The 283061-nt window shown below is 49.4% G+C and overlaps 5 protein-coding genes and 1 long non-coding RNA gene across 10 annotated transcripts; 3 read left to right on the top strand and 3 right to left on the bottom strand.

Annotated features, from left to right (window-relative positions):
- Positions 1-2256: 2256 nt before the first annotated feature.
- Positions 2257-6498, bottom strand: Pebp1 (phosphatidylethanolamine binding protein 1). The gene is made up of 4 exons (XM_090320202.1): positions 6277-6498; positions 5145-5254; positions 4279-4379; positions 2257-3079 (listed from the first exon to the last, which is right to left on the bottom strand). The coding sequence occupies exons 1-4, from the start codon at positions 6409-6411 to the stop codon at positions 2862-2864; spliced, it is 564 nt and encodes a 187-aa protein (XP_090176328.1). The 5' UTR covers positions 6412-6498; the 3' UTR covers positions 2257-2861.
- A 13001-nt stretch (positions 6499-19499) lies between these two features.
- On the top strand, positions 19500-38789 carry Vsig10 (V-set and immunoglobulin domain containing 10). Its single transcript, XM_090320201.1, has 9 exons — positions 19500-19578; positions 22918-23199; positions 26785-27087; positions 28728-28988; positions 29630-29923; positions 33210-33320; positions 34327-34339; positions 35353-35564; positions 36535-38789. Exons 1-9 carry the CDS (start codon positions 19500-19502, stop codon positions 36585-36587), a joined length of 1608 nt encoding a protein of 535 aa, XP_090176327.1. The 3' UTR covers positions 36588-38789.
- Positions 38790-40551: 1762 nt separating this feature from the next.
- Wsb2 (WD repeat and SOCS box containing 2) lies at positions 40552-56558 on the top strand. 2 transcript variants are annotated; one of them, XM_090320200.1, is made up of 9 exons: positions 40552-40699; positions 46786-46954; positions 50681-50925; positions 51077-51208; positions 52774-52874; positions 54213-54385; positions 54891-55001; positions 55087-55194; positions 56378-56558. In XM_090320200.1, exons 1-9 carry the CDS (start codon positions 40687-40689, stop codon positions 56538-56540), a joined length of 1215 nt encoding a protein of 404 aa, XP_090176326.1. In that variant the 5' UTR covers positions 40552-40686; the 3' UTR covers positions 56541-56558. The 2 variants fall into 2 exon arrangements, with proteins under 2 accessions (XP_090176326.1, XP_090176325.1); XM_090320199.1 differs by lacking the exon at positions 40552-40699 and having other exon boundaries at positions 46767-46954.
- Positions 56559-58089: 1531 nt separating this feature from the next.
- Positions 58090-68432, bottom strand: Rfc5 (replication factor C subunit 5). 2 transcript variants are annotated; one of them, XM_090320196.1, is made up of 11 exons: positions 68259-68432; positions 66965-67029; positions 66397-66533; positions 65358-65437; positions 64611-64684; positions 63407-63566; positions 62866-62947; positions 61858-61987; positions 61248-61325; positions 59886-59940; positions 58090-59040 (listed from the first exon to the last, which is right to left on the bottom strand). In XM_090320196.1, the coding sequence occupies exons 1-11, from the start codon at positions 68312-68314 to the stop codon at positions 58944-58946; spliced, it is 1014 nt and encodes a 337-aa protein (XP_090176322.1). In that variant the 5' UTR covers positions 68315-68432; the 3' UTR covers positions 58090-58943. The 2 variants fall into 2 exon arrangements, with proteins under 2 accessions (XP_090176322.1, XP_090176324.1); XM_090320198.1 differs by lacking the exon at positions 66965-67029 and having other exon boundaries at positions 68259-68338.
- Positions 68433-82007: 13575 nt separating this feature from the next.
- Positions 82008-269802, top strand: Ksr2 (kinase suppressor of ras 2). 3 transcript variants are annotated; one of them, XM_090320194.1, is made up of 20 exons: positions 82008-82227; positions 114484-114624; positions 116967-117117; positions 137096-137585; positions 169006-169193; positions 199909-199978; positions 202993-203076; positions 211643-211710; positions 214680-214798; positions 220756-220924; positions 223311-223355; positions 223927-223999; positions 225715-225763; positions 227562-227929; positions 254199-254295; positions 255099-255232; positions 259935-260066; positions 263092-263221; positions 264871-265004; positions 266169-269802. In XM_090320194.1, exons 1-20 carry the CDS (start codon positions 82048-82050, stop codon positions 266173-266175), a joined length of 2829 nt encoding a protein of 942 aa, XP_090176320.1. In that variant the 5' UTR covers positions 82008-82047; the 3' UTR covers positions 266176-269802. The 3 variants fall into 3 exon arrangements, with proteins under 3 accessions (XP_090176320.1, XP_090176318.1, XP_090176317.1); XM_090320192.1 differs by having other exon boundaries at positions 214674-214798; positions 223314-223355; XM_090320191.1 differs by having other exon boundaries at positions 214674-214798.
- Positions 213726-218921, bottom strand: LOC150045068 (uncharacterized). Its single transcript, XR_016532953.1, has 3 exons — positions 218706-218921; positions 214901-215033; positions 213726-213782 (listed from the first exon to the last, which is right to left on the bottom strand). It is a non-coding gene; the product is annotated as an uncharacterized LOC150045068 (long non-coding RNA).
- Positions 269803-283061: the final 13259 nt, after the last annotated feature.

Raw genomic sequence — 283061 nt, 5'->3', positions numbered from 1 at the left:
TCAGAGCTTTTAATTATATTTGTAAATAAAAGTGTTCATCACATCGCCTGGCTGTGTTCTTATAGCAGGAAGATTCCTTTACAGGTACCCCAGGGGATGACTCAGAGGCCTAGGAACCATACCCAAGCCTCCCTGCCCCGCCAAGATCCAAGGAGAGCTGTCTTCCATGTCCTGAGGACAATGCTATGCTGGCAGCAAGCCGTACCTGATTTCACTTGGCCACAGAAAGAGGCATACACTCGGGCCAGGAGTTTGGCTTAGTGGTAGAATGCTTGCCTAGCATGCATGAAGACCCAGGTTCAATTCCTCGGTACCACATATACATAGAAAAGACCAGAAATGGTGCTGAGGCTCAAGTAGTACACCTCTAGCATTGAGAAAGCCCAAGGACAGTGCTCAGGCCCTGAATTCAAGGCCCAGGACTGGCAAAAAAGAAAACGAAAGCATACACACACAGTTGTACATGCACAAGCACCTGTATGAGAGAGGAAGCCAGCTACAGAGCAGGCATAATCACTTATTTGACTGGTCAGTAATTCTACAGGTATAACAATGATTTAGTTTAAAAAAAAAAACTTACAACTTCTAGGATCTAATTTTAGGGTCAAGACAATCTCATTAAGAATTGACATGCTTAGATCTGTAAGTTTTAGACATTGAAAACTGCATTTAGTAAACTTAGTTCAGTCTTACTAGCACCTTGTGGCTCAAGTGGTAGAGTGTTAGCCTTGAGAAAGCCCAAAGACAGCACCCAGCCCCAGGACTGAGGGGGGGAAAAAAAGTGCACCTTTATTTGTGCTGAGAGCAGAAAACCAGACTTCTGTACATACTTTGCACATACTAATACTAAAAGTTACACCCTGGTCCTGAAAGAACCAACCTGTAGGTTGGTCATTCTTTTTTTTTTTTATTGTAATTAATAAAAGGGTTACATGATATTTGCCACATAGAAGGTGCATTAATTCACATATATTGATACCCTTTCACATGTCTTGGTCCCCATTACCCTCCCCCCCACCCCCCAGGTTGGTCATTCTTGTATGCTAAAGGTGGTTCTATTATCAAACACAAGTGACTAGTCATTCCACCATGATAAACTAAAGCATAGCTATATACTCCCTAAAGTTATACTCATCAGTATGGCAACCCCAACCGTAATGCCTTTTATTACTATAGCCCAGATTCCTAAGCACCTTAGGTCAACAGAACTTTCAATTAAGTACATCTGAAAGTGACACTGGAGAAGACTGCAAAGATAAGTAATTGCTAGAGTTGAGATCTACAGATCCCTCAGAGGCTCGTGTTGAATGAAGGCTCAGTCCCAAGCCTACAAATCAAAACAATACTCGAGGGGCTAGGAGCGTAGTCTAATGGTAGAGTGCTCACCTAGCATGCGTGAAGCCCTGGGTTTGATTCCTCAGTACCACATACTCAGAAAAAAAAAAAAAAATTAAAAAAAAAAAAGCTGGAAGTGGTACTGTGGCTCAAGTGGCAGGGCGCTAGCCTTGAGCAAAAAGTGTCCAAGGACAGTCTATCATGTGTCCCAGAGGTCACAAGAAGCAATATTCTCAAGTTTTTCAAAGCCATGCTTGGTGATACATGCCTGTAATTCAAGCTACTCCACAGGCTGAGACAGGGTATCCTGATTTGAAGACAAACACAAAGACCAATGTCTAAAAATGAATAAGATAAAAAGTCCAGCACTGAAAAGGTGGTGTGTCCTATAAACCAGCTCTACTCCCTCCCTTTTATGCTGGTGTGTGCATGCTAGGAATGCCACGCCCCTTCTTAGGTTTCTGCCAACACTTTCCTTTCCCCTGACCCTTCCAGTGGCAGGAGCTGGTCACCTGCCCTCCCCCCCCCAGCTGGTTCTGGCTCCCTGTGGATCACACAGAAGGTGGCACAGCCATTTCTGGGGTACTCCAGGTCAGCACAGCTCTCACGGGGCTTCTGTGTATCACTTCAGGGTTTGAGCTGAGGCCAAACGCCTGCCCAGCACAAAATGGACAGATAGCTCAGGCTGGGAAGCCAAGGCACTTCCTGGGCAGGGCAGCCTGAGGCCTTGCCTACTTTCTTCTGCTGGAGCCCAGCAGCATGTGCAGAGAAAACGCCACCGTGGAATGACTCAAATGATTCAACCGGGAGAACTCCCCAGTGGCCCTGGGAGGGGGGAAGGGGGAAGGTCGCTCAACCTCAGAAGTGCTCTCCCAATTTTTCCCTAGTTCTGAGCCCAATAAGGGACAGTACTCGAAAGTCTGCAATTTCCAACATTTCTACTTTATTCAACGATAAGCTAACGGCAGAACTAACACAATAGAATTAACAGAATTAAGCAATTCCAGAACAATGACCAGCGAACAGTGCAACCCACAAGGATTACAGACTTGGAACCACCTGTCCTCCAGCCCTGCCGAGGTGGGCCAGGTCTCAGCAATGTTTAAGGGTAGACACCTAGCAAGCTGCTGAGACACTGTCAGAACCAGTCAGGTGCAGCCATGAGGCCAGGCCCCTGGGGATCAGTCAGGATCTCAAAGACAGTGGTGGAGACTCCCCTCTTCTTTTGCACCCCCCCACACACACTTTCTAGGCCATTTATAACTTTCTTTACACTCTGGATTGCTAGTCATCCGTTAACAATGTACCCCCATTACAATTCAAACTGCTACCCCCCCCCAACAGAATTCAAATGTGATCAACACATGGATAGGAGCATAAAGGACAGCCAGCAGGGAGAGCCACCCTATGCCACTGTGGATGGCCCAGGCATGGCCCCAGCAAGGGAGCGGGAAAGGAGACATCCACGGGCATCGGTGCCCGAGGACCCCACTGCAGGGCCTGGGGGACTCTCAAACTGAGCCTCCCTACTTCCCAGACAGCTGCTCATACAGCTTCGGCACATAGTCGTCCCACTCGGCCTGGTAGCACGTGCCAGCCACTGGGGGCCCCAGGTGGTATTTCTTGCGGAAGGCCGCCACCTTGAACTTGCCACGGTGGTCCCCAGAGCGGTTGCTGAGAATGGGCTCGTCACACTTCAGGGGCTTGTCCTGCTCATACACCAGCCACACATAGCGATGGAGGCCTGCAGGGAAAGGAACTACTCAGAACAGCTCTCTGGATGTGGGCAAGGTGAGCTGCAGGGCAGTGCCAAGAAAGGCTTTGGGGGATGGAAGGGACCTGCCTGAAAGCTCATGAGCCATGCATTTCTTTTTTTTTTTTTTGGCCAGTCCCGGGCCTTGAACTCAGGGCCTGGACACTGTCCTTGGACTTTCTCAAGGCTAGAGATCTACCACTTGAGCCTCAAGCACCATTTCCGGCTTTTTTCTATGTATATGGTACCCAGGAATTTAACCCAGAGCTTCATACATACTAGGCAAGCACTCTACCACTAGGCCAAACTCCTGGCCCCATGCGTTTCTTATGTGCAAGTTACACCTTGTGAAATGCAGAGAAAAGAACCTCTGCTAGAACAGGGCTCCCACTTGGGAGAACTGCTTCTTCCTCAGGTGACTCCACCCCATAATTAAATTGCCTAATTTTCTCCCTCCCTAGAGAACTGAACAGGTCCCTCGGAAACCTGCCACTGCATTCTCCCTTGTCAGGAATGCACAGGAAGACTTTGAACCTTCTGGAAGCTTCTGGGTGTCTAAAGGAAACACGAGCCAGAATCATTGGCCCTTGCCAGGCTCTCCTTGTACCTTCTGGTTATACCTGAGGGCAGGACAAGGTGCCCACAAGCTTCTGCTTAGCCCTGCTCTGCCTGCTCCAGCAGATAGAAGAAACGCTGCGTACCGCTAGAGGCCACGCCAGCACCCTCAGGCACTGGTCCAGGGGCTCCCTCATCTACTGAGGCCTAATAGACATAACAAGACACAACACAGGTGACTGTGTTTTCAAGACGCCAATTAAGCCAGTGGCTCACGTCTGTAACCCTAGCCACTCAATAGGCTAAGATCTGAGGATTGAGGTTCAAAGCCAGCCTGGGCATACAAATCCAATTTGGTGGCTAAGCTCTTAATGAACCACCAAAAAGTGGAAGCATGGCTCATGTGACAAAGTGCCTAGAGAGAAAGAGCTAAGAGACAGTGAGTCGGCCTTGAGTTCAAGATCTAATATTAGTGTACACATATGGACCTTGAGGAAAAAGAGGGAGCTAACAGGAAATAAAAGAGGCAATATTTCCAACTTCCTCACTCAGCAAAGGCCCAGAACCCAAGAGGTAGTTGGGTCCACCCAATCAGAGGCCTTTAGAAGCCAGGCCTGCAGACTGCAGCCGATCACCTGTGCCACTGGGAGGCCCGGAGCCCACGTAGTCGGAGAGGACAGTACCACTGCTGATGTCGTTGCCCTTCATGTTGACCACCAGAAAATGGTGCCATTCCCTGTGAGGAGGAACCAGACAGATGTGAATACCCAAGGGTCAGTGCAGCCTCTGACCTGCACAGTGGGCGGGCACTGCAGACCAGGACACGCAGCCACAACGAAGATGGCCCTGCTTTCTTATTTTTTACTATTAGTCTGAAGGTCATATACAGAGGGGTTATGGTTACATAAATCAGGTAAAGAATACATTTCTTTGGAGACAGTATCAACGCTTCCCTTGCTCTCCCTGCTTTCTTGGCCAGTTCGCCACCATCATGTCTGCAGAGGGGCCTCTCTGTTTATGAAATTATGAACTTGAATTTCATATACTTCCACATGTCTAATCAGGTAGCAGTGTAAAAACCATCCTTAGATCACAGGGATGTCCATATGGGGTTCCTGGTGAACGTGGCCATTGGTTAAACATTAGAAATTCTTGCTGGAGAACAAAGGGGCAAGAAATGTAAATGCTGGGCCCAAAGTTTGGCCTAGTGGTAGAGTGCTTGCCTAGCATGCACAAAGATCCAGGTTCGATTCCTTGATACCACATACATACCAGAAGTGGTGCTGTGGCTCAAGTGGTAGAGCTCTGGCTTTGAGAAAGCCAAGGACAGTGCTCAGGCCCTGAGTTCAAGGCCCAGGACTGGCAAAAAAAAAAAAAATGTAAATGCTGGCTTAAGACTGGGCATGAAAACCCCACACCAGGTCTACTTTAACATGTCCAGCGAGGGACCTTACATGGCACAGGTCATGCACAAGACTGTCCCTACCCTCTCCAAACTTGCCTGTACTTGGGGTCCTTCCTGCTGGGAGCATCCGGGTCTGTCAGGACCAAGGTGTACAGTTTTCCAGAATCACAGCCATCCCAGTTGATACTGCTGGGTCTGTTCTTAACCTGGAAGAGTCAGTTTGGTGTTAAAAAAAAAAAAAAAGCTAGACTTCAGCCTGGCACCAGTGGCTTGCATCTGTCATCCTAGCTAGTCAGGAGGCTGAGTTCTGAGGATCACAGTTCAGAGTCAGCACAGGCAGATAACCACCAAAAAGCTGGGTGTGGTGCTAAGGATTAAGTGGGGGGGGGGGGGGAGTTCAGGGACAATACCCAAAGTTCAAGCTCCAAGACTGGCACCAAGACAAAAAATAAAAGGTAAAAAGTCAGACTGACTTGACTCCCCATAGGTATAGCCGATTTGTATGTGCACATGCAGGAGTTCCAACCTTGGGCCTCCCCTCTCCAAGCTGGCTACCACTTGAGCCATACCCCTACTTTTTTCTCTCTCCCTGCCTTAGTTTCAGATAGAATCCCACGTTTGTCCCAGCTGCCCCCCCCCATAGGTCCTACCACCACTTCCAAAATACACGACAGATTACTAGAAGTTTCTGGGCAATGCCTCTCCCAAGATTTAACAGCGGGTGTGCTGCATACAGAAGTGATTTCAGCTTCCGAACACTTGCGGGTCTCGTTTCCTAGCAGGATTGGAACTCGGTCACCAGGTCCTCTCAAGCCCAACCTTACCCTCTGTCTGCAGTGACAAGGGCTCTGAATCTGGTTACCAGGAGCTTCCTTCACAAAGGTGCCGAGAAGGGTTGGAGAAAGCCCCGTGTGACCAGGCCCTCCACTAAGTCCCTCGGCAGCAGTGTGGGGAGCCAGGCGCGCTCGGGAAGCCCCAGCCGTGGGCAGCGCGGGCCGCCGACCCCACAACCAAGGCGGATTGGCGCGGCGAAGCCCGGCCGCGGTTACATAAGACGCCCCGGGCGGGGAGGGGGGTGGAGGAGGGGCTCACCCCCAAACCAACGCAGAGGCCCCCCCCCCGATCCGCTCCTCCCAAGGAAGGGGGCTGAGGCCCCCCGAGGCCCAGGGCCCTCTGCGCCCCACCCGGCCCCGCAGGCCGCGGTGTGGCCGCCCCGTCCCCGGGGTACCTGGGTGGGCGTCAGCACTTTGCCCAGCTCGTCCACCTCCACCCCCGTGTAGGACACCCGCAGCGGGTGCTGGGGCCGCTCGTCCACTTCCTGCAGGCTCAAAGGCCCGGACCACTTGCTGATGTCGCCAGGCATGGCGGGGCTGCGGGAGGACTGGGCCGAGGGCGCAGCACGAGGACACGCGCGCAGCAACCGCACCGACCGAAGGCGGGCAGCAACGCCACAGGCAGTGCGCGTGCGCACCAGCGGCCCCGTCGCTCCTCCCCCCCCACGCCTTCTCCTCCAATCACCCGCGAGGACACGCCCATCTGCTCCCTGATTGGTTGGCTCGGAACACTGGGCAAGTCGTGCTTCCAGGTCAAGGCCACTTACTGTGAGCGTCCCTGAGTTCTCCATGGGTAATTAAAAAGAAAAAAATACTGGTCTCCAGAAATGCGGCTGGGCTCGTTATTGCTTCATCCCTTTCTCTCTCTCTTTTTTTTTTTTTTGTCGGTCGTGGGGCTTGAACTCTCGGCCTGGGCGCTGCCCCTCAGCTCTTCAGCTCAAGGTAAGTGCTCCACCTCTGAGCCACAGCGCCAGTTCCCGTTTTCTGATGACTACTTGGAGATGAACTACCTGGGTCTTTCATGCCCAGGCTGGTCTCGAACCGTGATCTTCAGAGCTCCCATCTCCTGAGTAGCTAGGATTACAGGCTTGAGCCACTGGCACCTGGCTAAGAAATGAATTTTTAAAACTGTAACTTCCTAGGGAAGTGGATGAATCTAGAGCGAATCATGTTGAGTGAGACAAGTCAAGACCAAAGGAACAAAAGGCGCATGGTATCCTTAATATGTGGCTATTAGATCCAAACAGTACAAGAGCGAGGACTCAATATTTGCATACCCAATGCTATGGACCTGGTATTGGAAATATAAACACAACTACATAGACATCAAAATTTATGATTCTGTAGGCGTAATGTTTTATTACATAGATTAATATGTATCTATGACATACAAACCCTCAGCCTAATTTTAATTATGTTCTAAAATCTACGTGCCAGTGATTGTACATAGAGATTCCCTTCTTGAATACTTGTTAAACAGGTCATCGGTAATATGATGTAAAAATCAATGTTAATAAATTCTTTAATAAAAATAGTCAAAGGAGAAAAAAACTATAACTATTCCTGCTTTGCAGCCTATGGTCTGAACCAAGTTTGTGTACAGGAAATTAACCTCTAACTGGTCTCTGGGCTTCCACTTCTCAGGATTGTTTGTAGTGAGAGCTTGTTTTCTCCTTGAGAATTTCAAAGCCTTCTTACGTGGTCTCAATAAAATACGTCTGGAAAAACATTAGACAGGAAATTAATTTTTTATTAACAATGAACTTCTACAAAAGATAAAAACAGAATTGCTATATGACCTCCCCACACATACACACCAACAGTGCCACATCTGGGTGAATGTCCCACAGAACTAAAAGTATGGCTCAGCCAGGAGCTGGTGGCTCACACCTGTAATCTTAGCAGAGTACTCAGGAGGTTGAGATCTGAGGATTGTGGCTCAAACGAGCTTGGGCAGTAAGTCTATGAGACTCCTAACTCAGATTAACCACTCAAAAACTGGAAGTAGCATTGTGGCTCAAAGTGGTAGAGCACTAGCCTTGAGCAGAAGATCTCAGGGTGGCTCAGAGATAGAGCACCTGCCTACTAAGTGCAAGACCCTGAGTTCAAAGCCCAGTACCACCAAAGAAAGAGACATAAACGTTAAGTACTCTGATTTAAGGCCAGGTGTCGGTCATTCAACCCTATAATCATAGCTACTCAGAAGGTTGAGATCTGAGGATCACTGTTCAAGGCCAGCGAGATAAGGAAAGTCTGTGACACTCTTTTATCCAGTTAACCACTGAAAAAGCTAAGTGGAGTTGTGGTTCAAATGGTAGGGCACCAGCCCTGAGTGAAAAAGCCAAACAAGAGTGCAAGGTCTTGGGTTCAAGATCTGTTTCTAACATGCACACACGCACACGCACACACACACACACACACACACACACACACACAACAGATCATTTAAGTTCACACCTCTGTACTTTGAACAGAGTGCAACAGCTAATACAAATTACACACAATATTGGTCATTTAATTCAAAGACTTTATCTCTACTTATCAAAAGGTTATGAGCTTAGTAAAATGTTATGAGTGCTCTGGAAATGAAAAGACTGTTTATTAAATCACCAATCAATATATAGCCACTCCCCCAACTGATATGGATTGGTTAGGCTTTGCTGTAATGAGTATTTGTCTGAAAGTTCAAGGTAAACAGATAAAAAGAATCCATCGAGCCAGTGGGGGTGGGGGTGGGCAGTCCTAGAAGAACAAATGTCATACCACTGAGACTTGCTTTTCTTCCATGTCACACACAGGGTCTGTACAGTATCTAGGCACAAGGACAGTGGTGATGATGGGGAAATGGGAGAGCAGTCTATTTCCATCTCTTCTGGCAGGAGGAGGAGTTGGGGGCAGAAGGGTGAGGAAGATTTGGTGGAATGCAGTCTCTTAATTGCCTTTCCAGTGAAGAATGATTCAAGGTCACAGACTAAGACATTACAGGCCATACACACCTGTAACCCTAGCCAATCAGGAGGCTGAGCGCTGAGGCTCACAGTGCAAAGCCAGCCCGAGCAGGTAAGTCCATGAGACTTCTCTCCAATTAGCCACCCAAAAGCTAGAAATGGAACTGTGGCTTGAGTGGTAGAGCTCTGGCCTTCAGTGAAAACATTGAAGGGATAGCACCCAGGCCCTAAGTCCAAGCCCTAATACTGGCACAAGAAAAAAAAAAAAAGATTTTTTTTTTCTTTTTTTGCCAGTCCTTGGGCTTGAACTCAGGCCTGGGTAATTTCTCTGGGAGGGAGGGACTGGGAGAGAAGGAGGGACCAGATAATACTGCATGAAAGGAAATGGACATGGAACTGTAATCCTTCTGCATATCGTTTCTAAAATAGTAAAGCAAATGTTTTTACCAAATGACATAAAAAGATTATTGTCGCGAATCCAGTGAGAGTGGAGAAAGCAAAAGCGGGTGATGGAGGAATAAATATGATCAAAGTACTTTATATGTATGAAAATTGAATAAGCCTATTAACATGGGGGAAAAATAGAAAGGAGACAAGAAAAAGCAAATATATTTATTTAACCCAATATGTGCAAAACATTATTTCCACCATATAATGAAGTTCACTCTGAGGCCATGGGCTTGAAAATGTCTAGTCTTTTTTGTATATTTTTTATTAAAGGATTTAGTAACATTGATTTTTATATCATATTTCAAATGTAGTCTTTCCCCCCCCCCTTGTGCCAGTACTGGGTCCTTGAACTCAGGCCCCTTGCACTTGCTTGGCTTTTACACTAAAGGATGGCACTTTATCACAGCTCCACTCTTATGACTTTTGACTGGTCAAGTGGGGATAAAAGTCGCAATCCTCAAATATCTGCCTCCTGAGTAGATAGGATTACAGGCATGAGCCACCAGCACCTGGCTGAAAATGTCTAGTCTTAGAAACCTGAAATATCCAAGTCTGGTGGGAAGTGACAAAGACACAGCCAGTTGTGCCCACCCGTGAAGAGGCAGATGGTGCCTTTTTGGCAGTTTGGCAGAATCTAGCAAATTTTCCACTGTGCTTACTTTTTTACCCAGTGATCCTTCTTTGTAGAATTTGGCCTTGTGAGATTGTGAAATGCAAATCATTGGCTTTTGTTCCATTTCCCGAAGTCCTTGAACATTCCAGAGAAGTAAGCTGTCCTTCAGTATTGAGTCAAGAGATGGCCGCCTACCCCTAGTTAGTTGCCTTTGGCCTGGGGGCAGGTCACCGGCACCGTCTCACATTGGTGGGGATTTTGCCATTGTTAATCCCAAGTGGAGGATAACCTACTTAACCCTGCCTGTCACCAAGCTTTCTGTGGCTCACGTCTGTACAGTCCTAGCTAGCTACCCAGAAGGCTGCGCTCTGAGCATCCTGGTTCATCTCCAGACCAGGGAAACAAATCCCTGAGACATGTATTTCCAGTTAGTTAGCTAAAATCCAGAAGTAAGGGGCTGGCACAAGTCATTGAGTGCTCGCCTTGAGTGGAAAAGCTAAGCCGAAGTGAGAGGCTCTGAGTTCCAGCACCAACACTAGCACAAAAATAAGTTTAAAAAATATAAAAGTGAAAGCTGAGGGAAAAGCCAAACTAAGAAATAATTGGTATGGAAGTATCTATTCACTAATTCCATGAAAAACAGAATGAGAATATACATGTCCTGTTGCCCCTGTAAGTGGCACAGAGGCTGGCTCACAGCACCAGTGAGAAGGGCAGGATGTGGTAGAGGGTGAGAGTGATAGAAGTTAGCAAAAGAGCAGCCAGTCTGGAGCTGTGGCCTGGGCTGTTTGCACACGGAATGAAAAGTTGAGACATGAAAACCTGCCTGACATGGAAACAGGGTCAAGGGACTAGAGAAGAATGAGAAACAAGAAGGCCAAACAAATCAGGAAAGGAGGGCAGGACAGTAAATCTTTGGGGGCAGGGTCACAACCCCACAGAACACAGAAAGGAGGCCAACCAACCAGAGAGCCCTTTTCAAGAACTCTAGTTCTGACTGTTCCACCAGAGGGGGAAGACAGCCAGAATGGCAGAGGGGGGCAAAAAGGATGTCTTTACCCATGCCTAAGCTGTGCCACCTGCTCTTTCTCTGCCATTGGAAAACAAAAATGGAATAAGTTTCCTATCACCTTGTGTCCTGTGGCTTGCTTGAATTCTTCTCTTGTCAGATGCAAAGGTCCGGGTGTTATGGCTGCTCTATACTTTCTGGTGCACTGGCTGGGACGTTGGGGATGTAGTGTATCCTCTTCTGACTTGGACTCCACAGAGATCCAGAGGCAGCGTGGGAGGGTGAACAAGAAGCTGGAGGAACCTTAGCAGTGAACCAGTCTTCTGGAAATGAATTTTCATAGTAGTTGGAGTTTCGCCAAGTTGTGGATCGTAGATTGAATGCCCCAATGAGTCACAGTGCTGGAAGCTCGGTCCTCCCTGAGGTGCTATTGAGTAGTGCAGAGGGATCTTTAAGGGGAGGGGCCAGTGGACAGTGATGATGTAATGGGGCGTGGTCTCTGGGGACAGCCACAAGGCTCCATGCAGCCAATCTGGTCCCCCTGAATCTCTCTGCTTCTTGTCCCAGCATGTAGTGTTTTTCCACCACTGTGATGTCACCTACTGTGAGGGTCTGTCCCTCACCAGAGGCCCGAGATACCTGAATGCCTGGTGGTGGATGTTCAGCTTCCAAAATGGGGTTAAAAAACCCTCTTTATACAGTATCTACCCCCCCCCCAGCGTTGTGTTATAGTTTTAGGGAAGAGTCAACGCAACAAGTTATATGTGATATGTGTGTATATAATGTCACTGCTATTTCATACAAAAGAAGAAGGATCTTTAGGGCAATTGTGCTGAAGAATGACTTATTTCCAACAAGAATTTTCTTTTTTTCTTTCTCTTTTTCCTTTTGTTTTCCAGTCCTGGAGCTTGAACTCTGGGCCTGGGCGCTGTCCTTAGACACTTTTTGCTCAAGGCTAGCACTCTGCTCCTTGAGCCACAGCACCCCTTCCCGCTTTTTCTATCTATGTGGTACCGGGGAATTGAACCCAGGGCTTCATGCATGCTAGGCAAGCACCCTAACACTAGGCCACGCTCCCAGCCCCAGCAAGTATTTTCTATCCAATGAATGTACCCAGCTGGCACTCTTGCCAGAACCCCAGCTGAGAACTGGAACTACTAAGCCCCAAAACAGAGATCCAATTCCATGCAGAAACACATGCTTTCCCCATTCATGTGCCTATAAAGAGTTGTACTAAGTTTAGCCATCTCAGTTCTAAAGTTAAGTATGCATGAAGCAACACACAGGAACAAGAAGTCTAATTGTTGGAATGATTGCTAATTCCTCTCTCTCTCTCTCTCTCTCTCTCTCTCTCTCTCTCTCTCTCTCTGTCTCTCACTCTCTCTCTCTCTCTGCTGGTATTAGGACTTGAACTCAGGGCCTGTTTCCCCGCCCCCCTTTTCCTCTCAAAGCTGATGCCTTATCACTGAGCCACACCTTTATTTCTTGTTTTTTTGGAAGATAGAGTTCTGGGCTAGCCTGGGCAGTAGTGGCTCATACCTGTAATCCTTAGCTACTCAGGAGGCTGAGATAAGAATCAATGTTTAGAGGCTGTGGTAGAGTGCTTGCCTAGTATGTACAAAGACTAGGTTCGATTCCTCAGTACCACATACATAGAAAAAAGCTGAAAGTGGTGCTCAGGCAAAAGTGGTAGAGCTCTACCCTTGAGAAAAGTTCAAAGACAGCGCTCAGGCCCTGCGCTCAAGCCCAGGACTGGCAAAAAGAAAAAAAGAAAAAAAATGGAGGTTCAAAGCCAGTCTGTCCCTATGAGACTCTTATTTCCAATTAACCAGTCAAAAACAAGAAGTGGCACTGTGGCTCAAGTGGTAGAGTTAGCCTTGAGCACAAAGAGACTCAGGGACAGGCTGAGTTCAAGCCCCACAGCCAACCCCCCTACAAAAAAAAAAAAAGAGTCCTAGGTTGACTTTGACTTTGAACCTTGATCCTCAGATCTCAGTCTCTGCAGTAACTAGGATTCAGGTGTGAGTCATCAGTGCCTGGGTGATTGCTAACTCTTGATTCTCTCCTGTCTAGTGGTGGGAACTGTTAATGTGGCCCAGAAACTGAGGCTCAGAGAATAAAGAGTCATTCTCCTAAGGACAAACAGATACGTAAGTAACCCTGGCACACATCGATGCCATGTGTGGTTCCAATCTGAGATGTCCCCCAAGGCCTCATGGGCTGGGAAGCTGACTTGGATGTCAACAGATGGGTCCTGAAACCTCTGAGCTCACCAGCATGGGTCACTTGACACATTCATGGTGCTGGCATTAGTGAGAAGTAGGACCCTGGTTGAGAAAGTGCTTCCGTGGTCCCTGTGAACATCACACAGAAAACCCTGCCTAGTGTCCTCTGTCCACTCTTGAATGAGTCAGTGCTGTGTGATACATTTTAGAGATATCTGAACTTGGGCAAGTATGGGTGAGTCTTGGCTTTGCCCAGGAGCTGTGGCCTTGAGCTGCTGAACAGCTCTGGGCCTGGATACCTCCTCTGGGAAGCAACAGCTGGTGGTGAGATTGGATTGTTCAGGGATGAGAGCGCCACCTGGTGGCCTAGATTTGGACATGAGTCTTGTGGGGCTTTTATTCCCCCCTTAGGCTCCTATCAACCTGTTTATAATTATTTAGACCTGCAAGGCTAGCTGATGTTTTTATCTGGTTAGAGTGTCTCTTTCCTTCCTTCCTTCCTTCCTTCCTTCCTTCCTTCCTTCCTTCCTTCCTTCCTTTCCTTCCTTCTTTCTTTTTTTTGTGTGTGTGTGTGTGTGCAGGTCCTGAGGCTTGAACTCAGGGCGTTGGAGCTATCACTGAACTTTTTTTCTCTCTACCATTTATGTGCTCTACTATTGAAGCCGCAGCTCTCTTTCTGGCTTTTTGGTGGTTAATTGGAAATAAGAGCCTTATGGATTTTCTTGTCTAGGATGGCTTTGAATTGCGATCCTCAGATCTCAGTCTCATGAGTAGCCAGGATTGCAGGCACGAGCCACTTGAGTTTTCCAAGAGAAGGATACATAGCTTTTTACCACAATTATTCATCTTCCTACTGTCAAGTTTAAAAACTGCTATTTTAATCATTCTTATTCTGTTGGGAGGGGAGAGAGGTGGTCCTGAGGTTTGAACTCAGGGCCTCCATCTTGCCAGGCAGGTGCTTTACTACTGAACCATGCCTCCAGCCCCTAAAAGCTGTAACTGTAAGCCAAGCATGGTGATGATGCATGCGGAGGATATGTAACCAGAGTCACTTAGGAGGCAGGATTCTGAGGATAATGGGTGGAAGCAAGCCTCAACCCTTGGGGATTCCTACCTGCATATCTAAAGGTCTTGAGCTAGGCACCTGGATTGTGCCTGTAATCCTAGCTACTCAGGAGGCCAAGATCTGAGGATTGCTGTTGAAAGCCAGCCTGGAAGGAAAATCTGAAGACGCTTATCTCTAATGAACCACCAAAAAGACAGCCCAAAGTGAAACTGTGCTTAACGAATGCTAGCCTCGAGCAAAACAAACAACAACAACAGCTAAAGAACAGTGTGTACACCTTGAGTTAGTTTAAGGCCATGGTCAGCACACAAAAAGAGGGGTTAAACAAATCAACGGCATAAAATATGACTTTGGAACTCCAGCCAGATGGAATTCAGGTATCGTCATAGAGATGCAGGCTTTTTTTTTTCTTCAGGTACTGGGCCTTCAACTCAGGTCCTTGTGCTTGATCAACCAGCATTCTGTCCCATGAGCCCTGCCTCCCAGCTAGCTTTTTGGTAGTTAATTGGAAATAGAGTCTCGTAGACTTTTGTGATGAGGGTTGACTTCAAATACCAGTCTTCCAGATCTCAGCTTCTTGAGTAGCTGGGATTATAGGCACAAGCCTCTGGAACCCTGCTCCATGCCAACCTAATTAAGTTGGTAGTGCTGTACCATTTCCTGCAGAATAATCCTTTAAAAAATTAGTAAGTTCCATTCTTCCTTCTGTTTGTCTCTCTCGTCTTCCTTCCCTCCTTCCTTTCCTTGCTTGCTTTTTCTTTTCTTCTTTTTTTTAATGCTTCACAAATTCAACACACGTCAGCCTAAAGTCCTAATCTGCAATGAGGAAATATCCGTTGTCTTGACCTGCAAATGCATTCCGTCAGCCAGCGGTGAGCCTCAGTTTACTGAACACAGGAGCCAGTGATCAGAGACTTTTCTTCAGGAGTCTGACTGCTATTTCTGTCTCCTGAGTCTAGTCCAGGCACCGGGAATCCAGCTTGTACCTTTCCTTGTCAAATTTTCCTCCTTGAAGGAAAGGGGGGCACAGAAAGGCCATTGCAGCGGTCTCTGCCTCGGACAGTGATTGTGTAGTAGATTTTTTTTTGCCAGTCCTAGGGCTTGAACTCAGGGAACTGTCCTTGGACACTTGTTTTGCTCAAGGCTAGTGCTGTGTTACTTGAGCCAAAGCACTGTTTCCAGCTTTTTCTGAGTAGGTGGTATGGAGGAATCAAACCCAGGGCTTCGTGCATGCTAGACAAGCACTCTACCACTAGGCGGCGCTCCTGGCCCCAACTGGGTATTAGACATTGGTAACATCCTGGTGGCAACTTGCAATCCGGTGAGCTTGGAAGTATTTGTACCAAAAGAATTGGCACACGTGCGTGCACGCACACAGACACACAATCACATACACCACCATCACCGTTTGTCCTTCTGGGCTGTCCTTACCTGGAGGGTGCCACCTCTGGCTCCTTTCCAGTCTCTGGCTCCCCCATTTCTTCCCAAGCTAATCACCTTGTGATCCCTCGGGGAATGGGGTGCAGGAGGGGGCAGATCACATCATCTCCAAACTGTGTGCTTGACAGAGACACTACCAGCCTCTGTTTTCCATTGCATCCTGTCAGCTTTTTCTTTTGGGGGGGGGATTTTGCCTGAGTCAGGAACTCCCTTGCTGTAGCATCTGCACCCCCAATTCTCCCTTCTGGATAGAAGGCATGGTGGTCCTGGAAGGTTTGGCAACTTTTTTGTTCCAAGAATGAAGATGCTGCACAGGGCTGCAGGGACGCCTCTCCTAAGCCCCCAGGAGAATGTGCAGGTCGTTGCTAGGAAACATTGTGGAGATCTCTAGAGAGGGGACAGATGCTGACCGGGGTAGAATGGGACAGAAATAGTACACAGCCTGATCAAGTCTTCAGAGACCCAAACTCTGTATGAAACTCTGATGAAAAGCACAGGGTGGGGGTGGGGAGGCTCAAAGCTTGATGCCTGCTGCTGAGCACTGTGGTTCACACCTGTCACGGCAGCTACTCAGGAGGCTGGAATCTGAGGATCATCGTTCAAAGTCAGCCCAGGCAGCAAAAACACATCTGTGAGAATTCTTCTTTCCAATGAATCGCCAAAAAGCCAGAAGTGGGGCTGTGGCTCAAGTGGGAAAGCACTAGCCTTGGACACCAAAGCTCAGATACAACACCCGGGGCCTGAGTTCAAACCACAGGATTGGCACCCACACACATAGACACACGCACACACATAGACACACGCACTCACGCACGCACGCACGCACGCACGCACGCATCAAACCATGCAACAGACTTAGAGTTCAAATTGTGACTCTTCCGTTTATCTTGTAAAGTAGCTGTAGGAACCATCTGTAAAATGGACATGATCGGTAACACCCTATTTTCCAGGGGGCTCAGAGGACTGAACAAGCTTCTCTATGCAAAGCACTTAGCCTGGAGATAGAGAACTAAAACCAACCCAGCCTCAGGTGGCAGCCTGCCGAGAGGGCAGTGTGTCTGGGGGATTCCCAGTTCAGGGGCAATTCCAGTGACAGACACTCTAAAGGGTTCCAGAAAGTTGTGGAGATCATATGACCCCCAGGACAGTCCCCTGGGAAAGGAGAGGTTGGGAAGGCGCCCTCTCAGTTTCCAGATACAGAAATTAGGTCTGGGATGGATTGTGGCCTACTTTGTCAGAGATCCAAAGTGAGCCAGAGATGCGAACACAGCACAGCGTCACAGGTCCAGGACTATATCCAAAGGGGATGGCTGGCTAGAGTGATGCAGGCCCTGGGTGACAGGGTGGGGGACAGGCCGCCTGGGTCGCCTGTTGAAATGTGAACTACTTTAAAACAGCTGGGCCAGAGGCTGGGGTGCAAAGGTTGGCAGGTGTACCCCGGCCATGCTGAGACAGCAAGTCCCCAGGGGAGGCCTGCTTTATGCAATTGCCCTTGCTAAGCACCAGGGGAGGCATCAAAAGTTCCAGACTCTGAGCTGAAAACCAGCCACTGAATGCTGACACTTGTACAGCTTGTTTTTGAGGTGGAGATGAGTGTTGCCAGATCAAAACCACCTTATTTGACATGAATGTAGTCATTAAATCAACAAATAGATGCCAGCACACACACACACACACACACACAAAAGAAAGGGGTGGGACCCAACCTGTCTACATACTATAAGATAAAAGACCCAGGGTCAAGATTCCAAAGTGGGAGCGGAGAACGGGAGAGGGAAAAACGGGAGTTAAAAAACCAACTGTGAAGCCGGGTACAGTGGCTCACACCTGTAATCCTAGCAACTCAGGAGGCTGAGATCTGAGAATCACGCTTCAAAGCCAGCCTGGGCACTAAAGTCTTATCTCCAATTAACCACCAGAAAACCAGAAGTGGGGCTGTGGCTCAAGGGGTAGGGCAGTACCCTTGAGCTGAAGAGCTCAGGGACCAGAATTCAAGTCCCACAATCCTCAACAAATAAACAAACAAATTAAAACAACAACAAAACCCAACTTTGGCCTCCTCCTTCAGTTTACTGTCAAGAAAAACACACTTTCCATGTTTTGCCAGTTCCAAAAGAAGGTTTCCATGGAAAGCAAGTTCAATAAAGCTCCATTGGGCAACTGAATGTTGTAATACCACCTCGGGGTTGCCATTATTTATTTATTTGCTAGTTTATTTATTAATTGGTCATGGAGTTGCAACCCAGGGCAGGGAACATCTTCAATTTATTACAGAAAGGTGGGAAGAAATGTGATCTCTCTCTTTCTTTCCCCTTACCTGCCCCTTACCTCCCTTTTATTGCATGTATATAATTCAAGCCTGGGCACTGTGTCTCTTCATTTTCACTCAAGGCTAGTAGTGGTCTACCACAGCTCTACTTGCAGCTTTTTTTTTGTTTTGCCAGTCCTGGGGCTTGGGTCAGGGCCTGGGCTTTCCTTAAGACTAGTGCTCTACCACTTGAGCACCACCTCCAGCTTTTTCTGTGTGCATGCATGCTAGGCAAGCACTCTACCACTAGGCCAAACTCCCAACCCAACTTCCATCTTTTTGCTGCTTAATTGGAGATAAGAGTCAATGACTTGGACTTTCCTTCTCCACTAGCTTTGAACCTTTATCTCAGCCTCCTGAGTAGCTAGGACTATCCTTATTTATTTATTTACTTAATCATTTATTTATGCGTCATGAGTCTTGAACTCAGCACCTGGGCCCTGTCCTTGAGCCTCTTTGCCCTCTACCACTTGAGCCACAACCCTACTTCTGTCCTTTTCTGAGTAGTTAATTGGAGATCAGAGTCTCATGAACTTTTCTGCCAGGGCTGGCTCGGGTCTCTGATCCTCAGATCTTGATCTTGATCTTGGCCTCCCGATTACCTAGGATGGCATATGTGAGCCACTGGACCATGGCTTTCTTTCCTTTTTTTTTTGTTTGGGGGGGCGGGGGTCATGGGTCTTGAACATAGGGCCTGGGCATTGACCCTGAACTCTTCAGATCAAGGCTACCACCCTACTCTTGAGCGAAGCCCCACTTCTCCTTTAATTGGAGATAAGAGTCTCAGGGTCTTTAGTGTCCAGGCTGGCTTTGAACTCTCAGCCTCCTGAGTAGCTAGGATGACAGGCGTGAGCCACCACTCCTGGCTTATCCTTGGGTTTTCTCAAGGCTAGAGCTGTACCACAGCACCACTTCTGGCTTTTTTCTATGTATGTGGTACTGAGGACTCGAACCCGGGTCTTCGTGCATGCTAGGCCAGCACTCTACCACTAGGCCACACTCCTGGCCCCCCACTTGGTGTTAAACAGAACGTTTCTATCATGACTTCTTCCTGGGAAGATGGAAGCTGCCCCCCCCCCCCCGGGGATGGACCTGGGCTGGGGGTTTGTTTTGGGGAGTGAGGGGGTTGGGGAGCCCATGAAGGAATAAAGGGAATCGAACCTGCCGGCGTGGGGGAACTGAAAAGTCCAAAACCAGAGGTAAGACCCTGGGCGAGCCTGGCGGGTCCGCGCGTCCCCGGCTCGCTCGCGGGCTGGGCGTGGGTTTGCCCGGCCGCGCGGCCCCTGGCTGGGAGGTCGGGCTCCGGGGCTCCGGGGCGGAGCGGGGCGGGGCGCGGCAGGCCGAGCGCCGTCCGGGGCCGCGGTCTCCCGGGTCTGCGCGCGCCGGTCGGCCCCGGCCGGGACTGGAGGCGGAGGGGGGCCGCGCCCGTCGCGTTCCGGGCGCAGGGGCGGGGTGCGCTCCGCTGGGGACCCGACCCGACGCCCCGCACTCCGGGCCGGGCGGGGCGTCCTCGGCACCCGGGGATCGGTGCCCTGGGGCCACTCCGGAGCTGCGGCGAGATGGCCGCGGGCGTCCGGGCGCCGCAGCTCCGCGTCCTGCTCTGCCTCGGGGCGCTGCTGGCCCGCGCGGTGCCCGCAGGTAAGGGCCGCGGCGGGGGCGCCGGGGGCGCGGGGGGGCGCCGGTGTCCTCCTTCCTTTCCACGTCCCTGCGGGCTCGCCGGTGCGTTTCCCCCGCCGGGAAGGCGCCCGGGCGGGACCGGCGGCTTCCCCCGCCCCGGGCCCCGCGGCGCCGGCCGGCCGCACACCTGCCGCCCGCCGGCCTGCCCGCCCCACCCCGGCCCGGCCCCCACCCCCCACTTCAGCAAACTTTTATTCGAAAATACCTTTCGATTGCTTGGGATTGGCCAGAAAAAAAAAGAGTCTTTGTTATAGAAGAGAGAGTTGCCCGCAAAGATACGGAGAGCTTTTCCTTCTCATGTTTTGAGTTTACTGCGCCAGTGGATGCGTCGCCACTGTGTGGGAGGCCTCTGGTGGGAGCAGGTGGGGTGGGAAGCCAGGGGGGCCTGGAGGTGGGGAGGGGGCCAGGATGCACGTGGAAAGCGGTTTATATGCGCTCAGATGGCTGGAGCTGGGCCACGAACGGTGCCTGAGCTTCCTGGCTGCCACTGAGAGAAGCGCTTCATTATTCGGCTTTTCGTGTGTGTGTGTGTGTGTGTGTGTGTGTGTGTGTGTGTGTGTGTGTGTGTGTGTGTGTGTGTGTGTGTGATCGTTTTCCCCCCAGTAGTCATAAAAATGCATACCCCGATTTTCAAGTCATCTGGGAAAATGGGAAGGTTGACCTGTTTTCCTACAAGGAACTAGGCGCGGTCTCCCTGTTGTGGTCTAGGCTTGTGCCATCTCTCTGGGGTGAGGTTTTCTGGACAATCGGGAGTGGCCCCTGGGGGAGGGTGGTCTGTAATGCAGGTTCCTGTCATTTCCAGGTCCCAAGGCTGTTTCCGCTTGTTACCTGTATGGAACACTCTGGGGTATTCTTGGGGAAAGTTGCTAGGTACATGGTGTCTGGGGTAAAGCCAACAGTGTAAATATTAATATAGCAACAGTGACCAGACAGCTTACAGTTGATAGGCAAGTGCATGTGTAAGGCCCAAGTCACAGCCCTCGTAAGGGAAAGAAAAAAATATATATATATATATTGCTCCCCCCCTTATTACATATTTTAACTTCAGGACCGGGGGACCACAGAGAATGATTTCCAGTAGCACAAAATGTTTCCGCATCCTATTATCCCACTCTGGTGTGAGAGGCTAGATTATTGGGACCTGGAATATTTGAGATGTATGTGACAGCCTCACATCTCCTGGTGACATCCGTGGGACCTTAAATTAGTTTAAACTTCCTGAACCTCAAATGTTGTCAATAGCAAATCTAGGGGATTTAGGGTCATCAAGAATGGAACTTGTGTTGAATATTGTGGCTACCCTTCCTCTGCCAGTGCCAGACATCACTAATCAATGACTGTTCTCCTCTGAGCCAGAGTAGCTTCAGTTACATCTCTTGATTAAATAATCTCTAAAGTGGCCGGGAGTTTGGCCTAGTGGTTAAAGCACTTGCCTAGCATGCACGAAGACCCAGGTTCAATTCCTCAGTACCACATACATAGAAAAAAGCCAGAAGTGGTGCTTAGTCTCAAGTGGTAGAGCTCTAGCCTTGAGAAAGTCCAAGGACAGGGCTCAGGCCCTGAGCTCAAGCTCAGGACTGGGGAAAAAAAAAATCTCTAGACAAATGAATCAGGTAAAGCCAGGAAAAGCGCCTCTGTCTTCAAATGGTTGTTCTTTTCCTTGTAGAAGAACATGTCTGCCCAAGTTCCAAAGTTAAAATTGTACCAGGGCCCTTCCACGCTGTGGTTCCTTTATTCCTTGGTACAGGAAAGGGATGAGTCTGCAGGACTCAAGAACTTTCATTGCACCTGGAATTCCACAGTCCTTTTGTCCCTTCCTTGGAGAACCTGGGTTCCCAGCCTTTGAAAATGATCCTCACCTGCGTTTTAAACTACTGAGAAGCTTTTTTTTTTTTTGGGGGGGGGGTGGAATCTCTAACATTAGGTCTCATACTTCACATTTCAGCTAGTGGCTTATATATATATATATTTTCAATCCTACCCTAGCTTTAAAGTCTTGGGAACAGTATAACAAAAGATGGAAAGAAAATCAGAACTAAAGAAGCCCCGTCTAATCAGAACAGATCAAATAAACGTCAAGTGACATGGTGTACTCCTGTAATACTAGCTTTAGAAGAGGAGAGGTGGAGGATCAGAAGTTTGTCACCCTGTCTCAGAAACAAAAGGTCAAGGGGTATGGCTTTAATCCCCAGGTTAAAAATAATAACTCAGGAGGCTGAGATCTGATGATTGCCATTTAAAGCCAGCCCAGGCACTGAAGTCCATGAGACTTATCTCCAATTAACCACTAGAAAACCGGAAGTGGCGCTGTGGCTCAAGGGGTAGGGCAGTAGCCTTGAACTGAAGAGCTCAGGGACAGTGCCCAGGCCCACCCAGAGTCTAAGCCCCACCACCGACCAAAAAAAATATATATATGTATAGATATAGATATATATACATATATAATAGATATATAGCTTCCCTGGTCCCCCCCCCATCTGTCTCTCTGGTTGTTTCTGGGACTTAAACTGAGTCTGGGCACTGTTCCTGAACTTTTTTTGGGCGGTGGGGGGTGGGTCATGGGTCTTTAACTTGGCCTGAGCACTGTCCCTGAGCTCTTTAGCTTAGGCTACCACTCTACCCTTGAGCCATTTTCTAGAGGTTAATGGGAGATAAGAATCTAAGGTTCTTTTGTGCCCTGGCTGGCTTTGAACCTTGATCCTCAGATCTCACCCTCCTGAGTAGCTAGGATTACAGTTCTTTTGATCAAGGCTAATGCTCTATTACTTTGAGCCATAGTGGTTAATTGGACTTCCTACCTGGACTGGCTTTGAACCGTGATCCTCGTATCTCACCTAGGATAATAGGCTTGAGCCATCAGCGCCTTGTTCTTTTTCTCTTTCAGTTGGGCTGGACTCCCCAGAGGGAGGTGGCAACTGGTTTCACTGAAGTTTATTGAGACAAAATTTGCATACCACCCTGTTGGAGCGCTTAGTTCTGTGGCTTAGAGTTCATTCACAAGGCTATGCAACCATCACCACTAATTGATTGCAGACTCCCCTCACCCCCCACTTCTCAAGTTGGGAGGTTGTTTTTTGTTGTTGTTGTTGGGTTTTTGTTGTTGTTGTTGTTGTTGTTGTTTGCTAGTCCTAGGGCACAAACAGGCTGAAGGACAATACCCAGATCCTGAGTTCAAGCACCAGGACTGCCCAAAACAAACAAAGCACAGGAGACCTCTTCAGATATTCGAGTGCAGGAGGTTCTCTCCCAACAGCAAGTTTTACCAAGACAGGTAGTAACAAGGCAATGTCTCCTGTACAGGAGTGGGGGCTGTGATCATTGGCGAGGCCCACGGCAACGTCACCCTCCTCTGCGGCAATGCTTCAGCATCCAGGGGCCTGGTGACCTGGTATCGGAATGACTCGGAGCCCATCTTCCTTCTGACCTCCAATTCCAGCCTCCCACCTGCTGCACCTCGCTTCTCTCTGGTAAACGCCAGTGCCCTGCACATCGGGAATCTGAGTCTGCAGGATGAGGGCACCTACACCTGCCAGGAGGTCCTGAATGGCACACGCTACTTCCCCGTGTGGCTGCAGGTGGCAGGTGAGTGCTGAGTCCTCCGCAAGAGCCGTGCACAAGACAGGAGGGGAGGCTGTGATTAGGAGCTTGGGATTTGGCAACACATGGCCTGGGTTTTATTCTAGGTTCTGACACTTGCAGACTGCAATGGGCTGTAGAGAATCCCTGCCCCACAGCTGGGCACTGGTGGCTCATGACTCTTAATTCTAGCTTCTTAGGCAGCTGAGATCTGAGGATCACAGTTTGAAATCAGCCAGGGAAGACAAATCTGCAAGACTCTCATCTCCAGTTTACGAGCAAAATGCCTGGAGACTGGCGGCATGACTCAAGTGGTGGAGCACTTGAGCAAAAAAGCCCAGCTGAGAGGGCAAGGCCCTGAGTTCAAACCATAGCACCAGTGCACATATACACAAGAAAAGATTCCTGCCCCATAGAATTGCTGTGAAGGACAGATACACGTCTGTAGGGTGCTTTAAAGACTCCTGGCTTATGACTTAGCTATTATTTTTAGGTTATTGTTCCTATCATCCTTACTGTCCATATTAGTTTATCATACGTGATCGAGTCAGACTGCCAGTGTTCCATTCTGAAGCTACCACTCGGCCTCTATCACCTCAAGTAGGCAGCCGGATATCTCCACATCTGCATTCCTCCTCTGTGATTGGGGTTAATATATTGCAGTCTCTTCCAGGTAGAGTGAGTGCATTTGCTACAGTTTCTAAGTACTCAGTGGGGCTTGCCTGGCTCTTCCCCCACTTTCCTGCAACAGTCTTCCTGTGTGCTAATATACACAGATGAAATCTGAGTGGGTTTGTGCAGACTATAGCCTGTGGGCCGTATCTAACCAGCCACTTGTAGTACACTGACCTTTTCATATGGCTGCAAGATATAACTATTCAATGCACTTTTATACAATTGGGGGAAAAATGTGTACACTTCAAATTTCAGTGCCTGAAAAGAAATGGATTATTATTACTATATTATTATTATTGTGCCAGTACTAGGAGTTGAACTCAAGGCCTTGGTGCTGTCCTTGAGCTTTTTTTTGCCCAAAACTAGTTCTACCACTTGAGCCATAGCTCCTCCTCTGGTTTTTTGCTGGCTAACTGGAGACAAGAATCTCTCATGGATGTTCCTGCTCAGGCTGGTTTAAAGTATGATCCTCAGATCTCACCCTCCTGAGTGACTAGGATTATAGGTATGAGCCACTGATGCCTGGCTGTCGAAGCCTTTCTAATAGGGTTTTGAATCAGTTAGATTTCTGTCTGTACCTTTCCAATCTTCTTACCAACACAGTTAGGAATTTGGCCACATATCCTTCTTCTCTTAATGAGAAAAGTTTGGAAATATGTTCATGTGGCCTTGGAAGCTAGAGGACGAACATTCCAAGATGTCACAAGTTGTTATCTATCAGTGGCCTTGAGTGTGAGAGTGAACAGATGCTAAAGAGACACAAAGCTGCATGTGTAAGGGCTGGGAGCTTTATCTTTCCTGCCACCTGGACCTGGACTTCTGCTTGCCAGTCAGTGGGGTGTTTGGTAACTGGTAACTCTGTTCGAAAGAGTCAGGTTTTCTTTTGCTTCCTTTCTCTCAATTTTTCTTTCTTTTCTTTTTTCCCCTCCCCCGGCTGGTACTGGGGTATGAACGTAGGGCCTTGTGTTCTTCCTCAGCTTTCTTGTTCATGGCTAGCACTTTACCATTTGAGCCATGTCCATGTTTTTTGCTTCTTACCTGAAGTTAAGAAGAATATCTTGCATTTTCCTATTTCCCTGCCTGGGATACCTTTGAACCTCCATCTTCAAATATTATCCTCTTGCTCTGAAGACATCCTGTTTTCTAAGGTGTTGTTTTTTGTCATTTATTTATTTATTGCCATTCCTAGGCCTTGAACTCAGGGCTTGGGCTCTATTCCTGAGCCCAAAGCTAGCACATTGCCACCTGAGCTACAGTCCCACTTCTGGCTTTTTCTGTGTATGTGGTACTGAGGAATCAAACCAGGGCTTCATGCATGCTAGGAAAGCACTCTACCACTAAGCTACAGCCCAAGCCTTTGTGTTTCTTGATGCTGATGTCCTGTGTGGGCATTTGAGGAGCTGAGTGATAAGGCTGAAGATCAGCCTGTGTAAGACACTTGCTGCACTTCCCGGGACATGCTGTAAGCTCTTCTGGGCTCCATTTTTTTCTGAAGCCTAGGAAGTAGAGAATGATGGCACATGGGTAATGAGCAGGCTTTGAACTGCAATCCTCAGATCCCAGCCTCCTGAGTAGCTAGGAGGATTACAGGATTGAGCCACTAGCACTGGGCCCATTTCTTATTTTCTTTCTGGATACAGAGTCTCACTAAACATGCACTCTATCCTTGAACTCACAGTCCACCTATCTTTACCTCTTAAGTGCTGGGGTTACAGGTGTGTACCACTACACTCAGGAACCAACCCCAATTCTTGCTGAAAATTGTACTGGAAAGAAGCCCCTCTCATCTGGCTTCCAGAGTTCCACACTGTGTCCAGGGCCGCAAGCCACTGAGTCCCAGCAGACCAAATATGTCCGGTGTGAATCACATTACCTTTGTGGCTGGGCGTTGTCCACTAGAAGCTCAGAGATACTCTGTACCAAGTGTAGGCACGCCCAGGACCTGCCTATCCGCATACCTAACCAACCACCCTACCAGCCATCAACAGTGACTCAGGGCCTGAACACCTCTCAAGCCATAGCTTTATTTTCCCCAGACCCTGTGTGGGAGGCGAAGAATCTGCTGACCCCTGCACTGAGAGGTGACTACCCCAATATTGTAATCTGCTGACCCCTGCATTGAGGGGAGATTACCCCAATATTGTAATCTGCTGACCCCTGCATTGAGAGGAGACTACCCCAATATTGTAATCTGCTGACCCCTGCATTGAGGGGAGATTACCCCAATATTGTCAAGTCTCCACCTTTGAAACTCCCCTTTCTACAGCTATGCAGTGGTTAGGGCAAAGTCAATATTTGCATTCAGGGGCACTGTGTGGTCCTTCACAAATAATGCTTTTTAAATTTTTTTTTAAAAATTTTTTGGAATGGCCTCTTGATTCCTTGTTTCTTTTGTTGGTGTGTGTGTGTGTGCACGCTCGCACGGACATACATGTGCGTGTGCTGATATGGACGCTTGAACTCAGAATCTCTCGGGATCTTTTTTTTTTTCTTTTTGCTCAAGGCTAGCACTGTACCACTTGAGCCACAGCTCCATTTCCAGTTTTTTTTTTGGTGGCTAAGTGGAGATTAGCATCTCATAGACTTTCTTGCCTGAGCTGGCTTTGAACCTCAAGCCTCAGATTTCAGCCTCCTGAGTAGCTAGGATCAGCCCTTGGCTCTGGGCTAATACTTGTGATCAGAATTCTGTAGCTATTCCACAGTGCAGTGGACACAGAGAGGCTCTTGCCAGGCCTTCGTTATATGCTCAGTCATGTTTAAATCCTTGTGTGATCGCCTCAGTGTTTCTCTGACCCCCCCTCCCCCAGTAAGGTCCGGGTGGCTCTGAAGGCCCAGTGCGTCCTGATGGGTTTGTGGGTCTGTCTCAGAGCCGCACAGGCGCTCAAATGACCGCTTCCCATCTCTCTGCATCCCCAGATGGCCCCTACCAGGTGGAGGTCAACATCTCCGCCACCGGCTCCCTACCCAATGGCACCCGGTTCGTGACCCAGGGCTCGCAGGTGGCCTTCAGCTGCGGCAGCGGCGGCCGGCCCCCGCCCCGGGTGGAGTGGTGGTTCCGGGCCGCCTCGGGCGCGGCCGAGCTCTTCGGGAGCAATGGCTCCCACTCCAGCTTCGCGCTGCTGCAGGTGTCGACGAGTCTCCAAGGGAACTTCACCTGCGTGGCCACGAACACGCGCAGCGGGAGGCAGCGACAGGTGACCACCGAGCTCCTGGTCTACTGTGCGTAAGAAGCCACGCCCTCCCCGCGGCCCTCGCCGCCTTCTCCCGAGGGAGTCACCCCAGGGTGCCCGCTGCGCTTTTCTGCGGTGCCCTTCACACGCATGCGCCCACTCCGCTCAGACAGGAAGTCATGCTCCCTCCTTCCGGAGTGCGCATGCGCCCATGCAGGCCAGCCTGGAAGTCATTTCGCCCTCCTTTTGGAGTGCGCATGCGCCCATGCAGGCCAGACTAAAAGTCATTCTTCCCTCATTCCGGAGTGCGCATGCGCCCAGGCAGGCCTGACCGGAAGTCATTTCCTTCCCCCCCTCCCCCTGGAATGACAGGAAGTCATCCCAACCTCTTCCAGGAAGCTGGCTGCCATCCCAGTTGGGCTTTGAGAACTCCTCGGGATAACCCACCAGTGGAGAGAAAAGGTTTATTCTGGGTCACAGTTGAGCAGGTGTTTTGGTCAGGATTGGCCCTGTCCCTTTGAGCCTCTGATGACACAGCCCATGGTGAGCACAGGAGACACCAAGGAATCCTTTCACTCACTGCCTGGTGTGCTGGGGACCAAAAGAGGAAGGGGCACATCCGCCATGACCTAAGACCTTCCTCTAGGCCATACCTCTTCTAAGTTTCCGCCATCGGCCTGTAGTATCAAGCATGGGACCAAACCTTTATTTAATTTGTATTCTGTTGCAGAGCTAGTCCAGATCCAAACTGCGTTCAGTCCCAAAACATTTTTATCACCTCCATTAAAAACTTCAAAACCCCGTTAAGCACTTACTGCTCTCCCCTCTGGGATCCCCAGCCCCTGACAAATTCTAATTTAGGCTCGCTGCCTTTGTGAATTTTCTAGTTTTCAGGTATTTGTTATGAGTGCAGCATGCATAGGGCATTATCAGATAGGAAATTCACTTTGTGTAAGGGGGTCATCCACATTGCAACAAGAACCCAGGCCATGCTTGGTTTGTTTTCATAACTTAATAGTCCGTTTGCTGTTGGCCACTGTTGTTTTTAGGCCCCAACTCTGTGCCTCAGAACTTGTTGGACAGGGTTGATGGAGATGTTCCATGTGGTCTTTAATACAGCAGGTGTTTGTCACATGTGGTTACTGAGTGCTTGAAATATAGCTATGTGATGGAGGGACTAGATTTGTAATTTCATGAAATTAACTTAAATTTCAGGACCACTCTTGGCTAGAGAGAAATACAAAGACCAACAAGACTCATGGCCTCTGAGACTTAATACATAGCAGAAGAAATTTGGTAGCAAGTGCTGATTTATTCTAGGGGCTGTTTCAAGAGTAGACTGTGGCTCAGTGTTTTGTTGGTGTTGTTTTTGTTTTGTGCCAATCCTGTTGCTTGAACTCAAGACCTTGAGCTATCACTTGGTTTTTTGTGCTTAAGACATCATCACCTGAACCACAACTCCACGTTCATGGCTTTTTGGTGATTAATTGGAGTCTCCTGCATTTGCCCTGTCTCATTTCAAATTAGATCCTCGAATCTCAGCCTCCTAAGTGGCTAGGATTAGAGGCATGAGCCCCATCACTTGACTAACAGTTGATGTTTCTCTGAGACCCTAATTCCAGAATCCTTAGTGCCAGCCGGTGACACTCGGAGTGTAACTAAGGCTGCATTTCCTCTGGTGTCTTGCAGCGCCTCCTACCTCAGCACCTCTGTGCTCTGCAGAGGCTTCATGGGCCTCTTCCAAGCTGCGGCTCACCTGTCGCTGGGATGGCGGATACCCTGAGCCCCACTTCCTGTGGACAGAGGAGCCAGGAGGGATGATTGTGGGGAGCTCAAAGCTGGGGGTGGAGATGCTGAACAACTCCCAGGTGGAGGATGGCAAGACATTCAAATGCCTTGGCACCCACATAGTAGGCCCCGAGTCCGGAGCCAGCTGTGTGGTGCAGATTCGTGAGTATGGCTGGCTTTGTCTTGGGTTGGTGGTGGTTGGGGGGGAAGGGTCAACCTGCCTTCCTTCTCTTTTCAATTCTTGGCCAAAAATTGAAAGTAGTTCTGGGAAAGAAAAGTACAGTGTGTTGGAGTGGTCCTGATTCCTTCTCAGGAAAGTTATTTTTTGGCCAGTCCTGTGGCTTGAACTCAGGGCCTGAGCACTGTCGTTGGGTTTTCTCAAGGCTAGAGCTCTGCCATTTGAGCCACAACACTACTTCCTCTTATTTTTCAATGTATGTGGTACAGAGGAATTGAACCTGGCTCTTTGTGCATGCTAGGCAAGCAATTCTAACACTAGGCCAAACTCCCAGTCCAGGAAAGTTATTCTTAAAGATGTCTAGGCAGCATTCTTGTCTCTTGAACCATTTGTCTTTTTTTTTTTTTTTGCCAGTCCTGGGCTTTATCTCAGGGCCTGAGCACTGTCCTTGGGCTTTCCTCAAGGCTAGCGCTCTACAGCTTGAGCCATAGCACCATTTCCAGCTTTTCTATGTATGGGGTATTGAGGAATTGAACCCAGGTCTTTGTGCATGCTAGGCAAGCACTCTACCACTAGGCCAAACTCCCGGCCCCTCATTTGTCTTTCTTGACCGTCTCATTTCCAGGAAGCCCCTCACTGCTCTCAGAGCCCATGAAGACTTGCTTTGTGGGGGGCAACGTGACGCTCACCTGCCAAGTGTCCGGAGCTTCTCCTCTTGCCAGGATCCAGTGGTTGAGGAACCTCAGCCAGCCTGAGGCAGTCCTCCAGCCCAGCAGCCACTACCTCATCACCCAGGCTGGCCAAAGCTCCAACCTCACTGTCCACAACTGCTCCCAGGACCTGGATGAGGGCTACTATGTGTGCCGAGCGGAGAACCCCGTGGGGGTGAGGGAGGTAGACATCTGGCTGAGTGTGAAAGGTGAGCCTAAAGGAGAGATGCGGGTAAAGAGCTTCTGCATAGAGCCCACCGGGGCCGCTTCTCCACTGCCTTGTGTCAACGGAGAGATAAGAGATGTGCATGGGAAACAGTTATTGTTGACTCCTAAAGGAAGTAATACTTGCATAGGGAGCAAAAATATATATATAGACATATTCTATATAATTATATATATTACTATTATTATTAGCCTGTTCTGGGCCTTGAATTCTGGACCTGGGCACTGTCCCTGAGCTTTTGTGCTAAAGGATATCACTCTACCATTTTTTTCATATATTTTTATTGTAATTAATAGAAGGGTTACATTATATTCACCAGATAGAAGGTACATTACTTCACACATGTTGATACCCTTTCTCATGTCATGGTTCCCATTTCCCTCCTCCCATCCCCCCGCACAACTTGATTTCCCCCCTTCCCTCTCCTATTTCAAATAACCAATTAAGCATATATAAAATATATTGGATAACAAGGTGAAATATTGTAACAATAGGAGATAACCAAGGGACAGCAAAAGAGATGAGATATAACATAATACATTAAGGACAACAATCACCCATTATATGGTTTTTGTTTCTATATTCTGGAGGTCCTTTCACTTAGCATCATACTATATGGCCTTATATATCTAGATTTTGATCTATTGTGAATCTCTGCTAGGAGAGCCCAAGGTTTCTACTGATTATGACAAATGAGGGAAACCATTGAGCCTATGTTCCTTTGAGTCTGGCTTACTTCACTTAATATGATTTTTTTCTAAGTCTAATATCGTTCTTTCTGACAGCAGCATAGAATTCCATTGTGTATAAATACCACATCTTGTTGATCCACTCATCAACTCTACCATTTTGAGCCACAGTGCCATTTCCGGTTTTCTAATGGTTCATTGGAGATGACTCTCATAGACTTTCCTGCCCAGGCTGGCTTTGAACTGAGATCCTCAGAGTTCATCCTTCTAAGTAACTGGGATTACAAGTATGAGCCACCAGCACTTGGCTTAGTTTATTATTTTTCAGTTTAAAAATAAAGTCACTGTGGCTGTATACTGTAGAAAACAGTGGAGATACTCAGTAGGTCAGAAGTTTCTGGAATTGTGGAACAGGCAGAGCCCTAGACTTGTAAAGCAGTGGAAATCCTCTCTGACGTAATTGTAGAAACATGTCTTTGTGGCATCATCTAAATTCATAGGCTGTACCCCATCAACAGTGAGGCCTGATGCCAGCTATGGCCTTAGATGATGTCTAGGGTAGATTCCAAGTTGTGACAATATTTGAGAGCAGGGGGCTGGCTATGTGCATGTGGGGAATTGTATATGTTGTATCATTTTGCTAGAAACTGAACACTGCTCTAAAAATTTTTTTTCCTACAAAAAAAAGCAAAGTTGAAATAACCATAAGCAAGTCTTTTGTGACTTGCTGGTTTCACTCTATATTTTCTTTCTAGGATTTAGTTATGTGGATACACATCATTATACTTCTGCCTCTTCATTGCTGTCTAATTCTCCGTTGTGTCATCTTTCCACAAGACCGTTATTCATTTTCCTGCTGATGGATGTTTGTGTGGTTACTGACATTTGTTGTGATGATAGCAAAGTTGCTATGGATATCTTTTTATTTCCGTCTTTGTATACTTGTACACCACCTCAGGCAGGCATTCCTCTAGATATGTACAAAGGTTATGCGCATATTAATTTGAAAGGCATATTATTTATATGCATATTATCTAATAGGTATACCACTTTCTAGTCTCATAAGCAGTAGACAAAAATTAGCTTGTTTTGCATTTTTACTGGATTTGTAATGTAATCCTAGCTACTCCGGAACCTGAGATTTGAGGGTAATGGTTCAAAGACAACCTGTGCAAGAAAGTCTGTGAGACTGTTATCTCACAGACTAAAAAGGGGACATGGAGCTGTGGTTCAAAGTGGTAGTAGAGGGCTGACCTTGAGCAAAAACACTCAGGGATCGCACCCAGGCCCTGAGTTCAAGCCCTAGGACCAACCAAAAACAGAATCTCTCTGATGTTCTAATTTTCATTTCTCTGATTGCTAAAGTTTTGTGTCTGTGCCATACCTTATGCCTTGACATTTTCTCCTTTCTTACATATATGTAAGTGCGTTTTGTTTTTGTCTTTATTTTTTTTGCTTTGGAAGTTCTTCATGCTAAGTCTTCATTGACTTCATGTATGTTATACAGATATTTTAGTTTGGTCTTCTCCTTTTTTTTTTTGCTCAAGACAAGCACTCTACCACTTGAACCATGGCACAACTTCTAGCTCTTTTTGGTTATGTGGTACTGAGGAATCGAACCCAGAGCTTCATGCATTATAGATAAGCACTCTACAACTCTAGCACCCTACCACTAAGCCACATTCCCAGCCCCATTCTTACTTTCTTCATGTCTGGTCAACACAGATTTTTTTTTTACCAGTCCTGGGGCTTAAACTCAGGGCCTAATCACTGTCCTTGGGCTTTCTCAAGGCTAGAGCTCTACCATTTGAGCCATAGCACCACTTCCAGCTTTTTCTATGTATGTGGTACTGAGGAATCAAACCCAGGTGTTTGTGCATGCTAGGCAAGCACTCTACCACTAGGCCAAACTCCTGGCCTCAGGTCTTGGTTTTTTTTTTAATAGCCTAAACCTTATATCGAACAAGATAAACACATTATAAAAGAGATAAGTTTGTTCACATGAAATTGGGAAAGAGGTCAAACTCAAGCTGGGAATGTAGCTTAGCTCAGAGGTCAAGCACTTGCTTAGCATACACAAGGCCCAGGGTTCAATCCTCAGCCCTGATTGGGGGGGAAAAAAAAGACAAAATTAACCGTTCATCTATGACCTTAGAAGACAGCCAATAATGATTGTGACAGCAGGAAATGGCATTATGATAATGAGCTCAGGGACAGCGTCCAAGCCTAGAGTTCAAGCCCCACAACCCCCACCCCGGAAAAAAAAAAAAAAAAGATTGTGATAGCAAAGAGCCAAGAGGGAGGAAAGTTTCCTGGGGTCGGCAGTGTTTTGCTACTCGAACTTAGTTGCTTGAATATCCAACACCGATTTCTAACTTTCCGAGATGTCCCATCATGCACTTTGACTCTCATGAACTCTGCCTGAGGTTGGTGGATGGCTATTTGTCTTGCATTGTAGAGTGATCATCTGTTCTAAGGTCAGGAAGCCAAGATAAGAGCCGGGTTTAGGCAGAGGACAGATGGTGTTTCAGCTGTACCCATGTCACATGGATGAGCCTTCACTGTGACTTGTCTTTACAGAGCCTGTCAACGTCGGGAGCATCGTGGGAACGGTCATCAGCCTCGTGCTGTTGGGAGTGGCCACTGTTTTGGGGCTTCTGTTGTATTACAGCCCTGTGTTCTGCTGGAAAGGTGAAGTCTTCTCAGTCCCTCTACTTCTCCTACAGGCTTCTTAAAAGGCTGTGAGGGGCCTGGCAACCCTGAATCATGCCTGTCATCCTAGCTCTCCAGGAGGATGTCAGTATGAAGCCAGCCCAAGCAAGAAAGTCCATGAGTCTCTTATCTCTAATTAACCACAAAAGGCCAAAAGCTATGGTTCAAGTGGTAAAGCACCAGCCACGAGCAGAAAAAGCTTAGGGACAGTGTCTTAAGTACTAGGATGGCACCAAAAGGAAATGTGTGGGAGGTGGGAAGGAAGCCATTGTTCAGGTGACATCCCATCTGTGGAACTCTTCCTGGGGTCAACATGTGCTATAGTGGTTAAGTATTGCCTGCCATCCCTGAACTTTCTAGAACCTCTTATCTTGGGTCAGTTCATCAGTTTCAGCGTTTTTTCCTTTTTCTTTGGCAGTTGTAGGGCTTGAACTCATGGCCTAGGCTTGTCCCTGAACACTTTTACTCTGACCTAGTGCTCTACCACTTAGAGCCACCCAGCTCCACTTCTGGCTTTTGAGTGTTTCATTAGAGATAACAGTCTCATGGGGACTTTTCTGCCTGGGCTGGCTTTGAACCAGTACCCTCAAAGAGAGTGCTGAGAGAGTAGCTAGGCTTACAGGAGTGACCCATGAGTTCCTGGCCTTTTTTTTTTTTTTAAACTGATCCTGAGGTTTGAACGCTGGGTTGGGGCACTGTCCCTGAGCTCCTTTTGCTCACGCCTTCCACTCTACCACTTGAGCCACAGTATCACTTCTTTTTCTGTGATTAATTAACGATCATTCTCACAAACTTTCCTGCCTGAGCTGGCTTCAAATTGGGATCCTCAGATCTCAGCCTCAAAAGTAGCTAGGATTACAGGCGTGAGCTACTGGCCCCTGGCTTAGCCCATCTTTTGTTCCAGTCAGTTTGTTCTAAATTGATGTGTGGGAGTCTTAGTGGTGACACTGGTTACTGACTTGTTTTCTTCTCTTGTCTTCTGTAGGAGGCACTTTGAGGTAAGTGTTCTCAAGATTCAAATCAAAGACCCCATTTCCAAACTTTCATCTTCCTTGTTCTCACAATAGCAAGTTCCACTGGGGACCCATCTTTGCACAACATACCTAAGAGCTTCCTAAGGCCTTATCATAAGTCCTTGGTCACCTCAGAGTGATGGTACCATTTCTGTTTCCCTTGGGGAGTGGAGACCCAGTGAAATGATTGCTGGAAGCTAATTCAGGAAGTGATGGCAGGCCCCACTTGCTGACTTAGTTCTCATGGATGCCAAAGTCTGGGTTTTTGTTGTTGTTGTTGTTGTTTGTTTGTTTAGAATGATGTCAGACCTCAGGGCTAGGTACTTTGTTGGCCTAGGGTTGAAACATGAAGACATTGTATACATGGTAGCTTAGTCATTCCTGCTTTTGTTTATTACATTTCCTAACATGAGACAAAAGGATGAATAAGCCAAAATCTTACCGGATGAATGTGCTTAGAATCCTCTACCCTTCAAAGGAAACTCCAGTTGAGGCAAAGTAAACATTTATTTTTTTTTTTTTTTGTGATGGGCGGAGGGAGCACTGGAGCTGGAACTCAGGGCCTTGATGCTGTCGTTAACATGTTTTGCTCAAGGCTGGGGCTCTACCCCTGAGCCACAATTTCACTTCCAGCTTCTTGGTTGATTAAACTGGAAATGAATCTCACAGGCTTTGCCGCCCTGGCTGAGTTTCAAATGGCAATCCTCAGATCTCAGCCTCCTGAGTAACTGGAAATTACTGACATGAGCCATAGCTGCCTGGATGTGTATTTTATTTTTGTAAGAACCTCAGTGGAATGAAAAAATTAACTTCTTTTCTATGATCTATGGAAAAGTAATTCATTCCTGATGATGGGACACTATTGTTCTGGTTTCATCTTTTACTACCCCATGTTAGACAGCCACTGTTCCTGGTGGGTCTGGATCTAGTGTTGACTGTTCAGTGAGGGGGGAAAACAAGATGTCTTTTTTGATTATTTTCCTTCCTTTGGAAAATAGGGCTCAGAACATGGGTGATATGATGGTTTTGGTGGATTCAGAAGAGGAAGAGGAGGCAGAGGGGGCAGAGGAAGAGGAGGACGCAGATGTGGAAGAAGAGACGAGAGAGGAGTTGTCAAAAGAAGTCCACAAGCATGGCCACATTCACAGAGTGACTGCACTGGTGAATGGAAACTTAGAGCAGCTGAGGAGTGGATTGCAGGATCTCCAAGGTAAACCTCGTTTCCTTGTAAACACTCAGCTCTGGGCAGTGAGCATCTACTCAATCTGCAGGGCCTGAGCTTGGCTTTTTTTTTTTAAAGTGGTTTCATGTTTACACACGAGACCCATCCCTCCCAAGGTACTCTCATTCTACATGTACAGATATTCTGAAACCTGAAACACTTCTGGTACCAGGCATTTGGGGTACCTGACAAGTCTAATTGCTGGTATGGGAACTGACACATCATCAAGACACTCACTGGGTAAAGGCACACCATGGGCACTGTGGAATAGAAAAGAGGCACTGATGAAGATTCCCCTGCAGATACCTTCAGGAGGGCAGTCATGAATAGATAAAACACAGGAGAACCCCAGGATTTCCTCAACACTTAGACACAGCAGTAGAGGGCTTTGATTCAATTACCCAATGATGGCTGATGGATTAAAAAAGCCATCCAGGCACCAGTGCTCACACTTGTAATCCTAGCTACTTAAGGAAGCTGAGATCTGAGGATCTTAGAAGTCAGAAAGTTTGGGAGACTCTTACCTGCGGGTAAGTAGAACAATGGCTCAAGTGGTACAGCACTAGTCTTAAGCAAAAAAAAAAAAAGGTCAGGTACAATGTTCAGGCCCTGAGTTCAAACCCCAGGACTGGTATGTGCGTGCGTGTGTGCGCGCGCACGCGCGAGTATGCTAGGAGACCAGTCTGTATGGACAGTTGAGTTCAATTAAATAGGAACAAGAAAGCTTCCGGTGAGGGCATGAGCCAGGGGCATGATGGTTGGCAAGCATCAAGCACATCTAGAGGATTCTGAATTGAGACGGGCAGTTACACACCCTGCCCCAGCTCCACCATAAAACCGGACTCTATGGCTTTACCAGTAAGAGAGTTGGCAGTCCCTAATACAACAGTAGTCTAGCGGAGGAAACAATACCATGCCACTGCATTGAGATCACTGAGTCTCCCTGCCCCCTCAACAGATGACAACAGTGCACAGCAAAGTGACATTGTTCAAGAAGACAGGCCAGTTTGAAGAAGGTGATCTGCCCATCAACCTCCTGTCTTGAAAGCTGGGAAAGCTCCATTTGGAAAACAAGGCTCATGGCTTGGCTTTGACCCCTGACCCCCACCGCTGTCTAGGAGCTTCCATTCACACCAGCAGCCAAGAAGAAGAAATACACCTCCATCTTTCCTTCCATCTTTCATCATTGCTTTGACTTGCTGGAAGTTTTCTGAAGGTTTAAGACATTCTAGAAAGGAGCAATGTATTGGGGAAAGCAGCAATTGGCAGTGGAGGTGCCATTTTGACTATATCACCTGGCTCTGTCCAGGTTGACTGCAACAGACATTGGTTTGCAAGAGGAAGCACTGCTGTTGGGGTCCTTTGCCACCATTATGATTGGGGCCTGGCAGTGGTGGCTCACACCTGCAATCCTCGCTATTAGGAAGCGGAGATCTGAGGATAGCCATTCAAATCCAGCAGAGGCAGGAAAATCTGTGAGAGTTTATCACCAATTAACCACATGCTGGAAGTGAAGGTGTGGCTTCCATGTTGTGTGCCAGCCTTGAGCAAAGAAGGTCAGTGACAGCAGAAGGCCCTGAGTTCAAGCCCCGGTATTGAGAGGGGGTAAAATAATGCTTTGTAAACAGTAAAAAAAAAAAAAAAAGGGAAATCTAGTCAGATTATGAAACTTCCTTTATCACTGTTCAGGTGAGGAGCAGGAGGTGGGCTCTCCCTAGGAAAGGTGAGGTGTCAGGTGCCAGGGCAAGTCGGAAGAAGTTGGTTTGGCTCCTCGGACTTTACCGTCAGGAGACTCTTAAATCTGGACCTGCCCCTTCTTGGCTCAGTGGGATTGGGCCTGAAGCCTCTGGGCCTCTTATTTCCTCATCTGTAAAATGGGCAACACCACTGTCTTCTAGCCCTGTTCACTCCTGGGTGAGGATTAAATTAAAGTCAGTTGGAAGGACATAACATTCCTGGGAAGTGCTCCATAGCCGTTAGTTACCTTCTTTGCCTTTTCTTCAGGAAGATGAAAAACAGGCCTATCGTAAAATTCAAAGCTGCTTTCAGCACTTTCATTCATCTCTTCTGTTGCTTGGAGAGAAAGCAGAATTCCTTGCCCAAATAGTCTATCAGGCCTGTTTGTCTGTTTTAGAAATGGAAAACTTGTTTCTTTTTTCTTTTCTTTTTCTTTTTTTTCTTGCCAGTCCTGGGGCTTAAACTCAAGGTCTGAGTTAGACAGTTTATGCTCAAGGCTAGCACTCTGCCACTTGAGCCACAGCAACACTTCTAGCTTTTTCTGTGTATGTGGTACCAAGGAATCAAATCCAGGCCTCATGCATGCTAGGCAACTAGCATTCTACCACTAGGCCAAACTCCCGGCTCTTCTCTTCTATTTCTTATGAGCAGACACTGATCAGTGACCCTTGAAAACAACACGGGGTAAGTTTGAGATACTTAAGATCTCCCCAACCCTCCCCCCTCAAGCCTCTTAAAGGCAGGACCTTACAGAGGTGGAAAACATGAAAAAATTAGACCTGAATTTGCACTTTCACATTGCCTAGCGGCTCCGACAGGCAAATCTAGGGATCCAAGGAAAGCCTGCTTTGTCCAGTGGCAGGGATTAGGTACTGGGGATACGAGCTGGTTATCTGATGTAAGCTTCTGTGAAAGAATTAAACAAATTACTGTCTCCAGTTCCAGATGCTGGTAAGTCTGGAGCCAACGGCACTGGCTCACCACACAGGAACAGCTAGCTGTAAGTGGCAAGTCCCTTGATTAAGACTCCTTGAATGGGTACCTCATGCACTGGGACACTTCCAACAGGCTGGCTGTAGGCACTGTTCTAGAATGAACTCTAGACTATTCTAGAGCATCCTAGAACAAGCTTCTCAGGTGGCAGCACTGGCCTTGAGAGTCTGAGGATGAATTCCTGAATTTGAGAACCTACTATTCAGAGGCAACAAGTTAGGAAAAGTAGGGGTGGGGGTAGGCAGTGGAGGATGGCTGGCTGGGAATGGAAAGAACACATAACATGTTTGCCAGGTTGCTGGGACACTATCCATAGCTTCCCTTTCTCTGCACACGCCTCATGAAATATTCGAGGGATTTTCCACTAGCAAACGGGAGACTCCAGGGCTTGGTGCCAAAAGCCACAAGTCCCTGACCCTGTCACTTCTGTTAGCCCCCGGGTGGCACACTGATAGGCAGGGGGCACTTAAGAGTTGGCTCTTAGCTCTTCTCTCTCTCTCTCTCTCTCTCTCTCTCTCTCTCTCTCTCTCTCTCTCTCTCTCTCTCTCTCCTCCCTCCCCCTCTCTCCCTCCCTCTCTCCCTCTCTCTCTTTCTTTCATCTTCCCTTTTCCTTACTGTGGTCTGAACCAAATCCAGTCATGGTGAATGAGGCATTCAGTCTTGGTGGGATTAAGTCTAATTGCAACATTGTATTTAAAAAAAGTCTTATCTGTGTATGTTGTTAACTCTGGGACTTTGAGGTCTACTTATCAGAAACAGGAAGGTAAACACATCAGGGCAATTACAATTGTGTTGCTTTTCTTTAGAATCTGGTGTACCCTGGGTAGGGACTCTGAAATCCTGTAGCTTAGATACTAGCTCTATTACAAGTCCAAACAGAACCTACAATTTCAGCAGGAAAAGACATGTTGGAATATTTCCATACTCTCAGCACTGAAACCTGGGGGGGGGGGGCCTTCTTGCTGGGTAACAATTTCTTCTGATGTAGTTAAGTGCCAACTGATACTGTTACCTGGGGCCCGGCTACAAACTGCTGGGAAGAAAAAAGAAGCAGATGGCTCCGTGTTATTTACATTTTAATATTTCCTGGGGAAAGGTTGATAGAAATTAGTTTCAAGGTTATGGATTTTTTAAATTACAGAATAAAATTATTTTTAAATATGTTTCAGTGATGTTGATTTGGACCTAATTAATAAATGGCTCAGAAAAACAATGATGCCAAGATCTAACTCCAGCACTACAAAACAAACCATTTAAAGGGCCTGAGAGGCTGGGAGTTTGGCCTAGTGGTAGAGTGCTTGCCTAGTATGCAGGAAGACTCAGGTTCCATTCCTCCGTACCACATACATAGGAAAAAAAGCTGGAAGTAGTGCTGAGGCCCAGGTGGTAGAGCTCTAGCCTTGAGAAAGTCCAAAGACAGGGCTCAGGCCCTGAGCTCAAGCCCAGGTCTGGCAAAAAATTAAAAAAATAAATTTAAATTAAAAAAAAAAAAAAGGGCCTGAAGTCATGAGGGATGAGGAGAATTTGGGACAGGAGAAAATTGGAGAAAAAAAATGGTGTGTGGGGGGAATGCTGGGTTAAAAAATCAAAAAGATTTGGTAGAGGTAATAAAGCTGGGAATAAAATTGGAATCTAAGGAGAGCAGATAATCGGAAGTGAAGTGGGAACCTAGGTAGAGACTAATACAGAGGTTGAAGATAAAAGAGGGGTTCTCAATGAAGGAATACATGCCCAATAGAAAACGGAGATTATTAGGAGAGGGGAGCGGGACAGAGGGAAGAGCAGAGAACAAGGAGGATGGAAAGAGAGAAGGTCCCCAAAATGGACAACTGGATAAAAGTCTAGGAGAGAGGGCCCTCTCCAAGCCCCCACTCCTACCCCCCATTCTACTTCAGCGTCACCCCCTCCGTTTTCATCTAGGTCCTCTCTGGGCCAGTAACCCGGTTGCCCCCGTGGACCACCACTCACCCAGGCCGCCCGCTGCTCCCACTTTTATAGCGGCCTCGCCCGGCGCCGTGCCCAGGCTCCGCCCACTCGGCCTGTGGGCACGCCCACACACCAACGACCACGCCCATAGCAGCCGTGACTGTGAGCCTCCCTGGTCCCGCCCCCATCGTGTCTAGGACGGCTCCAAGGCCCCGCCCCGCTCCTACACTGGTGCCGGCCCCGCCCCCTCCGCGCCCAAGGCCCCGCCCCCCGCGCCCGAGGTCCCGCCCCGCGCCCCCGCCCGCGCCGGCCGCCATGTGACAGGAAGCAGCTGATGGCCTCTCCCGCTGGCGGCGGCGGGGCCGGGGCGGGGGTGCGGGGCGCGGGGGCGGCATGAGGGCCGGCGGCCCGGGGGGCTGAGGCGCCCGCCGCTGGCGGGCCGCGGGTGTCCTCCATGGAGGCCGGAGGTGAGTGCGGTTCTGCGGGTGGGCGGGCGGGGTGCTCGCGGGCGCCCCGCTTTGTTTCACTTTCGCTGGCCCCGGCGCCGCCCCGCCGCCCGCCGAGGGCTCGCCGGGGAGCCGGGCGGGCACGGACGCCGCGGGGACTGGCCGCCCAGGCCGGGCTTCGGAAACCGGGAGGGGACGGGCCTCCGAGGCCGGGGACGGTTCGCGGGGCGCCCGGGCGGGGAGCGGGGCCCAGCCGGGCGGGGGGCGGCGCCGGGGCCCAACCGCTCGCCGCCCCACCCGCGTCCCCAGTGACCGCCTGGGTGGGTGGCCGGCGGCCGGCCTGTCCCTGAGAACGGGGTCTCCGTGGGAGCCGCCCCCGGGGGCGGACACTAGTCCTGGGGGGAGCGGCCCCTGGGGGCCGGGCGACAGGTGGGGTCCCCCGGAGTCCCCTCCCCGGCCCTTAGGGCTGTCACCGTGGGAAACCCGCGAGGGAAGACCTTGGCGAGCACTTCCTGTCCGCCCAGCCCGCGTCCCCGGCCGGGTCTGCGCCGCGCGCCGAGCCCCCTCCGCGCCGCGAGGCCCGCTCCTCCCCCGCCCCGGGACCCGCGGTGGGGCCGGGGTCTCCTGGGGAGAGGCGAGAGCCTCCCGCCGCGGGGCTCCCAGGTGGCTTCCCTAGGACTGTCTCGCCCAAGTCAAGCCCGGGGCTCTGCCCTCGCCCCCCCTCCCTACAGAGGGTTCCGGTCCCCGAGGGTTTATTGTTGCGGGGGGGGGGCGGTGTGGAAATCGGATATTCCCTGGGGTGGGGCTGGGATGGTTTTTTTTTTTTTTTAACTTTAGGAAATGACCGTTTCTTTGTTTGTGGGAGTCCAGCGTTCACTAAAAAGGTGTGTAGAGGTGGCTGTGTTCCGTTCCCAGCTACATAAAGACTTTATTTTTCAATGTTAACCCATGGCGGGGGGGGGGGGGGGGGGGGGAGGAATTTAAGAGTCCCTACTGTATTCCGGGAACTTAAGTTAGGGGAAGCTTTTTAAAGCTTCCTGCCTTCTCATTGAATGCCTTCTGCCACAGTCTGTAGCTGGCCTCTGCTTTCTACAAGAGTCTTAGTACAGTGCTGCCTTTTCCCTAGTGATTGACAACTGTGTTCTAGGGGTGTGGGCACAGATGCTGAGAGCTGCCAATCTAGTTTAAAAAAAAAAAACTCCAGAGTAGGCTGGAGTTGGACGATCTTTCCAAATGGAATAAATAAAGCCTATTGTGAAGGAGTACAATGGACAATAGTAGAAATCGTTATTGCAGAATTCATTCAGCAAATGTTGAAGGTTTACTATGTGCTGGGTACCCTCTAGGCCAATATTGGCCAGTAGAAATATAATTGAACCACAACTGTAATTTGAAATGTTGGAATAAGCCTCATGGGAAAAAGAAACAGGTACCATCGATCTGAAAGTTGTATTTCTTCTATTCTGATACATCAATACCATTATCTCTTCTCAGCTTCATTTATGTAACCAAATAAAGATTATTGGGATATTGTAGTCTTGGCCTACATCTTCACAATCTGATGTGTACTTAAAAGCTTCTGTATTAAGTCTTCACACAATCTTGTGTGCATTTTGTATTTCACACTGTTTCTACTCAGATCTGTCATGAAGGGCTGGTAATTATTGTACCATGGGGCAGTGAAGATCGGAAAGTTCAATTGGCTTGCTTAAAAACAAATCAAGCAAAGGTTTGGATGATAATTATAAAGAAATTGACTGTGAGGCAGGGAAGAGCCTGGTGTTGTAGCCTAAGATCCTGTTTGACATGAAGAGCAAAACTTTCCAGGTGGTAGAGCAGTCATACAAAGGTCCTGAAGCAGGAAAGAGCGATTGAGCTGCCTGCCTGCTAGAGGCTACGCTTCTGTCTTAGTTAAGGCTAGTCATGTTGCCTGGAAACTGCTCAGTAAAATGTCTTTCCATTTAGCCTGGTTGTCCACACACATCCTATTGCTTCACTTTCCAGTAAGGAAGAGAGAGATGCTTGTTCAAGCTTACAAAACTCCAGCTAGGAGCAGTTCAAGATAGCTGTTGTACATGATGGTGACTGTTGTTAATAAATAATGTATTTTGTACTTGGAAACTGCCAAGAGTGTATTTTCATGTGTCCTCATCACAAAAGAATGTAAAGTATGTGAAGTACTGTGTCTGTCAATTAGTTTGAGCCGTTTCATAATGGCACACTATAAACATGAAGTCTTAGTTAAGAAGAAGCACCACTAACTCATGTTATCAAATCAAAAAGGATTATTTGGTGGGCAGTCTCCCTTGGGGCAGCAGATACCTGACTCTCCCTGAAAAATAAAGCAAAAAAAAAGGACTGGGGGCTTGGCTCAAGGATGTGAGTTCCAGGCAGATAGAATACCCACCAAGCAAGCACAACTCCTGGTGTTGAATCCCCAGTAATGCCCAAATAGTCATCTGGAATTTAGGAACTAAGAAGAGCCAGTGCAGGTACTGTCTAGGAGTGGAGCTGGGTCCACCCAGCTCTGTTAGACAGGTACAGCTGGGAGTGGAGCTGGGTTTGTGCTTTGTTTTGAACTTGCATAATTATGGCTTTCTATTTCAGTAGTCATATTTAGTTTGGGCCCAGACTCCCAAGAGTCAAAAGTTTCTTCTTTGTTTGTTGTTGTTGTTTTGTGGGTCATGGGGCTTGAACTCTGGGCCTGGGCACTGTCCCTGAGCTCTTCAGCTCAAGGCTACTGCCCTACCCCTTGAGCTGCAATAATTGGAGATAAGAGTCTCACGTTCTTTAGTGCCCAGGCTGGCCTTGCACTGCGATCCTCATATCTCAGCTTCCTGAGTAGCTTGTCTTTTTTCTTCTCTTAGCTCTTAGATTCCTAAACTTGAAATAGCCAAGAGTTTTAAGTCATAGAAATAAGAGTATGGATTTTGGGTAGGACTGATTTGATCAGGATTTCATGGGAAATATTGGCATTACAGAAGCACTGTCACAGGTCAAAGGCTTCATTTTCTTGGTGTTGGAAGAGGTAAACCAAGGCAGGGATTCGCTAAACCTTTGCTGGCCCCCAACCATCCCTGACTAAATGGACTCTGCTGTGGAGTGACATCATCTTTGGGGGACACATGGCACTCAGTAGGAGTTATGTGAAGGAGCTAGACTGGGGGTTAGAAAGGCTCTGGGAAACATTGTCATTCAAGGCAAGGGGAGGCTTTTTCTAGAGCTTGGTCAAGAGGTGTATGGTGCAGAATTCTTAAGAGTAGCAGAGGAGCCCCACAAGCCCAGCTGGTAAAGAGGCTGGGGACAGGTAAAGGGAGTGTTGGGTTTCATTCTGAGAGTGAGCACTCAGGAGAATGGAATGTGGAAGGCCAGGCCGGAAGCTAGGGAGGAAGGTGCTTGGAAGGCTGCCCAGTAGGCCGGGTGAGGCCTCTGATCCTGTGTACACAGGGAGGCTGAGGTCTCTGGACAGTGGTTTGAAGCCAGCCTGGAAAGGCAAATCTGAGGCTCTTACTTCCTAGGGAACCAGCTGGAAGTGGAAGAGTGTTGGCCTTGAGTAAAAAAAAAAAAAAAAAACCAACACAGGGCCCGGGAATGGGGCTTAGTGGTGGAGTGCTTGCCTAATGTGCCTGAAGCTCAGGAACAGTGCCCAGACACTGAGACCAAGCCCTAGGACTGGCCAAAAAAACAAAAACCAATGCACACAAGAAAATAGTAATTTGGGAGGTAGAGAGACCAGAGGGTGGCCATTTTGTATGGTACAGAACCCCACAGTGTCTAAAAGATGCATCCTGTATGCATGAAGGAAGTGAAGCAGTTCTCACCCCAGGATACAATAAAGAAATGTTTCCCCAGCTCATCTGAAGGCGTCCTGCAGATCTGTGGATGTCATTCATATTTTATGTCATCAGCTTTCACACTTTTGTGTAGTGCTGTTGACATTTTGGGCCAGACAAATCTGGTGACAGCTTTCCTCACCTCCTCTGCCACCCCCCAAGCCCTGCACCTTTATCCAGGACCCACCTCTCCACTTTTTGCCAGTCCCAGGGCACAAAATCCACCCCCTCTCCCAGGCTAAAGCCAGGCATGGTGGCTCATGCCTATAATCCTAGCTACTCAGGAGGCTGAGATCTGAAGATCGTGGTTCAAAGCCAGTCTGGGCACTATAGACAGTGAGACTCAAGCCCCATGACCCACAAAAGGGAAAAAAAACCCCAAAAGGCTTGATAGGGACCAGGAGCGTAGCCTAGTAGTAGAGCGCTAGCCTTGACCAAAACATATCCAAGGACAGTGCGCAGATCCTGAGTTCAAGCCCAAGGACTGGCAAAAAACAGAAAGGCTTGATATGGTGTATTAAAAGTCTAGACGCCTCTATTGTATAGAACCAAAAATGCATCCATGTACTTTACTGTAGAAAATCTTTTTTTTCTTTTTTTTGGTTAGTCGTGGGACTTGAACTCTAGGCCTGGGTTCTGTCCCTAACCTCTTCAGCTCAAGGCTACCACCCTACCCCTTGAGCCATAGCCCTACTTCTGGTTTTCTAGTGATTAATTGGAGATAAGAATCTCATGTTCTCTAGTGCCTGGGCTGGCTGGCTTTGAATTGCAATCCTCAGATCTCAGCCTCCTGAGTAGCTAGGATTACAGGTGTGAGCCACCAGCCGGCTGTAGAAAATCTTTATATTTCATACATCTGATCCTCATACTATGCGTCTAACTCTCCAGTTCCTTGACTCCCAGGATTGTGTTACTCATGGGTTGTGTTACTGTTTTGTCACCCAGAAAAGCTACTGCTTATTTTGGGAAGTCATGGGTTCAAGATTCCCTTGATTTCAGTGATATCAGGATGAGACAGAGAGATGCATTTTGCTTAAATTGACATCTCTCTAGTGGGCATAATAAAACTATCAATACTTGGAACTACTCTTGTGTACTTTAGAGGAGGGAGTGACATCATTCAGGATGGAAGCCAGCCTTGGTGCTAGTGTCAGCCATAGTGGGCAGAACTGCATTCTGAAGAGCGTTTACCTACAGGCTGTCAGCCAGCACTCTTCTGTAGCATAGAGAACTGAAGCAGGAGTTGTGGTAGGCTTGGTGGGGCAGCCATGGTTGCTGCTTCCGCAGGCGCTTACTGGGCCCTGATTGGAGAATGCTCCAAGGCGGGTTCTCGCCACACACTGCCATCAGTGGGGTGCCTTTCAGCTTAGGTGGTGTGAGGTTGTAAATGGAAGAAGCTGCTCAGTTGCAAATGGAGGTCAGATTCCCCTCCCTAGAAAGTGAGTTAGAGTCTATAGGAAGTGAGCCAGGGTAAATTGAGGAAGGCCTGTCTCAGGTGCAAGGGCAGATTGCAGCTTTGGGTGTGTTTGGAAGGAATGATATGCCATGGTGGGTTTTTGGCTTTGGGTATGTATCATGTATGCTTTTTTTCTTTTGGATCAATTGTGGGGCTTGAACTCATCCTGGGTGCTGCTGTCCTTGAGCTCCTCAGCTCAAGGCTAGAGCTCTACCACTTGAGCCACAGCGCCACTTCCAGTTTTCTGGTGGTTCATTGGAGATAGTCTCACACTTTTGTGCCCAGACTGACTTTAAACTGCGATCCTCAGATTTCAACTCCCTGAGTGAGCTTCTGCTTGGGCCAGGGATAGGGATAGGAATCAGGCTTGAGAAGATAGGGGCAAGATGAATGGAGGAGTTGGGCAGTCTGGTCACATGATTTGACTAGAGTTGCTCGTAAATGGTTACCTGTAGTGCCCAGAGTCTATCTTAAATATCTAACATAGAATCTACCCTTGGCCTGGAGTCCTCTCCTGTAAGCCTGGCTTGTGGCACTTCCACTTTTTCTTCCAGTGAACTCTTTAATCTGACAAGGAGGCCCACCTGCCCAAAGGTCGCTGTGACTCCCGAGTCACTGACCCAGGAGGCTGTGACTGAGTAACCTGGAAGGAATGTGGCCTGTGACTGCAGTTAATACCCTGTTCATTTACATGACCACTCCCTGTGGGAAAGGGGAATCCCGTGTTAGTCGCTTAGCCTAGGTGCCCCAGCAACTTCACCCGGCGGGTGGTCTGAGAGGGAGGGTGTGTTTGTGAAGCATGCTGTCTCCTGCCTCAGAGGAACCACTGCTGCTGGCTGAACTCAAGCCTGGGCGCCCCCACCAATTTGATTGGAAGTCAAGCTGTGAGACCTGGAGTGTGGCCTTTTCCCCAGATGGCTCCTGGTTTGCCTGGTCTCAAGGACACTGCATTGTCAAACTCATCCCCTGGCCGCTGGAGGAGCAGTTGTGAGTACTCTGCCCGAATGACCCCTGATCTTATTTGGGAGGTGGGTGAGAGCAAAAGGATGAGCATGAGTTGACAGAGTTCTCAGGTACATGGAAATGTACCTGATAGAAATGCTTTTAAAAGAGGTATGCAAGCCCACAACAACATTGTTACCTCCTTAGCCAGTGGCTCCCCCCAACCCTGATGCTTTCTGGGACATTTTGTACAGATGGAATCGTCTGGTACAGCAGCATCTTGCGCTCATCCATGTGGTAGCTCCAGTTACTGCACACGGTTCTGCATGGCATGGACATAGGTACTTTTCACTGGTGGCCGTTTGGGTCTTGTCCAGCTGGGGCTTGCCCAGAGGTGGCATCACTGACCTTTCTGCTACACAGCCGTGCCCTCAGCTCCTGGTCCCCCGATGTGGGCAGCATGTGCTGGGGCCCTCTGCCAGCCCACAGAGCTGACCTGGCGCAGGTGATGTGCAATCTCTGGGTCTGGTTGACATTTTTCTAATGGGAAAGTGTCTGATTTCAAGCACCTTTTTGTGTGTTTACTGGCTCTGCTGATTCTTTCCTCCCCAAACCCGTATCTTTCTGCTCTGCTCTTTTGCCTTTTAAAGTTGGGTCTTTGTTCTGTTGTTGACCTAGTTTGCTTTCTGGTGCTCAAGCTCTTCATTTGAGTGTCCGCTGTCAGCTCCCCAGTGGCCCGGCGTCTATACCTTTGCCTTGCTGCTCCCTGTGTAATTCCCTAGCATGGATTGCAGATACTTGTGCATGGACACTGAACTAGAAGCAGACACAGGCCCTGTCCTGGAGGGTCTCATTTGGTTTGCCTCAGGTATTTCTCTTTTTTTTTTCTTTTCTTTCTTTCTTTTTTTTTTTGGCCAGTCCTGTGACTTGAACTCAGGGCCTAGGCACTGTCCTTTTATTTTTTGCTCAAGGGTAGAGCTCTGCCACATGAGCCACAGGACCACTTCTGGCTTTTTCTATATTGTGGTACCAAGGAATCAAACTTAGGGCTTTGTGCATGCTAGGTTAGCACTCTACCACTAGGCTATGCTCCTGGCCCTGCCTTAGGCATTTCTTATAAAGCACAGTTGGATAGGATTTTGTAGATTCAGGCTGAAGTTGTAGCCATGGCGATGCTGACAGCACTTGTGTGATGATAGCACACTGTGCTGGATGGAGGGTAAGTATACTGTGCTCTCTACTCTCCATTTCCTGGCCCCCACTACTGAGAATCTTTGGGATCTGCTGGGGTCTTTGTGTAGCTGCAGAAGTGAGTGACTTGATGTGGCTGTTGGGGTAGCTGCCAGGTGGGGCTGGTCAATCCCAGACCTGGATGAGGGGTGTGACCTGCCATTTTTTTCCTTGTCTTTAGCTATGATGCCTGTCATTGTCACTGCTCTAAATTTGAGGGGTGGGTGCTCTTGGTGCTTGTGGCAGTTAGAATCTGAGAATTGTTTTGTTTTGTTTTTTTTCTACTTTTTCTCTTTTTTTCTGCCAGTCCTGGGGCTTGAACTCAGGACCTGAGCAGTGTGTTTGGGTTTTCTCAAGGCTAGAACTCTACAACTTGAGCCACAGCACCATTTCTGGCTTTTTCTCTATATGTGGTACTGAGGAATCGAGTCCAGGTCTTTGTGCATGCTAGGCAAGCCCTTACCACTTGGCCAAACTCCCAGCCCCTGAGAATTTTTTTTTTGTGGATCATGTGACTTGAACTAGGCCTGGGTGCTGTCCCTGAGCACTTCAGCTCTAGGCTACTGCCCTACCCTTGAGCCACAGCCCCACTTTGCATTTTCTTGGGGTTAATTGGAGATAAGAGTCTCAGGTCCTTTTGTGCCTGGGCTGACTTTGAACCTTGATCTTCAGATATCAGCCTGAGTAGCTAGGATGACAGGCGTGAACCACTGTGCCCAGCTCCCTGAGAATTTTTTTTTTTTAAAGAACAAAACATAAAAGCTGTTGTTTGCCCAGTCACTCTTCTCAAATACATATATCAGTTGAGGTAATTATATCTGTTCAATATTAACTTAAAAAAATGGGGAAAGATGTCTGGATATTAGCCATGGCTGCCATTACTGTGAGAAATGTGTTATTGAGAAGCTTGGTTAAGGGAGTCTCTTCTGGAAGGACGTACAGTAGGACGGGTGAAAAGCAGGCTATAAATTAACTGTGTGCTGTACTGTCCCTATCTTGTTGTTGTTGTTTTTAATTAATTTTTTTTTTTTGCCAGTCCTGGGCTTGAGCTCAGGGCCTGAGCACTGTCCTTGGACTTTCTCAAGGCTAGAGCTCTACCACTTGAGCCTCAGCACCACTTCCGGCTTTTTTCTATGTATGTGGTACTGAGAAATCGAACCCGGGACTTCATGCATGCTAGGCAAGCACTTTAACCACTAGGCCAGACTCCCGGCCCCACCCTATCTTGTTTTGCAGGACATGGAATGTACACGTAGGTTAGTGGTGGAATGTTTACGGTTACAGTGGTGTTGGGTCCTGAGTAATGATTTTCCTTTTCCTGGGAGATGTACTTTGTCCTCTGCTAGGCAGTGCTTCATTACTGGAGCCACACCTGGCCCTCATTCCTCTCAGGGACAGCAAACCAGGAGTTCAGTGTGCCAAGGGAAGTAAGGGACAGAAGGACAAGTGCCTCACCATCTTCTTTGAGAACAGTAGCCAGCAGCAACTGGTAGCTCTAGGGCTGTGGATGGGGGAGCAGGGCAGGGGGTGTGGGTTTAAGACTGAGGATGGGTTGAGCTCCTTGTGTTGCTTCCCGTAGGTGAGATGTTATGTGGCGTTCCACTGTGAACATGGCCTCCCAGGGAGGGTGGCAGGAGATGATAATTAGCACGCTTGCCCACTTCACTTAGATACCTGTGTGAGCACTTTGTGTGTTCTGGCTTTGTCAGGCATAGCACCTTGAGTGTGGACTGCTGGGCCCTGTCGTGTGTCTCTCTGCCATCACAGAGCATGATTTTCAGGACTCGTGAATCCAGAGGTCCGAATGCACATGCGGTATGAAGGGTTCTTGGGAACCAAATTGGAGCTTGTGCTCACACCTGGCCTTCTGTCTTCATGGGCTTCTGCTGATGTGCCAGCATGTCTGGAAAGTCTGGAAAGGTGGAGTTTACTCTGATGCTGAGTGTGCAGGCTAGAAACTTTGCATCTTCAGGCTGAGCCCTGCTGTACCTTTGTCTTCTAGGCTGGTGGCCCTGGGCCTCTGCCTCCTTCATCTGAGCCTCCAGGGTCCAGGCACCAGGACAGGGCTACCACTTGTGTGGTTCTTGGTGTCTGTTGGCCACCCTGCCATGGCTTTGTGTCCCACCCGCACTGTCGGGAAGTGATGAAGGCTCTTCATCTTGGGGGCAGTGACAGGATGGGCTCATTATTTCTCAGTCCCTGTTAGATTCTCACTGACGATGCTGCTCAGGTTGGGGCACAGGTCAGACTAATTCTGTCTGCCCTGGATCCAAACCTGTAGTGTGCGCTTGCCCTCTCCACACACCGGCCCCCTAGAGAACCTTCTGAGCAAGCATGTGGTCTGTTTATCCATCAGGCGGGTCACCCCATTGTAGGGCGGGGTCAAGGCTGGGGATGCCTCCGTTTCATGAATTTTAAAGTGAAGCAAAAAAGAGTCAGCAGGAGCCCTAAGCCTGCAGACTTGTTTCTAGGGCTTTAGAATGACAAGGGGTGGTCAAATGAGCAGTTTCAGACTTACAAAGACATTTCTACTTTGCCCAGCATCCCCAAAGGGTTTGAAGCCAAAAGCCGAAGCAGCAAAAATGATGCAAAAGGACGAGGCAGCCCGAAAGAGAAGACACTGGACTGTGGGCAGATTGTGTGGGGGCTGGCCTTCAGCCCCCGGCCTTCGGCACCCAGCAGGAAGCTCTGGGCACGCCTCCACACCCAGGCACCACATGTCTCCTGCCTGATCCTTGCCACGGGACTCAACGACGGACAGATCAAGATCTGGGAAGTGCAGACAGGTATGTCCTCTCCTGGCACAAGAGCAGCTGGGCATACCCAGACCCCTCTGTGCCCTTTCTGATAGGGCCCCACAGGGGCCAGCGACTCCTGGTTGGCCAACAGCCTCAGCCCACTTCTCTCCCTAACCGGGGGCCTCTGCTCCCTGTCCAGGGCTCCTGCTTTTGAATCTTTCTGGCCACCAAGACGTCGTGAGGGATCTGAGCTTCACACCTAGTGGCAGTTTGATTTTGGTCTCTGCATCGCGGGATAAGACTCTTCGAATCTGGGATCTAAATAAACACGGTATGGAGGCGAGAACTGTGTGGCCATCCCCAAAGGCCTGTAGCTGCCTGTACACTGATGCTTTCCTATCCACAGTTGGCTTCCCACCTCAGGAAGGCCCAGGGGGGGACTGAATGACAGTGAAAGAGGAGGTAGAATGCTTTTCTTTGTGTGTTACTGGGGTTTGAACTTTTCTAGGCAGGTGCTAGGCTATTTGAGTCATGCCTTCAGTTCCTTTTTTTTCATTTTGTGGTCATGAGACTTGAACTCTGAGCCTGGAAGCTGTCCCTGAGCTCGTCAGCTCAAGGCTACAGCCCTACCTCTTGAGCCACAATGCCACTTCCGGTTTTCCGGTGGTTAATTGGAGATAAGGAGTCTCATGGACTTCAGTGCCTGGGCTGGCTTTGAACTGAGATCTTCAGATCTTAGCCTCTTGAGTAGCTAGGATTACAGGAGTGAACCACCACGCCCCTACGTCTCCAGTTCCTTTTGACACTGACAGTTCCCCTCCTCTTTGGTTGGTCTTGGGACTTGAACTCTGGGCCTAGACATTATCCCAAGCTCTTCAGCTCAAGGCTACTGCCCTACCCCTGGATCCCTAGCACCAATTCCAGTTTTCTGGTGATTAATTGGAGATAAGGATAAGAGTCTCTCTGGCTATGTAGTGCCTGGGCTGGCTTTGAACTGTGATCCTCAGATCTCAGCCTCCTGAGTAGCTAGGATTATAGGTGTGAGGGGTTTTTTTTCCCCCTTTTTTTTGGCCAGTCCTGGGCCTTGAACTCAGGGCCTGAGCACTGTCCTTGGGCTGTGGCACTTAAGCCACAGCACCACTTCCAGCCTTTTGCTGTGTATATGGTACCGATGAATCGAACCCAGGTGTTCGTGTACTACTAGGCCTAATTCCCGGCCGATGCTGCTTATCTTTGAGATAGGTTCTCACTTGTGGCGTGGGCATGCACGTAGACCACAGTCCACCTGTTTTAGGGTTCTCATTGTAGCTGGGTTGACAGATGTGCCACCATAGCCAGCTTCTTCCATTGAGGTGAAGTCCTGTGGTCTTGATCCAGTGGCGGGAAGGTCACTCTCCCGTGGAGACCCTAGCACACACACAAGCTCACGTTCATGGGTTTTTTGGATTGTTGATTTCACAGTGGAATTGTATTCTTCACATTTTTTCTGCATGTTACTTTTAGAAACAAACAATACCCCGTATTTCTAATTCCATCTGCATTAATGGGATGGATTTACCTCCCGTAATTTGCCTGTCCCTCCACAGATGGACAGAAGCTAGGCATGGACAGATGACATGTGTCACCTGACTCATCCACTGCGTAGGCAGTGGACCAGCAAGTCATGTGACCAGAGCTTGTGTGTCTCTCTAACTTCACATGGATGGTCCTGCTTGAGCAGGGTCCACGGTGAAGCAGGGAGAAGTTCCCGCCGAACAGGAAAGTTGTTAGAGTACAGGATTTGCTTTTGTTAGCAGGTATTTCAATGGTGAGTCTTGTCGCCGTTCTTAGCCTTGGCCTGGCTGCGAGAGTGCTGGTGCTGGCCGGGGTGGCTCACCATCTCCTTGTCTCTGGCAGGGAAGCAGATTCAGGTGCTGTCGGGCCACTTGCAGTGGGTTTACTGCTGCTCCATCTCCCCGGACTGCAGCATGCTCTGCTCTGCGGCTGGAGAGAAGTCGGTAAGCAGCACACCAGGCGCTGCCCCCTTCGTTGTGTTGGCTTGCAGAGGTCTGAGGCGTCTGAGATGTATGCGTGTGCACCGGAGTGTGCAGGGGATCTGACTGTGTGAATGCTCTCTGCCCTCCGTATAAGGCTGTCATAGTTGGCACTTGGCATGAACTGAGAGAGTAGATGGCCACCATTGCTGGGGGCTGTTTTTCCCTTTATGGAAGGAGGGAAATGTGTTCGGGGCTTTTTTGTGTGTGGTGGTCCTGGAGCTTGAATCAGGACCTAGACACCACCACTTGAGGCACAGCTCCAATTCAGGTTTTGCTGGTCAATTGGAGATTGAGTCTCATGAACTTTCCTGCCTGGGAACCTTAAATCACAGTCCTCAGATCTTAGCCTCCTGAGTAGCTAGGATTATAGGTGTGAGCCACCAATGCCTAGTCAAAGGCTGCTTTATTTTCTCTTCCCTTTGGTAGTTTTGAGATTTTATTTTAGTTTAGTTTTTGCCAGTCCTGGGGCTTGAACTGAGGGCCTAGATACTGTCCCTGAGCTTCTTTTGCTCAAGGCTAGCAGTATACCACTTGAAGCCACCGAGCCACTTCCAGCTTTTTCTGTTTATGTGGTACTGAAGAATCTAGCCCAGGGCTTCATGCACACTAGGCAAGCGCTCCACCACTGAGCCACACTCCCAGCCTAAATCTTGAGATTTTAAAAGTTGGCAGCCTCCACCTAGATCCACATTTCCTTCAGACCATCTAATTTGAATCTCTCTGATTATGATTCCCAATTCAAATCATGGCATGGGCAGTTAATTGCTGAACTTTGTCCTGGAATCCTGTTTTTAAAAATAATGCATTGGAAGCTCAGGAACAGATAGTTGAGAAGAGTTGCTTTGCCTTTGCTTGATCCACTGGCAGAGTGTAGAAGGTCTTTGAGAGAAGTGTGTGAGCTGAGAGTTTTCTCAGGAGAGGAAACAAAGCCTTCTAACTCTAATGACTCCAGGAAGCTTGCCATTGCCAGTGGTGAGTTTGGTCAGCTGCTGTGGTGGGTCTATAAGCCAGGTGGAGTGGGGTGTCAGATGTCTCGCAGAGTGCTGCTGCTTTGTGGGGTGGCCCAGAGCTTGCTTCTGCCTTGATAGCCCATGGCTTAGGTGCTACCCCAAACCAAATGGCTGAGAAGCCCCAGACCTCCTGAGAGCAGCCTGGCTCACCCAAAATGCATTGTGTTAGGGATTCTGGGAGGGCTGTCTAGAGCTGAGAGCTGGCCTTGCCTGGCTGTAGGGCCTGTAGAGGCAGTGTGGGGCCCCTCCCTGCCATCCAGGTCCTCACCGGTCCCCGTTATCTCCACAGGTCTTTCTGTGGAGCATGAGGTCTTACACATTAATCCGGAAGCTAGAGGGCCACCAGAGCAGCGTGGTCTCCTGTGACTTCTCCCCCGACTCAGCCTTGCTGGTCACGGCCTCTTATGATACCAACGTCATTATGTGGGACCCCTACACTGGCGAGAGGCTGAGGTCGCTGCAGTAAGGACAGAAGCCTGCCCCGACTGAGACCTCTGGGGGTCGGGTGGTGACAGTGGGCCTGCCTGGGCTACGGATCAGACGGTGGGCTGGAGCAGGCTGGAGCACACGATCCGTCATTCCATGCTTTGTTCCCAGCGAGCAGTCTGTACGTCTCTGAACTTGGCCCCATGAAACCTCAGGGCGACAGTTTCCGTTGCAGATAGCTGTAGTAGCACGCTCAGAATGCTCCTGATGTAAGCTTATTTCTAGTATGAACTTCCATGTTCTCACAGTCTGCCTCTCTCCTGTCCCTGTTGCCTTCTGAAGCAAATAATAGGTAGCTCTATAATTAGGTGTCTCAGCCTAAAAAAGACCGCGTTTCTACTGTGGCACTGAAGTGAGGGCTGACCTACTTTGCATAGGAAGGGAGCACGGGGAGGTGCCAGGACTCCTCCAGTTGGCATGGGTCACTGCAACATAGGGGCACACATTGTTTCAGGCCCACTGTCTTGTTCCTCTTCTGCAGCCACACCCAGCTGGACCCTGCCATGGACGACAGTGACGTCCACATGAGCTCCCTAAGATCCGTGTGCTTCTCTCCTGAAGGCTTGTACCTTGCCACAGTGGCGGATGACAGGTGAGAGCAGGTGCTCGTCAGCAGCACCCCTTCCCCCCACCCCCCCAAACTCTTGTCAGCTGACTGACACCCCCCTCTTTTCCAGGCTCCTCAGGATCTGGGCTCTGGAGCTGAAAGCTCCCATTGCATTTGCCCCCATGACCAACGGGCTTTGCTGCACATTTTTTCCACATGGTGGAGTTATTGCCACAGGGTATGTATCTGTCAGCTTCCATTGCTGGTACCATGCCATTATTTTTGTCTGTCATGGGACTTGAACTCTGGGCCTGGGCATTGTCCCTGAGTTCTTCAGCTCAAGGCTACCACAGCACCATTTCCAGTTTTCTGATGGTTAATTGGAGGTAAGAGTCTTACCAACTTTAGTGCCTGGGCTGGCTTTGAACTAGGATCCTCAGATCTCAGTCTCCTGAATAGCTAGGGTTACAGGTGTGAGTCACTGTGCCTGGCTACCATGCAGTTTTTAAGGGAAGTAAACATCCAGAATTTTCTTTTTCTTCGCCAGTCCTGGGCTTGAGCTCAGAGTCTGAGCACTGTCCTTGGATTTTCTCAAAACTAGAACCCTTCCACTTGAGCCACAGTACCACTTCTGGCTTTTTTCTGTCTATGGTACCAAGGAATTGAACCCACGTCTTCATGCATGCTAGGCAAGCACTCTTAACTCCAGGCTCCTAGAATTTTCTTTTTTTTCTTTTTTTTTGCATTTTTTTATTGTAATTAGTAAAAGGGTTACATGATATTTGCCAGATAGAAGGTGCATTAATTCACGTACATTGATACCCTTTCACATGTCTTGGTACCCATTTCCCTCCCCCCCCATTCTAGAATTTTCTTATAAAGAACCCTGGAAAGGGAACATCAAGGTTGCATTTAATTCAAAGAGTATTTGGTCAGTGTCATGTGCTCTTAAATGAAATGGCCCTTAGCCTTTTTTTTTTTTACACGGAACCTTGTTGTGTGCCCAGGCTGGTCTTGAACTCCTAAACTCCAGTGATCCTCTTGCCTCAATGTTTTGTTTTGTTGTTTTGTTTGGACAGTCTTAGGCCTTGAACACAGGGCCCGAGCATTGTCCTTGGGTTTTCTCAAGACTAGAGCTCTACCACTTCTAGCTTTTTTCTACGTATGTGTGGTACCAAGGAAGGACTCAAACCCCGGTCTTCCTGCATGCCAAGCAAGCACTCTACCACTAGGCCAACTTTCTGAGGAAGTGGGACCCCAGGCAGGGACATCTTGACTTTGCATAACCTTATCAGGTCCCCTTGCCCACGTCCCAGGTGGAGACGCAGCCTCCTCTGTGGGTTCCTGTCCCCTCAGTCAGATCACAAATGCATATCTCCTGTGGTGAAACACCACCGTGACACAGGTCCTTGTCGTTCCAGGACACGAGATGGCCACGTCCAGTTCTGGACTGCTCCGAGAGTCTTGTCCTCACTGAAGCACTTATGCCGGAAAGCCCTGCGGAGCTTCCTGACCACTTACCAAGTCCTGGCACTGCCAATCCCCAAGAAGATGAAGGAGTTCCTCACATACAGGACTTTCTGAGCCACAAAGCCACCTTCTTGGCAACAAGCCAAACATTTGGGTCTGATTGGAATGGAACTTCTTTGGGATTGTGAACGGAATGTAGCAAGCCAGATGCCAGTGGACTAGCGAGCGCTTCTCCAGGGCATGCACAGGTCTGGAGGAGGCTGCACTCCTGCCATGGCAGTCCACTCGTGAACGGCAAATGTCAGTCCTTCTAGTCAGTTTTGTTTAAGGTGCAGTTCTTGGTGTTTTGGTAATAAAAGCAAGCAGATCCCCAGAGCCTCTCCTTGGCGGCCGTGCTCCCTCGGCTGGAGGTGGGAGCTGCCGGTCATGGCAGAGCACCTGTCACGTGGTTAGCATGGTTTTCTGCTCCTGCTGTGGTGAAGTGCCAGCCAGCAGGACCAGCTTCCCATGGAGCCATTTGGTCTAAGCTGTTAACTGAGAGACCAGAGGCCTGTCCTGACCCATGTTGACACTATTAGAGGTTTTTTTTTTGTTTTTTTTTTTTTTAAAGCAGTGGTGTGCACGTGCAGATGACGAATTCATGTCATCATTCACATTATAGGAGGTGGTGTTTCTAAACTGCATGACTGTTGAAACAGCTACTGAGTTGTCAGCTGCTGGCTGCTTGTGAGCATTGTATTTATTTGTATTTCTCAACAGATGTTAAGGTACAACTGCGTTTTTCCCACTGGCATCCCAAAACCCAGATACTTAAGGGACCACTTGTGAGGACATGTCTTAGCTGTCATGAGTGCTGTGATCAGTCACCTCTCCAGCCCATCCTCATGTGTACAACGTCTTTGCTGCTTCACCTCATCTGACTCGTTGGCAGAGTTCAACCACCTTGAGACAGCTCTCCAAATCCTGTTCTTCAGTGGCCTGTAGTTCCCTGATCAAACACCTCAAACAAAAATTCTGCCTTAGGAGATGTAATATATTTTAAATTATTTTAAAAGAAACAAACCATCTTATTCTTTGGCTTTCTTAATTGATGCTTTACATGGAGGCAGTTTCAACATTGTACAGCTTGTGGGGAGCACAGGAATCCACCATCTTTGTTGCCTGAAGAGAAACATTTCAGAATGAAGCTTTTACTGAGAGAAAAGTTTATGGCTTGGTTCATTTTCTTTTCTAAGTCAAGTGAGAGCTAGGAGTGGACTGGGCAGCACTAGATTGCGGATGGTATGCATGACGGTTGTGTGGCAGCCAACTCCAGACAGCTCTACCCTATCTCAAGTTGAGTGGAAAACTACAAGGCAGCTGCTGAATGCAGGTTGCCTTTGAGCAAGTGAGATTTACAGACACTGTAGACACTGAGCCATAATGGCAGAATTTAAAAGCTAACCCAACTATGTAAGTTTCTCCTGGTACCCACACCATAACTTGCCCTCCTTAAGGGAAAATAGTACGGCAGTTTTTATTTTGGAGGCCTCTGGGAGTGGGCGCGATCTTGCTATATCACTAGGCTAGTTTGGAACTTGCTGAACAACCCACGTTGATCCTGAACTAGAGATCTATCTTCCACATCTTGCGTGCTAGAATTTATGGACAGATAACACCATGCTAAGCAAAGAAAACAACTCATTTCATTTTATAAGAATACAATAGCTGGGGCTGGGAGTTTGGCCTAGTGGTAGAGAGCTTGCCTAACATACACAAAGACCCATGTTTGATTCCTCAGTACCACATATTAGGGGGAAGAAAAGCTGGAAATGGTGCTGTGGCTAAGTGGTAGAGCTTCTAGCCCAAGGACAGTGCTCAGGTCCCTGAGTTTAAGCCCCAGGACTGGCGAAAAATTAAAAAAATAGCTTTGATTGGCAATCCATTAGCAATCACTGGAAGCAGTTAGTTACAGTGTGAAACAGATTCCTGACTAGGAACTGGTAGCTCACTCCTGTGATCCTAGCTTATTTAGAAGGCTGAGAGCTAAGGATTATAGTTCAAAGCCAGCCTGGGCAAGAAAGTCCATGAAACTCATCTCCAGTTAACTACAAAAAGCCAGAAATGGAGCTGTGACTCAAGTGGAAGAGCACTAGCCTTGAGCAAAAAAGGTGAGGAATAGTGCCCTGTCCATAAGTTCAAGCCCCAGGACTAACACCAAAAACAGAAGGGAAAAAAAAAAAAAAAGATTCTTAAGCTTAACCCTGGAGATGTTTACTCCGAGTTGGGAGAAAGATCATAGTAGACTTGAAAACATCTTGTTCCCCAGAATGGTGCAAAGGGTAGAGGCCTTAAGGCCACAAGAGATTTTCTCCCAGTAAAGGGATGACAGTTGACATACTGCTTCACGCAGCCCTTCAGTCCTGTCCAAGTATCTGCCACTGCGTGGGCAGTCCTCCAAGACATGGGGTGTCTTCACGGCTTCATCTTCCTCCCTAGGCGGCTTCTCATCCTGTAATCACGGCAGCCCTGGAGTGCCTAGGCTTCTGCGACAATCAGATCTCTGGTGACTTGAAAGGCAGCAATGAGGGAACTCAGCTGAATCTTCTCATTGGTGCCAACAGATAGTCTGTACCTAAATGAAAGCAAAGCCAAGGTCAGGACAAGGACACCCTGGCCCTGCCTCAGGGGAGGAACATAAGGAGGGCTGATGACCTGAGGAGGAATTCCTCAAAGCCCATTCTGGAAAGCAGTGTGTCCCTGTGTGTCCCCATGTTTTCTTGTGCTACATGTGGACCTTGACATTTCAAGCTGCTGATATCTCTTAGGAGCTTACCAACAGCAGAGTTCTGAGTTTTAAATAGGTACAGAGACGTGACGATAGGAGAGATAAGAGCTAAAATAGGCGAAGACATCCCACTGAGGTAGGCTGAGCCTCTGGGGGTCGGTAGAGGGGTCAGTGAGACGACACTGGCAGTTCATCTGGTCACCATTTCAGTGCCCAGCCATGAGAAGCAACATCGTCCTCACCACAGGGTAAGCAGAATGGCCTAGTTTATCTATATCAAAGGCAGATGGGAGCTGGCCCTCGCTGATGTCTGCTTTGAACCCAGTGCTCTGCTTCAGAGACAGCTGCCAGCCTCACTGGGGGCTAATGCAGTGTTGACTGAGCCAGGCAAAGTGGAAAATTGAGTTGGTGTTTGCTTTTCCCTTAGTATAATGCCCCTGGATACCAAGATGCCTTAATAACAGCTGGGTAGCTGGCCGTCCCAAGACGACCTCCAGTCTGAACGGAGCAGGCTGGGCTAGGAGTCAGCAAAAACCCGGAACTGCCCTTGTTCCTGCATGGCAAGCAACCCAGCCGTTGCCTTCTCCATCCATACTTCATGGGTGTGTTCCATACAGCCAAAACCAACCAAGCACACGCATCACTGGGGGCGGGGAGGGGGGGGGAAGCAGTTTCAGTGGGGAAATACTCACTCAATGTCTGCCATTTTGGTCAGCAAATGTACTCGAACTGAAGATGGAAAGTCAACTGGAGGAAAAATAAAACCACAACATCTTACTAGTGAATGTTTGTCACCTCTACAGACAACAACAAACAGGAGAAGAGTTTACACATCCATTAGTTACACTGAACCCCTTGTGCCAAGAGTGAGTGGACATCAGCAGATGCTGAATACAAGTCCTCACTGCTGATCACAAACTACCAGAGTTCTAAGGAAGTACAAGTGGGGGAGGACCCGCCATGAAGTCCACACTCACACCACCCCACAACGATCCTCAGACCCAGCAGGGTCCTGAGGGATAACCACCCGAAAGGCTGGATTCTCACTGTGTGTGTGTGTAATCTCTCTCTCTCTCTCACACACACACACACAATTTTTTTCTTGGCCAGTCCTGGTGACTGAACTCAAGGCCTGTGCACTGTCCTTGGGCTTTCCTCAAGGTTAGCGTTCTACCTCTTGAGCCACAGCACCACTTCCAGCTTTTTCTATGTATGTGGTACTGAGGAATCGAACCTGGGTCTTCATGTATGCTAGGCGAGCACTACCACGAGGCCACACTCCTGGCCTAGCACTCTACCACTTGGAGCCACTGCACTTCTCCCACTTTTTGAGTGGTATTTGGAGATAAAGAGTCTCACAGGGACTTTTTTGCCTGGGCTGGCTTTGAACCTCAATCTTCAGAACTCCGCCTTCCTAAATAGCTAGGACGATAGGTGTAAGACACCAGTGCCCAGCCCCTTTTGAAAACCAACCCAAGGAATGAGTTCACCCACTGGCTATTGAGGAGACAAAGATGCCAAGCTCGGGGCAGACAGGATCTGGGGGACAGGCGCTGCCCAGGATGCACTACAGAAGCAAGGGCAGGACTTAAGAGGAGGGACTTCCTGTGATTGCTCCTCCTCAGACAAGTAAGGAGCCAGGGTGGGTGTAGGCTCTATGGCAGTGTGCGTGTAGAATGCACTATACCCTTGGCTTGAAGTCCAGCACTAAAAAGGCATATTATATATAAAGTAGACACCCCTGGAGGAGATAGTTTTCAGGGATTTCTACTCACCCTCAGTTTCAGATATTAAAAGGCTTGGGGAACAGTTTTAAGCAGCAAGACAGAAGTGCTAAAAATAAAGAGATGAGATACTTCATTCCTATTTCTGTGCTTTAAGAAAAAAGCCTGGGTTGAGGCCATGGCAAAAGTGGTAGAGTGCTTGCTTGCCTAGCATACTGGAGGGCTACAGCTCCATCCCTAGCACCAAGATGAAGGAATGAATGAATGAATGATCACACTCTCTTTTTAACCACGTCCTCCACAGCTTTTGGCTGGGGAGTGGCAGGCTACCTCTGTGCACAAACAGGTGAATCTCCGTCAGGATGTCATGTAACGCCAAGCCCTTCAGGGTTTTCAACTCCATGATATCTGGGGAGGAGCTAAGGCAATGGAGGAAAGTTCTGGAACCCACATGCCTCAGACCTCCATCCCAGAAGTCTTCCAATCTCAGTCTGCATGTCTGGTCCTGCTTTACTTTCAATACGGATCTCGCACTTGCTAGGCAGATGCTCTAGACTCCTCTGCCCTATGCCACACCCAAGGCACAGAGCTTTCTAGAAACCACAGGCAAATCTCCATATATTGCAAAACAGAACAAAAGAGATTCTCAAAAGCCTTCCTATCATAACTAGCTTTGAATTTCACAGCAAAAACAAGAGTTAACACTAACCACTTCATAATTAGTACATCTTCCGTCCTGAGACTTAACTACTTTCTGTCATTCAAGTGCAAAGTTGCCTTAAGTGTCACTTGGGCTGGAGCTATTCAGGAAGGGCTTATTTGTACCCTAGACACCAGTTCCAGCTACAAGCCAGCACGGCAGAGGTTCAGGCTGCAGCCCCAGCTCTGGCACAGCCCTCCAGCCTCCACTCCACAAGACAGCGCTGGTGAGAAAGGATACTTCTGTAGGCAGTGGTGAAGTCCAGGTTCAACATCCAGTCCAGAATGCTGGCAATGTCCGACTTGAGCGGGTGTCCTGTGCAGGTGTACACAGTCTCCTCCGTCACCTTCCCAAAGGCCATGTTGGTGCTCTGTGGACACAAGGGGAGACACAGTTTGTCAGCTGCCTGACTGAATTGTAGCTAGCTGTCACACCAGTGGCATGGAAGGCCCACAACACTGTGACCTGAGTCTTCCACATGGGAAGAGCGGGTGGCTGCTAAACTGCACGGTCCTTCCCCATTCTCCACCAAGGGCCTGCTGCTTCATCAAAACAGAACATGTTGACATGTGGCTTACACGTCTCACTTTCTGAGTTTAGGTTGTCCTGTATCTATCCATCACCTGATAATCTTTTTTTTTTTTCCCTTTGTAATACTAGGGTAGCACGTGGGCTCTCATGTTGGCTAGGCAGGGGCTTTACCACTTGAGCTGTGCCCTCATCCCATCATTTGTGAGTGTGAGTGTGTGTGTGTGTGCATGCTGGTACAGGGAATTAAACTCTGGGCCTAGATGCTTGAGCCCCAGTTCCACTTCGGGCATTTATTTTTGGTCAGTCCTGAGGCTTGAACTCAGGGCTTGGGCACAGTCCCAGAGCTCTTTTGTTCAAGGCTAATAATACTCTACCGCTTTGAGCCACAGCTCTACTTCAAGTTTTCTGGTAGTTCATTGGAGATAATAGGAGTCTCATGGACTTTGCTGCTTGGGTTGACTTCAAACCACAATCCTTAGCTCTCAGCCTCCTGAACAGCTAAGCATTCCAGGTGTGAGCCAGCCGTGCCTCAGCTACATCTGGTGTTTTCCTGATTAAATGGAGATCAAATTTTCACGGGCATGTGTATCCTAACTGGCTTCAAACCTCTCTCCTCCAATCTCCGCCTCCTCAGTCGCTAAGATTACAGGCGGGAGCCGCCACAGCCTGCTCCAGCTCATCCTCCTTGGGAAGCACTTGGACCAGGACAGCGCTCACCTGCAGGATGTTCAGAGCCCTGCGCATATCTCCACTGGACAAAGTCACGAGTGCTTTCATTCCATCTTCACTTATGTCAACTCTGCAAGGGAACAGGCACGAGGGATTCAAAGTACCCCGCTCCCTGCCACAGCACGGGCATACCCACAGGGGACAGGGTGGCCCTCGTGATCATGGCTCTAAAAGACTCAAAGAGAATCCAGATTCACCAGACATTCCTACAAAGCAGCTGGCTGGGAGTGGCGCTGTCTGGGGAGCCCGGAACCTGCTGTGATGCTTAGGAGGAGCTGCCTGCCTGGTATCTCACAGCCCGGAGGCTGGCAGCATCTGCTGAGGAGACTCGGCAGCATGCGCTTGGCAAGGATGGAGCAGGAAGGAATGAGAACAACACCAAGGGAAGAAGGGTGAACTCAGATAAAATCAAATGGCCTCGTGGAGAGGCCCAGTGAGATGGGAGAGGAAGTGACAGTGGCCAGGGACCTGCCCAGGAGCCCCACCAGCCCCCACTCGCCAAGACCCTCGATCCTCACCACACACTCACTTCTCCTCTTGTACCACGTGTTCCAGGCGGGGAACCATGAGTTCTGGCGTCAGAGGCCCAAACCGGAAGCGGGTGCAGCGTGACTGCAGGGCCGGTATGATCTTGGACAGATAGTTGCAGATGAGACAAAACCTGGTATTTTCCGTGAACTTCTCAATCACTGGAAGAAAATTAAAACCATATTCCATTAAAGACCAGCCCCTCCTCATGGCTGTCACGGTGTGTCCAGGACCTGCGACTGGCCACTCTTTCTCTTTTTGTTGAGACTAGGGACTGACCACAGATCCTTCTGCTTGCTAGACTCCCAGCCTTTTTGCTTGTATTTTTCACATAGGGTGTCCTATTTTTGCCCAGGTTGGCCTCAAAGATCCTCCTACCTCTGCCTCCAGTAGCTGAGATTACAAGTGTGCATCACCACACCCAGCTTGTTTATGAGTCTTATTAATTTCTGCCAGAACTGGCCCGGAACCTCCATTTTCCTCCCTGTGCCTCCACAGTAGCTAGGTTTATAGGCACACACTACCACACCTGACCCAGCTACGCTTTCAAAGCTCATGAATGTGTCACTGCTGCTATGCAGATTTTATGATTTATGGTAATTCTGGCAGAACGGACATCTCATCCCTGCAGGAGTCCCTGTACACTAGCCCTTGTCCTTCTGTCCAACAGGCAGGAGACAATGCTCCACCCTCTTGGGTGGGGCTGGGGTGCTTTGAGCAGATTCCATTCCTCTGCCTAGAGCCCATGGGGCACCCAGGGAAGCACCAAACAGAGCTGAGGTGCTTGGAACAGTGTCCTCACAGGGCAATCTCTCCAGACTGGGGGCTGCTCTAGAGCACGATGGGAAAGAGGCAGCCAGCACCTCCAGGACCAGGTGACCGTCTGATGTCCTCCTGCAAGTCCTCTGCAACCTCGGCAGCGATCCACTCCACCTCCCCAAGTTCCTGAAGGCGGTTCAGAGTCTCATGGGAGCAGACAGGAAATGCCCTTGCCCTCATGGCACTGGCAGATCACAGGATTCTCACCCCTCCCCACTAGCCACGTGGTGGGGTCATGACAGCGTGGTGCGGCATTCTCCAAACCCCCCACAGAATGCCAATGTCTGCTCAAAGGAGGTGGGCAGCCCAGGCTACCGGATCCTCTGGTCCCAGGATGACTACAGATGATGGAATCTCACACATTGAGCTCAGCCATTCTTCTTTACCTCTGCGTAAGGCATTCTGGGCGTCCTGAGTCATGGCGTCAGCTTCGTCCAGGATCACGAGTTTAAATCCTTTCCTGGGAGAAAAAATGGCCTCTCTTAGGATCTCATGTATCTCACGTCAATGGCAGGCCCGAGACGCACCTTCACCTTTGTGTCATCAGTGCCCACCCGTGTCCTGAAAGCCACCTGTTCTGCAAGTGCCCGCCTCACCTGTAGGGCAGTGAAGAACACGCCCATCACCCTTCCTCAAGGGACCCCACCACTGCCTACTCTGTCAGTGGTGTTAGACAGCAAACCAGGGGCTCATGAATGGTAACCTCAAGCCCTACCTGGTCATGCCATGCCCATGCTTAGGTCTTTCGTTTTTTTTTTCTTTTAGCACTGGAACTGGGGCTTGAACTCAGGGCATGGGCACTGTCCCTTACACTTTTTGCTCATATGGTATGAGCTTCTGTATACAGCCACTGTGCTTCTCTTGTAGTGGACAGCTGCTGAGTGAGAGGACTCTCACCTTTATTCCCAGGCTCCAGTGGAATCCCCTGATCTCTGCCTTCCAACTAGCCAAAATTACAGGCTGAAGTCACCTAGCCTGGCCGATTATAACACTTCTTACCACCCTCCTTGAGTTTTATCTTTCCATGGCTTGCTTTATGCAAAGCCATGTTTTACCAATGGGGAAGGATTCAAAAGCTGTAACACCTCACTGATTAGGCCTCTGAGTAGAGAAAGGACACAAATCATTCTTACTTAAATATTGTCCTCGTGCTGGCAAAACTCAGGATTGGTCCACGCACAATGTCTATGCCTCGGTCATCTGAAGCGTTCAGCTACACAAAGGACAAAGATGCCATAGTGAAAACCACATGCTTTGCTATCTGTGGATTCTTATGTCAGTGTATCTTCACATCAATGAAACTCTGCCAACTGTTTCTCCAGGGCTAACAAAAGCTAAGACATAGTCATTAGAAAAAAAACAACAAAGTACTCGAAACTCCCTACACATCCCATTACGTCTGCAAAAATTTCCCTTCTCCTCCAGGACAATGCCTCCACACAAACTTAGGAATTCAGCGATGGAATAGACTTGAATAGACTTCTGTTCTGAGCAAGACAATGCTATGGTGTGTTATGTTATTTTGTTTTTGTGCTAGCCCGGGAGCTTGAACTCAGGGCCCATGTGCTGTCCCTGAGCTCTACCACTTGAACCACCACTCCACTTCTGGATACTTCAGTAGTTTATTGGAGATGAGTGTCTCATGGACTTTCCTGCCCAGGCAGACTTCAAACCATGATACTCAGATCTCAGCCTCCTGAGTAGCCAGGATTATAGGCATGAGTCACCAGTGGCTAGCTAAGACGATGCTATGTTTAATTAGCTATTAAAATCCAGAATTTTCAGAGGTTTATCACATTCTCAATTTACCCAGATGGTAGCGGCAAGGTTCCAACACCCACACCTAAAGAGTAACTCAAATATTTTTCTTCTAATAGGCAATATTTAGATTATGGGAATATAACAGAAATATATTTAGATTGTGGGAATTGTTTTGTAGGAATGGGGTTGGAACTCAGAGCCTGACCTTGCTAGGAAAGTACAGGCTTTACTGGATAAGTTCTCACTATTTCCCTGGGCTGTCCTAGTCCTACTTGCATTTCCCAAGGATCTGGGATGTCAGGAACATGCCACCATGTCCAGCTATTTATTCATTTATTTATTTTTTGCCACAAGTGGCCCTGAACCACAGTTTTCCTTAGTTACTTGCTGAGTGAGAATAATCCTACTCACCTCCAAGACCATGGAGTTGAATTCTTTATCTTTGTACAGCTGTTTAGCACATGCGAGGATGGTGGATGTCTTTCCTGTCCCCGGAGGGCCATAAAGAAGCAGGTGTGGTAGGCGGTCCTCACTGATAAACTTCTGAACTGAGGACAGGAAAGAAAGACAACAGTACCAGTCTTCAGAAGCTACACGCTTAGCGACCCCGTGAACTGGGCTGAATGCACTTCAGCCCTACATAAGTTCCAACCACACACATCTGCCAGAATAGAAACGTTCTTTGTTTTGCAATACTGGGAATTGATCTTAAGCCCTCTTGCTTAGTAGGCAGGTGCTATACCAATTGAGACATACTTCAAGTTTTGGGGGTTTTCCCCCCTTTTTTCTTAAGATTATGCTTTGCCCTAGCTCTGATACTCCTATCTCTGCCTCCTGAGGCAGCTGGATGACAGGCAGCGCCATCATGCCGTTAGGAAGGAAAACTCTTAAAGCCATCTTCTACAAGGCTTGATCAGATTCTTTGAAGTTGTTACTCAGCAGAGACAGATCGTACAGAAGTGATAACCAGGACACTTACTGGTACTCAAAATGTCCTGATGAGAAATGAGATCATTCAGTGTCTGTGGCCGGTATTTCTCAACCCTGAAACACAGTTCAGGATGTGGTACATAAATAAATGAAAGAATATATTTGTTAGCCATAAGAAAGCCCTTTCACATCCTATTTAAAAGAGGAAGAGAAACGAAGCCTTTAAGTTCCCAACCTGGAATATTTGGCACAATCTGGAGACACTGGTTAAACTGGGTGGCTAGGAAGGTGCTACGGGCATCTCATGGGTAGGTGCATCCTACAGTACACAGGCCAGTTCCCTTGTGCCTATCTGGCTCTCAATGTGAACAGCAAGGAAGCCAGTGCTAACCTCACTTGTCTAGGTGTCTATCATCCTTGATCTGGGTGAGCACTTACTCCTTCAAAGTGAATTGAAAAGTGAACTCACAAATACCCATCAAAAAGGAATGGATAAGTAAAATACCATCTCTGAATACAATGCTGTGTGATTTGACCATAAAAGGGATGAAGAAAACAGGCACAGTAACACGCACACAGAAGATGGGAGGCTGAGGCCTCAGGAGTTCAAGGTTAGCCTGAGTTACACAGTGATCCGTCTCCAAAAAAACGAAGGCTGGCTCCAAGCCACGATGCCAGGGTGCTAAATGAAAGTAGCCTCACATACACACAGCTAAAAGCCCATTCCTCATGACTCCACTTATATGGTATGTCCCAAGCGGGCATAGTAGTTAAGCACTGCTGGGATGATGAAGAATTTTGGAAGTAGACTGACTGTACAGCATTCTGAGGGTCCTTAATGCCACGGAATGGCCTCGATTTAAAAAAAAAGAAAATTAACAGCATCAGGCAGGCATGTGGAATTCTCCTAAACCGAGCCAAATGCCACCCGAGTTCCGGCGCTATGACACATCTGCAGGACAGACACACACTCTGAAGCCATCTGGGTTCTAGCTCGGTCACTGAACCTCTCAAAGATGCGCCTTCTTCGTGTGTAAAATCCAAATGCTAAGAGGAAGCGGCTCTCGGGGTCTTTTTGTAATAAGGACCCATCGTGGAAGCAGAAAGGCCTGCTGGCTAGAGAGCTCATCAGCAGGGCCTGAAAGGAGGGGAGGGAAGAGGAAGGGAGGGAGGAGGGGGCTCGGCGACGCCAATGCAAGGTGTCCGGCCCCTCAGCCACGGATGGAGGCTCCTGGCCAGGCGGGAACGAGGGACCCGGGGTCCCGGGGCGTCGAGGCGCGTCTCGGTGGCTCGCGGGTGGCAGCTCGGGGTGCTCGTGCCGCGGCCTCCATGTTTCCTCCTACCAGGGAAGGTTCCTGATCTTGGCCGCCGCGGGCTGCTGCTGCTGCTGCTCCTCCATCACGGGAAGACCTGCACAGGACCGCTGTACCAGAACCAGCCGCGAGCCAAGCCCGGCGGCCCTCCTAATCAGAGTACGCGCGCAAACCCAGCTGTCGCGAGGCTTCGTCTCCCTCGTACTCAGCCTACGAGCGCCTAGATCCGACTCTCGCGAGACTTGGCCTCCTGCTTCCGGCTTCCTCCATGAGTCCCGCCCCCTGGCCGTTGCCAAGACGCCGGTTGCTAAGTTACCGGAAGCGGCGCCCCGCCTTCCCTTCGCTCTCTCCGTCTGGCTCCGCCCCTACGGCGGGCTTCGTCTCCCTCCCTCTCTCTCCCGCATGCCAAGCAGCTTCCGTGGTCCAGGCCGCGTCTGCAGGCCGGACCGACGCCAGGCAGCCCGACAAGTTGAGGCGAAGGCCAGCCAGCTCCACGTTTCAGACACTCGCGTGCGAAGGAACAGAAGCTGCCAGGAGCAGCTGGGGGATGCGAGCGGGGGAGCCGCGGCCTGGCGCGTGGAAGGCCCCGGGCCAGAGTCCCAGCCCGGCCCGGAGTCCCGGCCCCGAGTCCTGGCCCGACCTGGAGTCCCAGCCCGGCCCGGAGTCCCAGCCCGGCCCTGAAACCATCCGGACTGTGGCCTGAGGGTTTGCGCCTAAGAAGTCCACGATCCGGAGGATCCAACCCGCCCTGAACGTTCACTCCCTATCCCAGCAGAGAAGGCTGGGCCCCGGGGCACTCGGGCTCCGCCTGCCCTGCACCAGTTAGAGAGAAGGATCCTGGCAGGCCGGGGCAGAAAAAAAAAAGTGAGAACCTGCATGAAATATAACCAAAGTGGAAAGGGTGGAAGGCCTCGCTGGAGGCAAGTTTAAAAAGCCGTGAGTTCAAGTTCAATACTGCTAGGAAAAAAAATTATGTGAAGACAGAGTTCTTGCTTTTGTTCTTGTGTTTTGCCGGACGTGGGACTCGAACTCTGGGCCCGGGCACTGTCTCTGAGCTCTTCAGCTCAAGGCACCCGCCCTACCCTTGAGCCACAGCCCCACTTCAGATTTCCTGGTGGTTCACTGGAGATAAGACTTTCACGAACTTTCGTGTCTGGGCTGGCTTTGAACCGCGATCCTCAGATCTCAGCCTCCTGAGTAGCCTGGATTACAGGAATGAGCCACTGTGCCCAGCTAAGACAGAGTTCTTAGAGATGCCCAAGAAAAAGAAGCTCCCACTGCCTTTTTGCTCCAAAGAAGGTGAAAATCCCAAACACAGAGCCAATTTCCTGAATCCGTGTCCCTCAACAAAGTGTAGACCAACCTCCAGAAAACCATTCGAGAAAAAAAATAAAGTTCCAATGGAATTAATATAGGTACATTGGAAAGGAGGAATTCATAGATGTGGCAATTTCCAGGATCTGAGATAATGAGAATGGGGATTCAAATTTTAATGCGTTTTCCTGAGCCTAGGGGAGTTTTCTACTACTTTTTTGTTGTCGGGGAAGTCTAGTTTGTTTTTTCCAGCAGTTATATAGAAAAGTCTGGTTAATTTTTTTTTTGTCAGTTGTGGAGCTTGAACTCAGGGCCTTGCCACTGCCCCTGGGCTTTTTTGCTTAAAGCTAGTGCTCTTACTTCTTTGAGCCACAGTTCTACTTTCAGTGTTCTGGTGATTCATTGGAGATAAGCGTCTTCACAGATTTTCCTGCCTCGGGTTGGCTTTGAACCATGAGCCTTAGATCTCAACCTCCTAACTAGTTAGGATGAGAGGTGTGAGCCACCAGCGCCTGGACATGTGGTCTCCAGCTTATAGTGGTTCAACTAAAATGATTTAAAAAAAAATTGGCCTTCGATGTTTTTTTATTTGTGTGATATTTGGATAGATTTGCTGGAGTGACTGCCTGCTGCAAGAAGCGTCAGCTCCTGTCATTAGCCTGACGCAGTAGCTGGGTCAGGTCATTTGCTGAAGTTCTCACATCTGGAGTTTCTCAAGACCATCTGAGGCTCCAGCCTAGACTCCCTGAGCCTCTTGCCTTCAGTGAACCAGAGTGGCAGCAGTGCCATCTCCTGGGGACTTGTGAGGAACATTCTTCTCCCCTCCATTCACCCCTAGCCCATCAGGTGTGGAGCTGAAGATGGGTGGCCCCTGGGGATCCTGAAACACTCCCCTGTGAGACTCAGTCACCACCCTGCACTGGCCCTCACACTTTGAGTCCCACAAAGCTTATTCTTGAAGACAAAGAATGGCTTCTGTCCAAAAAATGAAAGTCCAACAAACTGGGGTTTCACAATCCAGTCGGCTATTTATGTATTTATCTATTTTGGTGCCAGTCCTGGGGCTTGAACTGAGAGCTTTCCATCCTCACTTGCCTTTTTCCACTCAAGGCTGGTGCTCTACCACTTGAGGTCACTCTTCCACTTTCTAGTGGTTTTTTTTGGGGGGGGGGGGAGGGATAGGATTTGAACTCTAGGGCCTTATGCTTGTTAGGCTAGTGCTCTACCACTTGAGCTAACCCCACCCCTGACCCCTTTAGGTTTTATTTTTCAGATAGGAGTTAAAAAGAATATGTTACTAGTCATAGACCAGGATCCTCCCGCCTCTACCTCCCCGTCGTTACCTCCCTGTCTCTCTTGTTGGCTGAGATAGAGATCTTTATAACTTTCATGTTGTCTTTGTCTAGGCTGGCCTCAAATCGTGATCCTCTGTATTTCTACGTCCCACATGGCTGGGATTACAGGTATAAGCCATCGTTTCTTGGCTTCTATACTGGCTTCTATTAAGCACTTCATGTGTAAAGAAGGAAGGGCCTTTTCAGTAGCTGAGCAGCCGGACCAGCTTCCTATGTTTAAAAGGCAGAAGGCAGAAAGGAAGGCAGATGAAGCTCCCTTCTTAGAGAGGGCCCTGGTTCAAGGTGGTATGAGTCAGGTCCACCAGGGCTCAGAAGTTGGGAGTTTGGTCCTCAGTGGTGGAGTTTGGAAGGTGATGGAACTGTGCTAGGGGCTTAGTTCAAGGTCATCAGGGTTATTGTGCTGTTGCTTCAAAATGGTAAAGCATGAGCTTTAGTACATGCTCCATTCTTTCTGGCTTCCTGTCTACCAGTGAGGTCCTTGACCTTAGACTTACAGTGGAATTCCCCAGGCCTCCCCCGGGTGAGTTCACAGGGTTAGATGGGTTGTACCTGGCTGCTTTGTTTTGGAAAGCCGGTATATTTTAAAATCTGTTTTGGTTCCTTCACCTACCATGAGTGACTTTGTTCTGGTTTGGTCTAGTCTACCGGGGTAAGTCCAAAGCAAAGCACCTCCCCAGTCACATACATTGTATTTAGCACGTACTTTCGCATGTACCGGGTAAGCAGCACTGTCCTTGCTTATTTCAATCTGACCAGCATTCAACCACAAGAAACATGGCTACTGGGAAATCTCTTCCTATCACTTGTCCAATAGAAATTAGAATTTGGGATTTTCTCACACGATTGCCGTAAGTTAAGTGTGAGCTACGGTTCACATTTAAAAGTAAACAAAATCACTGTCCCAGCCAAGCAAACCACTACGAGGCTTCTTGGGGTGATTCCTTCTGGGCAGGAGGAGATGGAGTAATTCCTGCCTTCCCAGCCTCAGGCCTAGAGTTAACCCTGGAGGAGGGGTCAAGCCAGGATGGCATCACCGCGTGAATGGAGACATCAGAGAACACAAGCCCAGACGCTGCTTATATAACCACAACCAGATTTGAAATGCTTTAATAAAACGTCAGGTCCTGGAGATGCCAGGGTCCAAAAATTACAAACCAAATTACCAACAAATGGTATTTGCTTTCCAAATTGGTGGCTGGTAAGGGAGTTCTGTGTTTTATCACAGTTGCTTGAGACTTTGGCCACAGCATTGACCATTGTTGTTTATTTTTTAATTATTTTTATTTTTTACTTTTGTTGGTCATGGGGCTTGGACTCTGGGCCTGGGAATTGTCCCTGAGCTCTTCAGCTCAAGGCTACCGCCCTACCCCTTGAGCTACAGTGCAACTTCTGGTTTTCTAGTGGTTAATTGGAGGTAAGAGTCTCTCAGTCTGGCTGGGATGGGTTTTGAACCTCGATCCTCACATCTCAGCTTCCTGAATAACTAAGATTACGGGTGTGAACCACCACACCTGGCTTCTTGTTTCTTTTTAAGACTTGATCTGAGTTGAGGATGGATGGGGTCCTCACCTTTGGTAAATGCCAGAGGAAGTAAAACAAGCAGGGTCTTCCTCCAAACACCCAAAGGACAATTGGAAGAGATATGTAAGGACAAAGGTCATTGTGTTTGTGGCAATGGCATCAGGAGATGGCAGGGAATTAATCTACTGTTCCCTAAATGTTTGTTGATTGACTCGTGTGTGTGTGTGTGTGTGTGTGTGTGTGTGTGTGTATCTGTGTGCATATGTACAGGTACTGGGGCTTGAACGCAGGGCCTGCACACTGTCCCTGAGCTGCTTTTGCTCCAGGCTAACACTCACCACTTGAGCCACAGCACCATATCTGTTATTGTTGTTTTTTCTATTTGATCCTGACAAATCCAGGGCTTCATGTATGTTAGACAAGTGCTTTACCACTAAGCCAACATTCCCAGCCCCACTTCTGGCTATTTGCTGATTCATTGGAGATAAAGAGTCTCACAAACTTTTCTGCCCAGATTGGCTTCAAACCATGATTCTCAGATCTCAGGCTCCTGAATGGCTAGGATTACAGGCCTTAGCCCCTGGTGCCTGGCTTGTTGATGGAATAATTTATGAAGGTATATGTATTGATTTTTTTTCAGTCCTAGTGCTTGAACTCAGGGCCTGAGCACTGTCCTTGGACTTTCTCAAGGCTAGAATCTACCACTTGAGCCATAGCACCACTTCCGGCTTTTTCTATGTATGTGGTATTGAGGAATGGAACCCAGGTCTTTGTTCATGCTAGGCCAACCTCCTGGCCTGTATTGATCTTTGACTCCGGTTCTAAGTCTGAGATCATATTAAATTTCTCCCTGACACTTGTGGGGAAGGGGTGGGGGTGGAGGGGAGGGAAATCAATGACCTTTATTGTAAGATGTCTGTAGTCCAGAAATGCCGGAGAAGGATATTTGCCTTTAGTGCTGTCTGTATGTGTCATTGGAAAGATGCTTTTGTAAGTTGCTGTCATTCAGGCTTGGAATGTTTCCCTAAAGATTTATGTGGGACAGGCTCTGTCCTCAGCTTGGTGATTAGAGAGGTGGCAGAACCTTGGGGGGGGGCGGGCTCGCAGGAGGAAGTTAGGTCACTGGAGTTGTGGCCTTTAAGGAGCTTATTGGGTTTGCAATGGGTGATTGGAGTCCATTGCCGGGGTCATTAACCCTCCTTTTTCTGTGACCCAAGATAAGATTGCTCTCCTCCACTCCACCTCCTTTTAATGCCCCAATAAAATGGGATTGTAATTGTCATGCCATTTTTCTCTTCAGCTGGGCTGAAGAAGGCTTTGTTGCTCTTCCTAGGTTTTCTTCCCAAATAAAACCAGCTGGTTGGTTGAAGTTGGCCTTTTTCTATTCGTTTTCTTTGCTTAAAGCCTCAACACAGGTCCTGAAGCAATAGGATCAACTCCCCGTGGACTGAACAACCCCTCCTCTTCCTTTTCGTAAGTTGATTGTGAAGGCCCTTGAGGTTGGCTGGCCCCCGCCTGCCGCATGTTGGTGTTGTCTCTCTGTGTACAGCATAGCTACCACCCGGCACTTCTGTCCTTGCCTGGGGTGCCATAGAATTGGGGAATGAGGCTTCTCCCTTTCTGAAGTCTTTCTGCAGGCTCTCTCTCCTCAGTAAAGGGAAAGAGCAATGTGTAGATTGAGTGTGGTCTGTCTGCTGTCTGCTGAAAAAGGGGTCTGGGGCTTGGAGCCTGTCAGGGGTCCATCTTCAGTGCTGCATTTATCTCCAGTCAGACGGCGTGGGGCTTCAATCCTGTCACCAGCAATGTGTCTCTGTTTCACTGTCCTGCCCTTTATTTATTTATTTATTTATTTATTTATTTATTTATTTATTTATTTATTTTCTCACTGGTCCCGGGGCTTGAACTCTGGGTCCAAGCACTGTCCCTGAGCTTCTTTGGGCTCAAGGCTGGTGCCCTACCACTTGAGCCACAGCACTACTTCTGAACTTTTCTGAGTAGTTTCCTGGAGATAGTCTCCTGGACTTTTCTGCCTAGGATGGCTTCAGATCTCAGCCTCCCTCCCGAGTAGCTGGGATCACCGGTGTGAGCCACCGGCACTGGCCTCTTTGGCATTTTAGAACACTGCTTTTGCATTGGTGGTGGATATGGAAACTGTGCTGGTGAGAACGTGAGTATCTTTGCAAGGTCTATATGCCAGACCACACTGTACCAGCAACACACCAGAGCCCCCGGGGGTGTGAGGGAGGAAGAAGAAGCCCTTAATATGAGCAAAAAAACCCTTTAGATGCATGCTAATAAGAAAATGCAAATTACTATCATTATTTATGGTTCATGGCAGAGTTACACAACACTTTATTATACAGTAGATGAATCCCCAAGAAACACTATTTTTAGCTATTTTGTCCCATCCTCAACTCCTCATAAACTCCCTCTCTCAAAGCATTTATCCCAAGTTCAACAGCTGTGTGTGTGTTTTTTGTTTTTTTTTTCTGGTTCCTGTTGTGATTTATTTTTTTATTTTTTAATATATTTTTTATTGTAATTAATAGAAGGGTTACATGATATTTGCCAGATAAATGATGTCTTAATTCCCACACATTGATACCCTTTCACATGTCGTCCCCATTTCCCTTCCCCCCTTCCCCACCCCTCATCTGTGTGTGTTTTTTTAATGTATGTTTTAAATCCATGCAACATTGAAAATCCGAGGAAGAATGTTAAGTACTGAAAACTGAAGAGAGTTCCAAGTCAATACAAAAGCTTTTAAACTGAAGATACTATGTTTCAAGTAGAGACAATCAAAATAGATTTACAATTGACTTCAACTAAAAAGCTTTTTTATTTTATTTTATTTTTAAAAGTGAAGCACTGGGACCAGGAGTTTGACCTAGTGGTAGTGCCTAGCATGAACAAAGACCCAGGTTCGATTCCTTGGTACCACATACATATACAAAAAGCCAGAAGTGGTGCTGAGGCTCAAGTGGTAGAGCTCTAGCCTTGAGAAAGTCCAAGGACAGTGCTCAGGCCCTGAGGCCAAGTACCACGACTGGCAAAAAAAAAAAAAAAAAAAAAAAGTGAAGTACCTTTTTTTTTTGGTTAGTCTTGGGCTTGAGCTCAGGGCTTGAGCACTGTCCTTGGACTTTCTCAAGGCTAGAGCTCTACCACTGGAGCCTCAGCACCACTTCCAGCTTTTTTCTATGTATGTGGTACCGAGGAATTGAACCCGGGTCTTCGTGCATGCTAGGCAAGCACTTTAACCACTAGGCCAAACTCCCGTCCCCATGAAGTACCTTTTTTGAATTATGTTTTGCTCCCAACTGAAGAGATCTGGCAGCTTTACAAAAAATTAGAATACCTGGTATGTTCATGAATATGAAAGCTAGACAACAGTAACTTAAAAAAAGTCCTGAAATTCAAAAGTCACTTGAAGTATACATTTTAGGATCAGAAGCAGTGGCTCACACTACAAACTCAGCTGCTCAAGAGACAAACGTCAGGAGGATGGTGGTTCAAGGCCAGCCTGGGTAAAAAGTGAGACCTCGTCTTACCAAATAAGGGGTGGGGGTGGGGGGAATAAATACATACTGGACTGAATGGTGACCTACTAGATCCTAGAGATTAGGAGAATCTAGTTTAAGCTTATTTTACTTATTTGTGTGCACTGGAGCTTGAGCTCAGGGCCCTGTGCTCTTCTTGCTTGGCTTTTTAGAGCAGGCTGGTGCTCTACTACTTGAGATATACCTCCACTTTTGGCCTTTTGTTGGTTAATTGGAAATGAAAGTATATTTGATTTGTCTACCTGAGCTGACTTAAAATCCAGCTCCTCAGACCTCACCCTGAAAAGTAGCTTTACAGGTATAAGCCACCAGTGCCCTGCTAAGGTGTTTTTTGTTGGTTTGTTTTTGTTTTTAAACTCTATAACTTGAAGGTAAAGATGGGAAGGTAATAACTGGGGAGAACGAAGGAATTGGGGAAACACTGACGCATTAAACATTATTAAATATTCCATTAATACAATAAACCCATTAAATAAATATTAATGCCATGAAATATTCCATTGACTTAACATTTTTGAATTTTGTTTTACTTTTGTTTTTGTTGGTCATGGATCTTGAACTTGGGGCCTCAGGCTATCCCTGAGCCTGTGTTTGCTCAAGACTGGTGCTCTACCACTTGAGCCACAGCACCATTTCCAGTTTTTGAATGGTTAATTGGAGGTAAGAGTTTCACGGAGACTTTTCTGCTTGGGCTGGCTTTCAACCATGATCCTGAGATCTCAGCCTCCTGAGTAGCTAGGATGCAAGCGTGACCCACCAGTGCCTGGCCACATTTTATTTGTGTGTGTGTGTGTGTTACCAAGGAATTGAATCCAGGGCCTCATGTATGCTAGGCAATCACTCCACCACTAAGCCACATTACTGGTCCCTGAACAATGTTTTTTTTTTTTTTTAATTAAAAACAAACAAAAAACCCCACTGTGATTCCAGTTACAGGTGAATCTGTCATCGAGTGCCTTATTTATAAGTTGATTAACTGTGATGACAGCAATGACAAAAAGCTGTCACTTTAGCATGTCCCTAATTTTCTCTAGGTAGTGGGTAAAGGAGAACTTCCGTCAGCTCTAAGAAGGGATGAGCGGTGCTGAAAGCTGGGCCTTCTGCAGTGGCACCCCTAACGCAAGTTTACCAGAATCAAGGACACAGATTGTGCTTGTATTCATTAGCTTTTGTTCCTGTGATAAAATTGCTGCGACAACTTAAAAGAAGAAGGATTCATTTGGATTTCAATTCAGTCAGTGTTCCTGTGATTTCACTGATTCTGGTCCTGTAGTGAGCAGAATATTGTGGTAGAATGGCATGGGGGAGTAAAGCCATTCACCACATGGCAGCCAGGAAGCAGACATGCAGAGAAGGGAAGAGGCAGGCCTTCAAAGGCACAAAGGCACACGCCCCTGCCCCCCCGCCCCCCCCCCACCACTTCTTCCAATCAGGCTTAGACACAACTCCACTGACCACTTCCCCCAGTCAGGCCTAAGGACACACCTTCATTGACCCGTTTCCTTCCATCAAGCCTACGGCACCTCTCTGCTGACCCATTTCCTCCAATCAGACCCCACAGTTTCCACCACTGTCCCAATAGTCCATTCAGTTATGAATCCACCAGTGGATGGAGGGATCCAGTGATGTGAGAGCCTTTGTAATCCAGTCACCTCTGGACCTGCTCTAAGCATTGCCTTGGGGACCCGGTCTTCCTCCTCCTCCTCTTTCCCCTCTCCTCCTCTTTCTCCTCTCCTCCTCTTTTTCCCTTCTCTTCTATCCTCCTCCTCTTCCCTCCCCTCCTCCTCTCCACTTTTCCTTCCTCCTTCCCCTCCTCCTCTCTTCTTCCTCCTGAGGTCCCATCTTTTCTTCTACTACCTTCTCATCCTCTTCCTCCCTTCCCCTTCCTCCTCCTTTCCCTCTACTTCCTCCCCTCCTCCTCCTTCCTCCCCATCTCCTTTCCTTTCCTCTCCCCTAGGGAGGGTCTCTTAGGCTGCCATTCCCCAGTTTGTAACCTTACACACAGTGCAGCTTTGAAAATCTTGGGGTCAGGTCATGACAAATACAACAGCTGTGGAATGAGACTGTTCTGGCTCCTCTAGAATTTGGGCTAAGTTCCAAGATGAGGGCACTGGGTGAAACACAGTTTCTGGTGACCAGATTGGTCCTTTGAGCATCCATAAGCATCAGCCTCTAGCCCATATATGATAAGGTCTTATCCTGTCCAGAGCAGGTTTCATGGACAGGCCTGGCCTGTTCCCCTGGGGCCAGGTGACCCCTGGGGAGCACGCCTAGCCCTGTGCCACACTGCAAAGAGTCAACCCAAGTGGGCAGCAGCCTTCCAGCAAGGGGACCCCAGAAGATGTGTGGGAGTCATCTCTGGGGGTGTGGAGGTGGGAATTCAAGATGTCATTACAGGATGGTCATGGATGGGACTCTCTGAGGACTCCCCAGTGTGTGCCATACGTCCGCAGGTGAAGGCTTGGCAGGAGAAAGGGGTGCATTTGACACCCTGTACCTACCTCCCTGTTCTCAGCCAAGGATCCATTACCACACAGCCCTCTGAGGCTCCTGTGTCAGCCAGGCAAGCTGGGAAGTGGGAGGGAAAGGATACATCCACTCTAGAGTCTGCTGCGGCTCCCAGGGCCGTTTGTGCCTGAGTTTGAAAAGGATGAGGATGCAGAAGTTCTGATAGGATGGGGTTGGATTTATAATGCCTAGCAATGATGCCGTTCTTAGAGATGAAACAAACTGAGAGGAATAGCGCAAGGGTGGAAAGATTGTCCAGAGGCCAACACTCGACCAGTGTTCTCCAGAGCCCCATGCCTCCGGTCTAATAGAGATCTTGAAGGTAGTTTGTTGGCCTATATGAGCTATAAAATCTTATAGCTTATAGTCTGAACAAATAACAAATTTGCTGTCCAACTTGAGCTTCAGTGGCCAGTCCTGGGCTTGGACTCAGGGCCTGGATGCTGTCTCTCAGCTGCTTTTGCTTGAGGCTAATGCTCTATCATTTGAGCCATAGCACCACTTCCAGCCTTTTCTGAGTAGTTTATTGGTGATTAGAGTCTCATGGACTTTCCTGCTAGGCTGGCTTTGAACCACAATCCTCAGATCACAGCCTCCTGAGTAGGTAGGCTGGCCAAAAGAAAAAAAAAAAAAGAAGAAGAGACCAGCCAGAAGAGGATTTGGGTGAAGTATGGTCCCAGAAGATTTCATCAGGAGTTGGCACACTGAAAAGTGGACTGAGCCAGATAGTAAATATTTCAGATGTCCTATGCCATGCAAGTCTCTGTTGCAGGTACTCAGCTTTCCTGTTAGAAGGCAAAATTAACTGTAGATAACAAGCTAATGGGCAGTGGTATGCCAATAAAACTTTATTATTATACTCTCCTTTTTTTTTCTTCTCCAAAACTATTTTATTTTTATTTTTTTTCCAGTCCTGGTCTTGAGCTCAGGGCCTGAGCACTGTCCTTGGACTTTCTCAAGGTTAGAGCTCTACCACTTGAGCCTCAGCACCACTTCCAGCTTTTTTCTATGTATATGGTACTGGGGAATTGAACCCCGGTCTTCATGCATGCTAGGCAAGCACTCTACCACTAGGCCAGACTCCCGGCCCCTCCAAAACTATTTTAAACCACCAAAACCATTCTTGCCAGGCGCTGGTGGCTCACACCTGTAATTCTAGCTACTGAAGAGACTGAGATCTGAAGAATGCAGTTCAAAGCCAAGTGGAGCAGGAGAGTCTGTGACACTGTTATCTCCAATCAATCACCAGAAATCTGGAAGTGGAGCTGGGACTCAAGCGGTAGAGCACCAGTCTCGAGTGGAAACAGCTAAAAGATGTGGCCCAGGGCTCGGATTCAAGCTCCAGTACCAGTGCCAGTGTGCCATGCACGCGCGCGCGCGCACACACACCCCCCTTAGTTCTGGCACCATGATTTCCTGACATAAATTAAGACTGCAGGCAGACCGAGCAGAGTCAGACTGGACACACTAATGAACAGAAAAAGCGAAATCTTTTCCTTTTCCTGGAACTGGACAGCCCACCGGGGACCAAGAGAAGGAGCCAGCTTCCCCAGGCCAGGACATCAAGCAGTCATTGGATATTTATCTGTTTATTGACCCTCATCTCAGGCCCGCACGCCCGGGAGAGCGCACACCTGCTCCCAGCCAGCACGCACCTGCCCGGCCCTCCCAGGTCTCGCGAGAGCCGAGAGGGGGCTGGAGTTCCCCCCCCCGTCCCCCCACCCGCCCCGGAGCATCCGATCTGTTCCCCGAACCCCCCCCCCCCCCCCCGCCCCTGTGAGCTGCGGCCCGGGCCGCGGTGCTCCCCGCTCCGGCTCCTCCTTCCCCTAGCCTGCACGCCCAGCAGTAATTGCGCGAGCTCCACGCCCTCGCCCTCCCCAGGTGTGCGCGCCGCCCCCTCCCCATCCCCAGGTGTGCGCGCCGCCCCCTCCCCCTCCCCAGGTGTGCGCGCCGCCCCCTCCCCCTCCCCAGGTGTGCGAGCCGCCCCCCTCCCCTTCCCCAGGTGTGCGCGCCGACCCCCTCCCCCTCCCCAGGTGTGCGAGCCGCCCCCCTCCCCATCCCCAGGTGTGCGAGCCGCCCCCCTCCCCCTCCCCAGGTGTGCGAGCCGCCCCCCTCCCCTTCCCCAGGTGTGCGCGCCGACCCCCTCCCCCTCCCCAGGTGTGCGAGCCGCCCCCCCTCCCCATCCCCAGGTGTGCGCGCCGCCCCCTCCCCCTCCCCAGGTGTGCGAGCCGCCCCCCTCCCCCTCCCCAGGTGTGCGAGCCGCCCCCCTCCCCATCCCCAGGTGTGCTAGCCGCCCCCCTCCCCTTCCCCAGGTGTGCGCGCCGACCCCCTCCCCATCCCCAGGTGTGCGCGCCGCCTCCCCCTCCCTTTCCCCCTCCCCTCCCCAGGTGTGAGCGCCTCCCCCCTCCCCCTCCCCAGGTGTGCGCGCCCTCCCCCTCCCTCTCCCCTCCCCAGGTGCGCGCGCCTCCTCCCTCTCCCTCCTCCTCCCCAGGTGCGCGCGCCTGCTCCTCTCCCTTCCCATCCCCAGATGCGCGCGCCTCCTGCCCCTCCGCTCCCCCAAGAGGTGCGCGCGCCTCCTAACCCTCCCCTTCCTCCTCAGGTGCGCGCGCCTCCCCCTCCCCTCCCTCGGGTGCGCGCGCCTCCTGGTTCCCCCCCTCCAGGTGCGCGCGCCTCCCCTCCCCTCCCTCGGGTGCGCGCGCCTCCCCCTCCCCTCCCTCGGCCCCCGCGCGCCCGGGCCCGGAGCGGCGGCGCGCACGGCGCCTCTCCGCCAACCCGCGCCCCGCGGGTCCCCCGCTCCCGCCCCCTCCCCGCCCGTGATTGACAGGCAAGATGTCGGTGCGGAGCGCGGCCGGGGCGATCGCAGCCGCCGTCCCCCCCGGAGCGCGGCGGCGGCCGCAGCAGCGCGCAGAGGACGCGGCCGCCCGCCGCAGTGGGGGCCGCAGCCGCCGCCGCCGCCGCCCGGGCCGCCCGCAGCCGCTCGCCGCCGGCCATGCGGGGGCCCCGCGGCCGCCGCCGCCGCCCGACCTAAAAGCCGGCCGGCCCGACCTGTCTGTCTGTCTGTCTGTCCGTCTGTCCATCGCGGCGTCCTCCCCGCAGCCGGGTGCAGAGTGAGCGCCGCTGCCCTCCTCCCCCTCCCCCTCCTCCTCCCCCTCCTCCTCCCCCCTTCCTCCTCAAGTGCTCAGAACAGCATCACAGCACCTGGCTCGCCCCTAAGAATCCACATCGCTCCTCTTCGGGGGCCGGAGAGGGGGAGCGAGGGAGAGAGGGGCAGAGAGGGAGACATTCTCATGGAGACTGCCTGCTCCCCCAAATAAAACAATACGTTTTGGCGCCCGTCCTCCTCCCACCCCACCCCCTCAGCCCCAGTGAGATGTGGGGCTTCTGCTTCTGGAGACGTTGGTGACAAGTCGCAGGGGCTGGCGAGGCGGAGGGGGCTCGCTCCCTCCACCCCTGCTCCCTGCCTCCCCCCCTGTGCTGTCTGGGAGGAGGAGGAGGAGGAGGAGGAGGAGGAGGAGGAGGAGGAGGAGGAGGAGGGAGGAGGAAGGGGGGGTTACAGAGCAAGCGATGGATGAGGAAAACATGACAAAAGGCGAGGAGCTGCAGCCTCTGAGTTTGCAAAAAGCATTACAACAGTGCGAGCTGGTCCAAAACATGATCGACTTGAGCATTTCCAACCTGGAAGGGCTGAGGACCAAGTGTGCCACCTCCAACGACCTCACGCAGAAAGAGATCCGGACCCTGGAGGTGGGTGCCTTGATCGGCGTGTGTGCGGTGATGGGGATGCTGGCGGGGTCAGCCTGCCCGCCCTCCCCTCCTCCCCGCCGCCCTCCTCCCCTCCGGTTCCGTCTGTTGGGGGTTGAGGGGGAGGGGGACGGGGGGGCTGCATGGGTGCGCGCTTGGGGTATCCGATGTCTCTCTGGGAGGTAGTGACAGTAGTCATTGCTATTCTGTATTTTATTAAGGCTTCTTCTTCTTCTTCTTCTTCTTCTTCTTCTTCTTCTTCTTCTTCTTCTTCTTCTTCTTCTTCTCCTTCTCCTTCTCCTTCTCCTTCTCCTTCTCCTTCTCCTTCTCCTTCTCCTTCTCCTTCTGCTTGTAGATTTGTTTATATGCCATGGAGGGGGGGTGGGGTGGGCTGTGTGTTGGATGGAGAGATTCTGGAGCTGCAGAGGGCCCACGTGACCTTCTGCATTCTGCAGGTGGTCAAAGGGTGTTTTTTGGTTTGTTTGTTTGTTGTTTCTCTTGGCAGGATCATGGGGCTGCCTGATACAGGTAGACTTCTTCACCTCCCCTGTTTCCCGGCCTCCCTTTCGCTCTGTGGATTTTTATTTATTTATTTTATTTTCTCAGTGATAATGCATGTTGGGAAGGAAGGGAGATGCACGAAAATAAACCATCTCACTGGAGTCAGCTATCCATTTCCAATAAGATCACATTTGGTTCAGTGAGCTGCAGCAGGCCTAAAGATGTGTAAAAAAAAAAAAATACTGGGATCAGGGCTGCACAAGTGGCGTGGGAAAATTCTCTGGGATCTTGGTGAGATTTGGGAGAAGAGGGTCCAGAGAAGGAGGCGTTACCTTTGGCTTGTTGTGATTTCTCTTTCCAAATGAACTTGACATGGAGTTTGTAGCAGTTGCTTTTTTTTTTTTTTTTTGAGGGATGAATGCAGAGGTACTCACCAAGAAAATAAATGGCAGAGAGGATTTCTTGCCAAGTCCCTTTGGTCTGTGGAAAGCTTTAGTTAGCATCCTTCAAAAATGCCTGGTGTCCGAGTACCCGTTGGGGTCCCGGGTGGTCTCAGATGTACGAGGGAGTCAGGTCATCATCCATCCCCAAAATGGCACCTCTTGCCCACATGGCTCGATTAAGTCAGGAACTCCTGGCAGCTGGCACTACCTGAGGGTGTTGGCAGCGGGACCTGTGGTGAAGCAGATGGCCCTGTGGGTAAAATAGGCACGCACGCTGCTGAGAGGTTCGTGGGACTTAGGAGTCGAGGCCCGTGTGTTCCTAAGGCCTGGGCTCACCAGCTCTTGCTGCCTCTCGTGGCTCTCTGCCTGGGTTGAGAGTTTCTCTCTGATTCATTTTCCCAGGCTTTCGTTTAAAAAAATTTTTTTTCTTTTCCTTCTCTGCTTTGAAATGTGGCTGGTGTCAACCCATGGGATGTCATCCTTTGGAAAGAGGAGTTTGTGTGTGTGCGTGAGTTTTAATATCATGTTTTCTCCCTCCTTCCCATGTATGTCTGCATGCACCTGTCATCTGGGAACTTGATCTTCCCGATGAAATTAGACAAACGTCAGGGGATATTGGTTGGAGTGGGGAGGGTGGGTTGGCAGGCACAGCTTCTGATTCTCTGAGGGCTGGAGTGAGGCCTGGCTAATACCTGGTTGCTGGAAGACAGACCTAGGGGCATGCACGGGCCCAGACTCATGTCTGCACAGTGCCTTAAAGCGGGTACTGTTACTCACAATTGCATGGAGGAAGGCCTCAAGAAATAGGACAAACTCCCTCCCCACCACCATACACACACAGTGGAGACCACCCGAGGTCTCTTTATCAGTGATCAAGATCCCTCCTCCCCCCCCCTCACTGCTAGTTTGTAGGTGGCCATGGAAGTTTCCTGAAGTTTTCTATTCCTTCCTCTTAAACATGACTCCGTCCTCGGGTAACTCCCTGGACAGTAGTGATTGTGGCAATGGACACGGGTCTGTCGCTTCCTGTGGTTTTCCTTGGAAAAAAGGGCATGATGGGAAACTGCCATCTCTTGGTCACTGGCATGCCAGCCACTTTATCCAAGTGGCCCAGGGGTCAATCTAGAGCAGTTACAGCCACTTAGAGGCTGGTGACTGCAGGTCAAATCCTGCCCAACGTGATCCAGGGCTGGTGGCTCGTGCTTGTAATTCTAACTACACAGGAGGCTAAGGTCTCAGCCTGGAAAGTCCTCGAGACTCTTATCTTCAATTGAGCACCAAAAAGCCAGAAGTGGAGAAGTGGCTCAAGTGGTAGAGCATTAGCCTTCAGCAGAAATGCTAAAGGACAGTGTCCTGGCCCATACTGGTTATACACACCCACAACATCCTACCAGGCTTTCTGTTAGGATCCATAGGTGGTTTTTGTTTGTTTGTTTGTTTTCTCTAGCAGTTGTCAAATTTTATTTATCAAAGAGTGCTCCTTCAAATGTCAACTCTCTCTCAGGCAGGGAGTTTGGCCTAATGATAGAGTGCCTGCCTAGCATGCACGAAGACCCGGGTTCGATTTCTTGGTACCACATACATAGAAAAAGGCTGGAAGTGGTGCTGAGGCTCAAGTGGTAGAGCTCTAGCCTTGAGAAAGTCCAAGAACAGTGCTCAGGCCCTGAGCCCAAGCCCAGGACTGGCAAAAAAAAAAAAATGTCAACTCTCAGCCTGAACTCCAGAGATTCGAATTCAGGTAGTGCTGGAGGATGGATTGGGGGAAGCTGCATTTGTGTCTTGTGTTTCCAATGCAAGTTTCCCAGGGTGCATTCAGCAAGACGGATCCACTAGAAGTCACGGGCCATGTCTCAGCCATTTAGTGGAGAAAAACTCCCTGCCCACCAAAATGAGTAACTCGTGGACTACCCCAATCCCTTGATGGCAGGCGACGTCCAGTGACTTGTGCATCTGTCCAATTGAAGCCACCCTTCAAGAGGCAGCCATAGTGGTTGGAGAGGAAAGGTGAATCTTATTTCTGCGAAATAATGATGATGTTGATCCAGCCAGCGATAGAGAGATACCATTAATGTGAATCCATTAAGAATTGCCTTCAGCTCCATGGAATTAAAAACCCCTTGAAGCCAATATATATATATATATATATATATTTTTTTTTTTTCTTCTCTCTCGTGTAACAGAGGTCTGGAGCTGCTGGAGTTAGTTCAGTAGATCAGTCCAGCTCTGGTTTTTGTTTTTTTTCCTTTCCCCAGTAAAATCAGGGTTGATGTCTTTGGGAGTGTTCATAGCCTTTGCAAGATGGTGTTTGCAGCTTTTCACATCTCTGTTCCAGGCAGGGAAGAGATGGCCTTGGAGAGGGTCTTACTTTTCATTGCCAGGACATCTGCTCTTTACTATCCCAAGAGTGACATTTCATCGTAAGCTTCTTGGCCAGAGTCAAACAATATCCTAGCTGCAAGGGAGGCTGGAAGTAGGGATGTTGGGACACCATCACAATCATTTGCTTCTGAGGACTGGTTGTCTTTCCTTTTAGCATTCATATTCCGCTAGTGCCAGGAAGGGTGTCAATGGGTATTGGATGGACAGCCGGCATTGCCAGCTACAGTATGTTCTTAGGAGATGACTTGATGTAAAGGAAAAGATCATCCCTGGGTGTGAATGACCCATGCTGTGATCCTAGCTACTTAGGAGGCTAAGATCAGAAGGACTGTGGTTCAAAGTCAGCTTAGACAGGAAAATCTGTGAGATTCTTATCTCCAGTTAACCACTGGAAAACCAGAAGTAGAACTGTAGTTCAAAGCAGTAGTGGGCTAGCCTTGAGCAAAAGAGCTCAGGGACAGAGCCTAGGCCTGAATTCAAGTCCCACAACTGACAAATAAAATAAAATAAAAAATTATGAGTTTTAGAATTAGATTGTTGTGGGCCAGGAGTTTGGCCTAGTGGTAGAGTGCTTGCTTGCCTAGCATGCCCAAAGCCCTGGGTTTGATCCTTAGTACCACATAGAAAAAGCTGGAAGTGGTGCTGTGGCTCAAGTGGTAGAGCTCTAGCCTTGAGAAAGCCCAAGGACAGTGCTCAGACCCTGAGTTCAAACCCCAGGACTGGCAAAAAAAAAAATTAGATTTTTGCCATTTTGAATTCTAGCTTTTCTAATCAGGCTACTGACTTTAACTATTTTGATTCATAGTTTGTGTGTGTTTCAGGGTGTGGGGGGCAAAAGGGTAATCATAGAAAAATATTATCTAGCTCAGTTGATGGTTACAGGGATGATAAGGGATGACAGGGTGAGGCTCTGGCACTCACTTGCATGTAAGTTATTTAGCAAGTGCTAAATAAATGGCAGTTACAAAGCTGATCCGGTTAGCTGCATATGGTAAAACTTGGATGGCCTGGGGACATCGAAGGAGAGACGTTTCAGTGGCATTGCCAAAGTAGATTCTGCACAATTCTGTGGGATGTTAACATTTTATTTTCTTTTTCTTTTTCTTTTTCTGTTGGTTGTGGGGCTTGAACTCTGGGCCTGGACACTGCCCCTGAGCTCTTCAGCTCAAGGCTACCACCCTACCCCTAGGACTGGGTGCTGTCCCTGGCTCTTCAACTCAAGGCTCCCACCCTACCCCTTGAGCCACAGCTCCATTTCTGGTTTTCTTGTTGATAATTGGAGATGAGTCTCATGGACTTTAGTGCCCAGGCTGGCTTTGAAGCTTGATCCTAGGATCTCAGCCTCCTGAGTAGCTAGGATTACAGGTGTGAGCCACCACTCCTGGCTTTAACAAAAGTTTGTTTTAACAGATGCTACATTCCAGGCCCCATCCTGGATGTTGATGGTGAACAACTATTCCGTGGGTGATACAAACTCAGTGGTTGGTGAATGCTTAATGAACTTGAGTGAAGCAGGGTTGAAATTGGTCTCTCCTCCCACAGGCCTTCTCAGAGCCTTCACCCTCCAAGTACCATGGCCCCTTCCTCCCTGGATGGGGCCTGCAGTGTTTTCCTTTCCCAAGGATTTCCCTAAGGAAGGGTTTGTTCCATAAAATACACTGGGGGAAACATTCAGCCAACCACTGCGGGAAGCCTGGGCTGGGGAGATGGGGATTTGAAGTAGAATGAAGGATAAGAGGGTGGAGACCACAGGAGGAGGGGACAGGTCTCCAGAGGCAGACCACAGAGCATGTTGTTATTACACCTTCCTGGGTCATCCTGGTGTTTCTGAGCTGCCCTATTTTGGTGCAGTTGCATGGTGAGAGAACTGTCAGGGATGGGATGGCCATGGTGGGGTATGTTTGGAATTTTTTTGAATGGCGCCGACATTGTAGACAAGCATTTTCTATCCCACCCTTCCTCTCTCTTTTTCTTCTGTACTGGTCCTAGGGCTTGAACTCAGGGCCTGGGTGCTGTCTCTGAACTTCTTTTGTGAATTCAAGGTTAGCATTCTACTACTTGAACCACGGCTCTGCTTCTGGCTTTTTTTTTTTTTTTTTTGATAGGTCAGTGGAGATAAGAGTCTCACAGACTTTCCTGTCCAGGTTGGCTTTGAACCTCTCTACCCTCTCTTCTAACTGCCCCTTCCTTTCTGGCTCTCAGTTCTGTGGTATACACAATGAATTCTTGTCTTCAGTCTTCACCATCTCTGCTTCATTCATATACTTCTCTCCCCTTAGCCCAGCACCCCTTTTGTAGGTTTCCTAGTCCTTATCTTCTTGGGCTGTAACTTAGACTCTAAAGAATTGTGTTATTGGTAATGGGAAGGCTTTAGTGAGCTAGGTTGGACCTGCTTGAGGAAGGCTGGGGATATGAAGTTCCCTTTATTTTAATTATTTTATTAATTTAATTTAATTTTTGTCCTGATCCTAGGGCTTGAACTCAGGGCCTGGGCACTGTCCCTGAGTTTTTGTGCTTAAGGGTGCTTTTTCACTTTGAGCCACAGTGCCCTTTCTAGCTTTTTAGTAGTTAATTGGAGGTAAGAGTCTGTGAAGTCTGTGAAGACTTCCTGCCCAGGCTGGCTTTAAGTCACATTCCTCAAATCTTAGATTCCTGAGGAGTTAGGATTGCAGATGTGAGCCACTGGTACCTAGCCAAAGTGTGTGTGTGTGTGTGTGTATGTGTGTATTTAATGTTTCACGTGTTGTATTATATTACTACAGATTATTATTATTATTATTATTATTATTATTATTACTATTGGTGCTGGTCCTGGGGTTTGAACTCAGGGACACTATCACTTAGCTTTTTTTTTTTTACTTATGGCTGGTTCTCTACCACTTGAGCCTACTTCTGGCTTTTTGTTGGTTAATTGGAGATAAGAGTCTCACACACTTTCCTGTCTAGGCTGGTTTTGAACTGTGATCCTTAGATCTCAGCCTCCTTTGTAGCTAGGATTTCAGATGTGATCCACCAGCACTTAGTACTGTTATTATTATTTCCAGTCCTGGGGATGGACTTGATGTCTCATTCTTGCTAGGTCGGAGCTCTACTGCTGAACCATACCTCTGGCCCTGTTTTGCACCCGTTCTTTTTAGGCTAGGGTTGTCACTTCCCACCCAGATGTGCCTCTGGGGCTTGATTTGTGTGGCTGCCTCCAGCTTCATTCTGTGGAGCTGAGGCCTTGCGAGCTTTCCTTGGGTTGGCCTGGAACTGTGATCTGCCTGTTCCCAGCCTTCCAAGTGCCTAGGATTTCAGGCGGGAACCACCAGCTAAAGGACTGTGTTCAATGGCTGCATACCATGACTTGAGTGCCCGCTCTGTGATTTATCTGACTGAGATTTTGCTTTTGAGCATTCGTTCCTCGTCTTGTGCGGTGAGTAGATTTTGCAGTGGCCATCTTGTATGTCACCCCTCCTTTCCTTTCCTAGAAGGGGAATTCCTGGGTCAGCACTGCTATCAGCCTTTCAGCACTTTCTGCCAAACCACTATATGGGAGAGAGTCCATTTGCCCACATAATCTACTTATTTATTTATTTATTTGGTGCTCGAGGCCTGGGGCGTTGTCCCTGAGCTTCTTTTGCCCAAGGATAGCACTCTTCCACTGCAAACACAGCACCGCTTCCAGCCTTTGGCAGTTTATTGGCAATAAGAGTCTCATGGATTTTCCTGCGTAGGCTGGCTTTGAACTATGATCCTCAGAACTCAGCCTCCTGAGTGGCTAGGATTACAGGCGTGAGCCACTGGGTGCCTGGCTATGCGAGGTTTTTAACTACAGATTGAATTTCTTGAATAGTTTTAGGATTGTTTGGTGTGAATTTTGGTAGCTAGACTTTTAAGGAATTGGCACACTTTATTTAAATTGTTGATTTTCTGTAGAGTTGCAGGTAGTATTCTTTTCCTTTTTGAGCCTTTAGGGACTGTGCCTGAGGCTTCCCCTGTCCCCTTCCATTCTTGATTTTGATAAGTATGTTTTTTCCTTTTACCAGTCTGGATAGAAATTGATTATTTATTTATTTAAAAAAATTTGATTTCAATTTTTTTTTCTTTTTGTTAGTTGTGGGGCTTGAACACGGGGCATTGTCCGTAAGCCTTTTTTGGTCAAGGCTAATGCTCTATTACCTTGAGCCACAGTGCCACTGGTATTCTTGGCATTAATTCTAGATAGGAGCCTCACAGACTTTTCTGTATGGGCTGGCTTTGAACTGCAATTCTCAGGTCTGCATAGCTAGGATTGCAGCTATGAGCAACTGGCACCTGGTATGACCTATCTCCAGCTAGCCACTAGAAGACCAAAAGTAGAATTGTGGCTCAAAGCAGTAATGGGCTAGCCTTGAGCAAAAGAGCTCAGGGACAGAGCCCAGATCTTTTTCTTTTCATAGGACCAAGTTTTGGCTTCCTGCCCTTTCTCTGTTGTTTCTCTGTTTGCATTTTTTTGTATGCCATTATTTTTTTCCTGTTGCTGTTTGTTCTGGGTTTATTTTGTTCTTGTTCCCTATTTCTTGAGGTATAAACTTAGATATTTAGTTGTTTATTTTATTTATTTTTCAGTCCTGGGGCTTGAACTCAGGGCCTGGGCACTGTCCTTTTTGCTCAAGGCTAGCACTCTGCCACTTGAGCCATAGCACCACTTCTGGCTTTTTCTGAGTATGTGGTACCAAGGAATCAAACCCAAAGCTTTGTGCATGCTAGGCCAGCACTTTACCACTAGGCTACGCTACTGGCCTTTTTTTTTTTTTTTTTTTTTTGGCCAGTCATGGAGCTTGAACTCGGCCTGGGCATTGTCCCTGAGCTCTTCAGCTCTAGGCTACTGCCCTATCCCTGGAGCCAGCTGCCACTTCTGGTTTTCTAGTGGTTAATTGGAGATAAGAGTCTCACAGACTTAGTGGTACAATGCTTGCCTAGCATGCATGAAGGCAGGTTCGATTCTTCAGTACCACATACATTAAGGAAAAAAAAAAGCTAGAAGTGGTGTGGAGGCTCAAGTGGCAGAGCTCTGGCCTTGAGAAAATCCAAGGACAGTGCCTGAGTTCAAGCCTATGACTGGCCAAAAAAAAAAAAAAAAAAAAGAGTCTCACAGACTTTAGTGACTTTAGAGCCTGGGCTGGCTTTGAACCTCGGAATCTTGATCCTCAGATTTTAGCCTCTTGAGTAGATAGGATTACAGGCATGAGCCACCACGCCCGGCTCGGTCTTAAACTGTTTTAAGGTTTGTTGCCCAACCTCGGTATGGTCTTCCTGATATGTTCTGTCTGGCTGAGTGATCCCGTGTAGTTTGCGAGAATGCTGCTGAGCGTTTCTAGACCCTCTTGGCTGATGGTGCATTCAGGTAATTAATTGATTACAGACAGATGAATATTGATATTGTAGGACTATTGGTATATTGTAGATTTGGTCTTAGTTCAGGCACTGTAGTCTTCCTTCAGTCCTTCCATGCTTCCTTCCTTTTTCCCTTCCTCCCTCCCTCCTCCTTCCTTTCCTCTCTTCCTCCCTCTCTCCTCCCTCCCTTCCTCTCTTCTCCTCCTCCTCCCTCACTTCCTCCCTCCCCCCTTCTCCTTCCCTTCCTCTCTTCCTCTCTCCCTCCTTCCCATCCTTCTTCGCTTCTTTTGTGTGGTCATACTGGGGGTTAGAGCTCAGGCTTTTTTATTCTTGCTAAAATGATGCTGTACCACTTGAACCATGCTCCTGGACCATTTTTATTATGTAGTTATTTTTCAGGTAGGGTGTCATGTGTTTTGTCTTGTCCTGGGTTGGTATTGGACAGCGTGTGAGCCTTGGCTTGCTCTTGGCTGGGATCCTAGGTGTTTACCACTGAGCCTGACTTGTTGGTTGCTATGGTGTTTTGCTACCTTTGTGTATTTTTGGCCTAGGCTGGTCTTGAACTATGATTCCCCCCATCTCTGCCTCCCAAGCAGCTGGGGTGGCAGGTTAAGTATTCCCCTTTACTTCATGTATTTTGAGCTATTTTGTGACGTGTATTCACATTTGCAATGGTTATATGTTCTTGGTGAACTAAAAAACAAAACAAAAAAACACCAAACGTTATTTAAGTTTTCTTTATATCCCTAGCAATTTCCTTTGCTTCGAAATAGCCACTTCCGATTTTCTGGTTTTGTTCTTAGCTTTTAAAGTTTGAGGTAAAAATTCATGGCACGTTACAAACTCATCTACATCGTAACCCTTTTTAGATGTCCAGTGGGATATCTGGTGTTCTCTGCTTGGTGTTTTGCCACCATCATCACCAAAGGTTCTCATCTCCACACATACAAAGATGCCCTTTATGTGTCAGGGTCAACCCCAGGTTACCCCACACGCCATACCTTATGCCCCTACAAATCTGTCTCCTCTCATGGTTGTTTTGCATGTGTCACATAAGCGCGCTCATGGGGACTCTCGTGTTCAGCCCCCTCCTTTCTTCGAAGGTGATCTAGGCAGATACCAATACTTTCCCTGCCCAGGCTGGCTTTGAATTGTGATCCTCAGTCTCCCCAGTGAATTGCCATTAAAGCAGAGTCGCTTGGTCGGAAAGCAGATTGAGCTTTTTCAAATGCACTCTCCCCTGTCCCTCCGCCCCACCCTGCCCCTGCACCAGACGCACCTGTTCTGGAGGCCAGTGGGACTTTCTGGGGGTCTCAGGGAAGAACACATGGGATGTTTTATCTTGCCCATAGACTGAGGACCCTTCAGAAAACATGGAACCCCAGAGAACCCCTCAGAATGATTGGGTTTTGGTTTGGTTTTAGTACTAAGACTAGAACTTAGAGCTTCATTCTCGTGGCTGGTGCTCTACCTCTTGAGCCATTCCTCCGGTTTGATATTTTACTGGTTAATAAGACTTTTCTGTCTGCTCAGGCTGGCTTTGAACCGTCATCCTCAGATCTCAGCCTCCTGAGTAGCTAGGATGACAGGCGTGAGCCACCAGTGCCTGGTTGGTGCCTTCCCGTCTTTAGGAATGACAGTAGTGACGGGTTAATGTGGCAAATACACCTGTGATTACTGACATTCGATGTCTATAATCTATGACCCCACTCACTAGTGTATGAGATCATTTACGACATCTTCCATCGGCAAATGGTAGTGAGGCCGGGGAGGCAGGCTCAGTTGTGAAAACTGCATGCTTTCTTGCCACCTCTTTTCCCCCCCTTATCCCAAATGCATCAGGAGGTATGAGTTTCACAGAAGAGTGTGTTAGATTTTGCAAGACCATACCTCCTGAGCAGCAGGGATCCCAAGCAGGAGCTACTGAGCCTGGCCCTACATTTCCCTTCCTTTACATGAGGTTCCTTGGCACCCTCTCCCTGCCTTTTCTCCTCCTTATTAGAGAAAAACAAGGCAGCCTCATTTGCAAATTGAATAAAAGTCTCTAATGGATGGTCTCCACTCCTCAAACATGATTTGAAAGCCTAGCATGGCTGTCTTCGTCCCCGTTCAAATAACTGGGCAGATTCTTTCCACATCACAACAACCCAGCACCCTGAAAAGAGAGTATTTCCACGGAGAGACCTTCCCAAGGCCCTCCCGGGAGAGAGGAGAAGCAGAGCCAGAAGCAAGGAGTGGCCAGATGGAAACACGCTCCACATCTCTTGCTCTAGAGTGGTTTATTATTAACAGCAGTGCAGGCAAAAAAAAAAATGTCTCTACAAAGTGATGAAAAGTTCATTAGCAGCATGTTACAGGTTGGAGAGTCTAGCCATGGCTTGATCAGGTTAGTGGTGAGGAAAGTGGTTCTACATGAAGTTGGATTGACAGAGAACCCCTTGCACACGCGTGTATGCACACATGTGTACGGTAGAATGTATGGGGGTCTTTGTGAGGGTTGGCAAAGGGGACGACAACCAGAGCAGAGTGAGGGCTGGGTTCCAGTTCTATACGCTCATGCTTCTGTGTAACTTGGGTAAGTCGCAGATGTGCGGAGAACCATGGAGGAGGGAAAGAGGAGAGGAGGGGAGGGGAGGCTGTGGCCCAGGCAGGGCCCCTCAGCCACTGCTGCTAGCACGAGTTCTTTATGATGCCCGCTGCTCACAGGGTTGCTAGGCAACCACAGGATGCTCTGTTGAGCTTGAGTTCCAGGGAAACAGCAGTGACTAGATAGCAGCGTGATTAGATGGATGGCGTGGGAAACACACTACAAAAGTTTCTGGTTTACATGAAATTTCTGGTTTATTCTGGATATGTTATTATTATTATTATATTTTTTTGTGTCACTGGGGATAAGGCCTCAAGTAGGCAAGTGCTCAATCACTAACCTATACACTTGGTTTCATGGAATATCTGTGTGTGTGTGTGTGTGTGTGTGTGTGTGTGTGTGTGTGTATGAGGTGTGGGGAGGGACAGTCCTGGAGCTTGAACTCAGGGCCTGGATGCTGTCCCTTAATGGTTGGCATAATACCACTTGAGCCTACAGCTCCACTTCTGGCTGGTGCTTAATTGGAGATAAGAGTCTGACAGACTTTTCTGCCAGGGCTGGCTTTGAACCAAGATCCTTAGATCTCAGCCTCCCGAGTAGCTACAATTAGAGGTGTGAGCCACCTGGCTGGTTCTCATCTTTTTTTCTTTTTGCTGGTCCTGGGGCTTGAACTCAGGGCCTGAGGGGGGCTGCCCCTGAGCCTCTCTGTGCTCAAGGCTGGCGCCTCTACCTTTTGAACCCCAGAGCCTCTCCTGACTTTTTCTGAGTAGTTCGTTGGAGATAAAGAGTCTCATGGCATTTCCTGCCTGGGCTGGCTTTGAACCTCCCTCTTCAAGTCTTAGGTTTCTGAGCGGCTGGGGTTACAGGTGTGAGTCAGGTTAGCTGGGCAGCTGTGCATGTTGACGCCTGATTCCCCTGCCATCCTCGCAGGCATACTTCCTTACACCAGCGTGGCCCCAGCCTCCTCTTGTGTGTGTCTTCCATTCCACCCCATTCCCGGCAGGCCTGCTCTCTCTTCTTCCTCCCTACTTCTTGCCCAGGAGGCTCGGAAGATGTGGGGGACTCCTCAGCCCTCAGAGTGTTCCAGGGCTGCAGATCGGGGTGTGGGTGGGGCCGCATCCAGCGCCTCCGTCTCTCGTGCGTGCTGCTTTGTGTTTGTGTTTCCTCCGCACGGAGGCGTTTTTCTTTGAGCTCGGTGCTTTTGTGGTGGTGACGCTGGAAAGGAGGTGTTTTTAGACATTGGCCTCAGGGAGTCTCCATCGCTCCGCACGACTCCTCTGGTGCAGAACAGAGTGTGCGGGGTCCCTGCCTGGCAGGGCAGAGCAAAGGACACGCTGTGCTTTTTGGAATGACGGCTTACCACCTCACCAAGCATCTGCGAACCAGAATTGCCCTTTACCGGATGCTTACTATAAGTACAGGCGTGGTGCTTAGCTGAGTTGTGTTACTTATCTCCTCTTCCCCCACCCCAACATGTGGGCTCTAGGGATGGGCAGCACTAGCACCACCTAGAGGCAAGACAGGGACCTGGCACTGTGTCACAGTTACAGTTCCATACAGTCCTGTGAGACTTACGAGACTCGCCTTACAATAAACATGTCTTCTTCACTCCATTCCTCTGTGTGTGTGTGTGTGTGTGTGTGTGTGTTGGTCCTGGGGCTTGAACTCAGGGCCTGGGCACTGTCCCTGAGCTTTTTTACTCAAGGTTGGCACTCTACCACCTGAACCACAGCTCTACTCCCAGCTTTTTGGTGCTTAAGTAGAGATCAGAGTCTCAGAGACTTTTCCTGCCTGGGCTGGATTTGAACTTCAGTCCTCAGATTTCAGCTTCCTGAGTATCTAGGATTTATAGGCTTGAGCCACAGTGCCTGGCTGTACCCCAGGATTTTAAGGGTGCCTTATACTTTAGAGGGGTGTGCGTGTGTGCATGTGTGCATGTGTGCATGTTGGGGGGGATGGTGAAGGCCACAGGAACAGGGCCATCTGTGACTGGTTATGTGGATGGGTACAAACATATGGCAATGAGAATGATAAGCAGAGGAACTTCCCAGGGTGGGGCCTCTTTGGAATGGGCTTCTCAGAAGAGCGAGCAGCTGAAGTCCTCGACTGCAGCAGCTTAGATGTGTGGAAGGCAGACTAGTCGTCTAACTGGAGGCCTACCTTAGGTTCTGTTAGGAATCAGGGTGCAGGTTGTCAGTCCTGGTACAGGCAGGCAGGGCAGAGCCAACTCAGATCAGATCTACCAGGACAGAAAACCCAAGGCGGCCTGCCAAGCACTGGGCTCCCCCCCCTTCTTTTTTGGTCTTCCTTTTCTTATGTCTTTGATTCTGGTTCTCCATAAGAAACATCTTTATACTGGGCATTGGTGGCTCACACCTGTTGTTCGAGCTACTCAAGAGGCTGAGATCACGGTTCAAAGCCAGACTGGGCAGGAAAGTCCATGAGACTCTGGTCTTCAGGAAGCCATCAAAAAGCAAGAAGTGGCACTGTGGCTCAAGTGGTAGAGTGCTAGCCTTGAGCAAAAGAAGCTCAGGGACAATGTCCAGGTCCCAGCATTGGCAAAAACAAACAAACCCCCACCAAATGCATATTTATATATATATGCATATATGTACATATATCTATGTGATAACTATATATAATTATACAAATCAATATTATTCTTACACAAAGGCAGGCTATTATATACATTGCCTGTTTCAGCTTAGTTATTTGCTTTGTTATGTTTATGGACTTTTTAAAATCTTTTGAGACAGAGTCTGGCTGTATATAGTATGGGGTGGACTTGAACTCGCATTCCTCCTGCTTCAGCTTTCCAAGTGCTGGGATTATAGGAATGTGGCACACCTCCCACTTATGTACATGGATTTCATGTGTAGTCAATCACTATTCACTATAGTTCTACCTAGTACGACTGTGGAGGATCCCTCCCTCCCTCCCTCCCTCCCTCCCTCCCTCCCTCCCTCCCTTCTTCCCCCTTCCCTTCTCTCTCCATCACCACTCTAAATCACATCTACACAAGGCTTATCTCACAACTCCTGTTTGTACGTGGCAGTGAGGATAGCACTGCAGCAGCCTTCCCTTGGTGGCCATTTACACCTATGGCCCCCTCTCCCCCCCAGGACAGGAGAAGGCCGAGTGTCCCTTTCTTGCACATTGTCCCTGCACATGTGTCTACAGATGGCTGCAAAAGTGTCCTGAGCATTGGTCTGGGGGTTTAGCCAGTCAGTGCATCTGCAAATGTAGTCATCTGCAGGTGCTGTCCTTGTCTCTCTGTACCCCTCCTCCTCCTCCTCCTCCTCCTCCTCCTCCTCCTCCTCCTCCTCCTCTCCTTCCTCCTCCCCTCCTCCTCTCCCTTCTCTCCTCTCCTCCTCTTTGAGGCTAGCGGCTGGGGCTGAGGCATGGATGAGGCCGTAGATGGAACGGATGTTTTCTACTCTACGTCTTCAGCTCTGAATGTGTGTGTTCGGCGTGGTCTGAATGTGTTTCTTTGCTTCTAAATTGTGTTTTGTCTCAGGGCTTTTGCATGACTCTAAGTCTTACAGGGAGTTAAAGATGGTGTGAAACTTTCCACGTGTTCACTGGTGATTGTGGATCCTGCAGACTCCTGCCCCCACCTGTGTGTGTGTGTGTGTGTGTGTGTGTGTGTGTGTGTGTGTGCGTGTGTGTGTGTGTCTGAGTGTGTGTGTCTGACTGTCTGTCTATGTCTATGTACTGAGGTGTTAACTCAGGGCCTGGGCTCTATCCCTGAGTTCAAGGTTAGCACTCTACCACTTGAGCCACAGCTCCACTTCCAGCTTTTTGGTGGCTCATTGGAGATAAGAGTCTCACAGGCTTTCCTGTCCAGGCTGGCTTCCAACCTCGATCCTCAGATCCTCAGATCTCAGCCTCCTGAGTAGCTGGGATGACAGGTGCGGGCCACAAGCGCCCGGCTTCTGGATTTTCATAAAAGAAGGGACTCCACCAAGCAGCCGAGATTTCCCTTACCCAAAGTTGAACTGACATTTTGTGTGTTTTCAGCCATGTAGGAGTGTATTCCCTTGTCCCAGTGGCTCAACCCCAGCGCTGCAGGGAGACTTCCCTGACAGGCCGCCCCTGTGTGTGAAGTCTGAGACTGTAAGCCTGTGCAGGAAGCCAGGCCCGCGCCTGCGATTGGCTGCTAAGGTTTTTGTAGGATGTTTCTAATTTGAGCTTCGCTGGGTTTGCCCTGCCTTTGGATAGGTAGTGTGATTAACGGCCTAAATATACCACACCCGCACGCGCCGGGCCGGGAGCGGGGAGCCAGGCTGGGGGCTTGGGAGTGTTCCCTCACTCTGTCTGGGGTTGGCTTCTCCCTCTATTTACATCGAATGCATCCATTTCTAGGCAAGTAAAACGCACCCTGCGGTACCTGGCTGTCACACAAACACACATTTGCTCAACTTGGCAGGGATGTGTGTTTCTAGACCTGAGAGGAACAATTGACTCCCCCTGACTTTCTTTTTTTTTTTCTTGTGGGTCGTGGGGTTTGAACTCTGGGCCTGGGCGCTGTCCCTGAACTATTCAGCTCAAGGCTACCACCCTACCCCTGAGCCACAGCACCACATCTGGTTTTCTGGTGGTTAATTGGAGATAAGAATCTCATGTTCATTAGTGCCTGGACTGGCTTTGAACCACGATCCTCAGATCTCAGCCTCCTGAGTAGCTAGGATGACAGGCGTGAGCCACCACACCCCCTGACTTTCTTGTGGATGTGGAGAGATCCAGAGTTCCTTTGTTGTTTGGCCATCATTGTGCTATGCGAATGAGGGGCCGTAGGGGGTGTGTGAGGAGGAGTGGGGGGTGGGGTCAGCATCAGGCCTTGGCTGATGTACCCATGGCTCTCAGCCAGCCAGCAGGTGCCACGGGCTGGGGGCAGTGCTCAGCTTTCTCCTGATGGCATTTGGGCAGCACCAACCTCCTCTTTTTTTGTCCATGAGGATGAAAGGGATTTGGCTCAGGGATGAGTATCTTCATCCTTTGAGGTCTCTCTTCCTCACAGATGCAGACAGGGAAAGCCCAGGGAAGTTACCTAAGAGAAGAAAGACACACTGCTTGGATTCCTTGAGGAAGTCTTGCTTCTTTATCTTACATGTGCTTGGTCTTCCACCCTGTTCTATGTGGGGGTGCGGGATGGGGATGTGGGGAGGGAATTGGATGGGGGTGAGGGCAGCCATTCTGTCCTCAGTGCTGTGCTGACTTACACAAGCTTAGAGTGGCTTAGAAATTTCACATCCCCAGCCACAACTTCTTTATCTAACCTAGATGGGTGCCAGGGTGTGTGTGTGTGTGTGTGTGTGTGTGTGTGTGTGTGTGTGTGTGTGTGTCGGGGGGGTGGGTGCATGGCACACCTGTAATCCTGGCTATTTGGGAGGAAGGGGTAGGAGGCTCAGGATGTGAAGCCAGCCTGGCCTGGCAATCTGGAGTAACAGCGATTGCCTCTGTCCTGGTTCTGAAGGTGTGTACGTGTCCGTGGAGCCGTGCCCCCTCTGCAGGCTCTGAAGGAGGATCCTCCCTCGTCCCTCCCGGCTGCTGCCTCGGCCTTTGGATCCTGGGCATTCTATTTCCAAGGAAAGGTCATCTCCTGACCTGCAGAGGGTCCAGAGTTTTGGGGGATACTCAACCCAGTGCAGTAGGCTGGATGGGGGTGGCAGCTGGATGCTTGGAAGGGGAGGGGCTGGATAGGGTCTCCCCCCCAATAGTGACTGGTGTGTATGTGTGTGTGTCTGTCTGTCTGTCTATCTCATCTGTCTTCCCTTCGTGCACTGACACATGAGCCACTTTTAGCCAAAAGAAACCAGGTCCCTGAGTCCTGGTCTAGAAACTCATTGTTCAGATCCCAGGACAGTTCTGTCTGTTATGGGGCCACCTGGGGACGGAGCACTGTGCTTTGGGAATGAACCATTGAGAGGGGACCCAGATCTCACAGTCTTCCTGTTCCCTCCCCCCTCCAGCTGATGGGGTGGGAAGGAGGGTTCCTTCCCTACAGAGGGTGTGCTGAACAAAAACTGTCTTCGGAAACAATCCCCCCTCCTCCCCGCCTGCCGCTGGGTCCTGGTTAACTAGATGAGGCTTTGAGGCTGCCATTTCTCTTGCTCCCAGGCCTCTATTCTCTGCTTCTTAAAATAGTGTGCCCTGGGCAGCCCAGGATCAGAGACCAGGCTGTCCTTGCCTTTCTTGTTGTTGTTTGTGGGGCTTGAAGCTGGGACCTGGGTGCGATCTGGAGCTCTGTTCTTGTTCAAGGCTAGCGCTCTAGCTCTTTGAGCCACAGTGCCACTTCTGTTCTTTTGGTGGTTCCCTGGAGATAAGAGTCTCATGAGCTTTCTTGCCCAGGCTGGCATCAAAGCTTGATCCTCAGCTAAGTGTGCTGGCTTAATCCTGTAATCCTAGCTACTCGGGAGGATGAGGTCTGAGGATCAAGGTTCAAAGCCAGCCCAGGCACTAAAGACTGTGAGACAAAAATCTCCAATTAATCACTAGAAAAAAGGAAGTGGCACTGTGGCTTAAGGGGTAGGGTGGTAGCCTTGAGCTGAAGAGCTCAGGGGCAATGCACCCAGGCCGAGTTCAAGCCCCATGACACCCCTCTTCCCCCCCCCCACCCCCCACCACACACAAAGCTGAATCCTCAGCTCTCCGCCTCCTGGGCTGCTGGATGGCAGATATGAACGGCTCTGCTCTGCCACCTTCTTCTAGAGAGTTCGCCCTTGGTTCTCTTTCTTCATGTTTTTCAAGCTGACTTGGAGGGAACATTGAGATACAAATGTAACATGGTGAAGGATTACTTGGAAGGCACTTATGGAAACGTTTCGGGCACATACACATATTTCTTCTGTATTGAGATCAAAGGATGTATACAGAATGCTTGGGCAGAACCTGTGTGTATTACCTGTAGGAATAGCATCAGATCTCTCAGACAACTTTAAAACTCAAGTGGATGGATAAAACTTCATCCCCCCACCCCTCGCCTTGGCTGTCAAAGTTTGCTGGAAATTTACAAAATTCCCAAAGATTATCAGGCCACAGGTGTTGGTTTTTTGTGTCCTCTGTAAGAAAAGATGTCGCCCTTTGTATATGTAGTCATTTTTGTCTGTGGGACAGCATCTTGCTCTGTGGCTCAGGCTGGCCTCAAACCCACCATCCTGCCCCAGCCTGTGGGGTGGCTGAATTACAGGCAGGAGCTTGAATTACTGCCAGTCCTGGTTTTAGTTCATTTCTGCTTGTATGTATTGACTCTTAATTGGCCATGTGAATGGATATCGCCAGTGCTTTGATGCCTGGATATCCAGGGTAAATCTGTCTCTTCAGACACTTTTCATTTGAGACAAAGGCCATTCATGTCCTTTCTTCTGGCTTTATTGAAACATGCCGTGAATTATGTGTCTCTGAGTGATCCCTGCGCTGCAGCAGCACCCCGAACTTATTTCTGCTCATAACCTACTTTTGGTTTTAGCAAGAAAGCCATGATAACATCAGTAAGCAGGGTCAGAGCTCCATATAGTTAAAGAGCAGTGAGATAACTTCTCAATGACCTTTGCTGAGCTCAACTGACGTTGCCCTTGACAGAACTTGACTTCTGTATTCTGAGACTTAATGACCTTGGGTTAGTTAACACAGCACCTCTTAGAATTTTAGGTCACATCAAGATCTTCTTTTTGTGTCTGGGGTGTGGAGGAAAGAGAAAAAAAACAATAAGGAAATTGGTAAACAGAATTATCCAAGTCAGTGATGTTTTCAGTTGCGAAGTCAGGGGTACCTGACACACAGAGCCTGTTACCAATGGGGAGTCAGCACACCTGACATAAACAGCCCCATTCTTGTCCTTTAGAGGCAAACAGATGTGTGAACTGACTTGTAGATTCCAGGCTCTAGACGGCGGAAACCCAAGCCCTCGTTTTGGGCTGTGGAAGTCGGGTCACTTGTTCAGCACTTATTCTCTGTAAATCGTGTCATTTATTCACCAAGTATATGGAGTGCCTGCCCTGCAAGAGACAACAAGGGGAGATGTGGTTTTTGCCCTCAGAGAACTAATGATCTACTGAGGACTTGTGAAGAAAACATGTACCAAGTGAGACAAGAAATCGGCAGATAAATATCAACGTGCTATCCTAGCCTGAGAGAGTGTTACTCCTTCCTTCCTTCCTTCCTTCCTTCCTTCCTTCCTTCCTTCCTTCCTTCCTTCCTTCTTTTCTTCCTTCCTTCTTTTTTTTTGCCAGTCCTGGGGCCTGAACTCAGGACCTGAGCACTGTCCTTGGGATTTATCAAGGCTAGAGCTCTACCACGTGAGCCACAGCACCACTTCTGGCTTTTTTCTATGTATGTAGTACCAAGGACTTGAACCCGGGTCTTCGTACATTCTAGGTAAGCACTCTACCACTAGGCCAAACAGGGACCTCTTCTCCTCTCCTCTCCTCCCCTCCCCTTCCCCCTCCCCCCTCTTTTAATGCTGTTTCTAAGGCTGGAACTTGGGGCCTGGGCACAGTCCCTGAACTTCCTTCACTCAAGGCCAGCATTGTACCACTTGAGCCACGGCTCTTTTGGTGGTTAAATGGAGATAAGAGTCTCAAGGGCTCTCCTGCCTGGGCTGGCTTTGAACCATGGTCCTCAGGAGCTCAGCTTCCTGAGTAGCTAGGTCTACAGGTGTGAATCACTGGCTCCCAGCTGTGTGTTTGTCTCTTGAGAGAATGTATCTGGTAGCATTTGCTGCAGGAACAAATCCTTCTCAGCACTGCCACCTGGAGGGAGGGAGCAGGTCAGAGTGGCTTCAGGCCATGGTGAGGCTTGACCTTTGCCAAGCCTGTCCCCACGTGATGGGCTTGTGGGTAAGATCCCCAGTACTCCAAGTCGTGGGTTTAAAGTGACTGGACTAAAGGAGCTGAGGGCGGACTGGAGGAGTGGCGTAAGTAGTAGAGCCAAGTGCATTACAAGTTCATTTAAATATGCTCTCCTGGGTGGAATGCTGGGTAAAAATCATTTCCATCTCAACATAACACACACGTCAAAGTTATTTGTGCTCGGGGTCTTACTCTTGATTGGCCTCATAGCCCGACTTGTTAACTGGTGCATTAGAGATAAGAGTCTTGCCAACTTCTTAGCCCAGACTGGCTTCAAACTGTGATCTTCTAGATCTCAGCCGTGTGAGGTAACGCAGATCGCAGGCACCACCCCTGGCACTTGGCACACGATGGGATATTTGCTTATTTGAGTGGTTAAGATGTTGTATTCTGTGTCACCCTGCTTGTTTGTTTGTTATTGGTGTTTGAACTTGGGGCTTCAGGATAGCACTTCAGCCTTTTTACTATTAGTTTTTGTTTGTTTTCAGTCTTGGGGTTTGAATTCCTACTTGTACCAACTTTAGCTACTTCTTCCACTCTTTATTGCTTTAACTTTTCAAATAGAACCTTGCTTTTTTTTTTGCGGGGGGTGGGATGGGGTGGGGAGACCTGGTTTGGCCTCCACCCACGATCCTCTCAATTTCAGCCTCCCGAATGGCTAGGATTACAGCCATGAACTGGCATGCCTGGTTTACTTTGAAGTTTATTTTTTGGATGGATCTCATAGCTTCTGCTTTGAGTCAGGATGGTTTCTTTTCTGTCTCCCTCAACAACCCCATTTTTGCAAAGGCCACAGCATCCTGATGTACCTTTGACAACAGAATTCTGTGGGCTCCCAAAAGGTCTGCTGCATACCTGTGTCACAGGGACCAGAGTGGGTGTCGGCAGTGGGCTTGCCCCTCTGTGGGAAGGGTCTTTTCACACAGTCTGTCCTCAGTTTCCAGTTCTATTCCCACACAGGTTGCTAAGGAGTGTTTTGCCTGGCTAAAGTTGTGCAAGTGATGGATTGTGTGTGTGTGTGTGTGCATGTGTGCATGTGTGCATTTGCTCATTTGCTTCAATTCCAGCAGCCTTGATTTCTTAGGAAGCAATTCTTTTTGCAAGTATCTTGTGACAGATTAAAAAAAAAAGTAAGCCAGAAGAAAGCCAAACGTACTCAGTAACTAGTTTGGGGGAAAAAAAAAAGAGCATAAACAAAGTCAAAGTTAATGAGTTTTCATGTTATTTTTTTCCCCTGACATTTACTTGCAGATGATTCTTAGTGGCTATATAACAAGTTCATTTAAATGCATTCTCCAGTGCGCTGTCCTGGATATAAGTCATTTCTATTTCAACATAAAATAGACATTGGAATTATTTGTGCCTTACCATATATTAACTGCCATCAGCGCCCCTCTCTTGCAAACACCCAAATGTTTCCTTTCCATATTTCCATTTTTCCCTTCTTGGAAACTAATTATCACTTTAATTTCACCCGACTAGACTCTGCCAGCTCTTCCTGGGCATTGCCAGTGGGATTTTTTTCTTTTCTTTTTTTTTCTAGAAGACCGGCAGTGTGGTTGTTTTGAATATTCTTTCTGTAAATCGGAGCTTTCCAAAGAGAGCCAGTGGAAAACACGATGATGACGATGCTGTTATATACTCTCCTAGCCAGAATAAAGGAAAAATAATAATTAAAAACAAAAAGAGAACATGGTTTTACAATTCTCAAATCCAGATACTTCTGGAAAAGCCATCCCATTCATTTTTCAATTTGCATTTTGTCACTAAACAGTGTGAGGTTACCTCCCTTTTGCCTGCACCCTTCCAGGTAGTTGGTATCGTTCCAGAATTTTCCTTTCCTGTTCTCTGATTCTCTCTGTCTCTGTGTCTCTGTTTCTTCCTACCCCCCCACCCCCCCCCCAGCTCTGGGCTGGTAATCTCAGCGCACGTCAGGGCAGTGGGGTTAGTTTCCACTGACGTCAATCCCGCTCTGTGGATGGGTCCCCCCCGCTTGGGGTGCTGGCACAGGGGCACAGCTGTTTCCTCCTCACCTGGAAACCAGATCTCACCTGAGCCACGTGCCTCCTGTCACCCCGGGCCCCTGGACCCAGCACCTGCGCCCTGGCACACTGCGTGAGAGGCAGCTGCGATGGTGGCTTGCTCTTTGCACTAATTGCCGCCTGTCACCTAATCTCAGTTTCTCCATTTGCTTAATTCTCCCCGAGGGAGTTGTTCGAAGGCCCCCAGGGGAGGTTGACCCAGCCTGCCCTGAGCCTTGCTGGAAGTGAAGAATTGGCTTCTCACCCAGGACCTCCTGGCTGAGCAGACTTGAGACATGGGGGTCCCTGAATCTGAGCCCTACTTGGGGAGGGGCTTTCCTGGGTCCCCCCATTCTCAGTACAATAGCCACGGGGAGGAGGAAGACAAACAATGTGTTCTTCCATAGTGGCCATCTGATGTGGTGGCCAGCACAGACAGCTGCCAGCTGAGGGGGAGAATGCCCCAGGGCTGTGGGCAAAGCACCCATCTGCTGCTGCTCCCTTCTACTTGGTAAACTGCAGAATCAGGCCAGGAAAAAAGAGAGAGAGAACCTGGTGGATTTGGTCCGTATCTTTTCAGAAAGTCAAGGATATGCGTTCCCCCCTCCCTCCTTCCCCCTTCCCTCTCTTCCTTCCCTTTTCCTCCAGCCCAGCATTTTGCTCTGAATTGGCAACAAGAGTCTCTGAGACTTCTCTGCCCCACAAGCTTGGAGGCACCATCCTCCCTCCAGATCTCGTGAATTACAGGGATTAAAGGTGTGCGCTGCAAGCCTGGCCTGGCTGATGCGTTCTACTTCCTATTTCTTAAACCTGACGAGGCGGTGGCGTCACATGGTCTGTCCTGATGCCCTCGAGCAAACGCCTGTGTCCTTTCCCTTAGCCAGGTCAGTCACAGCGCTGCATGCCGGACCATGCACACGCAGATCTCAGTTGGCCTCGCCCAGCCCGCAGGAAACCTTGGTTCTTATGTGTTCCTTCATTGTGATTTGTAATCTTTCTTACTGAAATTCTTCCCAAACCAGAGACAAAACATAACGGAGAGGAAACTGAGACAGGAATGTGCTGATAGGTGTGTGGGAATCTTGTCTGGCCTGCTCAGGCCAGGCGTGTTGGCCCAGTGGTAGAATGCTTACCTAGCATGCATGAAGCCCTGGGTTCAACTCCTCAGTACCGCATACACTGTAAAAACCAGAAATGGTGTTGTGGCTCAAATGGTAGAATGCTAGCCTTGAGAAAACTCAAGGACAGTGCCCAGGCCCTGAGTTCAAGCCCCAAGACTTGCAAAAAACAAAACAAAACAAAATTCACCTGTTCATCATTTTCTTACAAGGACCCCATGCAAAACTCACTGCAGTCACAGTGTGTTTCCTGAGGCTCAGGGAGCTTTAGGAGCATGTGCGAAGTCACACAGCTTTTGCTGCTTGTCTCTTATGGTTACATTTGGCCAGTGAGGAAGGAGTGTGATACACAATGTGCACATGTGCACATACACATGTGCGTATACACATGTGCACATGCACATACACATGCACATGCACATGCACATGCACATACACATGCACATGCCTGACACAGCCCTTTCTTGAAAATTTTCCAGTGGGATTGAAATTTCTTTCATGGGGACACTTCAACATTAAACCCCACTCCCGACAGATTTGGGACCCGGGCCCGTTGTATTTCTGGGGTGTCTATTTGGAGATTTCTGGGGTGCTCATACCGTGGCATCCTCCATGTTCTCAGACTGTAAAGAGTGGAACCTGCAGGTCACCCCTTCACACACCAGGACGGAGCCCTCCCCCGCCCCTGCTTTGCTTGTATGGAAGGTGCTTCCCCAGGGGAGAGACGGGGCCGGCATGGTGAGGGGCAGCTTGGAGCAGCCAGAAGCCAGGACGCTGTGCCAGGCAGGTCAGGGCAGAGGACACAGCTGAGAGCCAATGGTAATTTTGGCTGGAGAGAGCTGCTGGGGCCACCTGAGCCACCTTTCAGGCTTTCCTGATCACAGAGGTGGAGTTGTCAGGCAGCTAGCTGACATGGTCAGGCTCAGGGTGGCTTCTGGTGTGCCCGCATTCCCCTGGCACCTACACCCCAGCCCGCACTGTGAACAACTCTGCCAGAGAGATGGGCCCTGCCCCAGGCCGGGAGGGACTGTTATCTAGACTTGTGGCATGATGTGTGAAGACTTCTGGAGTTGTTTTGTAAACTGGGATCAGGGATCAGTATATATATATATATATATATATATATATATATATATATATATATATATATACTCATCTAAAAGAGCCAGGTAGCAGCTGCCACCCAGGAGCTACTCAGAGGCGGGATCTGAGGATTGAGGTTCAAGGCCAGATCAGAGACTCATATGTTGAGTGAACCAGCAAAAAGCTGTAAGGGAGGGCAGGGCTCAAGTGATAAGAGTGCCAGCCTTGAGAGAGGGAAAATTCCAAGTTAGAGAAAAGGGCCTTGAGTTCAAGAATCAGAACACTCACTCTCTCTGTCTCTGCGTCTATCTCAGTCTATCTCAGTCTGTCTGTCTGTCTGTCTGTCTGTCTGTCTGTCTGTCTGTCTGTCTCTCTCTCTCTCTCATGCATGTGCAAGTAAGATACATAGTTTAAGCCTTCTAGGTCAGTCTTTGTGTCAATACCTCTAGTTCTGCAGTTGTGGCATAAAAGCTATCACAGAATATGTGAACAAGCATTCCAATCAAACTTCACTGACAAGCGCAGGTGGAGGGCCAGATTTGGCTTTTGGGCAGCAGCTTTGCTGGTGTTTAGCAGGTGGATGTGTTCCTTTTCCCAGACACCAGAGTAGGGGAAGAAGGAGAAGAAAGAGAAGAAGGAGGAGGAGGAGGAGGAGGAGGAGGGGAAGAGGAGGAGGGGAGGAGGAGGAGGAGGAGAAGGAGGAGGAGGGGGGGGGGAGGCCTGGAAAAGTGGGAGACCAAAGGGCAATGGGGAAGAAGGGAGGGAGCCTCTTGAAAGGCTAAGGATGAAAGCCAGAGAAGCTCCGAATGGAGAAAAAAAAAAGAAGAAAAGAGAAGATGGACGAATGTAAATGCAGAGTTGTGAGCGTTCTCTTTTGGGAAATGAGAATTAGTTTCTTTCTTTCTTTCTTCCTTCCTTCCCCTCTCTCTCTCTCTCTTTCCTTTCTTCTTTCTTTCTCTTTCTTCCCTTTTTTTTTTTGCCAGTTATGGGGCTTGAACTCAGGGCCTGGGCACTGTTCTTGGACACTTTTTGCCCAAGGCTAGCACTCTACCACTTGAACCAGAGCTCCACTTCTGGCTTTTTCTGAATATGTGCTACCGAGGAATCGAACCCAGGGCTTTGTGCATGCTAGAAGAGTACTCTACCACTAGGCTATGCTCCTGGCCCATTCCAGTTATTTTCTTCCCACTGAGTGGGACACGGGCATTCTGTGCTGGTGTAAGCAAGGGCATGGGGGACTTGTGTTCTCCCCGCCCCTCCCCCAACCGGGTTGTTCAGCCCTACAATTCCCCTGTTACCAGGAACGATTTCGTCTTCCTGAGGTGTAGGGGTGACAGTGAGTCCCTACAGGTAACACTGGGTCCCCACAGGTGACATTGGCTTCAGCAAGAAAGCCAACAGCCCTTCCCAGGAGACCCTGCCATCTCCCACTCTCCAGGAACCCAGGTCCCCAACCTTCGCACCCAGGCTTCTTTCCATGACTCCATTCAGAGGTGATGCAAGATTTCACAGGCTGTCAGCCAGCAGGAGCGGGAGGCTTCCTGCCCAAGTCAGCAGGCCATGGAACTCTGCTTTCCAGGCTTCTTCTAGAAGTTTCTAGAACCTTCCAAAGGTACACGAGACACACACACACACACACACACACACACACACACACACACACACAAGACTTGGAGATGTGGAAGCAGTATTTGCAGAAGAGCTGGACTGTGGAATCTCAGGGCTCTGCTGAGAGAACACAGCTGTGCTCCCGGGAAGTGGACTGAAGAGCACTGTCATGGGGGCTGGTGTCCAGGGAGGGGACAGGGATTGTGTGGCTCCTGTGAGGAGCTGGGCCCCCTGCTCGAGCACAGGGAACATCTGAATTGAAACGGGGACAGGGGACAGGCAGGATGCAAGGCCTCTGTGCCCACAAGCCCAGGTCCCAAGTCTCATTATTTAAAAATAGTCTCCACTTTCTAACAAAATTTTCCTTTGGGCTGAAGTTAAATGTGGAAAATCTCAGCCCTAGGGGAAGCCAGGGTAATTCTCCCGAGGCGCTAAACATGCTACAAGTGAGGGCCTGAGTGGAAAGTTTTTAGGGTGCAGAGCCTGCAGGACCCAGCGCCCGAGCGTGACGTCAGCCGAGGCAGGGGAGGACCTCGGTTTAAATCCTGCCTCTGCCACTCACCTGCCTGGGCAGTGCTGAGGCCTGGAGAAGGCGGCTGTGCGTAGTGCAGGTGCTGGGATACACTTCTGTTTACTTGTATTTTATTTGTATTTTGGGGTGCTGGGATGGAGCCAGGGGCAAATCCCTTGTGCCAGCCACACCTCCAGCAGACACATTTTCACCCAGTGGTAAAATACACACCACAGAACTTTTCTTTCTGTTGTTGTTGTTATTTGGACATTTCCTGGGGCTTGAGCTTGGCACCGCCAGCTCTTCCTTAGCTTTTCCAGCTCTACCTCTTGACCTGCCGTTCAGTTCTGGCTTTTTTAGTGGTTAACTGGAGATGAGTCTCACGGACTTTCTTGCGTGAGGCTACCTTTGAATTTCGATGTTCAGATCTCAGCCTCCTGAGGGGCTGGGATTACAGGAGTGAGCCACAGGCACTGAGATTTTTAATCATTTTAAAACACCACCCATCTTTCTCACATACCATGAAATCTCCTGGGTCAAAATGTAGGTGTAAGAGGGGAGGCGCAGGCACCCCATCAATGTGTTTGGCATTTGATTCAGGTGCGAGTTAAGTTCCATAGATCCGTCAGCATATTAAACTAATTTGCTCCCTTAAAGCCAGCCGAAGATGTAAACATGCACCATTATTAATTTTCCTTTTTTTTAATTGTTGGGGTAATGTATAGAGGGGTCACAGTTACATTCATCAGGTAGTAGATGCATTACTTTTCACCCATTATTTGCTTTCTTTCCACCAAGACTCTGCCTCCTAGCTCTAAAAAAGTAGTTGAGGGGCCAGGAGTTTGGCCTAGTGGTAGAGTGCTTGCCTAGCATGCATGAAGGTCTGAGTTCAATTCCTTGGTACCACATACGTAGAAAAAAAGCCAGAAATGGTGCTGGAGCTCAAGTGGTAGAAGGCTGGCCTTGAGAAAGCCAAGGACAGTGCTCAGGCCCTGAGCACTGGCAAAAAAAAAAAAAAAGTAGTTGGGAGAGTCTACAACTTGGACAGAATTTCAGTGAGTTCTGGTGGGGGGGGGGTGGCCTGCAACCCCACTTCTACTGTTCTGACTTGTGAGGGTTCTGGGGGGGGGTTCAGCCAACAGCCACCCTCCATTCTCTCTCCCCAATTCCAGATTCATTCTCCTGACCTGGTCACTGCAGGGTGACTAGTCAGTGGCCAGTGGCTGCTGCAGGGCAGGATGGTGGGAACTGGCCCCCGTCTGTGCAGGGACCTGGTTTAGCAGAGAGCAGAGAAGTCCCCACCCCGGGAGCCTCTGCCACTTGCTCAGGGCTGCACAAGGGCCCTGTCTGCATGATTTTAACAACTGCCCAGGCACAGGTGAGCAGCCACCTACCAAGAGATGGCCCTGACATGTGTGTGTGTGTGTGTGTGTGTGTGTGTGTGTGTGTGTGTGTGTGGCGGGGGTGTGTGGGGGTGAAGGACGTCTCAGGTCTGGGCCAAGTGGCATCCGAGGGTCCCCAGATGACAACAAGCATGACACAGGACCTGCTACCAAGCCTCCCACATGGAGAGGCACAATCGAATCATCTATGTGCATGCACTGGCCAACCAAATCATCTGTGTGTGTGTGTGTGTGTGTGTGTGTGTGTGTGTGTGTGCACGTGTGTGCATGCATGCATGTGTGCATCAGTCCTGGGACTTGAACTCTCCTTTGGCATTTTCGCTCAGTGTTGGCGCTCTGCCACAGTTTGAGCCATAGTTTGACATCTGGCCTTTCTTTGGTGAATTGGAGATCTTTGGCTCAACTAATCTTGCTCCGATGTGTGGGGCACATAGCAGGCACTCCCTAAAACTCAGCTGTGGCTGCAGCTACGTGGACAGCGTCATTTCACAGTTTATTTAGAATAGCTGGATTTAACGACAGACTCCGTCCTGCATGTGATATGCGTTAGTATATGGTAGGGGAAAGAAGCCAGGCACAAACCCGAGCCTTTGATCCAAAGCCGGGAGTGGGGGCTGTGCTGGGGTGGAGTGGGGTGGGGTGCTGCTGGGGTTCGGGCTGGGCAGGGGAGCAGGAGCTGTCTCCCAGGCCTGCAGCCCTCCCTGAGCAGTGGATTTGCCTGTGGATCTAAATACACCGGTTACTTGAGATCTTCCCCGCAGAGCCCAGCCCCTGGGATGTTTTGACAGTGGTCGCCCTGGCAACCGTGGACCGCGGGCGCTAGGGCCTCAGCCTGCAGCAGCGATTTCATTACCCTCCCGGGGTCTGATAACAACAGATGGGAGTGGGGGAACTGGGGGAGGGGGCTTGCCCGGCCACACCCACTCTCTAGAGGACTCAGGGGCTCTTCCTGGAACCCCATGCCCAGTTTCTGTGATGTTGGCTCATGCCAAGACCAGGAAGAATGTCTTGAGCTCTGACTGTGTGCCCAGCTAGGCTGTGAAGGCTGGGGAAAAAGACAGGCAGGATTCTGATCGGGCAGTGTAAAGTGTGACGGGTGTGTGTGCTGAGGAGGGTAAAGGCCTTCCTGGGAGAGGGAGAGGAGACCGCAAGCGAGTTCTGACCAGAATGCCCAAGGCTCTTTATCCACATGATTGTATTCTTGTTGACTGGGGCTTGAACTTGGGACCTTGTGCTCTTGCTTGGCTTTTTCCGGCTCTAGGCGGATGCTCTGCCACTTGAGCCACAGCTCCACTTTTTTTTCTTTTTTTCTGTTTTCATTGCCAATCTGAGAGTCTCACCTGTACTCAGTTTCCCGAGCAGCCGGCATTACAGGTGGGTATCACCAGGCCCGGCTCCCTCTGCTTTTTCACTAAGGGCCCTCCAATCTCTGGGTTTGTCTGAGTGCAAAATTTCTCGTTTCTCATTAGGGATTTCAGACACGGTTATTTTTAGCTCTGTCACATGTCTTGACTTTTTGATTTTTTTTTGTTGTTTATGCTGCTAAATTTATCAACCTGCTAACACAGTACAGTAATAAGGCTGAATCCAGAGGCCCAGACTTGGGCCTGCGGAAATTTCCCATCTGCTTATGGAGGTGCCACGTTGCCCCCTAGTGAGCAGAGGGAGAATTGCACCTCAGGTTTCAGCTCTTCCCCACCCCAGGGGCGGGGCTGTCAAGGCCTGGTTTTGGAGGATGTGAAAACAGGGAGACCCCCCCCCCCCCACTCTGGTCCCTATCAGTGCAGTCAGACAATGCTGGGCTGGGCTGGGACAGGAAACCTCCAGGAGTTGTGTGTCTGTCTGAAGGTGGAGGTTTGTGCAGAGCTGTTCTGCATGGACTTGGGTGGGGGAGGCCTGGGAACCAGCATCCCAAGCCTTCTGCCACAGTGCTCCATGGCCCTGGTTGGCTCGTGGCAGCCCAGTGTGGGGGAAAGCGCCTTCAGTGAGAGGCCCCAGGTAGAGGTAGAGTGCTAGCCTTGAACAAAAGAGCAGAGGGGCAGCACTAAGGTCCTAGGATTGGCACGTGTGTAACACCCTCCCCCCACACACACTCTTTCCTTTCCCCTCAGTAACTTGCTGACTTGGAGCCAGATGCCAGGCTCCCCTGGGCCAGCGTTCCCTCTCCTCTGTGGAGTCGGGACGATCATCAGATGTGTGGTACAGTCTCAGTAGTGAAGGATGAATAATAAAAGGTACCATCAGAGGGTTTGGCTCCAAAATAACTTCCATGAATAAACCGTCACAGTCACTCTGTGTCCTCAGCCTTTCGGAGGCTTGGGAGGAACAGCTGCTGTGCCAGGCGTGGTGGTTCACGCCTGGAATCCCAGCTACAAGGGAGCTAAAGACCGGAGGAAATTTGAGGCCGGTCTAGACAACGAGTGATGAGATTCCCATCTCAATCAATACACGCCAGGCATGGCGGCACCCACCGACAGCCCAGCTGTGTGCCAAGTGTTCAAAGGAGGATCAGGGTCAAGAAAAATGACAAAAGCAGAGAAGGTTGGGTGTGTGGCACAGTGGCTCTGCGTGCAAAGAGACGTAGTACCAACCTTATATGGGAAAAGAATTTACTCAACCTAGATGAGGAAAACACCAACAAACTCTACCCCACATTCGCTCCCACTGGTAGCCACGAAAGCCTTTTCCCGAATCACCTCAGAGAAGGAAACCAAAAGAAAAACCAGGCCAGCGGTGACCAGGCCATGGGAGAAAAGCAGGCAGCGCCTCTGCACACGGGCTCTGAGGGGCCGGGCCGGTTCTGCAGTGTGTCTGCCCTTGGGTCCACCGTCACATGCTTCCTGCTAGCCATCAGGGTGGGGGGAGGGGGGTCAGATGGCTTCCAGGCTTTCTTGGTTATTCACATGGCATTTGTGAATTGTTCCAAAAGCCAAGGGCGCCGCTGCCCGCCAGCTGTGCAGAGCCAGTGTGGATGTGAGCTCAGATGCCACAGTGCCACGTGAAGACAGACGCAGAGCCGTGTGCACACATTGTGTGCTGGTCCTGGGACTTGAACCCAGGGCCCAGGCGCTGTCGCTGAGCACTCACACTTGAGGCCCGTGCTCTTACCACTTGAGCCAACAGCGACACTTCCAGTTTGGCCTTGGTTTCATTGGAGGTAAAAGAGTCTTGTGGACTCTCCTGCCGGGGCTGGCTTTGAACTGGGGTCCTCAGATCCCAGCCTCCTGAGCAGCTGGGGTGACAGGCACGAGCCACCCGTGTGCCAGGCGTGTCTGGTCTGCTCACCCCTTCCCCACGACTCCTGCCTTGTGAAGGCCCCGTTTTATTTCTGATCAGCCTGGAGGCCATTCCCCACCCTTTGCCCTGGCTACCCAGTGCCATTAGAATGCAGCACTGGTGCATCACAAAAGCAAAAAAAAAAAAGAAAGGATGGGTGGGATGGATGAAGAGGTAGAGTGCCTAGCAAGCGTGAGGTCCTGAGTTCAAACCCCAGTACTGCCCTGAGCGGGCTGTTGGCCACTCTGGGGCTGGGGGTTCATTTGGAGGATGGGGCTCTCTCACCAGCGACATGGCCTGGAGCCTCTCCCAAGTCAGCCCGGCGTGGCTGTGGGGACAGCTGAGACACAGCACTGCTGCGGCCCGGTCCTCATGGGTCCTTGTCACGGCTCTTCTTTCTCTTGTAGTCCTGGGGGTTCTGGCTGGCCAGGTGCTGCTCATGGAGCCAGCAAGGCTGTGGCCCTGTGGCTGGTGTTGGAGGCTCTGAGATGCCTCTGGTTGTGGCGTCTGTTTGCTTGGTCAGCTTTCATGAAGGAAGATGGAGAGAGTTGAAAACATCCTTCCATGACTACCTCTTCCCAATCCCTTTTCTCATTTTAGGTGGAGGTAGGCATGGAAGCAATCGTTGCTTTCTTTCTTTCTGTTCTTTTGAAAATCTTACTGCCATGTGTCCCTCTTCTCCCTTCCTCGTTATTTTGCTGGTACCCAGGTTTGCTCTGCCACAGGAGCCATGCCTCTCGCCCCCATTTTGCTGGTTCGTTGGGGTTGAAGTCTAGCAGGCTTTTCTTGCGGGCAGCCAGGATTACAGGCGTGAGCCGCCGGCATCAGGCCTCTTGCTTATCTTCCATTGCATCTGAGTCCCACGACGCGAAGGAGGCACTCTGTCCCGTGTGCTAAACGTGAATCCTTGCCCACGGCAGTGACCCACGACCTCATCCATCTGCACTGGAGAGGAAGCTTCCAGAATGCGAGGCTTCGGGAGGTGCATGCAGACCAGTCCCGGCCTGGGCCGAGGGGTGTTCTCACGGAAGCAGGGGTGGGCTGGGGTTGGGGTGGGTGGTGGGGATAGTCCCCCCCCACTCCTCAGTGTCCCTGAGCCTGGGCCCGTCACTGTCTCTGCAGAGCAAGCTGGTGAAGTACTTCAGCCGGCAGCTGTCCTGCAAGAAGAAGGTGGCTTTGCAGGAGCGCAATGCTGAGCTCGACGGCTTCCCCCAGCTCCGGCACTGGTTCCGGATCGTGGATGTCCGCAAGGAAGTCGTGGAGGTGACCAAAGGCCACCCTGCTCCCTCCCCTGTCCTCCCCTTCCCTCCTCCTGCCTTCCCTTCCCTCTCCTCCCCCCCCTCCCCTGGAATCCAACACTCTCCTGCTTCACTCCCCCTTGGTCTATCACCATCCCCCATGCACAGTAGGCCGTCAGTTAATGCACTCAGGAGCACGCATGGCATCTGAGTCAGGTAGAAATTCTTCCAGCCCTCATACTTAATGGAGTCACTCTAGCTGAATCATGTCCCTCAGTCCAATGCTGTCCATGGAGCTATTGTTCCTAGTGGAAATATTTTCTAACTGTGGCTCCATCCACCACACGGGACAGTTGAATTGTGGCCAGGGTGCGGGATTTTGGATTGCATTTCATGGGAAGTCATGGCCGCCATCTTGGATCCCAGGGTCAGAGCCATGGCCATCCCCTGTGTGTTAGCCACAGGGAGTGAATGCGATCCTCCCTTTTCCTCTCTGGCTGGCCTTCTAATACTAAAAGGGAGGAGGATCTGCAGACTCAGACCTCAGTGTGGGGTGGAAAATCTTGGGAAAGCAGATGATTTCCCAATGGTAAAACCAAGGCAAACATGTGCCCAGGATTCCCCCCTCCAGTCTGAGTGTCCCCGCCTCTCCAGGCTGGGCCGCACCCTCCATGTCCCAGGAATAGTGAATTTTCTTTCCCTGTGGATCCAAGCTTTGGTCTGTAAAACCAGAGCTATAGTTGAACAACCCCACCCCCTCCCCATTGTTGAACTGACAGCTTTATAGAGAGAATTTCAGGTAGAATCATTCACACCTCCAACCACCCTTTGAGAAGGTGTGATGATCATCTTTCTTCCTCCTTCCCTCTTTCCTTCCCCCCCCTCCCTCCCTAATTTAATGTGGATCTTTTATTCAATACAGCTCTCGGATTTCCCTGTAATGTATAGATGTGGCCACAAGAGGGCAGAAGGATCCTGGAATCCTGCCTTAGCCTAGAGTACCATCCTTTCAAATTGATATGGGGATCTGTATTTTACTGTACTGCTCAAGCACGACCACAAGAGGGCAGGAGAACTCCACATTATCACCCTAGCTTAGCCGCCATCCCTCCAATGCAAAGTCTGGGTTTTTCTGTAATGCTAAGGAACAGCCACAAGAGGGCAGGAGAACTCCACATTATCACCCTAGCTTAGACTACAGCCCTCCAGTTTTGTGTGTGTGTGTGTGTGTGTGTGTGTGTGTGTGTGTGTGTGTGTGTGCGTGCGTGCCAGTCCTGGGGCTTGAACTCAGGGCCTGGGCACTGTCCTTGAGCTTCTTTTGCTCAAGGCCAGCACTCTGCCACTTGAGCCACAGCGTCACTTCCAGCTTTCTTTGTGATTAATGTAGTTAACAGTCTCATGGACGTTTCTGCCCAGGCTGGCTTTGAACCTCCATCCTCAGATCTTAGTGTCCTGAGCATAGGATTACGGGTGTGAGCCACCAGTGTCCGGCCCCACTGATTGCTCTTGCATGCATACATAGATAAATCTGTACTTGACCAATCTGCTCTGTGCTCACCGCAGTGCCTGAGGAGACAGGGTTTGGGCAGGAACGGTGAGGCCAGTTTCTCCACATTACTCAGTGGACCCCTGCTTACCCACTGCCACCTTGGCTGTGCAGAGCCATCCCTTTCCCTGCTGTGCACTATTCCCCAGCCCTGCCACAATGGCCCTGGATGTGGAGTTGTGTCTCCAGGGGCTGGAGGCCTCTCCACTCTCACTTGCAGCCCAGGCTACCCGGATGTCTGGCTCCTTTCTCTCACCAGCTCCAGAAACCTCAAGACAAACCCCGGAGGCTGTGGGTGGGGCCTGGAGGGGGCTGATGTGGGGCTCAGCCAGGCGGGGTCTGGGCTGTGTGACTGTGCTGACTCTCAGGGCCTCTCCCGTGAGGGCCGAGGGACAGGTGCTGAGTGCAGGAGCTGGGACAAGCTCGTGTGACACCGCCAGCACCCCTGTTTGGTAGATGAGAAGAGGGGTGCAGGGAGACAGGCTACGTATCTGGGGTTAACTAGTTAAAATCCAGCAAACTCCAGCTCGAACCCAGGCCTCGGGCCCTAGGTTCACAGGCCCAACTTGTACTGTCTTCCCTGGTCTCCACTAAGTGCAGTGTGTGAGCCCGGCAGCCACGCCTGGAGACCACATCCCCAGAGGCCACGTGCCTGGAGACCACTTCCCCGGAGACCACATTCCTGGAAACCATGTCTCTGAAGGCCACATCCCCGGAGACCACATCCCCAGAGGCCACGTCCCTGGAGACCATGTCTCTGGAGGCCACGTCCCTGGTGAGGCCCACGCCTGGGTGACACTCCTTCTCCATGCCTTCCCTAGGAGATCTGCCCTGGGCAGCTGAGCCTAGAGGATCTGTTGGAAATGACGGATGAGCAGGTGTGTGAGACAGTGGAGAAGTTCGGGGCCAACCCCGAGGAGTGCGCCCGGCTCAACGCCTCCCTCTCCTGCCTCAGGGCTGTGCACTTATCAGGTGAGCATGGGGACGGGGCAGGAGATGTGAGGGAGGGTTGAGCCTGGGGTACGTGGGGGGTCATTGCCTCTTGGTCATTGTGGGGGTTAGGACCCTGAGATCTGAGATGCAGCCCACGCCTTTGTGCTCTGGAATGCCATCTAGACTTTTATTTTCCTGCGTAAATGTCCCATGTAGAATGTTCCATGGATCAGAAAGAATTGTCGTTCATTTGCCAGGCAGGTGCTTTACCACTTGGGCCACGCCCTCAGCTCTTTTGGCTTGAAGATAGAATTTCAGTGTTTATGCCCAGGGTCAACCTGGACTGTGATCCTCCTATTTCTGCTTCCCATGTAGCTGGGATGACAGATATGAGCCACTGTGCCTGGCTAGGTATGATAGTTTTTATTTATTTTTAACATTGGTTTTGGGGTTGGAGGCGTGGCTCAGTGGGTAGATGATGCTGAAGGCAAAAAGAAAAGAAAAATAGTCATGTTCTCCCCTCTGCTAGATCCTTTGTGTGCAAGTGGGCGCCCATTCACGCCTGCTCCTTCTCCATTTCAGTCCCAGCCTGGGGCCAAATGGCTGGCACCTAGCAGGGTTTGAAAAGGAGGCGTTTTGAACCAGCACCGCTCTTGCACTGTGGCTGGGAGTGGAGGAGCTTCTCGTGGCTCACGAGGCCCTGGTTGACCCGTACATGGTGTCCTGGCCTTCTCTCTGTGGGTGGCATTCAGTCTGATGACTTAGAGTGAGACACAGCTTTGTGGCTCAGCTCCTGCAGACTGAGCCGACCCCTGACCCTTGACCCCTGAGTGTCACACACCACAGGCCACAAGACTGGGAGAGGTCAGCAGAGCAGCCTAGGCCCATGCAGGCCGCCACAGCCAGGTCTGCAACCTGTCCCCGACCAGCCGGCCCCCTTCTGCTCTGAGCCCCTGGGCGCCCTCACTACCCTGCCCTCCCCCCAGGTGGGAGCCACACAGAACAGCTCCCAGCCCCCAGACCCCCGCCGGGCAGGGCCAGGGTGATGGGAGGAACCTGGGCGCTGGGGACCCCGCTCTGGCCTGGGGGGTGAGGACTTCTGCCCTCCCTGGGGACAAGCTGTGTGACCCTGTGTGTGACCCCGTGTGTGACTACAGGTGTGACTCCATGTGTGATTCATATGTGTGGCTCCATGTGTGACCCCATGCGTGACCCCATGTGTGACTCCATGTGTGATCTATATGTGTGACTCCGTGTGTGACTCCAGGTGTGACTGTGTGTGTGATCCCGTGTGTGACTCCAGGTGTGACTTTGTGTGTGATCCCATGTGTGACCCCAGGTGTGACTCTGTGTGTGACTCTGTGTGTGATCCCATGTGTGACTCCAGGTGTGACTCCAGGTGTGACTCTGTGTGTGACTGTGTGTGATCCCGTGTGTGACTCCATGTGTGATTCATATGTGTGACTCCGTGTGTGACCCCATGTGTGACCCCGTGTGTTACTCCAGGTGTGACTACGTGTGTGACTCTGTGTGTGATCCCGTGTGTGACTCCAGGTGTGACTCTGTGTGTGATCCCGTGTGTGACTCCATGTGTGACCCCACGTGTGAACCAGTGTGTGACTCCAGGTGTGACTCTGTGTGTGGCTCTGTGTGTGACTCCATGTAATCCCCCCTCCTCCTCTCTCTCATTCCCTCCTCTCACCTCTGATTTTCCCACATGGTGATGGGTGGTGCTTTGAGTCCTCAGTTTCCCAGGATAGAGGTCCGGTGCGGGGTGTGGGAGGAGGACACACCCCCCCTTGGCCCTCCTAGCCCCTCTGGCTCGGCCCCTCCCTGGGCCGTGTGGTCTCCCTTTGAGGGGAACCAAGCGCGAGAACACTGTCGATTGCTCATTGTTCTGCGCACTGGCAGGCGGAGGAGGCAGAGCCTCTCCCGCAACCATGGCCTCGAACATCCTGGTGCCACAGCCTCCATCCTCCTGAGCGAACTCCAGGACTCCCGGCTCCTCACGGATCCATGACATGCAGGTGACAACCATCAAAAGTGACAGAAACCAGGGTCAGCTTGGCGGTGTACATCTGTGATCCCAGCTTCTTGGGAAGGAGATAGGAGGATCACAGCTTGATGGCAGCTGGCGAAACGTCATCCAGATCCAGTGCCAACCAGTGAGCCAGCCATGGTGGCCAGCCTCCACCGTCCCAGTTACTGAGGAGACAGAGATGGAGGGACTGCAGTGTGAGACAGCTGAGGCAAAAGGAAGTTAATGAGACCCCACCTCAACCAATGGGCTGGCCATGGGAGCACACGCGGGTCACCCCAGCTACACAGGAGGCCCTGGAGGACGAGAGTCCCAGTTCAGCTCTGCACAAAACAGGGACAGCATATCTAGAAAAAGCAGAACAAAACAAACGTCATCAACAACTTAATCCTAGAAGCAAAAGCATCTAGTGGAGGCCCTAAATAGACAGTGCCCTGGGCCCTTCACGTCTCTGGCCTGCAGCCCCAATGTGCAGTGCTTCCGGGGTCAGGAGGGAGTTGTGACCCTCCCTCCCCTCCCCTGCCAGCCATAGCAGAGCCCCACCCTGCCTGGGGACTGCCGTGATGGCCGTTAATAATACTGTCCCGGGGCTTGAACTCAGAGCCTCACACTCTTGCTCAACTTTTCCCCACAAGGCTAGTGCTCTACCATTTGCTGGTTTGTTGGAGACAGGAGTCACATGGACTTTCCTGCCTGGGTTGGCTTCCTACCATGATCCTCAGATCTCAGCCCCCTGAGTAGCTAGGCTGGCAGGTGCATTTCTTTCTTCCCTCCCTTCCTCCCTCCCTTCCTTCTTTCTTTTACCAATCTTGGCGCTTGAACTCAGGCCCTGGACATTGTCCTTGGACACTTCTGCCACTTGAGCCACAGTGTCACTTCCAGCTTTTTCTGTGTATGTGGTTCTGAGGAATGGAACCCAGGGCTTTGTGCATGCTAGGCAAGCACGCTACCACTAGGCCACGCCCCCAACCCATGGCAGGTGCATTTATGTTGATAAGAGCTAGCTTGTCACATCAGCTCAGTCCCGGCCATTAGCAGAGGCCGGCGGGTGGGTAGAGGAGCTCTGTCTGTCCATCTCCCTGCCCAGCACGAGTCGATGGGTTCAAATTCCATCCAGACAAATCTCCAGCCCCTCCTCTGGTGTCACCTTTGGGACAGCCAGGTTCACTGTCTGCAGAAGTGTCCGATGACCCAGACACAGCCACACTTGTGTGAGTGTGTGATTCACCCATACCCTGGGCGTGAACTGTGTGTAGGAACCACATGTGGCGGCTTCAGAACCGTGTGGGATGCTCTCTCTGTGATCTTGGACAGGTGAGCCCTTACTAGTCTGCCTGAAAATTTGGAGATTATACATTTTTTGAGGATTAAATGAGATCAAATAGACAACGCCAGACTGGGCACCAAGTCACCACAGCCACCTGAGAATCTGTACCTTGCCAGGCTTTTTGACCAGGTAGCAGTTATCTGCTACTATACAGATTAAAGCTTTCACTACTGGGTCTCATTTTCCTCTGACCAGCCAATCAGCCTTCTGGAAGGATTTTCCCTCCCCCCCCCCCGTCCCTCCACCTGGCTTTGTTTTTCTGGATGACATCCTTTTTGCTACTATCCCCCCAATTTATAGCTAAAGTTTAACTGCCCAAGTGACATAGCACCTCCAGACTCACCCCCAGATGCTGGCCAGAGGTGGGAGAGGCTGGGTGGATGTGCCTGGAGACTCTCGTGGCTGCCCTGTGGCTATCTCAATGCTGCTTCCCCCGGGGGAAGTGTTTAGATTTCTTGTGCTCAGTCCCTTTTCCAGGAAGACAGGACTTAGATGTTTGGGGCAGGCCACATCTCTTTTCTGTCAGAGTCAAGAAATCTGTTTATTAATTAAATTTCCTTTGACTTTGGTTCCGACCCCCCTTCCCTTCCACTGCCTCTCCTGGGAGCTGATTTTTCTCTTCTGTTTTCTTTCTTTCCCAAGACAGCCATTAGGGCAGCGTTGATCAGAAGAAATGACAGTATTCGTAATAATGATAATGATAATAATAAAAATGGTAAGAGACCCACACAGTGCCCTGTCTTCTGGAATCAGAAGTTTGTGGCTGAAATTCCAGCTGTCTCTTTAGAGGAATCTATTGCTAACTAATAGCTTAGTTTTTTTCTTTCTCTCCCCCTCTTGCCTCAAAGGCTCCAAAGCTGAGAGAATTCTGACAAAATCTTTTTAATCATCTAGAGAAGACAGCCTTTCCTAGGATGCGGAGCATTCTCAGTTGTTTTTTCCCTCTCTCCCTCTCTTTCTCCACCTCCTTCTCTTTCCCTTTCTTTCTCTTTGGTTTCTCCTCCATTCTTGCTGAAGTTCCCAGGACGCTGGCTGAATGACTGCAATAAGAAGTGTGCAGGAAAGAAATGGCTTCATTTCTGAGTAGGCTTCTTCAACAGCCTTGGGGAAATGCCGCCTGGATAGTGATTTAATTGTCTGATCTTGTCATGGGTACTCACCGCGGACATGGCTTGCTGTGTTAGCCTTCACTCTCCCCTTACCCCTGCCCCCTGCGAAGGGGCAGCTGCTGCCATTCCTGCTGCTCAGGTTAGCAGCACAGAGCTCTAGCCAAGGAATGGCACCCATCTGTCACCATGGCCAGGCTCTATCATCTGCTCTCCAGCCTGCCAAGCGCAGGAGCTGAGGTCAGTAAAAGTTCCTCAACCTCTCTGGTCCTGCAAATCCTCTTCTACAAAAGAATGATATTCCTACTAGCTTATAATATTTTATTGTATTTATTTTTTTTGCCAGTCCTGGGGCTTGAGCACCATCCCTGAGTTTCTTTTGCTCAAGGCTAGCACTCTACCACTTGAGCCACAGCACCACTTCTGGCTTTTTCTGTGTGCATGGTACTAAGGAATTGAATTCATGGCTTCATCCATGCCAGGCAAGCACTCTATCACTAGGTCACATTATGATTTTTTTAAAAAATGACAATATAATACCTCCAAGGTGTTAAAGAAACATACAACAACAGCACCTAGCGCTGATGAACCACTTCTTGTGTACCAGGCACTTGGCTGGGTGGCCAGGTTTTTTCCTCACAGTGCCTGTTTTCTTCGGTTCTCCATAGAGGAAAGAATCTAAGTGTTGTGCTGAGCCATTGTCCCAGGCCTGTACCTCATCACTGGCCCGGTGGGTGGGCTCCAGTGTCTGCACCTGTCACTGGCCCGGTGGGTGGGCTCTAGTGTCTGCGCCCTAAGCTCTGGCCCATCGCAGTTTGGATCAAGTTAAGTTGGAGATAGACATGGCCACCAGGCAGAGCCTTTGCCCCTCTCAGCCATCATAGGAGAGGCCGCCTGGTGCCAGGGGTGCTGGTGGTGGTTGTGCCCCACACTTCCCTGAATGGACACACCTTCTCCAAAAGTCTGTCTGCCTTCTCTCCCCCCTCCTCATTGGTCATGGCTTTGGAATTGGGGAGCATCCAGGGCCCCTGAGAACCAACCTGTAAAAAGAGAGGGAGTGAGCCAGTGGCTCACCCCTTCATCCTAGCTACTCAGGAGGCTGAGAGCTGAAAATAACCATTGGAAGTCAACCAATCAACTACTACAGAGATGGAAATGGCACGGTGGCTCAAAGTGGTAGAGCATGAGCATACAAGCTCAGGGACAGTGCTCAGGTTCTGAGTTCAAGTCCTAAGACTAGGAGGGAGGAAGGGAGGGGGGAGAAATGAGGGGGAGAGAGGGAGGGAGGGAAGCAGCTCTTCATAAATATATAAGGAAATAGAGAATGGAGCTGTGTGTGTGTGTGTGTGTGTGTGTGTGTGTGTGCGCGCACACGTGCGCACAGGTGCCCAGCGCTAACACCTGCCTCTGCTAACACCAGCCAGCGCCCCCTGGAGGTCACCCTTCAGACTTCATGTGTCATTTGCTCATGTCTGACTTGACCCTTCTCTAAGAAGTCGCATATATTAAGTCTTTTTTCTTTTGTTTGTCTGTTGGAGTTTATTTTTCCCTTGCCTTTCAAAAATCTCTTTTCCCTCCTCTCCGGTGTCAGTAGCCCGTCACTGCCCAAGGTAGGCCCTGCCCAATGTAGCTGAGGCAGCAGGCAGAAAGGGCTAACACCAGCCCCCAGGACGGGATGTGGTCCAGCCCTGGCCAAGGCCGCAAGCCAGGACGATGGACGCCTTCACAGAGGCGCAGTGGGCATGTCAGCAGGTGGCTGGGCAGAGGTGGAATGACACTCTGCTGGGTTGTTGCTGTCCAGAGCGCAGGCCAGAAGGAAGTGACAGGTTTACTCTTTCGACTTCCCTATGTCTTCCTTTCTAGTGATGGACTAAGAAGTGATCCTTAAATGTAGTCTTCTACCTCTCACCCTTTCTTTCTCCCTTTTGCTTCATTTATCCATCCATCACTGTCTTTTCATCCTTCCTTCTGTCCACTCATCCATCCATGCATCCACTCACCTATGCCTGCACACATCCACTTATTCATTCATGCATCTACCTACTCATGCATGCACACATCCATACATCTACCCACCTACCCATCCATGTATCCATCTTCCACGCATTCATGCATCCATCCAAGCATCCACCCATGCATGTATCCATTCATCCACCCACCCACCCATCCATCCATCCATCCATCCATCCATCCATCCATCCATCCATCCACTCAGCTGTTTCCCCCTCCCACATGCATCTCCTCGCTAGGCCCTCAGTCCCTCTTGTGCAGTAGATATTGTACCAGATGCTACAGACTTAGCAGTGCTGGACCAGGACCTGCCTGTGCAAAGAAAACCATCTAGTGAGGAAGGCAGATACTCAGCCATTCAACAAAGAAATGCAATGATGTGAGAATATGATAAATACTGTGAGGCGCCATCCTAGCTAGGGAAGCTGGAAAAGAAGGTCTCTCTGAGGAAACAGCACGGATCTGTGGACTGCAGTGGGGAGGGATAGGGTGGAAAGAGTGCTCTGGACTGGGAGGATATGTAAAAAGAAGTATCCTTCCCTTAGGAAACTGGCTGAATTATCTATGGCCAGAACAATGACTAGATCCATGTACCCACCTGTCAATCATCCATGCACACCTCGAACCATGGCCCTGGCTGCCCACCCATGGACCATGTCCTTCCATTGACATGTCAATCATCTATCCATCCATGCACCCACACACAGCCCACACATGAGTCTCTCCTTCCACGGACCTCTGTGATAACCTCCTACAGGGCAGGCTCTTGTTGGCAAGGTGAATCAGAGACACACCCCCCCTTCCCTTTCTTGATCTCTTAGCAATGCCTGTCAATCATGGACCACTCCCTTTTTGGGGGGGCATTCTCCTCTCTCATTTCTCAGGAAGCACACTGTCTCAGCGGGTCTCCAGCCTCGCTGTTGTAGCTCCTTGGGCCTGTCCTTCACATCTTAAACTTCACATGTCTAAGATTGGATTGCCCTTCTTCCTCCAAAATTGTCTTTGCCAGAGTAAGTGCTTCTGCGTTCTCTCTGGTTGGAAGTCATTCATATTTCAGCCCAGCCCCCACAATGCCTTATGGATCCAGGTGATGTTAGTTCTTGTTAGTTCTGCCTTCAAGTGTTCCCCCCCCCTTCTCCAGTCCTGAGGCTTGAACTCAGCAGCTGGGTATTGACCTTGGACACTTTTTGCTCCAGGCTAGCATGCTGCCAGGAGTCACAGTGCCACTTCTGGCTTTTTCTGTGTATGTGGTACCAAGGAATCAAACCCAGGGCTTCATGCATGCTAGGCGAGCCCTCTACCACTAGGCTATGCTCCCGGCCCTCAAAGTGTCTATTTCAGCCCTCTTCTTGCACCCACAACCTTGGCTTATGCTCTAGTTTCCTTGTTCTATGTTGTCTCCCTCCAAGGCCTTCTGTTTGGAGCCAGAGTGAGCTGTCAAAATCCCAGATCGAGTCATACAAGTCCCCTGTTCAATGTCCTCGCTTCTTGGAGCCTTGCTGCTTCAGCTCCTTGTCTATTTTCTGAGCTTCCTGTTGCAGTTCTTATGTGCCCTTCCCACAATCTCTGGAGCATGGCACCCCATTCTTTCTTCCTCCCTAGCTGTTGCCTATTGAATGCATTATATATTGAACATATATATATATTTTGGCTTAGATGTTTATTTTATTGGAAAGTCTTCCTTTTCCTTACCTCCCTTCCTCCTCCCAGCCCTGGATAACACCCCAGGATCCTTTGCTCATGTCCCAGGTTTTCATGACATGCTTCTTTGTGCATGTTTATTTCCCATCTGTGTCACCATGCTGTAGATTCTTTGAGATGAAAGATGTGTTCATTTGATTACTGTTGTGTCCTGATGGCCCCTCCTCGATCCTAACTTTCTGTTAACATTTGTTCAAATAAAACAAGAATGTTCCCAGTCATCTTCTTGTCTTTAGGGATATTGTCTGTCCGTATAAAGATATACTAGGTAAGAAGTAGAATAAAAATAACTCAGAAACAGTAACTGACATGGCTGAGTAAGCTTGGGCTCAGTGCTGTGAATACACCATTGTACAGATGGGGAGACTGAGACATAGAGAGGTGATGTCACTTATGTGGAGTCTCCCAGAAAGAGTGGCCAGGGATCTAGTGTCTAGTTCTGACTTGCTCCAGCTCCTGTCCCTTAATCTTGGCTCAAAAGAGTCTTGGTGTTAAAAAAAATCCAAGTCATGTCACACAGTGTTTAGAGGGGGCTAAGAGGCCTGAGGTTGCTTTGAGAGAGGGAGGTCAACCAGATGTCCCCATGTGAGCTTCTGGCTTTGATGTCTTCTGAAAGGTCTTAAAGGCTGCCAGAGCCAGGATGATGTTTTATAGTGGCTCTATCGCTGCAGATTTGAGGACTTCTGAGCTGAGCCTCTGAGTAGGGGAAGGGGGAAGGGAGAGGGTGCCTTTGGCACTAGGACTGGATGGACGGGATGATGACCTTGTCCTCTGCCTCAAGTCTTTCCCTTTCTGTCTTTTCCTCCTCAGATAGGACCTGCAGCCAGAGCTTGCTTTTCAAATTGACTTTGAAGATAACGATCTGATTTAGTGATTTATCTGATTAGGCTTAAATGTATTATTACATACTTAAACATATTCCAGTGAGCTCAGAAAACGAACCACAGGACTGTCCTGTGCAACATTTCCGGACCCACTGGAGCAAGTTCAAGAAAAGCGTAATCTACTTAGAGGAAAACAGAACCAGGCTCTAATCCAATCAGCATCCAAGTTAGGCAGAGCCCCCCTCACTCCCTGACCATGACCTTCGCTCCCAGACTGGCCTCTGGGGCTGAGGGGGGCTGAACTTCCAAGACCACCCTGACACTAACATGCCTCTTCTCCTACCTGCCTATCTGGGTCAGGGGAAGTCTTAGATATCTCTTATTTGTTTAGCTCTCATTGGGATGTTAAAACCATTTGTAATCTGTAAAAAAAAAAAAAGGAAATCAAAAGTTTATATATAGATATATATATCCCATCAATTATAATCATGCCTATCTTCACATCTTAATGTGAGCTATTTCACATGAAATATTCCAGTATTTAAAAGTGCTTTCAAAATCACCCAAGGAAGATACAATCACATTTTAATTATAATAATTTCCAGGCTTCTCCCCCCCACCCTATATCCATTTTTTTAAAGAAAGAGAAATGATATTAAGATTAGATAGTTTGTTTCAGACTCTTTTCCCCTTGGCTTCATTTATTTATTTTAGCCATGTTGTTAATTAGTTTTCTGAAAATCACTGGTGACATCTCATTTCTTCCTGAAAATATAGCAATTTTGTACGACTTGTTTAGGGTTCTGTTATGATTTTTTTTCCTTTTCTTCTGTTGTGCCTTAAGTGATTGTTTCTAGCTAACATGCCATCCTCAGGTAGCCCAGGGGGCGCTTGGTAGGAGTAGATTTTCATGTGATATCCAGGATACATGCTATACCTAGAAGGTAGGTTTGATGTTTGCAGAAGGTGAGAAAAATGCTCTGGCTTTCTGGTGTGGGCTCCTCCTTCCCTGGACAGTTGTGGTGCTGAGAGCTTGTTCCACAGCCACTTTGTCTGGCTTTCTATTCTGAAATGAGCTCACAGGCTGCCATCGCCAGGGAGTTTCCCAGCATGCCTCCTGTATACACCTCCTCCCTTCTCTTTCTCATCCCTATGAGTCTGATGCTAAACATTCTATCTTCAGTGTGGGCCAGGCAGATCTAGTCCCTTGTGTCTGTGGAGCTGTGGCTTGGTGGGAGAGATGGGTAGCCAGCAGTGAGTGATGTGTAAGGGGCTCTGGAGCTATAATGGGGGATTGAATTTGGGGGGGGACGCTGTGGTCAGTGCAGGCTGCCTTGGAAAGTGACATCCCTTGTACTTTTTGCTTATTTTTCATTCTCTCTTCTCTGGATGAACCTCTATTGCCTTCTCACGGGGTCTGAGTCTCAGATCCTCAGCACTTCAGCTCCTCCGACTACTTTTCACCTGGGACCCCTCTGACCCTTCTCTATGGTCTTGCCTGTTGTCATCATCCTACAGTGGCATCCATTTCTTCGTCTGCAGCTACAGAACATGTTTGCTGGGTTTGTGGGTTGGCTGTGAGCACACATCACCCTAATAAAGCAATACTGGGCATGCACATTTGTCAGCTGCGTCTCCGGTGCCAGCCTCTGGGCCCAGCACCATGGAAAAGCCACGATTTGTTACTGTGCCGCAGTGCAATTGGCATTACAACAGCCCTGGAAGGCCGTTGGTTTTGCTATTCCCAGATTATAGATGAGGGGATGGAGGCACAGAGTGGCCAAATAACTTTCTCCAGGCCACTCAGCTAAGAACAACCCCAAAGTCATTGTGGATAATGATCAACCCCATACTAGCACAAGCAAGGCTGCTTCCCAGCAGAACCTGACCAAAGCCAGATGGGGACATTGAGTTTGGCCCCTCCATAGTTTGAGCCCAGAGATCACTCTCTAATCGCAATATTGGCCAGCTTTGGCTTTGGGGAGGCACTGTGGACAGGAGGTGTGAGCCCTGACCCTGAAGGGATGAAGGATCTTTATTTACCCATTGTCCTAGGTCCCCAAGCTCCAGTTTGGGTCTTGTGGGTGGAAGCTTCCAGCCATTGGTACTGAGGGCTGTGATGAAGATTCTGAGATGGGGCACAGGGAGGAATCCTTCGTTTTGGGACAGTGCCTCACTCAGTAGCCCAGGATCACCTCCTTCAGGTCTGGGATTACAGGCGTGTGTCCACCATACCCAACCAGAAGTCTTCTCTTTTTAGAGGAGCAGTCAGCCTGCTGTGGGCCTGTAAGTCTCTCTCAGTGGCAGTGTATATTGATGATAGGAGATGTTTCATGCCCACCAGCCCCTCCCCCTTCTCTCTATTTATTGAGTCATTAATTAGAACCATCTAATTTCCCATATCGTTTCGTTATGGGAGTTCGGGGGAGGGTGAATGAAAGAGGGAAACTCAGATCATTATCTCCTGCCACACTCGGAGCTTAATGAAGTTTTGCTAGAATGGTTTCAAAATTCAGATGTGAAGAGACAGCTTATCTTCAGGGACCTCTCATCAGCAAACGTTCTCTATCAGGGGATGGAGCCTTTTGTGGAAAGGCTGGGCAAGGCCTTCCGTGGCCTGCTGGAACTTTCTCATGAACAAGAGCAGCACTTGGTTGAAGTCTTGCTTCTGGGATTCTGGGAAAGGTCTAGCAAAAGGATGTTGGGTCCTCAGCGCAGGCCTCTGAACAGCCCTGGACTCGAACTTGTGCTCTGTCGGCCTTTAGAGCTAACAAGCTGTGGGCAGACCTGATGCTCTTCTCTCAGCCTCCTTGCCTGATCTGCAAAGCCAGGGTGATAAGGACAATCGCCCGGTGTCGCTGAGGGATGCGAGTAAACTAAAACAATGCTGGGCATATAATCTCAGCCACAGGGGAGTCAGAGCTACAAGGATTGGGGTCCGAGGCTGGTCTGGATAGAAGTGTATGAAATTTATCTGCAAGCTAATTAGAAATGAAAGGACTGGGACAGGATTCAAGTGGTAGAGCACATGACCAGGAAGCACAAGGCCCTGAGTTCAATCCCCAGTCAGTACTTCACAAAAGAGGACTCAGCCCTGCTCCTTGACCCTGGGCAACGTTCAACATGGAAAACTGTCACTTTCTCCATCTCTGTGAGGGGTAGTGAGAACCCAGGGTGACTTTACCTGTACGGAAGATGTAGGTAGTGGGTAGAGGTTTGTAAAGTACGAACTCGTATGAGGAATGTTTGCAAGCCAGGTTCCAGCGGCACAGGCCTGCCACCTAGCTGTTTGGATGGTGTGCTGAGCCCACCTTCTGAACCCACGGCTGGGTGCAGTGACACATACCTGCCATCCCAGCCATGTGGGAAGCTGAGATAGGGAACATCATAGGACCAGACCAGCCAGAGGGCACAAAACTTGCTGAGGCTCCATCTTGGTGGAGGGGAGCTGGACACAGGGGCGTGTGAAACACAGGGGCGTGTGACAACAAGGACCCTGAGTGTGAGCAGATTGATGTTCAGGTGCTCAACCAATGAAAACCTGGTCCAGAGGTGTGGCTCAGAGGTATTATGCCAGTCTAGCAAGAGTGAGATTCAAATCCCCAGTCCCTTCTCCCTCCAAAAGAACAATTCCTCTTGTGGTCCTTGGGCTCCAGGCTTCAGACATTTCTTGGGTCATTGAATCAGTTATGAATGCACAGCACTTGCAACCTGCACTTGCAGCCTTTGTGTTTTGCTTTCAGATTTTGAGCCCCTGGGAGAAGACACAGCCAGGTTTGACTGGCTCCACTATGGCTAGGGAATGTGAATCACTATGGGACAGGAAAGCAGCAGCTGAAAACACAGAAGGTGTGGTATTTAGGAGGTGGGGCTTCACCTCAAGAGGCAGGGCTTCATCCTCAGGGGTGGGGCTTTACTCACAGGAGGTGGGGTTTCACCCTCAGGGGCGGAGCTTCACCCTCAGGGGTGGGACTTCACTCTCAAGAGGTCTGGCTCAGTAGGCCTGGGGTGGGGGCCATGAATTCACGTTTCCTTGGCCAAACCCTTGCTATTGCTCAGGCTGCTGGACAGAGCAGGGGGCAATGTTTCTCCAGCAGGAGTGTGGCTGTAGTGGTTGTGGGGGCTCAGGTAGGTGTGGGCGCAGGCAGGGCTTGGCGGGGAGAGGTTACCCAGAACAGGATTGGGGCACTGTGGGGGGAGAATTTCCCCAGACCTGGCTCCCTTTGCAGTGGGCATTCTGACACTTCTACCGAGGATGGCTGGACATGAGACCCACACATTGTTTGAAAAAAAAAAAACAACAAACCTTCTTTCTTGATGGATTTAGTAAAGATTTGTCAACTTATCAAATTCTGTTGCTTTTTGAGAAATATCCCAGAACACTTCAATTTTGATTTAACTTAATTTTCTGTCACAATCGTCATTCTCTTGCGTTCATTTATTTTTAGCTTTGTTTTATAAGCTCATTAGTGTTACCGATTTCTTTCTTTCATTCCTATTTTTCCTCCCCCCCCCACCCCTCAGAGCAACCAAAATAGCACCCTCCAAAGAAAACAAAAAGACCCGCCAACCATCTGTGGTGATTCCACAGCAAAGCCATCTTCTCAGCGTAGCGGCCATGTTCCCCACATTTCTTCTGTGTGTTAGCTGGAAACGATAGGAGGAGATGTCTAAAGTGGTCAGTCAAATGCTGACCGGACATCACCTTTGAAATGGAGAAAGGCTTACTTCATAGTTCGCTGGTGGTTGATAGAAATAATGTAGAGCTTTGCTGGACACAGCGGTGCACTCCTGTAATCCCAGCTGTGCAGGAGGTGTGGAGATCAGGAGAATCTCAATACTGAACTAGCCCATCTCAACCAATAATAGGTGCTGTGGTGCAGTGCCTGCCATTCTAGCTATGTGGGAAGCATATATAGGAGCACTGGGATCCGGTCTAGTCATGAATGTAAGATTCTAGTAGAAAAAATAAAGTAAAAAAGGGCTGGGGTATGTGTGGTTGAAGTGGTAAAGTGCCTGTCTAGCAAGTGCAAAGCTCTGGTTCAAATCCCCAATACCCCTAACAAGAAAAAAAGAGGGCCGGGAGCATGGCCTAGTGGTAGAGTGCTCACCTAGCATGCACAGAGCCCTGGGTTTGATTCCTCAGTACCACACACACAGAGAAAGCCACAAGTGGTGCTGTGGCTCAAGTGATAGAACTCTAGTCTTGAGAAAACCCAAGGACAGTGCTCAGGCCCTGAGTTCAAGCCCCAGGACTGATAAAAAGTAAAACGAAATGAGAATACAATACAATGAGAAATAAGAGTGATAGTTTGAATAATACATATTTGAGTAAAAATACCCAGGTCAATTTATCACCTTCCACTGGCTAGCAGCTCCCTGTTGACCAGGCCTTGGGTGTGAGTGGCCTGGCAGACAGCCTCCTGTGCCTCTTTACCCTTCTCTCCTGCCTTTGTTCTGTGGTTTTAAGGTAGGGAGAGAGAAGTGGGGAGGCTTCATTTCCCCTTCTCATTTTTCTGCAAGCCAGTGGTGGGTGGCAGTGACACTGTCTCCCTGCTCAGCATCTCCCCTGTCAGCTCTGATCAGGACCCTGCAGTCCCCTGCAGCAGCCCAGCTTCATCCCCCCAAGGAAAAGAAGTGTCATCAGGGCTGGAGCAGGCCCTTGGTAATGGATGGTGACAGGTGCTGGGACTGCCTCTCGGTTCCCAAGGCCCTGCCGAGCCACCCAGCCTGTGCGGGAGACGGTTGAATTTCCAAGCGTCTGGATGTGTCTGAAAAGAAATGAGATGCTACTGATGATGCCAACCGGTGGCAAACCTGGAACCCGGGCCAAATGGAAGAGCCATGATGTGGAGAAAGGGCCATGGGTAGCTGGACTCCATTTCAGTGAAAGATGGGGAAGGAACAAATCCTTCCCTTTTGGCTCTGCACTGCCCTCCCCACCAACCCCCCTGCACAGATCCACTTCCAATTTTTTGCTGGTTCATCATAGATGAGAGTCTTGTAAGTTTTTTTTTTCCTGCCCAGGCTGGTTTCAAACCTTAATCCTCAGATCTCAGCCTCCTGAGTAGCTGGGAGGACGGGTGTGAGCTGCCAGAGCTAAGCACTTCAGCCTGGGGCGGGCGGGGTAGACATGGAGTCCTTCCTGGGGAGATACAGTGGGTATCAGGCCTTATGTCCTGCCACCCACAGCCAGCAGGCATCCCCCAGACACCACGAAAGACCTCCTGAACAATTAGTGGGGTGGCCCACCAACTGGGGGGTTCCCAGGACAGAGACTGCCATTGCTAGTGGGGACAAACTAGCCAATCTCATCCCAAGACAATCAACTTTCACCTCATCTATCTTGTCCAAACTCTCCTCTCTCTTGCCTGGAGCTTCATCCCCCACTCTACTGCCTGCTTCCAGCTCTGGGGGGATGGCAGCCCTCCCGCCCCTTCTCCCCTCCCCTCCTCAGGTAGTGCCTGAGGAAGGGAAACAAATTCCTTCTCTTTCTTTGTCCTCATGCATCATAAATCACCCTGACAAGGCCTGTTGTTATTTAACTCTGTGTTCTTTCCTAGAAGGGAGGGAGGGAGGGAAGGGGGGGGAGAGAGAAAAACACTATTTTGCTCCAAATTGCTTCAAGAATGGAAATATTGTTTCTTACGAATTAATATTCATTAAACAGATCAGGTAAACACCCAGTAACGACAATGCATAGGCCATTTATCAATCCAGCATCAGTCTGCAATTATCAATCAGAGGGCACCAAGAAAAGTAGTCATGAAGCGTGTGTGTGTGTGTGTGTGTGTGTGTGTACTGGGGCTTGAACTTAGGGCCTGGGTGCTGTTTCTTAGCCGTTTCACTCAAGGCTAGTGCTCTATCACTTGAGCCACAGCTCCATTTTTTTTTTTTTTTGGATGGTTAATTGGAGATAAGTGTATCACAAACTTTTCTGTTTAGGCTGGCTTTGAACTGATATTCTCAGCTCTAAGCCCCCTGAGGGGCTAGGATTTCAGGGTATGAGCACCAGTGCCTGGATTGTTGAAATCTTGATGTCAGGCCACTCAGACCCACTGTGATGTCTGCCCACCAGACGTTAGGGTAAGAGGCAGAGCCATCAGGTCACTTCTTTGTCATAGCAGCAGGCAGAGACTCATACATCTACCTGCTTTTCCAAGGCTAGTGAGGAGCTAAGTTCTCCATATACCCTGTGTCAGTGTTTCCAGCCTGAGGACAACTCGTGTGTGTGTATGTGCCTATGCAAGTGAGCAAGTGAGAGTGTGTGGCTGTGTATGGGTGAATATATGCTGGTCGTGCACATGAGAGCATGAGTACATGCCCGAGTGTGTCTGTGTCTGAGTGTGAGTGGAGTGTGGGGGTGAGTGTACCTCTGGCATTTGCCCTTTGAGCACTGGGGTATTTTTAGGGATGATTCACTGCATGAAAATAACTGGTTATTTTTATGATCGAGAACATCAATCATGAATGCCATCTCCCTCTCTGGAGAAATCTCAGCCAACCAGCAGCCAAGACTGGCAGTTGGGGATGAGTCAGCGTGGGGCGGGAGGGTGGGAGTTGCTGGGAGGAGGGAGGGCGGGAGCAGGGGCGGGGTGGGGCCAGGCTCCTAAGAATAGCTTCCTGAGTGGAGGGTACCCTGCCTGTCAGGGCTGCTGGGCATGCAGGACTGCACTGGGTCGGAGCTCAAGGCCTCCAGAGGGGGGCTCCTGCAGACTCCTCTTTCCGGACAAGGCCCAGGGGACTCCTGGGCCTGACGCAGTACTTGGCTATGCGTCCTGTGGAGGGCTGGCCAGATCCTTCTGGAAGCACCTTGTGTTTTTGAAACTGTGCAGCTCCTTTCTGGGGAATGGAAGTTTCTGGTTCCTGGTCTAAGCTGTGCTGGAATCCTAGTGGAAGGGCTCCCACATGAGGATTCGAGGCAGTGCGCGTGACGTGTGGTGTTTCTTCCCCTGAGTCTCTTCTGTGTGGCTATGTCCACATCCTGTGCAGATGTCCCCACACACTCCTGGTGATAGAAAACTAGTTGTTGTTGAATGGGATGTGCAGAAGGAGGTGGGGAGGAGTCAAGAGCATGCTGCTGGGCCGGGAATTTGGCCTAGTGGTTAAAGTGCTTGCCTAGCATGCACAAAGACCTGGGTTCGATTCCTTGGCACCACATATATAGAAAAAGCCGGAAGTGGTGCTGAGGCTCAAGTGGTAGAGCTCTAGCCTTGAGAAAGTCCAAGGACAGTGCTCAGGCCCTGAGCTCAAGCCCAGGACTGGCAAAAAAAAAAAAAAAAAAAAAAAAAGAGCATGCTGCTGATGGCCAGGAATGAGTGGAGGGTGTACATGGTGCTGAATGGGGTGATGATGGCAGCTGGGATGGAGAGAGGAGGCAGACTTGGGAGTGTTAGGAACAGCATGGATGGGCCTTGCTGTGCTGTGGGAAGCAGAGAGATCCACTGAGGGTAGCACTGAGGTTTTAGCCTTGGCAGCTGAGTTGAAGGTAAGGTGACGCTTGGAGCTGGGACATCACAGGGAGCCGCAGGGGTCCTGGGTGAGGCCCAGGAGGCTGATTTAAGCAGGCACTTTCCCCCAGTTACACCTGCTCCAGATGTGGGAAGATGCCACCAATTTGCAGGAACCCTTCTTTTTATTGTTGGCCCTACTGGGTATGCTTGCTAGGCAGTACTCTACCGCTGAGCTCCGCCCTCTAGGGATAAACCACGCCCTCATTCCCTGACCAGGCCTCCTACAGTGGAGCTTAACCAGGCCCATCCAGCCAGCCCACTCTGACTGAGCCACACCCACTCTACCTGAGCCATGCCCACTACCCTTCTCAGACCACAGGCCCATGTAAACATTTCAAATTGAGTACTTTACCTATATGCCAGCATCAGCCTGCCATGTTGGGTTCGTATAGGGCTGTGAGAAATCACATTGCTAATATCTACACAGTCAAGGTTCCACTTGATTTGTGGTGATGATGATGATGATGATGATGATGATTTTGTTCTCATCCTGGGGCTTGAACTCAAGTTCCTCGTGTGTGTGTGTGTGTTTCACTCAACACTGGCTCTCCTACCACTTCAGCCACAATTCCACTTGAGGAGTTTGGCTAATTAATTGGAGGTAAGAGTCTCTTGGATTTTTCTGCCAGGGCTGGCTTCAATTTACCATCCTCAGCTCTCAGCCTCCTGAATAGCTGGGATAACAAGCGTGAGCCACCGTAGCATGTCTGCTATCATTTCCTTTGCTTATGACTGTAGACACATATTTTAAAGTAGCGTCTGAAAGTTCTGTTTCTTGCCCCAAAGTTACAGGGATCAGACTAACAAGCACTTGAAAATATTCACGCTTACCACCGAACTGCTAATCCCTGCCCGGGGGGTCTCTGTCTCAGCAAAGGCAGAGAGCAGACATTCAGATGCCCGCTCTGACATTCTAAACCACACTTTTGCCTGTTTATACAATTTTAATAGGAAGCGACAAAGAAATCAGACACTTGCCTAGATTTCCTGAAATTATTTTCCCCCTCAAGAGATGGCTTTTATTTCTCCCCGTCTCTTATCAGAGGAGGCCAAAAGAAAAACCGTGCACCTTGCAAATGCATTTCATCAAGCAGGGGACCTTTCATTTCTTAAGTCCCATTCCCGTCTCCCCGCCCATCTCAAGACTTGAAATAAAACGACTTTCCAGACACGGTGACAAGATAGGGAAGACAACGATTAGCAACCCTGGCAGCTCCTGGTGCCACACCTTTCCTATTTAAAATGAAAAATTACCTCTTTCTCCCTTAGACTTTATGAAAAGGAGGATCAAAAGGGAGCGGGGAGGGGGTGGGAGAAGGTTTCTGAAGCTTCCTCGGAGAGGAGGGGAGTCCCTGGCAATGGAGCAGCTGGCAATTTGGGTTAATGAAATGAGAACTTTCTCTCTTCCCCCCCCCCACACCTCTTTGCTTTTTCATCCCCAGACTTTTGATTTTGAGACCAAGGAGGTGGAAAGGAAGAACGTTTCGTGGTGAAGGGAATTTGGGGAGGGGTGGGTTAAGATTGGCCTCTATCCTTTTTTGATCTTTTTAGACTTGGAGAAGAAACTGTAAGGAAGGCAGAGAAATTAGCAATGGGGGGAGAACCTCCTTGAACACAGGGCAGTGTGTGTGTCCTAGGAAGAGCGGTGGGGCAGGGGGCCTCCGTGGGAGAGGGGACACGGGGGGCTTCCTGCTGGGACGTGTGGGGGATGCGCTGAGGAGGTCCTGCCGTGAGTGTGGAGCCAGGGTGCACCAGTCCTTGGCCGGAACCCCTCCTTACTCCCCCCACCCCGCCTCATCCCTCCTTTTCCTCACGGGACTGGGGGGCTCAGGACTTCCTCTTGCGAGGCAGGCGTTCTACCGTCGGACCCACCCATCCTTTCTTTGTTTTAGTTATGACTAGTTTTCACATGCAGTCTCCACATGAAACCATGCCGTGGCTTTAGCTGAGGAAAAAGAAAAGAAAACAACAAAACGAAACGACGACAGAAGCGATGGGGAGGCGGCGCGCCTGGGACAGGCCCGGGCGGCGGGGCCTTCGCCCGGGGCTCCATCCTCCCCGTACCTGGGCTCCGGTTCCGGGTCGCTCCGCCTGAAGAGCCCGGCGAGCGGGGGGCTCCATCTGTGCCTCCACCACGGCCGCCCCTGCAGGAGACAGCGCCCCACCGAGGGGTCGTGCGGGCTGTGTGGCCTCGGTTTCCTCCTCCATCGCTGGGCGGCGCCTGTCCTCTAGTGCGCCTGCGCGGACAGGGACGCACGTGCGGTGCTCGCGTACCTATGGCGTCATACGCACGTACGTGACCCACTGTAAGGGATGCGCAACGCCTCGGCACACGTGCAGGCCACGTGACTGGCGCGTGGCCTGCTGGGGCGACCCCGTGCGCGTGCGCTCGCTCGCTCACTCGCTCGCTCGACGGCAGGTGCGTGTGAGGAGACCTGACGGCCTGCAGGCCCGGTGGTCGGCCGCTTCGCGCTCACGCGTCTCCCGTTTCCACGCAGGCGGGAACCTCTCCAAGCAAGACTGGACGATCCAGTGGCCCACCCCGGAGCCGGAGCCCGGCAAGGAGAACAGCCCGCTGTGCCCCGCGGCCGAGCCCGCGGCCCGCGCCCGCGGCCCGCCGCACCCATCCCCGGGACCCCGCGCCCCGGCTCGCTGCGCCCCGCACTTGTGCCACCCAGCGCCGGGGGCGCACGGGGACAGGCTCTCCGTGGACCGCCCAGGGCCCCTGGAGTCGGGACCCCGCTCCCTGCCGCCCTCGCCCCGGCAGCGGCACGCGGTGCGCACTCCCCCGAGGACCCCTAACATCGTCACGGTGACCCCGCCCGGCACGCCGCCCGCACGCAGGAGGAACAAGCTGAAGCCCCCCGGAACCCCGCCGCCCTCCTCGCGCAAGCTGATCCACCTGATCCCGGGGTTCACGGCGCTGCACCGCAGCAAGTCCCACGAGTTCCAGCTGGGCCAGCGCCCGGACGAGGCCCACACGCCCAAGTGAGTGCAGGGGCAGGGCCCCACGCCGCCATATGAGGGCTGGGGGACCCCCTCATAGCCCCGAGTGAGTGCCGGGGGTCGTTGTCAGGACACCCCCACAGCCCCCAGCGGGGCACTGATGGGGAGATGCTCTAATCACTGGGCTGACGTCAGCCCACCTTGACTTGGTCTTGGCTGCTCCCAGATCCACTAGGAAGCAGCCTTGGGGCCTTGGCCTTGACCTCATTGAGGCACAGTGTTCTCTCTGGGGGCTGGGCGAAGAGTACATTTCCATCTTTAAATTGGAGGTTATGACCCACTGGTGTGGGGTGATGGGACATTTGAATACACTGTGACCAGCATTTTAAAAAGGAAATAGAACTTAGAGTGGAATATGTTAGAATGTATGGCAGATGCTGGCAGTGTTGCTTTATGAAGCTTGTTTATATATATATATATATATATATACTTTCTATGCATTTTTACAGGTATTTATACATTTTATGCATTAGATACACACACACCCTGTTTTGTTTTGCTCTGGAATTCTCACTCTAGACAACTTTGATTGTAGAATGAACCAGGTCAGGGAGTGAGTGAAAAGGTTTGAGAGACCAAGCTTGTGTCTGGTGGAAGGCAGCTACAGAGTTCTAGAATATTTGGGTTGCTGCTGTCTTTCATGTTTAGCATCTTCACAGCCCTGCCAAGCAGTATGTTCTGCTAACTGGCCACATCCGATCCACCCTTATTTCTTCCTAAGTGGAGGTTCAAGAGTGTCTCTGAGAGCAGAGCCAGCATCTTTCAGAGTTATTGGCTCTCAGCATCTTTGGAGCATAAAACATCCTGGGAGGTCTTGGGATGGCAGAAAGCTGCTTGTGAGATCATTTTATCCTTGGCATATTCAGACACACATGAGCCTGTTTATCAGATGGTCTCTCTCTGTGTCTCTGTCTCTCTTTCTTATAATCACATCTCTGGTTGCCTCTGTTGGACCTCTTTAGGATGAGAATCATTAAAAAGTAAGAAATTATTAGTGAGGGACTGGGCACTTTGGTAGTCAGGGAATGCTGCCACACTCTTAACCAAGCCCGCGCTTGAACATTTCCGTAAAATGCTCCTGTAAGATCTATTGTCTTCGTTCCCTTTCCCTTTCTGTTTTTTTTTTTTTCACTTGGTTAAAATGTGTGGCCTTATTCCTCTGGCATTATTATAAAAATGTACAAACACAAGTGGAGAAAGGCTCTTTCGTTTTCATAGAGATTCTCAGTAAATATGTAAACCACTTGGGCTATAGTATATGCTGGTTCTGTTCTTTTTTTTTTTTTCTTCTTTTTCTGTGCTTGGGTTAAACTCAGGGCCTCATTCTCTTGTTTGGCTTTATTGCCCAAGGTTGATACTCTACAGGTTTAGCCACATTGCCACTTCTGGTTTTTTGTTGTTTTTTTTTCCTTCTGACTTCCAATCATGATTCTCAGATCTCAGTCTATTGAGTAATTAGCAAGTAGCCTTGCATTTTCTCTTCTTCCTTTTCTTTTTCTTTCTTTCTTTTCTTCTTTTACAGTCCTGGGCCTGAACTCAGGGCCTGAGCACTGTCCTTGGGCTTTCTCAAGGCTAATGCTCTGCTGCTTTAGCCACATCACCATTCCCAGCTTTTTCTGTGTATGTGGTACTAAGGAATTGAATCCAAGACATTGTATATGCTAGGCAAGCACTCTCCTGTCGGGGTCCTTCGTCCCAGGTCCCTCTCGACTAGTAGGAGGGATGGGGAAAACACACCCCGACCAGGCCAAGCCACGAGAGGAGAGGGCCCACTATCCTCCCGTACTCAGCCTTCTTACCCCGGAGCATGAACAGAAACGCCACACAACTTCATCCAGGCAGGAAAATCTCTCTTTTTATTCCCTAAATCCCTCCTCCTTATGTTGGGTGCAGGAGCCTATCAGCACAAAAGGTGGGCAGGACAAAGAGGTCCAAGTGTCTTACCCCTATTACAAGCCTCAGCAGAGAGTAATAAGGACATGGCTTTACACGGCTCCCAACACTCTCCCAATAGGCTACACTCCTGGCCTTTGGTTCTTGCATTTTCTGTGCACACTTCCAGTATATACTTCAGGGGACAAAAATTGATTCTTGGATGTGATGTTAAAAAATGAGTTTTATACTCATTAGTGGTCCCCCAAAGGGCCATAGTACATAAACAGATACACAGTACATCAATGTACTACATTGTAAAAATAATCTATTTTGTTCACTTTTTTTTTGCCAGGCCTGGGACTGAACACCATCCTTGGGCTTTTTCAAGGCTAGAGCTCTACCACTTGAGCCACAGCACCACTTCTGTCTTTTTCTATGTATGTGATACCAAGTAACTCAACCTGGGTCTTTATGCATGCTAGGCAAGCCAAACTATTGGTTCCTATTTTGTTTACCTTTGCTTATTAATTATTGCCCTAGTTTATGTATTTCTGGAGTCCAGAGTGATAATTCAATGCATGCATGTAACATATCATTCAATGTATGCAGTCTGCACAACCATCAAGTCAGGGGAGCTTGCTTCTTCATATTCTTAGACATTAACGTTGTGTTTTCCTCAGATCACTGAGATCTGAGGATCTAGGTTTGAAGCCAGGTTGGGCAGGGAAGTTGATGAGAGACTCTTGTCTTCAAAGGTAGAGTGCTAACCTTGGGTACAAAAGCTCAAGGACAGCACTCAAGCTCTGAGTTCAAGCCAGGACCAGGACCAGCACATCCACACATCCACACATTGTTTTTGATTCACACATTCAAAGTAGCAATACATAAGTGGATGAATAGATAAAATTATCAGGTATTTATTCCAGCACAAAAACAAATGAGCCATCATTTGCAGAAAAATGTGGTATTAAAATTTAAAAAGGATCCTGAAGAGGCTAAAGTGGAAAGTGGTGGAGAAGTTGACATAGACCTGTGTGTAGAAATAGCTCCAATATTTCTAGCCTTCTTTAGTGTTATTGTAGCTTCATGGCATACTGTTCTGAGTAACCCCACCAATTCCCTACATTGTGTGTGGGGGGGCGTTAAGGGGAAGAGGAAGAGGTCTTGACTCTCACACCGAGGGCCATTGTCAGGAAAGAAAACTTAAACATTCTTTATGTGTATAATGATTTGTGCATTTTTCTATTTGACCTTCTGTTTGTCTGCCATGATACCAAAGATCTGGCCTCCCTCCCTTGTTTTGCCTCAGGCTGTGGAGAGAGACCGTGTGGACAACCAAATCATTTTTAACGTATTAGAAAAGCTCAGTATTAAAAAGGAATTCTCTTGTAAAATTTTAATTTCCACATCCTATTTTTAAGAGGTAATTTTCAGCTATATATTTTAACTAGAGAAATAACTCCTAATATATCTCTATTAGGCAAATACAAGCTGTATAAACTGTAAGCATTAAAAGGAAAAATTTCCCCTTCTCTTACTGTAGTGAGCTACTCTAATTACTCTTCTATTAATATGTCCATATGAATCCTTGCTTGCATCTAATCAGGTCTTTATGCGCATTCATGATTAGTTCTCTTTCTCGCTCTCTTTCTCTTTTCTCATTTTCATTGGTAGTATTAAGGTTTTTACGCGGGGGCAGGTGCTCATACTTTTTAGGTAAGTGCTATACCACTTGAGCCACACCCATAATCCTCTATTTTATTTTATTCTATTTTGCTTTCAGATAAGATCTCATGATTTTGCACACTGACTAGACCAGGCCTAGATCCTCCTATTTACACTTCCAGTGTAGTTGAGATTACAGGCAAGAATCACCACCCCTGGCTTATTGGTCAAGATGGGATCTCACTTTCATTTGCCCATCAAATTCAGATTTGTGTTCAGGACCTGGGCTGTACTGTTTGTAGTTGGGGCAAGAGGAGCTCCCTGGAAAAGTCTCAATCATCAATCCATCACTCATCCATCCATCAATCAAAATTGGCCTGTTCAATTAATCTGATTGTCATCCTTTCCCCCAAAGTCCTTAATTCTGTTGACTAGAGCTTAGGGTGAGGTTTAAGATGATTGAGAGTAGAAAGTGCAGATAGGGTGGGGAAAGCTGAAAGAGGAATGTTGTCTGTACGCAGTTGAGGATATTCCTTGGCTAGTTGTATTTCAGTGTGTTGTGCAGTTTTATGGGGTATGGTGCCAACCCTGACTGAGATTCCTCCTAGGATGGAGACAGAAGACGCAGGCTTTCCCGAGGGGCTTCATTGGGCTAGTAGATTTATGTCTTCTTTTTATCTTCCTGGTAATGGGGTTAGGCATGTCCTCCTCTGTTTTCTCTCAATTCTGCCACAGGCAGGCGCCAGGCTTCTGGGAAGGGGTTGTCAATTGTTTGCCAAATTAAATATCCCAAAACTACCCACTCTGGTGTGTGGTACCATTTCGGGGGAAGAGATGAGAAGGCCCTGCTCCGTATCTGGATAATTGATCTATCTGATAGGATTTGAAATGAACCTTTTAGGGTGATAAATGAGAGATGTAAAAAAAAAAAAATTCCTTGCAGGGCCAACTTCCTTACTAAGCTGGAGCCACAGAGGGTAGCTGCCTGGCTATGAGATTTCAGATCATGGCAGCCAGAATAGGGGGGCCATCAGTGTGGGGTGGAAGAAGAGTCACCTCAAGGCAGGCAGGACAACTCTTTTGGACAAACTGAGGGTCCTAGAAATGCACCAAACAGGGAGCATGGTGGAGAAGCCATTAAAAGCTAAGTCTGTGGCCTCTAGGCACCAGTAGCTGCAATCCAGTGGAAACTATGCTAAACATGGCACACATGAGATCCCCAGTGGGTCAGAGGCCAGTCCCTCCCTCCTCCCCGCTGAGGGGAATGGTGCTCCACCTGGCGCTGTGCACACTGCCTTCCAGGGAAGGGCTTGGAAGTACGGACTGGTTGGTTCATGCGTGCATGCATCACTCAGTTTGTGTGGAGTGTGATGGTCCATTTCTCAAGACCTCTGGTGAGCTGGGAAGAAATGAGCAGAATAAAACAGTAATGTGATGGGCAGCAGAAAGCAGAGCCGGGGTGACTCTGGAAGCCACTGCAGGATGTGGGGGCCAGCTTGGCCTTGGAGGACCTTGGGCCCCAACTTTTAAGTGCAACACTCCCCTCTTCTTGATCATTGATCTGGAAACAATACCCCAGAAGGTATTTGGGGGGCCTCTGTTTTATGGTATGTGTGATTATGTGTGCCCTCACAACTAGTGTGGATGTTTAGTTTCCTGACATAGGTGTCCATACATTCATTTGTTTGCTTATTCTTTTTTTTTTTTTTTGCCAGTCCTGGGCTTGAGCTCAGGGCCTGAGCACTGTCCTTGGACTTTCTCAAGGCTAGAGCTCTACCACTTGAGCCTCAGCACCACTTCCGGCTTTTTTCTATATATGTGGTACCAAGGAATCGAACCCGGGTCTTCATGCATGCTAGGCAAGCACTTTAACCACTAGGCCAAACTCCCGGCCCCTTGTTTGCTTATTCTTTCACAGAGAAAATTTAAGTTTTTGGTGCCTATAAGATTTCCAAGATCTGTGTGAGATTCCTGGGGCATGGAGTTTCAAACCAACACTAAAACAAGTAAACACAACCCCTAGTCTTTTTCTTAAGGGACTTGTGGTCTAGAAGAGACAGATTGAAAATACCAGGTGTAATTCAGTTTAGTGGAAGAAAGGCTGGCTCTGAGGTAGCCCAGGTGAAGACATCTAAGACAGGAAGGCCAGGAATAGCTTCTTGAAGGAAGATGCACTGAGTGAAATGTAAGGGCAAAGAGCCAGTGCATCTGCTGTGTGGTCAGTGTAGCCATGCAGTAGAGACTGCTTTTCCTCCACTCATCTGCTGTAAGCAAAAGCAGCCATAGTAGTTTGCAAATGAGAGTCCATGGCTTGTTTATACACGTGAGTGGTGGGTTGAATTCAGTCCGTGACCTGAAGTTTGCCAACTCTCGCAAGAGTGAATAGGAGGCAACCAGGTACAGAGAGGACATTTTCAGGCACGGTGTCTCTGCAGGTGTGAATGTTGAGAGCTGAAATTGACTGCATGGGGAACTAAGCAGGAGCTCCTGGGAGCTCAGGCTATCTTGAGGTCAGTAGGGAACCTTCTAGAAGGATATTAGGGGGTGGGCCATGACTTATCCTGAATCCTTTTAGCCATGGTGCATTTTGGCCTCAGGAACTCAGTCCAGCTGCTCTGAGTCCTTTCTCCTTTCCTCTTTTCCATTAATTAATTCTAGCAGGTGTGCCCCTGCCTCCGCAGGGCACAGCAGAGTATGGCTCTGGTGACACAGCTGAGCGGAAGTCTATGGGAGACTCTGCCATCTGCTCCCAGTGGCTGATGGCAGGACAGGGAGCTGCAGACCATCTTCTGGCACCATTCGTCCTTGTGTGCGTCAGCCCCTGATGCCCAGACACTAGCTCCCAGCAGACCCCATCAGGGCCATGCATCCAAATGAATGTGGCCAGGGGCCATCTAGTTGCCAGCTAAGAGCTCTCCATCACTCTCCTGTTTCCTTATACTGTTAGTATTTATTAACTCGAATTAATAGAGGAAGAATAAAACTCTTAACAACTCCCTAGGCCTCCAGCTGGGTCTCCTTTCCCTTCCAGGCTCCTGGAAGCTGCCAGGGAAAAAATCCCAGCTTAGTTTTCTACCCTGCCTTTCTCAGTCATTCTCACGTCTTCCTTCTGGTTTCTTGCTGTGTTTGTGGACTGTGTTCTGCACATTGGCATGGTAGCTCTTCTGTGTCCATCCCCTGAATTGAGATGGTACAGGCACTGAAATGGTTAGTTATCATGTCACGTGAGGTGGCAACAGCTATGATTTCACTTCCTGGAGTGGCAGACTTCAGGGAATTCTAAGAATCGTGTCCTTTTGCCCCAAAAGGTACAATCATACTTTACCCCACCCCCCACCCTAGCAGTCCTGGGGTTTGAACTCAGGGACCTGCACTTGCTTAGGCAAGTAATCTACTCCTTGAGCCATGCATCTAGTTCTTGTTTATTTTCAGTTAGTTTTTCAAATAGGATATTGACTTTACATGTCTGGGCTGGCTTGGGCTGTAATCGTCCTATTTACTCTTCCCTTATTGCTGGGATGACAGATGGCTCCCAGTTTTTATTGGTTGACATGAGAGTCTTGTAAACTTTTCTGCTCAAGTTGGTCCCAGTCTCAGCCTCCTGAGTATCTGGGATTACAGGCCACCTCCTGGCCTATGACCTTGCCTTTCACTTCTCCACTTAACAGCATGGGGTACACAGCTGAAGGCTCAGTGAGTGTTGGTTGAATGAATGAATGAATGAATGAGGCAGTGCTTTTCTCAGTCCTTCAGTACTGGAAGCCAAGTTTTTTTCTTGGTACAAAGCTAGACCAACGAGGGAGCTCATGGCCATGCTCCTGTGAGGCCAGGCGATGACCACTGACCACACCAGCTACTTTCTTTCTAAACTTAATCTTTTTTTGGCAGAGGACATGGCATACAGCAGCCAGGGCCAAGGGGACCATTTTTTTGTCTTTCTTCTTCTCCTTCTCCTCCTCAAATCTCAGCACTGTTCTGACCTGCAGTTCAGAATCTGAACTTTACTAACATGCTGTTGTCTAGGCAACCGGTGTTTACAGCACCATGCTAAGCCTGGCCCTGGGCATGAATTCCTAGGGATCTTCCCCCAGAACTGTTGAGGTGAATGTCTCTTGTCTGCAGGTCAAGGGGTTCCAGGCACCCTTTGCCTCCAGTACTGGGGCTTGACCTCGGAGCATTGCACTCTTTTTTGTTGTTTTGTTTTACTTAACTGGTGCCCCACCATTTCAGTTTTACAGCTCCACTTCTGGCTTTTTGCTGGTTAACTGGAGATAAGGATTCTCAAGGGCTTTCCTGCCCTGGCTAGTTTCAAATTGTGATCTTCAGATCTCAGCCTCCTGAGTAGCTAGGATTATAGGTGTGAGCCACTGGTCCCCCGCTCACAAAAGGAAATTTGCATTTCTTAGGTACCAGCCCATGATGTTCATGCATTTTCTTCCATGAGAAAGTTAGCACATTAAGAAGTCTAGGTAGAGAGCAGTCAGAGCACTTGAACTTGACCATCAGAGACTGTGCCATTCATGCCTTTGGGATCTGCACTTTTTTTTTTTTTTTTGCCAGTCCTGGGCTTGGGCTCAGGGCCTGAGCACTGTCCTTGGATTTTCTCAAGGCTAGGGCTCTACCACTTGAGTCATAGCACCACTTCTGGCTTTTTGCTATGTATGTGGTACCGAGGAATTGAACCCGGTTTTCGTGCATGCTAGGCAAGCACTCTACCACTATGCCAAAATCCTGGCCCATCTGCACATTTGTTATGGCCACTTGCTGTGGGTAGTGGCAGCGTGAGAGATCTGAGACTGCTACCTCCCTGCTTCACCTTATGCATCTGCATCTTGCTCTGCCAGGCCCCCAGCATCACATGAAGTGACCACCACGTACAGTTGGGCAAGGTGGGGCACTTCTGGTGCTGATAGATCTCAGGAGTTGCTCAACCAGCCAAACTATCCTGAGTTCTCACTTGTCCACTTAGGTTTTCAAGATGCAGTGTGAGGAGGCTAGGGGCACTCTGAGCGCCGTAGGGCCTTCTCAGAAGTTAATGTTCCATTCCAACTTATAATGGACAGCAGCTGGGATGTCTGTCTGGGCCAATTTGCTGCGAGCAGCCCTGCAAACTTGGCCTCCAGTGAAGAATTTCTGAGTTTACTTAACCATGGCAAGCACCAGTGGAACGAATTGACAGACTTGGCACATGGTAGGTCAAAGAGGCAGGTGTGTCTGCCTGTCTGCCTTTTTTTCCAGTGACTCTTGCTCTCTTCTTCCTTACCGTAACAAAGAGGAGCATGGATCCTAGTTTTCCTTTCTCTTCTCTTTAGTGCCTTTATGCAGCTTTAAAAACCGAGCCTTTAAAAACTGAGCTTGATGGTGGTACATGCTTATAATTTGAGCTACTTGGAAGGTAGAAGCAGGAGGATCACAGTTCATGACCAGTCTAGGCAAAAGTAAACAAGATTCTATTCCAGAACAACAACAACAAAATAAAAACAAAAACAAGCTGGGTGTGGTGATACGTGAGTGTGGTAATCCCAATTTCTGGAGAGGCAGAGGTAAAAGGATGAGAGGATCATTGTCTGAAGCCAGCCTGGGCAAAAAGCAGAAGACCCTATCTGAAAAAGAAATGGTAAAAGCAAAAGGTTTTGGCATGTGGATTAGGTGGTAGAGTGTTTGCCTAGCAAGCCTTGAAATTGAATCCCAGCACTGAAAAAGCTGTATGTAAGCACAGAGGTTGTTTTTTCTTTTGAGGCTTTAACTCTGGGCCTGGGTACTGTCGCTGCACTCTTCAGCTCAAGGTTAGTGCTCTACTCCTTGAGCCACAGTGCCACTTGTGGTTTTCTGGTGGTTAATTAGAGGTAAGAGTCTCACAGACTTTCTTTTCATGCCCGGGCCGGCTTTGAACTGCAACCATCAGATCTCAGCCTCCTGAGTAGCTAAGACTACAGGCGTGAGCCACCACACCCGGCTTGTAAGCACAATTTTTATACACTAAAAACTCCATGTGCGTGTGTGTGTGTGTGTGTGTGTGTGTGTGTGTGTGTGTAAAAACGACTAAGCCAGAGAGAAAAGGCACTGGATGAGGACAGTCAGCACCTGCCCTGAGAACATCCTATCTCAACAGGTGGCTTAGGCCTTATCCTCTTGTCTGGGCTCTGTGGACATCTTAAAGTCATCTCCCCACCCCCGGCGCCCCAGTCTTCCTGGAATCAGCAGGAGCAGATCTTGTTCTTCCCTAATGAATGAGTCATCCATGGGGCCAGGCAAACACTTGCACACGGCCTCCCCAGGGGGGCAATGGAAAATGTCCCTTCTTAGCTGGGTCTGTTTTGTGCATCTGGGTGCTAACTCTTGCCCTGTTTGGGCATTGCGGACCCCCACCCCCTCTGTATCATTTTGATTTGGGTCCTGGAGCATCTGGCATCCCAGGATGGCGTGGGGAAGATTAGAGGTGGGGGTCAGACTATTGTTTTGCCGATGATCCAGAGAGATGGTTCTTGTTAGGTAGCCACCACAAGCAGCAGCAGCCATCCAAAGCCTCATGACCCCCAGATCTGAACCAGAGCACGAAGTTGCACGTGGCATGGCCATTTAAGCCAAGGGTATTTGGTATGTAGGTGGTAGATGGCCACAGCATGGCGTCATTGGCCTTTATGCAGTTTTAAGATCTGTGAACAGGTTTTAACACAGCTTTTGTTGGGCATCAGTGGCTCACACTTAGAATTCTTGCCAGTTGAGAGGCTGAGAATGAAAAGGAGAATCACAGAGTTCCAGACCAGCCTGAGCAGAAAAGCCTGCCAGACTCTATGTCAGTGGATGGGAAGCCTAAACTAGGTGGTTAAGGTCCAGGAGTGTTCCCTAGCTCAAAACTAACCAGTGCAAAAGAAGAACTGTGGTTATGGCTTAGTGGTAGAGTGCCTACCCAGCAAGGATCAGGACCTGAGTTCAAATCTCTCTAAGAAAGATAACTTCAATTTGAAATCCTTATATAAGTATTTGCAAGTTAAATTTGAAGATTTTTGATATCTTTACAAGTTTTACAATCCACTATATTAAGAATGATGAGAAACACAATACATACTTTATACAGTTTCAAGAAAACCCTATTGTGTGTGTGTGTGTGTGTGTGTGTGTGTGTGTGTGTGTGTGTGTGTGTGTGCTGATATTGGGGCTTGAACTCAGGGCCTTAGTGCTGATTCTGAGCTTTTTTAGCTTCAGGCTAGTTAGCACTCTACTACTTGAGCCACAGCTCCAATTAGAGTCTCATGCATTTTCCTCCTGGCGCTGGCTTTGAACCATGATCCTCAGATCTCAGCTCCCTTTATAGGTAGGATTACATGTTATGGCACTGGAGTCTGGTCCTATTTGTTTCTGTCTGTTTCTCTCTTTCCTTCCCTCCCTCCCTCTTTTCCTTTCTTTTTGTTTCAGTCTTGAAACTTGAAGTCAGGGCCTGGGTGCTGACCCTCAGCTCTTAGTTTTTCTTTTTTTCTTTTTTTTTTTTTTTGGTCAATTATGGGGCTTGAACTCTGGGCCTGGGTGCTGTCCCTGAGCTCTTCAGCTCAAGGCTACTGCCCTACTCCTTGAGCCACAGCACTACTCCCGACCCTCAGCTTTTTTGTTCAAGGCTAGTTACTCTACCATTTGAGCCACAGCTCCACATCTGGCCTTTTGGTGGTTAATTGGCAGTAAAAGTCCCATGGGTTTTCCTGCGCAGGTTGGCTTTGAGCCTTGATCCTTAAATCTTAGCCTCTAGAGTAACTAAGATGAAGGCATGAGGCACTGTTATCTTGCTCCTGTTAGTTTTTATTTCTTCTTTTTGGTCGGTCATGGGGCTTGAACTCTGGGCCTGGGTGCAGTCCCTGAGCTCTTCAGCTCAAGGCTACTGCCCTACCCTTTCAATTTTCTAGTGGTTAATTGGAGATAAGAGTCTCGTGGTCTTTAGATCCTGGGCTGGTTCTGAACTTCGATCCTCAGATCTCAGCCTCCTAAGTAGCTAGAATTACAAGCATGAGCCACCATACCCAGCTACCTATTATTAGCTTTTCTTATAAAGGAATCTTTTTTCTTATGAAATGGTATAAGAATTACAAGAAGTTGTTGCCCAGATTTTTGTATCCTTCCCCCCACAACTGCCTCTTACATAACCATGGTTTATAGTCACAAACAGGACTCAGACATTGGAAAACACTGTTGACTCAGATGCAGATTTTATTTGGGTTTCACTCAGTTTTCACATTTCATTACCCATTATGTTTTTGTGCTCTTCTCCACCCTAGTCCGTGTACTAAGGATTGAATCTAGGGCCTAGAGAATGGCTAGGCAAATCCTCTACCACTTGAGCCACATGCCTGCCTGTTTGTATTTTATGTTTGAGATAGAGTCTCACTAATTTTGGCCAGGTTGACTTCAAACTCAAGATCCTCCAGCTCCTACCTCCTGAATATCTGGAACTACAGGAATGCACTAACACATCATGCTTGGAGCTTTTTAACAAATTTATGGTTGTCGTCGTCGTTGTCATTTTTGGCGGTAGTGGGGTTCTTTCCCATACTCACTGGTAAAGGCAGAAGATCCCTCCTCCCACCTCCTTGCTCAGGTGGTTTCTGCGAAATCTGTGCAGAAATGGTCTATGATCCCTTCCATGGATATGTTTAGACCTGACCAGTCCAGTTTAGTTGCCACTAGCCCCAGGTGGCCATTAATAAATTTCAGCCGATTCCAATTCAATATGATTGAGCATTTAGTTCCCTTGGTTATATTAGTAAGCCTTCTTGGGCTCAGTAGCCATTGGAGTTAACCACCAGATTGTGTTCTAGATTATTCTAATGGCAGGGGCAGGCCTGACCGTAGGGATTTGGCAAAATGGCTCTAGAGAATGTGCCTTTCTCATGACACTCCCAGTGCTTTTAGGAGAGACTGTTTAGTCCATCTTCTAGTTATATTAGGTCACCAGCACCTCCAGCCACCTCTATACATCACTTGGTTAATCTCGGTGGAGTTAGCACCTTACTTGAGTCAAGAAAGTAAATTCCTTTGAAGATGTGCTGACCTTAATTGTTTCCCTTGATCAAGTCACAGCTTAACCTGGCTATTTGTTGGCTTTTGTGACTGCAAGCTTCATAGCCTTGGTGGGCTTCAGATACATTTATATCTAGGTGCCTAAGCAAATGTGGAAGAAATTCTGTTTTGACTACTTGCTCTCTTATCATGGTTTTTAACCCCCCACTCCCCACGACACCTCTGGCCCTGTTTCTCAAGTTGTTTCAGATTTATAACCTTAGTATGCAGAGAAACTGCCTTCTTGAAGGTTTTCTGGCAATGGAATCCATCAAATCAACCTTGAAGCCATCAGTATTTAAGTTGGAGATAAGTGGGTTGGGACAGATACACACACTTTCCTGTCCCACATGTTGTACAAAACTGACATGTCACCTGCAGCTAAAAGATGAGCAAAACCTTAATTTCTGCTCAGATAAATTGTGCTGTTACAGTAGAAGAGAGGGGGTCTGCATTAACCTAGTTTCCTGAAAACACTTCCCAGAGTAACTTGAAAGATTACCCCCAAAGTGTAGGAGTGGCTCACACCAACTTTGAGGAGCTTCACAATGAATTTTCCTTGCCCATTTCCTTGGGTTCTGAACTTCATTTGTGAATGAACCAGTTAAAAAAAAACATCAGGCCATACATAATCTGATATGGTGGAGTACACCTCTAATCCCAGCAGGAGGAGAGCACTGTCCTCCAGAGGCAGGAGGATACTGAGTTCCAAGACAACCTGGGATACATAGTGAAACAGATTCTATCTCAGAAACCAAAAAGCAAGCCAGACCATGAGATCCTGAGGGAGTGAGATAATATATACAGAGCTAGAGAGGAAAGTAACAGAGCCAGAAAACCTCATTACAGAAGCGCTTTCATCTGAGTAAAGTTCCCCCTGTCTTCTTGGAGCCACAGTGAAACCCTGTGCAGTTAGCAGGTTAGGAATTCTTAAATTCATTTAGTGCATAAAGAAACTGAGACCTATTGAGGTTAATTGACTGGGCACAGGTCAGAGAGGTAATTAGTAAGAAATCTGGGAGGAGAAGTGGCCTGTTTTAGATGAGGGCTGCCTGGTAGAACTATAACACGGGCCATGTGTAATTAACAAATTCTAGTAGCCCCTTTTGAAAAGTCAAGGAAACAGATGGAATTGATTTCTAATAATTTTGTTACACCCAGTTGATAAAAAGTCACTTTAACAAGTAATCCATTTAACATGAAGTATTTGACATTACTTTCCCTCCCCCTTACCCCCTGGTTGGGAGTCTTTAAAACCAGGACATGTACTGGAAGCCTACAATTCATCTCAATATAGGATAGTTCCTTTTAACGCCTGTGAATGATGGCTGCCATATTGGATATGATGGTACAGTCTGAGCTGTTCTTGGTTCAAGGAATGGAGCCCATACAGCCATTCATTCCACTCAGTAACTTGTCTCTTTAAGTATCTCTTATGTGCCAGATGCTGAGGACATGACAGCAAATGGGAAAGATTTGATCTCTGCCTGCATGAAATCCGTTACTAATGACGAGGCTGGCACAAAGCAAACTCCCGACAGAGAGATAATCTGAAGGTATTCCAAGTGTTGGGAAAGAATCAATCAGGGTGTCAAAATTGAGAATGGTTGAGCAGTCCTGATGTCATCTCTGTTTGAAGCTGAGATCAGAGGAATGGCCATAGAGAACGGGGCCAGGGTAGAGAGAGGAGTTTTCCTGAGAGAAAGAAAGCATGTTCGAGGGCCCTAAGGACAGGAAAACACACGCCCCAGGAACTTGAAGACCAGTATGGCCCAAAGGAGACTTTCTGCCTTGACATACAAAGTGCCAATGAATATTTGTTGCACAGACAGATGGGGGACTGGATGAGTTGGGTTGGTAGGTGGGTCTATTTGAGTGAATAGGTAGGTAGATAAAAAGCTGGATGGATAGCCAGGTGAATGGATATGTGGAAAGGTTGATGGGTATATAGGCAAATTGGTGAATGGATGAATGGGATAGATGAATGGATTAATAGGTAGATGAGGAGATAAGTGTGTTTGAATAGGTGGATGGACAGATGCATAGATATATATGGATGGATGATGGATGTATGGGTGGATATGTGGGTGGTAGATGGGTGGATGATGGCTAGATACATAGATGGATGGTTTGATGGATGAATGGATGGCTAGACACATAGAAACATGCTTGATGGATGGGTGTATTTGTTAAGCACTCTCTCTCACTGTTTTGGGCCATAGCTGCTGCGTTTAGTATCTGCATATAGCCACATCCTATACAGCAGAAAACTGCTACCACCTGGTCCTTACAGGAATTTTCTTGACTTGTGATTAGTAAAATGGCTTGGTAGACTTCGTCAAGTAGCCGATGTTGGGGTCAGATGAGAAGAGGACTTGCAGGATGCCTCTGGCCCTGGCCTTTTTTTTTTAGTGGCACACTTCACAGCAGTGGACTTTGGCAGTTGGCAGGCATCCTTTCTCTGGATGCTATGCCCACTGCTTGGGGCTCTTCTTTGCTTTCAGGCACTGGGATGGGAGATTGGGGTTCCTTGTATTCCTCTTGCATTCTGCATTGTATTTTTACAGGGTGGGGTGAGGGGGCATGGCCACAGCAGGTAGATTCCTGGCCCCCACGCATTGGCACGTGAGTCAGCTGAAGGGTCTGTGACTGCTGATTACAGCTGAGCTTTCCTGTCAGGAAGCCCAGATCCTTATTGCTCTCGGTGGAGGAGAGTTTAGCAGGCACCCAGTAATGAGAGTATGGCCGAGTTAGTGAGCATGAACATGAATTTAGATGAGATTTTATGTATCCAGGGGCAACCCAAGGAGGCTCACTACCTAAATACCGGCTCACTACCAGGTGACTTAAAGAAAAAATATCAGAGCCCAGCGTGGATTTTCACAGATGTCAGGAGAAGCTATAACTCAAGACGCTGTGTAGTGAAGTTTCTTGGCCTCTCTGCCACTGGCTGTCTCCAGCACCCACACCCCACACCATGACATGTTTCCTGGGGCCGTCCAGGATAATAACAGTGTCTCAATGCAGGTCACTGGGACTTGAAGAACAAAGGATGGGGGGGCTTGGGTGGGTGGAGGCAGCTGCTTTAGAGGATGGGGTGGAGAGTCCATGACTGCCCCGGGACTGTGCACTGGGTGACCCCAGGTAAGTCACTTAGCCTCTCTGAGTATTCCTGCTTTAGATAGAGGTGGTCATCACGACATGATGTAAGGGCACAGTTAAGTGCCAGGTGCAGGCAGAGCTTCTGTGCATGCCTCCTCCTGCCTCTTCTTTTTGCTGGATGCTGGGAATGTTCTCTGGCTTTTGGGGGGCTGAGGGAGTGCAGGGTCTTGGCAGAGGAGGCACTAGCCTTGGGAGAAAGGAGAGGTTGCCTGTGGCTAAAAGTTCTTTGAAGAATGGCATTGATCGTGAGCATCTTCCACCTGGGGCTTCAGAGAGAGGAATAGGTCAGTGAGATTCTGCCCTTAAGTCAGCGCAGCCTGTGGCATGGTGCCAGGGACTGGAGTGAATAGGTAATGGCCACGCTTAGAAAGCAGGCAGCTGCCACCCGACAGGGAGACAGTTCCCCTCTCTCTCTGACCCCAGAGATGAACAGAGGAAAGGGTGAGAGAAGTTTGCAGGGGGAGGGGAGGTTAGTTGGTTGCCTCCTCTCCAGACCTCACCAGCAGCTCTGTACCAGCTCAAGTGGCCGTGGGGAGCTGGCACCAGGGAACCTCAGAGTTAGGCTGGGGCGGTTTGTCTCTGCTGGTTCCCAGCAGCTCAGTGAGGCTTAGCTTGAGAGGAGGAAGGAGTGCGGCCACAGGGTAGAGCTTTGGTGCCCATTGCTCCTTCTCACACCAGTCCTACTCTCTTCTCCACTGTCCTGCTCTCCTCCCTTCTTACTTTCTTTCCCCTGCCCCCCACAGTCCTGCTCTCCTTTTCTCTCACAGTTCCTTCCTATCTCTTCCACACCCATTTAAAATAAGGGAAGTCATCTATCTGTGCTGGTGTAACAGTATAAACCTAAAGAAGAATTTAGAGGGAAACAGCACACATCTCTCAGTCTCTTGCCCAATTGTTGTCCCCCAAACAATTGCTTTTAAACTTCGGTTCTTTTTGAGAATAGTAGTTAACATGCTGGGTTTATGCACACATTTGTCAGCATTCTAAATATGCAGAGCCAGTTGGAAACATCTATTATTTGTCTTCCATCCATCCATCCATCCATCATCTGTCTTATTCATCACATTTATCTGTCATCTGTCCCTGCCTGGCCTTGCAAACAACTCCTATGTGAATGATCCTAGACCTAGCACAGCTTTTCTTCCTCAAAGCAGGGGTGGCTATGGGAGGGTTGGAGACAAGCATGAGATAGGATGCTCCTACCTCAGCCTCCTTAACACCGGGACTACAGGTGTACATCACCAAGCCCGGCTGGATAATGCATTTTATTTTATTTATTTGTTTATTTATTTTGTTGGTCATGGGGCTGGAATTTGGGGCCTATGTTTTTTCTCTTAAGGCTAGCACTTTGCCACTTGGAGCCAGAGTTCCACTTCTGGTTTTTTGATAGTTAGTTGGAGATATGAGTCCCATGGTCTTTCTTGCTCGGGCTGGCTTTGAAATGAGATCCTCAGCCCCCTGAGTAGCTGGGCTTGCAGGCATGAGCCATTGGCTCCTGGCTTGGATGAAACATTTTAAAAGAGGCATGACATGGTACTCAGGTGGTCAAGGTACATATACATATATATAATCACAAGCATTAAAAATAAAATCACTGGAGGCTGGGATAGAGTGATAGAGTGCTTGCCTAGCATGCATGAAGGCCCAGGTTCGATTCCTTGGTACCACATACATAGAAAAAAGCTGGAAGTGGTGCTGTGGCTCAACTGGTAGAGCTCTAGCCTTGAGAAAGTCCAAGGTCAGGCCCTGAGTTCAAGCCCCAGGATTGGCAAAAAATAAAAAATACAATCACTGGTGTAAATGAAATGTTTATCTAGTTCTAGGATGTGTTTTGCCCTGAGCCCAAAGCTTTGTGATACTCTTCATCCTTATAACCATGAGTATGATTACTATTAAGGTACAGGTGGAGAAACTGAGTAACCAAGAGTTAAATGACAAGTCCAAAGCCCACCCTAGAGTCCTTAGATGTTAAAATTGAACCCATGACTCTGCAGCCCACAAAAGGCTTGCTTCTGTCTACACTGGTCTGTTGTCAGGTTCCTATGCCCCACCTCCTGGACATGTGGGGTACGGGAAATGGGGTGCATAGTACCTGCAAACCCAGCTGTGCAGAACTTCCTGCCCAGCCTCACAGTAGATTTGTCTTCATATTGCACTTGAAATCCCATCACCTCCCTTGCCATTTCCTTGTTCAGTAAAAGATGAGAGGCAGGTATGAAAGCCAGATGCCCTCTAGCCCTTCCCTGTCACCTGTCAGTTTTCCTCTTCATTTTTGTCCCTCTTTAAAGAAAATAGTGCAGTGAAGCCATAATCAAATGTCCTCATTACCTGCTGGGTCTAGCTGTACCATAGTCACGTCTGTTCTCAGATCTAGGGCTCTGATTCAGTATTTCTGCGTCCTCGTGGGATTACTTCTCAGATACTCAACAAATGCTCTCTATCCTGGTCCCCTGGAGCCAGCAGCATGCCCACCTGAGGCCTTCTTTGCTGGTGTGAGGAGGGCACGGACCAGCCCACCATCCTCAGTTCCCAGGTCTTTGCTTCTGGCCACTCATGGGGGCCCTGTGTCCGGAGTCTATTTTCATTGTCACAATTGTGTGGAAGTGCTGGGGGGCCGCTGGCAGATGCTTTCCGCATTGCTTGGGGTGGAGACCAGAAAGGCTGTCTACCATTCAGACCTCTGGAGGGTTACCAATCCTGTCCCTAGAGGGGCTCTAGTTTCACCTGGAGGTTGCTTAAAACTGCTAGAAAGCCTGTTGGTATGGACACCTACTAGGCAGAGGCCCAGCTGATTGGTCTTTTCCCACACATGGTGTGCCTGGCCTGTGGTGTGGTTCATGAATTCCCCCTTGCTTAGGACACATGGGGTATCTTCCTGTAGGATATGGAACTCACCATGAAGAAAATTGGGGCACAGTTTCTCCACTGTTTGTCTTGGAGCTAGAAATCAACATGTGGCTCTTAGGCAGGTTATCTCCTGGTGCTTTCCCCTGTCAGTTTCTGGCACTGAGCCCCAGGGCCTGTGAGGGGCACAGATTCACACTTAAGTTCAAGCCCCAGCCCCTTACCATAGCTCCAGGTTTACCAAGCACTTTATTTACTTTTTTTTTTTTTTTGTAAATCTTAGTACTGGTTCCTGGGCTTGAACTCAGGGCCTGGCACTGTCTTTGAGGTTTTTTGTTTTTTGTTTTTTTGTTTTTGCAAACCAAACACACAAGGGCAAAAATAACTTTTACTAATAGAAATTCACCACAGTCAAAGTTTCCCCTTCTTAAGTCTCTGAGTTGTAGTTCTCTTAAATAACACCTGATAACAGACTTCAGTATTAACTTGCTACCTTCTGTAACTCAGCAAACTACTTCTGGCATCTTACTCATCAGTGTCATAACAAGATTCTATGTATAGGGTTTCATTTTATTTATGAGCATGGGTGCTCCTTCTTTTTGCTATCATGTCAAGGTAGGAAATTAGTTCTCGGCATCTGAATCTTTTTGCTTCATCAATGGCATGTTCAAGAAGTTCTTTCATCATATCTGGAGGTCCTTGGTCAACCTCAAGTAACTGAAGAACACTTTCATCTTTTTGTGCCAACACTTCAGTTTCCTTCGTGAGCAAATGTTTTTATACCAGCAATGGAGTCCTCAGGTCGTGCTGGCAGGGGATCAGGCACCACAGCTGGTTTAGCCATTGCTTCAGCTTTCGGGTCACCTTTCTCCATGGGCTATGTATGGGTGGTATCTTGGCTGCCAGTAGCACCTTCTGCCTTTCCCTCAGTTAAGGTCGCAAGTTGGGGTTCTCCTTCCATTTCTTGTTTACTCTTTGGTGTCAAATCCTCAGTATGCTTCCCTGGGCCCACTTCACTTTCAGCTCCTTCAGAATCCTTACTTGCTTCCTTTTCCCTCATTTCCTCTATTGCTTCATTGTGATATATCCCACATAATACATCTTCAATTCCAGAGTTTCCAACTGCACAAACAACTCTGCGACTCTTTGCTGTTTTTCTTTTAACTGCTCAAGTTTATTCCTAATCTCATGTTGTAGATAGGCATCTCTATCTGCAGGACTTTCTGGTGACAAGTCAGGTGCCACAGGTGGTATAGGCTTGGCTTCAACTTTAGAGTCACCTTCTCCTTTTGCCTTGGTTATTGTCTTGGATGTAATAGCCTGAGTGTCTTTCTTCTTAGATGGTGATGGTGGTGGTGGTAGAGGAGGAGGAGGATGACGACGATGACAAGGATTTATGGCTTCTTGTAACTGGGTTCACTTCATTATCAGGCCTTTCAGATTTTTCAGCTGCATTGTCAGCCATTATTATTATTATTTTTTTTTGCCAGTCCTGGGCTTGAGCTCAAGGCCTGAGCACTGTCTTTGGACTTTCTCAAGGCTAGAGCTCTACCACTTGAGCCTCAGCACCACTTCCGGCTTTTTGCTATGTATGTGGTACTGAGGAATTGAACCTGGGTCTTTGTGCATGCTAGGCAAGCACTCCACCACTAGGCCAAACTCCCGGTCCTCAGCCATTCTTTTCTTTTCTTTTTTTTTTTTTGTCAGTCCTGGGCTTGGGCTCAGGGCCTGAGCACTCTCCTTAGACTTTCTCAAGGCTAGAGCTCTACCACTTGAGCCTCAGCACCACTTCCGGCTTTTTGCTATGTATGTGGTACTGAGGAATTGAACCTGGGTCTTAGTGCATGCTAGGCAAGCACTCTACCACTAGGCCAAACTCCCGGCCCTCAGCCATTATTTTCTAGCTACAGCCAAAATGCTGACCTGAAGTTGAGAGACCGCGAGCACCTCCAAAATGACTGTCCTTGAGTTTTTTGTGCTCAAGGCTGGTACTCTTTCACCTGAACCACACCTTTACCTCTAGCTTTTTGGTGGTTAATTGGAGATAAGAGTCTCACAGACTTTTCCTGCCTGGACTGGCTTTGTACCACAGTCCTCAGGTCTCAGCCTCTTGAGTAGCTAGGATTATAGCTATGAGCTGCAAGCGCCTGATGGACATATTATTGATGTTCCAAAGTAGTTACTGAATGGGCCAGAGAACCTATCTTCTCCCTGAAGGCAGGTTCTAAGCAAGATATAGCAAATGGCAGAGCCTCAAGTTTGTGATTTAAATCAAGCCTTGACTTTTGCCCCCCCCCCCGTCCATTTTGGCTGTCTCCTCTTGTAAGTTTTGGGGTAGGGCTTTTCTTGAGACAGTTGATCAGAGAGAAAGAGTAGGAAAGTCTGCTCTGGGTCTCCTGGGTGCCAGCTGTCACCCAGCTGTGAGCAGAGGTGTGAGCTCGCTGCTGTCTCAGAATGTAAGGGTCATTGGTAAGATGGACTTTCTAGAGGGCTCTGTGTGCAGCTCCTGACCCTTGTCAGCTGCCCCACTCTGTGCCTAGTTTGGTGGAGGAAGAGGAGACATGAAATGGTGCCCCTACTCCGCGGGCCATCAATAGGGAAGTTAGTTCTGCCAAGTCCAGAGCTTGAAGTCACTGAGGCCTGATTTGACACTGTTCATTGGCTTCGGAAATTGTTCTCTTTGATGTGGTAAATGCAAGCTGAGTCAGGCTCGATTGCCTGCCCGCCCCAGGGACCTTTCTCCTCCTCCTTTTCCCTTTTCTGTTGGAATGGGTCTGTTTGATGCCTGGTTATAGATCCTGTTTTTGAGCTTTTCTAAATTATATTCTTTTTCAAGTGTTTAGAATGTTTCAGTGTCTGATACATGCTGCTAAGTAGTTCTGGGGATAGGAGAAAACCGACAAGGGTTCCATTCTCACCAGGCAGTTGTGAGGAGGGGCCATACCATCCCTGTTACAGAATACTACACAGTCAGTAAAAAGAATGAGTGGCCCTTTTCTGTAAAAATAGTAACTATCACATGCTTTGTGGCCCTGAGGTTGGTTGACGTGAGAATCACTTAATTCTGCTCAACATCCCCTAATAGAGCGTGGGCCATGTAATCTGCATTTGGGTAACTAAAAAGTAGTAGGTTTGGAACTGGTAGAGTGGCTTCATGGTAGAGTGCTTGCCTGGCATGTGTGAGGCCCTGGGTTTGATTTCTTGGTACCACATAAAAAATAAGATTGCATTAAATTAAAAAAAAAGGAATTGTGGGGTTGAGGAAAGAGAACGAATAGGAGATGCCAGCTAGCTTGGAGGATCTGCAGGCTGTGTGAGTTCCTCGTGGCTGCTGTAACAAGTGGTCTCACACTTGGAGGCTTAAGGCAGTAGACATTTGTTTTCATCACTCTGGAGGCTGGACCTCTGGCTAAGATGTTTGTTTCCTTCCAGAGGCTCTGTGATCCTACCCAGCCGGCCTTCTGCTAGGTTCTCTGTGTTCCTTGGTTTGTGGCCTATCATTTCAGGCCCCATGTTCCTCTTCTTGGACCCTCTGCTCTTCTGTCTGGGTCACATCTCCTTATCAGGGCACTCTTGTCACTGGATTAGGGATCTACTGGACAATGTAAGATTTCACCTAAAAAAAATCCTAAAGTAGCATTTGCAAGGATTGCTCCCCTGGTGTTGTCTTCAGTCCACATGGGTAAGGAGTGGGGCTCCATTCACCACCACCCCAGCAACTGAGTGAAGAATTTGATCTTTAGTCTGTGAGATGTGAAAAGCAAAGTGGTGGCACAATCAGATTAATGCTTTAAATTTTTTTTCTGGTCTTAGAGCAGAAGGGTACAATGAGCACTCAGGCCACTGAGGGCAGAGTCCTGGCAGCGTGGCCTGGGCGTGGAGGGGAGCTGCTGAGGGAGGGGAGGACTGGAGCACTCATGCCTGCAATCTCAGCTGCTCTGGAGGTTGTGAGCAGGAGGATAGCAGTTCAACGTGATTCCAGGCAAATGTTTGGGAGACTTATCTCATTCGATAGCTGAGCATGGTGGCACACCCCTGTCGTGCTGCCTTGGCAGGAGTTTACATTGGGTGGATCATGGTCCAAATTGGCCTTAGAGAAAAGTGAGACCCTATCTCAAAAACAAACAAAACCAAAACACACGTACACAGAGGAACAGGGCTGAAGGCCTGGTCAGCTGGTAGAGTACCTGCTTTAGAATGCAAGACTCTGAGTTTGAAGCCTAGTGTCTACAAAGAAGAGGAAGAAGAAAGAAGAAGTAGAAGCAGAAAAAGAAAAGTTTTAGAGCTGGGTACTTATGGCTCACACCTGTAATCCTAGCTACTCAGGAAGTTGACATGTGAGGATTGCAGTTCAAAGCCAGCTCGGGCAGGAAGTCCATGAGAATCTTATCTCAGTTAACACCAGAAAGATGGAAGTGCAACTGTGGCTCAAAAAAGCAAAGTAGTAGTCTTGAGTGCAAAAAGCTCGGCGACAGCACACAGGCCCTGAGTTTAAGCCCATGACCAACAAAAAAAGGAAACAGGAAAAGGAAGAAATATAATGGCTAAAACAAAAACACAAGTCAGAAAACATAGATACACACCCAGGTTATTTATTATTATTTTATTAGCAAGTTCCACAACTGACAGAAAAAAAGAAAAGGGGCAGGGTTTAGGATATCCAAACACAAAGGAAGCAGAGGTAGGGGATCATGAGTGGAGGCTCTGTCTCCAGAAAAGGAAAAAAAGATCTTAGGCGATAAAGTAGGAGTTCTTTTGGTCTGCAAAAGTGTTGGTGGGGGTGCTGGGGACACAGGGGCCCTTTATGAATTGTTTGAACAACTGCTTTTCCTTCTCTAAGGGGCACCCACATTGGCTACGTGGGGACCCCTCACATACCTCTTCTTGTGGATACACACGTTTGTGCAGTCACTAACTAGCCTAGCTGGGTGCATGTGGTAGCTGCAAGACAATTCCAGTGCCAGCTGGCTGTATCCATTCACAGCACATGGGTGCACCATCATTAATTCCCAGTGACATTATTACCATTTCTAAAAGAAATGTGACAGCCAGGCTTGCTCTGCACAGGAGGATTAAATAAGAAAGGTGGCTTGCTACTTAGTGTGAATCGTGTTCCATGTGCATGCAGGCCAGATTTTGACCTTTTGCCTGGGCTAAACTCAGCCCCACTATCGTGCCTTCACCTCCTGGGTCCTTGGGATTACAGGCATGAAACACCATGCTCAGGTTAGCTTGGGACTGTGACTGTCTTGACCAGCTAGAGAAATGTGTGTGGCCTCAGCCTCTGAGAAATGACTTCCATGTCCCTCAGGCTCCACTGTCCACTGGTTTTCTCATAACCCAGGTAATGGGTGGTCCATGGGTGAAATGATGGAGGGAAATGCAGGCTGGGGCCCAGCTTCATCCCTGGGGTGGCTGGAGGCAGGTGGCTCCAGGCTGCACTTCAGTGGGCCTGAGTTTTACAGCTCCTTTGTGACTGGTCATAAAGACTTGGCATTTTCTTTGGGGAGATAGAGAGCCATGAGCTTGTCATTGGAAGCAAGAGGCAGGGTTGGGGGGTGGGAGAAGGGGGAGCCCTGGGCTGGCAGGACAAGGAACAGCTACTCAAGTAATGGGTGCCAAGCAGCGGCCACCCCCCACATGGACTTTTCTATCTGGCCTAGCTTGGAACTTTGATCCCCAGATTGTAGCCTCCTGAGTAGGATTACAGGCAGGAGCCACTGATACCCAGCTCACACGTTGTTTTTATTGTAGTAAAATGAATCTTTTAAAGTAAGTATAAGGGTAGAGTTTGATAGCATTGAATACATTTGTATTGTGCCACCATTGCCCTTGTCCACCTCCAGGACTGTGTTGTTCAAATGGCAGCTGTCTACCATGAAATCCTCCATGCTTCCATGAGCCTGGGAACTTGATCCAGCTTTCTGTGAAGTTGACTTCTGAAATGGCATCATAAGGTTTCTTTTATGTGCACCAAGTCCTTAAAGGTCCCTGTCCTGTACAGGGCTGAATAATATTTCAGGTTTTGCTTATCTGGTCACCCATCAGTACACACACATGGGGGGTTGCTTCTGGATTTTGGAGGGCTGTAAATAATGCTGCAAACATTTGTTCTAGTCCCTACCTTGTGGGTGTCTACACAGAAGTGGAGTAAAGTAATTCTGCTTTCAAGTTTTGGGAGTGCCTTCATACTGTCTTCTTCAGCAATTCACAATTCACCAGTTTGGTAACTGGTTTCTTCTCTCCTTCCTTTCCAAAGGCAGAGGTCAAGGGCCAAAGGATGACCCTATACTCAGTATTGTGGCCAAGTGTAAAATCAGATGGGGGAGGGCAGAGTGGCTCAGCCCAAGGGTGTGAGAATTGGAGAGAATCTTCCAGAAGCCTATGGGCAGATGAGCAGCAGATAGCTCTTTACCCCCTGGGCTTTGTCCTGAGTTGCCCTGGAATGGTGACCTTTGTATCTCTCAGGTAGCTGGGATTACAGGGATGTGCCGCCGAGGCCAGCTTCTGTTGTCCTCTGTCATTCTGTATTCCTTCTGAATTCAGCTTCTGTGCTGATTGTCTCAGATCTCCACACTGCACCTCTGTCACGGCTCTCCCTCCCTCTCATTCCTTTGGATTCCTTTTCTGGCCCTGAGAAGTGATCAGCAGCTATCCATCTCCAGTGAGCTGATTATTCTGTTCTACACAGTGCATATGAATGGAATCTTGTGTATAACTTAGGACTTTTTTGTGTGTGTGACTGCTTTCTTTCACATCCATGGTAGAAGCTCTGTCCCTTTTTGTGCAAATTCCTTTGTGCATCCATCCATTGATGGGTACTTGGGTTTTAGTGCCTGGGAACAGTACTGCTATGTATTGTTAAGTGCCTATGCCGTGTGTGTGTGTGTGTGTGTGTGTGTGTGTGTGTGTGTGTGTGTGTAAGTAAAATCTACCAAACAGATTTTGGGCATGGTGCAAGCTGGGAAGTGGGTTTCTGGATCCATCGGCTGCAGCTTGCCAGGTGTGTGGTCCTTTACTTCGCACATAGGCTGTTGGCCACTGGAGGTCACAGACTGGGTGGTCCTGGCGAGACCCCTCGATGCTTCTTAGTAGCTTGACCTAATTCCCTCTCCTCTACTTACCTTAGGGCTACTACAGCATGGCCTAGACACCACCTGGCTGGGCACGGAGGTGTCAGCAAGAGGTCTGAGATGGACGGATGCTCTGCGCAGGGATTTGGGTGGTTCTGTGGAGAGGGAGCTGCTTCACACAGGCCACACATGGTACAGGGTGGGTGGGGGAGGCAGGCAGGAGGCGTCTTCTGGAACATCTTGATGGGTTGGTTTTGCTCTGCACCCAGCGTGGCCTTTGGTGGGCAGCCGTCTGTCTCTGTCAAGCTGCCAAACCTCCTCCCATCCATAATTCATCTCAGTGTAGCACAAACATGGCGTGCAAGTCACCGGGGCAGAGGGCAGGCTGTGTTCCATATGCAGAAGGAAAAGCAGAGCCTCGCTCTGCTCCCCAGGTGCTTTGGGCTCCTGGCGAGAGACCGAGGCTCGGCCTCAGTCTCTCCTGGCAGCTGTGTGACAAGTGGTGTCATTTCTCGAGGATGTGAGCGTCCCACTTGACATGGCCCCTCCAGTCTGCCACTTGAGATAGATGCCTGCCACCCTCCATCCCCAGATGGCACAAACCTGGTGTCCAGAAGTGCAGCCATTTCTTCCATCCTTTCAAGTCAATCTGCATTGCTGCTTCTTGTAGCTCCTCACAACACAGTCACACCACCAGGCCCTGCTCTCCCCCCCCCCCCCCCGACCCCCCAGGCCAAGCAGGTGAGCAGCTCTCAGTCTGCAGTGTGGCCAGTAGCTCAGGCTTTGTCTGGTCTCGAGATGTGTTGCTGCAGCTATCCGGCATTCCCAGGCAGATCTGGGAGCCCAGTCACCCCACATCAGTGCCTGGTAGGAGGTGGGGAGTAGGTGTCTGGACAGAGCCATCATTCTTTTTCTAAGGCAACAAAGTGCCCGAGCAAGGTCCTGTGGATGTGGCCATCTCACAGAGAGAACTGCACAGTTATTAGAAACATCACTGCCATTTAATTAACTTGGGTGCAGCCAGCCACCAGCTCCAGTGAGTCCTATACAGCCTGGCTGATTCACATAAGCCTGTGTCCAGGGCTAAGGGGAAGATTTGAGTCATCTTGTTTTCTAGTTAATAAGGAGAGGTTGGATTTATTCATTGTTCTAATTGCTGGCCCTGGAGCTTTCAGGGCACCATAGTCAATTCTGGACAAAGTGTGGCCTGCAGCTTTTATGAGTGAAGTGTTGTTGAGACACTACCTTCCATCTTCCTTCTACCTTCCACCTGTCTTCTTCCCTGTCTCCCTCCCTCCCTCCCTCCCTCCCTTCCTTCCTTCCTTTCATTATTTCCACACTAGGCCTTTCATTGTAAAGGATCTGCAAGCATAATAAAATGTGGATGTTCCCCCACACTCCCTCCTCACTCTTATCTTCCTTAGTCTGAACTTCATTCTTTCCATCTGACCTCAGATTCATTGGGTGCGTGTGAAACATATATGGGTCCAGCCTTCCATCCTGGATAGCTGAGAACCAGGCTCACAGCAGGGCTGGATCTGGCAATTCAGAGACTTGAGTTTAGCGGGAGAGACCAGACAGGCATTTTGGAGAAATCATTGCTAGCTAAACCGAGCTTCCAAAAGTAGTTTCTGCCTGGGTAGCTCACGCCTGTAATCCTAGCTACTAAGGAGGTTGAAATCTGAGATCATGGTTCAATGCTAGCCTAAGTAAGAAATTCAGTGAGATTCTCATCTACCAATTAACTACCAAAAAGCCAGATGTATGGCTCAAGTGATAGAGGGCCAGCCTTGGACAAAAGAAACTTAGGGACAGAGTCCAGGTACTGGGTTCAAGTGCCAGTATTGGTATGCACATATACACACAAAAGTGTATTGGAGGTCTTGTATGGGGGAAACCCCCACTATTCTCAGATTCTTGAAACTCACCAGGAAAATGCTTCTGACTTTCTCCTGGAGCCACAGAGAGCAAACAGGCTGAGTTACCATAACTTCCACATAAGTGGGTGGGGATCATCCTAGTGGATAGAGGCTGGGCTGTGGCCTCTGCCAGCTCCCAGTGGCTCATGTTCCCCCATGGGTGCGAGGGCCAGAGCAGGAGCCCAGAGAGGTAGTTCTGTATGTGAATCAGAAGATGAAAGAGGTGGGGTTTCTGACCTGCACTCAGTCATGCTAGTGAGACCTATGTAGCCCACATTGACGACTCAGCTTGTGGGGGATAGATGTGCTTTTACCATAATCCAGGTTGAACCCTGCAATTTACAAGTAAAAAGTCAACACTGGCTGAGGTGAGGCTGTCTCAGCTGGGAGTCTAACTGGTAGCCCTGGCTCTGTGTAAGGCATCCTGGCTGGTGCAGGCTGCTACCTGCCTTTTGGCTTGGTGAATGGGTTTTGTAGAAGCCATGGAGCCAAGAAATATACACCTGCTTAGGCATGGCACTCATAGTGTAGCTTTCCCTAGAGTATAGGGAGTGCCTAGGTACTGCCCTGTAAGTGGCCAGGGGCTTTTTTTTCCCCTGAGCTAAATATTCCTGCTGACCTCCTGCAGGGAAAGACATCTTCCCATCCTCATGTGAGCAGGTCATCATCAAGGCGATGTTCAGGTGCTGTCTTCAGGGGGGGCGTTGAGGATTCCCATGACCAAAACCACTTCCTTTGTCAGGGTTCCAGACAAGTTCTCATCTTACCAAGGCTATGGTATACTTTTGAACTAAGATCTTTGGTGTCAGACGGAGCCAGGTTCAAAGGCTGCTTTTGTCCTTTCTATGCTTTGTGACCTAGGCCAAACTGACTAACCTCTCAGACCCTCTGTTTCCTCATTTCAAGATGTCATATCTCATCTTAAAGAAGAAAAAGAAGTCAAAGGGGACCAGTGAAGATGTTCTCTTTTCCCCCAGGCTCTCTACTTGACTGTCTTTTTTTTAAAAAATAATTTCTGATTCTAGGGAATTGTTGAGTCAGATAATGCTGATCTATTGTCTGGCCAAAGGTGAGGCCAAAAGGAAAAGGGAGCATTGTACATTGAGCATGGTACATTAGGGTGACGGGAGCCTGCCTGGCCTCTCCTCTTCTCCCCCCCCTCCCAGGCCCCAGGGAGACATCACGAACAGCTCTATGCCAATTCATCTTGGAAATGATCTTCTTCAGGCAACAGAGAGAGGAAGCGAACTTAAACGAAAGCACCCAGCCGAATGTCGGTGAAGTCTCTGCCCCAGATCAGTCATCCTTCCTAATAATGAGGGCTGTCAGGAGGCCTCGTTCAGTCGGAAATGATAGGCTGTGTAAATATTTGGTCTGTAACTGATTTATGGGTTGAGGAACAAAGGGAAAAAATAAGATTAGTGTCTAATCACAGAGAGGCAGGAACTCAGCAGGCCGGGACACCTACCACCAATCTTATGCCAGCCTGGAAGCTGAGCCTGCCCCCTGCTTGTCTAGAAGAACCCAAATCCTGGCAGAGGAGGGTGGGGGGCAGGCGGTCTGTGCAGGGCAAGTTTACCTGGAAGGTGGGGGTCAGGGGCTCTGGATCATTCCGAAACGTCTCGCCTCTGGCAAGATACCCAGGTGCAAGTGGAAGATCCATTCTTCCAGTTGACCTGGGCATTGCTAGCCTGGTGACCCCCTGTGGGTCCAGGGGTGGATGCCTGTGTAATGGAATGTATGTGAGCAGCACCAGCAGTGGGATGCGTGACATGGGTGGGAACCACTTGGCTTTGAGGACACCCAGGTCTGCCCCACCCCCATTTTTTATTACTTCAGAACAGGGTCTCACTGTATAAGCCAGGTTGACCTCAAACTCATGATCCTCCTTCCTCAGCCTCGTGAGGGCTGGAATTAAAGGTGTGCATCACCCCACCTTTTGGCATTAGAAGTTGGGAGACATTTCCATCTCTAGGATAAACAACCTCTCTCCCCTTGCTTCAACCCTGGTACTCCTAAGGGTGTCTTTCTTTTTTCACATCAGATGGCACATGGCCTTGGTAAGTAGACTCTTGGGTGAAGGGCTGTCTAGTCAGTACTGCACCCTTGGAGGTCATCCAGCCTCAGTCAGTCACAAGGAGCCTCCTGTTGTTAGCCCAAAGAAGCCACAGATAGTATGTTGTGATGGGGCTTTAATAAAGGCTCAGGGCTGGATCAGGCCTGGCCTTGGCTCATTGTTCACCCATAGCAGGCACTGTCTAGTGCAGACCCGTGGGTCACCCTCTGAAGGACAGCAGGAGACGCATAGCCAGTGGCCCCTGTTCTCCCTGCCAAGTGATGTGCATCCTGCGGTTGGAGTTCGTAATTGCTCGCACTGTGCTCACACTGGGATTGAGTTGAGCACAGCTTCGTGCTGGCCTGGGACCATTGTCAACGAGGGCTGCCTTTTGTTTCTTCATTGTCCCCAGAAGTACTGACACAGGCCACTCTTGAAGTGTCCCTGGTTGGGGCATGTGTGGCATTTATACCTGTGGGCTCCCGGGCTTCAGTGTCCTCATCTGTTAAGTGCAATCTGCCCTGCTGGCAGAAGCCAGATGATCTTCCCTCAGGTGGGCAGGACCATTGCCCACCTGGATGCCCGGCTGAGGCCAAGGCTCTCTTCTCCCCCCCCCTCCCCCGGCGGGGTGGGGGGAAGAGTGGTTCTCAGAGCCCAGAGGTCAAAGGCCATGAGCTGTGGAGTTCCAGGGTTTGGCTCTTCTTTCTCTTCTGTCATTTGGAAATCTCTCAACAAATGCTAAAGTTCCAGTAAGATGTGGGTCACTCCCTAGGCCCCAGGTGTACATAGGTCACCACACGGTCTCTCGGGCCTTGGCTTGATCTCCTAAAAGTAGGACTCAATGTCATTGGCATTCCCATTTTGTGTTAGCAGCTGATTCTGTCTCTCTGCAGTTAACAAATGATGAATTTTCAGCATAGGATAACAATAAATGTGGATACTTAGCAGTGCTTCACAGATGAATTTTATCTTATCTCCTCTGCTGTGGGGAGAGAGATGAGGTGAGTTGGAAACTTTACTAATCTCAGGTTTGGTGGTGGGGGCAGTCAGTGAAAACATCTATCTCCCAAATCTGGTCATCTGTGGCTGGAAAGATAGAAGGGCAAGGCACTCCAGGTTTCCTCTGTGTGTGTGTGTGTGTGTGTGTGTGTGTGTGTGTGTGTGTGTGTGTGTGTTACAGGGGTTTATTGTAACATGTCTATAGATGCATGCAATGCATCTTAATCAGACTCACACCCCTGTGACCCTCCTTCCTCTCCTTCTCTACTCTAGTCTCAGCCAGCACTACAGCACACATACATAAAGGATTTATGTGCCCCCTCTCCCCTTGTCCATCCCCCTTCTTCCTCCCAGGTTGGTGGTTTTTATATAGACGGATACAGGAAACCTAGCAAGGGAAGATGCCACCTTGACCAGGTCTCGTAGACATTATCAGCATGGTGTGGGGCTGACTACCTGTGACCTTGGGAACCCAGGATGTCCAGGGTTGGATTTGGAACTTGACCTTCTAGAACTGTCCCATGGAGCTGGGAGGAAAAGGAAGACCTATTATGGCTTCTTAAGTTGCAGCAGAAACGGGCTCTTCAGAGGAACCCAGTGGACCAGAGGGCAAAACCCCTCCATCCTGACCCCCAAACTGTGGCTTTTCTCATTTCTCCCTCGGGGTTGGAGACCCCTTTCTCCCCCACCCACATGGAGACCCAAGGCTGAGGTTAATTCCATGCACATATGGCTCTAGTTCCTTTTCTGTCTCCTTTTTTCAGAGCCAAGAAAAAGAGCAAACCCTTCAACCTCAAGATCCACAGCGGTGGCGTGGGCAGCTGTGAGAACATTCCAGCCCAGCAGCGCTCCCCGTTGCTGTCCGACCGCTCCCTGCGCTCCTTCTTTGTAGGGCATGCACCCTTCCTGCCCTCCACCCCGCCTGTGCACCCTGAGGCCAGCTTCTCTTCAAGTAAGTCTCCCATTGCTTGCACCCCCATCTCCCCCAGGCTGCACTGCCTGGCCAGGGGCACCAGCTGCCACCTCTCCCCCAGCCTTCCTGCCTCCCACACCAGCTGCTGAGGTGCATACTTGTTCCTTGTGCATCACCTGGTGTCCCCTTCCCCCCCCCCACACCCAGCTTGCCCATTTGGGTGGTTTGGAGGGGCCGTTCTTGGCTCTCAACTGCTGACATTGTGCCCCTGGTCCCTGCTGTTTATTAGCAGGTAGATATGACAAGAATCTCCAAAGCACCACAGCTCTCCCCTCCTCTTTATTGCTTTTCATCTGCTTGGTTCTAGAATCTTGGCTACTGTGGGTTAAGGCACCAGGGATGCTGTGTTTTTGCTTTGCTATGGCCAGCCAGTATGACCTCAGATGAATTCAGGTTCAAATTGGGCTGATGGTGGCCTAGGGGTGATTTTAGACTCTGTTCTAACAGATTCTGCTGGGATAGAGTTGTTATGACTCAGAATAGAAATGGAAGTTTCTGGCCATCAGGACTTATTGTTTCAGAAAGCTTATAATCTTCTTCGCTCAGAGGCTGGTTTAGCTGCAGGGCACAGATGTGTGCATGTGTATGTGCGTGTGTGTGGCGGCGGGGGAGGGGGGGGAAGGAGTGGTCCCAGGGGAGTCCTTTGGCGACACTCTTCCAGTGAAGGGGCAGCTCTGATTGGCTGGTTGCTGGTGAGAGGTGGGGCTGGAAGAAGTGAATTGAGCCCTTGGCTGCTCATGTGTACTATTGTTCATGGGTAACAAATGCTTATGGAGCCAGGAGCATGGCCTAGTGATAGAGTGTTTGCCTAGCACGCATGAAGCCTTGGGTTTGATTTCTTGGTATCACATACACAGAAAAGGCCAGAAGTGGTGCTATGGTTCAAGTGGTAGAGCTCCAGCCTTGAGAAAGCCCAAGGACAGTGCCCAGCCCTGAGTTCAAGCCCCAGGACTGGCGAACAAAAAGAAAGAAAGAAAAAAGAAATGGACTTTACTAGGATCTGTTACTCACCCACCTTGGGGACCACATTTAAGTTCTTGTTATTGCCTATGTAAACTGGGAAACTGAGGCTCAGGACCAAGCTGTGATATGGATCCGGTTCTTTCTTACTGAAAGCTGACAAGTATACTCATCAAGCCTGATTTGATAGCCAAGGTGGCTCAAATGCTCAGCGAGAAAATTTTTTTTAAAATCACCCTTCTCCAAGGGTGAGGTTTTCTTTATGACTAAACCAAAGGGTTCCAAAGATTTTCCCTGGTAAGTCAGGTGCCCCTTTGACAATGTGATGAAAGCTATGAATTCTCTTCTGGGGAGAAGATACATGCAGTGGAGCGTGGATAAGAGGATAAAGGTGACGGGGTGAGCTCGAGTTCCATGTGCAGATGTGTGTTTGGTGTGGACCGCAGGGACCGCTGAGGGTGTCAGCCAGGTGTGCATCCAGAGGCTGCTCATCTCTAGACCTGCAGTGTGCAGGCCTCATGGGAACAGCAGAAAGCAACTGATCCATTTGTCAAGAGAACTCATGGTCACAGAAACCCAAAGTAGCACTTCACCAGGTGGGCTGTGTGGCAGGCCATGCGCCTGGGTGAGCAGGAACGGGGAAGGCCATCAGGCCAGGTGTTTGGTGGCAGTAGGCTAGTGTCACAGCCAGGAACATGGGCTGCAGAGAGTAAAGGAGGAAGGCTGGGTTGCCATCCCTAACTCTGTATTTTGGCGCTTTGTGTCTTCCCTTGAAACAGCTAGGTGCTTCTCTAAACCTCAGGCTCTTCAGTGTAGCACTTACATGTTGAGCTCTGTCTCTACAGGGCCTGTATACAGTAAGCCTTTAATAGATGTCACCTAATACTTAATAGGAAGACCTAGTATTAACAGTCTCTGTGCCATGATTAATTCTGTCATCTATAGTGCTCGGCTGTGAGATCACTCCCTGATGTCCATTGAGGAACTTTTCTGTCTCAGTTTTCTCTCCTGGGTGGGGGATTGTGTTGAGGCTAGCAGCCTGGCTGGAAAGGTGTCTCTGGGTTAGAGACTGTGCTTACTTAGGAAGTAGCACCTACACTGCCTGTGCTCTGGTATTAACAGTCAAGGCATTGGTGGTCCCAGGTGGCAGCTGTCCCTGTGGGCCCCTGGGAGCACAAAGTGGCCTAAAAGCAACTCATTCATTCTGGTTGTCTTGACTTGAAGATGAGGGATGGCGGGGAACTGTTGCCACCTGCAGGGTTCTGGGTCCTTCTTTGTGAGCTGCCTGTGGAGACTGAGGCCTTTAGGGCAGCACTACTGAGGGAAAACAAATGACTAATGGATGTACTGCTCCCTAACGTGGTCGTCGAGGCACCAGCTGGAGTGGCATCTGGGACCCTGTGTGTCTTGGGAAATGCCCTTCAGGGAAGGGCGTGGAGGGTGCTGTGCCCACCCAGGGCAGCTGCACCAGGCACTCTCTGTGTCTGTTCTTGTCCCTAGAGATGAAGAGGGGAGGTGACCATCGACCTCTTTGTGGGTGGCAGGGGGTGGGGGGCATCAAGAGAGACAACTAAACCACAGCCCACACGGGGAGGGTTATGATGGGGCTCTCGGGAGGGGGCTGATTATATAACAGGGTTTAATGAGGCTTGAGATCAAGGTTCATTAGCCCCAGAGGAGGGAGTGGAGGAGCGCGTGGCTGGAAGGGAATTTGCTATGTGGTGTGGGGAGAAGAATTTGGGAGAAGTTTTGCGCAATTTGAGTCAGGCTGGGCTCAGCAGTGCCAGTTCAGAGGAGAATCATATTCCCCATCCCAGGGTGGGGAGGGGGTATAGGTGTGGCTAAAGGATTTTAATTCCCCAGAACCACAGTGGAGGGACTCACACAGCAAACCTCCTAGCCTCGTTGCTCCCTTTTAGACTCTCACCTCCTTCACTCCCCTCACAAATTCAGGTCTCTAACATGGACTGACTGCCAGCTACATTTCCAGAAAAGTGGGTCTGGATGTCTCTCCCAGCATTAAGTAATACACACAAATGGAACAAAGCAGATGTTAGCAGGGGTCCCGCAAGGCAAGTGTTGGTTTCCATCTCTAACACCCTCCTTCCTGGTCTTGCGTCTCTGACTACCTGGCTCGTTCTTCCCATGATCACCTCCATGATTTAGGTTAGTACAGTGTTCCAGGCTGTCAGCAGTAGCAGAAGCCCCTGAAATCTTGTGACCCCACCAAACCCCCGAGCTACATTACCCAAGGACCACCACGGTGCTACTAACAACCCTGGAAGGGGTGCTGAGCAGATGAGAGTAATTTCTCATTCAAGAAAAAAAGTCAGCTGATCTGTGGAGTGGCCATTTGTGATTCCTTTCCTAATTGAGAAGTATCTGGGGAGGGGGATAATGAGAGGGATCAGTTATTGACTAGTTATTCACTAGAGGAGCATGAGCTCTTTCTGCCTTCTTGAGATCCCATTTATGCCAGGAATGTGGGGTCGCCCTTGGCCATGAACTGAAATCGGCTCACTGTGAGACAGGAAGTTGCTGCTTCATGCTGGGGGTTTCCAGCCTTGTCTGTTCTCTCATGTCCTCTGGGGAGCTTGGGAGAAACATCCGGTGGCGTCGGGGCACCTGGGTCTGGGATTGGTGCTTCTGAAAACTTCCTGGAGTCCAAGTTCAGTGACAGCCAAGGTCAAGCCTCAGACACAGTGGCTGGAGTTTGTTCATTAACAGTGATGAGCAGCGGCAGGTAAACTCTCACGAGATTTTCAAAACACTTCTGACTTCAGCGCTGTAAACTTTTCTCTTCTTCAAATCACCACTTATCCAAACCCTAGAAATGGCTGCAGCATGAGCCCACATGGCTCACAGGTGCGACAGTGGCGGCCCTGCTGGGGTCAGTGTGCTGTGATGCTGCTGTTTGCTAACGAACTGATTATCGTTAGCGTTTTGAGTTGCCTGGCTTCATCTTCAGCCAAGCTACCATCCAGGCACCTGCTCAGCCCCCTGAACCCAAATGTACAGGGATGAAGGAGGTGGGCACACAGATACAACTGTGCCTCCTGCTGGGCATGTCAGACAGGACATACTCTCCAAAGAGGGCCCATTGGGAAACAGTGATGTTTGACTAGGGGGCCCAAGACCTGAGGCTAGCACCTTATTCATGGGTCATGTATTCAATCGTTCAATAGGACTATCACAGAATAACAGACTGGGTAGTGCATAAAGAAAAGAGGTTTGTCCTCTGTTCTGGACAAAAGTTCAAGAGCACGATTCTGTTGAGGGCCTTTTGCTGCCTCAGACTCATGATGAAGGCAGAAAGGGATACATGTGGAAGAGAGAAAGGGACTGAACTCTCACTGTAACCTGTTACCTCCAGAAAGGCAGCAAGCATTCATGAGGCTTCACCACCATGACCTAGCTGCTGCCCCCTATGTTCCACCCCCAAACCTGCTCCGTGCCAATCACATTTTATGATGAGTTTCAGAGCAGACAAAACCATATTCAAAGCCATCCTCACAGGAACCATTTTTCTGGATTGGAATTTTAAAGCTTTCTCACATTAGCAACAAAATCTGTCTTCAAAAAGAAGCATAACCCTCCCTCCTTCTCCCACAAACCCCAAGATGCAAATAAGCAGATAAAAGTGAGTTACATGAAATGGAGGAGTCTGGCACCCCATCCCTGGACACTGTCTCTCGATAGTGGTTCCCAAACATCTCTCTGAAACTCAATTTAGAAGCCACTCTTTTGTTTAGTGTCCTTCTTAAAACATTCTTTGAAGGTCATAAATGGAAAATGCATGGCTTATCATTCCTGATTCCATCTCTATCAGTCCAACAACACATCAATCAATTAGAAAGAACATCAGAGCTCGGGAAGATGCAGAGCTGGGTCAGATGTCGGTGAGCTTTGTAAGGCACAGAGGAGGAGGTATTGAAAAGGAGGACAGCAGAGTATGGGGAAGCTAGGTGGCTTTCCAGGGAGGAGAGGGTCACCAGAGGGAGGAACGATTGGAATTGATTTTGAGACCCATGCCATCTGCCACTTCTCCATATGTAACTGAAGTTATCTAGAAATGGAGGGGTTTTTCTCCAGTCAACTTCTAAGCTCAAGACTCATTCCTTTGCCTGCCCATCCAATTGAAACTGCTTTCTGACGTGTGTCAAGGCTACTGGGATGAACGGACATTTTGAAATCTCCATCCTTACCCCTGTCCAGATGGCTGGGGTGGCAGACATGGCGTAGCTATTGTGGTAGCCACCAGAGCTGACTGTTTAGGATGTTTTGAACACATAAGGCAGGAATGATGGTGGCCAGGGACAAGGGTGCAGACTCTAGCGGGAGGATTGGGGGAAGTTGCCATGAGCAGCCTGTGTTTCGTGCAGGGACTTGAGGGCTTGAGAGGGGTCAGCAGAGGACCAGCAGGGTAAAGTCTGGCTGGCCAGATGTAGAGTTGGAAAGGCAAGAAACCAGATCTTGGGGTTTCCACTTGGAGTTGGAGTGTCATTAGGGCATCTTGGACCTAAAGGACACACCCAGGCCCTAAGGCTTCTCTTCTCTTCGCTAGTAGCCATTGCTACCTGCCAGGTGCACGTTGTAATGTGTGAAAGTCCTCACCCCCATCACCTCCCAGTGTGACCTTCTTTGGACATTGGGCCATTGTGGATATAATGAACAAGGTGAATGTTTAATCCAGGGTGATGATGCCTTCTAGGGGAAGAGGGGAATCAGGGTGCACAGAGGCCAGGAGCCTAGACATTGTGTCTGCCTCCCCAGCCATCTGGACATGGGACAAGGATGGAGATTTCGAGTGTCTCTTCCTCCCGGACACCCTGGTACCCACCACAGGAAGCAGTTTTCATTGGATAGGCAGACAAAGGAATGAGCCTAGGAGCCTGGTCTTAGAGCAGACAGCCTTTTCACCCCTAGAAGAAGAAACATGTCTGGCCTCCAAAATGATCAGAGAATAATTCTTATTACTTAAAGCTGCCTACTTTAGGGCTCTGAGTTGTAGCAGCCCTGGGAAATTAAGTTTCTGTAAGGGGCAAGCCTTCAGCTTGAGCTATGCCATCACCAGGCTAATGAGCCAAGCTCCGGGTGGCTGTGTAATTGGCCAGGGAGCAAAGTGGGTGCCTCTGGGGGAGCGTAGGGGGGAGTGACAGAGTTCTCCTCAGCTGTGAAATTGCCCATCAGTCAGCTGGTGTCAGGGATCGCCTGTCACAGGGCCCCCCAAGTGACCATAAAGAGTTAAATGCTGCTCCCCAAATGCTCACCAGGGAGCTGGCACTCAAAGCAGCCCAAAGGGGCTCTTGGCAGAGGAAGGGGTGCGAATCAAATTAGTCACAGTGCACAGGTCTGTACTGCCCACCTCTTCCACCTCTGTGCTGAGGACACCAGCTCTCCAGGCTATGCCATTTTCCTTTGTCTCCTATCACCCATGTTCTAATTGGATAATAAACCAGTCAGCCAGAGTGGGACAGCCCCTCAGTCAATGGGCCTGAGATAGATTGAGTATTAGATATATTCCAAACCCCAGGTATGGGCCATCCCTCACTATGCCATGTCAGGTTGGTGAGCCAGTCACTGTGAAACTCAGTTTCCCATCTAGAAAGGATGATTCTTCTCTTTCCTCCACAACAGAATGACAGAGACCTAGGGAGATGTTGGGGAAGGTGCTTGTTCCCCGCCCGCCCACTCGTTTGAGGTTTATGGTAGGTAATCTCTGTTTTCTGGCATTGATCCACAAGTTTCAGAGGCTTTCCCTTTCTGTAACTGTTTATCACTTGGGCCCATTGTCTTTCAAATCCTGGTGTCATCATTTGGTGGTAATCTTTTCGATGTTAAATTTCTCTTCAAATACCTCATTATTCTAAAGAAAAACAGCAGATGTGTTCTGTGCATTGGAATTCTGACTTGAGTAAGCTTTTAGATTGGTTGTCTTTCTGTGTACTCTTGGTTTTGATCAGATCAAACTATCACTGCATGATTAAAATACACAGTCTTGCTATCTCCTGTCCTTTGCCCTCTCTGTCTTAGCAGCCTGGTCTCTGGGGTTCCTGCTTTTGGGAGATGGGAGAACTTGAGGAGGCCAGGCCAGGTGGGAGGTCTTCAGGTCCTTGGAAGTATGCCTTGTTGTTGTTGTTGCTTTTGTTTCCTGGCTTATATGATGAGTGGCTTGTTCTACCATGTATTCCTACCAAGATTTGCCACCCTCACTAGGGGGCTTTGGTCAGTGGGGTCACTTAATCTTGGACTATAACCAGGCTAGCCTTCAGCTGTGAGCCTTCTGGTCTCTACTAGATAAGTATCTGGGGTTACAGGTGTGTGATAATCACACTTACTGTCACTAGATCTTGTGTGGAGGGTAGACAGGGCGAGATACCGGGTAGCCATTTCTTCACCAAAAATAAATAGAAATTTTTGGAGAGATTTTTTTTTCTTTTAACTTAGAAACTTCAAGTGGTGCTATGGCTCCAAGTGGTAAAGCTCTAGCCTTGAGAAAGCCCAAGGACAGTGCCCAGGCCCTGAGTTCAAGCCCCAGGACACGCAAAAATAAATAAATAAAAATAAATAACTTAGAAACTTCATTCAGTGAACAAGAGTAACAGCTCCAATTCTGTATATTGCCCCTGGTTTAATAGTATACTCTTTTGCATATTATTACATTTGATACATAATGATCGTTATTCCCATCTTGCCCACAAGTAACTTCACATGAACATTGGGGCATTTCCAGGATTCTGGTTGTTAAGAAGCACTAAGCTTGAAAAGGAACCTGACTGAAGATGATCATATTTAGCATATCGGAATATAGATGAAGAAACTAATTAAGCATGACAAGTGTAGATAAAAGTCAAGGTTTTCTTTTTCTTTTTTATCTGACAGAGAATAAAAGACTTAGATTGATAATCATAACAAAGAAGAATCGTGAAGTTGGTTTTGGACCATAAAATAAGACTCTAAAATTATATTTCTCAAATACAGAAGTAATTACAGGAGACCAGCCATCATGGAGGCTTGGAGGTCCTGGTTTAATCATTCATTTATTCATTCAACAAATGTGTGGAGAATCTTGTCCTTCAGCCAGTCCCTGCCAGCCTGGGCAGCATCTTCACTTCTTGCAGAGCCCACTGACCCCAAGGCCCCAATGGTCTTTGGTGAGTGGAAAGCAAGAAGCAACACCATCCTTCTTTCTCTGCGGGGTGTTTACTTTTCTCAAAAAACCAGTTCCACACAGTATCTACCCATCAGTGCTGCCCACAGGTAGCCTCATTGGAGCCCATCTGCCGCATCCATTCCTTGGCCACATACCTCCTCCCTCCAGAAAATGTTTTGTCCCCAGTTCTTGCCAATTTTCACTTCCTGGCTAGCTCTCACATCACTCTCTAGACACACCATACCCTCCTAACTCATCCTCTGTCCTTGTCATTTTCCAATCCCTCCCTATTTTGCAGCCTGGGATGGTTACAGAAGGGCAGTCGGTGACTTAGTCATTCTGATTGCCCTTCCATGGCCCTTAGTCCAAACATACAGCACAGCACACCAGGCTATGTGGGATCCAGATGCATTCTGCACACATCTGCCCCAGTCCATTAGCTCTTCCTCACACACACACACACACACACACACACACACACACACACACACACACACACACACCTCTCTCTTCCCCTAGGTAGGTGCTAATGGCTCAAGCCTGTAATTTTACCTTTAATTCACCACCAAAAATCTGGAAGTGGAATTGTGGCTCAGGTAGTGGAGTTGCTAGCCTTGAGCACAAAAGCTCAGGAACAGTTCCCAGGCTGTGAGTTCCAGTCCTGGGACAAGCAAAATAACAACAGTATGAATTTAGATGTTTTTTCTGTATATGGAAGGCATAGGTAAATAAACATGAATTATTTAATTCAACCTTTGTAACCCGAAGGTCCATTGACACTTACCATGTGTCTTATGCTGGGATAGATGACCAAATCTGCATTATAAAGGAGAGGAGTAAGAGGCTCAAAGAGTCGAGTAGCTCCCTTGCGTCACACAGCAATTATTTCAAAATCATTTTAGATCTACAGGAAGTTTCAAATATAGTATTGAGTCCCTCATCCCCCAGGCATGCTCTTCATCCACATTCTCTCTTTCATGAACATAGTAGCAAACTCAATCCATGGAAGAAGCGGCAGACAGGCCTATGTCACTTACAGGTATTGTATGTCAATGTGTCAGCTTAATCCTTGCTCTGGACCAGCCTCCTCATTTGCTTTTATTCTTTAAAATCCCTTTCTGACCCTGTGAGGAAGATGCTGTCTTTATCTTTCTGTTATAGTGGAGTCACTTATAGCCTAACCTGTCTGAGGGCACACAGCTGGTACGTGATGTGTAGTGGCTTTGTAAACCCAGAATCCTTTGCTCTTAACTCTGTTCAGTATGGCCTCTAAACTCAGACACAAAACTACCTGGAAGCAGAGAATTAGTTTGTATCTACTCAGAATCTTCCCACAGTCCCTGTTTACATATTTATGTGTTGGCTGCTGTTTATGCAGTAGATACATAGAAGGGTCAGTGGGGTATATGGTCTGGATATTTCTCAAATTTGGTTTTAAGTCCAAATCATGAAAAAAATTGTCCAAATTGTGAAAAATGAATGAGCCCACCCTTCTGGACTCAGATTCTGACCTAAGAGCTTGGGTAACAAACCTGATTTATAGACACACATACTTGCTCACTAGAGCTTGTATTTAGCTAGGCCTCCCTAGTGATTGATCTGTGAACTATCACCTGGAGTATAGTTCTGTCCATTCTCCATGTTTAAAAGTTACTTTTTATTTTTTATTTTCCTTTGCTCAACTGTAACAGATATCAATTAAATAATGAGTAAACATCAATTAAATGCAGGCAGTGGGAGACCATTCACCATAGTCCCTCCATCGAGGTAGTTCCTGTCAGGAACTAATTAACACTCTGGAATCTAACAGACCATGATTGTGTGTGGTGATGGGTCACCACCCAGGATCTAGCAGCCCATGGAGATGGCTCTGGGGATGGAGGCAGAAGGCAGTTTCATGGAGAAGGAAAGCTTTCAGCATCATCTCAAAACTTGGTATCCTTTCCATTGACCAACAGATTGATGTCAGGCCAAGTCTCTTAACCTCTCCAGTCCCCAATTTTCTCATCTGTACAGTGAGGATAATAATACTTCCATTGAAGATCAGCAGTGACAAATGAAAGAAGACAGAAAAGATCACAGACTCAATGCTTTCATTTCTACCAGCCATCCAGAAATTACAAATCTCAAGAGACAGGGTAGATGAGTGGATGAGTGGAAGCCTGGGGCTTGGGCTGAGAACAGTTTTGTACCAGGTATTCTTTTGATGAGAAAGTTCTAAAAAATTGCATTATGATGATGATCACAATTCTGTAGATTTTTACTGGAAGTTCATGGAATTAGGCTTGGCATGGTGGCTTATATCTGTAATTCCAGGTGCTTTGGAAGCAGAGATGTGAGAAGACAGTGGTTTGAGGCCAGTCTAGGTAAAACATTAGCAAGGCCCCATCTCAACAAACAAGCTAGGCATGATGGCATGTGCCTGTGATCCCAGGTGTAAGAGGTCATAGGTGGGAAGATTGTGATCTGAGGCTAGTGTGGACAAAAATGTGAGGTCTTACCTGAGAAAATGACTAAGTCAAGAAAGGACTGGGGGCTTGTCTCAAGTGCTAGAGCACCTGTCTAATATTGAAAAAAATCATGAAATTGTACACTTAATAATGATAACATCAACACAGCTTTCTAAAATAGATCAACAGACTTAAGTGAGATGATGAATTAGTGTCACTTAGGACATTCCTACATATTGTATGTAGGTGCATTACTAGGAATCGTTTTTTTTTTTTTAAATGTATTCTTTATTTTTTTTCTGCCAGTCCTGGGGCTTGAACTCAGGGCCTGAGCGCTGTCCTTGGATTTTCTCAAGCCTAGAGCTCTACTACTTGAGCCACAGCACCATTTCTGGGCTTTTTCTATGTATATGTGTTACCGAGGAATCGAACCCAAATCTGCATGCATGCCAGGCAAGCACTCTATCACTAGGCCAAACTCCTGGCCCCCAGGAATGGTTTTTAAACTGAGGGGGTCAGCTCTTCTCTGAGGATGAGCCCACAGAAAATGTTGCCAAGAGCCATTGCACAATGCAGCTGTAGCCAACAGCATTGAAGTCCTTGTCACCAGTCCTTTCTGAGATCCTTGAAGGTAGAGCTTGGCCCTGGATCTATGTCTCCATCCGTGGTGAGTGATACTGAGCTCTAAGCTGGCCTTCTTGCCAAGAAAAGGCAGAACAGCTACACAAAATACTGTCTGAAAACATTAGCAAGCCACCCAGGCAGCAAGGACTTCAGTAGTCATGATTCTAGAAAGAAAAGAATTACTAACACACGAGCCCCAGGTTCATCATTGCGTTTCCCCTCACATACTGCCATTTACAAAATGGTCACTAAGGCATTCTGAAGTTCAGTTAAACTTTCCCTGGCTGTTGCTTAGGGAGAGAAAAATTGGACTCAAGGCCTACCAGGAAGAAGTGGGGACCTGGTAAACCCTAGTGTGTCCAGTAGGGATGCTGAGGGGCACACCAGAGGAATGAGGGCAAAGTAGAGATAGACCAGTGCTTGTACAAAATGAAGCCCAGTATCAAATCTAGTCAGTCCCTCATTGGATTAATGTGATTTGCTGCTCCTAACTGCCTGCCAGAAGCAAGACTTAAATCCTCTCTAGAGAAAAATGACATCATCCCCAAGCTCAAATCATCTCCTCCAATTTTCATGCACAACTTTAGGAATTCAATAAAAAAATGACCAGACATATTAGGAGGCAAAACCACATGACTGAAAACCAGTGGAAAAAAACCAGACCCTTTCCCCCTCCCCACTGCAGGGAGATCCAGATATTTGAGTTAATAAACATAGACTTTATCTTCTTTTACTTTATTGTGATTTAATTTAGTCTTAATTTATATGTTCTGGGATTTGCCAGAATTAGGATCTTATCTCAAAGGCACTAATTTAGGTTTAATCTAGGTTTTTAAAGTCCACCGCTATTGAGGTGAAATAAGTTGCAACCATTAAAAGAACACAGTTGGGTGAGTTTGGATAAGTGTATACGCCTGGGTAAATGTGCACGACTTTTCATTACTCCAGAATTCTCAAGTTCCCTGCCTTCCTTCTGCTATGATAGATGACTTTCTGCGCTCCAGAATGTCAATGGCTTGGTTTGGAGTGTGTGTTCTTTTGTGCCTAGCTGCTTTCACTCAGCATAGTATCAGAATGCACCAGTGCTGTCACCTTTATCCATTAATTTCTTGTATTTCATTGCAAGGTATGGAGTTTAAAAATAACTGATTAAGTCATATAGGAAATGACTTAATCAGATATAAGATTTTAATACAGATCTGAAGAACCAGGAAACATGCCAAATGGACTCTCTAGGACTCAAATATTCAGTAAATGAAAGGAATAATTGGATAAAAATGGGGTTAACTGTATATTAGATACACTTGAAGAGAAAATCTGTGAACTAGAGGATAGGGCAGAGAAAATGTCCAGACTGCAGCAATGTGGGGTGGAGGAACCTTGAAACATAGGGTCTCATAGTGAGATTCCAAAAGAAGAGGAAAGAGGAGAGAAAGAAGGAAGAGATGCAAAATTTGGAGAGAAAATGATTGAGAACTTCCAAAAAAAAAAAGCTTCAAGAAACAATAGCTTCATGAAATCTCTTGAACCTTAAAGGTAAGGTAAACACTCAGAAAAGTGCCCCTGGGAAGGTAGATTGTAGTGAACTAGGATCAGTTCCTTGTTCAGCCAGGCTCAACAGGCTTATTATTAGTATTATTAACTAATACTGTAGTCAATACTTTTAATGTTAAGTATCATTCCTTATGAATGCATAAATGGACAGGGAGGAAGGAAGATGGTAGACTCCCTTGTATTTGTCAGTGTCACAGGTTGTTTTCTGGCAGCTGATCTGAGGAGGTCTTCACATTGTAAATTTGTCATGTAGTTCTGTTGCAGTCACTCCAGTGGTGCAGGAGAGGTTATTTGTGTTACTGTGTAAAGCTCTCACACAGCCTCCAGGATGTGAGGATCTTTCTGGCATTGTTTTGAAGTAGCTCAAAGGGCCCTGGTCTTGTACAATCTCATTGGCTGGTTCTCAGCAGTGGGGTGTGCTGGCTGGGGTGTGGGAGAGTCTGGGTGAGGCTGCCTGCTTCAACCAAGGGTACATGCTGCTAGGGGCTATGTGGGTAGCACTTTGCATGGCTGACACCTGTTCCTCATCTTTTACGGGAAAGCCAACATACAGAGTTCAAAGCCCTTCAGTATCTGAATCAAGTAACTTAATGCCCTCATATCACGAAAGTGGAAAATGTCATTTCTTTACTGGGACGTGGGCTGGAGGAGGTCTACTGACCATCTCATTTTTGTTGCTATCTTTTTCTTCCCCTCTCCCCCAGACTATGCACTTGCAGATTCTTCATTTAAAACTTATTTATAAAGTATTTTCTGTTTGCTATATGAAGCAGTAGAGTTCCTTCACTTTAAAATCTGTAGGTATTACCTACTGCAGAACAAATGACCACAGTCATGTGCTGTGTAATGACAGCATATTGTTGTAAGAAATGAATCACTGGGGTCTGGCAGTGTGGCCTAGTGGTAGAGTGCCTGCTTAGCATGTACAAAGCCCTGGGTTCGATTCCTCAGTACCACATATACAGAAAAAGCTGGATGTGGTGCTGTAGAGTGCTGTAACCTTGAGAAAGCCAAAGGACAGTGCCCAGGCCCTGAGTTCAAGCTCCAGGACTGGCATGAGAGAGAGAGGGGGGAGAGGGAGAGAGACGGGGAGGGAAAGAGAGAGGGATCATTGGAGAGATTTTTGTCATCATGAGAATGGCACAGTGTACTTACATACAATAAGATGTCCACGACACCAGCAGGTAGTACCTATGTACATGCATGCATATATTTTTTTAGCACTGGGCTTGAACTCCTGGCCTTGTGCTTGCTAGGCATGTTGCTCTATCACTTGAGCTATGTTCCTAGCCATTTCTGCCTTCCTTATTTTTCAGAAGAATCATGCTTTTCTTACCTGGATTTGCTTAGACTGTGATCCTCCCATTGTATAACCTTTCATCCTTGAGATGATGGGTGGAAATCCCTGTGTCTAGCTTTTATCACTGAGAGGGAGGGAAGGGGGACTCTAACTTTTTGCCTGGGCTATCCTTGAACCCCCAATCCTCCCAATCCGTGCCTCCTCTCGAGCTTGGATTACGCTTGGCCAACAGGTCACATGAGACCACTATTAATTTAGCTGTTGTTGGCAGATGGGTCCTTTCTTAGGTAAAAAATAACTTTACTTCAAGATTTAGTGACTTAAAACAGCAAAAAAAATCCTTATCTCATAGTGTCTGTGAGTGGGGAATTTTAGAGCCATGCAGTGGATTGGTTATGGGTCAAGGTCTCTCAGAAAGGTGTCCGGGATATGCTGTTGGTCTGCATTTTCATCTGGAGGCTGCAATGACCCTGAAGCCTCTATTTCCAAGATGGCACCCTCACGTGTGTGCTGGAGCTGGTGCTGGCTGCTGGCCTCAGCTCATCTCATCTCCACGAGCCTCTGGTGCATAAGAGCCAGTGCCACCTCTTTGTATTATACCGGCTCTCTCCAGTCTGCTCTGTTCCAAGGCAGGCAAAGTAAAAGGCGCTGCATGCCACAGCCGCACTCTTCCTGAAGACTAAGACTTGGGCATGGGCAGGTTATGGGTTTTGTTAGTAAAGAGCAGAAGAGAATTTGGCATTGGTTGGGGCTGGGAGTTTGGCCTACTGGTAGAGTGCTTGCTTAGCATGCATGAAGACCCGTGTTCAATTCCTCGGTACCACATACATAGAAAAAAGCTGGACGTGGTGCTGAGGCTCAAGTAGTAGAGCTCTAGCCTTGAGAAAGTCCAAGGACAGTGCTCAGACCCTGAGCTCAAGGCCCAGGACTGGCAAAAAAAAAAAAAAAAAAAAAAGAATTTGGCATTGGCTAGCGAACATCCTTCCTCTCCAGGCCCTTTAGTGGTTGGGCAGGATTAAACAAAACCCTGTACCTGTATCTCGTTGTGTGTGCGTGTGTGCGTGTGCGCGCACGCGTGTACACATGCCATTACTGGGTCTTGAGCTCAGGGCTTTGGAGTTATCCTTTAGCTTTTCCCTCTTAAGGCTGGTGCTCTACCACTTAAGCAACAGCTCCACTTTCAGCTTTTCAATGGTGAATTGGAGTCTCACATACTATACTACCAGGGTTGGCTTCCCAGAGAATTCAGGTGTACATGCACTGTGCTCTCTGTGGATGTAACAGCAGAGGGAAATGTGCTTTCTCAATTCATTGATACGTCTCATCGGAGAAAGAGATGGTGATGGTTGAATGGATTCATGTTTTCCTAACAGGTAATGAGCAGAGAAAACTCCCAGGGCTGAGCGCAGCAGAACATCCCATCCCCCTTGTGTGTGTGGAAGTGGGGTGAGAAGGGGTAGCATGATAGTTCATTAGCAGACAGAGAACACCATAGATTTTCTTTGAAGCTCAATTTTGTTTTAAATGCAATCATGAATCTTAAATCCATGCCAAGTCTCAGTGCATCAAAAAAAGATGTCAGGATGTTAGACTGAGAGCTACTCTTTCCATACTCACATATTAATAGAGAGGTAACACTCAGAGAATATCAAAGTAAATTTCAGAGGTGCTGGTGACATTTCCAGAATAAACATTAGTTAAACACTTATGAACGACTGCCAAAATTATTTCACGGGTGTAAATTAAAAGGCAGCCTGTAATGTTGATTCATTTTCTTCTCTCTAAGTTTCTACAGTTGAATGCACAGAAATACCACAGAAAGATATTAAGGGACCTTTCTCCACATAGCGATGTCAACAGCCTTTCTTTTTATCTTCTGTTTGGTCACTTCTCCAACCAGCTCAATCATTGACTCTTTCTGGCAATAGTAAATTACCATTTTGTCAGGTAATGAGCTAGTTCTGAGCGGTTCACCCAGGGAGATGTGAACAGAGATGTTTATAAGAAGTATTTTTAAATTAAAAATGCATATCACAGTTGAAACAATACACAAGTACATCATGTAGAAAAGTAAAAATTCCTTCACCAAAAGGTGTTCCCGTGGAATCATTCTGGGTGAGAGTACTTCTGGAATATTTTCTCTTTAAGGGTAGTTTTCTATTGTTTCCACTTTACTAGGCTATGCATTTTATGCTTTTGTTCATTTTTACTGACAATAATTAAGGATGCGTTTTGTAACTGGTCTGCATTCATGGGCAGTGTAGCACTTTTCTAGCCAACAATGAAGCCTGCACAGGCAGAGAGTTGCCTAATCTGTCGCTTGGTGCCACTCTAGCCATCTAATCAGCTTAGGGTAAGTGCACCGTGGGGTAGTCACCTAAAGACGCATCATCTGAGGGCAAACTTCTCAGGAGTGTCACCATAATTGAGTGATGAATGACCCAATGTGCATTTATGACATAGTAACATAATATTTCATATTTATATCTCATAATTCATCTCCTGTCATGAAACACCGTACACCACCATCTCACTGTCCATCAACCTGCGGCTCCTTCCTGCAGCTGTGAGCTGCCCAGCTCCAGCCTGGGCAGCCCCCAGCTGTGCATGGCTCCCCTTTGGAGATGGCTCCACAGGAGGAGGAAGGCAGAGTTCACCGAAGGCAGCTGAGCCTTTGGGTCAGCTCAGGGACTAGCTTCAGTATTAAGGCTGACCAGGTCTGGCAGTTTGGGTCTGTCTTGCCTTGGGTTCAGCTCTGCCTTTGCCCCCTCTCCAGTTGCGTGGCTGGCTTTGCTCAGTTTATCTGTCTGCAAAAGCAGGTTCATGTGTCTCATCCCCCACAGTCCTGGGGCTTGAGGCTGTGTGTGGATGGCAAGTGCCTAACTTTTCATGAATCAATGTGGCAGAAGGTGTACACTTCCCTGATCTTACCTCAGCTAGGACAGCTGTGTCTTTATGGAGCCGGGATCAGTCTGTGGCCTTGCTGACCTCTTTGTCACCAAGTGTGATGAGCCAGCAGTGAGCCAGCACACATTTCACTCTGTGTGTAGCACAGGGGGATGGCCTGGTGACTTGGGGCTGTGTCACTATACATGTCTTACCTATGGCTAGGTTAAGGCAGAGTTGAGTAGCTGGGATAGAAACCCCACAGGGCCTCAAAGTCTAATGTTTTTGCTCTCTGGAATTTTATTGGAAAAGTTTGCTGAGCAGAGAACCTGGAGTAGCTCAGACTTGATCACTTCTCTGCCTAGAGTAGAGAGATGAACAGGCAGGACTGCTTGAAAAGAGATGTATGCTTCTCTCTGAGGGCTGAGATAATGAAGTGGTGCAAACCAAGTGGCTTAGAATAAGCATTTGCTCCTTCATTCCTTCATAGTTCTAGAGGGTGGAAATCTGAAGTGACATTGTAAAAGTCACATGGCTTCCTCTGAAGGCAGTAAGGCTGGATCCCATTTCTGGGGGTGCTAGCTACCCCATCATTCCTTAGCTTACAGCCGCATTTCTCCAGCTTGTGTCCTAGGTATGTCCTGGGGACACTCTTCAACCCTGTGTAGGGAGCGGCCATGTGGTCTTCCACTCTAAAGCAACAAGCATGATGTGTGTCTTATTCAGCTCCCTCTTAAGCCAAGTAGGAAGAAGTAAAGAAGGACAAATATTAGTTAAGCATCTGCTGAGCTCAGGTTCTACTCCACTGATCCTGTGAGGAAATAGTAAAGATCAGAGGAGTTCAAGCAAGAACTTCCCCAAACCTTCACAGATGGCAAGTAGCCAGGCCAGGTGATCTAATTCTTCACATCCACCTTACATATTTGCCGTTCAGTTTCTCAAATTGTTCACACAAGGAAGTAAATAGTCTCAGACAGGGTGAAAGGTTTGGCCAGGGCCACACTGAGATGTGCGCTGGGGACTGCTCAGCCCCTTAGCTCCAAGACAGATCTTTTGCCTGGTCTCACTCTGGAGTGATATCTAGGGCTGAAAGAAGCTAGCAGATGCAAAAAAAAAAAAAAGAAAAAGAAAAGAAGAAGAAGAAGAAGAGGAGGAAGAGGAGGAGGAGGAAGAAGAAGAAGAAAAAATCCACAAAACGTCACCTGGGGGCTTTGAGTGGGGCTCAGAAAACCCTGAGCTGGCTGTATGCATTCACCCGTGAACACCTCTTTTATCCTTTACAGAATCAAGGTCCTATTGACAGCGTAAAGACGCTGCTTTGCGCTGGGAGGCCAGGCTGCCGCTGCAAGGTGAAAAGCATAGATCAGGCCTTGAATGCGTCTCCTCCACAGCTCATCAATTTGCCTTTGCTTGATACAGAAGCGTTGAATGAGCACACTGAACACATCCATCATTAGGTTCTGTTTCTCCCAACAGGAACAGAGCTCCAGGTAAAGGCGGCGGAGGGTGTGGTCCAGTGTTGAGATCAGAGCCCAACCCCACAGAGGAGAATAGAGGCAGGTGTCACAGCAGAGGCTGCAAATAGCCCTGATTGCACTCACGCCCCATCTATCACTCATCCATCTCCCCATCCATCACCCATCTGCCAGGCCCCGGTCGGACACCTCTTCCTTTCTTCACTGACTATCAATCTTGTGGCTTTTGGGGGAAAAGAAAAAAAACACTGGGAACAATTGCCCTTTAGAATTAAGTTTGCTGAGTTGGAGAATTGGGAACCTGTGCTGCTTTGTGAATTTATGTTTTTCTCTTTGAGAGTTGCAATCAGACACTCTTTAAGCATCAGCCTTGAGTGAGTGCCTTTGCTGGCTCAGACCCAGATCCAGGGCATGGCTAGCTTGGTTTCAGGGCTCAGCCTCTGTACCTAGGGAGCAGTGACTCCTCCAAGAAGTAAGAGAACAAGCACTTTTTTTTCTTGGTCTCCACCCCAAAGCCTACCAGAGCAGCCACTTTATGAAAGGGAGTGTTAAATGATTCTACACATTCGAGACTCACTGACACAGAGCCAGGAGAGCCATGGAAAGTTGGGAGAAGCAGGTGTGTGGATGGGATGGAACACTGATTCTAATGACCACCAATAATTAGAGTTACCTTATAGATTCCCCTTGCACAAAACCCTTGGAGCACCAAGTGCTGTACTGGGTAGATTCGGACACCTCCCCCGATTGGCATGGCTGTGTTGTAGCCGGGCTCCAGCGGCAGTGACCTCACTTGCAAGGCTGCAACCAGGACTTGTCACAACCCCATAATCTCAGCAGACACCCCGGCCCCACTTAGAGATGCTCAAAGAAATGACACTCTTTGGAAAACAGATACATGACTTTGACCTTGGAAAACGATCCATCACAGGGCTGTCTTCCCGGTGTCTGCAGAGTACAGACAGCGTGACACCACTTGGGATGGAGCATGCAGTCTCCAAGGGCTGATCCCACAGGCCCAATGTCTTGGGTCCTTAAGATCTGGTCTGGGTCTCTTATGACCATCTCAGATGGCTCTGTCCCTGGCAAAGCTTGCTCCAGCCATAATGAGCAATGAGTCTGGGTGGACAAAGCTCTCAGCCATCCCTTGTTTTATGCACAGTTAACTTCCACTGAACATTAATGACAAAGTGGCTGCCTAAATTAAAAAAAATTCTTCCCGCATTTCCACTGGGAGAGAATTTTCAGCTCAGACAGCTTCGAATGGCTCAGAGTTTAAGATCTATAAATTCACTTCAAGGCAATAAATATGTAAGTAATTGATGATGGATTGTGTGGGGAACTGAAGATCCATTCTTCATAGCAGGCAAGCGAGGGCCGTGGGCACACGCTGAGGACAGCCTGACAGGAGGGGGACAAATGGCCAGATGAACTTGGACAGCTCCATTTTTCCCATATCTCACAGCTGTGTCTCCACAGAGCCGTGGCCGCTCTCCCAGAGGTCCTGCCCATGCGTTGGTCAGAGAGAGGAGCTGTTCAGGAAAGCTGTTGAATAGACAACTAAGTTGCTCCAGCAAAGCTCCAGCTTTGTGTTGAGGACCTGCTGTGTATGAGGCATTGCTGCTGTGTAAATATACTCTACAAGATGGATTTCATCCCCTCTCTATCTCCATCTTACAGAGAGCCAGTTTCTACCCAGTGCTGGATTAGAAATGCTTTGCATGTATGCATGTCCCTTGGGTGAAAAAGAGACTTTGTGCCCACCAGGGGTAGCCTGGACCCTGGAGTATGCAACCCATGAACCAGTCCTTTCTGGGTCCACATATTCAGCCATTGAGGTGGTCCGTGGTCTCTGTGTCTTGCAGTCCCCATTGTGTCCACCCTCTGCCCCCATCGATGCCACTGCGGTTTCTGTGTTTTTATTTCCATATGAGATTATATACAGTTGAATTGGATGGGGCTAGGGTGAGGGCTAGGGTTTGCCTTGATGGCAGCCATGGACTCCTGTTTTGTCCTCTTTTAAACCAGAGCCAGGCCAGCTTTCCCAATGAGCATTTTCCTTTGGGTCAAGGACACAGGGTCTGAGGTGGTTCTGTGTTTGCCAGCTGGGGCTTGGGCTTGGCGAGGTCTCAAGGCCACCTCTCTTCCTCCTGCTCCAGGCCTGGAATGTTCCCAGGAGATGATGAATCTGACTCCTGCTCAGCTCTACTCCACTTACTCCTGTTTTCAGAAGCTCCCAGCCAGATCACAGTGCATGGCTTTCAAAAAGAGGGATTTAGGGCCAGGAGAGTACCCTAGTGATAGAGTGTACAAAGCCCTAGGTAAGATTCCTTGATATCACCTACACAGAAAAAGCTGAAAGTGGTGCTGTGGCTCAAGTGGCAGAGTATTAGCCTTGAGCAAAAAAATGTCCAAGGACAGTGCTCAGGCCCTGAGTTCAAGCCCCACGACTGGGAAATAAAAGAGGGATTTATTGTCCGAGAGACCCAGGCCGGGAATCAGCTCCTGTGTCAGAAGACCATTGTCCTTAGGGAACCTCTGGGCCTCAGTTTCACAATTTACAAAATGGAATTATTAGTGCCTATTTCACTGATGGATTGGTTTATTCATTTGTCTACTTCTTGAGGAAATAGGTGAACAAATAGGTGGAGATGCCATAGGGGCTAATGAATGTTGAACACCTGGCCAGGGGTTCCCAAATTTAGAATCTCTCAGAGATCTGCAGGACAAAGTCAGAAGTCAGCACATTTGATTAAAGGGCCAGGTGTTATTTTCAGCCTTATGGGTTCTGTGGTCTGTGGTATGACATCTCAGCTCTGCAGTCATAGACAAATGGGCATGGCCATTTATCAATAAAACTTTATTTATAAAATAAGCTGAGGGTCTAGAATTGCTGACATCTGGATTAAGTCACCACCAGGCATCCTGTGGTTCCAGTGTGCTGATCTGGGGAAATACCAACTGTCATCGTGGTTAGTTGACTGAAGCTAAGAGCATCTAAGTAGTTTTCCCAGTTGGTAGCAGGATCAGTAGATAAGCTCTCGCCTTGCTAGCTCCGTTCCTTTTGCTCCTTTGCTTCTCTCTGAAGCTCTCAGAACCTCATTGTGTTCATCTCCAAATGAGAGCAACACAGGCCTTCCCACAGGGTGGTGTGGAGGTCTGGAGGGTTAGCCACGTGAATCCAGAAGGGTGGCTCTGTCATCCACCCTCTCAGATGCGTGGGACATATCTGCCTCTCAGGCCTGGGACTAGTACTTTCTTTCTCCCTGCCAGCCCCTTGGCTTGGCACACAGGTAGCTATGATGCAGATAGAATGCTGTGACAAAGGACTTTGGGCTGCTGGTTTGTAGTATCCAAGTTTAGATCCTTATTCTGAAATGGAGTGACCTCCCTTCCCCCAAACTGTGATGCCACCAAACAGTCCCTTAACAAGGCCCCTCCCCCCACCTTTCCCCAAGCACCCAAGGACATTCCCCAGACAGACCCAGATGGTCTCCTTGTACTAACAACTCTCCTGCATCTCTAGATGGCTAACAAGTGACTTCCCCTTTGATGGTGTGTTTCTACTTTATTATCTCATTATGTAAAATGAGGTTGACACTTCAGGGCTCTCCTTCCCTCTTCTTGGGGCCTAGCAATGAAAGGGTAGCAAGGAGCATGTGGATTGCTGCTGCTTTGGGTCAGGGATAGGAAGGTGAGGGAAGAAAGACCATCTCCTGCCTCATCATGGTGCTCTCCTCTCCAGTCCTGGGGGAGGAGCGTCATCTCAGAGTTCACTCATCTCTCTACTCCCCCCCCCCAGCCCCCCTGTCCCATGCCTGGATCCCCTCTTCCTACTTCCAAGACCTTGGATCAGCCATCCATCATCCTACAATGAGCACAATCATCCCGGTGACACAGGTCTCCCATTGTTTGGTGACAGGGTTAAAAATTCTCGACACGCTTGAATAAATTCAGCGATGAGCAGATGATAAAATGTAATTGAATACCACAGCCACCTTCTCTTTCTTAGTCGTGGAATTTATTTGATGCCAACCAAAAGGGTGAAATAAATCACAGGTGATGACTCCGGTCCACATTGCTTGCCGGGAAAGGAAAGATGCTCTCCCCATCATCCTCAGGTTTGATTTATGATAAAGGGGCTCCCGCTGGGCAGCTCCCCACCAGGATTCAGAGGCCAGGTGGTGAGGGTCTTGTTCACAGGGAACAATGGTTTTGAATGGGGAACATTAGACCCCCCACTAAATCTCGAAGTTGTAGTTCATCTTATAACCAGAGTGGGGCCAGGAGATACAGGTGCTGGTGAGCTTAGGATTCTCCTGTAATGTCTTCTCCTCACCTCCTGTGCACTTCCTCACCTAGCGTTTGCTCAGAGCTCTCCCTGCCCTCCTGTCTTCTATTGGAAGCACTCTTAGAAGAACAGGCCCCCACCTTCAGTCATGAAGTTGTTTGTGGACCTTTCAGGTCGCTCTCTGCTTTGATAAAACGATAGCACGTAGGTCATAGTAATAAACTCAGGCTGAAGTGGCGAGAGTTAATTTTCCTCTTCCTCTGCTCTGGGAGTTGACTTGGCTTTTAGCATGGCCTGTCATAAAGGCAAGGCCTCCTGGAATATTCTGGAGATGGCACAGGAAAGCATTGGGGCTGGGTATCCTTCAGGTCCTCCTTTGCCTGGAGGAAAAGGAAATCAAACAGAAACACCCTTTGGTGGGAGAGGGGGAAGCTAGGACTCAGTGAGCTGCGGGCTGATAGGAAGTGCTTCCACATAGTTTGGGTTGAAGACTGTAGGTCATTTGTCCAAGGAATTCGCAACAGGTAAAGTGGTCAGGTGGGTCTTGAACTCGGTCTTTTGACTCCACAGAAAGGAAAAACTATCTTTCTGCCAATTAGCCAAAGAAAAGACTTTTCCCACTCTAAATTAGGCATTGGCATATTTTCTCTGTAAAGAACCAGGTAATTATTATTTTATGAGCAGATTGTCTCTGTCACAATGCTCACACTGTGTTGCTGAGCAAGCAGGGGGTGAGGGGAAACATACATGCCAATCAAGCTGTGTTTACTGAACCCGAGGGCGCACTGCCTTTGACCCGAGGGTTAAGTTTGCTGACCTCTGCTCTAAATCACAGTCCACAGAGAGCTGTGTTGTGTGCTAACTGGCGTGTTAATTCTAGAGGCAGACTAATGATGACAACAACAAAACCAATAATCACAAGGCTCCATCAGGCCCCCTGCTGAGTGCTGCCCTCATGAGATTGCCTCTCTGTCATTGCTCCTGAGGAGAGAGGAATCACCATCCCCTTTTTGGAGAGGGAGGACCAAAGTGAGACTCGGAGTCAAGGTGGCTGAGGCCCGCACAGTTCCTAAGTGGCAGAGGTTATATTTGTCACAGAGCTGCGACTTCATGTCTCACGCCCTCTCCCACGCTGCACTGGGGGCCCAGAAGTGCTGTGTGTTGGGAAATGGGGGCTGCTTTGCCTCCACGGGCAGGGCATGCTTACAGCAAGCCCCACACTTACTGTCTGAACCTGCCAGTCCCCTTCTGTCTGTCTCATGACACAGCTTCAGATCCATCCTGTCTGCACATTGGCCAGTGCTAAGTGGGCCCTAGCAGTCCACCTTGACCACCCATGTCCCCGAGGGATGGCGTTTAGGCTTTAGGAGTCCTGGTCTCTGGAAGGAAGTTATGCCCAAATCCACGAAGCAACTTGATTTGATCTTAAGCCACCATAGGGCTGTAACCTTTGGAGACAACCTGTAATTCAAACACTTCTAAATGACAGCTAAGCAAAGCTGTCATGCCCCTCAGCTGGAGGCTTAAGGACCATGTGGAACCTAGGCTATTTCTGGAGCTGAGCTCTGGGGCTCCACTGGCCTAGCTCAGACTCCCGCCTGACTGCCTGCACTGGGGCTATGGAGATGAAAAGGAGTAGTTCACTTAAATCCTGCAGTTTAGGTCATGGCAGACAGTAGGAGCCCAATAAGTGGTGGCTACTGAAGGTAATAATGCTATGTGCTCGGAGGCCGTTATCTCCATGGAAACATTGGAGGAGTAGGTGCCTGGCTCTTAGATTCAAGGAGCTTTCTGACTGGGAGATGGCCACTAACAGCTTCTCAATCCCTCCAGGAAGGCTTGATGTTGCAAATTATCTTTGCATTTGTCTCAAAAGAGGTCCCCACATAGGGCTAGGGAGCAAGCCCTGGGTTTTGTAAGATACTGGGATGGACTTGGAAGTCTGGCAAATACTAGCTGGGCAACTATTCAGTGATCATGTTGTGTGTTTGTAAACTGGAGGTGTTACCCTCTGAAGTAGTGTGGATTTAATGAAGAGCTGACTGTAAGAGGCATCTCTGTACTGTGGGTGAACATGGTGAAGGGAACTCGATGCTGCTTCTGGGCCCACAAAAGTGGAAGGCTCTCCATGCAGGGTCCCCTCAGCTCCCATTCAGCCCAGGAGCACACGCTACCATTTACCTGTGTTTCCTGTACTACAGGGCTGGAGCTAAAGGTCTTATGGCTCAGCCAAGAGTGTTTACAACTCAGATCTGGGAAATACAGGTGATGCTTCTGTCCTTCCCTACCTGGCAGGGTATCTGGGTGGGGGTTGTGGGGGAGTAAATGGTTTGGCTTTGCTCCAAGTCCCACACTGAGTATACCTAAGATTCCCACAGGCCAGTGCTGGGGAATAAAATGCTGGGCCAGAGCCCTTTACCAGAACTAGATTCAGATCATGGTCTTCCTACCTCCACCTGTTGAATATCTGGGAGTACAAGTAGGTAACATGATGCCTGGCCCATAAGTTTCTAGTTTACCAATGAACTTAACAGTTCTGGTCAAAAACCTGCTTCTTCATTCATATGTTAATTTATACATCATTCATTTCTCTACTGAGCATATGTTTTATTCTGAATGAGACAGGGACAGGCCGTGTTCCAGCAATCTCTCTACCCTGATTGAGTCCCCACAGTAGAGAAAGTATAAAAAAAAATTATTTCAAAAACCTGTCTTGCCATCTTTTCATGGTTATCTTTTTTTTCCTCCTCCCTAGAGGCTTGGAAATGTCTAAGGAATTGTCCTCCAAGACCAACCTAGACCCTGGCATATGCTCCAGTTTTACAAAACACTTTCCAGTTCTCTCCTTTATGGTCACAGAGAGAAAACATGTCTTGAAGAGGACATAGCTATGAAGTCCATTAGCCCTCCTTTGCCCTGCTGGGTTGACTCCCCTTGGCCACCAGAGGGAGCTCTGTTTGCAAGATCAAGTACAACATCTAGCCTTTGGTCTAAAGCACGGTCAGTCTCCACTGCCTTAGAACCCTCAAGTCTGTACTGTTTCATTTCTCTAAAAGGCCAGAATTTGTTAGCCATTTACTTTCTGGTCCCCCTGGTAGACTGTGAACTTAAAACTTGGTGATGTTTTTCTGTCACTTGTTCAGTTCCTAAAACAATGTTTGGCACAACACAGGGGCTAGATCAGTTTCTTCTAGCTCCTGTAACAAAAGACCACAAACCCAGCAGCTCAAAAAGACACAGAAAGATGAGTTTATAACTCTAAGGATCAGAAGTCAGCAAGGGACCAGAATGAAGGTGTGAGCAGAGCTGGTAGGGGAAGATGCAAGTTCTTGCTTGTCCTGGTGTCTGCAGGTGGAGCTTCAGAGCTTAAAGCGCATCCTTGGGCTCTTCCTAGACAGAGGGAGGAGGCAGAGAGAGCAGAGGGTGGGTTGAGGAGGAGGTAAGAGTAGACGAATGTTACTGGCTCCCATCTAGGACTTAAATCCCAAATCAGCCATCTATACCTAGGCCCCATTGTTGATTGCTTCTAAGCCTTGGTGTTTCCAGCTGTGAAATGGGGTGAAATTGGCTGTTGTTTATTGGACCCCAGTTTTGTGACCTGAATTCAGAATTCACATTCTGGCTTTTACTTGTTCTGGACAAATGGTCCAACTTCTTGAGTTCCCATTGGTGAAGTGAGGATGAATGACAGTGGCTGGCACTTGGTCATGTTCAGAGATGAATTTATATGTCACATGATGGGTGTTGAATTGGCTTGGTTTGAAATAATGCTTGTGGTATGATAAGACTGAATATAAAACAAATCTGCCATTGTTTCTCTCCTTCCACTCTTCTTCTTTTTGTTTTTGTTTTGCTGTTGGGCTTTGAACTGAGTATTTTGCACTTGCGAGGCTATTTCTCTGCTTCTAATATATACCTCCAGGCCTGTGTGTGTGTGCTTGCACACACACTGATTATTTGTGAGACAGGGCCTTGTTTCCTGTACAGGTATACCTTGACTTCCATCCACTTATGTTTGGTGTCCTAGCTGGGATGACAAGTATGCCCAGATAACAGTTGAGAGGGCAGTTTCATGATGGTCCTCCCGTTTCTAGCCTCCTCAGTAGATAAGGTGACAAGCATGAGCCACTGGTAACCTAGTCTTCTCCTTACCTTCCCCTGCCTTCTGTTCTCATCACCAAGATTTACCTGATGTCTTTGTGTTCACACTTCTATGTTCTTTTCCAAAGCCTAACTCACCCTGTTCGCCTGAGTTTAGACTCACCCGTCCAGAGCCTCAATATCATATGGGCACTTGATTTGTTTAATACTCGTTTCTCCTCTTAGGAGTTCTGTGTGTCTTCTGACTGCTGAGGTGGTTACAAAGTCCAAACTGCTAGTTTATTCTCATTCTATTGAGAAGTATTTCTGAGAGGGTAGAGACATCTGTAAACTCATGCAAAAGAAGAAGAAACCTTCTTGTATCCACTGCTTTATCTTCCCAGGCACTGGAAATGAAAATATTTGTGAAGAAATATCTCCCCCTGAGCCCAAAGGCAGCTGGGATGTGAAGTATCCTGCATCCATGTCTACAGGACTTCTTATCAGAAAAGGAGAGAGAGAGGGAGAGGAAGAGAGAGGGGGGAGAGAGAGAGAGAGAGAGAGAGAGAGAGAGAGAGAGAGAGAGAGAGAGAGAGAGAGAGAGAGAGAGAGAGAGAGAGAGAGGGAGAGCGCGATCGCACGCGCATGCTTCCATGTGGGTAGAGACATCTTAGTAGGTGCTTTGATTGGTACATAGCAGTCTCAGGATTAGTTTAATTGCTGGAAATGCGATTTGCCTCCTCTGCTATGAGAAGGCCGATTCTCATGGATTATCTCTTTGTTTCCCTTTGCAGTAGTTTCTATTTGCTCTTAAGGCTTGGAGGAGCAAATTGTATGAAACTCCAAGAAAGTAAAGCAAGGCTGTGTCATAGGGCTGTCGACTTGAGGCCACGGAGGTCACACGTGATGTAGTTGACAGAAGCTACCAGAAAGGGAGCTCAAACCACCTAGCGTAATCCCATCTGCTCTTCGACGGGGCCCTGCCCTTGAGAGCAGCATCCATGATGTATGGACCCCGTCCCAGGAATCATTCTGTGCCCTCTGCAGCATCCTCGGCTGGTGTTGGTGATGGCTTTGGTGAATGGTGGTGATATACTTAGGGAGAAGTTAGCTAGAAAGTCAGGGATTCTTTTTCTTACTTTTAAATTTTTGTGTCAATTCTGGAACTTGAAACCAGGGCCTGGGTGTTGTCCCTCAGCATTATTTTACTCAAGGCTGGTGTTCTACTTTTTGAACCACAGCTCCACTTCTGGTTCTTTGGTGGTTGATAGGTTGATTGGAGCTAAGTGTCTCACAGACTTTCCTTTCTAGGCCGGCTTCAAACCGTGATTCTCAGATCTCAGACTCCCGAGTAGCTGGGATGACAGGCCTGAGCCACCAGTGCCTGGCTGAAAGTTGGGAATTTTCAGTCTTGGCTGTGTTAACATTTTGAGTCATTTGGGAGTAGGAGGAGGGCCAGTGTATGTATTGTGGGATATTGAACCAGCCTCTGTGACCATCCCTCACTAGATTCTAGGACACACACACACACACACACACACACACACACACACACACACACACACACACACAGTGACACCCCAAGTCACAGTGCCTAGAGCCAAGTAAGCAAAAGCTTCTCTAGTTGAGAAGCTTGAGGCTCCTGGGAGGCATGGGGACAATGGAACTTGGCTGTGTGTGACCTTCATCAGCTTGCTGCACCTATCTGACATCTTTTGTCACCTTTTGTGCATGAGACAAATGGAGGTAGCATTCTTAGCGCTTCTTGTGGGTAGTTCCCAGGCCAGCATGATGCTGCGCACACATGGAGAGAGCAGTGAGCTCTGTTTCTAGGACAGCAATCCTGGATTCAGCACACATGCATGCAGAGTGTATACTTGGCTCTAGGCACTGTGCTGTGAGGTAGGGATGCAAGGGTGGAATGTGGCCCTTGCTTCTGCACAGGTATGCAGAATTGCTGATGTGTTACTTGAGTTTTTACTCACAGCAGACATTACTAATGGGTCTCTGTGTTCCTTCCTGGGGAGCCTCAGAATCCTTCTCAACACAGCACCATAGACAGGCAGTACTAGTGGCTCATGAGATGAGAGGCATTTGGCATCTCTAGTTTTCTAAAGGTTTCAGGAGAAGGCTGACACTTCCCAGCATGGGAGTGGCTGTCACAGGGAGGTCTTGGCTCCACCTTCAGTTTCAGCTCCTAGAGAAGGCAGGAATGAGAACAATAGTATTTTGAATTGTTTTTAATTTTTGCCTTTTTTTCTGTTACTCTCAAAAATGGAAACATGGGAGGAAGTAGGCTTTGATGAGTTTTATTTTTCAGTTAAGCTACAAGAAATTCCACAGGCTGTGACGGTGATTGACATATCATGCTGTCTTTTTCTTGATTTTTCTCTGCCCTCTTGGGCTCGGAGAATCATTAGTTGTCTTAGAAAGGTCTCCAGCTTTCCAAGGGCACCATTGGGGTCTCAGGAAACAGCTCTCAGATGGCTGGCAGCAGTGTCACCAGACAGGAGAGAGAATGAGTAGACTGGGGTTAAATGCTCTTGATGGGTTCTGACATGCTCTCCCCTCCTCCCTCCTGAGGAGAGCACTGTTCCATCACAATAGCTGTGAAAAATGAGGGACATCTGCGACCCTGAAATGAGACTGGACCATCCATCTGCTGGGAATGGAGAGTGCCCCTCCCTCCCAGCTCCCAAGCTCCCAGCCAGCACCACTGGGTTCATTTCTGCTCTTATCTCACCTCTGGGGCCCCAGGGGCTGAGGAGAGACTGGTGTGTGTGTCCAGACAGTGAGAGAAGCTGGGGTTGGAGCCAGGGTCTGCAGCAGACCTTGACCCACTGAGGGACAGAGAGACAGTTCAGTCCACTGGGATTCAGCCTAAGCATGCAAGAAATGACCACATAGAGAGACACCTAGTCTGAAGTCTGCATGATTGATTCCTTCTTTGTCACTTTCATTTGTCATTCTATCTATCCAGCCATTTCATATACCCATCTGTCCATCCACCCACTCATTTATCCATTATCCATCCATCTTTCTATCTATTCACCAATTATCCATCCACTTAACCATCCATCTTTCCATCCATCCACCTAGTCATTATTTATGCATCCACTTATCCATTCATCCATCTTTATATCATCTATCCATTATCTGTCCGTCCATCCATCCATCCCTATTCTGGTATGACATTAAATGGCACATACTAAAAGAAGGTAACTAAACAGAAAATGGTATAGATTACATATAGTTTTAGAATATCTTTTGTGTGTTTCATTTTGTTTTGCTTTTAAGATAGGGCCTCTGTGTAGCCAAGGCTAGCCTGAACTCTCACTTCAGTAGATTTACTATAAAATGTTAACTTCATGGGTTGCACAACTGTATGGCAGAAATGGGGAGACTGGGACTGGCTTCATGGGCATTGGGAATTGCCACACACAATGTTACCATGGTACAGGTCCTTCTAGCCAGCATGTGTGGCCTGGGCTATATAAGACCTTAAGCAAGTGACTTACCCTCTCCAAGCCTCAGTGTCCCCGTCTGTGCAGTGGGGGAGCTGGCAGCCCCAATCCTGTGGTGGTTTTGAGGACATAGCTGGCAGTGTGTGACCGCGATTCCTGTGACTCACTGGCACATGCCTGGCACCTGCTAAGTCCCCCATAAATGGAAGTGATGGCTGAGTCTATTCATTCCACAGCTGGTTTCTCACGAGGCATCTTCTGGCTGTCCTGCCCAGCAAGTCTAGCAGTCGGTGGATATAACAGGATTCTGCTGCTAGTGCCTTTAGCAAAGCTGAAGGTGGCTGGTGTCCCTCCTGTGGCCAGCCATCCTTCCTTTCCTTCCCAGGGCCTGACCAGAGCCCGGGTAGCCCTACAATGGTGTAACAAGCCTTTCTCCTCCACTCTTCTCTCTTTGTAGACACACTGTCAGTGCCGCGCTGGTCCCCGCAGATTCCCCGCAGAGACCTGGGCAACTCCATCAAACACAGGTAGGCTGCCTGTGTGCACCTGCAAGCCCTGGGCATGGGTGGGCGAGGTAGGACAGAATATTGGGCCCTAGTTCCTTTATCACCATGGCACTGGAGGTCCAAGATGAGTACCTCTCACCAAGCTTGTCCTTTGTCAAAGTCACCAGGCTTTGGAGCTACTGCCCATGCTCCACGTTCAGAGCATAAAAGCCTTGAATCCTTGAGAAAGTTGTTTAACTTCTCTGGCATTCCTTTTTCATCAAGTAAGTCTTTCTACCTCCAGGATGGTTATGAAAATGAAGTGGGATAATACAGATATAGAGATGTATAGTGCCTCTCACAGGATCAGGTGCATATATAATAAATGAACAGTAAATACTATCGTTGGGGTAAGTGCCTTAGGTCCTAATTTTGGGTGATTCTTACCTAGGAAACACAAGATTGTGGGCCGGTGCTCATTCTCCCTTGAGGTGGAGGTCAGGCTGGAGCTGTGGCCAGCAGGGTGAAAGGACAATCTCCCCAGGTCCATCCCTGCCTTTGTTGGGTGGGCTTTAGCTGCTATTTGGCCCTTAAAACAGGTTCCTTAGCACCCCTCCTCACATCTAACTTTCTATGGTTTGTCCCATTGTCTTACAAACTTTGGGTTGAATATGATCAGCTCCATTTGATAGATGAAGAAACGGAGGCCTTTTGGGAACAAACACACTGGGGTCAGCCAGACAGCTGATTGTGTTTCATTCTGTGAGACTTCTGTGAACCAGCCATGGAATCTTTCCTCTAGACTTTTCTGTGTCAGAGTTGCAACACTGAGCAGGATGTAAGGCCGATGTCTCTAGAAAGCTCTCCTGCTAGAAGACACTCAGCCAACAGACTGTGACAGTCCCCAGGGATCTGGACTGGGTGAGGAACACACCAGGGGTGGAGATAGCCACAGCCAGAGGTCACCCTCACTGGAGTGGCATCTTGTCAGTGGCTTCTGAAAGAAGTATGTTAGCAGGATAGTTGTCAAACCTCAAATCAGAAAACATTGGAGGAAACTGTGAGGATGTGTTAGATGCCAGTAGTCAGGCTGTGAGTTGCAGAGAGGCGGGGCAAACATGAGAGGCCCTTCACTGAGTTGGCTGTCCACAGCACCCAGGGTTGGCCACGCCCATGCCTCCACCATACTGTCTCAGCCACACGCCTGAATTGGCCACACCCCTTATTGAGGGCCAAGCCCCTGTTTCAGCCACATCCTTTTTTTTTTTTTTTTTTTTTTGCCAGTCCTGGGCTTGAGCTCAGGGCCTGAGCACTGTCCTTGGACTTTCTCAAGGCTAGAGCTCTACCACTTGAGCCTCAGCACCACTTCTGGCTTTTTTTTTCTATGTATGTGGTACCGAGGAATCGAACCCGGGTCCTCATGCATGCTAGGCAAGCACTTTAACCACTAGGCCAAACTCCCGGCCCCATCAGCCACACTCTTGAATTGTCTGTGTCCCTGAGTCAGCTGTGTTTCTGACTTGGCCTCACCCTTGGTTTAGTTTCATCTCTGGCTCAGCCACATCCAAAGTTTGGCCACAACCCAGATTTATCTGCATCTCCAAATTAGCCCCACTCCTACCATCTGTATCGTAGCTCAGGGCCATTTTCTAGATAGACCCCATCCCTAGGCTTTCTTACCTTGACATTGAAACCTGGTAGTGCCTCCTGTATATTTATGTAGAGCTAAGGGGAAACAATCTGATCATATGAGAGCTAGGGCAGGCTTCCTGAGGTGGCCTGTTCATCTTCAATTGCTCTGTTTCTCCCTGGGCTTGATGTCAGGAACAAGAGATGGGTATTCAACCCTGCCTTGGTGGGAAATAAAATTAAAATCCTGTTCTCTCTCAGCGGTCACTCCAGCCAGAAACAGGCAACAAGGAGAGCTGACCCTGGGGACAGGACAGGTTGGAAAGGAAATTTTCTCCCACCCCCCACCCCATACAGCTGCTCTCTATCCCCGCTCTGCTGGCTGCTGGGAGAAGAGCTGCCCTACCCATCACTGAGAGCTGCTGCTGTCTGCAACACAGACCCCAATTACACTCACTGGCCCTGCTATTGGGGCTCAGCAAGTCCAAAATTGGGGCTCTGCTCAACGTCCTGCTATATTTGCTTAGACATGGGATCTTCGGACTCCAGTTTGTTCTGTTTGGAAAGGGATTGACCCAGATTGCAGTGATGGTGAGGCGGAGGGAGGCCGCCTTTCCCTCAACATTCTTTGCCTCCAAGTTATGTAATCACTCCCCATTTCCCGTTTGACACTGGAAGCGGTGAAGATTAGATACGACTCCTGCCGATGGTGGCACAAATTGAAAATTAAAATTAACTGTGACCTGACAACCTTCAATCCTTTTCCTGGGAGCCTTGCTTAGCTTGCTTGCTGCTTCCCCCTCACCCCCACCCCCACAGGATCTGGGGATAGAAGGCCCCCCACAGCCTTGTCTGGGAGTTAATCAAATGTGTTCCTACCCACACTGGTAATGGGGGCTCCCTGGGAGACGGCTAAACTCTGTATTTGCAGTTGGAGAGGGAGACAAGCTGATGGTCGAAGGCTTTCCCTTTTGGGGGACTCCTTCATTCCAATAGTTGGGGCTCCATTCTTCTATTCTGAAGCTCAATTTGGTCCAGAGTAGAAGACCCCCCTTGAATTTTTGTCTAGTGGATGAAATAGGCTATCTATTATAAATGCTCAAGTTCATAAGATATTCATAACCAATTCAGCTAACACTAACATGGTCCCAGACCCCCATGGAAAGCCCTAGACACGCATGACTTCATTTAATCCTCCAGATGACCCATAAGGCCAACACTGTGGCCACTGCCCTCCCCCTCCCGCTCCAGGCAGATGATGGGATGGATTGCCCAGCAGTTGAAGCACCTCGCTGAATAGTCATTATGTTGAAGGGAGCAGGATTGGATTCCAGGACTCATGCCTGTCCCCTTGATGTAGGGCATCCTCCTAGGTGGGTCGATTGCTATCCTCTGCTCCTTGAAACATTTCTGTCTCTCTTCTACAGGTTTTCCACCAAATACTGGATGTCTCAGACGTGTACGGTCTGTGGAAAGGGGATGCTTTTTGGTCTCAAATGTAAAAATTGCAAGTAAGTGGCTGCACTTGGAAGGGACATTGTGAAGCACCTGCCATCAGCTAGAGGGATGCAGCCTCGGAGTGTGATTTCTTGACTCTTGAAAGAGTCCTTTGGTCTGCATTTTAGAAGCTCAACATTTGGGTGGGGGAGGGGGCAGTGCAGAGGCAGCCGGGGGTAATTCTGGGTAATAAATCCAGGCAACAGACCATAGTAGGGAATATAGGACACTGGGCTGGCACACAGTGGGACCTCCATTCTCATATAGTCCAGGATCAGGGGTTGGCGAACTGTCCCCTCACTAATTGCAAGGTCAGGGTTTTAAGTTTTGCAGCCCATTGGTGGGGGGTTTACATGGCAACTTCTCAGCTGAGTCTCCTTCAGCTCAGGAATAGTCCTAGATAAAGCAGAGACAGGTATACATAAACACTGAATTTATTCCAGCAAATTTGATGTGAAAGTGCCTCAGGACATTTTTCTGAAGGAGTATTACCATTCTCCCCATTATATAGAGGAGAAAGGTGAGCCTTAGCCAGGAAAAGCCACAGCTAGAAAGTAGCAGTCAGGACTTGATCCAAAGCCCTAACTCCTGTCCTGGTCACTTCCTGTGCCCTCAAGTTCTGGCTAGATGGCAGGACCACCCTGCTCCGCTACTTCATCCTACCCCTTCCCGATGCCCATTCTGCTGTGGCTGACCAAAGGGAGGGAGGGAAGCAGAAGCTCTCACACCTGTGACTCCAGGTGTGAGCTCAGCTATCACACTAAGCTGGGTTCAAATTCCACCTCTGCCACTTTGTCCCTTTGTGACCTTGGGCAAGTCCCCAGTAGTTGCATCTGTGGGAGAGGAATAATTAATAACCAGACCTATCACGGGGGGTAGTAAGCACTCATCAAACCCACATGCTGAGGATGGTATGTTGCCTATATAAGTTCCCAGATTGTCTCTGTGTCCTTCCTTCGGTGTGGCTTAACTACCCCATCAGATCTCATGGCTAACAACACTCACTCCTTTTCTATGATTGGACCACCATCCTCATATATACCAGCTGGCTGGGATGATAGATGTGCATTACTTAAGCCCAGCTCTGGGCCTGTGTTTTGACTGTGAGCTCTCACAAAGGGTCAGGTGTGGAATTTTCTACCTGTGGCGTCCCATTGGCACTCACTAAGGTTTGCATTCTGGGTTTGATTTTGAGATTAGAAATGCTCAACTGTAATCTGTAAACACTGTACACCAAGGAGTCTTCCAGGCACTGGAGATCTGGGCATCGGAGACAAAATCCTTGTATTGGTGGGCGGTCAGGAGGTACACAGCCAGTAAACCAAGTAAAGTTCTTGAAGGAGGTCTTGAGGAGTTGACCGGAAGCAGAAGGAAGTAGAGAAGGGAAATTAGGAAGTAAAGTGGTCAGGAAAGGTCTTCTGCCAGAGTGAGAACTTAAGGTGCAAGAGTCTATGGCCCAAGTCTCCCAGGCAGGAAATGACGTATTTGTGTGTGGTGGGGGGTCTTGGTGCTTGAGCTCACCCTGGGCACTGTCCCTGAGCTCTTCAGCTCAAGGCTACCGCCCTACCCTTGAGCCAAGCCCCACTTTCCATTTTTCTAAAGGTTAATTGGAGATAAGAATCTTAGGTCCTTTTGTGCCTGGGCTGGCTTTGAACCTTGATTCTGAGATCTCAGCCTCCCAAGTAGCTAGGATTATAGGCGTGAGCCACCTCGACTGGCAAATGGTGAGTCTTGTGATTACTTTAACCCAGAGCACTCTGAGCATGCCAGAGACTCCGTGGACAGCAGGAACAAGGCTCCACCTGCTGTTCCATGTGGGTACCCAGGACCAACAGCACCTAGGAGATGGGGGCATCCCCAGGCCTTCCTACAGCTGAGTTAGAATTTGTATTTGGTTATTCTCCAACTGCTGAGTGATCCCCACGTTTCTTTCTTCTAAATTATGGGTCTCAACCTTTTGGATTTCTGAGATATAGGGTCATGCTATGTAGTGCAAGTTAGCCTCAAACTTGCAGTCCTCCTACCAAAGCTCACATCTGTACATCCCACACGTTCCAGGTGGTTATGAGGCCTTGGTTCTGGGGCCCCCACTCAGGAGAGCCTCAGCCCAATGGAGAAGCAGCAGCGTAGAAGTCAAACCAAGATTTACTGACTGAGGATGATCAGTACTTCTGAACCAGTTTGGTTCAAGTTCTGTTTCTCTGCTGTGAGCCTCCCTCTATAAATTTGGCTTTTGTTCCTTTGCATCTCTCCTGAAATTCATGCAGTAAATACTTATGTAATGAGTCATATGATAGCCTGTGATCGGGAGGCCAAGCAGTAGGACAGATAGGCCCACATTTGAGACTAACTGGTGTGTGATCCCACTGATTGCTTACCTTCCTTTGTAACATGGGGTAACAGCTTCCAAGCTAGTTTGTTTAAATGAAAAGCAAGCAAGCTTACTGCTCTGTTTCATGCTTATCCTTGTACCTGGCTCCTTCAAGGTACTTAGTCACTGAAAGCTAACCCAGTTTCTACTTGAAAAATTAATTTTGGGGTACCCCTCCACCCAGGAAACCAAAACTTCTCCACATCTAACTACCCTCTTCCCTCCTGCTTCAGTTTAGTGCCCACTTCCTGAGGAATTATCATCAAGCTGTCTTGTTGGTGTTCTGAATAGAGAGATTAATGAACTGATGAGAAATTAAAGCCCAGAAAGCAATCTGCAGTTATCGAAATCGAGGCGTCTTTGCCTGATAGATTCGTGAGCGCTGAACGCAGTGGTCCAGTGTCAGCATAATCCACGGATTGTCTGGAGAGCTGTGGGTCCAGCTGGCCCAAGTATGCTTTTGCAGGAAGATGCTGGTGGGATTCCCAGCTCTCAGGCATGTGTTATCTGCTTCCTTCTGTCCTCCAGGTCCTTCTAGAAGTTTCTGCAAGCTTAGGTCTTGGTCTTTAAGAACCTCTGTCTTCATTTCTTGCAGGCCAATGCACAATAGAGCATTTCAGACTGTAGGTAAAGAATCAATGCCATTATGTATTTCCTTCCTTCCTTCCTTCCTTCCTTCCTTCCTTCCTTCCTTCCTTCCTTCCTTTCTCTTCCTTCCCCCTGCCTCCCTCCCTCTCTCCCTCTCCCCTCTCCCCCTCTCCCCCTCTCCCCCCCTCTCTTTTCCTTCCTTCCTTCCTTTCTTTCTTTCTTTCTTTCTTTCTTTCTTTCTTTCTTTCTTTCTTTCTTTCTTTCTTTCTTTCTTTCTTTCTTTCTTTCTTTCTTTCTTTCTTTCTTTCTTTCTTTCTTTCTTCCAAGGCAGAGTAGAGAAACGCGGCAAGGTCTTCCTAGCCACAGTGGAGAAGCAGCTTTGTGCTCTGCTTGCCTCCATCGTGTGGATTGGGCCTTGGCTCTGAGAAGTGGAGCCAGCCTGGCCCAGAGTGCTCAGAGTCATGGTCAGCTCCCAAGGTGAGCCTCATCTAGCCCCACCTGGGAGTGGATAGAGGTGGCTGCTGAAAATGGCAGCTGGATCCCTTGGCAGACTTCCTGGGTCACACTGCAGGCTCCAGGTCTAGAAACCTATATTTATACAATGCCTCCCTGCTGTTTTCTGCTTGTCCTCCATCTGTGAGGGAGGGAGTTGGATATGCAGAGAACACTAGGCAATTGGGGGGGAGGGGGACAACACTGGCACAGAGGAAGTGTGGAGTGCATGGATGGGGCAGGGTGCACATTGAGGGGCCTGTCCCTGAGGACTTCTTGAGGGAAGAGGGGTTCGCAGGTGAAGCAGGGCAGGCAGGAGGAAAGGCTTGCAGAGGGACTTTAGAGTCTTGGAGTTTATTTTGCACTGGTTTTCATCAGGCACCGGGGGATGGGATGATGGATTCTGCTTTGAGAATACACCCTGCGCCCTGACCTCCCATCTCCTCTCAGGGAAAGCAGTTTTGGCCTCCAGAGCCCTCATCTTCATCCTGAGGATCAGTCCTGGGCCTGGGGAAGAGGATGCTGGAGTTGTGATGGCCACTTCCTGAGTGGAGGCAGAGCAGACAGTAGCCAAGAGTTCTGGTGTCCCCACACTCACAGACTAGGAGGGCCTTGGTTGGTTGCAGGCACATTAGCCTAGGTTCTGGGGCCCTGTCCTCTTCCTCAGGGGCAGCCAGGGTCCAGCTCATGGCCATGAGTGCATCCTTGCCACCAGGTCTTGGTGCTGAGTTCATCTCTCCTGGCCTGTGTGGCAGTCTGAGACTCGCAGCTCCCTAGTGTGTGGCTGGGAAGAGCACCTCAAGGCAGGCTGGCTCCATGGTGTGGTTTATGTGGCAGAGCTCCCTGCAGGGATTATCTGGAATCAAATCCCCACTTCCTTTTTTCTCCTCATGTCCCACTACAGTGGGATGGGTTTCTCCTTGAATACATCCCTCACAAGAATCCCAGGCTTAGTATCTGTTTCTAGGAACCCCAACTCGTGACAGTAAAAGGACAGCAGGGATCTAGACTCAGGGCAGGGAGAGCTGAGCTCAGGTCCCAGACTGGCCCCTTCCTGGTGGTGTGGTTTTGAGAAAGCATCCAAGCTTCTCTGATGTACGGTGGGGCAGACCTAGTCACTCAGTCTGCTGAAGATTCATGAGTGCCCCAAATCACATTCATGGCTTGGAGATTTGGTTAAAACCTTTGAATAGGTAGCTGCCCTGTAATACTGGAGAGTCTGTCAGTATAAAGTATATAACACACAGAGCCACGGAGTCTGTGGGTTGAAGCAAGAAAGTTCTGGATATTTCTCACCTTTCTGTGACTTTTTTTTATTGTCCATTCTTCCATGTTTTTTTTTTTTCTCCTCCAAACTATATGGCTTCTCAGGGTAGATACTAAAGGTAGATCTCAGGAATTTTCTCTCAGTCTTGCCTCTGTTGACTATTTGGGACTAGATCATTCTGCTTGATAATTCTGCATGTTGTAGCAGTTTTCAACAGCTAGTTGTGACAGTAGAAAATGTCTCCAGATGTTGCCACATGTCCCCTGGGGCTGCAGAAGTGCCCCCTGTTGGAGTGGGGTGTACAGCAGGCTAATGCCAGTCACTTGCTGATGGATGGACTCAGCAGACACCCGCAGCTTCTCAGGTGAATCATACGTTCTGTACTTGAGAGGTAGAGAGCGAATTATGGGGTTCCCCCCCTGTACTTACGGGAGTGATTATAGGGCTATATCCCCTCTTATATTACAGGGTGGCCAGACACCCTACTTCGCCTGGGACTTTCCCAAAGTTAGCATTGAAATTTCCAAGTGCCCAGCCCAGAAACCCCATGTCAGATCATATCAGTCACCTTATAGCAGAGGCAAGTGTGTGCATGCACTCCATCAGGTCAGGCCCCCTTCTGTGGCAGTGGTGGCTTCCCTGGGCTAGTGCTTTCTAGTTTTTTCTAGGAGTGCTTCAACGCAGTCTCCACGATTCCTTTTTCCTCCAGCTGCCCTAGCTGACTGGACTTGCTTATACTTCCTTCTTTCCACACCACTGCTCCCTTCACTAGTTTGCACTTAAATAAGCCTCCTTTGCCCAGTTTGGCTGTATTGTGGGGCCTTTTGGATTAGATTGGCTGAGTTTTCAATTCCCTCCCTTATCCTATGTGTTCTCCTTGCATGTGTTCTTGCACCCACCATTCCACATTGGACTTGAATTATTCCTGTTCTTGCAAAACTGAATCCAGCCACAAGTGTTAGGAGATTCCAGTGTGAAGCCGGCCCGCATTAGTCTGAGCCACTGGACACGTTCCTTGCTTCTGACCTTTGCAAGCTGGAGGAATCACGAATGCCGATGTTACAGCTGCCACCTTGTTCCTGGAAGCTTTGGGAATTCATACAGGATATTGACAGGATATAATTATGAGCACGCTTTCATAGATCACCAGCTTGAATCTTGAACTTACTTTGCCATTAATAGAAACACTTCAGCTTTTTGCAATAATTATCATGGGTTAATGGTCCCTTATCTGCCTTTAAAACCTATTCCAAGCAAAAATTAGAGTCCAATTACAGTTGTGTAGGAGAGATGGGGAAGCTGAAGTTCAGTGATACAGGGATGGGGATGCTGGTGGTGGTAGTGGGGGTGGTGATGGCGATGATGCTGCTGCTGATAATAGTGATGTGACAATGGTGATAGTGATGGTGGCAGTAATGATGATGATGGTGATGATGATGGTGGTAGTAATGGGGATGATGATGATGATGGTGGTGGTAGTGATGGTGATGGTGGCAGTAATGGGGATGATGATGATGGTGGTAGTGATGGTGATGCTGCTGCTGCTGATGGTGGTAGTAATGGGGATGATGATGATGGTGGTAGTGATGATGATGGTGATGGTGGCAGTGATGGTGATGATGATGAATGATAGTGATAGTGGCAGTAATGGTAATGATGGTGGTAGTGATGTTGATGACAATGATGACCATGACAGCGATGGTAATTCTCAGGAATCTTCCCTAAAGATCCACTGTGCTTTGTTCAGATCCCTGTCCCCAGCCCCACGCTGAGGAGGAGGAAGGGCACTGAATGGGATGCACTTCCACCCTATTTCAAGAAAGGGGTGCAATTTCCAAGAAATGAATCATTTTCCAAAAAAATTGCCTAGATCCCCAATCAGCAATATTTGATTGATTTTTGTACTGTCCACCCTTCCTTCTCCTTGACCATGTCTCCAGTATTTACCCGGCACAGGCGGGGCACTGGGTTCCCTCCAGCAAACGGGGATCAGGAGTGGGGGCACCAGGAGGAAGGCTGGGCTGTTCTGCAGGATAGAAGCTCCTGTGCCATGGCACCGGGGACCACCCAGGCTCACTCAGCCAGTGGCTCCTTTGGGGGATGAGACGTCCACACAGTGGCTTCTCTCCACGGCTGGAGCTCTCCCTATCCATGCTTGAACGTTTGGAGTAAACGGGCCATTTTCAACGAAAACTCTAAATTGTTCCCAAGTGTCCAGGGGGCAGAATGGCACTCCTGTATGCACTAAGAGTGTCCTTGTGTGAAAGTGTGGTCCTATTGGGTGCAGGTGTGTGCCATGCAGACATTTTCCTGATAGGCAGCCCTTTGAAGGCAGAAGTTTCTGTACAACTCAACTCTTCTTGATTCTGAAGACTGAGATTATTTTTTTAATTTGGTTTTAATTTTTGCCTTTATTTGGGGGAGTGGAGGGGTAGTACTAGGATTTGAACTCAGGGCTCCTTGCTTGCATAGCTAGGCAGGTGCTCTACTGCTGAAACCAGGCCAGGGCCCAATTTTCTTTCATTAATTTTTTGAATAGGGTTTGGCATTTATGCTCAGGCTGGTCTGGACTGTGATCCTCCTATTATTCTTCCTATGAGGCTAGGAGAAAACAGACAGTGGTGTAAAGGTAGAGGGAAGGGAAGGAGGAGGAAAAATCCAGAGCCTAGAAGATAGGTAAGAGTCAAAGCCAGCTAGGACAGAAAAGTCCTAGAGACTCCATCTCTAAAGTAACCAGCAAAAAGCAGGCCCAGAGGAATGGTTAAAGTAAATCACCAGCTAAGCAAGCAAGCAAACAAGCCATGCAAGCCTGGGACAGAGATTGAGAGAGGGAGGGAGGGAGGGGGGGGGGAGAGGGGAGAGAGAGAGAGAGAGAGAGAGAGAGAGAGAGAGAGAGAGAGAGAGAGAGAGAGAGAGAGAGAGAGAGAGAGAAGGGGAGAGAAGGGGAGAGAGAGGGAGGGAGGGAGGGAAAGAGGGAGAGAGGGAGGGAAGGAGGGAGGGAGAGGGAGAGGGAGGGAGGGGAAAAGGGAGAGAAAGAGATGCATAGTTATTCTGAATGGAAAAAAAGTCAATATTCTGTGTCATCATAAGGTAACCTGAAAGCATAGATATTAAATGGAACCCCCTCACCCCCCCCCCCGCATTGGTTCAGTTCCCTGAGGTAGGCTGGGACTCCTAGGCCTTTTTTTTTTTTTTTTTTTGGTGGGTCATGCGGCTTGAACTCACCCTGGGCACTGTCCCTGAGCTGAATCTTCAGCTCAAGGCTACCACCCTACCCTTGAGCCAAGTCCCACTTCCCATTTTCTAGAGGTTAATTGGAGATAAGAGTCTCAGGTCCTTTTGTGCCTGGGCTGGCTTTGAACCTTGATCCTTAGATCTCAGCCTCCTGAGTAGCTAGGATTATAGGCGTGAGCCACCGCGCCCAGCTTCCTGGGCCCATTTTTAAAGGTTGTTCTAAAGCTGGAATGAAATAGTATTGTGCAATGGAGTCAAACAAGTCTTCAAATCACGTGATGGTCAGAACCATGATGATGTTGATGATGAATACACTCTGCCAGGTAAATGAGTTGGAGACATGAAGTTCATGTGGGCACTGTTGGTGGAAAAATGGCCACTACTCTTGGACCACTCTCAGTATAGACCCCAGAGGGTGCGTGGTAGCAGCTGCTCTCCAGAGTTAATTATCTGGGTTCCTAAAGATAAGCTTTTGTTGTTACTGCCCGTTCTCATTTCCCATCTGGGTACCTACAGTACCAAGAACTCTCTGGATCACTGGGGTAGCTCATTTATCCATTCACTTTCCATCCATCCATCCATCCATCCATCCATCCATCCATCCATCTTTTTCTCTCTTATTTTCCAGATTAAAGTGCCACAACAAATGCACCAAAGAAGCCCCACCCTGTCACCTTCTGATCATCCACCGAGGAGGTAAGTATTTAACATTCGATGCCTGGGGGTAAGGTAGATGCCCCAGCCAGTATTATCCCAGATGCCTTCTGATCCTTAAACACCCTCTTACCCTATTCCTTTTCCTCTGACACCTGCCATCCTGCATGTCTGCCTGCCTTTTCCCAGACTTTTATACTGGTCTCTCTGATATTGTAGTTTAGTTCCCCTCATTGTTAGCCCTTGTTTTTTTCATTCCTGTCTGTTCTTTCAATTTCCACTCTCCACTTTTTGCCAACCCCATTGCTTTTCCTTCCCACGCGGAAAGTGCTGGCTGAGTGCTCTTTCACCATGTTCTTGCCATGGTCAGTCACTTGGCCTTGCAGAAGCAGGTGCAGAGAGATCTCTGGCTCAGGTTTGTTGGTCTAGGCCATCTGGAGTGTCTGGGCCAACCAGATCAGGCCGGGTAGTTTTTAGAAGCCTTTCCTAGTGCAAAGACAAGACCAGCTGAGCTGGAAGGAAGACTTTTCCTTACTCGCCAAGGATTTAATAGGAAGCAACTCTGAAAACCTTTTTCAAGATATTTCCCCAAATTCTTGCCCTTTGGAATAGTCACCCCCAAACCCCACTATCCACTGTGTAGTCCATCCCTAGAGGGACTCTCTAGATTTCTGCTCTTGAATTCAGTAGCTACCAGCCACATCTGGCCATTTAGATTAATTAAAATTAAATAAAAACACAAGTTTAATTAGTGAGTCACACTAGCCACACTGCCAAGGCTCAGTAACCACAGGGTGGCTGCCATACCGGATTTAATACAGATATGGAGCCATTTCATCACCACAGAAAATTCTCCTGGATTTCATGGCTCAGGGCAGACCAGCAACACTGGGACATAGCACCTATGGACATGTTCAAAATTCATTGTTTCTCTCCCTAGACCTACTGCACTTTCCCCAATCTGCAGGGGATGTCTATGCATTTTAAAGTTGGGAGGTGTTTCTTGCAAGCAGAGCTGACTATACATTTGAATGGATATCCACTGGCATTCTGCAAATGGCCAGATAGGGCAGGGGAGATGTCTGCAGAATGCGGCCACTCCAGCAACCAGTGTGGATCTGTCTTACAGGTGTCTCTGAACCTTAAATGAAAATCTCCAACAGAGACTTCATAGACTTGCTTTTAAATGTTAGCAACTTAGTATGATAGTTTATCTTCTTTTTTATCACCTTCCCTGCTAAGACTTCCATCTCTAGGTTGAACTGAACTTTAGAACTATCAGGTAGTCATTTCAGAGTACAAAGATTTGTTAATCCATCTTCTCACCCCTGCCTAGACTCAATTAGCAAGCTGAGAGGAATCACTCAGAATTTAGACTGAACTCAAGGGAAACTTAAAAGGAAGAAGCAAGTGGTAGCTGAAGGCCCTTCCAAAGCCAGCAGGATTTTTATGATCTTTGCATTGTTAAGAAGCAAAGGAAAGGTCTTCACCTCTCTTCCCATGCCCCTTCCTACCCCAACATCCTTAATTATGACCCATCTATTTCTAGAGTCACTCAACGAAGCTATTTTAAGGCCTGAATTCTCACAGCTCCCTATCCTTGGGTCAGTTTCTTTGGGGGGGAATTCTCCTCTCATGAAATTTCTCTTGAGTAGATATGCTGTGACTCTACCTCCAGAGTGGAGGTGAGCTCTAGACTGCTAGTGTGGGGGGGGACAAGGGGCAACTCTCACTCTGAGGCTGATATTTAAGGAAAGACTCTGTCCCTCCATCCCTTCCACCCACCTTCCAGGTCATACTTTCCATGTTCCAAGACAACAGGTACCTGTACAAGCAAATGGAACTTTCCAGAAGTCTACCTGCTTTTTTTTTTTTTTTTGCCTTTTCCCCTCTGTTGGTGGGAAGTTGAAAATAGACCCTGTTTCCATGGTAATGGCAGCTCAGGCTAAGCAGAGAAATTAAATCCCTGGGTCAACTCAAAGCTTTAATATTTCAACTGATTCTCTTCTTGTTCCCACAATTAAAAAAAAGTGGGGGAGAGGAAAAAAAATGAATCAGGAAGAGAGCCCTGGCATCAAACTTGCCCTTTCTCTGTATTGTTCTTTGTCTTGTTCCTTGTGAGTAGTGGAAATCGTAAGAGGAAAGGGTTAGTCCTGAGATTGGGTCAGGAAGCATTTCTCTAGCATCATCTGTATACCCAGCTTGTTGGCTGACTTTGGACCTGATGCCAGGGGAAGGCTAGAAGAGCTGGGCTGGTCTTACAGGCCTGTGTGGTTGTTGGGGTGGCCATGAGTGGCAGGCTGCTTAGTCCTGATGAACCATGCCCACCCCCACACACACACCGTGGTAACAAAAGGTGATCCCATACAAAGGTTAGAGTTGTCTGCTAATCTTAGGTCCTGAGAAATCAGGAATCTCCCAGTGTTAAATGAGGTTCGTCCCTAGAATGGGTAACTGTGAAACAATATGGGGAACAAAAACTAAGTGTGAGAGCTTCAGTTTTTGTTTTTAATTGTCACAGATGATTATGTGTATTTTGTGCGGGACCTGGAGTTTGAATTCAGGGTGTTATGATCTCCCTAAACTTTTTCTGCTCAAGGCCTCCATTCTTATGGTTGAGCCACAGCTCTACTTCTGACTTTTTTTTCCTGGTTAATTAGAGATAAGAGTCTCAGGAGCTTTTCTGCCCTGGCTGGCTCTGAACTGTGATCCTCAGATCTCAGCCTCTTGAGTAGCTGAGTTTATAGATGTGAGCCACCATGCCTGGCTGGTCATTACATTTTGGACAATACAGAAAGTATACAGAACACTTGGATCCCACCTCAATGATACAGTGACAAAGACTCTGTGTGTGTGCACTCACTCGGGGGTGCAAACGTGCATGCATGCGTGCGTGCGTGCGTGTACGAAGCAGCCTTCCAGGTGGGGTCTGAGCTCAACTCTCCTGGCATAATCAAAGCCAAAATAATACTTAAACTCTGCCATCACTGTTTTTGTCCCTATGGATCCAGCAAGGTTAGTTCGAACAGAGTCAGTCCCATGTGACATCAACAACCCTGTACGGAAACCACCCCGGTATTCAGACCTGCACATCAGTCAGACGCTCCCCAAAACGAACAAAATCAACAAGGTGAGATGGGGGCTTCTGTGGGGTTCAGACATGGGGGGGATGGCACCACCAGGTAGTAGGAAGAAGGGATGGAGAGAATCGACCCAGGGGTACGGTACTCACCTGCCAACCCACCTGGGCTCTCCTTATCTTTCCTTTCTCCTGTGATTTGTGTGGAATCAAGCTTGCTGGGGGCATTGGGCAGTCAGTGAAGATACTCATGTGCCAGAAATAGGTCTGCTGCCGAGAGGGGGACCTGGAAATGGGGGTGCATGTGTGGAGGGTGGTGTGGTCGGGATGCCAAGGAAAGCCCAAAGGGAGTTTTCCTCCATCCCTCTGCCCCTGTCTGCCCTGTGCTCTGAGACGTCATCCCATCTGCTGGGATCCGCTGTGCAGATGGTCCTTGGCTTCCTGAACATCTGTGCACTAAGGGCTGGGGATCAATGACTCCGTTTCCAGTGGAGCCTGAATGGGAGGTTATCTCTGGAGGCTCTGAGCTCTGAGCACCAGCTAGTTGGGTTAGCTTCCTTTCCCAGGTGGCTGGGCATCAGCGGGCCAATCTGAACCTCTGCTTTTTTGCTTTTGTGTATGTGGTATCAAGGAATCAAACCCAGGGCATCCTGCATGCAAGGCAAGCACTCTACCACTAAGCCACATTCCCAGCTCTCTCTGAACCTCTTTAGTTCTAACAGGATCCCTCCATATTTTTTTTGGTCTGCTGCTGCTAGGGCTACACTTTGGCACCACAGTGGGAGGCAAAGGCCCCTTGTGGTCTTTGGAGCCCCATGAGGTCTCACTGATTTGTCTTGAAGGTGGACACAGTGTGTGTCAGCCCTAAGGAGGAGGAGGAGGAGGAGGAGGAGGAGGAGGAGGAGGAGGACAGGAGCATGCAGCTCCCAGATGAGCATCTTGAAGCGCAGACTCTCCTCCTGTCCCTTCTTCCCCCATCCATTCTCTGGACAGCAGCCAGGGTGATTCTTAGAAATGTCCTTAGACTGCCATCTCTCTTTGCTTTTAAGTCCATCCAATGGCTTTCTCTTGCTTTCCAAAAACAAACCTGAGTTTCCTCTGGTAGCCTGCAAGGCTGTACATAATTCAGTCCCTCTTTCCCTCCATCTCTCACCTTTCCTTCCACACTCCCTCCCAAGCCATATGCTCCTTTCTTTTTGTGCTCTCACCCCCAGATTCTGCCATGAGATCTCTGAGCCAGTCACCATCTGGCTTCTCGTGGCATCCTAGCGGTGGAGAGGGCTTGTGTTCTGGCGTTAAGACAACCTGGCAGTCCACCTTGGCATCCTCCACTTACAGGCAGCACAGCTTTAGCAAGTCAGTTCATCTTCCAGAACCTCAAGTTTCCTATATATGAAATGGAAGTGCTCCTGTCACCTGCTGCTGCTTGATGGGTGGCCCTGAGATTGGTGGGATATGACACCCAGTCTTGTCCTATGCTCACAGCTCTGGGCTTTGGGAGCTGGGACACAACATGGATTTGGTTTTATTCCATAGAGTGCCAGGACTCTACTGGAGACTCTCCATCAGCTGGTGTCTAACCACCCATAGACCACGTCTATCCCACGTCTATCTAATTTTATGAATAAAGGTTTATCAGGGCTGGGTATGCTGGCACAAATTGGTCATCCCATCATCTGAGAAGCAGATGCAGGAGTTCAAGATCAGCCTAGGTTCTGTAGAGAATTCCTGGCTGGCCTGGGCTTTGTAGCAAGACACTGTCTCGGAAATAAACAAAAGCAAAAAAATTGGAACTCATCCACAGGGATCCTATGTCCTTTGAACATGAAATGCTTACTGTCTAGTGCTTTGCTGAAAAGCTTAATGACCTAGAGGCTTCTTAGCGTGTGCTTCTAGCATCTTGAATAGGACAAGTCAAGATCTGGGCCTCGTGGGGAGGTCAGTGGGTTTACCCACAGGCACACTATGCTTGTGGTTTAGACTTCCTCACAATATGGCTGACTGTTCATGGCTGCAGAATTAGCAGTCGAGGTGAGATTTGGGCAGCCTCACAACTACTGTACTTTCTTAATGGGAGAAAAATCATGAGGTTTGAGGGGAAGAGACTCGCGATGTCAAGAGTTCCCAGCATCTAAGGACTTGGGTCTGAGTTTTATAAACCCTCAATGTGAACAAAGGAGAGGTAGGGAAACAAATTAAATATTTTGATACTTTAAAACACATGAGTGTAGCACGTGCTGAACACTCTGGCTGGTCTTACAAGCTTCCATATTGGGATCTCCAGGTAAAACGTCCCCTTTTCCTTGGTTATTTTCAAAACATCTAGGTCTAGGGCTGGAGATGCGGCTCAGCAGGTAAGCACTTGCCCGGCCTGTGCGAGGCTCAGGGTTCTATCAGCCTTGCCAACAAATGAAGACTTGAATTAACCACAACAACAAAAAGTAAAGCATGGGTTTCTGTAGGAGGGGGATCCCCACAGCTGAGGGCTGGGTAATGGTGCCTCTCTGAAAACCCACGTTTCCCTTCGCATCCTGAGGGGGCCTTCCCTCTAGCTTTATAGACACTTCAGTCTCTTGGTGATTGGCATCGTTCTGCTTGTCTGCCAGCAGGAGAATCTGACAAGGAAAATGAATTAATCTCTGTTTAGAAAGCAGTGTAGACATGAAGGTGGTCAGGCTCCCTCCCTGGGCTGAGATGTTCTTCCCTCCCCCACTCCCTCCCTTTCTCCCTTCCTTCCTTCCTTTCTTCCTCTCTCCTCTCTCCTTTCTCTGGTGTCATGCAGATTGCCCTTGTCTGGCAATGATGTGGGGAATGGTGTAGATTTCTGGGAAAGTTTGCTCTGAAGTGTTCTTAGTGTAGCCCTTTATCTCTTCTCCTGCCTGGCTCTCTCTACCTGGTTCACAGAGCCCTTGCTTTCTCATCTGCCATGGTGTTTGGGGCATGGTGTTTGGAGTTGGAAAGCCTGGGCTTGCAGCTCAACTCCCTAGCTTGCTGTGTGACTGTGGGCAGGTCATTTCAGTGGGTTTCCCTGTACAGTAGATATTGTTGAGGTTATGGCGAGGATTTGATGTATGATGAGAAAAAGGGATTTAGTCCAGCATGGGGTACTCCAGGCACACATGCAGCTTGATGGAGAAAACAGAAGGAAGTGGAAGAAGAGGAGGGAAAGGAAGAGAAGGAGTAGAGGAACAGAAAAAAAAAAAGAAGAGAAGCCAGGCGCCAGTTGTTCAGGACTGTAAACCTCTAGCTACTTAGGAAGCTGAGATCTGAGGATTGCTGTTAAGCCAGCCTGGGAAGGAAATTTTATGACTCTTATCTCCAAGTAACCACCAGAAAGCCAGAGGTAGAGCTATGACTCAAGTAGTAGAGTACTAGCTGTAAGCAGAAAAGCTGAGGGACAGCACCCAGGCCCTGAGTTCAAGCTCCAGGACTGGCAGAATTAAAAAAAGAGAGAGAGAGAGAGAGGGAGGAGAAAGAGGAGAAGAAGGGAAAAAGAAGGGAGGCAAGGAGGAAGGAGAGCAGGAAGAAGAGGAGAAGGAAAAGAAGATGGAGGAGGAAGAAGAGAGGAATAGGAGGAAGGATGGGAAGAACAAGAGGAGGAAGAAGAGGTAGGGGGAAAGGTAGAGAAAAAGGAGAAGGGAAAATAACTGGAAGAAGGAAAAGAGGAAGACAAAAAGAAGAGGAAAGAAGGAGGAAAAGAAGACAGAAGAGGAAAAGATGGGAGGAAGAAAAGCAACGGAGCAAGATGGAGGATCAGGAAGCCAGGGTGATGGGATGAAGAAGGCAGAGCAGTGGAAGAAAGCATTGACAACGTCACGTCCATGCTCCCTGGGGACTGGCCCGTTGCTCTGATCTCTCTCATCAAGATACCGGAAGATCTGCCTGGTGTGGTCCTGTGTCGGAAGGGGCTGCATGCTCTCTGGCTGCTTTCCATTGGTCGCAGGGAGCAGAGACTCACCTGGCCTAGGTCAGTCAAGTGGGGTGTCTACAGGAAGGACGGACTTGGGGTGACACATGGTTAGGGGGTCATCCTCCGGGAGCTGGGCATCATGAAACAACACCCACAGGCTGGGCTTGACTTGTGCTTGACCCCAAACAAGAGCACAGATGGTTGTCCTAGGCTTCCATCATGAGGCACGCTCCATGGATCCGTGACTGGTGGTGACTTGCGCCCTCCTTCTCTACTCTCACGGTTACTCTGTGTTGTTAGAATTCTCCACAAACTATGCCATGGATTCCCACTCCTCAGAACCTTCTGCTCATTTGTTTCTACAAGACTGTGCACCCTTCCTCTCATCTCTACTCAGCCTCTGCCCCGAATATGTAAACTGGACGGCTCTTTCAGTGTTTTCAGGTCTCACGCTGTGTTGAGCTGAGCTAGGGCGTCACCAGCCAAGAACCCCTGTTTATTTAGGGCAGGCCATTTGGCAGAGGCTGTTGAGTCAGCAGGCAAAGGACAGTTAAGGGAACTGTCCACGAGAGGGTGGTTATCACGTTCAGCTCGGTGCTTAGTGAAGTGGGGGCCCAGCTGAGCGTACTCCTGTTTGATTCCCAGAGTCAGAGATGAGTTTCTTAGTAGATAACCCAGCCTTGTGCTCCTGTCTCAGAGCTGGAACCTAGAGCCCCATGGGACTCCAGCAAGCCACTGAGGTGTTTCTCTAGCTCAGCACTCCCTACAGGAGGAGTGAGGCCTGGATGGTCTCTGAAGGGTGTTTCCATCTGTTGTCTGCTTGATCTGCAAGAGTTCAACTTTCCCTTTGATAGGATTCCAACTCCGGCTACTGGTCCTGCTGGGACCTGGGTCTCCCCACGGAAAGAATCTCCCCTTCTATTGGGACATTTCAGCCAAGGAAAATGAGCACCATGTCTATTAGAAATCAGCCCAGAGTACTGTGCTAAAAATTGTATTTTCTTTAAACAAACAAACAAAAACCAAAGTTAAACATGTTTTTAGGTCATCCATAAACGGCATCCTTGAACATTTATTCCAGAATAATGCAAACATATATTCATAGGAAATCTATACATACATGCTTTTAGTATCTTTATCCACAGTAGTCAGCAGGAGGCAGCACACATGACCTCCAGTGGAAGAAGGGTTAAACCACTGTAGTTTTCAGCAAGGCCACAGGTCAGCAAGGTGCTTGCCAGAGCCTCTGAAGGAAAACCTGTGGCCTCCCTCAGCTTCTGAGGACTCCTGAAGCCCTCGGCGGCGTGTACCTACATCCCTCTGATCTCTATGTCTCTCTTTGCAGTGCTTCGTGTGTGTGGTCTGTCTGTTCTTTCCTGTGTCATTTAAGGATATTTGACATTGTATTTAGCACTCACTTAATCCAGCATGATCACCTCTTTCTTTCATTATGTCTTCAAGAGACTCTTGGTCCCAATGAGACCTGATTTACTAGGTGACATGACCTTTGTAGGGAGGTAGTATTTAACTCACTACACTGCTTTGCTCTCTGTCTTTCCCTCCCCTCTCCCCTTCCCCTCCCCTAGCCCCCCCCCATGATTCGATGATGCACTTAACTCTGTCTGTGTCTTTGCCCTGGAGCTGGTCCAGGGGGCCTTGTGAGGTAGTGCGGACTCCAGCTGAGCTGTGGATGAAAATGCTGCCTCTCGCTCCCCTGCTCTCCAGAGCTGTAAGGCTGTTGATTCTTTAATAAACACCCAGGAGGAGAGGGAGAGGAGAGGTGTCAGGCTGAGGCAGTGCGCTGGACACCTCCCTGTGAGGCCATCCAGAATCAGAGAGGCTCAGGTGCACGTGGCCATCACCTCTGTGGTTTCCATTCCATGGTGACCTTTCCCTCTGGGGTTGGAGCAGTAAATGGGTATGTGACTCCGGAAGTGAATTCTTTTCTTGACCAGCATGGAGAGGCTGGGAGGCTCTGGTCACTGCAGGGGTAAAGGGGAAGGGGAAGCTGGGGTGGACCCTCTCCTCAGTCCCCCTTTTCTGTTGTGTCTTTGTTTCCCTGCCTGTCCATGACCCCTGCCCCCTTCTCTTTCTGCAGGACCACATTCCTGTCCCTTACCAGCCAGATTCCAGCAGCAACCCCTCCTCCACAACGTCCTCCACCCCCTCCTCGCCAGCACCTCCCCTCCCACCCAGTGCCACACCACCCTCCCCCCTCCACCCTTCCCCACAGTGCACGAGGCAGCAGAAGAACTTCAACCTGCCAGGTACGTCCTTGCTTTGGAGGGGCAGAGAGAAGGTGACAGATCCAGTTCTGGCTTGGGGCAGAGGCCTGCGGGCAGGGAGGACCAAGGAGGAGCATGAGTCCTCCTTGTCATAGCCAAGGTGGTTTTCATCTAGTATCTTACTTTGTTTAGAGTAGCCACGAGGTAAGTGGTGTTAGCTCCATTTTACAGATGAGGAAACCAAGGCATGGGGTGGCACCAGGCTTTGTGAGAACCGCCGTCTTCTCCTGATTCTAGGTCAAGAGGGATCCATTTCTCTGCAGCCAGCACTTGTCCTGTGAGCTGGATCAGCTGACCTCAGCAGCAGGGTGGGGTGCCCAGGGCTGTGGAGATACATTCCTGACTGCCTGTTTTCTGTGTCTCCGTCTCCGGTGCTAGACATATGCCCTGAATGAGTGTCTAGAGTCCCGGATTCAACATCTGGGTCTCCCACATCCCTGCTGTGAGACTTCTGACTTCCAAAGAATGTAGTTAATGAGATGTTCTAGAAGATTCCTCCATCTCACACTCAGGCTTTTGACTGGGGAGGAGGCACTGGGCTGTAGATGATGGCGGAGAATCCATACAGGGACATGGTGGCTTCTTGGTCCCCTTTGTCATTAGACCTGAGGCTGTCACACCTGAGGCTCTCCCTAACTTCCAGAATGCAGCCCTGATGTTGATCGGCGATCCCACAAGGGATGCAGTGGGGTCTCCATGGCTGGGACAACTCCCTCCCATAGAGGCAATTCCTGTGGAAGGAGGAGAGACTTAATCTGGCTCTTGATTTCAAGAGGTTTTCTGACCTTAGTACCTGGGCCGCCCCCATACTCAGTCCTGCAGCTAAGGACAAGCCAGCTGTACCCACCCACGCTGTAAATCATTTCCAACCTCAGGGAAGGATCTGCGTTTGCATTCCCCAGACAAGTGACTTAGCCTCGAAGCTATCCAGTCATCTCTTAATTGTAAACCATTACTGTCTGTTGGTTAAGAGAGCTGAGAGAAACAACCTGATTATTCATCATTTGCCGCTTGGGGTTCTTGTCCTGGGCCTACAGGGACATCACACCCCAAGGTGCCTAAGTACAATGGCTCAGTGTCTGCATCGGGGCCACACATCTCTCCCGTGTGGAAGGGACTATCGTTGTCCCCATCTTTTGCCCTTGGACATTGAAGCTTGGATTTGCTTCATGAAGATTCCATCCCAGAGCTTCAGGTGTGGCCGCCGCCATACCTGGCAAACAGATGGTGGGGTTAATGCTTGGTGAGCCATTTCCTCCCAAGTCTGGTCCGCAACTGGGATCAGATTGTCCAGACTTTAATCCCAGAATCAGGGTGTACTACTTGACACAACAGAAAGGACTTTGCAGGAGTTAGCTACAGTCTTGTGAAAGATGATCCTGGATGATCCTGGGAGCCCTCAGGCAATCCCAGGGCTCCCCCAAGAGAGAGGAGAGGTCAAAAGCAATAGAAAAAGGTGGGGTGATAAAGTGATGAGCTAAGAGTTGCAGGTGTAAAACTTGTACTGCACCTGCTGATTTGGGCTCATCTATCTGCAAAGAATGAGGAGAGGAGCCTCCAACTGACCCAGAATCTCAAAGTTCAAATCAGACTTTGGACTCCAATCCAAGTGGATATATGTGGCTGTTTTTAGCCACTAGACTTAGAGTCATTTATTACAACAGCAAAACAAACAGAAGAGAAAAAGAAGATAGTCTTAATGCAGATAACTTGGAAAATACAGGGAAAGCATAAGGAAATTTTGTTTGGTGGTATGAGGATTTGAACACCAGGCCTTGCACTTGCTAATAAGCAGGTGGTCTATCATCCCTACAGTTTTTGCTTTAGTTATTTTTTTAGGCAGGGTCTTGGGCTTTTACCTTTAGCCCTTGATCCTCCCATTTGTCCCTCGTGGTATCTGGGGGACAGCCATTGACCACCATACCTAGTTTGTTGGTGGATAGGAGCTTTGGGTAACATTTTGCCCAGCTGACCTTAGGCTGCCATCATTCTAATGACCAAGTACCTGGGACTGTAGGCCTGCGCCATCGTACCTAACCACATAAAAGGCTTTCCCCCCTCAAATAACAAAGGAGTTTTAAAAATCATTGAAATTAAATTTACCCAAAGGAAATAATATTGGTTTAAAGAGTAGACCGTGTGTATATGTGTTTGTGTGAACCTGTATTTATGCATTTAACAATAACAGCATCATGGTCATACTGAGATGTAATGATCTGAATGCAGGGGTATAAAGATACCACATGGGGGTATTGGCTTGGATGCTTAGAGCTGTGTGCTTGCCAAAGCATTATCATGGGATGGCCCCATGCCCAGCATGGTACCTGGGGGCATTCTCACTTACCTGCTGGTTTCTTTCTCTTACAAGCAGCGTCACACTACTACAAATACAAGCAGCAGTTCATCTTCCCAGGTGAGTATTCTGGGAGCTGGTGACCAGTCTTACTGGCAGGGAGGAGGAACTGTTGGGGACAGAATCAGAGAGGGTGGCCAGCTATGGGTCACCATGCCCAGGATAATGGCTGGCAGTAACTGTGGAGAAGGTAAGGGAGGGAGATCCAGAGCACAGTGGAAGCTAAAGACAGAGCTGGCCAGGTGAGGGGAACTGAGAGCCATTTGCAGATCACAGTGTCAGAGGGGCTCAAGTGGGATATGTCAGGGTATGAGCCACGTGGCCAGGGCAGGGTAGGATCTGGAAATGTCCAGTGGATGCTTTAGACTTGAGGTTCAGGGTCCTGGCAGCTCCCCAAGTCAACAACAGGGACGTGCGCAGGGTGGATGTCATGTAGAACAGCGTCTCTCAGTACACAGTCACGTGTCTTAGGAGAGCAAGGGTGTCAGCTCCCTGGAACCTGAGATGTGGCCAGGAGCTGCCTCATGCTGGCTCCCACTCTCCTTCCCCCTGCTTGGGGCCTCTGTGTGTGGGGGGTCAGGGTGGGGAGACTCCAAGCTTGGTCTCTGACTGTGCCGTCACCTGCTCTCAGATGTGGTGCCTGTACCAGAGACACCGACGCGGGCACCCCAGGTCGTCCTGCATCCCGTGGCCTCCAATCCAATGTAAGTTAGCTGAGCTTTGTCTCCCTCAGCCTTTGGCTTCGCCTGCCCCTCCCACTGTTCTCCTCTTCCTCATAGAAAGAGCTGGCGTAGCCACAAAGATACACAGGGCAGGTCACGGGGAGGCCACTTTCATCCCCTCCCCACCTCCCTTGCAGCTCTGCCTGTCTCTCAGCATGCAAGAATATGGAAGGTGTGACTTCCAGGGAGCAGGGCATTTCCTTAGTCCCCTCCCTGTACCAAAGATAGCTTCCCCTAGACACCAGCCAGAGCTTTGTAAACATTATGTTAATCTTTTAAACAGAGCATACTCTAAATTTGAGCGAAGGATCAGTTGACTTCAGTCCATAAGACACACCAGTCTATCCCCTGCTTCTATAAACAAAGCTTCATTAGAACGCAGTCCTGTCCATTTGTTTGTTGATGACTCATTTTCTCCACACAGAGGCAGAGTTGAGGGGTTGAGACCATACTGAGTCTTTGATCCCTTGTAGAAAGAACTTACTGGCTTCTGGGTTTTGCCCATTAACGAAAGTTAATTTTGGAAATTTTGAGTATTCTGTTAAAAAGGAAAGGAAAAATAACCAGTTACAGTACCATTACTTGCGGGATGGGGGGGGGTAGGAGATTGGGTTCTGTCCCTGAGGTTTTGTTTTGATTTTGTTCAAGGTTGGTGCTCTGCCACTTGAGCCACAGTTCCACTGCCTCAGCCCTGTAATTCTAGCTACTCAGAAAGCTGAGATCTGGGGATATGCATGCATACCCTGGAGACTACAAAAGAGGCCTCAGGACACACGTGTAGTGCCCACCATGGCGAACATTCTGCTGCAACTCTCCACCTGACAGTCTGCTTACAGCCCAATATATGCCCAGTTATCCCATTGTACACAGCATCTCCTCAAGATGCTCACACGACACAAGACAAGTGCTGTGCAGGACACACCCCACAATCACCACAGGCAAGCACAGTGGGCTCCAGCACTCATACCCAGCATAGTCACATGCTTAAAATGCAACCACCACTCATGAGCTTGGAGCACAACACACATACACACCACACACACACACACACACCTGTGAAGTCAGTGCATTCTTATCTGCATATCCTGATTCTGTGAGCATAGCAAATTCCAAACCAAATACCAGGAGCTTGCAGATGTGATGTATCCAGCAACATTCTTGCCTGGGCATTCACACTCCATTTTTCAATTTAACTCATCAACTATTGGCCCTTGTCACTTTTAACTGCACAACTTGCTTTAGAGCTTGAATAGTCTTGTAATAGTACTTGAAGTCAAGAGCTAGGGCCAAGGTCAACTCTGAATCTTCAGGACTGCTTCTGGGAAGCAGAATTCTAGTTGAATGAATGAACGAGTAAACAAATGAGTGGACAAACAAATGAACACTAACATTCTCCCAGGAGATTCTGATGGTGAGTGAACTTTAGAAATCAGATTTGTTCTTCCCTGGCAAGTGTGTAAGAGGAACATCTAAGACTTGTGGCATGAAGGCCAATTTGCACTGAAGTTTCTTAGTTGGAACTGCAGCAGTAAAGAAAGAGGAACGTTGAACGGCCCAGCATCTGTTGAAAGCCTTTGTGTGCAAGGCAGGTTAGGGATGTTGTGAGAGAACAACGTGGTGCCCGATCTTGGTGGCTAGGTCACCCGCGGACTTACCTTTCACCTAAGAGTCACATTTCTTGTTTTCTTTCTTTAAAGCTTGGAAGGAAACCCGTTGCTTCAAATTGAAGTGGAGCCAACCTCAGAGGTGAGAATTGGAGCTGAGGGAGGTGGCTTTTTCCAGGGGCAGTGAGGAACACACCTAGGCAGTGAATGCCTTTGATGCTGCAGAGGGCTTGGGGCCTGTGTGTGTGTGTGGGTGGCCGTTTGATGGATGTTGGAACTCCAGGACAGTTAAGGGTGCGGCCCCTCCCCACATGGAGCCTAATGGTCTGTGACATGGTGTGTGCCTTGGGGAGGAAAAGCCAGTTGTGCAGAAGTTGGTTAGAGATTTGCATTTGTAATTGAAAAATGAGCTCAGGACCGGGTGAATAGTAAAGGGGATAAGCCCAGTACCTTTCAAAAATATGTTGGTGGAGATGGGGGTCCCAGGGACAGGCTTGGTAGGGCAACGAGAATGTTCTGGAGCTTCCCTCCTCCCATCCCTGGCCCACCTAAGTTGTGGAAGGAATGAAAGAAGTGTCCCAGATCAGAACTGTGGCACATGAGTCCTCAGCTCTGCTACCATGCTCTGTGCTGAAGGAACTCAGCTCCCAAGAACTCAGGTTCTCTATGTTTCTAGGAAGATTGAGTCTCTTTCCGGAACTAGAACAGATCCTTGGGAACTGATCTTGGGAGAAGCCAACATTTCCTGAGTTGATTCTGAGGGTGGCAGGTGGGCAGCTTACCAAGAGATTGAGAATCAGGACAACCCATGCCTGCCTTCTCAGGTCACCTTACCAGGGCCTCTGGGATGCCCCACTGGCTCAGGAAACTACAGTTCCCATGTCCTAACAAAAGGGTCCAGAGGGCCCAGGCACCCCACCCGCAGTGTTGGACAGGTGCATTCTGACACCTGGAGTGGTTAGCTCTCAGAATGGTGTTTTCTGAGTGCGTTGGAGTCATGTGGGTAAAAATACAAAATAAAAAATACAGGTTCCTGATGGGCTGATGTTCTTGGCTTTGTAGATTAGGACATGGCTGGATCTCTTGAGTCTTCTGCCTTTCTTGCTGCTATCTTGCGAACCTCTGCACTCTACATTCTCCAGTTTCAGAATCATTGATTCTGAATTCCCCAGGAGAGACAGGATACACTGTACTGGTGGTTGTCACCTGTCACAGGCATACCCATATTTTAGCCTGTCACCCTTTTAATCACATCCACACTGAGAGAGACAAGCCATAGGGTGGATGGAATAGGACACCCTGGGATAGCAGGAGTCCAGAGCCCCAAATCACAGTTCTCTTTGAGTCTGGCTCCAACGAGGTGCATCCCAGGGCCACTGTCACCCTGTTTGCCTGAGACAGAAGGTATCCTGGGATACGTCACTTTTGATGTGTCACCAAAACAAACTGGATGCCAGTGGCTTACACCATTACTCAGAAGACTGAGATCTGAGGCTGGGGATTCAAAGCCTGACAAGACAGGAAAATCCACAAGACTTATCTTCAGTTAATTACCACAAAGCTAGAAGTAGAGCTGTGGCTCAAATGGGAGAGCACTAGTCTTGAGCACAAAAAGCTCAGGGACAGCACCCATGTCCTGAGTTCAAACCCCAAGTCACCCCCCCGACACACCACACACACACACACACACACACACACACAAGTTCAGAAAACGAGAACAGGTGGTTTTTCCCTCTGCTTTGAGCCTCAGTTTATCCCAGTACTACTGGGCCAATCCTGATTTCTATAGTTTCTATGATCCTAGACCATAGCCACCAGCCAGGAGTGCAAGTGACAATGTGGAGACATATCTGGGCAGAGTATGTGGCATGCAGAGAGGACCTCAGGGAGGGGAGCACTGGGGGCAGCAGTGGTCTGACCTCTCTCTCCTCCGGCTGCAGAATGAAGAAGGCCATGATGAAGCTGAGGAGTCAGAAGATGACTTCGAGGAGATGAATCTGTCCCTGCTCTCGGCCCGGAGTTTCCCGCGCAAGGCCAGCCAGACCAGCATCTTCCTGCAGGAGTGGGACATCCCTTTCGAGCAGCTGGAGATCGGCGAGCTCATTGGCAAGGGCCGCTTTGGGCAGGTGTACCATGGCCGGTGGCACGGCGAGGTGGCCATCCGGCTGATCGACATCGAGAGGGACAATGAGGACCAGCTCAAGGCCTTCAAGCGGGAGGTGATGGCCTACAGGCAGACACGGCATGAGAACGTGGTGCTTTTCATGGGGGCCTGCATGAGCCCTCCCCACCTGGCTATCATCACCAGGTTAGTTCTCCCAAGCCACTCATGGTGGCTGCACTGCACTTCCTGCCGCCAGACTCAGGGCCTCCTCCCAGCCAGTCCCCTCTGAGGTGGAGCATGTCACAGCATTTTGGGGGTGGCCTGAGGTGCACCCCCAGAGGTGTCTATTTGGATCTGTCCCCTGGAATGATACTCTCCTTGAGTCTACCTTGAGCCCTTAGCGTGATGGTGGAGCTGATTGTCATGTGTCACTGCTGACTGGGCTGCCTGGAGCTCAGATGTGGAATGGGAGTGTGTGTGAAGGCTTGAGGACTTGGCTCTCACTCCAGGGGAGAAGGGACTCGCGGGTAATAGATTTAGTGTCTGGGCTTCCCTGATAAGGGAGTCTAAGCTCAGTAGCAAAGTCCCCACCCCACACCAGAGGCGTCTCTTGTCTTGCAGATGGTTCTAGCCCGAGCCAGGCTCTGGGTGGGCTCTTGTGGTGAGGGGGATATGAATGACTGACCAGTGGAGAGGAGGCTGGACACCTTTCTGCAACTGTGAGCTGGTGCTTCAGTTCTGATCCACAGGGCTTCTTATCCTCAGTGGCAGAGTCCAGGGCTGTTTTCCCCGGACTCTGTAAGATGTGCAGGTTTCTGCTGTGACATGCTACCTCACCCCCACGCATTGGCCACGGTGATGTAGTGGTTTCCCCAGGTGCAGAGAAGCATCTCTGAGTGGGAGGATGTGCAGTGTCCTGCGGCAGGATGGTGGCTGCAGGACGAGGGTGATCTGTGGACAGTCTGTGGCCGTCTCTGTGGCCGTTTTTACAGCGAGACTCTTAGCTTCCTTTCTTCTTATCAAGGCGCTAATGGCTGGTCTTCGCAGGAAGTCAGGAGCCCTTTACTTGGAATGCGTAAGTCTGGTTGGAAGTCAGCTTTCCCTTACCTCTGCTCTCCTTCCTGCTGCTCCCACCTTCAGCTGGCACCCCAACTTCCTCTCTGGGCCTCTCCTTACCTCCTGCTCTGTTAACTCTGCTGTTTTTCCCTCCTACCCCCAAATTAGACCTTTGAAATTCTTCATTTCCTGACCCATCTATGGACCTCCTTCCTGTTTCTTTGTTCTCTGAATTCTGCTTCCTCCAAAGCATTTACCACAGACCCTAGCCTCCCCCTCCCTCCCATCCTAAAGTCTGGCTAAGTAGAAATGGATGGACCCACATAGCAGCCACCCTGAGTGGTCATTATGAAAATGTGTCGCGCAGCCTGCCTGCCAGCTGTACTCATGGCCCCCTCCTCTATTGTGCAAACTCCAAGCCCTTCCCCGTGTATGGTCCCTACCTACAGATTCACAAAGAGCCCAGCCTTTTCCTGGCACCACCATAAAGGCTTATGCAGCTTTGGGACATGTAATTGGTCTCTGAAGTGTTTGGTATTTTGTGTGAGGATGCCAGATGAGCCCCCCAAAAAAGTGGTATTTATGTCCTCTGATTATGTTATCTGTTTGTGGAGGGGAGGACTCTGTGAGCCCCCATTCACAGTTACCCACTTGTTGGCCATCTAGATTTGTCATTGGAACATCTGATTGCAACCAAATATTTGAGTAATTTGATTAATCACTTGCATACGGATGATTGACTGGCAGAGTTCAGTGGTTGGATGCCAGCCAACCAACTGGGACAAATTTTGGAACCCGGTTTTATTTTACAGGGTGGATAAGACCAGATAATTACCTGGCATGTTTCAGATATGTTCAGTGGCCCGTTCTAGCCAATGACTTAGCAATTAGCATTGAAGTTAACAAGTGTTTCTAAGATTAGCTTCTTTGTACTGCACTGTGGATAGTACTTGGGGAGTGGGGTAACAACCCATGAGTTACCCAGTTGCTCTCTCCACAAATGCAGTGGGAGTCAGAGCGGCTGCGTGATTGCAGGATTGGGTCCTTATGGAATTATCACAAAGCAATTGACAGGCTGTGCAACTGCTCGTGTTAAAAACACCAAATAGAACTGCAAATGCCGACAATGAGACAATTGAATGGAAGCGTCTGTCACCCTTCCGCCCAGCTGCTGGGAGTATATGGTGGATGTGGGGGGTGGGGGGAGATTCCTGGGCCTCAGTTTCCATATCTGTAAAAGTTGCAGGTGGAAGCAGATGTTGGAACCCCTGGGTTCTCTGCACGCAGGCTGTGCTTGCAGACTAGCTAGGAGCAGTGATGGGGTAGTGCTTCTCAAACAGAGGGGTTTCTCTGGGTCCCCAGTCACTAGACTAAAGTCCGGGTGTGGCTGCCTTCTCTTCCTCAGGTTTTGGAAGCATGTCTGTTTTCTTGCCTTTCCTAGCCTCGGAAGCTATCGTCCTGCATTCCATAGCTTCTGGTCCCATCCTCCTTTCAGGATCCAGTAGTAGAACATGTGGTTTCTGTGGTCCTATCATCTTCTTCAGTGCATTCACCCTGGGCTCCATTCTTACAAGGACCAATGGGATAAGGCTGTGTTCAGGGCTTACTCTGCTGCTCCAAGTGGCATTTGTTCCTCCGGATGTTAGGACTTGGCTGAAAGTGGCAGGGCCTCAGGCTTCTCCCTGGAATCTCAGCCCTGGAGGATGGGTTAAAGCAGAGCCTCTGAAATACATTGAAGGAAGTAGAGGCTCCAGCAGTCTCCATTCCTCAAGGGCTTTATTCTCTTGTGGGAACACAGACTGAGAGGCGAAGGGAGGCCCAGTGTAGGTCATAAGCCAAATCACACACTGAGAATGGGGTAGATGGGTCTCTGAGTGCTAGGCTGGCCCACCCTTCATCAAGGGGCTGCCTGAACCAGAGTGGGCAGTGCTAAGGTGGGCCTTCCACAGACACTTACCAGAGCCTGCCTGCCTGAGTGCCAGACTACAGGCTAGACCTTCAGAGCCTCCAGTTTATACCAGGACTTTACTTTCTGGGGACAGTTAATCAGGCAAGGTAAATGAACCATGATGCCCGCTGTAAAGGATACAAATAGGTTGATGGGTGGTCAGTGGCAGGTTCTTGAAGAGGCGTCTTAGCTGTCCTCATATGATTGCAGCTGAGATCCACTGAGGAAGAGGAGCCCGTCACACTGAGAATTAGACAAAAGAACAGTTCAGATAGGGGTTCAGAGGGTGCAAAGGCCCTGAGGCAGGAGGGGGAAGCCAAGTTTGAGGGCCATAAAGAAGAAAAGGGATGAAGAAAAGGGGTACAAAAGGCCAGACAATTGCATTTTCTTCAAAGGCCCTGGCAAAGGGTCTGAAGGGCATCTTGCTGTACTGGGAGAACAGAGCTAGGTTTGGGGTTGGTTTGTTTAGGGTTGTTCCTTGCTGTTCTGAGGGCTCTGGGTCTGCTAGGCAAGTATCCTGTCACAAGAGCCCTGCCTTCAGCCCACTTGATTTTCCTTCTCAGACAAGCTCACTCCTCCATCCTCTTACCCCTGCCTCTCAAGGAGCTGGGCTGGCGGATGCTCCCACCCTGCCCCCCAGCTTTTTATTGGTTGAGCTGAGGTCTGCCTGGACTGGCCTGGAACCACAGTGCTCCTGGTGGCCACCTCTCAGGTGGCTCAGGCGCTCTGACTGCCCCACAGCCTCCTGTGCCTCTCTTCTCACTTGGCTGCTTGGCTTCGTATGTCCAGACCCATCTATGACAAGGAAAGGTACAGGCAGAGGAAAAGGGGGTAGGGAGGGAGTCGCACCCATGGAACTTCAGGAAGAAGTCACCAGAGCGCTAGGGTATCATGTAGACATCTCATGGTGATGGGGCTGTCCAGGTGATGAGGCCCAGGAAAAAGGGGGGCAAGGAAGGGCAGGCTCTGCCTCCCTGGGGTCTTGTAGTCTGGTGGCCTCTTCTCTGTCGTGGGAGGGTCCACATGCTGGGGACAGGCCACCCCTCCTACATATAGTAAGTGAAACAAGGGGTCTCATTTATACAGCTTTTCAAATCCAGAGGCACACCAGGAGCGGGGCTGCCCAGTGATTTCTTCCCACTTCCAGGAACCCATCCTTCTTTTCTATACTCCCCAATGCAGTAGCACATGCCGCCATCCTTAGCCAGCAGCCAAATAAATGGGGGAGATGACCCTGCTTTTCGAGGAGATGGTTCACTGGCAGCCTGGACGAGATTTCAACTAGCCCGTGCCACCGCTGCCAGCGCTGCCGCCGCCGCCTCCTCCTCCTCCTCCTCTCCTCCTCCTCCTCCGCCTCCTCTTCCTCCTCCTCCTTTCTCCTTCCTCTTCCTCCTCCTCCTCCTCCTCCTCCTCCTCCTCCTCCTCCTCCTCCTCCTTTTCCTCTTCTTCTGTTACTTGGTACTTGTGTCTTTCTGATTCCCCTCCTCCCCTCCCCCCACCATCTTTCCTCTGGACCAGTTTGATTGTCCTAAATATAATATATAAGAGTCGAGGGGGAGGGAACTGAACACATGAAGAAGATTTCATCTCCCATCATCCACTGGTGCTGGCTTCCTTTTCTGTCCATAAAAGCTGAATTGCTTTCCCTTTATAAATCACAGCTGAAAAGAGGTTTTTGTCGGCAGCTCTTTTTAATTGTGTGGCAATATGAAATGGTGGCTGGGGGACTTTAGTGAAGGAAATGTTATAAATGGACCCCTTGTGGCCTCCATTAGCCTGGGGGCCCAAACAATTAGATGAGCAGCCAGAGACCTGCCTGGCCCAGGGTCCTGCTTTGAAGCCATCAAGATGTCTCACATCCCCAAAATTCTCAGTTACTATAGGTGATATCCGTCATCACTTAGGAAAAAATAATTTTTGAGCTAGGAGCTGGTGGCTCATGCTTGTAGTCTTAGTACTCAGGAGGCTGAGATCTGAGGATCATGGTTCAAAGCCAAACCAGGGCAGGAAAGTCTGTGAGACTCTTACTTCCAATGAACTATGAAAAAGCAGGAAGTAGAGCTGTGGCTCAAGTGGTAGAGTGCCAGCCTTGAGTGAAAAAGCTCAGGGATAGTTCCAGGCCCTGAGTTCAAGCCCCAGGACTGGCTGACAACAGCAGCAACAAAAGACTTAGAGATCTGTGGCAATAATTCCCAGAGCCTCTGATAACTACAGGTGCTCCTTAACTCCTCCCTCTCTTAGTTACTGTAATAATTACTATGACTTTATCAAAGTGGGGAGCAGCGATGAGAATTAGGACTTTTTCCTCTTAGGTGCCAAACCGGGCTGTGTTTCTCGAGATGGCGCAGAGTTTCAGGACGTGGCTTCCTGTCCTGGCTCTGGCCCTGGCCCAGCAGAGTGACTTCATTTCTCTAAGCTCTAGGCTTAGCGTTCATGACTGTCAAGTGTAGTATATTGGTCTCTGGGATGAACTGAAAGGTTGGGGCTGGAAATAACCACATGTAAGTCATCTGGGGGACATGAACACTGAAGAAGCCGTGGATCTGGTTAAGCCAGAGGTCCTCCCTGGAGGCCTGGAGGGTCATCCTAGGACAGAGGGTCCAGCCAAAGGGGCTGAGAAAAACTAAGCCATGAAAGAAGCAACCAGAAGAGCAGAGGGTCAGACAACCCACCCCAAATGTACTCGCCTTCACCTACCTACCCCTGGCCCTTCTGACCCAGCCTGGCTCATTCTCCTAGGGCGGAGTTCCCATGGGGCAGAGTGATATGGTCCTCCTGCTGGTTTCTTGCTTGGTGACTTAGCTTTACACTAAGTCCCATGAGAGCCAAGGCCTCTTCTCTGACCCCAGCCCCAGCACACTAATCAGGGGACTCCATGTGTATTTGTTGAATGAACGAATGAATGAGTGAATGAATGGGAGTACCCCCCCCAATACACCCCCATCCTGCTCCTTCTGGTGAGTGTAGCAGTCACCAGTGGTATTTTTCAGTTAGGATTTCATGGCATGACTTGGGCCTAACGAAAATCACGCAGAGATGAGGAAGGGATGGCTAGAGGCTGTGAGAGGCACCAAGCTGAAGGAAAGGAATGATGCCAGTGAGGTGCTGTCAGTTGCAGGGGCCACAGCAGAGGGCCAGGTGATTTGACTGCTGTTATCCCCGATGTTCGCTGTCCTGCCATGGACAGAGAGGAAGGCCCCACCTTTGTCCTCTTGAGGCACATTAGATGATTCTCCAGTGGGCTCCTAATTCTGCAGTAGGATCATGAGAGGTTGTGTGGACCAGGGGCTGGCCTCGTATCCAGTCAGCAAAAGCCAGGAAGGTAAGAAGATAGCGTTGCTCCAACAGAAGGTGTAGCATGTGCAGAGACCCAGGAGCTCCAGGAGGCGAGAGGGGAGTCCCTGGAGATAGTCAGAAGGACCTTAGGAGTCGGAATGGGAACCCTTTCCAGTCCATTAGAAAGACTCTGGGGCCTCCCTTGTCAAGGAAGAACTTGCAGTTAGGATTGTCACTATGTTTTCTTGTTCAGGAGCACAGTGGACACTTGGTATGGATCCTGGCCAGACACTGGTGTCTTTGGCAGGACAGCTCCCTTGGGAGAAAGCGGACGTGAGCAGGTGGGGGCCTGGAGACTCCCACTCCACGCCCTCCACAGTTTCCACTGTTCACCTGGTTAAAAATAGCCAGCCGCGGGGGGATCACTCATGACTCAAAAAGACAGAAAACCCTTCATCTGCATCAACCTTCATCAGACTGCAGACACTGGCTTTTAATAACAATTTTGCCCAGGGTTCTAAGCTAAGAAAGGTGATAAGAAATCCATGCCCAGAGGAATTGGGCTCTCCAGCTCATTTTTTGTTTCCTAGTCAGATTTCAGCCCTGCCATTCCCTCTTCTGCCCTGTCCACACCCCAGGACATGATAAGTGCTATGTCCCCTCCTTTGGGGACAACAAAGTTTGTTTTATCTCTGACTCAAGTTCATCTTCAGAGCCTCCAAAACTGCCTGGCACAAGTTGACAGCAGGTGTAGATGGACATCCTGGCATTTGTCCTATCTTTCCCATCTCCCATGACAGACTCCAGGCCAGGGTGACAAGTAAGCATGGATGGTGTGTGACCAGAACAAGGTCAGGTTGTTCTCTTTGCCCAGAAAGCATGTAGATACTGGGGTTCAGTGTGATGGGTCCCCAACTCAGATCCTGTTGCCTGGCACTGCTCGGCTTTGGCTTTGTCCCGTCTGATTGCATTTAAGATAATTAAGCCCATGAATCAAATAATAAATAGATATTGACTCCATGTCTTTGAGTAGATCAGGATTGATTGACCGCTGGGGACATTGCCTTCCTCAGTCGATGGGGAACCATGGGGCTAAATAAATCTTATAATGCCTGGCATGGGGGAAATCAATGTGCGTGTTAATACATGCAGTTTGAGCAAACATCTTCCAGTGTGGGTGAAGGGTTTGTTTGGGGCTGAAGGGAAGAGACAGGTAAAAGGAGGACAGAGACAGGAAGACTGACTGACTCAGTGTCTCTCTCAGTCTGACCAAATAAATGCCAGGAGTTGGGGCCAACTCAGAAATGAAGAGTGATTTGTTTAAAAAGAAAATTATATTTAGTGTGGTTTCACTTCTCCCCACTCTGTTGATATCTGCTACTCAGAAATCCCTCTGCCTGCATGGTTTCTCCTAATGACTGGCTGTCCAGGGTCGTGGAAAGGAAGGAGGGGGAATGACGGTGTATTGGGGGCAGAGTTTGGTACCTCTGAATGTGGCTGAGTGTGTCACATTGGGGTGTGAGTTCTAGACTAGGGAGGGATGTAAGGCTAGGGACCACCTGTTGCTGTGGGGCTTCAGATCTAGGTCTCCGTGGAAGCTTCAGGGAGGAGTATTGGCTCTGTTCCCCACCTCCCCCGCCTGCCTGCCAGTCCTCCCCACCAGTGGCTCTGCTGTGGACTCAGAGCTGGTGTTTCTCGATTTGTAATCATCCTGTCCTGTGATGTGGGCGCCTCAAGGCTGGGCCCCACTTAGACCCAGCAACCTTGGGGAGCAGAATGGATGGAGGAGAGGACAGAACCTCACTCCATGGAGCCTGTCATCCGGGGAGCTGGGCCTGGCGGGGCAGTGGGCAGCTCTAAGAGCTGGCATGGAGAGGACAGACGAGGTGCCCCTTGTGACCTGGCAGCCTTGCCACGGTGCCGGCCCTCGCAGCACTGCCCTCACTGGACATCCTCTACCACCTGCCCCATGACGTCAGACAGCCCAGCCCATCCGTGTGCGGGCAGGGTTGGGGTGGGAGTGGAGCTCTCGGCCCTCCTCCCTGGACAGATGCTGGGCTGCTCTCAGTGCTGTGGGGATAGCTGAGGGACTGGCCCCCTCAGCTGGAAGGCCCACTTCTAGACAAGATTCTGACCCCCTGGGAAAGAATGGCTGTGTGGGGCCCCTGAGGTGGGCAGGGGTTCTGGTCCTAGAAGACTTCCTCTCTGGGGACCAAGGGATCTTGTTGTCCATACCAGATGTGGCTGTCCATTGTCATTTGAGACCAGGGAAGGGAAGGGATGCCAGTCGCCTGGCCGCACCATTCTTGTGAATGGCAGGAGGGTGGGCACTTGAATCTTTGTCAGGAAGAGGTGCATTTATTGGACAGTTCCTGCATACCAAGCTCCATGGGCTTTAGAGATATCTCATCATTTGATACTTGTCCCCATTTTGCAGGTGGGAAACTGAGGCTTGGGCAACAATGCAGAGCTGGGAGGTAATCATCTCATTCCTCCTGGTGGGGTTGAGGGAAGGATCAAATGGGTTCATGCACTAAAGGCACACAGAATTGACCAGGAACTTAGTAACAGCTGTGACTGTTGCTAGAGAGGAGATCTGGGTGCCCAGCTCTGGTATCAGTGCTGGTGGATGCCGGGTTTCAGTGTAGCAGGTGAGTGTTCTGGTTCTCGTGTGATGAGTTATTGGCTGTGTGACCTTGGATGAGTCAGTTGAAATCTCTGAGCATCCATCTATCTCCTTGGGTGGCCAGGAGGAATGAGTGAATGGTGAAAGGGAAAACTCTAAAGAGTAAGGCTAGAGAAATAGAGGCATGGTCCTGAAATGATAAGGTCGTAATAGCAGTTGGTGAGACTGATCACTAGTCTGACCACGTTGGGCTTTTCCCAGCAACCTGGTAAAGCCACGTGTGTGGAGGAGGCCCTTAGTGCTGGGATTGTGTTCATGGCTGCCGTTGTGGAGGTGAGTGCCTGGGAGCGCCTCCTTAACAAGGAAAACTTTCTACTTGAGGTGGCAGTGACCCACATTTAAAGTTGCCACTGAAGAGACCCCTGCAGGTTCCCCCTCCCTCCTTGGGGCTCAGCCTTTCTGCAGTGTCCAGGGACAAGTCTGCCTTTACTCTGAGACCCAGGATGAGAAGCCGCACGCCTTTGCTCTCCCCCATAACTTCTCTCTTTGACAACTGCAGAAAGGCACAGGGCTGAGAAGTTGCTCCCACTTTTTAATCAAAAGGTCTATCTGGAAGTCTTCTTCAAAAGAGGATTCCGTTTCTTCTAGGTGTTCAAAAGACCCCAAGGTGGGCGAGGGAGGGGAGAGATTGGACCCCTTCAAAGGCAGGGGAGGGAGCACGGCAACTTCAGAATTTCCCCAGCTGTGCCTGGCCCTCCAGGATAGTTATTAGCAGGGACCTCTGGGACTGGCAGGCCCAGATCAAGGATGCTCCGAGGACTTGTTGGGAGCTGTTTGTAGACGATTGAGGACTGTCAGCGTCCCTTGATCCGCTAGGGTTGATTTCTGTCCAAGCAACTTGACAGCTCTTAGGACCGCAGCCAGGTGCAGGGCCTTGTTGCTCTGTCTTCTCCGTGAACCTCTTTCCCCTTCCTGCTCCTCCCTCACCCTCCCAGGCTCACCAGCTTGGTGCAGACAGACCCCAGCTCTCTCAGATGCCTTGCCCTTCCTCTTCCAGGCATCTGTCCCTACATCAGTGTCCATCAGGGCTGAGCAAAGGGATGGCATGAGGAGGGGACAGGAGGTGGAGCTCTTCCTCTATCCCTGTGCCTGCAGACAGGCCTTCTCCTTTCCAGCTCTCCCTCCCTGTGTTTGAGAAAGGATGGCCATTTACCTCCTGATCCCCACCTGTGTTGATCCAAGCTGAATGCTCACTCATTCACACATGTACCCACCAGTTCATCTGTCTCTGTCCCCCTCCACTTTACACACCCATTCATCTACCCATTCAGCCCCTGGTCCGTCCATCCATCCATCCATCCATCCAGTATTCTACTCACCTTACCCATATTCCATTAATCCTCCCATCCATCCTTTCTGGTCCACCTACCTATTTATCTGTTCACCTATCTGGCCATCTATCTAGGTATATGTGTTCACTTTCCTATCCAGTGTTCCTGCCTATCCTCCCATCCTCCCATCCATCCATCCATCCATCCATCCATCCAATAGCTACCCAACCTCCCATCTATCCATTCATCTATACTCCAGCCACCATTGAACTACCTCTCCATCCATCTATCCAGTATCCACCCAACCTCCCATATACTCAAGAATCCAATAGCCACCTATCTATTCATCCATCCATCTGTCCATTCACCTATCCATTTATCTATTCACCTTTCCATTTATTACCCACCGATCTCTTCATCCACTCATTAGGCATCTTTTCAACCACCCATGGGTCTATCCATTATCCAGTATTTTCCCACCTACCCACCTGTTTATTAATTCATCCACCCATCCATCCATTCATCTCTGCACCTACCACTAATCTAGCCATCAACCAATAGCTGTTGGGATGCTGGTTTCTATCAGGCCAGTACCAGAAAGGAGACTTTTCTTCTGAGGCACAATTCGAGCAGGTAGTGCGTCTCACTCAAAGACATCTCCTCGAGGCAAAGCACCAAGTGAGGCAGCACATGGACAGCGATGTCCAGCAATACATCATTCCCATATCAAGCCAACAAAAGAAACCTGAGGACGCACTGCTTGATGGAACCTCCTCCAGCATATCGCTGGCCCATGTACCAGAATTACAGCCACATCCCCCAAAGAAGCAAAGAAAACAGACTGAGAAAGGAAAGCTAGATAGCACAGCCAGGACAGTTAGAATTATGCCCACATGCTTATTTCCTGCCTTTGGGTCCAGCCTTGTGGAGCTCTGTGCTAAGTGGGGAGTGAGATACTCTGGGAAGTGATGGGGAGTGGCTTAGTTCTCAGCCTGGGACCTGGAGTAGAAGACAGCCCGGGATGGTCTTGGGTGATGGAGGGAAGCAGAGAGAAGGCACTAGTTTAATTCCAAGGTTGTTCAGTGCAGTTCCCAAGGATGCTGGGGAGGAGAGGGGTGCAGACTGAAAACAAGCCTGCTCGTTACTTACTTTATACCCCATTAACTTCCATCTCATAAGAATTTATCAGCAGCAGGCTGCCGTTTACTTACTCATTATTTATAGGAAAACGTTTGCTAAGCAAATCAGTAGTTCAAACAAGAGCACAAGGAGGTGATGTTTAACCCACTCAAGGAAACCAACAGGGTAACAGCCTTGGTGGGTTCAGAAGGGCAGGTGGATGGGGCTGCTAGAGCAGATGGGTGGACAGCCTTCCACCTCTGCCTCAAAACACCAGAAACCTGCACTTGAGCACGAGATCATCTCCCTCTGAGAAACACACCTTGGCCTCTCCTGACCAAGCTACTCATGAGACTGAGATTAGAGGATTGTAGTTCAAAGCCAGCCTAAGAACAGGAAAGTCTGAGAAATTCCATCTACTTAACCAGCAAAAAGTTAGACTGAAGGGAATGGCTCAGGGATAGAGCACCAGCCCAAGTAAGTGTGAGGGCTGACTTTAAATGAGCATCCTTTGGGGTCAGGTATCAAAGTAAGGTCCCTTGGACAACTTCCTTATAGTGAAAGAATGGGCATGGCCTTCTTTAAAGGTCATAAGATCTCTGGCTGTTTCCCTTGAGGAAGGCCTCCTGGCTTTGATTGGAAGTCCAGTGTCCATCTACACGGGGTACTGGATGGTTGTGGTCCGGTGACTGGGGCTCTGTGCCTCGCTTCTTCGTCCACTGGATAGAAGGCTGGCCCTGTTTTCACAGAGCTGTCCTTCAGGCCTGGATCAAGTACCTGTAAGGGGGAAGTGTTTTTATAAACAGAGAAATGCAAAACAGAAGGAATGGGCATCATTTTTCATTAGGTTATAAAAGAAAATGAGGTTTTTGTTTTGTTTTGATCTATTATTTGCTTTTGTTTTCCCATTCATTACTGAGTCAACGGGATGACGTCAGCTTTCCCAGTGCCTCGTGCCCTTGGCTGAACATTAGAATCATGAGGGGGCTTTGGACTAACCATGGCCCTGAGAGTCCACTGACCCGGGGATGATTTATGCGTGTCTTTTGTTTCTGAAAGAAAGAGAGAGAGGGAGAGGGAGAGGGAGGGAGGGAGGGAGGGAGGGAGAGAGAGAGAGAGAGAGAGAGAGAGAGAGAGAGAGAGAGAGAGAGAGAGAGAGAGAGAGAGAGAGAGAAGAGAGAGAGAGAGAGAGAGAGAGAGAGAGAGAGAGAGAGAGAGAGAGAGAGAGAGAGAGAGAGAGAGAGAAACTGGAAATTCCATTATTACAGAACCAGGATTGCAACCACTGCCCATTTCCCACAAGGAGCTGAACCAACCCATTTTCTTCTCCTCCCATCTCAGAGTGAGATTTGGAGGCAACAGAGGATTCCAGAATCCCACAGCATGGGGTAGCCCTGTCTGGGCCACTCCTGGCCACTGTGTTCCCTGTCTGGAGGGAGGGAGGGAGTCTTCCTGGTGGGGAGTTTGGTCTTGGTGCCGGTGATGATGATGGGGGGGGAGGTTAAATCATTGATGCTGCTTATGGTGAAAAATGACCAGGAGAAAGCCTGGTGAATCTGGCTTTTGAGATTCCCTGTGATAGAATCCAGGGCCCACACTGTCCAAAGAGCAGCGACTACGGTGGTGATGGGAAGGGCTCTTTCTTTAAAAAGTGGAGCAATACAGAAAGGAGGTCTAACCATTCTGAGGAAGCCCTGGGGGTGCCAAGACTCCTGGTCAAATCTCTTCTATGACCTGGGGTCCCCTATAGCGATCCTCCAGATACATATATTATCTGATTTAATGTCTATTTCATGTAGCATAGGGACGAAACGCCAAAGCTCTGGGAATCCCTTTGACTTCCTGTGGAAGGCATTTGGCGGGGGAGGAAACAGAGCCTCAGAGAGGTTAGTTAAACTGCCTGGGCTACTTAGCACAGTAGTGTCTAAGCCTGTATTTTACTCTGAAGACTTGAGAGCTCTTCCCTGGCTCTTTCTCTGGCTTCCATCTTTGCAGGAGAAAAGCTGTATTCTGCACCTCTACTGTTTTTCCCCCTTGGAAGAGCTCTGTCCCACATTCCTTTCCCATCCCACATATGTGGCTTTCACTGCTATGCAGGAGGCTCCCCAGCCCAGCAGCACATGGCACCACGCTTTCCTACAGCCAGGAGTACAGTATTTGCGAATCCTTGAAGCAAACAGAGCTTTGCCTGCGCACACCAAGCAGGAACAGAGCTGAAATTGACAACTCAGGGAAAAATAATAACTTTCAATGTTTGCTGACTGGGAAAGGAGAAGATATTGGCTAAGGAGAGAAATGTTATTTCAAACTGCCAAAAAGAGTGCTAATATATAATGTGGAAAACCGATATAATCCATAGTCTAATCCTTCTGGGCTGGCTGGTTGAAAGAATTTGTGAAATTGCATCCATGAGCCTTGACATTTAGTTCCTAATTTTGATAGAAAAGATGTCTGCTGGGCCCAACACTGGTGGCACTGGAAGATTCCTTCTGACCTGTGGGTGATCAAAACATGTATCTCCAACCAAAATGTCAGAAACCACCTTGTTAATAATGCATGTAAGCCATCCATTCACCTATTCAATAGTGCTTTGTAAGATAGGCTCCTTACTTAGCAGTGTTAAATCCACATGCGTGCGCGTGCACATGCACACACACACACACACCCCTGCTACAACTATTGTATCAGGCAGGAAGTTTCAAAGAATCTTGAAGAAATGAGATGATAGAGGAAGGGCATTCTCAGTAGAGGACAAAATTAGTTCATGTGAGACACAATTTCCCATCTGCACATTCATCCAGCAATGGCTCAAAAATAGTTTCCAGGCAGCAGGCATGGTGGTGCATTTCTGTGCCCTCGGTGACTGGGAGGCAAAGGTGGCAAGATCACAATGCAAGGCCAGCCAGGGCAGAAGCACGAGCTCCTACCTTAATAACATTAACAACATAACAACGTGTGTGTATGGGGGTGGGGCTTAAGGTTTAGAGTGGTTTGTTTGTTTTGTTTTTAAGCAAGCAAAAGCTCCCTGGGGTGGGGCAGGTAGAGGATGGGTAGTACCGTCTCAGCTTGAGCAGAGGGCAGGGACAGAGACTTGGGCTGTGGACTTGGAGGAGGGCAGTCACCTCCCACGTTGCGCTAAATCCTGTCCTTCCTTTCCTCAATGTGCCACATCACTACCACCAACCCCTGAGCATGGCAGCTGAAATGACCCAGTAGCTTTTTTACAGTGATGGAGGGAAGCAGTCTAGAGGGCCAAGACTCTGTTTTGGCTGTGGATTGAGAATAACTGCTCTAGTCCCACTGTTGTGTACCCTGTCCCCAGCCTCTGCAGAACAGCTGAAAGGATGTCTCGGCATTCTTATCTTTACCCAAAACTTCAGAGATAGAAGCTGGAGGGCCTGGGAGGGCAAGATAACCCAGGACATTTCGGGGAAGAATTTTCCCAGGGCCCCACAGTTAAGAGCTTAGAGACAGAACCCAGATGAACTCCAGTGGGAATTTTTGCCCATCTCTGAGAAAATTGGCACAAACTTATATTTTATTCCTCTCCCTTCTAAATTAGGTTTTGGGGAATGACAGGACTTTCAATTGAAACAGATTACCAAGGTATGGCTTGGAGACTAATGGAAATATTTGTAATAGGATTACATCAAGTGTGCATCTTTCTCATGAAGATACAACATTGTCACATGACAACCTTTCAGGGCACAGAACTCAGGTTTTTAATCCTTTTTTTTTTTCCTTCAGTGACTGAGAAGTAAGGTCCCATCCCTGTGGTGACTTCTTTTCTATTTGTAAGCAACCGGAGATAGCTATGAACAAAAATGTGGAACTGAATCTCACAAAGGAAAGATTCCTATTTGCCCTATTTTTGAAACTGTGGTTCTACCTAGTTGTGCCCAAATGGAAGAGAGTCTGTGGGTATTTGGGAAGGAACGAGGTTTCCTCAACCCCAAAGAAAATACAGTACGTTAATCCTAGTCCAGGTTCCCCTCTCTGCACACCCCCTTCCACTTTCTGCTTTGTATATATATAGCTCATCCACTTTGTATACATAGCTGATATTTATTGGATGACTTCAATGTCCCAACCTTTTTGCTTGCCTTTTTAGTTAGGATAGGCAATGTTTCTGATGCAGCAACAAACATCCCCAACTGATCTATCAGTAAGGAGCTTGGAACTTGGAGTCAGGCTGCCCCAGGTTTCCAGCTCAGTCTTGACACTTTTTTTTTCCTTTTCAGTTGTGGGACTTGAACTCTGGGCCTAGGCACTGTCCCTGAGCTCTTCAGTCTAAGATTACCTCCCTACTTCTTGAGCCACAGTGCCACTTGTGGGTTTTCTGGTAGTTAATTGGAGATAGGCATCTCATGGACTTTGGTGCCCAGCGTGTTTTTGAACCCTGATTCTCAGATCTCAATCTCCTGAGTAGCTAGGATCACAGGCATGAGCTACCACACCCAGCAGTCTTGACATTCTAGCTGTGAGCCTTTGGGGTGAGGTGCCCTTAATCAGTGCGGCTGGACACATGGAAGCTTTCCCAGTTACTAAACTCTGGCACAGAAGACACACAGCTGTGTTTACCGAATCCTGCTTTTCCTTGCTCTCTCCCAGCCACACCGAAGACCATCCTTCCTGTCTCTCAGCCTCTGGGCCTTGCTCTGAAGTCCTTGTCTCACTACTGTAAAGTCCACTGTAGGTCAGGCCCAAGGATCCAGGCTGCCCCCCCTGGTGGGTCTCCAGGACAGCAGAGGCACTCAAGTTACATTGCACAGGGAGGGAGAAAGACATGGCAGATGCTCACATTCCCCAGCCAGGAAGTGGCAGAGCCCATTCTTGTTGGCTGTCCAGTGTCCTCATTCTGTTGGGTAATGAAAGGATGGCTTTTTTGCCTCCAGTGTCCACCCCAGCTGTCTTACCTCCTTGTTCCCCCCAGGTCTTCCAGTTCCTGCTTACAAAGCTTGGGGAAAAAGAAAGAGCCCAAATGTTCTTTGCTACAAGACAGGCAGAGACATAGGTTATAGAAATGGGGTGGAGGTCTGTCCCTTCTTGGTTGGCAGAGCTAAGAAATCCACTCTTGTTGAACTGCCAGTTTTGTTTGTTTTGTAAAGACAACTGTCAATTTCGAATTTGGGCACCATTGAATTCACTCATTTAAAAATCTATAGTTTGATTTTTTCAGTGTATTTACAGAATTTGGCAACTGTTACCCAAATGTAACTTTAGAACATTCTGTCACCTAAAAAAATCCTCAATCCATTCATTAACTCTCACTTACCTCCTCCCCCTGCCCCGAGTTCTCCCCAACCTAGCATCCTGAACCTCCACTCTGAAAAGAATTGATTTGCTTCTTGGACCATTTTGAAGGCCAGGGAAGATGCAGACAGAGTGCTATTGGAGGATTGAGGGCCAGGGGTTGGTCCCCAAGTGGCTGCCACAGACATAGTCACGGAAGTCCCACACAGACATGGGGTCCACGCAAAGAGACACAGGGACCTCCACATGTGGGCATGCACCAGAGTGACACGGCACCCTCAGCTTTGTAGGCCACTTACAGAAGCAGGGAAAAAGGGTTACTTGTGACTTTGTGGTTCTGGAGTTTTGGAGCTTCAAGTCCCAGGCTGCCCTGAGGTTTGGTGAACTCCATCTGTCATGGTGAGAAGCCACCATACCGAAGGACATAGGCAGAGGGCCCCACACACAGTTCAAGGCGTGCCCCAGTGACTTAAAAACCTCCCTTTAGGAACTACCTGTTGGCGTTTCCCACTACTGCTTGCCCTCGGGACCTCGCCTTTAACCAAATCATAACCATCGTTACGCTGCACGTACCTCCATCCACAGACACTAACATGCACATGTCGATTCAGTGTGCATACACACGTTCGTACATACCTGTAGCACGCATGGTGTATGTGTTTGTGTCTCATGCCCAGTCGTGTTTGCCCAGCCGCAGAGATCCTGGTGTAGCAGACCTGGATTAGGTCACCTCCTCCTCCCTCCCGTGGCCCTGTCCACACCAGTGATGTGGAAAGAAGGCATTCTGGAGCAATATGGGATTTGTCTCGCTCGCATGGACAGCCTGGGAAAGCTCCGTAGGATGTGGCATGGGGTTGTATGCAGGGACTGGAGGTGAGAAAAGGGACTTAAAATCATGGTGGTATTGATGTGGACATCCACACTAGTCCTACCCTTGGTGAGGGAGATGGGAGTAGCTCAGCTTCCCAGACTTGGGGGACATGGGGGCAGTGGGTTCTTCTCTCGGGCTGCAACTGCACTGGTCTGGTTCTGGTTCTTCCTCTCTCCTGAGTGCAAGTCTAGCCTCCCAGGGTCTTGTCCCTGCAAAATGCCACTTGCTTGTCACATGCTCTAAGTGTCACCAGATTCACTGTCCTCACACCTAACAGAGCACCTGGCAGGGTCAGAGCTCTGGGTGCATGGTTGCGTGATTGAGTGAATGAATGAATGCTCCAAATGGTATCTACACTTGGCCTTGACTCTATCCAGTCCCCAGTGCACAGACAGAAGCTTCCCAATGGCCAGTCTTCATCCCAGCTGTCTGATTTCTGTTGTTCCACTGTGACTTGCTGGGTCATTTTTCTTAGAGAACCAAGTGGCAGACATTTTGAGCTTTGCCAGCCAGTCTCTCTCAGTGTTCAGCTCTGCCATGCAGGGAAGCAGCCATAGACAATCTGCAAACTGACAGGTGGCTGTCTTCCAGTCAAAGGATACTGTTACGTAAATTCCCCAGGTCACAAAATACTGTTCTTTTGAATTGTTTTTACACTTGGTTAAAGGAATAAAAAAAACCACACAACCATACTTAGCTCATGGACCATACAAAAGCAAGTCTTGGCCTACGTTTGTACCATGGTTGGTGACATCCCTCCATTCCACCCCACCCCACCTACCCCAAATCTTAGAAGTACAGCCTGACAGGGCCAGATTCCTAGTGGTGGGGCAAGATGGGCTGGGTAAATGGGGCCAAGTTCCTTTTCCAAGTTCTGGCAGAGAAGGCTCTTAGATAATACACATGCATGCATGTGCACATACATACGCACGCAGGTACACACACACACACACGGCACACCAAGCCTTCCACATGGATAAAATAGGAGGATAATATTCCCTGCAGGGCCCGAGCAAGGAGAAGATATGCAGGAAGCTTTGTCTCTGATTAGGAAAGGCTGGTGCTTCTCTCCCCTACCCCTCCTCCATCTTCCTGCTTCCTGACAGGTCACCTGATTCACAAGTCCCTGGCCTCAAAGGGGTCTGAGGGTGGATGCCAGCTCCTGTCCTGCATGTCCCAACTTTACAATCTTGGCAGCAACCTCATCTCTCTCATCTCAGTTCCCCCATCTGTGAACCAGCTCCAGAGGGGTCATTGGGAACCCTTCAGAGGGCAGCCATGCTCCCCCAAAGTGATCTGGCCCCTGCACCTTTAATGCATGAGCCTCAACTCTGACTGTAATGTTCTGGCATCCTGAGGGAGATGGGACTTCTCTTCCTCTCCTCTGCTCCTCCTCTTCCTCTCCCTCCTCCCCCTTTTCCTTCCTAGAAGATCTGGGGTAAGCTCAGCCCCAGGGCAGGGAAACAGTGTCCCTTTCTCCAGCTGACTCTCCCATGCAGGTCCCCCCTCCAACTTCCGAGACTGTCCTGAGCTTCAGGGCCCGTGGGAGAAAGGATGTGGCCATGCCCACCACCCGCCTATCCACCCCTTCTCCCCCTACAGCCTAGCATGTCCACTGTCCTCATCCCCCTTTGAGGCAGTCTTACTATGAAGCCCAGGTTGGCCTCAAACTCTGTCTTCCCACCTCCACCCTCCCTGAATGCTGGGATTACAGGCATGCACCACCACACCTGGTTGTTCATGGTTATTTTTTTAAGTGAAGTTGTACTCTTCAGATTAAATCTTGAACTTTTACATGGAGCATATATTGTTACGAGGCCAAGCATTTGCAGGACCCCGTACAACAGACGGGGGGGCCGAACTTGCCTCCCAGAAACAGCAGTCACCACCGAGCCCCTGGGAGTCTGAGCTGAGAAGTTACTTTGTCCTTTGATTTCAGTTTCTCAACCAGCACGGTGTTCTCCAGCCGGTCTGTAGAATGAGCCTCTGTGTCTGGGCTTCATGGGGCTTTGATTCCCCCCTTGGTCCCTTTTTCTCAATTTACAAAAGTAGCATGTGTTTATTGGAGAAAATTAGAATGGAGAGATAAGCAAGAGGGAGGGGGAAAAATGTAATGCCTCAACTGCCAGGGGAAGAGCTTTGCTAGCACCTCGGAATCTGAACTCTGTGTGGATTTTTTAATGCATGTAAATTAGGTGACATGTATACTTTTATTTTTTTAAGCCAGTCCTTCAGTTTCAGTTCAACTGTTTACTGAAAAATAAATATGGCTTTAGTTAGCCAATACGAAGAGCTCTTGGTAGTTAGTGCCCCACCCTGGAGGAGGCAGGGCCAGCAGTCTTCTCGATCTTTGTGTTTCCTGGGTACCTTGTACTACCACTTCTTTTTCTTTTCTTTTCCTTTCCTTTTTTTTTTTTATCAATTGTGGGGCTTGAACTTGGGGCCTGGGAGCTGTCCCTGAGCATTTTGGCTCAAGGCCAAATGGTTCTACCATTTCGAGCCACAGAGCCACTTCTGGTTTTCTGGTGGCTCATTGGAGATAAGCAGCTCACAGGGGCTTTTGTGCCCAGGCTGGTTTTACATTCTGATCCTTGGGTTTTAGCCTGTGAGTAGCTAGGATGATGGGTGTGAGCCACCAGCGCCCAGCTAGAAAATGTTACCTGGGTTTGGCCTGTGATCTGTTTCTTGTGTCAAGACAGCAGTTCTGGCATTATGCCCAGCCCAGGTGGACGTCTGTACACAGGAAGATATCATCCCTCCATTTATTCACCAATTCTACCAGATGTTCATGGCTTTTCTTGGCCTCTGAGGGCAAGGACCTGCATGCAGAGCCGAAGGCCGCCTGGGTCTAGCCACCTCCGGCATGCTGGCTCCTTTGGGAAGCCCCAAGCAGAAGCAGCACGTGGATGGACAGAGAGGACCCACAGGCCTGACCTTGAATTCAAAGGCTTGGATGCAGGGGATGTCTCAGTGTGTCTCAGTCCCTCTGCGGAGCCACTTCTTCCCAGACCTCCTAGCAAACGCTAGGAAAGTAGGGAGGCTCAAGGTCTGGATTCAAGTCCGAACCATGGTACCCTTCTCTGTAGGACCTGGGAGATTCTTACTTCTTGTACATAAATTTCCTGCCTGTGACTAGCGCCTTGAATAGGGCACTAAACCATTCAGTCTTCAAGTGGTACTGAGAAGTGGGTGTTTAAGCTGGATGTCTAGATTACACACACACACACACACACACGGTGCAGAGAACAAAGGCCTTCTTGTAAAAATATTAGCAGCATGTCCAAGCTACAAGTACTATGGCATTAGTGCAAGCTTCAAGCTTCCTTACCTTGCAATGTGCAGAGCTCTGTGACTTCCAAAGATCTCAGGTAACTGCCCAGGAGTGGTTGGATTTCCTCTCAATGCTTGGATTCTGAGATGTGGCCTCTGACTAGACTAACTCACAGCCCCAGTTTCTCCCATCTGTACAGTGGGGATGAGCAAGCCACATTATATAGTGTGAGGCATTAAATGAGATGATGCCTGGAAACCTTTGGCCAGTATCCCCCGGTCCCTTTGAATGTCATCTTAAATGGCACACTCTGTCCTGGGACGGTGTCAAGTGGGCCCTTGGTGGGCCCTGAATCCCTGTTCTGGAATGGGATGGGACGGGACGGGGCTGCCGCTATCCCTCCTGTGAGACATCAGCCCTACGAATGGAGGCTCCTGATGTTTATGTCTCTGTCAGTCTAATTATAACTTGCAGTTATTCTGTTTGCCTATTTCTTGTCCCTACCAAGAGAATATCACTCACTGAAGCAAGGAGTCAGCCCTTGTGGGTTGCTACCTGTACACATCACCCTGACATTAACCAGTTCTCTGTCTCTGTGTTCACTGCTAGCATTTAACTCCTCCCTCACTCTCACTGGGCTGAAACATCTTCGTTCTGCCTTTCAGAACAAAACAGAGCCCTTTGGTAAGCCAGCATGCTAGAGTAAGACTTGACTTTGTTGATTACTGAGTGTTGTTCCCATTGTGCTTCTTTTTCTTTTTTGAATATTTATTCGGGGTTGAGAAGTCTAGCCTTCCACTCCAGGAATGACAGAAGGCAATGATAAAAGTTTCTTTTTAAAATATATTGTCTGAGTCCATTTCCATTCCTATAATTGCATGCCAGAGACTGGGTAATTTATAAAGCATGAAGGGTTGTTAGGTTGGATTTGGTTTCTTTCTGTGATGGTGGGTCTTAAACCCACGACCTTGCAAAGTTGGAACCATTTTCCTGGTATACACAATGTATTCTCTGAAAGAGGCTTGGGATGGATGGATGGATGGATGGATGGATGGATGGATGGATGGATGGATTGATTGATTTCCAGTCCTGGGGCTTGAACTCAGGGCCTGGGTACTGTCCTTGAACACTTTTGCTCAAGGCTAGCACTTTGCCACTTGAGCACCACTTCTGGCCTTTTCTGTCTATGTGGTTCCAGGGAATCGAACCCAGGGCTTTGTGCTGCTAGGCGAGCACACTGGGCCATGCTCCTGGCCCAGGACCTTAGTGTACTAGACATGTGCATAGGAATTTGCCCGAGACAAGTTTGAGCCATAACACGAACATTGAGTTTTGAAACTCAGTGCACCAAAAGTGAGCAAATGAGAACATAATGGGTCATGAGATGGGAGGGAGACGGAAGGAAACGGGCAGAAAGTCCCGGGAGATGCCAAGAAAATGAGTTCAGGACAGGAGAAGAGCATCCTGGGCCCGTGCTTCCTTTGCGCAGTACCATGGGCCTGTGGCTGGCCCCTGCTCCCGTGGCAGCCAGTGGCCTTGAGATGCTCCGTATCTGCGTTGCCGGGGCCACCCCTGTGTCTAGCAGCAAGGATTCCTAATCAGAGATGGCAAGGATCCGAGCCTGGCGGCCAGAGCTCCACGTTTCCATAGAGGAACCAGAAGCAGCCAACTTCAGGGTCCCTGATGGAACAAAATCGGACCCAGCTGGGGCTGAAGAACAAGGAGAAGTGGAGAGAAGAGATTGCAGGAGGAGGAGGAAGAGAGCCCAGCTGAGTCCCGTGGGCACCCAGGCTGGCGGCCTCACACTCGGTGGATGTGTGCTGGAAACCTAGCGGCCCCTTACTTAATAGATATCGATAACTCTTCATTTCCTGGGTGCACGTTGGGTTAAGCAGGTGGCAAGCAGCTGGCATTTCTCACTTGCTTTCTGGCATTTCCCATTTTTTATGAGACGCTAACCTGGCGTTTTTTATGATAAAGCCCCAGAGTCCCCAGGTTTTAATATCATCAGTGTTAGATTCATGAACCGCTTGGAAGGTGGGAGGCTGCCTGAGGCTGGAATTGGATGGAGTGAGCAACTTGTCACTCAGAGTATGATTTATTTGCCCAAGGGAGGGAGAAAGAGCAGGGGACAATTAAATGGGATTTGGGGGTGAAGTAGAGGAATGTTAGACTCCACTGAGCGGCAGAGTTGTAAATCCTTCCTCCAACCAAAGTTGTGTTGTTGGTGTTGTTGTTGTTTTAAATTAACAACTAATTTTGAAATGAATTGCTTGGCAGCTCAAGGCAGTTAAGAATCTGGACTGTCTCCATCTTACTGTATTTTTTAGTTGCAGGGAGGGGAGATAAGTACTTGAGGAAGGCTAGCTCTGGGACATGCTCTTTGGAGTCTCACCTTCCTAGAGCATGCTACACGTAATACTACCTCAGGACCTTTGCACTGGCTGTCACTCAAGATTCCTAGACAGCATCAAGGTTTCCTCCCCTGAGTGGCCTTCTCTGACCAACCTTGAAATTTTTGGAACTACCAGCATCAGAAGTAGCAAATTATTGAGCCCCATCCTTCATGCTCCAATCAGAAACTCTGGGAGCAGGGCCGGTCATCTTTGTTTTGGGAGCTCTGCCAGGGATAGGCTCTGCCTGTCAGCCACTGGCTAGCCTCTTAAACAACAGTGGGATCCAGGCAGGAAGCAGAGAGATGGGGTGTAATACAGACAGGTAAGGATTGTGGCAGAGGAGATATTTAAGTTCAAGGCCACACATGTCTGCAAGCCAGTTACTTCTCTCACAAGGAGACTGTTTGTTATCTTTACCTACAGCCCATGGGGGCTTGAAAATCAAGGTCGCGTGGCTAATACCACAGGCTGGACCATTTGAAAAGAGGTACGAATCTTCTATTTTCCATTTGTTTACTCTATATAAATGGACTCTCGGTAGTTTGTGCATCTGGTTTCGACATCGCGTGGCCAATGATGCCCTCCAGGAGTATGAATTTGTTTTTTGCTTTTCCCTGTTCAAAAAATTTGAAAGGCACGGAAGTTTAAACGGACAGAAGAGGAAAGCCATGAAAGCAGGGAGAAGGACCTCTCTTTTTGGAAGAGGGCCCCAAAGTCGAGTGCAATGCAAGGAGGTTATTACAGGACTCCGCCCACTTCTCCTCCCCCCTAGGCTTTGTGCTGATTGGTTGATGGCTTGTGCACATGCCACTGTGACTTTTCGCATTGGTTGAGTGGGCACCCAGGGCATCATGGGAAGAAGAAACATATGTATGGGAACCCAAAGCATGATGGGAACCAGAAGCTCCATGATGGAACCCCTTGTTATCTGCCATGTGAAAGCTCCCTGTCTACTTCACAGTCTTCCTCTTTATTTCCCTCTCACTTCCTCCCATTTGTGCTGTCAGTAGAGCTTTGTTTATTTTGATGCCAGGCAGTGGTGAGTATTTTGTAAACATTCCAGTTGATCCAGTTTGCTGTGGCTCAACATCTGGGGTTGTTCAGGCTGATGTAAGGAAGTATTGAGACTGCTTAGAAACAAGACATTTTATTGCTCACAGCTCCAGAGGGTGGGCTCTCTAGGGAAGGAGAGGTTGAATAACTCCTTATTTCGTGTTCTTGTCTATTCCATGTTTTCTGGGGCCCCATTTATACGAGCTGCTAATCTCCCCACCGTCCCATCTTCTAACACCACCCCACTGGGGGTCTGAATTTCCACATAGGGATTTAGGGGCACATATTCAGTTTTTCCCAGTCGGTTCCAGCCTAGGGCTGCTAAATGCCTGCTGTCAGCATTTGAGTAAGTTTTGGTCCTTGTCGAGGCTGGGCCCCTGCGGTACGGAGGAGTAGCAGATCTGGGGCTGTTTGCCTATTTTGCATTAGCAGGTGCACCAAACTGGGGTTGCCCAAAGTTACACCCCAACACTGAATCAGGTGTTTCTGCCCCATGCAGCACCGGCAGCCGCCCCGCTGGAGGAAGATGACGGCAGGGAAGGGAACTTGAGGCTGGCCACCTTCACTCTGCCACCCAGAGCCAGAAGCTCAGTCTGGGATCTTGCCCGCTGTGCTGTGTGCAGTAGCAGGGACTGGCCGGTAATGAGTGTAGGTGGCTGTGCAAGAACGAAGCATCAGGGGAGAGAAATCCACCCACGGCCTCCGACATCGCTGATGCTTAATTGTCAATATGGCTTAATTGGCTCGGCCCACCCTTCTTCCAATCTCTGTTGGGGCAGCTTCAAAACACACTGCCTTGGGTGGCCAGTGGGGGGAGGGCAGCCTTGAGTCACAGGAGAGGGGGAAGGGATGCCCCCCTGCCAACCTGCTGGGTGACCTTGGACAGGTGAATCAGAGTGTCCATGAGTCAGCTAGCTGCTTCGGGAGGCTCACCTTCTGCAGGTGAGGAACTAATCTTAGCAGCATGGGTAGTCACAGGTATTTTGAGGGGTATGTGGGTGGCAGAGACAACAGAGATAATAGATAGACGGACAGAAGACAGATACATAAATAGATCTTCCTGTATTTGCAGGAGCGTGTGTACACCACCATTTTATTGATCATTTATTTACTGCCTCTCCTAATGGACTAGCCTTGGCATTGGGTCTTTCGGCATGGAGAGGAGATCATATCTTTAACATACTTGAATTCAGGGGATGAGACGGGTGCTGTTGGCTTCATTCTACAAATAACACCGAGGCTCAGAAAGGCCAACTTACTTTCCCAGGGTCACATAGCCAGTATGTGACAGATAAGACTCTAGCACCACGGAGTCTGACTCTAGGCCCCTCATGACCCTGAGCAGTATGCAGGAATGCACACCAGGTGCCAGGCACCCTCTGAACAAAACTATCTTCTCCGAATCCCCAAAGAATCAACAAGGCTAAGTCTTACCGGTTTCCTTCAAGAGATGAGGAAAGTGAGGCATAAAGAGGTGGAGTAAGTCAAACCAATCTCCAGAGTTCCCACTTCCGACACGGGACTTCACCATCAGCCAGATCCCAGATCCAGCAGTAACGCCAGCGCTGAGAAGACCCTGGTGAATGTAGAAGTCATTCATTCACTCACTCAGAAACTTTATTGACTGCCTGCTTTGTGTGAGCTGGCATAGAGGTTCCCAGGGGAGGACAGGACAGAGGGATACGCAGGAGGCTAACGAGGAGGTGTTATTGTCACTGCACAATGCCTTTTGTCATCCTGTCGTTCATCCTAAACCACTGGTCCTCCCGATTAAACCAATGGGGCTGAAAATAGTGTGAGAACCCTTCTATCTAGACAGGAGTCTGGTTTGGGCTGGTTTTGTGGGCGTTGCCATGCACACCCCCCTTCTGAAGGACAGAGTGTATCATTTGCTGATGATACTTGGCCTCTGTCAGCCATAGCTTGGCTGGTCTGTTGTTACTGCTCCTACTCTCAGGAAACCCCTGGCAGGTTCCAGCAGCTGGGGTGAATGGCCCCCACTGCTCACCGAGCGTAGCCAAGGTCACATGGAGGTTGTCGGGGTGTACACAGCTTTCCACCCGTGACACCCTGGGTGGGCGTGGTATGGCTGGGTTCAGATCTTCTACACACATACACAAACACACACACACATACACACACACACACACGTACCAGAACTAGCTCCAATCCTGTTCATGGTCTCCATTGTTTGCCACCTCATAACTATGGCTACCTGCTCCTTCATGATTTCCAGTCATTTCCAGAACTGACCTTGTCTTTTTGCTTTCCAGCCTTTGCAAGGGTCGGACACTCTACTCAGTGGTGAGGGATGCCAAGATTGTCCTGGATGTCAACAAAACGAGGCAGATTGCTCAAGAAATTGTGAAGGTATTTGGGGAACCCCCCTCCTCTAAACCTCAGAAAAACCCCCCAGTCCCTCCCGAGAAATCCCACAGGGATCTTGAGACCCATGGTCTACAAGAAAACAATTCCTAACTTAAGAACTACTAGACAGAGTGTGCATAAGAATCCTTCTGAGATGCAGCCTTTAGCAATCCCCAAAGCACTAGCCATCTCTCCTCCCCACTGCAGCTGGAGAAACCAGTCCTTGAGTGTTGTTTGTATTCAAGCAAAAAAAAAGAGCAGCCTGTGATTCCCAGCAGGCCTCTTATTTGCCATTGGAAATGTTGTTGACCCAGCTAAGAAGCAATAACAACAACAACAACAACAAAATGGGACTTACGAAGGCAAAAAGAAGTTTCTGCACATCTGCCTTTGACTTAGACCTCTGGTGGATCTTCCCTCTGCTCTTCTGTGTCTCTCATGAACCTGCTCCTAAAGACCGAGGTGCATACTGCAGGGCTGCCAGCCAAATAAAGGGGGCTCCATCTCTAATGGGAATGGGGAAAGATGGCAGGAGGGAGTCCCTTCCTCTGAGGACGTCACTCTCCTGTTTTCCCTGTTCATTCTCTCCCGGGGCTTCTTCCTTTATGTCTTGTTCTGGAGCAGACCAGCCAAGAGGAGGTGGCTTTGCCGTGGTCTAAAGGGGCAGGCCACTTGGGTTTCACTCCCATCCCATCCCATCTCCAGACTCCACAGTCTGGACAGGCCCCCAGGCTCATCTGCCAGAAATCAGGGTGGCAGCCAGGGCTGAGGTGTTGTGTGACCGCCCCCTCTTCTGCTCCCTGCAGGGGATGGGCTACCTGCACGCCAAGGGCATTCTCCACAAGGACCTCAAGTCCAAGAATGTCTTCTACGACAACGGCAAAGTGGTCATCACGGACTTCGGGCTCTTCAGCATTTCTGGGGTGCTGCAGGCTGGCAGGTGTGAGGTGATGGAAGGAGGTGGGCAAGGTCCTGCGTGAAGGGACAGCATCCCCTGTGGCTTTCCTGACCCGCACTTGAGGTAGAGCCTCTGGCCACTGAGCTGCATGGAGAGGCTGTGTGGCACTAGGTCATGCTTTGTTCCCCAGCCCCATCTTTTGGGTAGCACTGGGATTTGAATTCAGGACTCTGCACTTGCTAGGTAGGTGCTCTATCACTTGAGCCACACCCGCAGTCTGTTTTTTGCTTTTTTTGTGCCCAGTGTCAAGATTTTGCCTGGGACTAGCCTCAGACTGACATCCTTTTGATCTCTGCCTGCTGAGTAGCTGGGATTACAGGCATGAGCCCCCAGCATGTGTGCTTAGTCACATGGGACCAGCAGCTTGCTGCAATGTCTTAAGTTGCACCTTTGTGGGTACAGAGCACCCCCAATTCGTGCAAGGCTTTTGCCTTTGAGTTTGGTCCAAGGACTTTCCCCTTACTCGAATCCTCACCTGGAAGGATTGGGTCATTCAAGAACTCTTGCCCCACTTCTCTTAGTCATCATTCATTTTAGCACCTCTAAGAGTGGAGTGAGAAGAGCAAGGGATTTAGAGTGCAGCTACCTGGGACGCTGGTGTGGCTCTGCCACTTATTAACTTAGACTTCCACCCAGGTGCACAACTTAGAAACATGAGCTTCCTTTATCTAAGAAAATGATGGCTGCCTCCAGGGGTCCTTGTGAGGATATAAAGGAGCAAGCTACCCAAGCACCCAGCATGTGCCCTGTTCACATCAAATGCCCGACAAGTAGTGGCACTCCAAGAGTTGTTATAATTAGCATTAATTTGCATATCCCCTCCCCAGTATCACCCAGAGAATGATTAACCAACCTTAAGTAATTAACTCTCCAAGTCCGTTAGCTGCAGAGCAAGCCAAATTAAGTTGACCATGTGAGAAACAGCTTGGTCCCTTATAAACAGCCCACAATTCAGGGGCCCTGTCCTGTGTCTTTTAATTTGGAGTGTGTGCACACATGCGTGTTAGACCCCTGTGTGTTTTCTTCTTGTCCTGTGGGTTAGGACGAGTGGCCTGTCTCTGCAGGAACACAGCCTTTGCTTTTTCTCACTTCACTTTAAGCCTCAGTTGCTTTGAAGAACCAATGAATTCTTTAAAGGACACCCTGGGGTCCCCCAAAAGAATCAAGAGTGGGACAGATAGCCTGATATACAGTAGGTACTCAGCAGTGGCCTGGAATACAGTAAGCACTCGGCAGTGGCTTGGCAGGGAGGAAGCAGCCGACACAGCGCTCAGATCTAGCTATCTCGGAATACAGCTGCTCTGCTGTCCTCAAGATGATGTACCGTTTAAGATGCCAGCCCATTGGTGCTGGCTGCCCGTAGCCTGTGATTAATGGTAATAATAACCACAATGAAGATGATTTGGATTGTCACTGGTGGGCCCGTTGCCATGGAAACCGGACGCCCTAGTGTGTGTTCACCAGGCCTGGCTTCTGGTTTCCTCCAGAGAGCTTGCCCACGCTGCCCAGGCTGATGGTGACGGTATGGCCACAGCTCCTCCTTGTATCCTGGTGACACTACCCACTGCCCGCTTTCCAGTCCTCTTCCTGCCCAGCGAAGCTGGGACAGCAGCAGGGGCGAGCTGATGGACACGGAAACCCACGTACATGGGTAATTTGTCCTGGTAGCCAACCCACCATTCCTGCCAGCCTGGCCGTGTATACCTGAAGAAGGCTGGCATTCCAATGCCCCTCTTTCTTGGGGGATATTCTTATTTGGGGTCCCAGTCTCAACTCCATTTCTGAGTCTTCAGGATAAAAACATGAATTATTTGTATATGTGCACACACGTATACACATAGATGTGTGTACACATGTAAATATGCACATGAGTTAACATCTCTACTCACAAGCCAGTCATAATGTGCCAGACCACATGGCCCTGGCAGCTGAAATAGCCTTGTGTAATGAGCAATTTCATTTAATCCTTTCAAGGGCTGACTAGTTCAGACTAATGTTCCCATTTGACAGGTAGGAAAATAGAGGCCTGGCTTGGTTAGAGCTTTCATAACCAGAAAGCAACTAGTGGGTCCTGATGCCCCTGCAGGTGCTCTAGGTCTAGGAGCCTGCAGTCTTCCAGCCCTGTCCATTCTGGGGTTTGCTGTGGAGAAAGGTCTCAAGTCCTTTCTGGAAAAGAATGTTTCCATGCATTTCTAAGAAGTCATGGTTACTGATGGTGAAACTCTTTAGATTTGAACCATTCCTTTACCTTACATACAGGACATTAGGACAGAAAAACCTCAGCAGGGGCAATATTCCTGGCCAGGGTCATGTGATGAGGTCTGGAGATGAGTTTTAGCTGTCACAGCTCAAGTGGGAGATGCTGTTGGCATCTAGTGGGAAGAGACCAGAGAGGATGTTTTTAAACATCGTGACATGCACAGCACAGCCTCCCACAGCAGAGAAATCATTCAGACTTAAATTTGTCAGTCATAGCTTACTTGAGAAGCCTTGGATTCCAGCAGGTTCATCATGGGCATCCATCTGACTGCATGTTTTTCTGTCCCTTCTTCCAGTGTGCTGCTAGCATGGGAACGTAGGGGTGATAAATGGTCAGGTCCTGAGGTAGCACACCTGGAACATCCAAACAGGAAGGTTGAGATTACAGCAGCTTCCAGCTGTGTTTCCTTCCCACGGCTGCTGTTGGGGAATCTATCCAAATCACCATATTCCTAAATGAGCCCTCTGTCCTCCCAGACAACCTGGAGAAGCACAATTCTGAAATGCACCAAGTCTCCTCCCACCCCTGCTAGTGATGGCAACGGCAGTACTGGACCCCTCCCCACCCTACCCCCAGTCCCAGACTCCTGAAGGCTCCCTCGGAGCCGTTTCCTCGACCGATGTCTCTGAAGCTGTGTCTGCCTGCAAGGAGACTTTAGGGAAGGCATGTGCAAGCGTTTATTGTTTTCATTGTGATATTTCAGTGTTGCTTTGCATTTATGGCTGTGCTGATGACTTATTAAAACATCTTTAAGCCAAGTGCCTCAGCATCAGGGAGGCTGAGACATGAGAATCAGGAGTTTAAAGCCAGTCTAGCCTCCAGAGCAAATTCCAGGCCAGCTTGAGCTACATAGTGTCTCAGAAAACTAAGGGCAGGAGTGTAGCTCAGTAGTAGAGTACTTCCCTTACATGTAAACTACTTCGGTCATGATTCCTAGCAACACACACACACACACACATACACACACACACACACACACACACACACACACACACACACACAAAATACAATTTTAGTCTGTACTTGCCTAGATCTGGGTAAACTGTGTAACTTGTTAGTCATTAGCCACAAGTAGCCATGCATATTTAACTGTAATTAGAATGTAATCACACCAGAAGCTCTGTTCTTCAGCCATAGTAGTCATCGTTCAAGTGTTGGACAGCCAGGGTGGTTAGGAGCAGCTATGCTGGATGGCCATGTTGGGCCGCCATATTAGACAGAGAACAACTCTCATCTTGGACCACTCTGACCATGCTGGGCTTGAAGGTGTCCAGACAAAAAAAAAACAACAAAAAACATGATTCTGGAATGTGATGAGGGGCCAGGGTCACATTTCATGTAGGTTAGAAGATTTGTAGAATCCAGCCAGCCTCTGGGCCTCACAGAAGACCTTCAGGGGAGCGGAGGGCCTTCAGAATCTCACTCTTGATCCTCCCCTCCCCTTCTCCCACCTCTGTTTACTCCCCCTGTGTTAGCTGGCCCTTTCCTTCAATCAGCGAAAACCTTATGGAAGTTCTACTGAGATGCTCAGGCAAAGGCAAAGCTCTGATTTGCTAAAGACTCACTGTATACAGAAGGGACCTGGGTTCCCTCCTCTTCTTAGAATTTATTCTGAGGGACAGTAGTAGAGCTGGTTAAAGGGAGATGTTTGGTTGCTATCCAAAAATGTCTGTCACAGTACTGTTTATCATGCATAAAGGAAGAGCCAGCCGAGTCCTATCAGGAAGGAGTCAGCTGTGTGCATTCTGGCTCACAGGATGCATGGTGGTTCCAGTTACACTGCTGGTGTTCTTTGAAATTCAAGAACCTTTAGGTTTCTAGGTCTTCCTTGGGCCTTGGAACTAGCTTTTCCCCTTCCTCTCCTTGTTCATGTGGCTGAACTTTCTGTGTTGATCAGCTCTTGAGTTCACATTTTACACATTTTATTCTGTATGCATTCATTATTTGAATTTTTTTCAGTAACACCACTACTTGTATTTAACTCACCTGTGCTTCTTTCCTCCACCAAAGAGCAAAGGCCAGGGATTTTGCTAGTCTTGTTCAGTGGTTGTGTTTCAGGGACCAAGAGTTTAATTTTTAGGATTTGTAGGTAAATTTTGGCCTATGTGAGGTTTCTGTACGGGTATGTATTTCCTCAAGGAGCAATGACTCAGTGTTTGCTAAGTCAATATTTTCTAATTCCGAGAGACTCTATGCTACAGAACATAGCTACCATGAAGAAGAATAGACTGTACTGTTGGCCATGAGAGCCATAATGGTTTGAGTATCAAGTGTTTCTCTCCAGGGCCTTCATTCCTGCTTCTCTCCTCTGCACTTTCTCAGCCTCAACTTGAAGGTCAGGTAGAGCCCAGTGGGGGAAAGCCAAACTAGAAGAGGACACTGAGGACTTAGTATTGGGGCTCAGTCTATGCTCTGGTTTTCCAGGCGTGAGGACAAATTGCGCATCCAGAATGGTTGGCTGTGTCACCTGGCTCCAGAGATCATCCGCCAGCTGTCCCCTGACACAGAAGAGGACAAGCTCCCCTTCTCCAAGCACTCTGATGTCTTTGCACTAGGGTAGGTGGCCCTACCCTGGCCTCGAGGAGACCACTGTTCAGACAGAGGGCATTTCCTCAGCTTCTGCCAGGCTTGTGGAAGGGCGAGGAGACTAGCGAGTTGCGGGGGAGGGGCAGAATAGATTTCTGAATGCATTCAGGGCATCTGAGTGGAGCATAGTAGAAAAGAATGACCCACACATGCCTGTATGGCTGGTTCCTAATTGGTTATGTCTCCATCCCAGGTCATACTTGAGTCATTTACTCATTCGTTCGTTCATTTGCTCCCTGCTATGTGCTAGGACTCTTAAGAGACTGGGCTACAAGGATCATTCGTGTATTGGTTAACTACTGCTGTATAACATGTTTCTCCAAACTCAGCTGTCTGGAACAACATGGTTTCTGTCAAACATCTGTGCTCGGGAATGTGGGGAAGACTTCACTGGGTGCTTCTGAGCTGGCCTGGGTCTCTGAGGAAGTGACAGTCAAGATATCATTGGAAGAGGGAGTTCACAGCTTGGTGGCAGAATCCCCTAACCACCTGTGATGTGTCTTCACTTTTCTCTGACTTTCTCATTCAGATTTAACTGACACATGACAATTAGTCATATTTAGGAGATTTTTTAACCCCTTTTACATCAGGTGATTAGTAAGTCAGGGTAATGTATTTTCCTTGTGGCAGAAACATTCCACATTGTCTTTTCAAGACACACTGCACAGTAGGGGGACACAGCATGGCTACCCAAAACGCATTCTCGACTTCCACTGAGCTGCCTTTCTCAGGGAGAAATACTGAACACCTCACAGGTACATATTCAGCCCAGCACAGACTGCCTCCTCTCGATCTTGTGTGGTAGGAACCCACAGGAAGCCATCTTTTTTGAACCAAAGAAGATGAGCACAACACTGGCGGAACTGAAAATGATCCCAGTCCAGCCTAGGGGGTCTTCTAGGAGGAGGTGACTCACAGGCCTACGTTAAAGGTTAAATATGGGGTAGAGCGACATGTTTGCGGAAGAAGGGAAGGGAAGGCGGCTGTGCGTGGTAAGGCGAGTGACCAAAGAGGGAAGCCAGCCAATCCTGAAAGCAGCTCGTAGCAGAACTGAGGAGATTGCATGTCACCTTCAAGGCACTCGGGAGCCCTTCATGGTGATGGAGCCCAGAGATGGCTTGATCATAACTAGAGTTTCAGTGCAGGCAGGTGGGTCTGGCTCTCTGGAGGAGAACCTCATGGGGTGGCTGCTCCCCAGGGAGATTCTGGCTCCACGGAGTCGGTGCCTGTGGGTCTGGAGCTGAAGACAGACCTGCAAAGCATTCGGGGGCAGACACGTTGGTATTTAGCGATGGGCTGGACATAGGTGGTGCTCAGGTATATGCCTGGGCGGGCTAAGGAGATGCCATCTACCAAGAAGGAGGTCCTGGAGGCGAGACAGAGTTGCATAATGCTAGGCAAAAGAAGTCGGATTTCGACACCAACTTCAAGTCACCTTGCAGACTACTGTGGGCAGGAGCAGAGGCCTGGAGCCTTCACGCCTAGAGTTGAAGAGAAGTTGAGGACCTGTCAGGAAATAAACAATGGCTCTGACTACACAAGGGGATGGCATGTCTTTGGAAGTCAAGGGTTAAGATGACTCCAAGACATAGCCCAAGATTCAGGGCAGAAAAGCCCGGCCTGGCTGGCTCACACCTGTACCTTCAGCTACTCAGAAGGCAGAGAATGGGAGGATTAAACGTCAAGGCCAGCCTGTAGGGGCTGGAGGTTCAACTCAAGAGGGAGAGCACTGTCTAGCAAGGGCCTCCATTTCAAGCCTCACACCAGAGGGCGGCCAGCAAGGCATTTGTGCCCCATTCTTTGGACAGCCACGCCACTCGGTGTCTTGTCCCCGGGTAGACTGAAGGACTGGGGCTAGGGACAGTGGCAGGCCAGCAGATGGGTTCAGTTAGACAGGGCATCCCTGAAGCACGTTAGAGAGTTACTCCATCGCAACCTCACTATCAGCCCCCCAGCGAGCCTTTCCAGATCACAGCCCTCAACATCTGTCACTTAGGCCTCTTTTGAGTCTGTCACTTGCCCTGATTAGTTAATGCCCACATCTTTACCCAGTTAGATACTGTTCATCTGAAACTAAATTGCAGTAATTAAGTGGCTATATTTTAGTTTCAGTTTAGCAAAGGGGGGAAGAAAACATAATTAACAAAATGTAATTAAGTAAATAATTGGTTTTTCATGAAGAGTTTTCATCCTTAGCAAAATATAAATAAATAAATAAATAATCCCCTCCCCCTCGAAAGTGGATTTCTCTTAAAAGTTGGTCTTGAAAGGAAGTTTTAATGAGGCTCTTATTTCTGACACTGTTGCTGTGGGAAGGACCTGGCGCTCTTGGCTTCCTGCCATTTAGGAACATCCTGTTGCTTGGGAACCTGGTGTGCAGGGATGACTTAGAAAAAAAATAAGACTTTCAAAAGTCTATTGAGTGCTGGGCAGGATTTTGCCCCTTCGCAGCCAGAGCTATGTGGTTCCTGTTTTGAGTGGGTTGAATGGAGACAGGGGTCCATTTGCCTTAGCCAGAGATCTCTCAGAGTTGAGGTCCAAACTCCGACTGTTCACTGTGTGTTCACTGTGGACTGGGTCCTTCATGTGCACCCAGAGCCCTGCTGCGTTCAGCTCAAAGTCAAGGTTAACAGGCTGTCGAGAGGTTGAGAGGAGGGGGGAACTCCTCTGTCATGCAGGCATGCAGCCCAAGAAATAGCTCTGGGAAGGTGCACGATCTGCCACCCTGCACAGAAACGCACTGCCTCAGCACGCACCACCCATCACCTGGCAGAGTGCACCCCAAGGCATCACTTCCGGGACGACAGAGGTCTCCGCCCTCAAAGACAGTCTCCTGGGAGAGGCCCAATGTTGGAGATGTGGGGAAGCTTAGAGCGTGGTCCTCTCAGGGACAGGAAGAGACTAGGCAAGGGAGAGGTCAGCCAGGAAGATAGCTGATCAGGTGATGCTCGCAAGGGAGGGGCATGGGGTCACAAGTGACATTGTCTACCAACAGCACGATCTGGTATGAACTCCACGCCAGGGAGTGGCCTTTCAAGACGCAGCCAGCAGAGGCCATCATCTGGCAGATGGGCGCAGGCATGAAACCTAACCTCAGCCAGATCGGCTTGGGAAAAGAAATCTCGGTAAGTCCTTTGACACCACGAGGCCACAGGCAAGGGGAGAACCACCCAGAGCCCTGGAAGATTCCAGATACCTTGCCCCAGGTGACCGAAGTAAATAGGACCACAACCTTGTGAAGTCAGGGTCTAAGAGTTTCCAGGGGTGTCTGCACTACACCTGCAATTCTGGGTGCCTGCCACCAGGGGCGCACCAACACTTGGCCATGCTTCTCCTAGCAGTGGACTTGACTGAGTTCAGAACCAGCCAGTCCCTTTTCTTTCCTTCGAGAAATATTGATTAGAGTATCGTAAGTATGATTGGTTTTAACTTTATCTTCATCCCTATAATAATTCTAAGGCATTATCTAACTCTCAGAGCAAGGTAGACACAGAGAAGCCTGATTATAAATTAATAACTTTCCTCTTAGGCACAGCGGGACGAATCCTCTCTTTTGATCAAAAGATAAGTCAGAGGAGCAGTAATGACCTGGCGTGTCTGTCAGGATTACCTGCCTGCAGGTTTCCTATTGGGTGAAGACTACAGAAAATAACTTTCCTCCTCTGTGACTTTGAAGGTTTCTTACATTTTTAGGATATAGCAAGGGACTTCAGCATTTCCTTCTACCCCCTCACTTTTTTAATTTTTTTCTTTTTCGAGAAAAATGCTGAGAAGTACATTTGAAATTATTGTTGATCCTGATGTACGGTAGAATAGAGCCCTGTAGTTTATTGTATGGGCTCAGAAATTAAGTAGGAGGAAAGATGGATGGATGGATGGATGGATGGATGGATGGATGGATAATGATAGATGAAAAATGAGTAAGTAAATTAATTGGCTAGTTTCATGAATTCTGTTTGGTGAATGATGGGTGAATGGATGGATGGGAACGATGGATGGACATATGGATGACTGGATGGGTGAATAGACAGGCATACTGAGTAGATGGATGGGTGGGTAGATGGATGTAGAGGAAAGATGATGAGTAAATTGGTACGGATGGATGCTGCTTTGTGGATGATACAGATGGATGGACAGATGAGTGGGTGGACACATGGGTGAATGGCGACAGGGATAATAAGGATATGAGGTAGAAAAGTAGACAGACTAGGGCTGGGAGTTTGGCCTAGTGGTAGAGTGCTTGCCTAGCATGCATGAAGACCAGGGTTCGATTCCTTGGTACTACATATATAGAAAAAAAAGCTGGAAGTGGTAATGTGGCTCAAGTGGTAGAGTTCTAACCTTGAGACAGTCCAAGGACAGTGCTCAGGCCCTAAGTTCAAGGCCCAAGACTGGCAAAAAAATTTTTTTAAAGTAGACAGACTGAAGACGGGCATGGTGGCTCACGTCTGTAATCCTAGCTACTCAGGAAACTGAGATCTGATGGTTGCAGTTCAAAGCCAGGTCGGGCACTGAAGATTGTGAGACTGTTATCTCAAATTAAGCACCAGAAAACTGGAAGTAGCACTGTGGCTCAAGGGGTAGGGCGGTAGCCTTGAGCTGAAGAGCTCAGGGACAGCACCCAGGCCCGTAGTCCAAGCCCCACAACCACCACCAACAACAACAAAAAGTAGACAAACTGATATCCCCTCTGAGGTGCCATGTGCCAGTAGTTCAATGAGAACCCGACAAAAGGTCCGCGTGCATCTTACCTGCCACCCACTGGTGTCTGTAGGACATTCTTCTCTTCTGCTGGGCCTTCGAGCAGGAGGAGCGGCCCTCCTTCACCAAGCTCATGGACATGCTGGAGAAACTACCCAAGCGAAACCGCCGCCTGTCTCACCCCGGACATTTCTGGAAGTCTGCAGAGTATGTCGCCTCCTCTGTAGCGCCGTCTGCTGCCTGTCCTTTGACCTTTGATACCATGTAGCTCCACTCCCCATCCATCTTAACCAGTCCCTTCCTGGCACCACACCCCCAGACCTCACCTGCTGCTGCCCACAGGTTTCTGTCCAGGGACTCTGGTGTGGGGCTTGGACGTTGGAGGCTGCCCCAGAGCCTTCGTGACTTAGCTCCTCCTGGCACGGGATGGAAGCTGGCCGTGGTACCCTCAGGCCCCTCCGTGGGACCTGGTGAGATGGAGAGCTCCCTCTTACACCAGCAGCCTGCCCCCACCATGACTGCTCATGGCTCCCAGCATTCCCCAGGGCTCCTGGCTTCTCCTGGCCCTGCTCTGTTATGAACAGTCTCTGCACCCCTCCCTTTCCCTATTGGGGTTAGAGCTTGGTGGTCTTGCCTGGGATTTCCCTATGTGTGGCACCTCTCTCCGTGTCCCCTCCCCAACATAGCCTCCAAATGATCTCCAGAAAGCCAGGGGCAGACAGGCACCTGCTCCGGTTAGCTCATTCCCAGTGACCCCTGCTGCCCCAGCGGTCAGGAGGAGATGGCAGAGGTCTTCTGAATAGAAGGGCTTCAAGTTGTGGGGAGGAAGGAGAAGGCAGGGCCCTTCCTTTCTGGATTCTACTATAGCAGGGCTGGGAAAACAGCACGCTGTGATCTGGCAGCCTAAGATGTTAGGCTCTGGAAATTTCCATGCATTCATTCACTCATTCATTTGTTCATTTTATTATTATGCAGCCTGTGTGTATGGAATACATGTTGGGAGCCTCCATTCTAAGAGCAGGGAAAAAGGACATGAAGTCCTTTTGCTGCAATGGGTAGCAAGCTTGTTCACACAAGTGTTCACAATGCCTAGAGGCCACATGCTTCCTTTTGGAAAGTTCTGGGTTCAGAGTCTGCCCCTGAGGCTTCCTGTGTACCCTTGAGCAAAGTGCTTGACCTCTCTGAGCTTCTGTTTGCCTCTCCTGAGGATATGTTGTGCACTGTCCCGGGTGTGAGTGAGTTGGGGAATGTACAGCATTTGTCAGGGCCCCTGTAGATAGTAGGCCTGTGGGGGACAGGAAGGAGCACCCCATCCCAGTTCCTGACCCCCACCCGGGTCTCCTCAAACTGTACTCCTTCTCTCCTCTCTAGGCTGTGACCTTGGCACCAGGGACAGTGTCAGATGCCTCCGCTCCTGAGCTGCCTCTCCCTCCCTGCTCTGCCCTCTGCCAGCACAGAGGCCACAGGCTCACCACCAGAGGGTCCCGCTCAGCCGGCCAGCCTGGGAGCACCTCACGACCCCACCCCAGCCTTGTGCGACATCAGGGAGGCGGGGTCTCCACATGAGATGCAGAAGCACAGGGAAGAAGAGAGTTGCAGGTTGAGAGCAGAGCCCCTGGGCTGCGGGGGTCAGGACAGGAGGCCAGGGAGGCCCTGGGCCTGGGCTGCGTGCATGCGTCTCTGTCCGTCTCCCGTGTGGACTGGAGCTGTCTGTCTGCCCAGCTGGACCAGGAGGAGCCACACTGCCCTGCTTCGGGTGTAGTGCCAGCTCCTTTGCTCTGTGCCATGGGTCCTGGGAAGGTGGGGCAGAGACCGTGGCTGGGTCAAGGCGGGGAGGGGGTGCTTCCTGTGGAAGCTTCTGTTTCCAGAGGCTCCACCCCCGGCCTCAGATGGCAGGGGGTGTCCTTGTATTCTGCCCCCAAAGGGCAGCCAAACAACCCCCTGTGTCTGCTGAGGGCAGCTCTCTGGGGACCCCAGTCCTGTCTTGCTCCCTGCCATGCAAGACTGTCAGCCCATCTCACCTCACGCAGGTCCCAGGCCAGCTCCATACAGCTCATTAGTGCGTGTGATACCCCGGAAAGGGGGGTCTTTGGGTAAGGAGGTTCTGGTACATTCCCCCCTCCCCCGAGGGCAGTTGTGGATCCTAAGGGTGTGTGTTTGGGGGGTCATCGGACATGTACTGAGGAAGTGTGGAGGTATTTGTGGAGCTGGCCTTCTTTGCTCTCGCCTGGTGCTGGGTCCCAAGGTCCCCTGGCCTGTGTGTGTTCGCTCTGTGTCCCCTATGCCTGTCCCTCACCTTGCTCCCCTCTGGGGCTGGCAAACTGTCTTTCTTGAAAGTTGCTGGGAGCCACTGGGGTACGGAAAGCAAGAGGCAAGGAGAACCTCCGGAGTGTTAAGAGACAGCTGACCCGAGCAAAGCAATAGCCTCCAGGTGGCCAGGCTGCAGGGGGAGGTTTGGGGGGGGCTCAGGGTTGCTCCCTGGGCTCTTTAAGGCCCAGATTCCTTCAAGGGAATAGCCGTAATGGCTGTTTCCCAGTTTAAGCCCTGGGGACTGAAATCACAAACCTTCCTGAGCTGAGATGTGAAACCCAACCTAACCTGCGGGCTTCTCCTCACCCTGGCTGCTCTCAGCTGGGGCCACCTGCCCTCTTCAGAGCTGGGAAGAATGGCAGCAGTGTCCCCAGAGCCCGGCCAGCCTGCCCTGGACCTTCTCATGTCACTTTGTACTTGCAGAAATGGGACCTGAGCCCCTCAAGGGCTAGGCTGCATCTCATCTTGGTCTTTGAGGCCTGGGGCTCCCCGGCCTGTGGATCTGGGATGTTCCTCCATGACAGGAGCCTCTGGTCTCCAGCGCCAGGATCCTCACTTACCACGCAGCCTCTCCACAGACCAGCTGTGTGACTGTGTCAGGCTGAGCACAGCCTGCATTCTGCCCAGCTGCCCAGTGAGTGCCCAGGTCCAACCAGAGGCTTTCTTGAATCCTTCCAGAACCTGGTGGCTCAGTCATGGGCTTTGGTACCAAGAGTGCAAACAAATGGAGAGAGCTGAGTGGGGTGAGGCCTCCCGCAGCTGAGTGTCCATAGAGCAGGCTCTGCTCACCTTGCCCTTCCTCCTTCCAGAAGTAATCCAAGCACCAGCCACAGCCCTTGGCAAGACCCAGGAGGGCTGCCTCAGGGTGGCTTATCCATGGGCCCATCAGCATCTGTTGGGGGCCAAGGGCAGGGTCTGGGGGCTCAGGGAGGGCTCTGTCACCTCCTCCTCCACTTCTCGATCTTTCTGACACATGCCCACCTTCCAAGATCTCAAATGCTCCAGGTGCAGGGTCTCCTGGCTCCTCTCTGGCTTCATCTTAGCCCCCTTTTTAGAGTGTGCACATGGAAATCTGAAACTCGCCTCTCTGCTGGCTGTGGTGCATTCATGGAGGACAGGCTGAAGAGAGTGTTTGCTCATTCTTTGGGAAGGAGGAAAGCCTATGTTTGTCCATTTACCACCAGCCTAGCTCCCAGCATATTGTGGTGATCCATCAGCCTGGGTTTGTGCTTGTGTATGTGGCCTGGCTGTGCTCCTGAATCCGTCGGCTTCTTGTTCAGCTTCACATTCAGCAAAGCCATACATCAGGCTTTCTGCGGACAGTCCTGGGATGAAGTCTGCAGGAGATTGTAACCATAGAAGTAACTCTGCTATATTGGAGGGGCCGGGGTCACAGGTGTTTCCTTGCCCAGGTGTGGGGGAGGGAACATTCCCGCTCCCCCAGAGGCATTCTGGAGACTTCACATGGCACAGGTCATCTTGTCCTTGGCTCCTTCTTCATGGTCAAAGGAAGGTATCTGATCAGACCACACTCTGCTCTCGTTGTTAAGTGTCCACCCCGGAGTACCACTCGTTATGAGGTGTTCTCACATGGCGGCCCTCATAGGCCAATGCAGGCACGAGGTTCAGTTAATTCAAGTCCTTCCAGCCAACAGAAGTCACACACAGGCTAGAAACTACATATGCACAGATCACACACACACACAAATGCCAATCCAGATTTCCCTCCTCTCCCCTCCCCAGCCTCTGTCCCCACTTGTGCTTAGTCCCTGAAGAGTCACCGTCCAGAAAAATCCTGAGCTCAGACTCACCAGCTTGGGCCTGAGAGCCACAACCAGCTTTGCCAAATGATTTTCTTAACATTTGTTTTTTCATTGAAGGGGAAGAAATACCAAAGGAAGACTATCTCCTAGCTTAGGAAATTGGACTCTGTTTTCTGCTAGCACACCATCCTTTTACCTGGACTGTGCTGTCCTGTAGGTATTGGCCAGCCTGCTGGAGTGACAGGTGACAGATCTGACCCAGGGCAGGCTGCTCTCTGATGTCTCTTGAGCAGCCTCTGACGTGGAGGGCTGCTGTCATGAAAAATGAATCCGGGCTGCCAGGGAGACCTCTCTCCTTGGCATGCTCACGGGCTGCCTTGTCAGCAATATCACACATGGCGGGCACCCCGTCTTTATATAAAGATGCCGCTCTACTGCTGGAACAGACCCTGTCCTCTTGACATCTCTTCAGAGGCCCGTCTTCAGATGCAGACTTCAGCATAAGGATTTGTAGTGGTCCTAAAGACGACGCCCCTCTCTGGCTGACTCCTTCCCACAAGGCTCGCTTTGGATGGAGTCCCCAAATTTCTCTTGTCCCTATGTCCCGCCAGCCACCACAAAAATGTGTTCTCTCAACATTCTAGAATTCTGAAAGCAAAGTGCGCTCTGGAAGCTGTAGGGGTCCTTTCCTCACCCCCTCTTCAGGAAGGTTCGTGGCTGTTCCCTTCCAGTCCCTGCCTCTGTCCCCGTGTGCTGGTCACTTCCAGTCTCGTCACATGACCATCTTGAAAGGACATGGGTCATGGTGAATCTGGGCCCACCATAATTAATTACAACTTCTATTAACTAATCAGATCTGCTGTGCTCTGATTTGCAAGCCAAGTGCAGTCCTGGGGCCCTTGGGGTCAGGACATAGGTGTAGCTGTTATTTGGAGGAGACCCTGTAATCACCACTGTGTGTAACGTTTTCTGGCAAGGTTGGAGTGGTGTCACCCATGGCACCTTTCCAGGAGCTTCCTGGAGTGTATTCACAGCCCTGTCTGAAGGGGTGAGTAGCACAGTGTGTTCAGAGGCCACGTCAGCCATCCATCGGGCTGTTGACACTCCAGCCTCCGAGGTGGGGCGGGAGGAGGAACAGCAGTGGGGGGGGTGAAGATCACCCGAGTTCCAGTTCTACGACAGCCTGAGCTGTCAGCCCAACCCTGTCAGAAAACGTGACACACAGTGGCGACTACCGGGAATGTGCCAGGCGCCAAGGGGCTGGTGCCCATCATCTTAGCTGTGAGGGGGCAGAGATCAGGGGGAGTGCAGTTCCAGGCCATGCAGAAAGTGTGTGATGTTTGATCTCATGGGGGGTGGGGCTGAGGGCGGTTGTGCATGCCTATCATCCTAGCTGCGGTGGCAAGCTACGTGTATCCATAGATAGACAGAGCTCGCACATTATAGGGTCTGCGCCCAGACAGGAAGCAAGGTACAGACTCCAAAGTAAGGCTGGAGGGGTGGTGTAGTGGTAGAATACCTGCCTGGCCAGGATTAGGTCCCGAGTTCAAATCCCGGTATGGCCGAAAGGAATCTGCCTTGGGATTGTTCATTGGTTTCAAGTTTGTACCTGGACAGCCTCTGAGGGCCTGCCGGATCCCCAGGTGTTCCCCTGACCTGAAAACCTTTGACAACAGGGTTAGCAGCCAAGAGGATTCCAGTGGGCGGCCTCCCCCTCTCCTCCTTCCCCACCTCCCACCTGAGGACATGGCCCCAGGCCAGAAGCTGGGCCACACAGTAAATAGTAGCAGTGAAATACAAGTAGCTTGAGTTTAGTCTAAAGGAACTGGGAAGAGAGGCCCCTCCCCGCCCACCCTGCTGAGATGGTTGATGCCAGCATCTGTGCTATTCCCATTTCATCCTGAAAGCCTAATGATTAACAACAAATCTTTCATTTCTCTTTTCTGCCACCTTAAAGGAAAAAATAAAAAAGAACAACCATGCAGCCACTGGGCCGGTTCTTCCTGTTAGAAAACACTCTGACCCTCCCGTACTAGAGTACACTTGGAAAAGGCTGGTACTGAGAGACCAGGAGAAGCAGGATGGTTCTGTGGGTGATGGAGGCCGAGAGGACTTCCCCAGCCCTGATGCTCTGGTCCGGGCGGCCGGGCTGACCTGTGTGCTTCTTCCTCAGCTGCTCATTGCATCAGTGACTTACTGAGTGTCTTGCAGCATAGACCCTGGTAATTGCTCGGTCAGTCAGTGTGGCCAAGATGGGGTGTCTGCCGTGGCCTTGTTGCAAAAAATTCCGCTAGTATAATTGTATATGTGTGAAGTAGGTCTAAGGGAACTTGTGTGAATTGCAGCCACCACTTTGCAGCTAGAACTGCACCTGTGCGCCCAGCCTGGCCCGCTTGCACACCATGCAGGTCCTGGGCCCAGCCCATCCAGGATGAAACTGGCCTGCTCTCTGCGCAATTGGAAGACTTGCAAAGGCCCCTCTTAGCCCCTTCTTTCTTCCCTGCAGCCCCAGGCCTCCCCCTGCCCAGCTTCCACTCCCCAGCCCATCGGTGTCCCCAGCCAGATGCACAGACAGGTCAGAAAGGCTCTTTCTTCAGCCTGCCCCCGGATTTCCTGTATGACCACTCCGCAGGTACCCTGTGCCTCCCTGCCTCCCGTGCTGCTGAGAAAGTGGGAGCAGGCGGCAGGACAGCCTGTACGCACACTTCACCTGCTCCCTCACCGTATCCCCGCCCCCGATGATTGGCATCAGGGTGTAAGGGAAAGATGACGGAGGAAAGCTTTGTGGCTGCTGGACTCAGGTGTCACTTCCACGGCCTCACACACACTGCTTGCTGCATCTCCTCAGGTCCTGTGGGTCCCTGTCTGTCACCTCAATGGGGCTGTTTGTGCCCTGGCCTCCTGGGTGCCTCTACCCAGATTCTGCCTTTGCTTCTGTACCCTGCTCTGCCTCCTCCTGTGACACATGTCTCTGATTTCCTGTGACATCTTGTCATGCCAGGAAAGCCTCCCTAGGGATTCCCTGACAGCTGTCACTGTGTATGTGAGGGGGGGAACCATTGGCATGGGGAGGTCAAGGACAGGCATGACATGACCATAGAAATGCACTTGTGGAAGCACCTTACGCTAAATGCATGATGGGAAAATGCTTGGTTGGTCCTAGAGGCCAGCAAAGAAAAGCTAGGGGTCCTTTGGTGGGCCACAGACCAGAACTGCAGCCCTGCCTGGAGTTGGAGAAGGGGGGCATCCACGCCATTGGTGAGGTCAGGTGTTCCCCAGTTGTGTACTTGTAATGTTGGGCCTGATGGCTGGGGAGCCCAGGGCCTTTGCTGACGGGGGGACCCCGGGGGTAGCAGCTGGCTTGCGAGCTTCAACTGGACTCAACTTTTTAACAGTTCTCCACGCTGCTGCTCCAGGGCCGCCTTGATTTTCTTTGCCTTTGTGTAACCCATGCCACTGCCCCCTAAGGCCTTCTGGCAGGGTGGTCAGTGAACCGACCATGTCAATGGCATCGCGCCATGCCCAGCCGCCCACTCAGTGCTCAGGAAGTATGAGTTCTGAGTCACGCATGCGAACTTCTCCCGGGACCCCGCTTTCTGCGGGATGCACCCACAGGGGCTGGAATGGAGGAATGCTGAGCGTTGCCTGTTTGCCAGGATGTTTTGGGGATCCAGGGGAAGGTGTTGAGGCGGGAGAGGCCCAGCTGCCATGCAGGGACCAGCATCTCCAGGCAGAGGCTGAAGGCAGATTAACCAGGAGGCTTTTGACCCTGGTAGAGGTCAAAAGTCCCAGAGTGGATGCTAGGGTGATCAGCCAGGGTGGACAAGACAGCAAACACCAGGCCAGTGTCCCTGCAGGATGGGCCTGGCATGGACTCCCCACCTGGGCTGGCCATGTTCTGTTCCATACCAGCCTCTGGCCTTTGACCTTGAGACGTTGACCAGGTCACACCCGAAGCTGCTCCTCCGTTGTACAAAGGCTTCCTTATGTAAATGATGCCAGCGCCTTTTTCTATGCCCAAATCTATATGCCTATAAATGTGATCCATACATATTCTATAGAGAGACTAATCCTTGTACAGCTCAAGAGGACCTCGGTCCACCGCGGCTCCACACTGAATCAGTCCACACTGGTTCATGGGAGGAACTGAAACCTGTTTCACAGTTTTCCTTCCGGGCTGCTTCCTGCTCTCCTCTCCTTCTCTGTTTTGGTTTCTGTCTCCCGCCCTTGTCGCCAGCATCTCGGAATTGGGAGAGAATAATATGATGTGATGCCATCCGGGAAAGAAAGTCGGATGGATGGGTGGATGGATGGATGGGTGGATGGGTCCACTGTGTATATTTGTACAGAATCATTTATAAAGTTTTCTACACTTCTCACATACAAAAAAAAAAGTATTTTTAACTTGGGCTGTTGGACAGTTTGTGAGCCTCTGACCGGCAAGCCTATTGTTTCTTGTGTTTAGTGCAATGTTTAGTGAGAATCCAATGTCTGAATTATTTATGCCAATAAAGAATTTGAGAATTACTGCATTACACTACCGCCAAGATGGGTCTGAATTTCTGATGTGGTATGGTGTATCCGTCAGCTAATGCTAATGCTGCAGAACAAGCACCTTCCCTCTCCCCAAATCCACAATTCATGACGACTGTCACATGCTTTGGTCTGGAGTCCAGGCTGGGTTTCAGCAGTGGAGTGTCCCTGCCATTGATCTTCAGGAGTTGGGTTTCTTTGGCTACACTAGGGCCAATGGGAGTTGACCGAGCCTCAGGAGTCATGAAACAGAAGGGCTCGTCCACCTGTCTCCATGCTGAGGCCACAGGGAGGAGCCTGGCATGAGGGGAGTGCCCAGGTTCCCTGAGGCAGGGCACACACACACACACACACACACACTCTGCTGCAGCCCTGGGCTCCTAAGTCTTCCCACCAGCGGATGATGCAGTGCTGGCTCCTCTCAGGCATCCTTCTCTTCCAACCTCACCATGCTTCCACAGAACAAATAGTCGAGCACCATCCGTCACCCTGTCATGGTACTGGTGGCTCAGAGAAGTTAAGCAACTTGTCTAATGCCTCACATTACTGAGAATGAAATCAGGGCCTGCACTATACTGCGCTCGCTCTCCCCACCCCTCTGCTCTCCACTGTGTGTCTACCAGCAGTACTAAAGTTTGAACCCAGGACCTCGTTGTTGGTTCGGAAGGTACTCTACCAGTTGAGCCACACCTCCAGCCCTTTTTTGTTTGTTTTTATTTTTTTCTCATAAGCCAGCATACTTTGCCCAGCTGGTCTGGACCACGATCCTCCTATTCATACCCCTTCCATCGCTGGGGTGACAGGTGTGCATCACCCCCCGCCCGGCCCAGGGTTAGGCTGGGCTGTATACCACTCGGCGCTCTCCTGGACTTCCCTCCAGTGGAATAGTTTCAATCTCAATGAGATCATTCTTATTTTAATTGTTTTTTTAAAAAGGAAAATCAGATCCCACTTTAAAAAGATGGCTTGGGGCTTAAAAGAAGACAAAGCCACTCCTGACCCCACTTGAGAAAGACAGGAGGCCGATGTAGCTGGACGGAGTGAGGGCAGGATATGCCTCCATCACCTGTGCGCCCTGGCTTAATCACACCGCAGATGACAAGTCTTCTAACGGCTCATCGAGCCTCCACTCGCATTTTATCTCAAGCCATGTTTTGCTCCGCTGCTTAGCTCTCTATCTTGGAATAAAATCTCGGCTCATTTAAAGGCTTAATGTTACATTTCATGACCGCAGGGATTCCACTGTGGCACCTTCCCGTCACCGTGAAATGACACCTCGGCTTCAGAGGACGGCCCAGGGCTCTCTGAGCTCGATGTGACTGGCTGGGGCCTGGGGACACCTGTGTCACCAGGATAAGCCCAGTGCCTGGGTAGAAGAGATGACACAAGCCTTAGGGTCACAAAGAAAGAAGTGGGCAGACCAGCTACCAGTGTCTCACACCTGTTGTCCTAGCCACTCGAGAGGCTGGGATCTGAGGACCACAGTTCATAGCCAGCCAAGGCACAAAAGCTTCCCCTAGGGTTAAAGAAACATTGCTGGAATAAATTCCACCTGGTGCTTTTCACCCTTTTTTTTTTTGACATAATCTACTAGAACATTCTCAGAGATAGGGGGGCTGAGCTGGGGCCCCGCTTCTGCATGGGGTGCAGAACACACAGACCGGGCTATTCCTGGAAAAGGCCAGCTGCCACAGGCAAAAAAGTTACCACACTGCTCTGTACCCCACAGTGGCCTGGCCAGAGCCCCACCGTGGTCGCCCAGGGGAACCTGCTGTATGGCCACGTCCGCTGTCAGTAGGGTGGTGGTAATTTGGTTTGGGCATTACTGGGAATTGAACTCAGGGCCTTGTGTTTACCAGGCAGGTGCCCTCAACTTATTTTTCATTATTTTTCTAACAGAGTCTTGAATTGATGCCCAATTGGCCTAAGCCTCAATCTTAGTTTTGTCGTTTGTTGTTACTGGTCCTGGCCTTGAATGCAGGGCCCGGCTGCTGTCTGTCCCTGAGCTTCGTTTTGTTGAAGGCTAGCACTCTACCACTTGAACCACAGCACCACTTCTGGATTTTTCTGAGTAGTTTATTTGAGGTAAGACTCGCGGAGAGTCTTGTGTGGGGCTGGCTTCAAACCACGATCCTCGGGTCTCCGGCTCCTGAGTGGCTGCCAGTACAGGTGTGAACCACGGCAATCATTCATTACCCGCAGCTACAACAATGCACCTAGTTAAAATTACCCTGGGGAGGTAGCAGGCTTTATGAAAGAAAATGAATACCATGCAGGGTGTTCAGGCATGGGCAAGAGGAGATTCGGGGTACGGGGGGCCTGACTGGCACTCGGCCAACAAGAAGGAGCATAGAATCATCACCCCAGATTTCTGCCTTTCCCTAGAGTGTGTGCTGGTAAAATTCTTAGCCGGACAGGAAGGGAGTGCATGCCCTTTCAAGGCAGCTCTGATTCTTATTGGAACATTCCAGGGCATTCACTGTCTCCCACAGACAGCGCACGGTCACCTGAGCTGAGCGCTTGTGTTCCTTGTCAGCCCAACGCGCCAGGCTGTACCCGGGCACCTGCCTGGGACGCCCTATGGCTGCCTGCCCAGCCAGCTGCCAGCTGCCTTCTCCTCTCAGCTTGACAGGCCGGCCGGCTGAGTCACAGCGCAGTGACTCCCAGCCCACGTGGGGCCTGGGCCCGGGGCCAAGGGGTGAGCGACCTGCGGGGCCCCCAACCAGCCCTGGAGTGCAGGAGGATGGGTCCTGAGAACACTCTGGAATCTCCGCAGGGGGAGTTCCCTAGAGGGAGGTCAGGGCGGGGCCCAGGAGGCCGTGAGAGGGGGCAGGGCAATTCGTCCTACCTGAGAAAAGTGATATGCATGGTCGGGCTTTGTCTTCTCTTCTCATCAGCTGGAGCCCAGAGGGCTAGAAGAGGCTGCTGAAGGGCACATGGCAAACTTGGCACAGATTTTGATTCCATATCCAGTGCTCTCTCTCCAGCTGGGGTGCTAATCTGGCACCCTAAGGGAAGCAAGGACACTCAGGGGTCCAGAGGGAAGGCCTGTGTTTCAAGAATGGACTTTATTTCCCGCCTCGGTCACTGGACCCAACACACCCCATAGCCAATCCTAATTCCGGATCTGGCTGTGTGACTTGGCGAGCCTGCTGCCTCTCTCTGAGCCTCCATGCCTTGATCTTAAACAGTGGGATGAGTGGTGGTGAAAAATCCAGCAGGGGTCAGATTGAGCTCTGTGTGTGTGTGGTGTGTGCGTGCGTGTGTGTGTGTGTGTGGTGTGTGTGTGTGCGTGCGTGTGTGTGTGTGTGTTGCTGTCTTGCTGTCTTGCTGTGTGACCTTGAGGAAGAGGCTTTGCTTCTCCGAGCCTCCATTCCTTCATCAGCAAAATAGTGTTACTAAATCCTCCCCTGGTGGGCATGAGAGATTTTTATTCTCACTAAATGCTGTGGCCCAGCTTTATCTTCACCTGTTCACTCACAGCCTAGGCAGGGAGGTGCATAATAAATGTTCACTAAAACACAAATCGCTGTCTCCTTTGACTCTTTCTTGGGATCTGGCAGGGACCACCGCCTGGGTCCAGCTGAGCCAGCGCGTGCTCCCTCGGGCTGTCCCAGCCAGCTGGGGGGGGGGGAGTGGAGTGGAACCTGAGACACCTCATTCTGGGCACACACTGCCACTGTGACTGCAGCCACAGCAGCCTGGGGAATGAAAGAAAGGTCAGAGCCCGGGAAAGCAGGGCCTGGCTCCATGGAAGGAGTGGGCAGCCCAAGAAGGCAGGGCCGGCGGGGAGCTGGTGGGGAGGGGGGGAGGGGGGAGGGAGGCGGGGGGGGGGCTGGCTGAGGCTCTCACCTCTCCTGAACCAGCTGAGCCTCGAAGGGCGCCCCCCCCCCCCCAGCCCCTGCCTGGAAGCCTGGCCTCCTGGCCCAGCCTAGCTGCCTCCCAGCCTGCCCCAGGGGAGGGGCCACCTGGTGTCAATTAAGCCTCAGCCACTGCCACTAGCCAGGCTGATTAGTGCTGCTGGCTGCTCCGGGCGAGAGGGGCGACACCGCCATGGCACGGTGAGGCCTCGCTGGACTGGTGAGTGCAGGGGCGGGGGGCTCTGCTCCACCCTGGCCCTGAACCCGCCATGGGAGACTCAGGGCACCCAGACTTGCATGGAAGGGGGGGTCCTCTTCCCCACTTGGTTCTTCTGGGGCCCCTCCATCTTGACCTTACCCATGCCAGCCAGCATTCTTGTCCGGGTCACGCGGTCCCTGGCCTTTCCTTCCCCTGCTCCGGGCATCAGAAGGGGAAGTGCCAGGTGATTATGGAGACCAGCAGCGGGGACCAAGGCGTCGGGAGGCTGACTCTCCCCTCCTTACCCCCAGGGAAGCCGTCCTCTGTGCCCTCCCGTGTGGACTGCCTAAGGCCAGGTCCCCACTGCCCTGGGCCCCTGGAGCACAGACTCCAGGTGGCCCTGCCGGGGTGGTCAAAAGATGCCAGCAAATGGGAGAGTGCTGTGCTGAAGGCTGCCACTCAGGCAGAGGCCACGGCAGCAGGTGCCACATGTCCTGGAACGCAGTGAGGACGGGCTGAGTGAGCCTTGGCCTGGGGCCTCCACCTGCCTCTGGGGCCTTCGGGGTGGGCGTCATAGGTCACAGGTCATAGGTACCTGTGGCAGGTGAGATGAGACGCCAGCCTTGGTGCCTGGGCCCTGGTGGCTCTGCCCTGAGTTGCACGGCTGCCACCTGCCTGGGGTGGATGCCAGGTGTGCAGGGGACCGGGCAAACGTTTCTGGTGGTGTCTGTGTGTCTGTGCTGTGGTTTTGGAGCCTGGAGTGCAGGAATCTCTTGTGGCATTGTCCCCAGTGCTGGGGTTACAGGAGTGCATACCTGCTCTGGGCTTACTAGCGATTCTGTACACTTGGCGTTGGGGTGTCATGAGAAGGGGTGCCTGGCATGCAGGGTGTGTGTGTATTGTGGGGTGGAAGTGAGGAAGACATGAGAGGTCAGAGGGCTTCTCAATCTTTGGACATGGGTCACTTTTGTGCACGCAGAAGACTGTGAAAATAAGGCAAATGAGAACTGTCAGAGCTGAACAGGGATGGAGAGTCTCCTTGAGCTCAGATCTGCCTGGTCTCTTGCCCTAGGTGGGGCCATGGTCCAGGAAGAGCATGCTGAACTTTAGTACGGTGTCATATGCTAGGGGAACATGGCAGGCGATGACAGAGGCGGTGTGGATATTGGCAAAAGCCTGGCAAGGAACTGGGAAATGTGTGCATCCAGACACCGGTGAATGTGTTCATTCAACCAGAGCTGCTCAGCTCTCTGCCCGCTGTGGAGGGGACACAGAGAACCAAGCCCCTCTCCTTAGCAGAGGAGGCCCTAGGATTGGAGCAGAGGCTTCTGGGGAGGGCGGGGCATGACTCTTCATCCAATGAAGGCAAAGGAATTGCCGCTGGGGCACCTAGGCTGGGCACTGGTGGCCGTGATAGGCAGGTGGGGTCTACTGCAGCCAGTTCTCCTGCAGCAGAGCCTGAAACACTGGGGGCCCATGTGCAGGGTCTGCTGAGAAATGGGGTGTCTGGAAGGCAGGGCTATGCAGTAGAGGGGTCTTGGCCAGGATGGAGCAGAGCCAGGGACAGGCCCCAGCCTGGGCAGAGGGGCTCTGGGAAGTGAGCTGTGTCTCACTCCTACGTCTTCCCACCTGGCTAGTATGTCATGTCACCATGTCACCGGTTCAGCTCATCCTGTCCATCCGAGGGGGAATGAGGAGTGGGCCCTGATTTTCAGTTTCCTCTACTACAAGAAAGCATGGGCTTCCAGGCCAGGGACAGAGCCGCCAACACCTGCCAGAATCCATCAAGAAAGGGAGGAGGCAGGGTGCAGCCTCAGGGGTGCTGTGCAGGGTGGGCCATGGAGGGGAAAAGTGGCAAGGGTGGGGGTCGGGGAGTATAAGGCGGGGCAGAGCGTGTGGCCTCCAATGTCGATCCTCCTTCCTCCACCTCCCAAGCGCTAGTATTACAAGTGTGCAACGCCATATTTGGTGTCGGGGGTGTATATTTAATGGTTGGCCTGTGGGGGGGGCACCATCCCACCGTGCGTGGAGGACTTGGCCTATGTGTGAGACGGTGAGCTGCATGCCAATGTTTGTTTTGATCACATTTTGGATTCTTAGGCCCAAGAGGGAGGAGCCTATCTAGTTTGCCCTCCCAACCCAAACTCCCTGTACTGGAGTGACACCCACCTCACACACACACAGCACCCTAGGGCAATCTCAGGAACATGGCTCTTGCCATGGGCAAATGGGTAAACTGAGGCCTACTGGCTCAGAGAGGGGCCCATTAGGAATAAATGTGGCCACAACATTAACACAATTCCCCCCTCACACACACACACACACCCATTTGTCAAGTGCATTAAAAAAAACCACCTCTCAATGAAGAGGAAAATCCCCATCGAAATGTTTAAATCAGAGTGGAGCTCATTATCAAAGGAAATCCATTTGGAAGGGAAAATAGTGATTTCATTCCACTTCCTGTGCTTTTTCTACAACAATGAGTTCTAAAGAGGCATTGGATGCTGGCTAATAAAATCCAGAGATTTCAGAGCCCCGGTGTTTTCAGAGTCAGGCTCAAAGCAGAGGAAATCAGTTCTGTGTCGAGGCTTTGGGAAACATGATGCAGCCTGTTCCCACAGGCACCCCAAGCCCCTACCTTTTCACCCTGCAAGTACCACCTCGACATGCATATAGCAGGTGGCGACCACGGGACACTCAACCCTGGCCCAGAAATACTCCCAGCACTGACTCCTGGCAAGGAGACATTTGGTGCCTTTGAGGAGCTCCTGGTCCCATTAGAACCTGGGGCATTTACAGCATCTGAAGGGTTTAGATTGTTGTGCACAACTCCATTCATACTCACACATACACACACACACACACACACACACACACACACACACACCACTGCCACCACCATCACCATCTACTCATCCATCCATTTATCCACCCATCTGTCTCTCAGTCATCTGTCCATCCATCTACCTATCCACACAGTCATCTGCCCATCTCTCTTCCCATCTATCCATTCATCTGTCCATCCATATGTCCATCTATCGCCTCTGTCATCTGTCTATCCCTATTCCCATCCATCCATCTAGCCATCCTGCCCGTTTGTCTATCATTCCATTCATTCATCCATCTATTCTCTGTCATCTGTCCATCCCTTGTCCATCTGTCCATCCCTCATCCATGCATCCATCCCATCCACTTCATCAGCCATCAGTTATCCATTCACGTACCCATTCATCAGTGCATGTGTCCACTCATCCACCACTCCGGGCTGAGATCCCCAAGGCCTCACCATTCTAAGACCCCAGAAAGAGGGTGATACCTCTCCCATCTGCACTACAAGTCACAAACATTCTGGTGCTCACACTCAGAGCCCCTCCTTCACGCCCCCCTCCTCCACCCCCTCCTTTCCCTCCTTCTCTTCCCACCCCCTCTCTTCCTCCTCCTCCTGCTTAGGGAGGGGAGGATGCTGGAGAGCGAGCCTTCCTTGGGTTGCTGGCTGGGAGGAACTGGGCTCCATGCTGAACTGCAGGTCTCCAAGCTGAGCCCAGCACAGCCATGGTGGCTCCTGGCTCTGAATGCTCTGTGCTATACCATCACGCTTCCAGAATTCTCTGTGGGGCCTCAGTTATTTCCATGACAGCCTCCGCAGTCTATGTGCACAGGGGAGGGGAATCTTTTGGGGTCTGGGCCTGAGTTAGCCCTGTGCAGGGGGACATGAAGGTTGTGGAGTCATTCTCCTCTGCCTCTCCCTCCTCCACTGGCCTTCAGATCCTCTCTGAGGCTTCCTCCTTGTCACTATGGCGATGACAGAGGCCCCTCGGATTGCTGGCACTCCCACCGTGCCCACTGCCAGCCTCACGGAGCCTCCTGTGGGCTCTGTGAAGCATGCAGGGCCACAACAGCCCTTTGTCTTAGTCATCTGGAGCCAGAGGCTCAGAGAAGTGACATAACTTGCCATAGCTGGACCTCATTGTCACATCGATGTACTCTCCAATCCGGAATTCTCTTTGCCCTTGTCATGGGAAACCTGGAGTGTGCTGCAATGTCTGCCCTGGTGTTGTTTCTCCCACTCCAGATGAGTGTGCCTTCCGCGCAGTGAGCAGGATGTAAGACACACAGCTGGGAATGGCAGCAATCCGTCCTCAGGCCTGGAAGAAGGCCGCTGCATTGACGGTGTCAGGAGGCAATGTTTCAGGTGCTGGTCTGAGTTCTTGGGGTGCCTCACTTTTATCTATCCAGACAGCACTGCTAGACAGTGTCACAGACTCTTTGAAGGGCAATACTGTGAGCCACTCAGCCCAAGCAGAGGACCCAGCCGCGTCTGCAGCGGCTGTGCACAGACCACAGGAAAACACCTGCAGTATCTCAGGGCCAATGGCCTGGGAGCTGCAGGCGTGGCCTGAAGAGTTGCCCCTGCCTTATGTGGAATGCCTGCAAGAGCGCCAGTCCTTGCAAACACCTCCCCTCCCAAGGTCGTCACAGACCGGCTTCAGTGTCATGGTGTTTACGTGGGAGTCAGTGGAAGGCTGGTGTGAGTCCTTCACCCTCACAGACTGCTACAAACCCCACCAGCCCCACGTGTTAACGCCACCACAGGGACACAACCGGCAGCGGCATTCAAATTCCTGACACGTAGGGATGGGCGGCGTGGCGCTCTGCTGATGATGTACGAGGAGGAGGAGGAGGAGGAGGAAGAGAGGGAGGAGGAGGGGGGGAGGGGAAAAGCCTCAGCAGCACCCATTTGCCTCTTCCACAAGATCCTTTGGGTTACCTTGGGCTCTGCTGCAATGGCTGAATTTTCCCTGCTCTCCTCTCCTTATGCCAACTGGCTCCTTACCCACCATGTGATTTCCACACCAGGCATGGACAGGAGTGTTTCCATGGATTCCTCTCCCCCACACCCCCCGCACCGCCGAGGGTCGTGCAGTAATTACAGTGGGACAATCCGCGTGATTTCTATCACAATCACCATGGGTCAGGCACCAGTGTCACCTGGACACACCAAGGGACAAGACAGTGCCCAGTTCCTCCAGCAGAGGCGGCCCCACATTGTCAAGTTATAACACAGGTGATTCCAGTTAGAGGAAATCAACGAGTGGGGAATTCATGGGGAGCCTTGATCCGGGGAGTTCCAAATAGTGACTGAAATAGGAGGATCATGATCCAGGCTGGTCTCAGTTAAGAAGTGAGATCTTATCTCAAAAATAACCAGTACCCCCCCAAAAAAGAGGGAGAGAGCTGGGAAGTATGGCCCAACAACAGGCGGCCTACCTAGCAAGTGCGAAGTGATGAATTCAAATCATAGTGCCAGCACCCCCCCCACCACCACCCCACTACATGAAGTCAGATATGGTGGTGCATGTCTGTAATCACAGCTACTTAAGAGATGTTCCTTTGAAGATTTCAAATCTGAAGCCAGCTCAAGGCAAGTTATCAAGCTCCTGTGTAAAAAAAATATAGATAGATAAGACAGATAAACACACACACACACACACACACACACACACACACACACACACACACACACGGACTAGTCTTGTGTAACATGCTACGCCCTGGGTTCAACAATCTCTAGTACTGAAGGTAAAACAATGTACTTCCT

This window comes from Megascapheus bottae, chromosome 28 (genome assembly GCF_031878675.1).
Source record: "Megascapheus bottae isolate mThoBot1 chromosome 28, mThoBot2.hap1, whole genome shotgun sequence".
Lineage (NCBI taxonomy): Eukaryota > Metazoa > Chordata > Mammalia > Rodentia > Geomyidae > Megascapheus > Megascapheus bottae.
This window is presented reverse-complemented; position numbering and strand designations above follow the sequence as displayed.

Coding starts and splice junctions, on each gene's coding strand:
- Pebp1 (XM_090320202.1), bottom strand. CDS start 6,411: ATGCCTGGCGACATCAGCAAGTGGTCCGGGCCTTTGAGCCTGCAGGAA. Junction 5,255..6,276: donor AAGTGCTGACGCCCACCCAG/GTACCCCGGGGA, acceptor TGACTCTTCCAG/GTTAAGAACAGACCCAGCAG. Junction 3,080..4,278: donor CGGGCCTCCCAGTGGCACAG/GTGATCGGCTGC, acceptor CTTTCCCTGCAG/GCCTCCATCGCTATGTGTGG.
- Vsig10 (XM_090320201.1), top strand. CDS start 19,500: ATGGCCGCGGGCGTCCGGGCGCCGCAGCTCCGCGTCCTGCTCTGCCTC. Junction 23,200..26,784: donor CGTGTGGCTGCAGGTGGCAG/GTGAGTGCTGAG, acceptor CTGCATCCCCAG/ATGGCCCCTACCAGGTGGAG. Junction 28,989..29,629: donor CAGCTGTGTGGTGCAGATTC/GTGAGTATGGCT, acceptor TCTCATTTCCAG/GAAGCCCCTCACTGCTCTCA.
- Wsb2 (XM_090320199.1), top strand. CDS start 46,767: ATGCTGTCTCCTGCCTCAGAGGAACCACTGCTGCTGGCTGAACTCAAG. Junction 46,955..50,680: donor TGGCCGCTGGAGGAGCAGTT/GTGAGTACTCTG, acceptor TACTTTGCCCAG/CATCCCCAAAGGGTTTGAAG. Junction 55,195..56,377: donor GGTGGAGTTATTGCCACAGG/GTATGTATCTGT, acceptor TTGTCGTTCCAG/GACACGAGATGGCCACGTCC.
- Rfc5 (XM_090320196.1), bottom strand. CDS start 68,314: ATGGAGGAGCAGCAGCAGCAGCAGCCCGCGGCGGCCAAGATCAGGAAC. Junction 66,534..66,964: donor TCAGGACATTTTGAGTACCA/GTAAGTGTCCTG, acceptor TCCTGTCCTCAG/TTCAGAAGTTTATCAGTGAG. Junction 59,041..59,885: donor ACCAAAATGGCAGACATTGA/GTGAGTATTTCC, acceptor GCTTTCATTTAG/GTACAGACTATCTGTTGGCA.
- Ksr2 (XM_090320191.1), top strand. CDS start 82,048: ATGGATGAGGAAAACATGACAAAAGGCGAGGAGCTGCAGCCTCTGAGT. Junction 203,077..211,642: donor CTCAAATGTAAAAATTGCAA/GTAAGTGGCTGC, acceptor CTTATTTTCCAG/ATTAAAGTGCCACAACAAAT. Junction 260,067..263,091: donor TCTGATGTCTTTGCACTAGG/GTAGGTGGCCCT, acceptor GTCTACCAACAG/CACGATCTGGTATGAACTCC.